General features: G+C 53.7%; 25 protein-coding genes and 1 non-coding gene across 73 annotated transcripts; 14 read left to right on the top strand and 12 right to left on the bottom strand.

The window, feature by feature from the left end:
* Positions 1–2,042: 2,042 nt before the first annotated feature.
* On the bottom strand, positions 2,043–3,321 carry NDUFS5 (NADH:ubiquinone oxidoreductase subunit S5). The gene is made up of 2 exons (XM_055800826.1): positions 2,997–3,321; positions 2,043–2,337 (listed from the first exon to the last, which is right to left on the bottom strand). The coding sequence occupies exons 1-2, from the start codon at positions 3,210–3,212 to the stop codon at positions 2,233–2,235; spliced, it is 321 nt and encodes a 106-aa protein (XP_055656801.1). The 5' UTR covers positions 3,213–3,321; the 3' UTR covers positions 2,043–2,232.
* A 1,252-nt stretch (positions 3,322–4,573) lies between these two features.
* Positions 4,574–12,799, bottom strand: AZIN2 (antizyme inhibitor 2). 12 transcript variants are annotated; one of them, XM_055798148.1, is made up of 11 exons: positions 11,722–11,863; positions 9,392–9,506; positions 8,049–8,215; positions 7,777–7,950; positions 6,877–7,049; positions 6,631–6,762; positions 6,133–6,298; positions 5,852–6,014; positions 5,667–5,779; positions 5,189–5,403; positions 4,574–4,856 (listed from the first exon to the last, which is right to left on the bottom strand). In XM_055798148.1, exons 3-11 carry the CDS (start codon positions 8,145–8,147, stop codon positions 4,715–4,717), a joined length of 1,377 nt encoding a protein of 458 aa, XP_055654123.1. In that variant the 5' UTR covers positions 8,148–8,215; positions 9,392–9,506; positions 11,722–11,863; the 3' UTR covers positions 4,574–4,714.
* On the top strand, positions 11,081–18,519 carry AK2 (adenylate kinase 2). 2 transcript variants are annotated; one of them, XM_055798696.1, is made up of 7 exons: positions 11,082–11,239; positions 11,745–11,870; positions 13,761–13,871; positions 13,977–14,071; positions 14,768–14,840; positions 15,408–15,603; positions 17,695–18,519. In XM_055798696.1, the coding sequence occupies exons 1-7, from the start codon at positions 11,126–11,128 to the stop codon at positions 17,700–17,702; spliced, it is 723 nt and encodes a 240-aa protein (XP_055654671.1). In that variant the 5' UTR covers positions 11,082–11,125; the 3' UTR covers positions 17,703–18,519. The 2 variants fall into 2 exon arrangements, with proteins under 2 accessions (XP_055654670.1, XP_055654671.1); XM_055798695.1 differs by lacking the exon at positions 17,695–18,519 and having other exon boundaries at positions 11,081–11,239; positions 15,408–15,802.
* A 140-nt stretch (positions 18,520–18,659) lies between these two features.
* RNF19B (ring finger protein 19B) lies at positions 18,660–47,409 on the top strand. Of its 2 annotated transcripts, none has more exons than XM_055798694.1 (10): positions 18,660–20,898; positions 34,628–35,317; positions 40,727–40,932; positions 42,586–42,730; positions 43,175–43,337; positions 43,983–44,097; positions 44,587–44,727; positions 45,013–45,220; positions 46,010–46,141; positions 46,636–47,409. In XM_055798694.1, exons 2-10 carry the CDS (start codon positions 34,746–34,748, stop codon positions 47,108–47,110), a joined length of 2,157 nt encoding a protein of 718 aa, XP_055654669.1. In that variant the 5' UTR covers positions 18,660–20,898; positions 34,628–34,745; the 3' UTR covers positions 47,111–47,409. The 2 variants fall into 2 exon arrangements, with proteins under 2 accessions (XP_055654669.1, XP_055654668.1); XM_055798693.1 differs by lacking the exon at positions 18,660–20,898 and adding an exon at positions 21,444–21,465.
* A 1,304-nt stretch (positions 47,410–48,713) lies between these two features.
* Positions 48,714–51,012, top strand: TMEM54 (transmembrane protein 54). The gene is made up of 5 exons (XM_055799943.1): positions 48,714–48,726; positions 49,230–49,513; positions 49,981–50,040; positions 50,208–50,390; positions 50,478–51,012. Exons 1-5 carry the CDS (start codon positions 48,714–48,716, stop codon positions 50,826–50,828), a joined length of 891 nt encoding a protein of 296 aa, XP_055655918.1. The 3' UTR covers positions 50,829–51,012.
* A 109-nt stretch (positions 51,013–51,121) lies between these two features.
* On the bottom strand, positions 51,122–54,815 carry HPCA (hippocalcin). The gene is made up of 4 exons (XM_055798697.1): positions 54,698–54,815; positions 52,835–53,296; positions 52,046–52,151; positions 51,122–51,764 (listed from the first exon to the last, which is right to left on the bottom strand). Exons 2-4 carry the CDS (start codon positions 53,210–53,212, stop codon positions 51,667–51,669), a joined length of 582 nt encoding a protein of 193 aa, XP_055654672.1. The 5' UTR covers positions 53,213–53,296; positions 54,698–54,815; the 3' UTR covers positions 51,122–51,666.
* A 9,134-nt stretch (positions 54,816–63,949) lies between these two features.
* FNDC5 (fibronectin type III domain containing 5) lies at positions 63,950–81,902 on the top strand. 2 transcript variants are annotated; one of them, XM_055799357.1, is made up of 6 exons: positions 63,950–64,405; positions 73,610–73,725; positions 74,030–74,228; positions 75,679–75,771; positions 79,153–79,286; positions 80,104–81,902. In XM_055799357.1, exons 1-6 carry the CDS (start codon positions 64,327–64,329, stop codon positions 80,143–80,145), a joined length of 663 nt encoding a protein of 220 aa, XP_055655332.1. In that variant the 5' UTR covers positions 63,950–64,326; the 3' UTR covers positions 80,146–81,902. The 2 variants fall into 2 exon arrangements, with proteins under 2 accessions (XP_055655332.1, XP_055655333.1); XM_055799358.1 differs by lacking the exon at positions 63,950–64,405 and adding an exon at positions 68,782–68,927.
* On the bottom strand, positions 69,893–97,500 carry S100PBP (S100P binding protein). 2 transcript variants are annotated; one of them, XM_055799356.1, is made up of 5 exons: positions 96,185–97,500; positions 96,008–96,092; positions 93,880–95,193; positions 93,565–93,662; positions 69,893–70,072 (listed from the first exon to the last, which is right to left on the bottom strand). In XM_055799356.1, exons 3-5 carry the CDS (start codon positions 95,092–95,094, stop codon positions 69,949–69,951), a joined length of 1,437 nt encoding a protein of 478 aa, XP_055655331.1. In that variant the 5' UTR covers positions 95,095–95,193; positions 96,008–96,092; positions 96,185–97,500; the 3' UTR covers positions 69,893–69,948. The 2 variants fall into 2 exon arrangements, with proteins under 2 accessions (XP_055655331.1, XP_027645864.2); XM_027790063.2 differs by lacking the exons at positions 69,893–70,072; positions 96,008–96,092; positions 96,185–97,500 and adding an exon at positions 86,104–87,612 and having other exon boundaries at positions 93,880–95,990.
* Positions 97,501–97,552: 52 nt separating this feature from the next.
* Positions 97,553–103,090, top strand: YARS1 (tyrosyl-tRNA synthetase 1). The gene is made up of 14 exons (XM_055799355.1): positions 97,553–97,661; positions 97,768–97,832; positions 98,082–98,228; positions 98,341–98,516; positions 98,757–98,886; positions 99,235–99,315; positions 99,664–99,756; positions 99,955–100,090; positions 100,319–100,404; positions 100,872–101,007; positions 101,388–101,482; positions 101,618–101,811; positions 101,953–102,094; positions 102,305–103,090. The coding sequence occupies exons 1-14, from the start codon at positions 97,646–97,648 to the stop codon at positions 102,413–102,415; spliced, it is 1,608 nt and encodes a 535-aa protein (XP_055655330.1). The 5' UTR covers positions 97,553–97,645; the 3' UTR covers positions 102,416–103,090.
* A 213-nt stretch (positions 103,091–103,303) lies between these two features.
* On the bottom strand, positions 103,304–127,945 carry KIAA1522 (KIAA1522 ortholog). The gene is given in 8 exon segments (XM_055799354.1): positions 103,304–104,144; positions 104,361–105,243; positions 105,245–107,256; positions 107,376–107,492; positions 107,870–107,987; positions 109,219–109,274; positions 109,487–109,642; positions 127,645–127,945. Coding segments are annotated over 8 exon segments (3,603 nt in total). The 5' UTR covers positions 127,883–127,945; the 3' UTR covers positions 103,304–104,121.
* Positions 127,946–134,974: 7,029 nt separating this feature from the next.
* SYNC (syncoilin, intermediate filament protein) lies at positions 134,975–141,067 on the top strand. Its single transcript, XM_027790073.2, is given in 5 exon segments — positions 134,975–135,125; positions 136,532–137,741; positions 137,743–137,907; positions 139,173–139,297; positions 140,485–141,067. Coding segments are annotated over 5 exon segments (1,608 nt in total). The 5' UTR covers positions 134,975–135,081; the 3' UTR covers positions 140,549–141,067.
* A 388-nt stretch (positions 141,068–141,455) lies between these two features.
* RBBP4 (RB binding protein 4, chromatin remodeling factor) lies at positions 141,456–150,494 on the bottom strand. 2 transcript variants are annotated; one of them, XM_055800405.1, is made up of 12 exons: positions 150,300–150,494; positions 149,156–149,303; positions 148,361–148,506; positions 146,880–147,053; positions 145,860–145,975; positions 145,526–145,686; positions 145,272–145,398; positions 145,080–145,157; positions 143,849–143,925; positions 143,668–143,725; positions 143,462–143,572; positions 141,456–142,605 (listed from the first exon to the last, which is right to left on the bottom strand). In XM_055800405.1, exons 1-12 carry the CDS (start codon positions 150,313–150,315, stop codon positions 142,540–142,542), a joined length of 1,278 nt encoding a protein of 425 aa, XP_055656380.1. In that variant the 5' UTR covers positions 150,316–150,494; the 3' UTR covers positions 141,456–142,539. The 2 variants fall into 2 exon arrangements, with proteins under 2 accessions (XP_055656380.1, XP_055656381.1); XM_055800406.1 differs by having other exon boundaries at positions 149,156–149,300; positions 150,300–150,484.
* Positions 150,495–150,647: 153 nt separating this feature from the next.
* ZBTB8OS (zinc finger and BTB domain containing 8 opposite strand) lies at positions 150,648–157,698 on the top strand. Of its 3 annotated transcripts, none has more exons than XM_027790022.2 (8): positions 150,648–151,069; positions 152,186–152,336; positions 153,728–153,752; positions 154,314–154,435; positions 154,666–154,748; positions 155,152–155,204; positions 155,646–155,682; positions 156,402–157,698. In XM_027790022.2, exons 2-8 carry the CDS (start codon positions 152,249–152,251, stop codon positions 156,486–156,488), a joined length of 495 nt encoding a protein of 164 aa, XP_027645823.1. In that variant the 5' UTR covers positions 150,648–151,069; positions 152,186–152,248; the 3' UTR covers positions 156,489–157,698. The 3 variants fall into 3 exon arrangements, with proteins under 3 accessions (XP_027645823.1, XP_027645821.2, XP_027645822.1); XM_027790020.2 differs by having other exon boundaries at positions 150,648–151,009; XM_027790021.2 differs by having other exon boundaries at positions 150,649–150,966.
* A 2,554-nt stretch (positions 157,699–160,252) lies between these two features.
* LOC101918811 (zinc finger and BTB domain-containing protein 8A-like) lies at positions 160,253–165,888 on the bottom strand. 2 transcript variants are annotated; one of them, XM_005239778.4, is made up of 5 exons: positions 164,199–165,888; positions 163,978–164,099; positions 162,006–162,993; positions 160,899–161,068; positions 160,253–160,641 (listed from the first exon to the last, which is right to left on the bottom strand). In XM_005239778.4, the coding sequence occupies exons 3-5, from the start codon at positions 162,961–162,963 to the stop codon at positions 160,312–160,314; spliced, it is 1,458 nt and encodes a 485-aa protein (XP_005239835.3). In that variant the 5' UTR covers positions 162,964–162,993; positions 163,978–164,099; positions 164,199–165,888; the 3' UTR covers positions 160,253–160,311. The 2 variants fall into 2 exon arrangements, with proteins under 2 accessions (XP_005239835.3, XP_055656374.1); XM_055800399.1 differs by having other exon boundaries at positions 163,978–165,888.
* A 1,719-nt stretch (positions 165,889–167,607) lies between these two features.
* On the bottom strand, positions 167,608–174,471 carry LOC101919089 (zinc finger and BTB domain-containing protein 8A). Of its 4 annotated transcripts, XM_055800401.1 has the most exons (5): positions 174,328–174,471; positions 174,083–174,228; positions 171,998–172,965; positions 171,329–171,498; positions 167,608–170,918 (listed from the first exon to the last, which is right to left on the bottom strand). In XM_055800401.1, the coding sequence occupies exons 3-5, from the start codon at positions 172,935–172,937 to the stop codon at positions 170,586–170,588; spliced, it is 1,443 nt and encodes a 480-aa protein (XP_055656376.1). In that variant the 5' UTR covers positions 172,938–172,965; positions 174,083–174,228; positions 174,328–174,471; the 3' UTR covers positions 167,608–170,585. The 4 variants fall into 4 exon arrangements, with proteins under 4 accessions (XP_055656376.1, XP_055656378.1, XP_055656375.1 ...); XM_055800403.1 differs by lacking the exon at positions 174,328–174,471 and having other exon boundaries at positions 171,383–171,498; positions 174,083–174,317; XM_055800400.1 differs by lacking the exon at positions 174,328–174,471 and having other exon boundaries at positions 174,083–174,317.
* Positions 174,472–182,811: 8,340 nt separating this feature from the next.
* Positions 182,812–190,684, bottom strand: ZBTB8B (zinc finger and BTB domain containing 8B). Of its 11 annotated transcripts, XM_055800393.1 has the most exons (6): positions 190,619–190,684; positions 189,961–190,259; positions 189,306–189,756; positions 188,497–188,685; positions 186,452–186,630; positions 182,812–186,135 (listed from the first exon to the last, which is right to left on the bottom strand). In XM_055800393.1, exons 2-6 carry the CDS (start codon positions 190,249–190,251, stop codon positions 185,818–185,820), a joined length of 1,428 nt encoding a protein of 475 aa, XP_055656368.1. In that variant the 5' UTR covers positions 190,252–190,259; positions 190,619–190,684; the 3' UTR covers positions 182,812–185,817. The 11 variants fall into 11 exon arrangements, 10 of the variants coding, with proteins under 10 accessions (XP_055656368.1, XP_055656363.1, XP_055656364.1 ...); XM_055800388.1 differs by having other exon boundaries at positions 189,306–190,259; positions 190,619–190,683; XM_055800389.1 differs by having other exon boundaries at positions 189,306–190,259; positions 190,585–190,640.
* BSDC1 (BSD domain containing 1) lies at positions 190,683–198,604 on the top strand. The gene is made up of 11 exons (XM_055800404.1): positions 190,683–190,753; positions 190,936–190,996; positions 191,747–191,863; positions 192,500–192,670; positions 192,786–192,840; positions 193,238–193,353; positions 193,735–193,803; positions 194,014–194,095; positions 194,285–194,824; positions 195,881–195,984; positions 196,566–198,604. The coding sequence occupies exons 1-11, from the start codon at positions 190,743–190,745 to the stop codon at positions 196,596–196,598; spliced, it is 1,359 nt and encodes a 452-aa protein (XP_055656379.1). The 5' UTR covers positions 190,683–190,742; the 3' UTR covers positions 196,599–198,604.
* A 316-nt stretch (positions 198,605–198,920) lies between these two features.
* On the bottom strand, positions 198,921–200,489 carry TSSK3 (testis specific serine kinase 3). The gene is made up of 2 exons (XM_005239815.1): positions 200,345–200,489; positions 198,921–199,582 (listed from the first exon to the last, which is right to left on the bottom strand). Exons 1-2 carry the CDS (start codon positions 200,487–200,489, stop codon positions 198,921–198,923), a joined length of 807 nt encoding a protein of 268 aa, XP_005239872.1.
* Positions 200,490–202,647: 2,158 nt separating this feature from the next.
* Positions 202,648–225,092, top strand: KPNA6 (karyopherin subunit alpha 6). 6 transcript variants are annotated; one of them, XM_055799837.1, is made up of 15 exons: positions 202,656–202,774; positions 203,293–203,569; positions 214,827–215,053; positions 215,704–215,799; positions 216,099–216,198; positions 216,503–216,597; positions 217,663–217,794; positions 218,022–218,110; positions 219,129–219,228; positions 220,259–220,422; positions 221,239–221,317; positions 221,411–221,536; positions 222,137–222,264; positions 222,762–222,940; positions 223,978–225,092. In XM_055799837.1, exons 3-15 carry the CDS (start codon positions 214,832–214,834, stop codon positions 224,160–224,162), a joined length of 1,695 nt encoding a protein of 564 aa, XP_055655812.1. In that variant the 5' UTR covers positions 202,656–202,774; positions 203,293–203,569; positions 214,827–214,831; the 3' UTR covers positions 224,163–225,092. The 6 variants fall into 6 exon arrangements, with proteins under 6 accessions (XP_055655811.1, XP_055655814.1, XP_055655812.1 ...); XM_055799836.1 differs by lacking the exon at positions 203,293–203,569 and having other exon boundaries at positions 202,648–202,774; XM_055799839.1 differs by lacking the exon at positions 203,293–203,569 and having other exon boundaries at positions 202,648–202,774; positions 214,827–214,960.
* Positions 225,093–226,312: 1,220 nt separating this feature from the next.
* On the top strand, positions 226,313–235,151 carry TXLNA (taxilin alpha). Of its 5 annotated transcripts, none has more exons than XM_055798156.1 (12): positions 226,313–226,548; positions 228,020–228,164; positions 229,112–229,450; positions 229,958–230,049; positions 231,042–231,212; positions 231,565–231,759; positions 231,934–232,053; positions 232,317–232,391; positions 232,907–232,999; positions 233,400–233,495; positions 233,965–234,337; positions 234,520–235,151. In XM_055798156.1, the coding sequence occupies exons 2-11, from the start codon at positions 228,047–228,049 to the stop codon at positions 234,313–234,315; spliced, it is 1,650 nt and encodes a 549-aa protein (XP_055654131.1). In that variant the 5' UTR covers positions 226,313–226,548; positions 228,020–228,046; the 3' UTR covers positions 234,316–234,337; positions 234,520–235,151. The 5 variants fall into 5 exon arrangements, with proteins under 5 accessions (XP_055654131.1, XP_055654133.1, XP_055654132.1 ...); XM_055798158.1 differs by having other exon boundaries at positions 233,965–234,327; XM_055798157.1 differs by having other exon boundaries at positions 233,965–234,327; positions 234,650–235,151.
* Positions 235,152–236,744: 1,593 nt separating this feature from the next.
* On the top strand, positions 236,745–242,950 carry LOC101924899 (coiled-coil domain-containing protein 28B). 5 transcript variants are annotated; one of them, XM_055798160.1, is made up of 10 exons: positions 236,745–236,843; positions 237,953–238,148; positions 238,249–238,403; positions 238,479–238,633; positions 238,742–238,764; positions 239,212–239,593; positions 240,184–240,327; positions 240,836–241,172; positions 241,375–241,493; positions 241,943–242,950. In XM_055798160.1, the coding sequence occupies exons 2-10, from the start codon at positions 237,994–237,996 to the stop codon at positions 241,982–241,984; spliced, it is 1,512 nt and encodes a 503-aa protein (XP_055654135.1). In that variant the 5' UTR covers positions 236,745–236,843; positions 237,953–237,993; the 3' UTR covers positions 241,985–242,950. The 5 variants fall into 5 exon arrangements, with proteins under 5 accessions (XP_055654135.1, XP_055654137.1, XP_055654136.1 ...); XM_055798162.1 differs by lacking the exon at positions 236,745–236,843 and adding an exon at positions 237,194–237,326; XM_055798161.1 differs by lacking the exons at positions 236,745–236,843; positions 240,184–240,327 and adding an exon at positions 237,215–237,326.
* Positions 242,951–243,096: 146 nt separating this feature from the next.
* DCDC2B (doublecortin domain containing 2B) lies at positions 243,097–249,418 on the top strand. Its single transcript, XM_013301079.3, has 11 exons — positions 243,097–243,791; positions 244,633–244,690; positions 245,115–245,191; positions 245,427–245,558; positions 246,082–246,228; positions 246,681–246,720; positions 247,132–247,200; positions 247,441–247,630; positions 247,861–247,961; positions 248,423–248,470; positions 249,287–249,418. Exons 1-11 carry the CDS (start codon positions 243,502–243,504, stop codon positions 249,416–249,418), a joined length of 1,284 nt encoding a protein of 427 aa, XP_013156533.1. The 5' UTR covers positions 243,097–243,501.
* An 860-nt stretch (positions 249,419–250,278) lies between these two features.
* LOC101910478 (uncharacterized) lies at positions 250,279–252,189 on the bottom strand. Its single transcript, XR_008746208.1, has 4 exons — positions 252,153–252,189; positions 251,651–251,717; positions 251,373–251,465; positions 250,279–250,653 (listed from the first exon to the last, which is right to left on the bottom strand). It is a non-coding gene; the product is annotated as an uncharacterized LOC101910478 (transcript).
* A 494-nt stretch (positions 252,190–252,683) lies between these two features.
* EIF3I (eukaryotic translation initiation factor 3 subunit I) lies at positions 252,684–257,194 on the top strand. The gene is made up of 12 exons (XM_005239819.4): positions 252,684–252,708; positions 252,839–253,011; positions 253,213–253,305; positions 253,427–253,514; positions 254,061–254,126; positions 254,502–254,651; positions 254,755–254,882; positions 255,165–255,275; positions 255,665–255,754; positions 256,099–256,172; positions 256,343–256,435; positions 256,775–257,194. The coding sequence occupies exons 1-12, from the start codon at positions 252,684–252,686 to the stop codon at positions 256,854–256,856; spliced, it is 1,173 nt and encodes a 390-aa protein (XP_005239876.3). The 3' UTR covers positions 256,857–257,194.
* A 748-nt stretch (positions 257,195–257,942) lies between these two features.
* On the bottom strand, positions 257,943–262,720 carry LOC101910821 (myotubularin-related protein 9-like). 2 transcript variants are annotated; one of them, XM_055798151.1, is made up of 12 exons: positions 262,241–262,720; positions 261,406–261,643; positions 261,134–261,193; positions 260,750–260,858; positions 260,294–260,419; positions 259,986–260,159; positions 259,648–259,865; positions 259,358–259,519; positions 259,091–259,232; positions 258,769–258,989; positions 258,444–258,595; positions 257,943–258,313 (listed from the first exon to the last, which is right to left on the bottom strand). In XM_055798151.1, the coding sequence occupies exons 2-12, from the start codon at positions 261,600–261,602 to the stop codon at positions 258,150–258,152; spliced, it is 1,725 nt and encodes a 574-aa protein (XP_055654126.1). In that variant the 5' UTR covers positions 261,603–261,643; positions 262,241–262,720; the 3' UTR covers positions 257,943–258,149. The 2 variants fall into 2 exon arrangements, with proteins under 2 accessions (XP_055654126.1, XP_055654127.1); XM_055798152.1 differs by lacking the exon at positions 262,241–262,720 and having other exon boundaries at positions 261,406–261,695.
* A 149-nt stretch (positions 262,721–262,869) lies between these two features.
* Positions 262,870–265,294, top strand: FAM167B (family with sequence similarity 167 member B). 2 transcript variants are annotated; one of them, XM_005239784.3, is made up of 2 exons: positions 262,870–263,855; positions 264,696–265,294. In XM_005239784.3, the coding sequence occupies exons 1-2, from the start codon at positions 263,304–263,306 to the stop codon at positions 264,957–264,959; spliced, it is 816 nt and encodes a 271-aa protein (XP_005239841.2). In that variant the 5' UTR covers positions 262,870–263,303; the 3' UTR covers positions 264,960–265,294. The 2 variants fall into 2 exon arrangements, with proteins under 2 accessions (XP_005239841.2, XP_027645855.2); XM_027790054.2 differs by having other exon boundaries at positions 264,699–265,294.
* Positions 265,295–266,529: the final 1,235 nt, after the last annotated feature.

Raw genomic sequence — 266,529 nt, forward strand, 5'->3', positions numbered from 1 at the left:
ACTGTGAAAAGAGAAAAAAAAAAACAAAAAAAACCCAAAAAGAAAACACCACATTATTTCTGGCATAACCTAAAATAGAGACAACATAGGAACAGCAGCACGCTGACCAGCGGAGCCCCAAGCGCTGGGCAGACACAGGGAGGAGCCAGCCCTGGGTCTCAGACTGAGAATTTGAACCCAGACCTGGATTTCGGGGCTCTCCAATGCCACCCTCCCCCAGTGCCTGCCCCTGCCAGGGAGAAACGTGGCTCCATCCCACATGCCGGGATGACTGCAGCCTGAATCAGCCGGAGCGGAGGGAACCCATCTGGGCTGTAGTAATCGATCCATCTGGGCCTGGGGGAAGGGAGAAACCTTCCGGCTGCGCTCAGAAAAGCTGGTTTGGTGGGAGCTGCGGGAGAGGAGCTCGACAAAGAGCAGCAGAAATCCCAAAAAGGCCAAACCCTGCTGGGATGGCACCCACAGCCTGTGTGGAACTGGGGTGAAAAAAACAGGGAAGTGTTTCTTCCAGCCTATTTTGTTCAGCCATGTGCAAGTAACAAAATTCTGCTGGTTCGGGTCCCTGCGCCAGGCACCCCGGGATGGCCCAGGGGCAGGGCAGACAGCCTCAAAAGCACAGCACCCAGCTGTGGCCCCCTCATACCCAAGGGCGCTACTCTTCCAGGGTCAGGGCTCTGCGGGCCCCTTCCCACCCCCAGGAAGCATCCATGTGTCTGCCACAGGGTCCGTGCCCCTGGGAGCCCAAAGCAGCGGCAGTGGCTCCCTCTCTGCAGGCAGATGAGGGGTCCCAGCCATGAGAGTTTGGTTTTTCACTCCTATCACGGTCCACATTAGGTGATACTTTAATTTCAGCCCCTTAAATTTCAGGTGGACACTATCCGAACGCACACCGCTCATCAAACCAGCTGCTCTCCCCCAGCCAGTTAACCACTCACAAGGTGTTTGGAGAAAGAGGAGGTCTGCCACAGCCGCCTTCGGCCCTCGAGGGAGGACATGTCTTCAGAGGTGTGTGTCCAAAGTACTGGTGATCCACTGACAAAAGCATTTGCAGGGCAGGAGTTAAAAGAACTGTATCTACGACCAGAAGCAACAGCCCCACAGACAGTCTCTGCCAGCCAGAGGTTACACCACGCTCGGGTCAGCGTTTATCATCCCAGTGTGGGGATTTGTGAGGATCAGGAAACTTATAGGCTCCACCTGTATCAAAGATTAAGCATTAAACCCACAATCACCAGTATTAAAAATATAGATTAAAGCACAGATCTGCCCTCTACCTACTTCCAGGTACTCACCTATTTAACACTGTTACAAAACTGTGCTCAATTTGGAGGGAACGGGGGGAAACACCCGCCCTGGGAAGGGACACCACCAGCTGTGCAGGTGGGTCCCGCTGCCAGGGCCCAGCGTGGAGGGACAAACTGCCATGGCCGTGCCAGGGCCACCTGCCAGCCACTGTCAGCAGGGCTCAGCACCCACTGTGGCGCTCAATGGATCCCGCTGACACACGGGATTTCGAAGCAAAGCTCCCAGTGAGGAGACCTGCCTCTGACACACTGAAAGGGCAGGAGAGAAACTGAATCCATCCCCTACTGCTCCGAATCCAGGCAGAAATGAGTTATTTTAACCAGGTTTTCACCTCGTACACTATGACCACCAGCTGGAGAGCAACTGGGAACATCCCAGCACACATCAGTCCCTACAGTGCAGGCTGTAAATTAAGATGAAGTTTTGCAGAATAAGCTTGCAGAGGCGGGGTGGTTTTTTTCTCTTCAGGTTAATCCTCTCATTTCCAGCAGCAACTGCTGCCTCGGAGGCCTGCCCACAGGTCAGTGGGAGGGATGGGCTGCAGGCACCAAGAGAGAACTTGTGATGGCCCATGGCACCAGCTCCCTCCAGCTCCAGGAGCATCTCACCTCCTCAAGGGCATGTCCCCAGCACCGCCGCAGTGTTTTAGGGTGTCTCCAAAGCTCCCCGGGCAGCACTGCCACAGAGAGACCTTCAAGCCATGCTTCACACAGAAAAAAAGACAAGACAGAGCCAAACACTGTTCTGAAGATGACATTTACTAGCCCAAGCGATGCCCAATGTGTCATTCCCCTTCAGCAGGGGCAGGGCCCCCACGCAGACCCCACCCACTGCTACAGCATAACCCAGTTGTGCCGCGGGTTTTCTTCCCAGAGAAGCTCCACATCAATGACACCACAGGTGACCAACAGCCACATCCCCTGCAAGTCAAGGCCGCGGCTCCTCTTTGCCTTTGTGGTAGTCGGGCGGCGTGTACTTCCCTTCCTTGATCATCTTGTCCCTCTGCTTGAGGATGGTTCTTAGCCGCGCAGCCTGGCAAAGCGCACATGAGAGGGTGGGGGCAGACACACCACAGGGTGCAGGCAGTCACAGAAGCACTTAGATGGTCTCTACTGCACCTCCCGGCAGCCCCTCAGAAACTGCGTGCACATGGAACCCACGCTAACCCTGCCCTCAGGCTTCCCACGCGTGTTTGAGACTCCTGCCCAAGACTTTTGGGCTTTCAGGCTGCTGCTTCACACTTTACTCCTAATGATAATGGGGCTCTCAGCCCACAGCTGACCAGGCAGTACGTTCTCCTGTAGCTGCTGCAGTTGCGGACCGCCCATAGCTGCTGCAGGAGGAGGGCCGTGCAGGCAGGGGGGAAGGGGCTGCAGAGGACACAGCCCTGCTGCTACCACAACCCTCCCCCCCGCCTTGGGGAAGGGGCTGCCGCAGGACCAGCCCACCCACTCGCACCTGCATACAGCCCTGCTGCCAGCAAGGCGGTGTCACCTAACGGGCCACACCCCTGGCAGCAACCCCCACCCCCATCCCCCGCCCCAGCCTGGGCCGGAGCCCCCAGAACTTCTCAAGAGCTTGGCCTCCACCCCCAGCACCCCCTCCCCAGCCTGGCCCAGCGCCTCAGCTGTTCCCAGCCCTGGGGTCCCAGTGCCCTCCCCCCCCGAGCCCCGCAGCCCCCCAGCGCTCACCAGCTTGGTGCGGTGCATGCACTCCATGAAGTCCTCGTACTCGGGCTGGCACTCGCGGCGGGCGCGGGTCTGGCCCAGGCCGTGCCCGCACTCCACCCACTCCCGCTCGAAGGCGTGACAGGCCCCGGCCTTGCCGTAGGGCTGCGGCATGCTCTGCCGCAACAGCCACCGGTCTAAATCGATCCCCAGCTGCCGCTGCAGGTCCCAGAACGGCATGGCTCCGCACTTATTGCGACACCGACGCTGTCACAACCCCGACACCCTCAGGGCCAGCCGCCGCGCTTCACAGACCTGCCACCGCCGCCGTCCTTCACGGGCTTTTCACGACGCTGCCCGCCGTCAAGCGCAAAGGCAGGCGCGACACCTACGTCGCGCTTTACGGCTGGGCGGCTCCGGCGGGGCCAGAGAGACGAGAGGCAGGAGCGGCCTCCCCCGCTGCAGCGCCCCGGGCGGGCCGGAGGACAGGCCGCCCGCCGCGCCCCAGCGCCCCCTGCCGGCCGCCGCGGCAGCATCCCCAGAACTCCCAGTGCCCTCCCAGTGCTCCCAGTGCCCTCCCAGTGCTCCCCAGAGCAATGCCTCCTCACGGCCTCCACCCCAGTGAGTGCCCCACAGTATCAACCCGGTGTCCCACTGCTCCCAGTGCGCCCCACACCCGTACATCACAGTCCTCCCAGTGCCCTCACAGTGCTCCCAGTGCCCTCCCAGTGCTCCCCAGAGCAATGCCTCCTCACTGCCTCCACCCCAGTGAGTGCCCCCCAGTATCACCCCGGTGTCCCACTGCTCCCAGTGCGCCCCACACCCGTACATCACAGTCCTCCCAGTGCCCTCCAGTTCCCCCAGTCCCAGCTTTCAGGGTCTCGCAGCATCCCTTTCTTTGGCTGCTCGGGGCTCCCGGTGCCCCCTGCCCCATGCCGCAGGGCTGTACCTGTGCGGGACCCCCACACGCAGCCCAGGGGCAGGGGGCTTCATTAGTGCTGCCAAGGGCTCATGGAGCAGGGGGCTGCCCCAGTAATACCCACAGCCTGGAACCCACCCCCCAATTTCCATACTTCACCCCTGCCCCCAAAATCCCAGGGGTCCCTCCGGCTGCCTGAGGAGTATCCAAAGTTCAGGTGAACGGCCCCAAACTTCCCTAACAAGCAAAGCCTCGTTACCCACTGTGGCAGCCGCCCCAGTACTCCCAGTGCCTTCCCCGGGCTCCCAGTGCTCCCCAGAGCAACACCTCCCCACTGCCCCCACCCCAGCAAGTGCCCCCAGTATCACATGAGAGCATGTGATTTACATGTCCCACTGCTCCCAGTGCACCCCACACCCATACATCACAGTCCTCCCAGTGCCCTCCAGTTCCCCCAGTCCCAGCTTCCAGGGTCTTGTTAACCTTCCCTAATGAGCAAAGCCTCGTTACGCAGCTAATTGCTCACCGCACACTGATTCGCTGCCACCTCCAGCCTGCATCCCAATCCCTGAGCTGTGCCGGACCACCATTTATTACCATAACTCTTAAAAATAACCCCAAATAGACCCCCCCACACACCCGCCCAGACCCCTTTGGGAGGCAGACGCCACCACACCAGCAGCAGGAACAACATTTATGGTTTGTGCTCCAAAGTCCTCGTGGTGGGTCCCCTGGGAGAGCGGAGCGGGATGATGCCAGGCAGGACATGCTGCCACATCCCGGTCACCGCGGGGCTGGTACCCACCGCCGGCACCGCTGCTGCTCAGATGATGCTGGCCGGCGCCAAGGCCGGGGTGATGCACGGCGCCTCAGCCGTCTCCCAGCCGCAGGATAGTGGGGCGCAGAGGGTCTCGCGGTCATCTTCTGCTGCTGGCGGCTTCCCCAGGAAGAGCTGGACGGCTTTCCTGCAAGCGGGAGACAGCTGAGGGGAGCACCTCCTTGTGCAGGGTGGGTGTGGGGAAAAGGGAGCACCGGGGGTCTCATGCCCCCAGAGCAACAGCTGGAGATGAGCCACCCGCAGCTTCCCCAGTGAAAAACTGGCTCAAGTCTGTCAGTATTTAAAATAATGTGAGTTTTGCCTTTGCGGCCAGGTTTTGACCTCTGAGGCTGGGATTACCCCCTGACTCTCCAGTTTCTGGGACTCAGGTTTGACCCTCTGCCTTGGGCAGGGACAGACAGCATCTCCCACGGGATTCTGCCCTCCCCCTTCCCCTGCTTGCGCAGGACCACCTCTTACCAGGCCACGCGGGACATAGCGTAGGTGATCTGCGGCTGGGGACACCCCCCGAGCGGGGCCGAGCTTGCGATGGTGTAGGCACCCATATCCTTGAAAATCAGCCAGTCCCCAACCTGCAGCTCGGGCAGCTCCAGGCCGTCAGCGATGTGATCCTCCACGTGTCCCGGGGGGCCCCGCAGGCTGCTGCTGTGCGAGGGGTGGTCTGGGCAGGGTCTCTGCAGGGGACACACCGAGCAGCCGCAGGGGATGAGGATGCAGCAGTGCCACAGTGACCTGCGTCCACCTCCATCTGCCCTGAAGATCCAACCGTGGGAGCCCACAGACTCCGGCTCTCCGGGTACATCCCCAAAGCCTCTGCTCCCCCCTGGCACGGAGCCTGGGGCCAGCCACGATGCAAAGGGGAGCAGGGTCAGCTGAGGTGATGCAACACAGTGTGAGGGACCTGCTGGGGTCTCCTCAAAGCAGCCCGGACCCTCACCTTGTGCAGCTGAGGGCTGGGGCAGGGGCTGTCAAACAGGAGGCAGCTGAAGGTGCCGTGGATGCCATCGCTGAGGTGGTACACCAGGCTCTTCTTGCTGACAGAGTCTTCCTCTGGAAGGGAGCAGGGAGAGGGCTCAGGGGGGCTCAGGCACACAGGTGGGTCCATCCCACCATCCCACCCACCGTCAGAGCCAGGCTGCTCTGTGGGAACCTCTTCCATGGCAGTGATGCTGGCAGCAAAGGTGAAGGCGGAGGTGACGTAGTATCGCCCGGGTCTTGCAACAATCTCCACCCCGCAGCCGTCTGGGAAATACAAGTCCAAGGCAGAGTTGATCATGGCAGCCATCTGGAGGGGAAGAAGATGTTCCCCCTCGGTTAGCTCAGCCCCCCCGCAGGGAGCCAGACCCAGGAATACCCTCCAGCCTCACTCTGCCTGCTGAGCGCACGTGTTGGGAGCCACATACCTCTTCGAACGGAGCTCTGGTGTCCTCGGTGCCAGGGAATCCCCCTCCGATGTCCAGGAGGCGCATTTGGTAGCCCAGCTCCGTGCCCACATCAAAGGCCAGCTGCGCCGCAGCCACAGCCCGAGCAAAGGCCTGGGGCTCCAGCCCGCGGCTCCCCAGGTGAAAGCTGAGGGGACACCCCCTCTTTCAGCAGGGTTCACTGGTCCCCAGATGGCAGCGAGGGGACATGGCGCTGGGATTATCGCTCACTGCGGGCAGCTCTGTGATTCTCGGGCACCATCCCAAGCCAGACTGCTTGGCCAGCCCCGCAGAGCCCCCCAGCCCCCCTCCGAGGGCTAAATGCCCCAAACTGGTCCCAGCAAGGGTCAGCCTCCGCCAGTCTCTGCCTTCACCTTGCTCCCAGCCACAGCAGTGGTGGGTCTATGGCCCCCAGAGCTTCCCATAGCCTGGTCCAGCCAGGGCTGAGCACCCCTGTGGACAAAGGACCATGCGCCATACCTGATGCCAACAACCTCCACAGCCTGCTCCTTCGCTGTCTCTAGCAGGTGCCGGCAGGACTCGAGCGTGGTCCCAAACGCCATGCTCGGGTGGGCAGAAGGGCTGGAATCAGCAGCGATACCCAATAACATCCTGCAGAGCAAAGCCACGCTGCGTTGAGGGGTCTTCAGGCCCTCTCTCACCCCACAGCCACCCCCCCAGCTCCTACTCCAGCCCCACGCTCCACTGATGCCGCCGGACACCCACCTGGCACGAGGGTGGCTCCTGGCCACCTTGCTCAGCTCCACCTCATTGTCGAAGGTCATCAGCTGCACACCGTGGCTGGCCGCGTACTTGATGTGGGCAACCTGCTTGCAGGGGCTGCTGTAGAAGATCTTGTCAGCTGGGACGCCGATGTTTTGAACCCGTGCGATCTCCACCTGTGGGGATACGACATGCGTGTGGGCAGATCCTTGGGACCGGTGCTGCCCACGCCTGGGCACGGTCAGCCCAGGGCCTCGGCCAGCTTGCAGCATTGTGGAGGGCAAACTGCCAGCATTGCAGCCTGGGCTTTTCAAAGGAAAATCCACAAGAGCTCCAAGGGATCACAGTGGACTTTGTCCTGGCAGGGGCAGGCTGCGGCAAGATGTTTACAAGCAGCGTGAGACCAGGAGGAGAGAAAACCAGCAGGTTTAGTAGGTGTGGGTTTGGTCCATGTGTCACCTGTGAGCTGCAGTGAGGCTGACGGCTGCAGCGCGGGTCTGAGTTGTCACAACTCTTTGCACTTTCTCCTCCTGGTAACACGTCCTATTTAATTACGTGGGTTAACTTTGGTTCCTTCCTGGAAATCTGGCTATTGCAAATGACAAGCAGGAGGGACAAGGCTTAAAGCCACCAAGAATTGGATGGCTGTGGCAGTGGCACCCCAGGGACGTGCCCTGCCACCAGCCAAGCCTGCCAGCTGGGACACCAGTTCCAGAGACAGGAATGTTGGTCAAAGGGTGACCAGACAAGTGTGGATGGGGATTTCTGGGCTGAGTCAGGAGGGTTTTGACAGCAGAGGGAGACTCCTGCCCCTATAAATGTCATCTAATGAACGGTGAGCTCTGCCACTCTCCCACAAATGGCCAAGGGATGCTCACCCGAGCCATCCTCCCACAGCCTTACCTTGTTGGTACAGGCAAAGCCTGCCCCCAGCTCAGCCAGCAGTCGAATCACTCCTTCACTGCTGTTGCACTTCACTGGGAAGTAGGGTTTCACACGGGGCAAGGCCTTCAGGAAACACAGGTGTTTCTTCACAATGTCCCCAAGGTCCGCCACAAAGAAGGCTTGCTGGTTGCTCTAGGAGAAAGCCGGAGTGAGCAGCAGTCGCCTCGCCACGACCGTCTCTGCCAAGCAGGTGCTGGCTGCTGGGGAGCAGCAGAGCCACCAGCCCTTACCGCCCGGCACAGCTCCACCAGGATGTTCTCCAGGAGGTCTCTGGTGGTGAAGCCTTCCTCCACCATCATGAAATTGGATTCGTTCAGGTACCCATTCATGGTCAGGGTGTGCTAACGCTAGTTTAATGCCTCCTCAGGTAGGGTATGACTTCTAAGTATGCAACACACTGTAGAAAGAAAGGGAATATTAGGGGTAGGGACCAGAAACTCCACCAGCGTACAGCACCCAGCCTGCACCCTGGGGTGCTCCCTGTCCCGACCATGGGAGCGCTGCCCTGGGTAAAGCCCTCTGCTGCTCTCCTCCAAACCAGTGCCTCAGCTGAGGGCCCTGCTCTGGGTTAAAGCATTTTCTCCAGGTGGAGGAGACACTTTTCTCAGCAGTTCAGAGCTTTCTTCTGGCACGCAGCAGCCCTGTCTTCAGCAGCAGTTCAGGCACCAACACAGTTAACAACAAAGCCAATTTCACTGCAAAGAGGATGGCCTATATATGCCAGAACATGTCTCTTCACGCTCTGGCATGTAGCTAGATCTGCTGTACATCGCACAGGGTGAAGTTCCCTTGCGGTTTCCAAATAGCTGAAGTTTCACAGACCCACCTTCCCAGGCACACAAGCCCCAGGAAAAGGGAGGCATCCTTAAAGAGCTCAGCACAGGCCACTCACTGACACCGGCTGACCTGAGGATGGTCTGGATTCATGCTGTGGTTCATTTCACGTCTCTCCCATGGCACAGGGTGTGGACCAAGGGGACAAGTTAAGCTGAACAATGTTTCCTGGCTCGCACACTTAAAACCTTCAGCTTTAAATTTGCACACTTAGCTTTAACAGCCTCCTCCCCTGGATCCATCCCATCCCATAACCCAGGGAACCGATGACCTAGCTCAGGCTCTCAGGAAACATTTCCACTCCAGTAATCCAGGTCTAGCTCCAGGGCTCTTACAGGAACATGGTCTCTCAGAGCTGAAGTGAGGAGACAGAGGTTTCATTTCTCAGAGCTGCACAGCACCTCCTCCTCTGCAGAGACCTACTTACGACATTTCGGGTGGGCACTAGGACAAAGACCACACTGATCCCGGAGTGGCAGGGTGTTGTAATCCATTGAGCAAGCACCACCAGCAAACTTCAGAGATGGGGAATGGGGAGAAAAATTGGGTTTTCAAGCTCTTAGAGCTTCATACTCAGGAAAGGAGAGCAACTCCTCTAGCCTTACCCTTCACTCCCCAGAGACATCACTAACCAGCACCCAGCCCGCCCTGGTTGGACACAGAAACAATAAGCAATTAAGTGGGTCATTCCTGTCAGCCCTAGGAAAACATGCCCCAGCCTCGGACACCCCCTCCTTACCGGGGTCCAGCGCCTCCCTCCCAGGTGACTAGGCGTGCTGCCAGGGGGGCTCCCCAAAGAACACCAAGCTCCTGCAGCACCCCAAGGTGTAGCTGTGGCTGGGGGTTCGAGGTCTCTGGGGAGAAGTGCAAGGGGTTAATGAGGGAGAGGGGTACTGATGGCAGGATGCCCTCCACCCGCTATTCCCAAAACTTGGCAATCGCAGGCATCCCTCATCAGCCCCCTCCTCACTGTGCCAGGCAAGCCAGCTTCCCCAGCAGCCCGCGCAGTCCCCCCAACCCCGTTACCTTAGAAAGCATTTAAGCAGATTATGCCCATGGGTCTGCCAAGAGAATGAACTGGCCCCAGCAGTGGCTGTTTGTCCTGCTCCGGTTCCCTGCCTGCCCTAAGCCCCTGGACCAGCTAACCCTGGGGGTGGGGGGTGGGCTCTGCACCCCTTGTATCCCAGTACCCCGCTCCCTGCTCTGCCTCACCATAGCCATGGCAACAAAACCCAGCCACCCCATTGGCTGAGCTGCCTCCGAGCATCCTTCATCACTTTTGGGAAATGCTCCCCCCCGCAGCAGACACCCTAGGTTCTCACTGAGTCCCCACCGTGCCAGCAGTTCATCCCCAGCCTGACGGTGCGGAGCATGGCGAGCCTACCTGCAGCCCAGCCCTGGTGCAAGGGCGCTCGTGGCTGTGCACGCATTGCGTGCACAGGAACCCTTGAGGGGAAGAGAGCCCAGAATACCTCTGAAACGCTGCTGCCAGGAAAACGAGGCCTCCTGCAGATTAAAGGCTGAGCAGCGCCTGTTTGGCTGGGACACCGGCCAAGGAAGGTAGACGGGAAGACGTCAGGGACTGATTCTGCCCTTGTTGTGCCACTGCTGGATTCGGTGGGTTCCCAGACAGCAGATCCAGCTCTGCCATACATGCAGATGCCCCCTCAGATCGATCAGTCCTGTCTTTGCCTGCATTTGTGCACTTGGAAACGGTTCCACCACTCCATCCCACAAATACCACCAGCTGAGCAGGGGATTTTTTCTTTCTTCTTGTTAATTTGCAGTTCCCTCTCTGGTGCCGCTGAGGAGACAGTGTTCTGTATGTGGAGGGGTGGGTGCCCTCACTGAGGAGTGAGAGGGAACGACTGCTCCTGGGCTCCTGTATTCAACACTGTCGTCTTGGCTTTGCCAGGGACTATCCCAGCACCCAGCGCCAAGGAAGCGCCCGTGAGATCCTGGCCTGTTTTCCCGGTGCTCCAGCCCAGCGCCCAGCCCTGCACCGTGCCAGGCAGGACGGCGGAGCCCTGCAGAGAGCAGCGGGCCGGGAGGAGGGCAGAGCGGTGCCGGCTCTCGGCTCGCTTTCCGGAGTGCAGCGGGGGGAACCGGGCCCACGCAGCAGCCGCCGGCCCACGCCGCGCCAGCACGGCGCGCTGTCACCCACGCCGTGCCGCGGAACCACGCCCACCCGCTGCAAAACCGCGCCCACCACATACGTAGCCACGCCCCCCGCTGCAAACCCGTTCCCACCACCTACGTGGCCACGCCCACACGCTGTGAAACTACGTCCACTACTTACGTAGCCCCGCCCACTCGCTGCGAAACCGCGCCCACTACCTTGTAGCCACGCCTATCCGCTGCGAAACCACGCCCGCTACACGCGAAATCCTGCCCACCCGCGGCGGAGCCCCGCCCACTCGCCCGCTGCCCCGGCGTCACCGCCCCCGTGACGGGCGCGCAGTCGGCGGCGGCCATGGCTCCGAGCGCGCAGGCGGGGGGCGGCCGCGGGCAGGCCCCGGGCCCGGGGCTGCGGCAGGGCATCCGCGCCGTCCTGCTGGGGCCGCCCGGCGCCGGCAAGGGCACGCAGGTGAGGGGACACGTGAGGGCCCTTTGCACGGGAGCGGTGCGGGTGTCCTGGGCTGCCCTCCTGGGACAGGTCGGCGGGCACGGGCCGGGCCTGCCCACCGCCGGGCCCGGCGTCTGAGCCCCCGCCTGGAGGGACGCGGGTGCCCGGCCTCTTCCTGCCGAGGTCCTGGGGCGTGCGGCCTGCCCTTGCTCCGGAGGGCACCGCGCCTGCCTTCCCCCGGGGGCTCGGCCACACGGGCCTCCCGCCCGCAGGGACCCGGAGTCCTTTGTCCCGGAGCCCCTCTCCAGGGGCCCGGTGCCTGCCCCCGCCTCCCGCAGCTACCTGCCCTCCGGGCTGTTGTGCCGGGCCCACCACGTGTCGGCCGGGCCCCGACCGTCCCGCCGCTGCGGGTGGCGGTAGACCCCCACGGGAGGGGGATCCAGCCCCCGGCTGGGCCTGAGCCCCCGGGGTCCTGCCCCCCCACCCCACCACGGGGAGCTTACCCCCTGTCTGTCCTCTCCGGCAGGCCCCGAAGCTGGCTGAGACCTACTGCGTCTGCCACCTGGCCACCGGGGACATGCTGCGGGCCATGGTGGCCTCCGGCTCCGACCTGGGCAAGCGGCTCAAAGAGACGATGGATGCGGGGAAGCTGGTGGGTAGTGGGGAGATGTGCCGGGAGGGGCGGTGAGCTGGCAGCACCTGGAACCGGAGCAGTCAAAAGCACCGTCTAATTAGAAGCCTCAGTGACAAAACCCAATTAGTGGCGGGAGGCAGATTGCAGGGTGAAGGCAGGGGTGGGGTGGGGATTTTCCCTCTCATTATCCTGCAGGAGAAGCATCCTATAAAAACATCCTTCCTCTTCAAAATTCTTCTTTGCTTACCAGAAGCCTGTGTCCCTGGGTTGGTTCTTTCTTTCTTTTTTTTCTTTTTCACGTTGCTTTTCTGCTCATGGGATGTGGCTTGGCTGGCTGCTGTGGCTCTGCAATGCTGTTTGAGGTGCAGGTTTATTCGCGGAGTGACAGGGTCTCACAGCCATGCTTTGCAGCTCCTGGCTTCCTTCACATGATGCCTGGACTCCTGTGGGGTGGAAGACTTTGTTCAGAGGGTTCATCTGCATCCCAGCTCTTGCATAAATGCTATTTGCCTGTAACTGTAAGGTAAAAATAGACCTGGGGTGGGGTGGGTGCTGTGTAGTGCTGTGAGAGAGAGACACTTTGGATCCCCAAGAGACAAGAGTTAAGATCTTTGACACATTCATTTTCTGAATGTCCAACTGTCTTGCTAAAATAACTGAAATATCTTAGGGAAACTTGAGGGACAGCAAATTGCAGCAACTCGCCCCAAGGCGAAGTGGGGTGGGTCTTGAGCATCGCTTCTGGTTGGCGTGGGCTCATAAGACCCCACGGAGAATCTGCGGGCCACAGGTGGGAAGAGCGACGTGGCTTATCTCCAGCTTTTGCTCAAAGCTTGCATTGCAACACCGAGCCTGCAGTATCCCAGCTGGTTATGAAAGATAGGGGACGTTATCTGGCACGGCTGGTGGTATCTGCCACGTGTGTGTGTGGCAGCCGGCACTGGGCTGCTCGGTGGGTGTATCTTTGCAGCGTGGTCTGGCTCTGTGATAACTCAGCTGGGAGCACAGCAGCCTTCGGGTTGGGTTTTTACGCTTGATGATGAAGCAGGACCCCTTTCTCCAAGCAGGGTAATCAGGAAAGCGCAGAAGTGACTTGTTGCTTCACGCAGACTGCTCCCCACCCTTACGCTTCCTGCTCCAGGGCTCTTGTTTGTGTGCTGTGATGGTGTGGTCCCCAGTCCTGCTGGGTCCCAGCTGCGTGTGCTGGAGAAAAAAGAGCTGCTGAGGAGAGCTACTCTCAAATAAACAGCTACTGTTGGGGCTGCAGCATCTGTTAGTACTATCCAAATGCTGCAGTGAAGACAAGGCATTAATCCCAGCAGTATGCTGGGATCGTGATATGGGGAAAAACTATCCAGCGAGGCCAGAGCGTGTCAGGAAGTATTGGGCATTTACCTTCGTACAAGGTTTACAAGAGTCAATGAGCAACTCACCTGCTTTGCCCTTCCTGCCCAGGCCTGCCTACTGAGGGGGATGTGTGGGTGAAGGTACAAAGTAACAGGAAATAAAGGTTATGGTGATATTTTGTATTGTGAATTGGTTTTAAAAAAAAATAATCAAAACAGTTCTTCAAACTGACTGTCTCCCTTGAAATACAGCAACCTTTGTAACAGTGAGGTTACAGCACTGGTCCAAGTCCCTGCACAGGCTGGAGTGTCCCTGGTGTGAAATATGTGTTGACAACCATGGCAGGGAGCACTTCTCTGACATGGACAGGTCTGAACATGCAGCTTTTGCCCTGTTAACAGCAGTGCCCTGCGTTGTGGCTGCCGCTTCTGGGACCAGAAACGGCTCTAAAAGGGGCCTGATGCAGCCTGGACACTGGCGTGAGTACAGCAGCTCTAGAGGCAGCTGCGTGTAAAACTGGGGTGTCCCTCTTCACCATGTGTCTGTCTCTCCTCTCCGCAGGTGAGTGATGAGATGGTGGTGGAGCTGATTGAGAACAACCTTGACTCCGCTCCCTGCAAGAACGGCTTCCTCCTGGACGGCTTCCCACGCACGGTGAAGCAGGCTGAAATGGTACGTGAGCTCCTGTTTGGGGACTGCTCTGGCATCTCCTTCCCTGGAGACGGGGGTCCCTTGGCCATGCTTCTGCCCCTCTGAGCTGGGTGTGTTCTGCTGCAGCTGGATGAGCTCCTGGAGAAGAGGAGAGAAAAGCTGGACTCCGTCATTGAGTTCAGCATCCCTGACTCCTTGCTGATCCGGAGAATCACTGGACGGTAATCCTTCTCTCCCAAACACCCAGTGCATGGGGCAGGTTTTCGTAGTCTGTGGGAGAGTGTCCTAATTTTGGATCCCAGGTTCACTCTGGCAGTGCTTAGGGCTAGCTGCAGTACTGCTCCGTGTTAGATTTCTGCTCTGTTTGAGCCTTCCTGCCCTGATCGCTCACCTGCTCTCCCGTGCCTGGGCTTGAACAGCCCCTTCGTTGCCTTATAAATAGGGGCTGCCGAGATGATTCGGTGTCCTTGGTGACCCAGCTCAGCCTTTAAGCCTGGTGTCTGACAGCTAATGTCTTCATACTCTTGCTTCTCCGGAGCCATTACTACTCCCTTACGCAGGACACCGTGCATAGGTGTTCAGGCACTGCCGAACACTCTGTCCAGGGTCAGTTGTGGCTGTGCAGGCACACAGATGTCTCCCAGTGTTTGCTGCTGCACTGTCACCCTCACCTCCAGGAGCTAACCGCTTTCCCCAGAAAAGCCTAAAGTAAAAATCTCTTTTCCATCTTCTAGCACAGCTGCTTTTTTCAAATGCCTGAAGTGGCCCTTGATACAGAAATAACTAAAGAGATTTTTCTTAGCAGAGAGAGGCTAATTGGGTTGTTATTGCAGATGTTTCTGTGCTGATGAGTGGCAGGTTCAGGAGACCTTGTCCTCACACTGGGCTACTCTGCTGACACTTGCTTTCTCTCTTAGGCTGATTCACCCAGCGAGTGGCCGCTCTTATCATGAGGAGTTCAGACCCCCGAAAGAGCACATGAAGGACGATGTATGTGAGCTCCCAAGGCCACAACTTATGTTGCTTTGGGTTTAGCTGATGCTTTGCAGCATCCCTGGAAAAAACTAAGTTCTTTCCTTCTGTCCTGGTTTTCTGGGGAGTGTGGGGAACTGCCTGCGCAGCCTGAGCCGACAACACCGTGGGGAGTCTGGCGGGATGAGTGAAGGGCATGGCTATTCTGCAGGGCCAGCCTGGGCTCTGTCAGCCTCAGAACTTGTTGGACTGTGTCCATAGCTGAAATTGTGGTGGGTTCTGACTGGTTTCTCTCCTGGGAAGCCAACTGTAGCTGGTGTCTGCCTTCGAGGCTCCTTCTAGCAAGCAGAGTGGTGTATGGGGGCAGGACCATGGTGCTGTATCCCCTCTTCAGTGACTGCTCTGGGACTTGTTTCAGCTGCTCTGGGTTCACCCCACGCTCCCCTGCAGACCTGGGGACCACCCTGCAGCTCTGCATTGTAGCCTGTCTTGGAGGAGGGGAGCAGGGGTTGTCATAGCTGTGGAGAGAAGGGGGGAGTGTGCCAGGCTGCAGCTAGCTGGAGGTTGTCCCCTTGCTTTTCCCAGGTCACTGGAGAGCCCCTGATCCGTCGTTCGGATGATAATGAAACAGCCTTGAAAACCCGCCTGAAGGCCTATCACACGCAGACCTCTCCCCTGGTCTCCTACTACAGCAAGCGAGGGATCCATACGGCGGTGGATGCCTCCCAGTCTCCCGATGTGGTGTTTGCTAGCATCCTGGCAGCCTTCTCGAGAGCAACATGTAAAGACCTGGTTATGTTCATTTAGGGCTCTGTCCCAGGACGGAGCTCTCCCTTTCCTCTCTGTCTCTCCATCTCTGTCTCTCTGGGGCCGGGGAAGGTGAAGAGCTAAGCAGAGTAGAAGAGGAGGGGGGACAAGGCAATGCAGCCCAAGGCAGGGCTGTGCTAATTCTCAATTAAACAAGCTGTTAACGGTCTCCATCTCGGTATATGTGAACATCAGTCTGTCTGCGCATGCCAGAGATTTGTCCCCTAGAGGTCGCAGCGAGCCCAAGCACACGCTGCCAGAAATGGGGGTTTGCACCCCTTTGGGATCCAAAGGCGCTTGTTTCATTCTAGAGCTGTAGCTCCCTGGAAGGAACTGTACTTTCAGCTCCTCCTGGCTGCTCCGCAGGGGAGTGGCAGAAGGTTGGAGATCTGGACTGAGCTGTTGGGGGAAGGACCTTCACAGGGTGCTGGATAGGTGATGCTCTGTCCGCTGCAGGAAACAAAACACGGGTTTGCTTGTGGGAAGCATGTGAAAGGTTCTGTCTGTGTGTGTCAGCCCAGGGAGAGCCATGGGAGGGACAGCCTGGCTGTGTGCATGAGTGCAGCCTGCTGCTGCTCGGGGCTGGGTGAGAACTTGTTCTTGTCGTACGTGTTTTACTCTCTGTGGGACGGCAGGTTACCTGAGAGCACAGCCTGTCTTTTGTTCTGATGGGGCTTGTGGGGCACGGAGAGGGTGGGTGAGAGCTGGGAGGTTTCAGCCTCTTCTCATTTGTGAACCCCAACGCAGCAAATATTAGTGAGATGCTTTTTGCCTTTTTTTTTTTAAATAACATGAAGTCTCTGGTCTGACAGTCGCTGTATGTGGCAAGTTGGGATCTCCTGAGGACAAGAAAAAGACTTGGGTTTTATCTCTTCACTCTTGCCTTGGCTTTGGCCAGGAAGATGAAGATGTGTTGAGCTTCTCCTGATCCTGAGGTCTAAATAAAGCCTTATTGCAAAACAAATGATTTTTCAAGGCTCAAGAGACAGCGTTATTAACTGCTGGCTTCGTGTGCCCTTGAGCCAACGACCTTCATTATGAGACCATGGAAATGTACTTGTTTCTTGAGCAAATCAAACAGCTTTGTCAGGCTGTCCATTTGAGGGCACCATGCGCAGTGTGGTTAGTACCCTGGCTTTTGGGGGGCATTATGATGCTATATGGTGACCCTGCGAGGCTGGTGATAACCTTTGCCCATGCAGAATTCTAGCCCTTCCTAGAGGACCTCGCTGTAAATGCAGATTGGCCCAGATGAAACTTTGTCCTTTGGCCTTCTGTGGATGTTTACTGATTTAGTGTTACTGAGTACCCTTCTCTTTGGAGGAGGCGGCCTGTCTCCCTCCTGTGCACTGAGCTGCTGTGGCCTGTGTGCCTAGAGCAGATGCCTAATCCTCAGGAATCCCTTGCTCTTTTTTTTTTTTTTCTTGATAATTTCTCTTTTGTCTGAAAATACCTCTCTGTCCTCATATATCCTTTCTAGGAAAACAACCTCTTCCCTTCCAGCAAACTGGAAATAACACCAGGAACTGAAAGCAGTTGACTTGTTGCTCTTGAAAGCACGTGATTGTGGGGAGAGAGGGTTTGAAAGTAAACGGTGCTGGTTTCGTCAGCAGCCTGCAGTCCCCTGAGATCCCCAGATGGCCATTGCCTTGTCGATTGTTTCTGTTCCCAGTGCGTGTCGGTGTGCTGGGAGGTCAGGATAGCATTTGGCATAGGACTGCTGTGCTGCAGGGTGGTGGAAAGTGTGTTTTAAAGCTGCCCTAGCATCTCGGTGACTGTAAAGAAATTCTGACTGGGAGCAGCTTTTATCTGGGCATCTTGAGAGAGCTGCAGCTCCCTACACGCTGCTATAATGGCAGGAAAGGGTTCCTGGCCAGCTGGTGTTCTTGGATTTGGTCATGGTTTTACTCCACAGCAAGAACAATGTGTTCTTCCACTTTTCGTTCCTTTTCCCCCTTGTGCTCACTTTGCATCCAGCTCACGAGCCTTGTTCTGCCATAAACCATGATTAATTTTGGTTTTTTCCCTAAATCTATTTTTTTCTCTTTGTTCCCATTTATTCCAGCTGAGTGACTCCGTGAACCAGATGCGACACCACCAAACGCTGCACACTCTGCTACATCACCCATTGCAGCCCTCCCCTGGGTGGAGGGGGAGGCAGGGAGGGCAGCTGGGGAGGGGTTATGATTGATGGGAGGGGGAAAAGGAGGTGGTAGACAAGGGATTTGGGGGCTAATTTGGTTGGGTTTTGTTTAGAGTTTTTATTCAGCGGAATCATTGTGAAGAGGAGATGGCCTTATCCTGAGAAATCACTGTTTGGGGAGGCAAAACAATTTTTGTACAGGGTAAAACATCTCCGCCAGTGATCAGATGCAGGTACTTGAGCTGTTAGGAGTGTAGGGCTAGATGCTGTGCCAGGTTTCTCCAGGACTTTCAGGGCTTGTCTCATGGGCTGTTAGTACTCTAAGGCCACTGCAAGGTTTGCTGTGATTTTTTTGAAAGTTGCTTCCTGTCAGCGAGGACCAAACTGAACAAATGACTCGTCATTTCTGAAAGGAAAAAAAAAAAAATGCCATGGCCTTTTCCTGGAAGTTTTGGTTTTCTTGTTCTGCTGCAGTCCTAAACCCTGGCATAAAGACTTCTCAAGGTTTCTCTCCTGCTGCACAGAGGGGCTGCGGCTCTAGTCCAAGCCTGCCTTACTTGGCAATGGGGTGGCTTCTCTGTGGTCTTGACCAAGCTGGAATTCACACAATGCTGAAGAAATGCAAAAGAGACGTTCTTAATTGACTGCAAAAAATAACACTTAATTGGTTTTTTGCATTTCTTTTTAGATCAAATGGTGCCTTGTCTAACCTCTGAATCAATAATAAAATAACCCCTTTACATTTTTTATCTGTTGCTGTGTCCTCTTTGACCTGCAGACAGTGTGGAAGATGAGGAGGCAGATGACAGCATAGCCAACTAACAATTGAGCTGGGTGGATTCTTGGGCCTGATCCTGTCTCAAGGATATTGTTCTGTGCGCTTGAAAATGTGGCTTGTAATTCCTTTTATCTCTCTTCCTTGCTGAATGTGTTCCAATGCTTTGTAGCGCTATAGCAATAGTGTCTTTTGCTGGTCTTCTCTCTCCTGTTTCTTTGTGTGATGCTGAAAGCACTGAGCCCCTGTGTATCCTGACCCTTTCTAGCCAGAGCTCCTTTCAGGTATTTTCAGCTGATGTAATTCCTAGCCTTTTTCCTCCCTTCACATCGCCAGCGTGTGGAGGAGCTGATGTTATTTCCTTCTCTCCTCCTGCAGCAACTGGAAGCCACGTATTGTGTCTTCTGTTTCTGCACATTTTTCTGCCTTTCGAACCTTGTTGCATTCCTCCCTTCCTCTCCACTGGTCTCTCTAAATACACAGGGCAAAATCTGCTCTAACACAGGGAAGAGCAGCATTTCCTGGCCTCCCTGTATCCTGCCTCCACAGGGACTCTGGTGCTCCGAGGTATCTCAGAGGAAGGCTGTTTGTGGCGTGCTCATGGAGAGTCATCGTTTCTCCACAGTGCCTTTGGTACCACCCTTGTAGCCCTGCTCATGTTTGGGGCTTTGGTTTAGGCACCGTGGACCAGCATCAGAAAGGGTCAGGCTGCATACACCCATTTCCTCCAGCAATTACTGGTTTCTTCAGCATAATTGGGCTCTCTTGCTCCTCCACCATTCAGTCTCTGTGTGCTCTGGTGTTCTCATTACCTCTGTGTACCTCCGGATTAGCATTCTCTCTCTTTTGAAGGCAAGCTTGTGCCACTCTGGCACTTGTGATGTTCTTCCCTTGTTTCTTTTGATGATGGATGTTAAGCTATGCTTTTCCTTGTTGTTTGAGATTTTTGTCCTCTACTACTTGCCTGCTGTTGTTTTAAAAACCTGTTCTGCCTGCTTCTCCTGGCTTTCTAGTACGTGGGATGGAGAAGTCTTGGCTCCTCTGGGCTGGGCTTCTTCTGTTTGATCCTTAGCTAAGTGCAGAGTGAAATGAATTGTTGGGGTGCTGTGGGAAAGGCTGCTGTGGGGAGGCTGTTTAGCTTGAGCCTATGTCTTCTGTCATTGGATCTGTTCTGTGACCTGTCTGTGTCATGTTGACCTTGAATGTTTTCCACAGCATGCAATGCTCTGCAGGTGCTGTAAATTCCTTCTGTTCAACCATTTCATTCCAGCAAGCTGCTTATCAGGCACTCTTTTGAAAACTGTGTTCATATTTCATACACACAATTATTCAGCAACTATAAAAGGAGAAAATTCCTATTTATAGCACAAGGACCAGCATCAAATAGGACACTGAATTCTCACTGATAGAGGAAGTGACCTGTTCTCTAATGCAGCAATATTTCTGCTGAAAAGAAACAGCATCTTGGATGGGGGGGAGGGTTGAAAAGCCCTGGACCATCTCTTTCCATTAAAAATGTGCTGCAGTCCTAAAAATACAGTATCTGCCCTTCTCCCTTGCCGATGAAGCCATCTGCAACAGAGATTGCAGAAAAACCTTTCACTGTGGATTTGTGGTTAGTAGTAATGAGTCCACCGACTCCTGGTGGTCTGGTTTGGAGCCTGGTCTTAAGTTTCCAATCAATATCTGATCTCTGACCTTGACCTGGGAGCGAGGAGAAGTCACTGCAAAGACTGCCTGCTGCGGGCAAGGAGCACAAATCCCTTGTCTGTAGACTTTGTACACACTCATGTGTGCAGCCCTGAAACAGAACGAGCACGTGGGGCTGAGGAACAAAGAACTGGCTGAGAGCGATGAATGGAGGGGGTGGAAAGGTGGGAAGAGCGCTGGGGGGTAACTGCTGTGAGGTAAGTGAGTGCCTGTTTTGTCTGAGCCTGCTTCCCATGACTGCCTCTGCTCTCCCTTCCAGGTACGTTGAGCCACGGCTTCTCCCAAGGCCATCACCGACCTTTGCCTGCTGCTGTTCCCTGTTGTCACCCTGTCCTTCTCAGGGTGTCCGAGCTCTTTAGGAAGAGCTGCAGTGGGTGATACCAAGCGAGACCCTGGGAGGTGGAGGAACAGCGGATGGGATTCCCTCTCCTGTCGCTGTGGCAACCGTTGGGAAGGGAAGCAGCAGTGGGGTGTGATGGGCGGCTGCATGCCTGTGGAGGGGTGTGATGGGGAGGCTGCGGAGGCAGGGCTGCGCTGACATCACCCGGGGAGGTGGCGCAGAGGGAAGGGGAGTGGGGAAGAGAGAGCCAGGGAGACTGCGGAGGGGAGAGCGCTGCATCAGGAGTGGGCTCCGGGGAGAGGTAAGAGATGCTCCGGGGGGCAGCGGGTCAGGGTGGGCTCCACGAGCGGCTGTGAGGTCAAAGCCTGCCTCGGCATCTTTCTGGCTTAACGTGCTGGCGTGGGGTGGCTCTTGGGCAGCAGCAACATTATACAATGCCTTAACAGCCTGCCACAGGAGGGCTTGGTCCTCGGGCAGTAATACCAGGTCAGTGCCTGGGTGGCTGGTGCAGAAACTGTAAATGTTGTCCCTGTGTGTGTCACTGACACTGCTGGGAAGAGCCAGGAGTACCTGCACCTCCAGGATGGGCTAAAGGGACTGGGGAGCAGCCCTGGTTCCTCTCTGGAGAAGGGGATCGGAGTTCTCTCTTGGGATTAGAGCACGAATTGTTGATGAAATGAATCAGAAGTTTGGAGACCCAGTCCCCTGAGCTGCATCTAACTAACAGGAGGCTGTAAGCAGAGCTGGTGCACCGGGACCAAGCCCAGAAGCATGAATTTAGGATGGGAATCCTCAGCTGCACATCTCTAGCAGCCTCAACACTTACCCTGCCTGTCCAGGAAGCAATAGTTCTCAGGAAGGCAGCCAGGTACACAATTATTGCTGGGAGCTATCTGGATGTGGATCCTGGGGATCTGCAGACCTGGAAGGCAAAATAACAAAGTCCTTGAAACTGCTCTGGATGTCGTATTGCCTTTTAGCATAACGGTTGCATAACGGGATCTGATCTGCTAGCGGAGAGAACAAGGGGTGGCGGTCACCTCTGTGCCCTGCAGCATGCCAGTGCTACCTATGTGCTCTGCTGGCCCATGGCCCTGGAGTGAATTTCATCTCTCCTCTTAATCCAAAAGCTGGGCTCGTTCTTTAATGCTTGAAAAAGCTGGTGGGTTTACAGCTCTGATTCCACAGCGGGAGGTGTACGGACTGTACACCTACAAACAGGCTGGGCAGTAGTGCCCTGCAGTACATTAGCAAACCAGAAAGCGAGTTCATTAGCACTTACTCAATCTGTGCTAACCGGACTTTTGCCCATCACGATCCTCAATGTGTATCTGACTGAGGAAAGTACATCTGGGGTCAGAAGCCCATTGCTGGTAACCCCTGTGGGTGTTAGAAACCAGTACTGGGGTGGAGATGGAAGGAGGCACAAAGCAGAAGCTCAGTAGGGCTGAAGAAACCTTGTTTGAAATCCAAAACCAGGAAAAGGCCAATGCTCTTGTCATGACCATTTTGCTGAAATAACGTGTTCCCCGTGTCGGTTAAAGGGCTGGGGGCAGCAGTGGGGCCATGAAGAATTGTGGTCAGGAATGCCTGAGAGTGCATGAGAGAGCAGATTTGCAATATGGAGCACAAATATGCTTTAAATGCGGGAGGCTATTGCTGCGAGATGCACGATCCTCTCCCATGAAGGCACAGATGCTGGATCTATAGGGAGCATTTGGGAGCGGCCCAGGCCGGCTGTACTACTGTCTATTTTATGGTCATTCTGTGAACAGCAACAGCTTGTGCTGCTGTGTGGGACTTCTGTGGGAGCAACGGGTCAGAGGCCCCACGCTTGGAGGCTTTTAGGAGCAAGCTGCGGTGTTGTCACCCAGGTGGCTGCGTGGCCAGCTGCATTTCATGCCTCTGACGTGGGCGGGCAGGGGAGGAGAGGACCTGCTAGCAGCTCTCTGTGCCAGCCCTCAGTGCTGCACAGGGCAGCTGTGGTGGGAGGGAGCCAGCTCTGGATGGGCCCAGGCGCTCCCAAACGAGACCTTGCTGGGCACAGCCTGAACCAGGCTTCAGGATGCAGTTTGAGAAGGGTGCAGGAAGGAGTTAACACTGCCTTTCTGCAGTTTCAGACCCCGAGGTTGCAGTTCTGCATGGCCAGCAAGGTCTCGTTTGGGAGCGCCTGGACCCATCCAGAGCTGGCTCCCTCCAGAACTGCTTCTAAGTCACGTTTCAACTTGATTTTTTTCAAGGTTATTCAAAATGTAGTGGGGGAATGGCACCAGGACCTCCTAAGCAGAAAGGCCAAGTCAAACCTCCTTGACCTTCTCCACTGCTCAGCTGGCTCTATACTTGCCTACACCGCAAAAGGGATGATCATGTGAATATTACACAGCCTGGCATCTGCACATCAGCTGAAGCAGCTGAGTCTCTTGACACGCTCCTAGTGCCTTCATGCAATCTTGTTCCACAGCCATGCTGTATGAACTGTGCAGTTGGTCCCTACCATAGGCTTTCACTGCTAGATATACAATAATACAGAAATATAATAAATGGGAACTTGTGCTCTTCTGGGTGGCGGTATGCAGCCTGCAACACAAGCCCTCCTGGGAAAAGAGGGTTGCGGACCTGCAAGCCTCTGCAGCAGCCCAGGGCAGCGGGAGGAGCTGCCCTTGTGCCAGTGTCCAGAGAGGGCCCTGGAAGCTGAGCCAGGTCCTGTAAGACATTTTAATCCTTCCTATTCCACAGTCTGTCTTGGCCATGACTCCACTGCAGTGAATGTTTTCCTGTTCCTTTGGCAGGGATGCACACAGGCACTCACAGGCGCCTACCCTGTGTTTGTTTTCACTCCTTATCTGGTACCATTAAGCGCAGGCAGGGAAGGCAGCACAGCAGCTGAGTCAAGGAGAGTGGGTTGGTGTGTTCCCACCACTGCCTGGGCCACCCTGGAGTCCCCTCTATCCTCTTACTAAACCCAGGCTGGAATTTCCTTCTGCTGAGGTAGCTATTTGTTTAATAGCTGAGGGTACTTGTGTAATCAATAGTTGTCTGGTTCCCAAAGGAAATACTACCCTTTGGCCAAATCAACATTTCTATCTTTGCTATAAACCTGGTCTTAGCTCTGGGGGACTTTCGGTGCATTCCTGAACTACCTGTGCAACCCTGCCCCTTTTCTTTCCTACTGCTAGCATTGCTTTTTCTCTCTGAGGTTAAGCTAGAAGTACATGGAGAAACTGCTGGAGCTGTTTCACTCTCTTTGGTCTTAGCCCCTCTCATGGCTCTGCCCAAACAGCTGATTCTCTGTGCTTGCTTCTCAGAGGAGGGCGGTGAGGACAGAGTCAATGGGATCCTCACGGCCAAGGGCATAGCTGATATAACTCCCAGTCCATGGGCTCCAGGAGAACTTGGCTCAGCTGCTGTCAGCAGAAGAAAAACTGTTCCCATCACACAGCAGGACCTGTATCCCAGAGAAGCAGGGCTGGAAGAGACAGTGCGCATAGTAAGGCTCCATGGCTGCAAATAAATTTTCCTTGCAAACAGGCAAAGGCACCGACTCCCTGGAGCTGGATTTCCACTGGTTCCGTCTCAGCAGCCAAAGACTGGGCTGTGGTTCTGGGCCCCAGTTTCCTCTGACCAAAGGAGGCCACGGGGTTTGTTCTGCTGCTGGGGCAGTTGAAACACCCTTGCTGTGTATTGTTAGCATCTCTGCACATCTCTCTTATTTCCAAACCAGAAAAGGTCACAGAGACCCAAGAGAAACCCACTTCCCTCCTTCACTGGAACTCCTCTTTCTGCCTTGCACATGCTTTTGTTGCCATCTCTTGCTCGCCAAACGCAGGAACAAACACTGGGGTTTGGCAGGGCTCAAAGCCCTGGCTTGTTGGATGGGAAAGAGGCATTCTTGGTCCTCAGCCCAGGGACAGGGCTCTGCTCCACGTCCACTGCCAGGTTCTCCAGCTGCAATTTTGGTGCTCATCCCATGCTGAGAGCACTGTTCCTATGTGTCTGGGGATGGGCAGTACCCCTGGGTGCTGGGTTGTGAATCCTGCAGGAGATCCACAGAAAGTGGGTGGGAATAGCTGGAGCAGGACCCAGAGCTACGTGAACCGCAGCATGCTGCTGTGGCTGAGCTGCACGTACAGTGGGAAGCGCAGGAGTCAGTGCTGCCTTGAGAGGCTTTTCCCCAAATATGCCTGGTGGCAGGGGAGCAGGGAAAGGCAGAGGGGGGCCATGTAAAGTCAGGCTGTCTCAGCTTTGTTTAAATAGGGCTGTTATTGCCAACAGTTGCCCCCTGAGAGAGTGCAGGGCTTACGCTGGGAAGGGATCCTGTAACTCTTGAGACAGCTGGGAGGCACTTGGCACATACTGCTGTTTCAGTGGCAGGCACTGGACTTTCTCTGGTGCTCAGGGGACCTGGGATGGCAGCCAGGATCAGAGAGGGCAGAGACGGTCATAGCTGCTGCCTCCCTGTTAGAAGAATGCTATGGAGCAAGAGGAGCAGGGCCTGAGTTCGGAGAAGCATTTGAGGTCTCGGTGGATGCTGATTGCCCCAGAAACCTCCCACTCAATTTTCTGCTGTGCACAGTCCAGCCTCCTCAGACAGCACAGGGGGTAGTTTGCTTAAAGACTGGCTAAGGCAGCTCACAGGCAGCATCAGCCCCAGAGAGGGCAGGGGGTTTCTCACGGTGGTGAAGGGATGCAGGACAGGAGGGAGGGAGAAGCGGAATTTCCTGGCTGTGGTAAAGGTGGGCTCTGCTTGAAGAGAAGGTAGAGGGAATGGGCTTGTGGTCATGGCATTAGGTCGAGGGAAGGAAGGGGTGGGTCAGTGGCAAACCCCAGCAGAACAAACTCCATTTACCTTTCCATGCTGGCCCATGAAAGAAGGACACACCGAACTACAGCTCCCCTCTCCCCTTGCCAACCTTGTTCTGCTGCAGAGAGAACAGAGCGCTGGGGGAGCAGCCCTGGGCTGAACAAGGCTGAGGGCAGGGGCTTGGCCACCAAGGGTCAGGCTGGGGAAATATCTCATCTGAGACAAGGGAACCCTGACCAAGCTGATTTTCAAAGTGAGACACTCATATGTTTCCCACCTGGTTAGTGCTGGCTCAGCCCTCTGGAAAATGACACACGTTTTCCTTGCTGCGGGGCCAGAGGGCTGTGCTGGGAGTACTCTGCTGCTCTCCCATCCCGGCTGCAGACGGGAGGTGCTGCTGGCAGGGTGCAGAATCACTCCTCTTTCCCCTTTTGACAGCTGTTGCTAGTTATGAAAATGGGAATGTTCCCTAGCCAGTTCTTAGCAGGAACCGCCCTTTCCAGGGCTGGCTGCATGGGCTGTTTCTTCCTCTTCCCACCTCCTGACAGTAGTCAGATCTGGGTACGTTCTAGTCTTGGCGAAGCACTGGCCTTCCCTGCTCCACTCCTCACACAATGCACAGGAGAGGCCCGTGGTTGTGGCCTGTGAAGGGGCGGATGTTTGTTTCTTGCCTCAGATCAACACAATTCTTGAGTCAATTCTCTTCCTAAAGCACAAAGAAAGAAATAAGAAACGCTGGGACCAGTCCTGCTGTGGGGATTTATACCCCAAGCTGTCAGTCTGCAAGTAAGCCTTGTTCCTAGCACAGAGACCCTGACACCAGCTACCGTCCCCTCTCCCCACAGTGCAGGGTGGCGATCACACCTCGCAGGAGAGTGGTAGGGACATCACAGCATCTTGCGGGAAACTCGTTTCTTGTCACATCTGATGGAAAGGCCAAGTGAGTGTCCAACAGCATGAACCGGGCAAAACTTAGCGAAGACGGGAAGGAGACAGCAGGGTTTATTGGTACTGGAAGCTGTGGGTGTCCAAAGCTTAGCAAGATTTGCAAAGGGGTCAAGCATCTCTATAGGCAGTGAGGCTGTGCAGAAGTTACCACTGATTTTAGTTGCAGTAGGGTAGGAAACCCTGGGGTTCGGAGCTTAAGCCAATTTCTAAGAGAAAATAGCCAAACTAGCAGGAAAGGGAAACACCTCCACGCCAGCTTACTTGCCCTGTCCTTGCAGCAGCCAGTGTTGGCTACTCAGAGGATACTGATGGCACAGAAGTAGGTGGATTCAGGCCACATCCTACCCCAGCAGGATGAGTTCCTTGGAAAGCCCAAATGGCACAACTGAGCTAACTCAGGAAGAAGTTGTCTGGCTAATGCCAAGGTCAGTCTGAGTAACTCCCTTCACTATCTCTTCCACTTTTGTTGTGTGATGAGGCAGGAAGCTGAAAACTCCGCAGCTGCCTTTGGGACCCCAGGCACAGGTCGGTGAGCAGCGGCCGCCCTGGTTCTGAAATAACAGATGAGTGTGTTAGCACCAAGCTCCCTGTGCTCAGCTCCCTCCCTCCCTCCTAACGGCACATGACAGAATTTCCTTGTTTTTTATTTCAGAGCTCAGGGAAAATTTCTGCCACCAGCTCTGAGTTAAATAAAAAGTTGGCAAATTCAGGAGGAAATGTGGCTTCACGCAGCAAGGGGCTAACCTTTGGAATTACTTTGCAAGTTGGTTAAGTGAAATATGATAACTGGTTTGGAAATATCCTGATGGTTTTATGGCCTTTAATAATGTCTGTACTTCTGTACCCAGACAAGGGTCAGCAGACCGCTCCAAGACATGACTAGATCCCCCTAGAGGGATAAAGAAAGAATTCTCTTCCTGTCTTTCCCCGTCTTGTTGTGATTCCCATTGCTCAGTTTCTGTAAAGCACAGGAATTACCCCAGGCCAGAGCAACCACATGGCCTGTTCCCATGAACCCCACTTTGGTATGAGAGCAATCTCTGTGTTACAGCACTTCTGGAGGTGCTGAGGTGGTATGTGTTTTGGAAACTTTGCCTCTGAGACAAAGAAGTGCAGAGTTGTTACTCAGGAGAAAGAAATACCACATCTGTGTCCTCAGGAGCAGATGGTAGGGTTTGAGCTCCATGCTAATATTCTCCCAACTGGTCCTGAAGTGAGCTGAGATGTTCAGATCTCTCTGTGAGAGACTGAGGGAGTGTGGATATGTCTCTTCCCCTGCCAAGATGAAAACAGTCCTGAAAGGACTTTTCTTATTTAGCTTATACTGTCCCCAGCTCCAGCGCAGGGCTGTGAGGGTTGGGTGGCAGCTCTAAAGGGGTCTTATTTCACCGTGTCCAGTGACGCTCTTGTCCTTGAAAGTTCTGCTGAGACTTTTCTCTTCCCAGTTGTTAACTGGTGCTTTGTGGGATCAAGGCTCAAACCTCCTTTGAGGCCAAGCAGCCATAGGGACAGGCTTCAGCCACCACTTGCCCACAACAGGCAGGTCCCTCTGGTACTCAATTCACTGGAGCCTTCTCCCATTAGCAGGTCACTGCGAGCAGTGGATTATAGCCTGGCAACAGGGACACTGAAACAGGCAAGCCCCGAAACTGCAGCGCCTGCTCCACTACACAGCAAAATAGGTCGTGCATCAGCAAATGAAAAAGGACAGATGGTGTCTGCTAATACAGCTTAGTTTATGGCCTGCAGGATTAACTCACTAGTTGTCATGTCTGCAGAAAATAGGAAATGGGTGGGTCGGGTGGAGGAAACATGTGGTGTGCCCAGCCCTACCTGTGTTTGTAGGAGGCACCAGCTGGAAAGGATGTCAGAGATGCTGTGAGGTTTTGAGATGCTGCTGAAGGGCTGCCAGTGCCTCTCTGGGGGCCTGGGCACTAGAACTAATGCCTTGTACCAAGCCTTCCCATCCAGCTCCGGTTCCCACACTCCCACCGCAAAGGTCAGTGCTGTAGGGAGAAAGATGCTGAACCATGCAGGGATCCTCAACAGAGACAGGGACACTGTTTGTGGTCTCTGCGCCAGCAACGGCTCTGCAGGAGAAGCCCACAGCTTCCTGTCCTGCGCCAGCTGCAGGACAGCCTCCAGTTCAGCCTTTTGAACTCCCAAGCAGCCACGTGTCTGCAGGAGTAAGACAGAAAGCTGAGGCAGAAGCCTCAGGTCTTTTCAGTGCCTCCTCTGTGACACACTGTTCCCTTTCCTGGAAACCAGGCCAGTGCCTCACTCTGTTCTCCTTGCAGAAATCGAGCCCCGTGCCAGTGCTCTAGCTTCTCTGCATCTGCTCTCTTGAGGGCAGAACAAACCCTTCCTTGGTCCTCCACAAATGGTCCTCCTGAAGATTTCACCTTGATCCTTGCTGCCTCTGTTGCGGCCACGTTTGCTCACGTCCTGCAAGATGCTGAACATCCCAAAAACCAGCTGTCATCAGGGAGACAGGAGAGCCTCCAGAGCCAGTGCTAGGTTCCTGCCCTGCCATGCCATCTCCATGCCTCTTGCTGGTGGCACCTGGCTCTCCCCGCTGAGTGCCTGGCCACCCCAGCACAGTGTGGCCAGGACAGGGAGCTGCCTGCAGCTGGCAGAGGTGTTTGTCACCCCCACCTTCTTCTAGCCACAACCAGCTGTCACAGGCACTGGGGTTTTCTCCAGTGACTAATTTGCCTGTGTTTATGCCAACAGCAAACACATAATTGTCTGTTTAACAGCTCGGGTGAGGAGGGAGTCTGGCTGCTTTCTCATACTGTAGGGATCAGACCAACACTTTCCTGATGGCAGCACCCTACTGTGCTAAACCTTCTCAGTTACAAATCCCCTGTCATTAAGGATAGCAGGTCACCAGTAAAAGTGAATCAAGAGCAAGGATCATTGTTATTTCTGTCCCCAAAGCCATACAATGAGTGTGCGGGACAGCAGGTGTACAAAGAAATCAGAACAGCCTGTGCTTTTATTACAGAAGGAAATGCTTCTTTTGTAGAAGGGAAAAGCATGTCAGATTACTATTAAAAGTAATTGCTTAATGCTCCTTACCTTTACGTCATTGCTGAAGTAGACAGTGGTTATCTCCGAGTCCCTGTTCGGGGTCTCCTTTCGATGCACATCTCAGTGACAGGGCTAAGCCCGTGGCCATCCTGGCTGGCTGAGCCCTGGAGGAGACAGAATGGTGAGCTACATGGGCATGCAAGCCTCCAAGTTCTTCCCCCTCAAAATTTCCCCACCTCCCACCTCTTTTATCAGCTGCTGACAAGACTTGCCATGTGTGTAGGCGGCTCCCAAGCTTACAAGACGATTCCCTGCTACCCCCACCTCCATCCCTGAGAGTATTCAGGATTTTGAGGAGGGGAAGCACAGCATTCCTCTGTTTGCAGGCCTGTTCTGCAAGGGACGTGCGACGCTTTCAGAGTTACCATGTGGTAACTCTCTCCCAGTATTTCACATGACAGCATCTTCCCCGGAAAGTCACAGCAGGGAGTGGAAGATTGCTGTGCTGTGCGTGTGGGTGTTAGGAGGGAGCAGAGTGGGATGGGGAGAGGAGGTGTAACCACAGACTAAACCAGAACAAATCCTCTTGGAAGAGCCTTGAATTTGTGATCCTAGGGTTCGCATCTCCTGCCTTTTCCTCTTCATTTAAAAGAATGTCAATCCTTGTTAAGTCTAGCAGAGAAAAAGAGTCAAGCAGAATCATCTCTTCCTTTCCTGAACACATCTCAGGGGACCACGAGAGGCAAACAGAACATGAACTAACTAGATCAACCCAGAAAGTGTGTGCAGATTTGCACACTGGGGAGAGCCCTCCCCAGCCACTGGTGTCTTCCCTGGAGAGACATAAATGGCCGTTAATGACATCTCCATCTGAGAAATGATCAGAGTGCATGTCATTACAAACCAGTGTTTCCCCAGGGCCCTGGCAGAAAATGACCCCAATGAGCTTCAGTTCTTGAATACACAGCTGCTACCTCGTGAATGCAAAGCATCCCTCGCTACCGATCTCAAAGCTCTCAGAGTTACGCTTCGTCAAAGCCCTCCAACAGACCAAGACTGCCATCCCTGCTCTGCACACCAAGGGGCCCCAAGAGGACTGAGGGAAGCCCACATGCTCCTGGCACGACTCTTCAGGGCAGGGAGCTGGGATGAGAGCCCACACTGCACCTCTGAGAGGTTTAAAACTACCTTTGTGCCACTTGGATTTGTCTGTCCCTCTCGTCTTCATCTAGATCTGCGAGTACAGCAGCCTCTCAGGTTTGTCTGCAAAGTGTCACAGCATGCGCTTGGCTGTGCCCTGTGGTGGGTCCACAGGAGAGAGACCCTTAGAGCTGTAACCTGCATCTTGGCACTGGTGAATCCTGACGCCTCTGGATCCCTTTGACAGCCCTGGCTATCCCACCTGAGCAGGGCCAAAGGTCTCAACCTGCCCAGCGTGGCCAGAGCTGAGTCATTCCAGAGTGCCCCTGTCTGGCAATAAGGAAGAATTCCCGGTATAAAGCTGTTCCCCTCCTTCCCCCATTTCATCACGTCTGTGGCTATTTCACAAAGAAGTAACATGAGCTGGATTTTCTCTAAACTCAATCTGCTCCGCAACACAGCCTGTCACCCACAAATAAGCACCCATCCCTTCCTGGTTAAAGAGGGAGAAACCCCAAGAAGACCCACGCACTTCTAGAGAAAAGTCTCTTCCAGGGAGCGGTTCACACCTCAGGGTCAGAATGACCTGGAGGTTTCAGGCAGACTGAATCTTTCCGTGTCCCAAAATAGCCGTTTCAACATCCCCCTGTGTCCTGCAGGCCAGGGGTGAGAGCAACAGGCAGTTATTACCATACCTGTGACATCTGGCTAACCAGGAAAGGGGGTGGTGAGCAAAGGGGACGTGGCAGGAGCTGGAGTTTCTAATTTATCGGCTGCAAACCAAAGCCAGTGGGCCTGCCCGCCAGCACCCCACCGCAGCAATATTCCCAGCCATGGCACACACCAGTCCCTCCATGCAAATCCTCCCAGTCTGAGAGCCGAGTTTCGCAATCCCTTCCCCGCAGCCAGCCTCTGCTTTCACTCTCTGAATTACGAAGGGGAATTTTCATTACATCACCAGAGGCATCTTCCTCCTTTATGCCAGTGACAGAGCTGTCACTCTGCTTTGCAGGGGGTTTTGGGGTGTGGGTGGCTGGGCTATTTCTTTGGAAAGCAGTATTGTGCCTCTCAAAAGTGGGTTCAGCCCAGCCCAGCCTCCCTAGCTGGTCCATCCAGACTGGGAACGGCACTGGGCAGTGCAGGTTGGCTCCAGCTGGTGCCTGGACAAAGCACGCCCTGCACTGCTGCTGGAAGCTTTCCTGGGAGATACAGCGTGTTCAGGTGGCTTTAAAAGTCGCCTGTGCCAAATCCTGCCCTGATTTAAGCAGCGGGGTTGGAAGTCAGCAGTCTTCTAGCTTTCTGCCAGTGTAAGCAAGAGCAAATTTGCCTATTGGAGCTGGAATTTGTGAAGCGGTTCACTGAAGCATTTGAATCCCGCCCACCTCGCCCCACCCCTCCCTTCTATTTTATTTTAATTTTTATTTATCTTTTCAAATATCCCTCAGTTAAACAAACGGTCAAACTGGTGACCATTTCCCTGCAGCCCTAGGGAGGGGCTGAGCTGATCTCATTCCCAATCCGGTGACTTTCCAATCAGCTTCTTTCCTCCCCTCCCTGGCAGCCTGCTTCCGTGCCCTCTCCTTCCCAGCCCCAGCTCCTGGCTGGGTTGGTCTCTTTTTTCAATTTGAATCAAAACAAACTACCAGGTTCAAACTGCTCCCTAGTCAGGAACATGCTGAACGGGAGCCTCTGCTCCTGGCAAGGGCTACGGAAACTTGCCACGAAGAAACACCTCAGCCATGGAGAGAACTTGTTTTCAAGTAGATGGTATGTCTGGACCACAGCAAGGTCAGGACAGTTAGAAGTCTGTATCTCTGAGCTCTGTAAAAGCACCGAATTCCCTCAAACATACAAAGACTTGGCAAGAGGTCTGTGCAGCTCGGGAGCAGGGGAGATGACTCTGATGGCAGCACGAGTCCCTTGGATTTACCCTGGCCTCCCCCAGCCCTGTTTGTTGCATTCCTCATATGAAGGAATGAAGAGTCATTTCTGCCCCATCAGCGCATCGCGAGCTGATGCCTTTCCCAGGGACTCCAGATGGTTTTGCTCTCTGTCTCTCTGTTTGTGTCTGCACTACTGGTAATTCAGGCCTGTCTCACATTAGCTTTTGAGATGAAACCTTCCCACAATTAGTTACAGTCTGTGCTCTTGCGCTGCAAAGGACGTAGGGCTGAGCTGTCAGAGCGCTGTCTGGGAGATCCGTCCCACACACGAGTCCTGTTCAGGTTTCTCTATTTCAGTCAGGAGTGTGATTTTTCTAGTGAAATCATCAAACCAAGACAGTCTCTGCTACAGATGGGTAGCGACAGCCATTTAGAGATGCCTCATACCTGGCTCATCTCAGACAGGAATGGCAAATTTCAATATAATCTTGTTTTACACCAGTGCAACATCCCTCCTCCCTTTCTCTGGCCTTCTTTTCCCACCACTGAAATAGGGAGAGGATCCTGTCACTCCAGGAGCGCCACATCACAACTGTCAGAAAAATGCTAAGCTTCTTCATGCCTGCCCATGACCTGCCAGGGACTGGAGCTCAGCAGCTCACACTGCTCAGGGGCAACACGCTCCACAGACACCCTTGTAGCACCCCTGCCTCTCTTGGAGAAGAAATGTTTGGCTCCCTTGCTAAATTAGCTTGCTAATAACAGGGTTCTTGATATCCCAGGCAGGAATTTAACACTCCAAGGCCAATCCTAAGTGTGGTCCAAAACTGCCAGCTGGGCCAAAGCCATTTGTATTGTGGCAGGCATGCCAGAGCGCAGCTGAGATGAGGGATAGCTGGAAAATATCTGGGAAATATAAGCTCTAGGGAAGGACTTGGGTGCAGCAGGTATCTCAAGATAAGCACTAAGTGAGGGTATATGGCAGGCACAGAATTAATGAAGAAAAGCACAAGGAAGGTAACAAGAGAGCTGAAGGGTATTAGGAGACGCGGAAGCTTCATTTGTATGCTTTTGTGCAGGTGATTCACTCCCTCTGTGCCTTCATTCATCTATCCATCAAACAGGGAAGCGGCATCATTATCGCTGCTGTATAGACAGGCACGGGGTCTTTGCCTACAGCAAGTCAGGCAGCGCAAGCACTGAAATGCAGGTGCTTCTGACTGTCAGCCTGGGTTCGGTTCGCTAAATCCCATTCTCCATCCCAGAGGTACCGAACAGGGCCTCTGCAGCCAGGAAGGAGCCTGGTAATAACTATGCAAATAGGCTTTGCTGAGAGGAATGGTTTCAGGAATGATGATGGCTGGAAGGCAGTGATGAAGCCACACTTGTCACATGAATAACTACAGTCTGTCCAGTCAGGAGCTGACAGTCTACAGGGAAAGCAGCCCCTTCTGTGCCAATTTAACACGCACTCCAGAGCCACAGCAGATCTTTCTGCTTCGCCTCCCCTGCATAATAAGAGGCAGCGTCCTTCCCATTAGCTGATCTGCCTTTGAACAGGAGGCGAGCTTGGCAGCCCCCATGGGCACAGGGGAACACTGGAAGGAAACAGAGGCTTTTACATGATGTGGGTTGTTGTTTCAGTGTCTCTGCACGAGAGGCTAAACCCTGCAGTTAGGAAGAGTTCCTCAGTCGGTAAATCTCCACTCGACGCTTCACAAATATCACAGAGGAACAAGGTCCCTTGGTGGGATGAATGGATTTAGATTTAGAGGGGACTCCTGCGGTTACAGACTCCCCTTCTCCAACAAGAGACACGTTACAAAGCAAACCGCCCCAGGGAACACCCCACACTCATCCCCCGGCTCCCTCACACCCACCTGGGTCAGGGAATGCCTGGGGCTGGGTGAGGCCTGCAGGCCGCCGTGGCCCACGCCAGGCCAGGTAGTGGTGCTCCAGGCCACGGGGCCCCGCCAGCACCCAGGACGGGCGGCTGGATGCCGAGGGGAGCCGCTGGGGCGGGCGGGCAGCCGGCGCCGCTACGCCGCGGGCCTCGGGCCTTGGGCCTCCCCATGGGCGCTGCCCGCAACCAAAATGGCGGCGCGGGCGGCCGCGCCCGGGGCGGGGCGGGGCGGGGCGGGGCGGGGCGGGGCGGGGCGGCTGCGCAGTGGGCGGGGCGGGCGCGGTGCCGCACTCACTCAGCTCCGGCGCCGCTGTCGTTGCAGCGGGGCGGTGGGACGCTGCGCCCGGAGCTGCCCCTCGTCCTACGGAACGACCCTCGCCTGGCGCCGCCGCCACACCCGGACTCCCACCGCCGGCGGACACCGCCGCCCGGCCGCCGCCATGGGCTCTGAGCGGGACTCTGAGTCGCCGCGCTCCTCCTCCATCCACTCGGCCGCCGCCAAGTGCCCGAAGCCCGGCCGCCGCCGCCGCCTCTCCTTCCAGAGCGTCTTCTCCGCCGCCGCCGCCTCTGCCGCCGGCGGCCGCCGCCGCACCAAGGCCGAGCCGCCCCCCGCCGCCCCGCCGCCGCCCCCCGCTGCCCCGCCGGCCCCACCGCCGCCGCCGCCCCCGCCGCCGCCCCCCGAGGAAGCCCCGGTGGTCCCGGAGGGCGGCGGCGAAGAGGAGCTGGAGTGCCCGCTGTGCCTGGTGCGGCAGCCGGCGGAGAACGCCCCGCGGCTGCTGTCGTGCCCGCACCGGTCGTGCGGGGCCTGCCTGCGGCAGTACCTGCGCATCGAGATCACCGAGTCCCGCGTCAACATCTGCTGCCCCGAGTGCAGCGAGCGCCTCAACCCCGCCGACATCCGCCGCCTGCTCCGCGACTCCCCGCACCTGGTGGCCAAGTACGAGGAGTTCATGCTGCGCCGCTGCCTGGCCGCCGACCCCGACTGCCGCTGGTGCCCGGCCCCCGACTGCGGGTGAGTCCGGGGGTGCTGCCCCCCATCCTGGGACAGCCGGGGGAGGGGGGACCCTCTGTCCCATAGGGTGCTGCCCCCCGTCCTGGGACAGCCTGGGGAGTGCTGCTGTCCCCGTAGGGTGCTGCCCCACTATCCTGGGACAGCTTGGGGAGGGGGAGCTCTCTGACCCCATAGGGTGCAGCCCCCCCCCCATCCTGGGACAGCCTGGGGAGGGGGAGCCCTCTGTCCCCATAGGGTGCTGCCCTCTCCATACTGAGACAGCCTGGGGAGGGGGGACCTGCTGTCCCCTGTCCTGGGACAGCTGGGGGAGGGGGGACCCTCTGTCCCATAGGGTGCTGTCCCCATAGGGTGCTGCCCCCCATCCTGGGACAGCCGGGGGAGGGGGGACCCTCTGTCCCATAGGGTGCTGTCCCCATAGGGTGCTGCCCCCCATCCTGGGACAGCCGGGGGAGGGGGGACCCTCTGTCCCATAGGGTGCTGCCCCCATAGGGTGCTGCCCCCCATTCTGGGACAGCCGGGGGAGGGGGAGCTCTCTGTCCCCATAGGGTGTTGTCCCCATAGGGTGTTGTCCCCCATCCTGGGACAGCCGGGGGAGGGGGGACCCTCTGTCCCATAGGGTGCTGTCCCCATAGGGTGCTGCCCCCCATCCTGGGACAGCCGGGGGAGGGGGGACCCTCTGTCCCATAGGGTGCTGTCCCCATAGGGTGCTGCCCCCCATCCTGGGACAGCCGGGGGAGGGGGGACCCTCTGTCCCATAGGGTGCTGTCCCCATAGGGTGCTGCCCCCCATCCTGGGACAGCCGGGGGAGGGGGGGACCCTCTGTCCCATAGGGTGCTGTCCCCATAGGGTGCTGCCCCCCATCCTGGGACAGCCGGGGGAGGGGGGACCCTCTGTCCCATAGGGTGCTGCCCCCATAGGGTGCTGCCCCCCATTCTGGGACAGCCGGGGGAGGGGGAGCTCTCTGTCCCCATAGGGTGTTGTCCCCATAGGGTGTTGTCCCCCATCCTGGGACAGCCGGGGGAGGGGGAGCTCTCTGTCCCCATAGGGTGCTGCCCCCTCCATACTGAGACAGCCTGGGGAGGGGGGACCTGCTGTCCCCATAAGGTGCTGCCCCATCCATCCGTCCTGGGACTGTTTGGGGAAGGGCAGCCCACACCCTGGTGGAGTGCTGCTCATCCCCAGCAGGTCCTGGGACAGCTGGGTGAGGTGGGACCCACTGTCCCAGGGGGATACTGCCTTTCCCCAGCAGGTTCTGGGTATGGCATCCCAGCTGGGATGGTCCTGGGACCCGCTGTCCTGCTGGGGTGCTGCCCATCCCAGGACAGCGCAGGGAAGGGTGGCTCACCCCTAGTGGGGTGCTGCTGCTGATAGACACTTCTGGTCCTGCCGAGTGCCGTGAAGAGCCCTCATTGCAGGTGTTCTTTGCTTGCTTGTCAGCAGTCTCTTCAGCACAGTACATGGGCACCAAAATGACACTCTGTCTCTGCTGCCTTGCTAGAGCATCAGGATTTGACCTTGGGGACTGTGGAAATACAGGCAAATCGGGTATGAGTGATAGGACTTGAAGGGGGTTTTAGCTGAGCCATCATTTCCCTAATTTAAAGCTTTTTTTTCCCACACAAATGGGAAGCGTGGAGTTTCCCGGCTGCGGGTATTGCTGCGAGCGTGGGGACAGTGCACAGGGACACCCTGCAGCTTCCACGGTAGGGACGAAGGACCCGAAAATGGTCACTTTTTCCCAGTGAGGATGTGTATGCATGGCACAGAGGAGTGATGTTGACTCATCCATTGCCTAAGTGAGGAAATGTCTGTCCAGAAGTCAGCCAAGCCTGATGACTTTATAGTTATGTGTGTGTTGCTTTCATTTTCTCTTCTCTTTTCTTTCAAATGAACTCTGTTAGGTTTCTGTTTGAGCATGAGCCAAAGCTGCCTGGAAAAGGGCTTTGTTCGGGAAACTTAGAGAAGTGCTACGAAGTTTAGCTAGAACTCGGCTTGGATTGCGATTGTGGGTAGCAAGAACATGAAAGGAAAGTCTGACCTAGTAGTCAGAATGGAAAGCCTGGTGGGAGGGTTGTGAAGATTTAATCAGAGCATTGTAATAGCCTTCCTATGCAAATCGGTTAACCTGGCTCAGGTTACCCATTTCACCTCTGGATAAGGGCTTGTTTCTTCAGAAGGCGACGTTAATTGCGAACAACAGCTTTGCACCTTTCCAAAGCAAAATTAACTGCTAGATCTTGATATTTCAGTAGTGCTGGGGATAAGATCAGGGAGATAGAGCAGGTTATGCAGCTCGAAGAGCAATACCAGAGGGAATGCCCCTGTTGTCAGTGCTAACCGGCTAGAGAAAATCCGGTTCCTGCTTACTGAGTCTCAGCTTTTTGGCTGCTATGATATTTATCTGTGCCCAGGATAAGGTGTAAATGCAACAGACATCGCCCAGGCTGTCTGGTTGGAAGGAGGAGGCCCCAGCACAGCCCAGAGGTTGTTGACTCTTTGACAGTAACCCAGCCTGAGTCTGTTCCGACTGTTGCTTGAGGGGGGTTTGGGCAGACTGGTGCAATGCACAGCTCTTCGTGCTAGCAAAACCCTCCTGCCTGGTTAGCAGCGTGAGCCAGGCGATGTGCTCGGGCATCCTCTGAGCTGCCCAGCAGAAGCAAGAAGCAACCCCTGGGGCTGCTGGAGACCGGGCATCTCTGGTGGAGCAGTGCTGCTGGTGTGTCTGTAGTGCTCAAACAAAGGCTGCTGGAATCAGCCCTCGGGCAGGGAGAGGAATTAATCACCCTATTCATTCTTCCCAGCGAGCTTGTGTCGCTGTGCTTATGTAAAGTCACAGTATGAATTATTTACAACAGGCTTTCCCACTGTAGTAGTGGCGGTGTACGGAGCCAGAGCAGGAGAGTAGGACAGGGGGCACAGCGATGCGTGGCACTGGGTGTCACCTACGGCCAAGGTGATGACATCCAGGGGCTGCTGGGCCATGATGGACAAAACCCCAGGCATGTGGCACACAGCATCCTATGCCTTCCACGCCTACCGCAGTCTTTGTAAATGAAAGAGCCTGGCTGTGCTGCTGGGGAGGAGGAGGACCAACATGACACCGGTGCATGTTGCCATGGAAGCGCTGGTCAATTGATGCGCCATCAGTCGCAATACAAATCGTTTGCAGCTTTTTTATTTGTTTCCGTGCTACAATCAGGTGGTATCGCTGTCTAGTGTTTGTCACACTACATCTCTCCTAGGAGCTTGGGAGAATAACAGAATCTTTAAAGAAACGGAGCTGTGTGGGCTGAGCTCGGTGAATGAGGCTGGAGGCAACCGGTGAGGCTCAGGCTCCCACAGAGCAGCAGGAGGAGGGACGGAGGCAACTCGTGGCCATCCAAGGAGTGGGCTGGAAGCGGAGTTGTGCGATTCCTGGGATCTTGGGAAGACGGTTGCTGTCATCGCTGTGTGGGGACAAGTCAGTTTCCCTTTTTGGCTGCTGGGGTTGAGCCTGGAAGTGGCAGTTGAAGGCAGCGATGTGCCAGAGGTCAGGTGTGGAGAGGGCACGCGTTGGCTGCCCGCATCCTGCTGTGGCTAATCCTGGGCACGTTGCTTCAAGAGCCTCTTTCTAGCTGACCTTGAATGTGGAGGTGTGTTATTTCTTTCCCTAACAAACAGCCGTGTAGTTTGTTTCCCTACAGCTGTGGGCTTGTTTGTGACGTTTGTCATTTCTCTAGGAATAACATATAAAAGGCAATGATTGTTATTTCTGGTAGGATTTGCTCGAGTGTTTAGAAAAACCTTACCTTTCCAGTGAGGGGTTAATTTGGAGCATGGGGTTGCTTACACTGAGTTTTCCTAGCCCACTGTTATGATTTGAAATAGCAATGTGTCATAACACAGCTGGTCAGATAGCCCTTTTTTTTTTTTTTTTTTTTTTTTTTTTCTCTGAGGGTAGGTCCTTGGCTGTATATTAGTGACAGGGTGAGGATGCTTGGTGGGATCTTCCCTAGACAAGGAGTCCCTGTGGGTCAAGTTTGTCCCTTCCAAACCCCCAGGCTGTCTGTATCGTGACTCTTCTCCAGTACTGGCTTCACATGCAGGAGCGTGCAGCTGTTGATGCACACGGGCACCCTATGGTCGTGCCTCCCAGCCCTGTGCTCAGCGTGGAGATGTTGTTTCTTTGGTGATTGTGTCGTACCCTGGCAGATGAAGTCGCACAAACTCCCACGGGATATGAATCATTGTGGTATGACACATTCAGCGGTTCTCACGCTGCTGCCTCTGAGAAGAGGCAATACAACTTGAGCTACACAAGCTCTAAATATAAAACCTTAAATAGGAGTTATTCTCCTTTGACCGCTAACAAAAATACTGAGGGTGAGCAACAAAAATACCCTTTGCCGTACTGGTGTCGCAGAACTGGAAGGCACTTCTGGAATTGCTCGGTTCAGCCCCTGCCAGTGGAAACGAGCTCATCCTAGGTGACTGTAAGTCAGCTTTCCTATAGTGGTGCGTGGTGGTGCTGCTTAGGCTTCTGTGTGTGCAGCACGCTTCCTTCGGGGAGCATCACGCCGCTGTCGGAGGAAGCGAGCTGGTTGAACCTGGCATCCCTCCCTTGCGCATTCAGGTGGTTTCACTCAAGCTTACTCCGAAGGCAGCGTTGCTCTTCACTGTCCTTTAAAAAAGGAAATTCTGTGGAGATCAACAAGAGCTTGCTTCTTGAGATAGCTACCCACAGAAACCCCTGCTCTTTTGCTTTTTTAGACTCATTCAGTTGATAGAAGTGCCCAGGACAGCCTCAGCTTTCCTAGACTCCTCCAGGCTGTATAGCATCCACCCATATGCCTGTTCTGAGGAGCTGGGGTGTGTGTGTTTAGCTGCAGGTGCCTGGGAAGAGCAGCGTGAGCCTGTCCTAGGAGCCTGAACTGGCCGAAACGGCAAGCTGTTAGCTGGGTGCGTCAGGCAAGACAAATCTGGTCTGTGGAACTGACAGTGAGAACTGCCAGCAGTTATTGAGGAGAAAATTCAATATCGTAAGCTGTCTGTATAAAAGGTATCTGCCCCAAGTAACCCAATTAGCACTACTTAATTTCAGGCCCTGCAGTGCAAGCCACAGGACTGGAGAGAGCAGGAATTTGTCTAGCGTGCAGGCTGCTGTACAGCCAGCGATCAGAAATGAGATGAAAGAAATGAGCTGGGAGAGGTGTGCTGACCATCTGCACTGGCCGACGGGCCCCGCGGGGCAGCATTGGGGGTTAAAGCATGTACTCAGCGTAGCCTGCGAGCTTGCTGCAGCACCTCTTCAATCAGCTGCTCGGAGCAGAGCAGCTGAGGCAGGAGGGCAGAGCTGAATTAAAGGGCTGGCTGGACTGTCGCTTGGTAACTTTGCCTTTTACTAATTCACCTGGTGGCTTCCTTCTCCAGTTATGCGGTTATTGCCTATGGCTGCGCCAGCTGCCCCAAGCTGACCTGCGAGAGGGACGGCTGCCAGACGGAGTTCTGCTATCACTGCAAGCAGATATGGCATCCCAACCAAACCTGTGACATGGCCCGCCAGCAAAGAGCGCAGACGCTCCGAGTACGGACCAAGCACACGTCGGGTCTCAGTTACGGACAAGAATCTGGGCCGGGTATGGATTCACGTGGTTTTTTGGTTACTCAGTGCTGCAGTTACGCTTGTGAGGCTGAGCAAAAGCCATCTGTGTGCAAAACCCGCTCGCATCAAAGCAGCGGGGCGGGGGTGCCCTGTGGGGAGCCCTGCTGCATGGCACAGCTGAGGGTCTCCAGCAGCCAGGGGTGAGAACAGCTGTGAAACTCGGAGTCATTTCCCCTTCTTGTGTTTTAGAATAAATCTGTCAGGCTCCTCCAAGAACGCAAAGCAGATCGGTAGGTGAGGGTGTGCTTTGCATCCTGCGTCACGGCAGCTCCCCTCATCCGCCCCAGCTAGGCTTGTGGCTCTTTTGATCTTGGATGTTCTCACTTCTTGCTGCTCTAAACCCTGAACAAATGGGTACTTTTTACCCTTGCAGCTTCAAATATGCCTGCTGTGGTAGTGAAGAGTAACATTCATGCCTAACTGAGTGTGGGGAGCCTCACTCCGGGCGCTGTTAGGTGTTAATAATGTCAGGTCCAGAAAAAATGTCAACCCACAGACTCCTACGCTGCCTGGTAGGAGCTGCTGTGTCTACTGAGTTCGTGTTTGTTAAAAATAACCGTATTGCCTCTGGGAGTGGGCAGTAAGGCCGTTTTATAAAGTCCCACCCTACCCCCAGACAAAATACTCTGCTTTTCCCCCTATGTCAGGAGTTTAAATGTTAATATGATTACTTGGAATGGAGCTGTCGTGGATGGTTCAGAGGTGGCTTAGTGGTGTGTTGAGGTTCAACATGCCCCAGTTAGAGGGCCCTGATAATGGGCAGCATAGACCCTGCCACAGCCTGTGGTACAAACCAGCAAGCAAAAAATAGTTTCTGAGGGTTTTGAGGGGTTTTTTCATCCTTTAAAGGAGATCCCAGCCAGGAAGAGCTTAGCACTTAGCCACTGAAAGGAAGATTCTTGAGACAGTGGTTTTTCCCCACCCCGTTCTTGCTGGCTTCAACATAGTGATTAATAAGGTGCGAGCTGGTCCCGGCAGCTGGATTTCATCTTGTTGAGTGTTGCAGAGGCTGCCAGCAAAGCCCTGAACCACCGCACAGCCATTGCATAACGCGATCAGATGACACTTGAGTTAAGGAAGGGATGAAGGACCCTTATCCTGCTCTGCCAGCAGCAAACTGGGGACCGGACAGCCTCTAGACCAGACCCCCCGTGTGCAGCTGCAGACCCCCTTCGCCTTTCGGCTGCTTTTGAAGGCCAGTTTCAGAGTTCTTCTGATGCCGCCTTCTCCCAGTTGTTCTGTCATTTTTGGCCGGTGAATCACCTTAGTGGAGCAATTTATGTAATGGTTCATTCTTACGCTGTTGCCTTGGCTAGCGCAGGGCCGGTATGACTTGTTCCCAGCATTTAAGCACGTTCTGGAAACCATCCCGTTTGAGGCTAGGATAAGGTCCCTGCTGTCCAGGGAAATGGCTTTTTGGTGGGATCTGTCTCATCGATCTCTCTCTCTGAAGATAATAAGTAATACACAACAATAAAGACGCAACCGTCCCCACCTCATCTGTGCTAAGCAAAGGGGCTCTCCCTGTGCAGAAAACGCAGGTTTCAATCCCTCACGAGATCCCCCTCGTTGATTCTAACGACTCGCAGGAGAAAGTCCAACTCAGTGCCATGCTTCCTCCCCGCAGCCGATGACATCAAGCCGTGTCCGCGCTGCAGCGCTTACATCATCAAGATGAACGACGGGAGCTGTAACCACATGACCTGCGCGGTGTGTGGCTGCGAGTTCTGCTGGCTGTGCATGAAGGAGATCTCAGATCTGCATTACCTCAGGTGAGGAGGGGAGCGCCACGCCTGCCTTCCTGCCGCTGGGGTAGCACGTGCTCCTCCCAGGCTGTTTGGAGGAGGTCACGTCGTGCGTCGGCCTTTCATCCTCCTGCCTCGCTAATCAATCCGAAAAATTTTCTTCTTTCTGATCCAAAGAGATCAACTTTCCTCCCACTTGACCGTACGAGGATGCTCTTCCACTCCAAAAGCTCCTCCTGATAACAACTGCATTTGAGAGCTCTTCCCATGTTAAACACAGGCAGCGTGATAATCACCTTGATGAGCAAATTAATCTTGATGGGGGGGTGAAGAGGGAAGCCTTTTTCCTGCTGTCTACCTGCTTCCCAAGTTTTGGGTTTTGTTCATGTGAAAGTTGAAATTAGCGTTCTCGGGAGCACTTAGGAATTGCTATGGTGTTAATATAGTAATTTTTTTTTTCCTTCCATTAAGCCCCTCGGGCTGTACATTCTGGGGCAAAAAGCCATGGAGTCGTAAAAAGAAGATTCTCTGGCAGCTGGGCACGTTGATTGGTGCTCCTGTAGGCATTTCCCTCATCGCTGGCATTGCCATTCCTGCTATGGTCATCGGCATCCCTGTGTATGTTGGGAGGAAGGTGAGTGTGGAGAGCAGCAGGCTGGGGCTGAGGGGTGTGGGCCGTTCTCTGTACTCGAGGCATCCGGCCAGAAATTTGGAGCTGATACAAAGGGTGGATCTTGTCACAGAACCGAAATTCCGTTGTCTCTTCTGAACCTTATCTTTTGGGTTTTGTGTGGGGAGAGGGAAGGTGGTGGCTGATAGCCCTTCAGGCTGAAGTCCTCTCAAACGTATTTTGCATTGCTCTTGTGCCTCTGCCGTGAGCCAGGAGTACCCAAGGAGAAGCCTGGTCCCTTTTTAACACATCCTGTGATGATGGGCTCTATGGGACAGTGGCTGGGCCCTAAGTGTCACACTTTGGCTTGCATAAGTCACTTGTGTTTGGATGCTGACTGCCCCAGCTGTGTGATGCTGTGGTGCGTCTGTGCTGCTAAAGAGGTGTCGAGAGGGAAGAAATGACGTGTCAGCACTGTATTTGTAGTGGCTGCTTTTTCTTAAACACAGACCCACCTGCTAGATCTGGTCTGTGAGGAGCTGTGGTCAAGATGAGGTTCCTTAAGGGTGAATGCAGCTGACAAGGCTGTAAAATCACAAATTCATGTCTTCTGCTGGTGTTTGCTCACAGCCAGGCTCTGTTCTCACCTAGTGCTTCTCCTTCCATCAGATCCACAGCAGGTATGAGGGAAAGAAAACCTCTAAGCACAAGAGGAACTTGGCCATTACTGGTGGGGTCACCTTGTCTGTCATTGCCTCTCCCGTCATCGCTGCTGTCAGTGTTGGTAAGTGGGCACAGTCCCATTCCTTTCTGGTGGGCCAGTAGTCACTGAGACAAGTGGGTAGCCCAGCCCTGTGAGATGGGGGTGCCCAGAGGGCAGTTTCCAGGCGGCTGCTTGTGTGCTTTTCTGGGCACAACCCTCCGTTTCACATCCAGGCTGCCCATCCTGATGTGCTTGAGTTGGCCTGGAGCCAGCACGGGGCTTGTCTGGAGCACCATTTGCCTTGTGCCACAGCCCGTAGTGGAGTCCCCTGGCGCCACTGAACCTGGGGGTTCAGCCAAGGCTGTCTGCGCTCTTTGGGTCCCTTCATCCTGCGCTGTAGTGGCACAAACAAAGGGTTCATCCACTGTCTTGTCTGCAAAATTATGAACTAAGACCTTTAAAAGCAGCGTAAACGCAACTGGAAGAGTCCCTGCCCCAAAAAGTCCTTTCTGTCTGCCCAGCGCAGCTCAGCCTTTACCTCCTCTTAACTCAGCACATCCTGCTCCCTAGGTATTGGCGTCCCCATCATGCTGGCTTACGTCTACGGCGTGGTGCCAATCTCACTGTGCCGAGGCGGTGGCTGTGGAGTCAGCACTGCCAACGGCAAAGGTGTGAAAATCGAGTTTGATGAAGATGATGGACCCATCACAGGTAATGTGGCAACTGCTGAAGGGAAGGGGGTGGACCAAGACCCTGTGATGAAACAGTAGGGGGTCCTAACATTTCCCAAACCTGAACACCTGCATTTAGAAGCAGTTTATTTGCTTCGGTCTCCTGGTGATCAGCTGTGTAGCTCTCGAAGGAGGATCTCGTCCTTTCCTTGCCCTGGATGAGGGAGGGAGGCAGTCTGCGATGAGGCACGTGCTGCCTGCTGGCTGGCCCCCAGCTCTGCCCAGCGTCTGCTGATGCTGGTTCCTGTGCTCTTCTTCCCTGCAGTGGCTGATGCCTGGCGAGCCCTGAAGAACCCCAGCATCGGCGAAAGCAGCATTGAGGGGCTCACCAGCGTGCTGAGCACCAGCGGCAGCCCCACTGATGGGCTCAGCGTGATGCAGGGCAACTACAGCGAGACGGCCAGCTTCGCCGCCCTCTCGGGTGGCACCCTGAGCGGTGGTGTCCTCTCGGGAGGCAAGGGGAAGTACAGCAGGTAACTGAACACATGGGCCCAGCGAGAAAAAGGTAGAGGCTCCCAAGGTTTGTGTTGGTTGAGCAGGTTTAGTTCGAGGAGCTCTCCAGGACTGCGAGGGGTCCGTCTTTGACCTGGGAGTTGTGTCCTAGTGGTTTTGCATCTTGGTCTGTTGGAGAGTAACCAGTCCCAACAGGTCAGGCTACTTCTGGAGTCAGTGCTAGGCTGGCTCTTGCAAGGAGGACAAAATAAATTTCTGTCCCTACCGAGCTCCTTAAAACTGCAGAGCTGTGATGCTTCGGGTTAATTGGGAGCAGCGCGGAGATGCTTGCGTGGCCTGCTTGAAGACCTTCCAGTCCTCTTATCCCAGCCTAGAGGCTTTGATGCTTCCTGTTCTCCAGTGGCCTCTAGCAAGCAGGGTCACTGCTTTCCAAGTCAGGAGGTTACACCACAGTTTTCCTCTCCGCTTGCCTGTGAGTCAGTTTGCTGGGTAATTAGAGACACGTGTTGATATGGCAGCCAGTGTATAATCACGGCTGTGTGCTCGGTTCGTGAAAATCAGTTCTTAGCAGGAATTGCATGAGTCATCGATACAAACACAACTTCGCTTTCGTCATGGAAAACAGAATGGGTTTACCTAAATGGAGCCAGAAATGAGCCTAAATGAGAGGAACTGTTGGGGTTAAACTCTGTCATGCCAAGCTGTGCCAGCACAGAGGGTCTCTTGCATTCCCGTGACGAACAGTGACCGCTTGGTGCCCCTTGGGGACCATCTAAAGCATTTCTGAGGAATCCTCTTTTTTCCTGCAGGCTGGAAGTTCAGGCAGATGTCCAGAAGGAGATTTTCCCCAAAGACTCGGTCAGCTTGGGGGCTATCAGTGACAACGCCAGCACTCGAGCCATGGCTGGTTCTATCATCAGCTCCTACAACCCCCAGGACAGGTAGGAGGACTTGCAGTGGTGAGAGGAGTGTTGGTAACGGGTGTCCTGGAAAAAATCTGTGCTCTGTGAGGTGCTGCTGTGGGTGGTGGGGTGGTGGTGGTGGTTGCACCAGCCCATTGTTCTGTAGCTGGCAAGCGGGTTGGGCCTTTTACTAGCACAGGAGGACGACTGGGGCCAGTGTGGGAGCAGCCTCCATGTGCAGTGTGGTGGCTGAGGAGGGGATCTGCAGCACAGGGCCCTCAAGGTCTGTTCCTGGCTGCTCACAGGGACTCTGGTGCTTTCCCAGTTCAGTTCAGCTCACAGCCTGGGGATGATCTTGGCTGCTGGAGGAGAGCAGCGAGCGCTGTTGTTTCCCAGATGCTGTGGGGTGATGAGCAGCATCTTCTTCATGTCTAGGAAGCGTGATCCTCCCAGTACAGCGATGCGGTGCCTGGTGGTGACCCGGTGGAACCCAGTCGCTGTACCCAGTAACGTGAGGGTGCTTGTTTCTGCAGGGAGTGCAATAACATGGAGATTCAGGTGGACATTGAAGCCAAACCAAGTCACTACCAGCTGGCCAGTGGCAGCAGTACAGAGGACTCTCTGCATGTCCATACCCAAATGGCAGAGAATGAGGAGGAGGAGGACGAGGACGAGGAGGAAGAGGATGGTGGGCAGGAGCAGATGTGCAAACACCAAAGCTGTGAGCAAAAGGACTGCATTGCCAGCAAAACCTGGGACATCACCCTGGCCCAGCCTGAGAGCATACGGAGTGACCTGGAGAGCTCCGACAGTCAGTCGGACGACGTGCCAGACATTACCTCGGATGAATGCGACTCCCCCCACTCTCAGACTGCAGCAGCCTGCCCACAGACCCCCAAAGCTAGAGGTGCCGAGAGCCCAAGTGCCCACCTGAGCCACTGTGCCCAAGCCGAGGGCTGCAGGCTGGATGAAATAGTCAAACTGGAGTGCATCGAAGCCAGAGTATGAGTTGGCCCTCTCCTGCTGAAGAGCACACTCACCGTCATTGCATCTTTCGGGGCTGAGTTGTGTCCGTGTTGGCTTCTGTTTGCGATTCTCCAGCTGGCTCCCCAGCCTCGCCTCGGGGAGTTACTGTTTCTTACATGACGAAAAAGGAAAGAAAAAAAAAATCCCCTGCCCTCTTTTTGTTTTAATTTATTGGTTCAAGCTCTGTGAGGTGTGTAAGAGTGTAAATATGTACGTGTGTCTGTACGTCTGCAAAAACATCCTAAGGGACTATTTGAATAAAGACTCTGGTTGTCATTCGACTCGCATCCAGCTCATCCTTGCAAAGATGCACAGTGACATCCTCTGGCTGCCTTTGCCCCTTGCTCAAGGATTTGTAAACACTGCCCTAGCCAAAGGCATGGGGAAAATGAGGGCACGTCCTCTTCTGCCTCTATGAAGTGAGGTGTGGCAGCCTTGTTCTGTCTGCAGCGGCGATGGGGACAGGGCATGTGCTCAGACCTGCTGTGTCCTGGAGCCGTTGAAGGGAGAGGTCTCCCGTCTCCCCCCTCCCTGTGCAGCAGAGCTGTGTGCAAGTTAAAAGAGGGCAAGGATGGGGACTAACGCTGCGCTGAGCCGAATTCCCAGCGCTGCTGGGTGTAAGGGATCTAAGGAGACCCAGGGCTGGGCTGGTGGCTCAGGCAGGGTACTGGGGACAAGTATCTGAGCCTCTGCCTGGACCAAGCCCTTCCCCAGACCAGTCCCAGGAGCCAGAGCTGCGTCGCCGTCCCTGTAATTAATATTTTTGCTGCCTCACATCTGCAATGAGCTTTGCAGAGAGCATTGCTTGGCAAGGATCTCCCACAAGTGAGGGAGGGCTCCCCAGAACACTCCCAGCATGAGCAGACCTGGGTGGCTCTTCCCACAGCCGCCTCAGCAAGCCATTGTCCCCAGCCCCTCTCAGCCTCTTGCTGTCACATAACTTCCCTGGAAGCTTCATCAGGGCAATTGCCACCAAACCGGCTCCTCTGAGTCACCACTTGGGAAATCAGCCCCAGCCCTGAGCCCTCTGCTTTTCCCTTTGGCTGCAGGTCAATCCCTGGCACTGACGGTGCTGGTCTCTGCCCAGTGGTCCGGCAGCATCCCACCCCACGGGGCTGCTCCATCCCAGCCCCCCTCAGCCCGTGGCCTTGGACCTGGCTGGCTGGATCCCAGCCTGCTGCCATCGCTTCTGGACCAACCTGAGTGTGCTGGGGAGGTGGAGGCAGCGGGATGGATGGAGAAGGGGATGAGACAGCGTGGCGTGGCATGTTGGCACCACGCAGCGTGCCACGGCATGGCCACCAGCTCGGCAGCAAGGGGGGCGAGGGGTGGGGGACAGGGCTGTGCTTCCCCTGGGCAGATGCAGGCGGAGGTGGAGTTAGCCCTTTGCTCATCCTGGGGAGCTGGTCCGACAGGAATTGAAGTAGCAGTGGGGTGCAGCACGCAAGCAGCTCCGGTGGCCTTGTCCTCATCCCAGTTGGTCCCAGCTCTGGTCCTGCCCAGCCATGTGGGAGCCCAATGGATCCGGGGCTGAAGGCCTGGGGGCATCGAGGGGTGCTGAGGGCCTGATCCTGTCCCAGTGACGATGTGTCAAGTGGGTGAGTCTGGGTCCGGCGCGGTGATTGCGACAGGAGGGTGTCCCAGCCCTACGTGCGGCTCCCCTCTCCTGCGGGGGAAACTGAGGCAGGGAGGGAGGGGAGCTGGGGGGCTGGGACGGGGTTGGGGACAGAGCAGGGCTGAGCACTCAAGTGGAGTGACGGTGGGTGCTTGAAGAGAGCGACCCTGGGGTGGGTTCTGCGGGGGGGAACAGCCCCGCTGCTGCTGCTGTCACTCCTCAAAGCGTCGGGTGCCGATACCCAGCTGCTGTTCGCGGGCAGCTGCTCTCCCCGGAGCTTCTGCATCGCTGCAGGGGGCCCCAGCCCTTCCCAGCCCCACGGGGGATGCCTGGCCCCACGGCTGCTGGCCCCACACCGCCACCCTGGTCCTAGGAGAGCCGGCCGGAGCGGTGGTTTGCTTACGTGGGCTGCCACCACATCACCTGCCTTGTCCCCTGCCAGCACGGAGCACGTCCTATAGGGCTGTCCCCAAAGCCTGTGCTAAGCACGGTGCAAGGGCAGGAGGGACAGCTGGGTGCTGGCCACCCCACACCGTGCAGCCCCCTTACCCAGCCCTGCTCCCCCCTCCGTCCCAGGCCACCTCGATCCCAGCAGCCACCAAAGGGTCCTCATGAAAACTGGCCTCATCCTCCTCATCATCGGGCACCTCAACTTCATCGCTGGTGCCCTGGTCCACGGCACTGTCCTCCGCTTCGTGGTTGACCCCCGGGATGCCATTTCCCTGCAGTATGTCATCGCCAACGCTGCCTCCGTCATCTCCGCGCTGCTGGTACCACGGGGTGCAGGGTAGGGAGGCACGGGGGGGCATGGGGGGCATCTGGGGTGGATGCAGATGTGTGTAGGGTGGGCAGGAGGTGGGATGTGGGAGGATGCGAGATGGATGTGCTGTGGATGCTGGGTGGGCAGGAGGTGGGATGCGGGAGGATGCGAGATGGATGTGCTGTGGATGCAGGGTGGGCAGGAGGATGCGGGAAGGTGCTGTGGATGCAGGGTGGGCAGGAGGTGGGGTGCAGGATGGACACTGCTCTGTCTCCCCTTCCCTGCTCTAAATAAGCCTTTCTAGCCCCAAACGAGGTGGGATAAATGCACAGGGACTAGTTGGAGATGCAGCACTGCCCCCTGCCATGCCGAATTGGCCAGATGGGCTTTCAGGAACAATGTCAACAAGGAAAGGGGACTGATGTCCCCAGGGCAGGCAGGCGCTGTGCTCACTGACCTCCCTGCGCTTCCTCACAGACCATCTCCTGCGGAATAGCTGCCCTCATGCTGTCCCGCTGCCTCGCCCCCACCACCCTGGTAAGCACCCCCGGCCCCGCAGCCCCTCGCCCAGCACCCAGCAGGCTGCGGCCAGCCCACGGAGCATGCACAGCCACCACGTCCCCTCGCTCTGGGGAAGGGAGCCTGGACAGGCAGCTGTGCACGGCCCTGGCTCGCTGCGCTGCTTCTTCTCTCCCCTCCTGCAGAAATGGGCAGTTTTCGCCCTGAGCACCAGCAGCAGCCTGGGCTGCCTGTCCTGCCTGCTGGGGCTGGCTGTCTCCATCGGGCTGACACTGGGCACGCAGGGTCGGGCGCTGCTGGCCCCCTGCCCCATCGCTGGCATTGCCCTGGTCTCCCGCGAGTGCCCCTTCGATCCCACCCGCGTCTACGTGAGTCCCCAGTGGGCCGTGGGCTGTGGGTGCCCGCGCTGGGGATGGGGAGGATGTGTGGGGACCTGACGCCCCGTGTCCCCGCAGAGCTCCACGCTGTGCCTCTGGGCCATCTCCCTCCTGCTCGACTCGATGGAGATCATCTTCAGCATCCGCTGCCTCCTGCTCACCGTTGACCTCCTCCACCTCGGCTGCTGCTGCCACGGGGCGCACCGGAGGAAGGTGACGCCTGGTCCCCAGGCTCAGCACCGACCCACTTCCATGCAGGGCTGGGATGGACCTGGCTGGGCTCGGGAGCACCCGGGTGGGGGTAAGATTTGGCAACCTGAAGGTCTCATCCCCCCACTCTCGTTCTCATCATCCCCTCTGCCTTGCAGGTCTCCTTGCAGGCAGCCCCTGCGGAGAGCCCGGACGCTGGGCAGTGCCTGGGTTTGCTGAGGCTGGACAGTGTGGAAACTGCCTGGCTCTGAGCGGGACCCAAGGGGTGACCCCACGGATGTGCCCCTGCCAGCCCTGCACCGTCCCAGCGCCCACACAGGCCCATGACAGGACCCAGCTGCCCCCCAGCCTGGCTACTGGGCGAACGCATCACCTGGACACCACCAGCCAAGACACATGAGCCCATCCCTGTGGCCTCGGGCCATCTGGGGCTGCAGTGAGAGAGGCAACCGGGCTGACCCTGCAGGGAGAAGCTTTCCCCTCGGCGTCGACGGCCCCTTTCCAACTGCTGATTGCACTGACACAAATTTTATTCTGCAGGTATTAAAAGACCAGAAGCGTGTCCCCTCCCTGCGGCCCCTGCCCGTGTGCCGGCCATGGGGAAGGGGCTGGCCCGGCCCCATGACCGTGGCAGTGTGTGCACGTGTGGGGGGTGCTGAGGGGGCCCCCAAGCCACCGGGTCTTTGTCCCCTAGGCCATGTCCCCACGCCTGCTGGAGATGCAGCGGTGGCTTTGCCGCCAGCCTTTCCCACCGGGCTGGGTTGTTCCCCTGCTCCGAGCCCCCAGTGCTGGGGGGGGACCATCCTCGCTCAGGGCAGACCCTGCCTCCATCCTTCCCCCAGTCAAGCCAGTGCGGGAGCCCCGTGGTGATGGGGACTGTCCCCCCCCAGCTCCCCCTTGCCCCAGCCTCAGTTGGGCTCCAGCTCTCTCCCCGCAAGGGGCCACGGGGGTCACAGTGGTGGGGACCACGGGGACCGGGCAAGGGACAGCGGCAGTGGCCAGCTGCAGGGTCAGGGGGTGATGTGGGGCTGTGGGGGGCTGCGGGGGTCCACGGGGCTCAGAACTGCGTGGCGCCGCTGGGGTCGCACTGCAGCAGGCGCACGATGGACGGGTCGCTCTTGGCACCTTTGATGAACTCCTCCAGCGAGAGCTTGCCTGCAGGGGGGACACACAGCTCAGCCACCCGGTCCTGGCTGGGCAAACGGGACCAGACACCTCCTGGCACACACCTGGACACCCACCCACCCAGGATGAGCACCCCTGGGCTCTGCTCCCTGGGCTGGGGGAGCACACCGAGCCCCTCCGGCTGCTGGGGCTCCCCCCGGCCACGCTGGCAGACGTGAGCCATTTAATCAGCGTGCGTGCGGCTCCTTCTAAGACCCCCGGATTTAGCCATGAGACCTTTCCCTTAATCCCCTCCATCTCCTCTCATTTACCGTCATTATTAGTATCCATCTGTCGGAAGATTTTTTCCGTTCTTTTCTCCGGAGTCGATTCATCTTCAGGCATGTTCATCACAGAGGAGACCATTTTGTAGATGGCCTGGGAGAGGGAGATGGGGACCAGGGTGGGTGCAAGGTGGGCGCCTGCCATCACCCACCTGAGATGGGGGATGGAGCTCTGGGCTTTGCCGCCCTGGTGTTGTTTAACACCCTCCCCACGCCGTCAGGCTACGGGAGCTTTAGCTCCCAGCACAGCCGGGGTGGATGCAAGCAGCAGCCCCAAGGAACCAACCCGGCTGGAGCTGCTCCTGCAGGGAGGAGATGCCCACTGAGATGCCACCACCATGGCCTCACGAGCCACCTTCTGATGGCAATGCCACCAGGCTGCAGTTTGGGCAAGGAGAACATCTCCTGTCGGTTTGCCAACAACCCATCCCTCTGCCCCAGGCTGCTCGGGGACAGCAGCTGTGCACCCAGCCCCCCACCAGCAGCACGTGAGGGGTGGGACCAGCGGGGAGACCCCCAAGATGGGGTAACAAAGGGGTGTCCCCAGGACAGGGAAGGACCAAGGGATGCCCTGGGGCAGACTGATCACTGCAGCCGCAGAGCTCAGCACGTGGCTCTGCAGACAGCAGCAGGCTCCATCCCTGGCACTGTCAAGCCCTGTACCTGGGGTAACACAGGGTGCATGTCCCCAGCCCAGGGGGGGGACGGCCACCATGACACCAGGGTGACACACAGGACCACACACAAGGAGCCGCAGCAGGGTGAGGAGCCCGGTACCTGCACGATCTCCAGCATCTCCTCCCGACTGATGTAGCCGTTGCCGTCCAGGTCATACATGCTGAAGGCCCACATGAGCTTCTGCTCCAGCTTCCCGCGGGAGGTGACGCTCAGGGCGATGATGAACTCTCGGAAGTCGATGGTGCCATCGCCGTTGGTGTCGAAGGTGCGGAAGACATGCTCAGCGAACTTGGAGGCGTCACCGTAGGGGAAGAAGTTGGCATAGATCTTCTTGAACTCCTCCACGTTGAGGATGCCCGAGGGACAGTCCTTCAGGAAACCCTTGTACCAGCCCTGCAGCTCCAGGTCGGAGAACTCGGTGTTTTCCCGCAGGTCCTGGAGCATCTCAGGGCGCAGTTTGCTGTTCTGCTTCCCCATGCCGCTGGGATGTGCCGGCTGTCCAGGGGGATGAGCGCTGCAGCAGGGCAGGCACCTGGCCCGGCTTTGGGGGGTCCCTCTGTGCTACAGGAGGGGAGAGGGACAAGGCAGTGCTTCCTGGCAGACCCCGGACACCCGGGCGGACACCGATATGGCCCCCTCCATCCCCGCTGTCCTCTCTGAGCCGTCGGGGCCAGCCCCAGGGACCACCCAGTGCAGGGCAGCGCCATCCCCCTCGCGTTTGCGTAATAAACCCTTATAGCTCATTTGCATAATATATAGGTGATATATAGCTGGCATCAAGGGGGCAGAGCAGCCTGGAGGAGGGGAAGGGGATGGATTTGGCCGCCGCAGGGCACTGGCTGGGGTCTGGGTCCAGCCCAGCTTTGGGGCTGGACAGATTTGGGTCAGCTCCCTTGGAGGGAGGGTTATTTTCAGCTCCTCCACTGCCTCCGTTAATATTTGATGCCTCCAGCAGGCACTGGAGCCCCGGGAAGGACCAGGGGCTGCAGGGCTCTGCTCGGGGGGAGCCCCCTCCCTGTTTCCTTCCTTCCCTCCCCACATCCCTGGGGGATCCAGTGCACCCCATCCTGCCAGGGTCACCCCTGTGCAGCGCAGAGGGGCCAGGGGGAGGTCAGGGTGGGTGCCCAGAATCTGGCCACACACCCCAGGTCCCCATGCCAGGGGCTTTGGGGGGACCTTGACCTGCTGTCCCCACCCCAGGCTGTGTTGTGACCCCTGTGTGGGGAGAGGATGGGCTCGAGGGACTTCAATGGGTCCATGGGTGCCTGGAGCACCCAACTGTCTTATCCAAAGTAAGGAGGGGCCCCAGCACCCCTAAAGCCCCCATCCTTTGGGATCGCAAAGCAAGCAGTACTCCCCCAAGAGGAGCAGCCCAGTAGGGCGGGACCCCCCCAGTTACAGGGGGCTGGGACCCCACAGTGTCTCTCCATCACACACACACACAGCTCCATCCCTGCTCCAGCAGCCAGAGGATCTGTGTGTCCCCACCCCACACAGGGGTCCCCAGCCAGGGCCCCCCAGGGCTGGCACGACCCCCAGCCCCACTGCCCGGGGCAGCTCTGGGAGGGGAGCCTCCGGGGGGGTTCAGCACCCTACGAGGGGTTTGCAAGGACAACCCCCGCCCCGAGCGGGCGTCTCCAGAAGGGTGGTTGGGCTCCCCCGGGGAAGATGCTCCTGGGGTGGGAGGGGGTTACAGGGGATTCCTCCCAAACCGGGCACCGCCGGAGAAAGGGGGGCTGCCGGGGACACACCCAAGGGAAGGTCCCCCGGGGGGGGGATCACCAGGCACCCCCCGGCAAGATGCGGCGGGGCGGGGGAGGGGGGCTCTGCAGCCGCCGGCGGGGAGCGACTGCCGGAGGCTGGCTCCGTGCCCGTGCCCTGGTCTCCCCGGTTCCCCAGTGCCCCCTCCGGCCTCCCCCTCGCCCCCCACCCCCGGTCCCCCCCCTCCCCGCCGGCTCCTACCTGCCCGGGGAAGAGCCGCCGCCGCCGCCGTGCGCCAGCGCAGCCCGGGAGCGCCCGCCGGTAGTGCCCGCCGCAGCGCCGGGCTGCGGGGGGGCACCGGGGGCACCGGCGCGGGGGGGCACCGGGGGCAGCCCCCCGGGACCCTCCCCAGCCGCCCCGGGGCACCGCGCACACCCCCACCCCCACCCCTCGGGACACTGCCCCGTGCAGCGCCCTGCGGTGGGGCTTGGGGCGCAGCCCCCCGTCCCCCGGCAGCTTTGGGGGCGAGGGGAGACCTTTCCTGCACCAGCAAGGGCTGGGGCGGTGCTGGGAGCACTGGGAGGTCCTGGGGCACTGGGAGCACCAGGAGCACCGGGAGCACCAGGAGGTCTTGGGGCACCGGGAGCACTGGGAGTACTGAGGGCACTGGGAGGTCCTGGGGCACTGGGAGCACCAGGAGGTCTCAGGGCACTGGGAGCACTGGGAGTATGGGGAGCACTAAGGGCACCGCGTGGTTTTGTGGCACCGAGAGCACTGGGAGGTCCTGGGGCACTGGGAGCACCAGAAGCACCAGGAGCACTGGGAGCAGCAGGAGGTCTTGGGGCAGTGGGACCGCTGGGAGTACTGGGAGCACTGAGGGCGCCGGGAGGTCCTGGGGCACTGGGAGCACCAGGAGCACTGGGAACACCAGGAGGTCTTGAGGCACTGGTAGCACAGGGAGCACCAGGAGGTTTTGGGGCACTGGGAGCACTGGGAGCACCAGCAGCACACCACTGTGGCTGTGTCAGGACACCAACCAGGCGAGGGTCCGGGGTGGGGTCTCCAAGGGCTCTGTTATGGATGTCATCTGTCCCTTCGGCAGGGTGCCATCCTGTCCGGCTGTGCGGGGGTGGGATGAGAGAGCACAAGGGTGTGTAAAAACACACCGGCACATCCCTGTGCCCGCACTGAACTGGGGATCACCCTCCCCATGTGCCGTCCCTGCCACCACCCCTGCCTGTCCCCATCCCATCCCCTCAGAGAGAGCCACTGCCCCAGGACACGGGCCAGGGTGGTCCCTGCAGGGGCAGAGAGAGCCAGGGGCCGCGGGGGTCCCCCCCATGTGCCTAGGGCATCCCGGGGGCTCAGGCACAGGCTTGGCCGTCACCTGACTGCTGGCCTAGGAAGGTGCCAAGCCAGGCATTTTGGGGCTAGAAGGGGACATTTTGGGCTGAGGGTCCCCAGCACGCAGCCGGCGCCGATGCCCCGTAGCATCACAACATCCTCAGTCATTCCAGGAGCTGGAAGGAACAAAGCAGCTTTCGGCAGCTGCTCCGAGCACCGGGAAAAGGCTCCGGTGGAGACAGATGCTCGCTATAAGGAGGTGCCATTCCCAGCAGGTTTTCCTGTGTCCCTGCACCAGCTCCCTCCGTTTGCAAAGCCCGGGATTGTTCGGCAATACCGTGGGGAGCAGATGGCAGGGGCAGATGGGAGGAAGAGGCACTCTTCTCCCAATTATACAAATAAACATACATAAAGTGATTAAATCCACAGGACCATCACTGGTCTGGGGGGCACAGGGAAGGGGCTGGGGTGGCTGCTGCGGAACAGGGAGCTGGGGGGAAGGACCACTTGAAAGACCCAGGATGGGGTTAATTCATCCCAAAATCTGCTGGGCGAGGAGATCAGTGAGGCTGGTGCCTGTTGAGGGACACTTGGCACCTCCAGGCCTAAACCATCAGCCTGAAGCAGGAGATGGGGATCGGCCAAAATCCACGGGCACGTTTTGAGACACCAGTGGGCAGTGCCTGACCGAATTGCCGACGGGCCAGCAAGGGGACACAGCCCAGCCCATGGTGCTGGCCCATGAGGACCACAGGGACCTCATTGTACTGCCGGAATGAGCAGTTATTAGCAATAAAGACAATATTGGTCCCTCATTGTGTTTTTTCTCCTTTTTTAATAGCCTCATGGTGGTACCGTTGCATTGCCTGTTGCTGGAGGACTCGAGAGGACCAGAGACCTGCGCAGGCTCCTTCCTGCCCTTCACCTGCACCTTTCGGTGCTGAGCGTCCTCCTGGGTGCTGCTGTCTCCCCGACAGTTCTTCCTCACCCTCCACATCGCAGCAGCTGTGTCCATGCCCCAGCCTGGCCGAGGGACTGGCGGCTCCACAGGGCTGGGAACCCTCCACAGAGTATGGGCAGGGGTTTCGTGTAGGACCAGCATGGAGCCCAAGGAGTGTTTTGGGAATGTGATTGGGCTGGAAACAAAGGAACTGGTGATGGGAGCTGCTGCGGTGGGGTGTTCCCCCATCCTGTGTGAGAGAGATGTTTGGAGAGGGATGGGGACTGGAACTGGGGCCTTGGGGTGAAAGGAAGGTGGGGGGAAAGGAGAGATTTGGGGCTGGAGCCGGGCACCCCCTGTGCCAGGCGATGCCCCCCAGTGCAGCGGTGCTGGGGCTGGGGGAAAGCGTGGGGCCCCAAGGTGGGGGTGCCATTTCCCCTCTGATAATCTTCATATCTATTTTAATCTGCATGAGTGGCAGAGGGCACAACTGACGCAGGCTGATTTGAAATCATCCCATTTCCGACTCAAACCCGGCCCTAAACCCACCTAATCCCCACGCTGGAAGGGATTGCAGGAGGGAGAGAGAGGATAATACGGGGTGCGGGGGGCACAAGCAGGGTCGTACTCTGCCATCAAACACCAAATGGTTTACAGGGTCCCTGGGGCTGGGAGCAAATGACCCGCCCATCCCATCCCATCCCACCCCATCCCATCCCACCCCACCCCATCCCATCCCATCCCAGCCCATCCCATCCCATCCCATCCCATCCCATCCCACCCCATCCCATCCCATCCCACCCCATCCCATCCCATCCCACCCCATCCCACCCCATCCCATCCCACCCCACCCCATCCCACCCCATCCCATCCCATCCCATCCCACCCCACCCCATCCCACCCCATCCCATCCCACCCCATCCCATCCCATCCCACCCCATCCCATCCCACCCCACCCCATCCCATCCCATCCCATCCCATCCCATCCCATCCCATCCCACCCCATCCCATCCCACCCCACCCCATCCCACCCCATCCCATCCCATCCCCTCCGGCTCCCACATCCTCCACCCCAAAGCCTGGTGGGTTTTTGGAGCACTGCCCTCTCCATCACCCCTTCGTCCTCGAGCAGGGCCAGGCGCCATGGCTTGTGCTCCCACCCATCGACCTGGGGGATCAGCCATGTCATGGGGAGCGGGACCATCTCCCGGGGATGCCAGGGCCCCAGAACAGCCGGGGCAGGGAGCGGGGCTGGCTCCCGCTGGCCCCAGCCTTGCAGCCAAGCTGGGGGCAGAGATGCTGCCAGGAGGATGCTGCGACAGCCGCAGGTGCTGCTGCGATGCCTTCCCTGCTGCTGGCGGGGAGAGACGTGGGGTGTTGGCAATGCCCTGGCTGGGAGATTCCCCCTCCTCTTCCTCCTCCTCCTTCTCCTTCTCCTGCTCGAAGGGATTTCTGTGGGAACTTCCTTGCGTTGTCATAGCAGCTGTGAAGCTCCATCTTCGCTGCAGCAGGGATGGGGCTGCAGGGCAGACCCTCCCCTGGAGGGGGGACATCCCTGTGTCCCTGTGCCCCGCTGCAGGAGTACACGGCTCCCTGGGGTGCACAGCTACACACACGTGTGCACGCAGAGCATGTGTTGGCTTTGGCATGGCCCTGGCTGCTGTCACCAAGCTGGTGGGGCTCAGCCATGCCCTGGTGGGGCTCAGCCATGCCCGGGGAGCCCAGGGCTCAGCACACACGGGGCATTCAGAGCCTTTGGTGATTTGGGCTCCAGCATCCCAGTCTTGCCAGCCCCACGTGCCTATGGGAGCATCCTCATGTGCACCCACACAGCCGGGGTGGCACAGAGGGAGCTCAGGCATGGCCGGGGTGGCTGTGGGTGCCCTACCACCACGTCCTAAGGAGGGTTAGCACCCAGCAGACAAACAGGCATCATCCCTGCCGCCTGCTGGGGTATTGGGATGAGCTGGGAGGGGAGAGGGCAAAGCAAGAGGGGTCCAACCCCTGGCTGTGCCAGCAAAGCCCACCAAGGTCTCCCCAAGACCCTGCAGACCCCTCCTGTGGGCCCACGCTGACCCCAGAGCTTGTCCCTGTCCCCACGCTGTGCACGGCCCTGCGGAGGACACAGTGAAGGTAAGCGGAGCCGCAGCAGGGGCGCAGGGCAGGGGCTGCAGGAATAGCCGAGGATTAAAAGCAAATGCCCAGATAATGAGGATCTTTGGTAAAAAGCCCATTTGTATAATGTAAATCTCTAATAGGCTTCCTGGAATACAAAGCCCTTTGTGATGCCCAATCTCATCTGGATCAGGAGCCGCTCGCGCGCCCGCTAAAGCTTGACTTAGCACCATGGGGGTGCAGGGACGTTTCATAACGCAGCGGCTCCATCCCACATCCCCACGTCCCCGCGATGCCCACGGTGCCGCCCTGAAGCACGTACAGCGCCCCTGGCTCGGGCAGCCAAGGTCAGGGCTCCTGGGGACACGTGTCCTGGTCCCTGTGGGGCACCTGGCTGTTGGCACCTGGACACGTGTGTTCAGCAGTGCCGTGACACGGAGCTGGGAGGTCTTTTGGGGTGCAGTTTGGGCACAAGCGGCTGTATAAATGGGCCCGGGGGCGTTTGGGGGGGCTGTCGGGGGGGGCCGCGGGCAGCTTGGTGCCCCAGCTGTCTGTGCCACCTTCCCCCGGCAGTGCCTGCAGAAATGCAAAACCTCGAAGGGTGTCCCCACCGTGGAGGCAGTTTGTCACCAAGCCCGGAGGGTCACGGGGGTCCTAGAGCTGTGGTGGGGACAGCCCATGGCCGGGGTCTGCCCCAGCTCGTCCTGCCTGGGGGTTTGGAGTGGCTGGCAGGGCTGGCTGGGACATGTCCTGGGGGGGGTCTGCAGCTTGTCCCTGCTGTGTCCCGCCACGGGGCCGAGGATGTCACCGTCTCAGGGAGGTGACGGTCCTGCTGATGCAGGAAAGGGGAGAGTGTGGGGGGGGGCTGGACCCAGCCCTGGCCCTTGGCCCCCTGCCCTCCCCAAGGGCTGGAGGGATTAAACGCCATCGCTACTGCCACCAGTGCCGCCAGTGCCACCAGTGCCACCAGTGCAACGGCCACGCGTGAGCCCCGGGCTCCCCCTCGTGGCATCTCGCCCCCTCTCATGGGGTGACCGAGGGGCCACGGGGACGCGCGGGAGCGGGGGGGCAGCCGGGGCCGAGGGCCGGGGAGCCCGTGCCAGGGCTCTGGGGGTGTGGGGGGGTCCCAGCCGGGGGGTCCCAGCCGGGGGGCCACACGCCCCCCGCGCCATCCCCGCCCGGCTCCCGGCCCCCGCGGCGGGACCCCGAGGGACGCGTCTGGGCCGAGGCCGGGGTCCCCTCCCGGGGGGCCCGAAGGAATGGGGGTCCCGGCTGCCCCCCCCGGCGCTGTGCGGCGTCGGCAGGTGGCAGCAGCGGCCTTCGGCAGCGCCGGGCTGCGGGTGGCCCCGGGAACGGCCCCCTGGCCGCCCCCCGCCCGCCGGGCCCGCCCCCCTGCTCCCCCCCCCCCCCCGCTCCCCCCTGCACCCCCCTGCACCCTCTGCACCCCCTGCACCCTGCCAGCCGGGCCCCCAGCACCCCCTGCACCCCCAGCACCCCATGCCTCCCCCCCACCCCTGCACGCCCTTCACCCTCTGCACCCCCTGCACCCTCTGCACCCCCTGCACCCCCTGCGCCCTGCCAGCCAGGCCCACAGCACCCCCTGCACCCCCCTCCGCCCTCCCCCGTACCCCCTGCACCCCCTGCACCCCCTGCGCCCTGCCAGCCAGGCCCACAGCACCCCCTGCACCCCCCTCCGCCCTCCCCCGTACCCCCTGCATCCCCTGCACCCCCTGCACTCTGCCAGCCGGGCCCCCTGCACACCCTGCACCCCCTTCACTCCCTGCACCCCTTGCACCCCTTGCACCCTGCCAGCCAGGCCCCCAGCACCCCTCTGCACTTTGCACAGCATACGCCTGCCCCCCACATCACCCTCAGCACCCAGACAGCACCCCCAGCACCCCCTGCACAGCACCATCTGCACCCCCCAAACCCCCTGCACCCCACAGCACCCTGCCCAGCACCACACCCTGGCAGCCCCCCATGCAGGACGCACACAGCCAGCACCCGGTGCAGCTCTCCCCAGCCTCCCCTGCAGCCCCGATCCCCTTCACGTGTGACCCCTGCAGTGTTCCCTCAAACATGCAGACTCCCCCCGCCAGAGCAGTGTCCCCCTGACACACAGCACACACCCCCCCCCCGACACACAGCATCCCCTCTGGGTGATGCTGGGCAGGGGTCCTAGGGGGCTGGGGGGGGGCAGAGGCCCTGGAGCTGGTCCCCGTGAGTAGCCACACAAGTTATGTGATGGGGTGCCAGGCATCTTCACCCCAAGGGCTTAGGGTGCCGCAGGGAGGTGTAGATGATGGTTTGGGGTGACCAAGTCTGGGGCACAATTATGGCTTGGAAGGAACAGGGTCTTCTGGGGAGAAGCATCACAAGTTCCCCTGAATCTGCCAGCATCTCTCTGTCCGCCATCATTCCCTGGGGACCCCAGGACTGGGACTGTCCCTCTTGGGGGACATCCAGAGCATCTCCACACACCACATCCATCTCCCTCATGGGCTGCCCAGGAGGTAACCTGGGCCAAAAAGGACCCCTGGCAGTGGCCCTGCCCCACAGCGCTGATTTAGGGACAGTTTTCTGTGCCATGGGGATATGGTCTCGGTGCTCAGCTCCCACCAGAGCCTGGCCTGGTGTATTTAGGGTGAGCTGGGACAGGATGGGGGCTGGGTGCGAGAAGGAGGAGGAGGAGGATGGCTGGCAGCCTCCCAGGTGTCCGTCTGGTGATGCGAGAGGGAAGAAAAGCGACTGGCGAGCCTAAGTGCGTAATTAGAGCTGTGACTTAATTGGCACACCGGGTACGCATGATGGGCTTCACGTGGCTTGAATAGTGATGTGCTGGTAGAGGCTGGGGAAGCAGAGGAGGCTGGGCACTGCACAGAGCGGCAACGGGAGCCCAGAGGGGACCAGGGGGGGCCAGGACACCCTGAAAAGCCTTACCTGGTGATGGGAAAGGACACAGACAGCATGGGCTGCCCTGTGCAGCCGGGACCAGAGCGCTGGGAGGGGACCTCAGTGCAGTGGTGATGTCCCAGGGTACCTGCTGAGGATGGCCGACATCACAGGGCTGGGAAAGAGCAAATGTTTCCCTTTATATGGAAAGGGGAGAAGGAAAAACCAAGGAATTACAGTGTTAACTGTGTTCAGCCTCTGGAAAAATACCAGAACACATCAAAAACCCTCTTGTGGGAGCCTGGGAGTTAGCGGGGTGACAGGGAGCAGTCCTCTTGCATCTGCCAGGAGCAACCAGGGCAAAACACTATCCATCCTGTGTGCTGGGGCCCAGCCTCAGCTCGCTGTCGGCACAGGATGGGACCCAGTCCAGGCGGCACCTTCCTGGGGCCAGCAGGGCAGCCTGGCTGCAGGGAATTACTGGTTTTGTGTGACAACCCCTCCGTCTCACGGCTGCCAGGGGATTTGGGGCTCCCAGTATGGAGGCAGGGAAATGCCGCTGTCGGCAGCGTGGAAGCACATCCCGCTGTGACCTCGGCTCTGCATTTCTGCTGGCAGCCGAAGCCAGCTTGGCCGTGCCCGCCTCGGCACCGGGGGCTCGTGGTCCCGCTCTGGGTGCACAGCCTGTGGAGGAAACAACAGCAGGAGCCCAAAGCCTGGCAGGGTCTCCTGCCCAGCCTCCTGCTCCGGCGAGGAAAGGCCCATGGGAAGCAGGAGCCTGGCCTGCAGCCACCACTGCATGGCTGTGCCAAAATCCCAGCTCCATCAGCTGAGCTCACCCAGCCCAGCCACATGTGACTGGATTTGGGGTGAGCACCAAGCTCAGTGCAGGCTGCTCCGGTGAGAGGCTGAGCCCCCCCATCATCCTGGGTGTCCCGCTCCTCCCTTGCACCTTCTCCACCGCTGATGTGATGAAATTTTAATCTGCTGCCAGGCAGGAGATGAAAGGGAGGCACCGCAGGCGCTTCCCCGGGAAGCAGCCGGCTGCAGCTGAGCGCCCCGGTGCTGGATGGGTGCGGCGTGGGTACGGCCCCAGCACCCCGATGCAGACACCGCCATGGGAATTACCGTCGTCTCAGGCCGGGGAAAGAAAGCGGGATGGCACAGGGCTGGGGTTTGGCAGGACAGGGCTGGCTCCTGGCTCTGGCGGGAGCTTTTTGGGTCTCTCTGGGGCAGTGGGTGCCTGCTGCTTCCCTGGGAAGGGGCTTTGGTTCATGGGGAGACACTGGGAGCTCTACAGGATCTCCTCTACGTGACGGGACCCCCCAGCTGGGGCGTCTCTCATTGTGATCCACAAGCACGACCGCAGTCTGTGCCCAGCCGGAGGGTCCCCAGTACCGCTGTGGGAGGAGGGGAAAGGGGCAGAGGCTGCTGATGCCAAGCCCCTCATGCCTGGTTCTCTCCCCACTCCATCCAGCTTGACTCTGTTGACACCACCGGTGCAGAGTGGAGAGGAACCACCAGCCCATAAACCAATCCATTGGGATCAGGCTGGGCACAAGCGAGAGGCTCCCAGCAATGCTCCTGGGAACCCGCAGGCCACACCACGCTCCCTGGAAGGTGGCAGCAGATAAATACCTGGGCCAGGCAGGCAGCGAGGGAGCGATTCTGCCCGGACACACGGCCCAGACCCCACCATCTCCCTCCCCAGCTGCTCCCAGTCAGACCCATCCACGTGTGCTGGGACCCGCAGCCCAGGGCTGTGGCAGCCGGACCCCGGCCGGGGCAGGACCCCTTGCTTGTGCAGCAGAGGGGTGGCAGTGGTGGCCGGAGCAGGGTGACCCCATCCAGCATCACTCGCTTTGGCAGCTGGTTGCTGAGTGGGGAACGGCTTCTGTTCCCTACAACTAGTTGCCATCAATCAAGGTGCTGCCGGCTTAATTAACCCGGAGGCACAGCTAATTCCAGCAGCTCATCTAATCCTCATTAGCTTGGAATTCACGCGGGGCCTGCGTGAAATCCCGGCCGTAAAATGGCACCGCTGCTGCACACGGGGGGCTCGGCCCGGGGCGAGAGCCCCCCGCTCTCCCCCGGTGGCCCGGGGGCGAGCATCCCCCGGAGGGCCGGCCCGGGGGTGTGCCGGGACCCCGGCGGGAGGGCGGGACGGGGAAACTGAGGCAGGCCCCGGGGCCGGGCTGGGGGGGGTGGGGAGCGAGCCGGCCCCGTCCCGCCGCCCCCGGGGCCGGGGGAGGGACCGGAGCGGGGCTGCCCGGCGCTGCAGCGGGCGGAGCCGGGGCTCGGCGGGGCCGCGCCCGCCCCCGCCTCCCGGCCGAGCCCAGCCCGTTCCGTTCCGTACCGAACCGAGCCGTGCCGGGCGCTGCCGGGCGGTGCTGAGCCCAGCCGAGCCGTGCCCAGCCCAGCCGCACCGGGCGGCCCCGGGGCGCTACCAGGCGGTACCGGGCGGCCGCGGCGGTACCGGGCCCGGCGCTCTCCGCGGTGCTGAAAGGCGCCGCCGCGCCCGCAGGACGCGCCGCCGGCGGGGCCCGGCTCGGCCCGGCCCGGAGCGGCTCGGCCCGGCGCGGCGCGGCGGCCGCGGGGGATGGAGCCCTTCCTGGGCTGCACCGGCGCCGCGCTCCTGCTCTGCTTCAGCTACGCCGGTCTGCGCCCGGTGGCGGCAGGTAAGGGCCGCCGGGCCCCGGGAGGGCTGCCCGGGGGGGGTGGGGCGGCGGAGGGGTCCCCCCGGTGCGCACGGGTGGGAGCGGAGGGTGAAGCGTGGGCGCTGCCTGGAGCCGTGCCGAGGGGACGGGGTCTGGGGGCACCGCCGGCCGGGACTGTGCCGGTAACTGGGTTTGGAAGAGGTGGGAGATTCCGGACACGCAGCCCCGGAGCAGCGGTGCCGGGAAGCGGGGTCTCGCCCCCTCGGTGTCCCAGCGTGGGCGCTTGCAGCCGGCCATCCCCGGGGAGGGCGGCTCGCAACGGTGTGGGGTGAAAATAGGGGCTGGGGGAGAGCCAGTGGAGACCCGTGCCCAGGGCCGGGCACGGCGAGGCAAAGGCTCTCGTGCCCCCAAGCAGCGCTGGAGGCAACAGCAGATGGGCTCTGCCAACGCCACGGCACGGCGGCCTTGGCAATCCCCTTCCCCGGCTCCCGCTCACCCCAGGCTGGCCGGGGACCCCCGCGAGCTGCTGGGGGAGCACGGCTGCCCCAGAGGGGTGCGCTCTCCGGGGGCTCAGCACAGCCTGGCCACGTCAAACCGGGCTCCCTCCAGCTGAGCACGTCCTCCAAAGTGGGGGATCTTTCGGGAAGGTGAAGGTCCCCACGAGCGAGCTCTAATTCTGGAATGACCGGGACGTGCTCAGGTCCACCCTTCTCCCCTGCATCAGCCGGGCTGAGCCTTCACCCAGGCACCCCGTGTGTGTGTGCCACTCTGGGCAGGTGCTGGTGGGGGCTTCCCAGCCCAAGCCAGACACCCACCCTGGCTCTGTGCGGTCAGCTGGAGGGCCGTCTCCCTCACTGGCTGCAAGATGTTGGTGGAACAGCTGCTTTGATTTGCCAAACGCTGATTGCCAGAATATCTTGCATTCCAGGAGGCTGGGGGTGACTATTAGGGATGCAGAGCTCCGGGGAGTGGAAATTCCTGCGCCCGAGCCAGCCCCTGGAGTTGCTGGAGTTACATTCGCCCTTATCCTGTCTGCGCCGGGGCTGCAGCAACCCCCCGAATGCCTTCGGCTCTGACAGACGCATCCTTGGCCAGACATCAGCACTCTGAAGTTGCCGTTTCCCAACTGACAGACCCGGGGAGATTAATGCAACATTCCCAAAAAGGAGGGAGCAATGGGGAAAACACCGCGGCACAATGGAGGCGCCTGCAGTTGTCACAGCCCTCCCGATTTTCTGTAAACTAGGCCACTTCCCCTGCTCTTCCTTATCCTTGAATCACCTCAGCCAGCAACTGAGAGTAAACATGGAGTTGTGTCCCTGCCCATAACCGCCTTCTGCTCCCGTCTTACAGGCAGCGTTTGTGTGCCGTAAGGTGTCCGTGCCACATCACGAGCCGGGCAGCTCTGTAAACACGGGGAGCTGCCGTGTCTCGCAGCTACAGCGGGCGGTGGGGAGGCAGGAGGCTCGGTCCTGGGCTCTCAAGAAGCTGTGTGACCTTGGTGCTGTGCCACGCACCCCCACCACCTCCTCTTTCTGTGGTCTCCTTTGCCAAGGGTTGGGACGTGCTCTCCCCGCACCCCCGGCGAGGCAGCGAACTTGTGCTGTGCCTGTTTATCAGAGACGGAAAAGAGGGATGAGGGTACGGAGTGATTTTCCCAAGGTCACGCAGAGGTAGCGGCAGCATCACCACCAGCTCTGTGTCTGCAGCCCTCCCTGAGGATGTGGCCACGAGGCCACCAAGGCGTGCAAGCCAAGAAGCATTGGCAAAGCCCGTGGAGAGGAAATTGTCCCCAGCAGGGTCAGGCAGAGATGGAGGCTCGGTGATCCTTCCCCTTCAGACCCAGAGCTCATGCAAGTGGGATGCCTGTTGTGAAAGGTTAGAGCTGCTGCCCCCCGGAGAGGACCGGTGCAGGCTCCCCCCTGCCAATGCAGCGGTGAGGGTTGGGGACCGAGCAGCACCGGGCACAGGCCCTGCTCTGAAAGAGGGGGGATGGCCAGTCAGGACCATTTTGTGGCAAGGTGATGCCAAGGTGAGCGAGAAGTGGAAGCAGGACTGGGAGGACAGGGTAGCTGAGAAATAACCTTCACACTAACACTCTCTGATAGCCCCCAGCATCCCATCAGCGCCGTGGGGGTGAAGCCCTCTGACTCACTCCTACTGCTGCCTGCTCGAGAGGGTCCCGAGAAAACATCCAGGGCGGGTGGCACATCAGAAATACAATCTAATTTTGCCCCAGCACTTGCTCGGGAAGCCAGCTGGCCCACCCTGCTCAGCCTGCACGGTCCGAGCTGCCAGCAGCCCCCTCCTCATTAGACAGAGCTAATGAAGAGGGAGGTGAGCTGTGCCAGGCTCGGCGGCACAGGGCTGCTGCAAGGCGATGCTGCACAACGGTGATGAAAGACCCCAAAACAGGCCACGGCCCCTGCAACTTGCTAGGGCAAACGACATCCCTGCAAGGTGCCCGCCTGCAGAGCAACTCACGTCGGGTTTATTTTTGTGAGATGGAGGGGAAAACTTCACCCTTGAGCCCAGCCCAGGGCCCCATCCAGCCTGCACAGGACCTGGACCGGCCTCCAACCCAAGGGACCTCTTAACAGGGGCTCTGCTGCCCAAAAAGGGGCCAAAACTACCCAGCTGAATTCTGGTCACTGCTTAGGTTTAAAGCATGTCCTCACACCCTGAGCCACCCTGCAAACCAGGCTCCTCTTCCTCTGCTGAGGGGCGTCTCCATCCCCACCTCCTCCCCAGGCAGCCCCACCAGCCGCAGGGGGGAAGGAGAGTGAAGCCAGGGTGACAACTGGAGTGCGGATGCCGTTCCCTGACCTGTACCTCGCTGGGCATCCTCACCTCCTCCTCTGAGCCAGGGGAGCTGAGCTCCCCCATGGCCCGGCAGGATCAAACCCAGAAGCGAGCGATAGGCTCGGCACGCACGAGAAAGCAGCGTTCGGCTGACAGCTATTTGGGCACAGCAAACTGACCCGCTCCGGCCCCTTCCCCTCTCACGGAGGCCATGGAGATTCCTGGCCAGCTGATGGATGGCGTAAGCACTTTATTGATTTCTGCATTCAGTGTAGGAAAGATTTAATTGAAATATGGAGGTTTCCAATCTCCGTGTCAGCCTCTCAGCAGGGATGTTGCTGTGCAAAGCAGCCAAGGTTGTGCCATCCTCTTCCAAGCGCTGTCTCCCTCCGGGAACATACATGTGGAAAACAGAGATCCCTCCCAGAGAGGGACATGCTCGCACACATCAACCACACACACCACCACAGGATCCCAAAGCAGCCTTCATGGAATGGCACACGTGTGCTGGTACTGAATATGGCCTCATCCTTTTGGCATTTATTGTTAAATAATCCCCTCCTGGTTTATATAGTACCCAGAGACCAAATTAAGGCCTGAGTTAAGTATAATTCAGTTAAAAGCAGAAATCTATTGAGCAGCGAAGCATGCAAATCTTTATGTGTGCAGTAAAAATCAAAGCATTGGATACAGGAGCAGAGCTGGGTCAGGACCAGGCAGCAAACTCCCGGGAGAGGTCTGGGTACCAGCATCCAGCGGCTGGCTGGGAAACTCCAGGGCTTGCTCACCCTCTCTGCCTCGGACAGGTTTTTCTCTTCTTTCTCTAATATTACATAGGTGTGGGCTGAGAAGAGCTAGAAAAGACCATGGTACCCCCATCCTCCCCGGACATTCAGGTCCTGGATAAAACGTGCCAGGGCAATGACTCTGCTCTGGGCTGGCACGTTAAAACCCAAGTCATGGCACGGGTGAGATCCAAGCGAATCCTGCCTGGCTTCGCGACTCAGAGAGCCCGGCATGTGGCAGGACGGGACATTCTCCAAATTAGAAATACCCCTTCCTTCTGCCCTAGGAATTCCTGATGGCTGGGCTGGACACAGTGAGCATCTCTGTGCTCCCTGAAAAGGCTCCATCCTCCCTGACAGCATTTCCACCCGCACATTCAGGCACCCACTCTCTGGGGAACTGGCAATAAGGCTGAGGGGTGGGTAGGAGGGGGCTCGCCTATTAATAACCCGCTCGTACAGGGGAGTGGGCGGTCAGCAGGAAATAATTGCCTCTTTCTCAGGCTGAAGAACCACCAGTTGGTCTTTCTGCTCTTTGAAATTGTCAGAGCTTAGCAAATAGCCCCCCTTCCCATGCGGCCAGGAATGGGACGGCAGCGGTGGGCTCTTCTCCCTCCCACTCCCCTGCAGGCTCCCTTCGTTAAAACCCTGGGGAAGCTGAACGGCGTGCCAGCCCTTCCTACGTACCCCATAAACTGACAAGCAATTATAGCCCCTGAAGGGAGCCATGCTGGGTGAGCAAAGAAAGGCTCAGAAAGGCAGTGAAAACGAGTCTTTTTGTACCCAGGCCCAGGGAGCAGGCAGCACACAGGACCTTAAGGTCCTCCTTCCCCGTGCAGGTCGTCTCCTTCCATCTCCCGCACCCACAGGGAAGGTTGGAGCACAGGAATAAAGAACTGCTGGTATTTAAGGCTGACATTCACTGCTGCCCGCAGGAAAGGGCATGCAGCTTGCAGGTGGGTAGCACTGAAGGAGCAGCTTCAAAGCCTCAGCAGGCATTCTGCTCGCTGGACCATGACCCAGGGGCTCTGAGGCAGCTGAGCCTTTCACGGCAGGGAAGGAGCTGCTTGTGGGAGAGGCACTAACTGGATTGGAAAAGGCTGTGTCTACAGCGTGGCCTCAGCCATGTAGGAAGCAACTGTATTTCACTCCAGGCTGGAGTTTCCAGGACAGTTGAATTCAGAAGGAATAGTTTTGGGGCTCAGCTGGGCCCCTTGGCTGGGCAGGTAAATCCAGGAACGTGCTCTAATTTCAAACCTCTAGCCTGACCACAGGACTCGGCTGGCAGGGGTGACAAAGGGTGTGGTGTTTGCACAAATTCTTCCTTTTCCTCTAAGCAATGATTCCCCAGCAGCTTGTGTGGCTAAAGGTAGCAAGCTGGCTCTCACCTCCAGCCCTACCATAAAACCTTGTGGCAGAAGGTGCAAATTGAGAGTGGCTTCCTCGCGACGACAGTAAGGAGAGGGACCATCAGAGACGCCAGGAGCTCTGAGCATCTCCCGGTGATGTCTTTGTGGCCTAGGTACCTCCCTGGTCCTAGAGGTGCCAGACAAGACACCCCTCTTGTTCACCCCACCACCCTCGATCAGCAGCCCCACCTTCACAGGTGACAGCAGCAGTGGGATGGAGACAAACCTTTACCCTCTCTTTCTTCCTCTGCATCCCATCCCATCCCAACCCATCCCATCCCATCCCATCCCATCCCACACTACAGCTCCAGCGGTGAAGTCACAGAATCATAGACTGGTTTGGGTTGGAAGGGACCTTTAAGATCATCTAGTTCCAACCAGGGCAGGCGAGTACTTTCCTCTTCCTTGTCCTGGCAGCTGCTGTCTCGATAATGAAAAGCCGGGTAGGAATCAGTCCAAAGCTGTAAAGTATGGGGTGGGGTTTTTTTTCTCTCTCTCAAAAAGTCCATTGATAATGAGCAAAGCATTTAATGAGACACTAGAAGGAGTTCTCAGCATAAAGAGGGGATTAAGGGTAATCTTCATCGCACATGCCTCCTTGCTGTGCAGAGGCGGTTCTGACCTGCTCTTGCCAAAAGGGCTCAGAGTGGGTAGGAGTGATGCAGGGCTGAGACTCATCTGATGAAGGGTCCCTGTGGGAAGGAAACAAGACACGGTTTGAGCATGATCAGGTCTGAAGCAGCCATTCATGTCTAAAAAGTGTGATTTCATCTGAATTAATCAGGGCTTCCCCTTAAAGAAGGGTCTGCAATTTCCGCTGACGTGAAAACGAGAGCATCTTTTCATCCAAACACACGGCTCCGATTCCAATTTGGCCAAACAGATCCTCTGCCGGTTTGCAATGTGTGATTTGCTCTGGCAGGCATCGCAGCCTCTGCGCTGGGATGAAGCTAAAACGCTAAACCAGAAATCTTGCACCATATGGGTCCCTTACAGACCAGACAGGGGATGTGCCACCCTCAGCATCTCTGGAGAAAACACGCATGAGAAAGGTTTGATGCACAGCAGGCTCCCTGCTATCTTGCCCTCAGCAGGGAAGGAACAGCCCCTGGGACCATCCCACCCTCTGTGCCCGCTCCCAGAACATCAGCAGCTCCTCTGGCCACCACAGGCAAAGCTTCCAGGAGTCACATATGACTCTAGAAGGAAGCAAACACTTGGATTTGGCACCTCAAGGCCCTGCAAGAGACGCTGACCCCCTGCAGCCAGCTGGTAAACAGAAATTACACCTTCTCCACCTGACCTCAGCCAGGCTGGCACTACAAAGAGCCGCAACCGGCCCAGGAAGCCAAAAGCAGTGTGGAATACCTTGGAAGAGTGTTTAGATTTTAGAAAGTCATGATCTCATCGTGCATCTCCTGGGAGCGGGGAGAAAAGCATCCTCGCGGTTTAAAATTTTGGTTCCAAATAATTTACTCAGCTCTGGGAACAGGAAGCTCATTTTCCTGGCTTTGTATTTTTCTCAAATGCCACGCTTAATTCTCTTTTAATATTGCTTTTATACCGGTTTGACACCACCGATTCATGTGTAGCTACTCCTAATCTGTGGTAGTGGAAGGAAAAGCACGCTCCGATCTGCTATCCCAGATTTCACTGTATTATCTGCTGACTTCAACTACCCCATCTTTCTCGCAGGTATTACTACAAAGGGGGTTTTCTAGAGTTCTCTCGACCATCCACACAGCTGATTTCTCCCCTGCCTACTCCGAGAGTCCTGCTTTGCAGGCTTCAAGCACCGCGTTGCAGCTTTGCTGAGTGCTTCCTTTCTGCCTTGCAGCCCTTCACCCTCTCCCACCACTTCACAGAGAGGTTGCTCAATCTTCTCCAGCTCTGCTAGGTCTTCCCAACTCCCCCACATCTTATGTCATCAGGAAACTTTTAAGACACTTTTCATGCTATGCCTCCCTCAAGGTCACAAATTTCAAAGGGGACTCAAGCACCAAGCGCAGCGTGCTGTACGTTCCTTTTCTCAGCCTGAAGCTTCCTTTTTTTGATACTCTGCTCTCTGTTCCTGTGGGGTTAATTCCTCTCTTTTCAAAGGCCTCCTCAACCTAAGCTGGGTAAATCAGTGGTAGCTCCTAAAAGAAAGAAAATATTTAGCTCCTAAAAATATCCAGGAAAGGCAGCCATGCTGCGATTTAACTGTACAGCTGTACTTTGAGAAGGACGAAGTGCCTGGCTGCAGCTGGAGACTGTTTTGTCTCCCATCTCTCAACTCCGTCATGTCCTCTGTATGTTCTAGCAAATTCATCAGGCATGACTCACAGACCTTCCCTGTACGCATTCCCATCTGCTGACTGCCCCTTCCTAAAATTAGACCCTACTCTTGTTGGCACATGGGTTCAGTCACGGGGGAAGGTGAGGAGCTGCAGACCCACGTCCCTTCCTTGTGTCACAGCAGGGAGCTGAGTCCAGAAGGGACTGGTGTCAGGCTGAGGAGGACCATCCATCTCCCCTGCTCAGCTTGTCCTCGGCCCTGCTGCTGCAGCGGAGGGTGACATGATAAACGTTTCTGTTCTCTGAGAGCTGGCTGGAGACCACTGCCTCATTTCACGAAGGCCAGCCCCTGGGAGATGAGAACGTTCTGGGTCAATACCAACGTGATCTACTCCAGAGTGGAAGGACACCTCCCGCTGTGAAATCTCCTTCTGAAGTCCCAGGCTTGTGTGCACCTTTCAACGATCTTTTTGCCCACTGAGGGACTCACGAGAATCAGTCTGGGTCCAAACGGCTTGTCCAGACATCCCGTTCCTACGGGTCTCACTGGTGGGTGTGGGTCTCCCATCTGGTGGAAAGAGGAGCTCTGCAGGCGGGGCTCTGGGCGTTGTTTGGGGCGGAGAGAAAGGAATAAGGTCATCGCTCTGCTAAGTGTAGAACAGCACTGACCTTCAGGCTGGGGAGTTTCATGCTCCCGTTATTTTCTCTGTTCCCGGGGGAACATTCACCAGTAGTGAAGTCAGTTGTTAGGAGACACTGACACTACAGCTAGAATATTTTCGGCCACATTCAGGCGGCTGGGACTGACTATAAATCCAACAAGTGTTACTGGAGACATGCACACATGCATCCTTCTTTTACTGTTGACCTCAGCCCCAGCCCCAGCCCCAGCAGGGCAGTGTTGGGCAATGCTTACAAAGGAATAAAGGTATTATTCTTTGATGAGTATCAGCAAAAAATGAATTCTCACCCTACTGACCTCCTGGGGGTAGTTAGAGTCCTAGTAGTCTCATTGGCATTTACTGCCTTTGGGTTCAGGGCACAAGCTGGAGATTGTGAATTAAATTTGACCAGAGGAGAGGGAACAGGAGTTCAACCCGCTGCGCTGCACACTGGAAGGACTGTGCCAAGCCTACGAGGTAAAACCTTCCCCCTTGAGATGCCAAGAAGGGCTTTGCACTCTGCAGCTCCCTTGGGAAGAGGATCCCAGTAAGTGTGCAGGAGCCCAGCTCTCCTTGGTGAGGCTGGCAGCTCCCCACATCCACCCTGCAGCTGGAAACTCAGCTGCACTCTGGAGCTGGGAATAAACACAGAGCCTTGGGCTACTGCTTTCACGCCTGCCCTTTTCACATTACAATGGTCCATCCGTGCTGTTGCAGCATGTTCTGTCCTGTTAGCTGCAAGGGGATGCTTGCTGGATGCCCTCCGACCATCTGAGTAGACAGCCATCAGCTGCAAAACGTGTATAAAAAAATTATTCTGTCAAACTAACTGGGAAAAGCAAAAGAAACACTCCCATTTACTACTCCTGAATTTCAAACCTCCAGAGTGCTCATCAAAGCATTCAGTTTTCATCCTTCCAAGACAGATTTTGCATTTCCTCCCAGCTGTCACTGTCAGACCGTAATAGGAAACAACAGAGAAAACGTGGTATGTGGCTGGGAAGGATGAGATGAATGAGCTACTCAATGGTCTGCTGTGTGGTCAAAAGAAACTCTTTCCACGGGTTCGTTATTTCACATGTCTGATGCAATTCATATTATCAGCAGAAATCTCCTAGAACCTCACTGGTAATTAAGACATACCTGCAATTTCTAGGTCCCATATCCAGAACCACATATAGGAAAGACCTTAAGCAAGGTCCTTTGCCACTCCCTTCCGTGCCCTTGCTCTGTCTCCTGCCTGCGGCTGTGACTTTGCCTCTGTAAAGGCTCTGCTCTCCCTCCTTGCAGACAGCCCATCGGCTCCAGTAAATGTCACAGTCAAACACCTGAAAGCCAACTCAGCTGTTGTGACTTGGGATGTTCTGGAAGATGAAGTTGTCATTGGATTTGCCATTTCCCAACAGGTACGGTGCCTACAGTTACCCAGTTTCAGTCATGTTCATCTTCACCCCAGGTCCCCTCAGTTTCCAAATTCTCTTGCTGTAGTTTAAGCCCATTTCTTCTCGTCCTGTCCCTTGTGGTCTCGGAGGGGACTTGGCTTCCCATCCTCTTTGCAGCAGTGCTTCACGTTTTGGTGGCTGCAGAGAGGAAAGGGTCTGATGGTCTCCACATCCGTGGTGGACAGGGCAGGAGGCAGTGGTCTTAGATGACAGCAGTGCACACGGGAGGCCTCTCCACCACTCTGTGCTCTCCTCTCTCGGCTTCCAGAAGAAGGACGTGCGGATGCTGCGCTTCATCCAGGAGGTGAACACCACCACCCGCTCCTGTGCCCTCTGGGACCTAGAGGAGGACACTGAGTACATTGTGCATGTCCAGTCCATCAGCATCCAAGGCCAGAGCCCTGCCAGTGAGCCAGTTCTCTTCAAGACCCCCAGGGAAGCTGAGAAACTAGCCTCTAAAAATAAAGGCAAGTGTGGGTGAGTTCCTATGTGGCCCCTGGGACGCCCAGGCAGTGTAGGGCTCTGCAGAGAGGAAAGCAGTATCCTGTGCAACGAGAACAGCTGGGTTAAACACATGCAGGGCCACGTGCCCTCTCACAGCCCCACGCAGACAGGCGGGATGCCCTGAGTGTACACAGCAGACGAGGCTGACCAGTGCACAAAGCGATAGAGAGATGTTGCCAAAGCCTGGCTGTTCATTTCTCCCATTTCAGATGAGGTTTAATAGACAAAGTGAGAAGGAGAAGTTTTCCAGACTGGGAGCTGTGTGTCCAGCATCCTTGCAAGTGGAGAATGCCAGGGGAAATTCCTGAGAAGCCCATGAACTCGTGTGGAACTAGACCCCTGGACGACACTGGGCACAACACCGCTGTGCTCACAGGGTACCTGGGGGGCATTCGCTGAGCCTCCTCTGCTTAGATTCCAGGACAGCGGGGGAAAAAATTACCCAGAGATTCCCATTTTTCTTATATTTCAAATATTTCCGTCGAATCACAGAAAGCTGAGGTGTGAAGGGACCTCTTGAGATCACCTAATGCAAACCCCTGCTCAAGGAGGGTCACCTAGAGCAGGCTGTCCAGGACCATGGCCAGTTGAGTTTTGAGTATCTCCATGGAGGAAATCAGGGACGTCCTCACTGGCAACTCCTTCCCTTGTTCCTCTTAAGCCAAACCAGATTGTTGAAGGTTTTCTGTCAGCAAGAATCTGTGATGTAAAAAGGGCTAGGGAGCACAGGGGTCTGGGATATAAAGGGTTACTGCCTCTTAATTACTATAAAGGACCCAGCCTGTTGCAAGGCTTTTGGCCATGGTTCCTCGGATGCTGTGAGTTCTTAACTCTTCCTGCTAAAATGATTTGGTGTCTGTAAATACTGAACTGCTGTTCATCTGAAAGCACTAAAAGGAGCACTGCTTCCCTCCCTGGAGGCCTGAACTGTAATCTTCTTAGCGCTTTGAAGCCAAGGAGGTGCATTACGCTCTGCAAAAAGGCCCTGCTCATTTCTGAATCCCATGGCTCCACTGAAAAATATCAGGCCAGGCTCCACGCTCCTGCGCTGGGAGAGGAACTGCTGAAGCATGCAAGGCTTTGTGACAGGCGCAGACGGCACTAACAGAGACCAGAGACAGAGCAGAGCGAGCCGCCACGGGGCAAGGTGACATGTGGACTTACCCCATGGCAGCTCCTCTGCAGATCCTCCCTTGCCCCAGCGCCCGCAGGCTGGCGGGGGCAGTTGCTGCAGAGCAGCTGCTGCCCTGCAAGCTCAGATCGCAGCTCGCATGAGTGATGGGCGAGGACTCTCTCCCTGCTAGCTTTGACCCTGACACATTAATGATGTGAGTCAAGGGCACTGTTTAGCAGTGTCTAGCGCAGCCCGAGCCGTGTAGTTCGGTTTCATGATGTCTCTTTCCCCTTGTGCAGATGAGGTGACAATGAAGGAGATGGCGAAGAAGAACCAACAGCTACGAGCAGGGGAAATTCTCATCATTGTTGTGGTGTTGTTTATGTGGGCAGGTCAGTTCAACCTTTCTGTCAAAAGCATGTAATATCCTAGAGACCGCTGGCTTGCTCGGTTTGCATGTGTAATCATGGAAGACCTGAAAAGAAAAACCCTTCCTCCCGTAAATTCAGCTGTAAGGGCGCCTCAGTTCCCTCTGCAGCATCACAAGTGGGGCAGTGCCAAAAGCAGGTGAATCAGTGGTCTGATCTGCTCCAGCAGGAAGTAGGTAATGGACCTGATGAACCAATTGCCTAATTTCCCATGGCTAATCCTGTAATCTCAATTTTTCCAGAATGCACTGATGGTAATGCCCTCAGCCTCCCAACAGGATGCCTCGAGCCCTTCAAATGATACAGGTCACTGTAATTATCTGGCTATTATATGACTCCAACTCTCATGCAAAACAGCAATTGAAGAGTCTCACTCTCAACACTCACTATTACATATACACTAAAACCCACTTCAGAATCAATTAAAATAATGGAAGCATGGAAAGAACAAATAGCCCCAAACATCAAAACACCAATAAACCCAGATCCTCTCAACACCTACTATTAAAATACAAAGAATAGTATTTAGTAGGAAGAGGCGGGACAATAGCAGAAATACATTAACCAAAAGGAAGGAAAAGTCTACATGAGCTGGGGACGGGGGGAGGAGGAAGGACTAGCGTTAGCTGAAAGCTGTTGTCCCCAAGAGTGCTTTGGAGCCAAACTTTCAGCAATCCTTTGAAATGCCCCCCTCGTCCTCCTTCCACCTTGCAGCCACTAATCTTTTTAATCCAAGCGGAGGTTCTGCTACAAGACGGCTACTGTAGTATATGATTTTACAAGCAAGCCCACAGGCCCAGCTGCAGCTGCGAGCACCCAGTGCTCTGGAAAGTACAGTAAAATCATCCCAGGGCCACTTTGCTGTGGGATGTGATGGATACAGGTAGGCACATACATTAACGGAGCATCAGATCAATGTGCTACTTCATTAGGAAGATCCCTCACTACGTCTTCCTGTAATAAATACAAATATATAAATTAGATATCCAAAGAGAAGCAAGAGTTTTCCAACATGAGTTTGGGATCACATTTCAACAGAGCTTACAGCAAAACGTACCTAGGGTAGATCTTGCTCGTATGTTTGATGCTAGTAAACATGGAGAGGAAAATGCCTCTGACTCCTGCTCTGTCTGCTTAGAAGGTCTGAAGTGGCCTTAGCCAGCCTCTCAGCTTGTTCAGTTTGGAAATTACACGCATGAGTTAATGGGAAGTAAAGTTTGTACATGTTCGATTTCTGTTTAGAGCCCCAGCGTCCCCTGGCTGCCAGTCAGCTGCGTCAAACATTAATGAAAGCGCATTTACAGAGCACATTACCCAAGGGGGGATGGTTCAGGTGACCCAAGGAAATTGGCAGGAAGGGAAATTAGCACTATGGTAAATCTATGATCCGTAAAAGACAACCTTTATCGCTCTGTATTTAGGCCTCTTGTCTCAGTCAAACCACTTTCCCACACACAGAATTTTCCTGGGTCAGAAAACTGAACCACAATAGCACTGAGTGGCTATGGGCTCCGGCAACTTAACGTTATGCTCACCACTGAAACGATGTGGCCCCTAAAGGTGGTGGTCTGTCCTCTCTGCTGCTGTAAACTAACAATCCTGACTTGGTAGGGGATGCATCAGCTTACTCCAACAGAAGATTCAGCCCATTTATACTAGAGTCTGCTGAGGCAATATATCTCCAGGGAGAGATATGAAGAGGAAACCAGTCACTGATCTCAGACCTGTCTCGAAAGAGGGGGATGGAGGAATTAACTGTCCTGTACAGTTCTGCAGTGAGAATCCAGTGCGATTCCAACTGTGAATCCAGCTGACACAGAATCAGATCCATTTATAATATTTTTTTGCCCTCTCAAGTCCTGAGTTTACCATATATTACTTGCATTTCCAGAGACTGGACAGTAATTATTGCTAAAGATGATAACTAAATGAAAACCTCAACTAAAATGTTTCCAAAATCTCTAGTCTATGAGCTTTTCAGCATTTATGTCAAGTTTTAGTCGTGCGCATACAAATTCAAATGCCCTGCCGGTAAAAATCATTAATAATTACATGAAGCAACTGAACAACCGATTCAGCTCCCAGTTAGTATAACCTAAAACTCGGATCAGTGTCAGAAAAAGAAGTCGCTAATACCACAGTTTCCCTTCTAGACATATGACTTAGATTAAAAAAGGGAAGTGGGTGGAGGGAAAATCTCTCTACATCTAGTGGGTTCTTCACAAAGTCACAATATATAAAAATCCCTTTCTAGCTCTTAACCTGCCCTGGCCATAACCTGAACAAATGATGATGTTTTAGCAAATGTGAACTGGAACCAGTCAGTGCCCCAGGCTCTGAACTGAGACAAGACCCGAGCTCTCGTGCTGTATTTTTGGTATTGTTCACAGCACTTTGCTTCTTTATGCGTCAGTTTTACCATCAGAAATCACAGAATGCATAACTGTGGCAGATGTTAACCTGTCCTCTGAGGATCAGCCATTTGTTCACACACACAAGGAAGAATTTGGACCACTGTGTTTATCAGTAACACCTGGGGGCAGCTGCCATAACACCTCACTTTATAAAGCAGTTTGTGATGAGCTGGTGAGAGCTTTACATATGTTTTGCTATTATGGGAGCTGGAATATTTTCCAGTAAGGGAGAAGCAGCATCTGCCTGGGGCTGCTTAACCTCTATGTTTGGAATCTGCAGGCAGAGAAGTTATTTGGTCAAAATGTCACATAAAATCTTCCGAGAAAGACATCTGCAGTCGTCTTATGTGTCATGGCTGCCCCTGCTTTTCTCATGTGCCTCTGTGTGTGGGAGGAAATTTCCACTGGCAGCTTTTGCTGCCGTCGCTGTTGCATATTTGCAGATGTTGTCCTGCTGCTCAAAAGGCCCTGGCTTGTACAAGCAGGTACGGTACCTGCCTCTCATTTGCCAGCTCCAGCCCGTTCTCTTCACCCCAGAGGAAAAAGATCAGAGGACACATTTTCACCAACCAAAAATTCCAGGTGCTCCTGTGTTTGCAAAGCAAAGATCCCATTTAACTACACAGTTAGTGTTGATCACTATCCAAACGTAGGCTTAAAACACTTGTCCCATTTAATGACAGGGAAGTTGGAATATAATTAATCTTCTGTCCTTCTGTCTAACTAGTTTAGCATTAAATTAAGCATCGAGAAGGAAACAGCCAGAGGGCTGACTAGCTGTGTTAGAAAATGATCCTTAGGAGCAATTGTAAATGCCGCTGAGATCTCTACCAGAAGGCACAAAGCCGGCTGGCAAGCAAGGGATCTCTGATCTCTGCAGGCTCCAGGGGCTGAGCTCCTTTGTGTGATCACTAATGCTTTTTCCTGTTAGGGGTGATCGCCCTGTTTTGCAGACAGTACGATATCATCAAAGATAATGAGCCAAATAACAGCAAGGAGAAAGTCAAGAGCGCCTCGGAGAACAGCACTCCCGAGCACCAGAGTGGAGGGCTCCTTCGCAGCAAGGTGAGATGTTGCTGGCACGCAGTGGGGGACAGGGCAGACAATCAACTTCCAGCTGGGCCTCAGCTAAATCACCCCAAAAGTAGACTCCGTTAAACATCCTCCCTCCAGCTAGGATGCAGAAAGGAAACATCCCTTCACATCCACACGTGCCAGTACCACGGCTTCACTAGTGGTCTGAGCCTCCCAGATGCATCACAGCACAAGCACCTCACTCCCACCTCTGGATTAGCCTGCACATCCATCAGTAAAACAGATTACAATCCATATTTCTGGAATATCTGAACATCTTTGGAGGGAAAATGCACTGAGCGATGCTGCAGTCCTTGAGCTGCTTGGGTCCCTACTCGCCCAGCGGCCCCCTTGGGTGGCATGTGGTAAAGAGGGTATTACTCTTGCAATTAACTGATGAGCTGATCAGCAGGAGCATGGCTGGTAAGACCCATGATGTTAAAGGTATGCCATATTCATAATGTAAGCAGACTCAAGCCTATAATTTGTACCAACTTATTTCAATTAACCTAACTTTCTTGTGTTTCTATTCACAATTTGCACTCTGGCACATCCCCACCACTTCACATTTACTTATTATTTGAAACAGTCTGCTAATTCATGCTCGTTCAGAAGCAGGTAGTGCTGAACCATGCAACCCTAAAGCCTCAGCTCTGGCCGTCTTTCATTATCCTGAGGGGATGGGAACAAGAACTTTTCCAAAACGAAAAACTGACCAGCACGCTGCACTGATCTCTGATGTGTTTTTTCTCCCCTCTCTAGCAACTCCTATACATCCTTTCTTCCTTTGTCTCCTCTTCTCTCCTAGTTTCCAAAAAACAAGCCCTCAGTGAATATCATTGAAGCATGACAGCCTGCCATCTGATAGATGGACTCCATTCCTCACTCTCACTTTCTGCCTCTGAGCCTTGATGACTAGGGAGGTGAAATATTGTTGGAGCAATTTGAAAAGAGACCTGGCGATTGTCACTTGCTGGCATGCACCTCCTTGTCCATGTTCTGCAAAACATCTGGCCAGAAAGAAAAATCCTGCAAAAAACCCTGAAACCCAAACAATTAAGATGGAAAAGCATCAGTGAGACAGCTGCTGCCGGTGATCCTGTACCGGACTCACGAATCACCTGGGCTGAAGCAACTTCTCACGCACTCCTCTCCACCCTCACACTCCGTCTTCTGGAACAATTTTCCTGTCTTTGGAAATGTACAAGGTTTTGTTGTATCTTTATTTTGTCTCACTGTCACTCCATCTTGACAGTATTAACATGAGCTCAGGCATCAGTCACTGTCACTCCTCTCCAAGCAAGAAAGGAGGAAAGCTCATCACAGACACGACGAGCAACCAGATTTTGGCTGCTGTGTGCTCTCGGCTTGCTTTGTTCCATTGATGTGTGTCGTGTAACACATCTTGCAGGTGGGTTTTTAAAACAAAACCAGGAAAAAAAAAAAGCATACCCCAGTTTCCATTCCTACTGCAAGAACTTCCCTGGTTGTTCTCCAGTTAGGCTGCAGCACGTCTCTTGACACCGTTGCTGTCTCTCCTATCTCGCACTGGTGCTCTTCACCTCAGGTAATCGGGGCACGCCGAACACTGAGGCACAGACCAACATGAGGGGACACCAGAAGCTGTTATTTAGCTTCCAGGATAATTTCAACCATTTTCTTCACACTATTTTCAGCTGGGCCTGAGTCCACCACCAGTGTGATAAAAGGTCCATAAAAATGTAGCCAGTCAGCAAAAAAAGAAAAAGAAAAAAAAGAAAAAAAAAGAAAAAAACTCATGATACCGGTTGCTATGCAAGGTCTCCAGTGGCAATAGCTATTTATTGTGAAAGGCTCTTGCCTAAGGGACCTTTTTCTGAGGGCTTAAGTTCTTAAATTGCTTCTTTTAGTAGGATTCCTGTGGGAAGGTCTGGTTCTCCCTACACGTCCTGTCTGCACTATTTTTGTGACGTTGTAATGTCAGGTATCTGCTGGAGGCAATCCTCCAGCAAAAGGATGGCAGTGAATGGGAAAGGGGCTGGGGTTCTCCTCTCTTTTATTAAGTGCTTGATGTTTGTAGGCTGACAGGATCCCTGGGATTGCTGGTGCTCTGGAAACTGGTAGATCCAAGTCCATCACACGGAAAAATGTACTCTTTGCAGTGTGCCATGGGGTAGCTGTACTTATGTAATTACTCCACATGACCACTCCATATGCACTAGGGGATGAGGCAAGATCCTACTTATTCCATCAAATACCAGGACAGGTTGGCCTGAGTAAGGTTTTAATCTCGTTACAACAAACCTGCACTCAGATGAGCCTGGTTTAAGAGTCCCTGCAAAGAAATGGGCTGGTAGTAACAGAGTTCAGCCATCTCTCCTCTTCCACTGCCACCAGCCTTTCCAAAAGAGTTGATGCGAGAGGCACTAGTAAGTCTGCTTGAGATGTGTTGGTGAACAAACCAGGGCTTCCCTTGTGCTGGTTTCAGAAGGCAGGCCAACCCCAAAGGTCTCTTCAGTGGATCCTTTGCCAGAACATACTCCTCCATCACCAAGAGGGAGAGGTCAACACCTCTGATACAGACAGAGCAATAAACATTTTATAATGTACAATAAAAGATTAAAGGCATCTCCTGTGTCCTTGTAAATCTGAATGTAGTAATATTTCATCTATGCAATATCTCATTAACACACACAATAGAACAGGGGGGTTTTCTCTGTGACTTCCCAGTGACTAACAGCATAAAATGTTTTCTCAGTGTCTGGGTTCACCAGAGTTCACTCTGGCTGCACGACAAGGGGGGGGGGGCGGGGGGAAGACTTGCAACATAAATAGCACTACAGCCATACCTAGCAAGATTCTTCAGATAGGTCTGTTATCTCCTAAGAAAGAAATGTCATTTGGAATCCATACCCCTATAAAGAGAGATTTAGGACAGATGGTACAGCATGTGCAAAATGATAAGGGAGATGCTCTCTCATAATCCTAGAGCAGACAGCCAAGCAAGCAGCCCTCAGAAGCCTGCTAGTGAGGAAATTCAGCCTGGTAATTTGGCAGGTTTGGAGTGTAGAGGGTTGTGCCTCTGTTTTTAAAGACAGTTGTCCCTGGGAGTTCCCACCATATCCCCTTTCTTGCAGTAACTGTTGTTGTTCTCTAGTGACAGGTTTAAACTATTTCTTTCCTAACAGAAATGTGCTCGCTCCTTGTCCGGTAGAAAATAATTAAAATGTAAAACATCAGCATTTTCACAGAGTTAAGCATTCGCAGGCTTTAAAATTAAGGTAATAATGCTATTAGTAATAAGAAACAAATGTAGGCTGGCAGCAACTCAACTCATTGGAGAGGGACTCCAAGCGAAGTGATTCTCTTAAAGGAAATGTTTCCAGTAATTCTGAAGGGATGCAATAAGCCCACACTTTAGGAAAAGGCGTTTCCCATTACAGCAGAAGAATTAGTTACTTCAGATCCTACTTTTCCGAGGGTCATCAACATCAAAGCTTTAACTGCTGTTTCAGTATCAGCTTCCACTGTAACCCATCAGTCAGAAACCATTAAATCTCTGGGACTGAGCCCATCTTTAGAATAGATACCTCAGTCTCATCAACTGTTGCCAAAAGATACTCCTGAGGTGTTTTACAGTAAATAAAGGGAAGACATCGAGAAAAAAATACCCATAAGACGGTGCTGAGGAAAGTCATGTTGAGCCACAGAGGAAGACACCCTGAAGGCCACCCCCATTCCCCTGCCTGTTTTCGCCTGACTGCTGATTTTGACCGGTTGTTGGGAGGCAGGAGCTAGGAAAAGGAGGTTTCAATAAATACTAAAATTCAGTAAGTGGGAAGGAGCTGGCATGCCAGGGGTCCCAGAGAGCCCTGCATGAACTGAGACCCTGCTGATGCCAAAAGCAAAGGAAAGCATTCCTTCAGCCAGCTCCGCCGACGCCGTGCAGCCCCTGGGGGACTAATCCTGTTGATTTCCAAAAAATCACTGAGCAGAGACGATGGGCACAAGAAGGAGCAAGGAGCTGAAAACACAACCCTTTTCCCATATACACGCAGCGCGTGTTTCAAGTGAAGCACCACTTGCCTTCATCCTTTCAAGCACTGTAATATTATGCCTACAAGTAAAATTTAGCCAATATATTCCTCCCCCACGAGTTTAGTAAAATGGAGCCACAGGAGGTGGTGTGGAGCAAACAATCCTGCACAGCGTGTCCTTCCAACTGACAACACACAGCATCATACATTTCGCACCACCTCCCCCCGTACAACAAGCAGCAGCACCAGCTCTGTTCTCCGTCTCCTCGGAGGAAAACGAGAACATTAGGCATTTTATCCCCTGACAGTTCAACGGCATCAGAGGAGGAAACACCTACATGACAGAAAGTGTTAGTATAATCTCAGCTGGTAATAACTTTCTGGAGGAGATGTAAATGGAGAGGAACAGACTGCTAATGCCAGTATTTGCCAAAGACATTAAAGGTTACATCACTCAAAAGTGTATGTCACAGCTGCACATCCATTTTGCTGATAAAAATATGGCAATCCATTGCCTGAGTAGTCAGACTTCACTTCCCAAGGAGAGAGTTGAAGATTATACCATATGTTATACCAAATGTAATTTCCCCACATTTGCAGAAAAGCTTCCTAACGACATGTAATGAGCTATTACTGGCTAGTCTGGAAGCAGAAGCCTAGCTGACCAAATTCAATCAGCTTTCTAGCATTTGTTAAAAAGCTGTATGATCAACATGCTATTTATGCTAAAGTATCTTCTGTTTCCTCCAAAAATCTGGTGTCTATTAAATTGTCTGATGACCCTATAGATTAAAATTATTATGTTCCTACTTGTTGGTGCTTTAGCCCACACATCTCGAGGAAAGCGAGCTGGATTCTCTTTCAGCTCATGCACCAGCATCAATTTTGTTTAACTAAGTTCCAAATGAAGAATCTTTATTATTAGCGACAGAGCCAGGAAAGACACAGCTTGAATTTTAGATCCCAGATGGAGTCAGCAAAGCTGGCAGCCAGAAAAGCCATCTTTTTCTTTGCAATCTGAACACATTGGATGCGGAGCCATTGAGTGGCAATAATGACATAGCCCCACGATGCCATTTGACACTTCACAGCACATCGCTGTCCTTTTTAACTGACAAAACCCCCCACATTTAGTGCCACCAACTGCTAAATATAATCTATTTATACCATCCAGACCCGTTCTGCAGAAGATGCAAGCAGCGTGGTACTAGACATTCTCTCAAACCAAAGGGAGGATATTATCGGCTTCCACTGTTTCAGATTTCAGGACGTAATTTCTTCCTCCCATTTAGCATTACCTTATAGCACAAAAGTAGGAAAGAGTTGGTTAGCTTTTGAGAGGATGGCAGGAAAAAGAAAACCACAGTAGTTTTAATTTCAGTCTCATTGTTTTCTAGCTGCTGCTGCTGTTAGACTGCGATACATTGATGAATGTTATTAAATTTTTAATTTTAAGACATTTCATCACAGAGCTCACACAGGGCTTGCACAAACCCATTTCCTCCAGTCTTATCTGATATTGCTGGATTCTACTACAGCAAGAATCGTAGATGGAGCCCTTGGCTACAGTCTAGCAGCAAACATGCAGTATGACCTTCCACAAAGGCTTAACACACAATCTCTCCCTCCCCTTGCAGTATCTCTACCATTCAGCATATATTAATCACAGTTGCAATGTCAAAGAATGAAATCTTCAGCCATGAGGCTGCCCAGAAGCCTAAAGTCTTTACAAAGCGCAGAGCTGCTCCATGGCAGTGTTCATTCCTGTGAAAGATTTACATTCACAAAGACCACAAAACACACATTCTGGAGGAGGTACCCGCTTCTGCCCGAGGTCCTCCAGCACAGGGAAGCTAGTCTTGGACACAGCACACGTACAGACACCATCATCCCGCTGTCATGGTAAGGTGCTGCCTGTTCAGAATAATATCATTTTCTCAGCATGGCTGAACTGGCAACAGAATGCCTGCTTTAAGAGAAGGATAATATAAATAACATCCTGACTGATATGCATCACTTAATAATCTCATAAAGAGATATGTAACAAAATCAAGACAGCTAGCATGGAAATCTCTGAGCACATAAAAGGCAACACCTCAGCATGCAGAGCAAAGGCAGCAGATTGCCTGTGGTCTTCCTGCCGCTCTGTTCCTGCTCCGTTCTATCATCGCTGATCAGCAGCGACCATCGATCACTGGCTGAGACGGAGCTTCGCTATCCCAGCAGTATGTGACTGCAACAGCTGCCGCCAGGCCTGCATTACTTCAGGGCCTCCCAAGAGCCAGTCTGTTCGTTTAATATCAGATAAACCCTCCAGCAGACAAGCCAGTCTGCTTTTGCAGGGGGGTGGGGAACAGGCTCGGCAGTCAGGCTCCTGCTAGCCCCGTTGCCTTCTCACAATGCCTGGAACAAGGAGACCTGAAGCAAAAGTCTTCCTTCATTACGTGTTAAGAGAAGGTGGACTTTACAGATATGATGGCCACATGAAACTGCCACCAAGAGCACAATTACTCCTTTTTCAGAGAAGTCTCTTCAACTTGCTTTAAAAGACAACAGCCACCATGTAATAACCCCCCCAACTTCCCATTCAACAGCTGCCAATGGATGTCGCCTTCTCTTTCTATGTGCCCTGTGAACAAAATTGACAGCAGTAAAAGTCACTTGAGAGGCCACGCAGGCATTAAGAAGACGGTTATCAACTGGAGAGGATCAGTTATTGACACAAAGCCCTAACACTGGGCACGCACCACCCATGCCTGTACAACCCAGGAAAAAAAAAAAAAAAAAAGAAAAAAAGACATCCCCTGCCCCACAAAATTGCTGTATATGGATTACTTTGTTAATGGAGGCGGTATTATCTCGGAGTTAGTGCAGTCAGGCAATGCCAGGCTCTGTTCCAAGCTCCGCTGCTTATCCTTTGGACAAATTACTTTGATTCTCTGTGCCTCAGTCACTGCACATCTAGGACAATGACAAACTTTGCTTTTTAAAGCCACTTCCTCCACTCCCATTTTGGATTTGAAAGGTGCTGCACAAGGGCAAAATAATAAAATCTATGAAGGCGACACTGAAAAACATGAGTGCTGTTACCTAAGTTTTATTTCAAGATCACATTAGCCAAAAGTGTCACCAAAAAAATTCAAAATAATAAAAATATAGTACAATTTCCTCCGTGAAGAAAAAATAATTTTCTCCCTGAACTCCACCTACAAACACCTAAAGGGCTCCTAAGGCTTGTGCAGGCCCTGCTAGCCCCCCTGGGAAGAGCATTTTGCAGAAGATCAACCCATCTCTCTGTTCTATACATCCTCCAAATCAATTTGTTAGGGAAGGAGATGGAAGCAGCACAGAGGCCAGCAGTTGCTGTTGGATTGTGTAGCTTAAATAAACACGAGGTCACACTCTTCTGGGCAGTTCAGAAAGCAGGCAAGTGAAAGAGGGCAGCCTCACAATAACACAGCAGAAAGGAAAAGGACATCTAACAGGTGCAAAATGTTTATAAACTGAAGCCTAAATCTCATTAAATGTTTTTACAAGAAAAGTTACAAATTAAACAAGTAAAAACAATCAAAAAAGGCAAACTTTTTCAGGGACAGGAAGAACAACAAGGCAAGACATAACCAAACCAGGTAAATCAACAGCTGCTCCTGAGTTTATAGTAAACGAACACAAGTCTGTCAAATGGAGGGGGACAGGAGCCACAAGCTGTTCTCACAGTTTAAAACCTCAGTGTTACTCAAAGGGATTGCAATCACCATAGGAGATTTAATGCCAAGGCTTAGGAGCAGGCTTTAAAGAAGGTTTTTCCACTTCAAAGCACGTTTTCTAGTTTCCATCACTGAAGTATTATGACATCTTCACATCCAACATGCAATCTTGCCTCTTGAACACCAACTACATTTGTTACCTGCTTTGAAAGGAGGTTGTTTTCAGAGGGTAACACTGATGCAAAACATAGAAGTTACCTACACAAACCAGATCACATTTAAATTGCATTTCAAAACCAGTTCCAAATGTTTCTAAAACATAGAAACTTCCATTGGCCTTATTAAAAACAGATCATGAAACAACTTATCAAAATACAAACCACTCAAAACCAGAACAATTAAAACCAACTCTAAATGCAGAAGAACCAGCACAGTCTCTCAGCCGCAAAATCAAACATTAGGAAAGGCTGTGACAGGGCTATGGTGGAAGTGGTCAGGAATGCTCTGGAAATAGTGGTGTCTGGCCAAGTTCTTGCTCACCCATGTGTAAAGCTGAACCTTTGGGTAGGTTTCCTGTTGGACCTTGGGTAATTGCTGCAAAAGTAAGTAAAACAGTTAAAACACACACAAGAGAAGTGTATGCGCAGCTGGAACAGCATCTTCTTGGAAAAAGCCTTCCTCATTCCTTGGGGCTTGCAGCTGGTACCTAATTTTCTTGTTACGAAGTTTTAAAAGGGAAACCACATTGTAAGAAGGCACCTTGTAAGTGACAACATGGAAGTTTAAAAGACTGTCCTTTCAGGAACACTGCCTTGTGCTTTATTACCCTCTTTGCAAAGCGCTTTCTCCCTGGCCCAGCAGAGAAGGCTGAAGGCTTGACTACACAGCAGTTTACAAGAAGGAAATTTTCCTCACAAAGTGCTGTACACACATTAAATACTCTCATTTGCTACGTCTAAGCACGTTCTGAAGTAACAAGACAAAACGCCATAAACTTTAAGCAGTCTTATAGGAGTAAGATTAAAAAACAAATTACATTTCAATAAGCTTGGTTATCTCTGCAGGCCTTGGAGTGTTACAAAGCTTTTCCACATCATTAGAGGTTGCTTTACCCCTTCTGCTTTTTGAAAAAAACCAACTCTGCTACCTTATTTTTTTCTTATTTGTGCACAGGCATCAGCATAACTCAGGAAATAGCATTTATAAACTGCAGACCCATCTGAAGGAACATGAACAACCACAGGGGTCATTCCCACTATCAAAAGAGTTTGGAGAAGAAGCATCTGGGTTGTCACATCCACAACACCGAGACTTTCATTTCTACAGCAGTTGCTCAGCAAGAGCAGCTAGTGACCACACAGGTCTCAAGCCAGCAAAGCAACTTGTTTGTGCCAACAGCTGGAGAAGAGATACCTCTGTTACACTCAATGTATATTTATCGTAAAGCTCAGAAAAGCTATGTTGTGACTGGATCATGCAGGCTGCTCCCTAGAGGTCTTCTAGGTCAGAGTTACAGGGGTCACGGAGCTCCAAACTTTTACTCATTACTCAGGCGCTCCAGTACTACTACCTTACAGCCAGTGTTACTGTGTACGCAGAACAGGCACCTCTACCCAAAAGAGTAGATCTGAAGGCCTCGCACAGCAAATCCTTGGCAAGAGACAGCTCAGCAGAATGCAAGAATCCTTGAATTCTTATCACAAAATATGAAACAACCATACTTACAAAACCATAAGAAACAACCCCCAACCTTGCTGTAGCATTTGCCCTTCTGCTTGCTCAGGGTAAGTCCTACAGCTTAGTGGAAGGCAACTTCCCTGGAATAATGCCCCTGCTGGACTCCACTGTTTCAAGATTCTCTCGGTACAGAACACTGTGTGTCCTTGCCCAGTCGAAACTCAAAGTTTTTTCCATCCTGCCACTGCAGTCATGTGATTAATGTGAATCACGGTTCTGCGTAGCACTTCTTCCTTTCCAGGGAACATAACGTTTCTTGAGCAAATCCAAGTCTCCTTCATAAACTGCTGTATCAGCTTTTATTTACCCAAAGGAATAACTTCTTGTCAAAAAAAAAAAAAAAGATACTTCTAGAAGAGATTTCAGAAGTGTTCTTGAAAAATCCACGTTTTGGGGCTGCATTGTTTAGGAAGGAGGGAAGCACTCCAAGACAGCCAACAAAAGGCAAACTCTCACCATCGCACAACAGTCCACATTGTCTGCAATAAGTTGATGCAAGATGTGTGTCTGACTAGAAGAAATCACAACTTTTCACAAATGCTTAGCCTTCCTACAGTTAAGTTCCCCTCCCCTGCCATTCTGAGTCCCAGTCAAAATGGGTCATAGAAAGAGGGGTGTCATTTCCTACTGCCAGGGGTGCACCCTTCACCCCTACACCTGAGGGAAGACAAGAAGTTGTGCAAACTACCACCATGACTCATGAGTACTTCACACCAGTAAGAGGTTTGAGCTCCTCCACAAGAGGCAAAGTCGCAGGAGCAGACTAACCCCATCAAGTATTTGGAGAGAGCTGTTATCTCAGTGCCTCACCTAACTATCTGACCCGGGGCTCAGACTAAGAATCCTTACGGCCATTACACATGGGGAAAGGAGACAATGACACCCTAAATCAGTTCTGTTCCATGGCAGTTCAGTTTAAAACATTTCAATTTCCTTCTCCTCAGGTACAGTCCATTCTCCCTCCTTCCCCAACAGCTGAGACCATACACATTTAGGATGAGATTTTCCAGGAAGTTCCACCCTCATTTAGAAACCAGGAGCCCTGATTATCTCAGCAAAAACATGTGATTTGCCACTAGAGAAGACCTTGGACCAGTCCTGGGGACCAGGGAGTATCACACTCCGCTAAGAACAGCCAACTCCTCCCACCACTGCCCTCGCCATAAGCCTCCTTGCAATCTGTTTTATCAGTTCCTACCCCATCCCCTACTCCAAACCCAATTTCACATCCCTCTTACAATTTAGCATTCGTAGGTGGATTTCATTTGCTTTGCAGTGAAAGCAAATTTGAAGCCCTCCTAGGCTCAGCCATAAATTTAATTCCTCCTTTATGTCAGCACAGCCCAAATCCTGTACCTTCCCTGAACACTTTCCATTCAAGCAAAATTATTTCGGGCAGGTAAAAACTGTTTCAAGATTAAAGTTTTTCCTCAGCCAGCACAGTACCAATCCACAGATCAGACTTTCAAGGCAGAATCTGCTAGCGCAGCACTCATTTGTATTTCACAGATTTGTTTCTCCTTATGTTCCCTTACACTAGTCTCCCCTTCCATCACCTTAAACCTAGTGTGTCTGGTTTTTTAAAGATATCAGTCTTTGTTATTACAGTAAGACCAGATGGTCTGTGACTCTTTGTAAGGTATTTCCTCCTCCTCCCTTTGATTCAAGAGGGATCCAAGAAAATAATTTCTCAGGTTTCTCCCAGGTTGTAAGAAGTCTAACAAAATTGCTAAGCATCATAAACCTTTACCAAACAAACCAAGCCTCAACGAGAACTGCTGGTGGAGTCCTGCTAGCAGGAGCACTCAGAGAAAGCAGTGGCTGGAGGTCAGACAGGAACCACCCCAGGTTCCCAGGTACCCAGGGGTGCATAATTCTGCCAAGAGTGATCCCGCTCAAAATAACATGAGGATATATGTCTGAGCAGCAGGTGGCACGAGCACTATCCCATATGCACAACCGCAATGTTAATGACCTATGAAAGCAGAGCTCCTGAAGTACAGATGTTCAGGTGGAAACTAAGAGCAGGCTATGTTTACGGAGGGAAATGCTTTTTCTATTAAGTTTGCCCTTCCCCTGCCCACTTAAAAATGGGCCTATCCAGCTACACACATTGCTGAGGACAAAGCTAAGCAGCAGAGTGCTGACATACAGTGCCAAGAGTCACAGTTATAAAAGTAGGAGCCTCATTATTTCTGTAGACTGATACAGACTACCCATCAGAATTGCCGAGGAGGATCTCATCAAGAAGGATATGATTCTATTTACTGTTGGATAAAGGGTAATAATGAAGTGTGAACGCTAACAAATGGTCAGCTGGCAGAAATCTTGCGGTCAATTATCAGTTTCAGCCACCCATTTCCAAGCAGATGTTCAAATTGCATCTCATCTTTACATCTGCTACAACACAGCCTCAGCAGCATTTAGATTCCAATGGGAAGCTGCAAGTAAATGTATCTATTCAGGTTTAATATCTTCTAGAAACTAGAATGATAGGAAGCACAGCCCTAACCATAGGTCATCTCCCAGCTCACTCGAGATGGCTAGATGTGAAAAGTTTACTCTGAATACAAAAAGATTTCTTCCAACCAGTCTGTGTTCAAAGATTGCACACGTGCCAGCCAGTGCAACCTTCAGCACAAAATCACCCAACACAGATATAAGAAAGTTGTATTTATAGCCTACAAGTGCAAGATACCACGCAGATAAGTGATAAGACAAAACCTCTGCTGTAGCCAGCCTGTAATTCACCCAGACAACAGAAGAGCAAGGAGCAGGAGACAGGATACAAGGAAGAACAGACAGATTACGTAAAAGAGGGGATAGCAAAGTCAAACACTACCATGAGACAAATGCCAGGAGATTTGCAATACAAAACAGAGCTGAAGATCTGTAGCAGCAATATATTAGTTACCACTTCCCAAAGGGAATTCCCTTGAGGACTCTGAAACCTGCTAATTTTCCTTTAGGAATTTCTTGGGATCTCTCTGCATTTCTGCATCTCCTACACAAACGATATATGAGATACCGCTGCGGATCCAGGTGCACTGAAGTACTACACAGGGTCAAAGTCAGCCCACTGAGGAGGTTTTTCTGTGACAACTGGGGAAGCCCGCGCTGTCTGTCAGGCTGAATTCCAAGCCTACAGCTATTTGGAATAAGAGAGGTTTGCACTAATAGGAAAATCAAATTGTGTGCATCACAGACAATGTTCTTCCCTGGCAAAATAGATCTCTATTCCACTCACCAGCCTTGTTCATTTGGAGCTCCTGCCTGATTTTCTGTGACTCAGAACATACGTCTTGCATTTTTAATTTGAAAGGAAGAGAAAACAGGCCATTTTGGCTTTCCTTGCATAGTCCCCTCTGCATTACTTATGCTGTATTCATACACTGGGAAGCAGCCCTGTGGCTATGCAGCTGTTCGTGCTGCCCAGATAAGTGCATGCTCCGTGCAATGAGCCACAAAACTGTCAGTTTCTTATAACTCTCAAGAAATGACAATTATTGCTTATGAACGCTCAGAATAACCACAGTGGGAGGCCACCTCTAGAAGCTACCAGAACACTCTTTACCCTTCAGAACATCCCAGTTTACCCATCAACCTGCCAGATACTGTTCTTCAGCTGATATCCATTGCTGCTCTTCACTTTAAACCTCCACAGCATTCCTGATGTACAGCAGCAAGCCCCCTGTATAATGTTTCCCAGGTATCCCAAATTGTGAAACTCATCTGAACCAGTCCTGGAACAGGACTGATTGCTGTACAGGAACTCACTGGTGGTAGTGCTAGCAAGTATAGCAGGCACTTTTTATTTCCCTATTTTGAACAAGGATGTTCAAAACATCAAAGAATACAAGTTCAGCAAGCCAGGCATCCTGCTAGGATAGCTGTCCTCCACCCTGCCCTCCTTACCAGGACAGTCTTACCCCATCCCATCGGGGGTTACCAGGTGCAGGAGCTACAGTTTTCTTCATAGGGATGTGCACACTCTGAATATAAATGTTCCTTTTGCTCAAGTTCTGCTTCCAAAACGCATAGGTGTTGTTTCAGTTTTTAAAATAAAAGACAGTGTTAATTTTTTTAGACAATTTGTCAAATTAGGTTACATAAGACTTTGCAGAAGTCCTGCAGGACTACTGCAGCCATGAACTTCTTGCAGCACTATTCTGTGATTGCAAACATAAAAGTATTTATTCGAATAAAGCTGCAAAGGTAACACACTGAGAGCAAAGTAGGAGTGAGTGTCAGCTGAGTGAACCAGCAAGTGCCTGTCCTGACTAACAAGCCAGGAACCTGTAGCGAGCCCTCAAAACCAGCAGCTTTTCACTTTACTCGAGGCCACACTGGGAACGGCAACACACGGAACATCTGAGCGCCACAAGTCTGCAGCGGCCACGGGGACAAACCACTGAACTGACAACTCCAGGCCCTGGAGTGCAGGGGTGAGAGCACACAACCCCCCCTGCACAGCACCCGGAGCTGCTCGGCTGCTGCCATCTGCCGGAATCACTCCAGGAGGAGAGGAGCCAACAAGCCAAAACAGCACAAACATTTATTCTGCCCCGCAGACCACTTGCCCAGGACTGTCTTAGCAGCCTTCTTTCCAATTTGGATCAGCCCTATGTTCTTCCTCCTCTTACAGCATCTTACAGGGTAAAATATTAAGTGCTTCCCCCTCTATTTCAGTGCATCTTAAGAAAAAAATAAACGATAAAACCAGCAGCACATGACTAACCAAACTGGTTTAGGAAACTACTGGGATATTTTTCAAAGCGCAAAGGCATTTAGAGGCTCCTAAGAAATTACCTTTCTTCCTCCTCCTGTGGCACAGGAATAACTTCACCAGGTTTCTTCCCACCGATTGTCTCTTCCTGCCCAATCTGGCCTACAGCTGTATCACTGAACTAGAAAGGTAAGGAAAAAAAGGGATTAACACCTAATTTAAAAATCATTCCATGTAAGTCTCGCTTAATATAAAAATCTCACTTTCCCCCACTTGAAAAACCTTCCCTCACTGTGTAAAAATGCACACCTGTGTGCATATGGACATTACTGCAAGCAAAAATCAAAAGGAATGGAAATAAAAACATTTCAATTACAAGAATTAAGATGTGTGTTTACTTTAATGGTGTTTGATGGCTGTTCAGGTTCTGTAGACTCCCCTTGATCATCCTCTGGAGTGTCCAATTTCCTTGAAAAACAGATCTTTGCTGCTTTGGAAAGTTCTTGGTTTCTGGACCCAGAAGATGGTGTGGGACACCTTGGCAACACAGGTGCTGAACTCTCATCAGCTGTACTCTGGCCACAGGCAAGGTCAGAAGAGGGCACACATCTTTCCACACGATCACCACAGAAATTAGACTCATTCCTGCTCTTAGACACATCCCTGCTCGTAAAGGGAGTCTCTCCCTGGCAATCCACACCCAGGCTTTGCCGGCCATTAGACACCAGCCCCTCCAACTCTTCGAGAACACGGCTAGTAGCAGCTTTATCATACTCCAGGCAATCGCTTATGATTGCTTCTGAAAATTCTTTTTCAACTTCCTCCCAATAATTGGCCTCCAGAGACTGATCTACACAGTCAGCATCAAATGGGCTAAGACTCAGAAGCTCCTGAATGTCAAGGTCAGACAGCATGCGAGTTACTTGGAGCGACTGCAGATGGTTCTCATCCAAAGTAGTGTTTTCATTCACAAGTCTAGGATGACACTCAGAAGTGACTGGAGAACACTCTCTGGGCAGAGGTGCATCTGGTTCCTCTGCGATCTCTGAGGTTACCTTTGCATCTTCACTGATAACTGATGCCCCAGTACAGCTGCTGCTCTCGCCCTTTTCAGTCTCTCCATTTACATTTTGGCTCAGAGTGCTCTTTCTAGTTAGGTACCGCTCAGACTCCATGCAATCATCTGCCAAGATTTCCTGGATCTCTTCCTCAGTGTAACTGAAAGGAGAATTCCCTTCTTCACCGTCTGACGGTTCCAACAAGGAGTCATCTGGCTCACTATCATCAAAACATCTGGTTGTATCTAGAGAAATTACTACATCGTTGTATTGTGATGCAGGACTGGCAACAAGGTCATCATGGCCAGCATCATCCAGAAAATGAGGGGACCCTTGAAAGCCCACAGAACCTGGGGAGGAGAGCAGCAGTTTCTCTGAGGGATCTGGAATGCTACAGTGGTGACTCAACACACAAGCTTTCTTAGCTGACTGCATGACCTGAACCTGCTCTGCAGAATCCAACAGCCTTTTGGCCCTGGGAACAGTATCACAAACAGTAGGTGTAGATTCGTGACAAAGGCAAAGCCCAGAGGCCTGAGGGGACTGGTCATCCATGCTGCTGTCTTCCTGTGCCTCAGTGACCCTGTGCCTGCTGCTTTCAGCTCTAGAAGTCTGTTCTGAAGTTCATCTGATCCTGGTGCCCTCTGAGCAGCCCTTTGACAAAAGAAATCAGCGGGAGTCAGCTCCAACACGCCAGCAAAAACAACATCCTAAATAAAAGAAACTCAGTTGTTTTCCAAAGATGCAGTAATATAACGAGGAAGGTCAAACCACTAGCTGAGGCACAACAGTTTTAACTCCTCGATCTCTGTTACCTCTGACCATTTTAGGTCTTAACAACATATAATAACCACCAGTCCTTCATTCCATGAACGTTCTCACGCACAAGGTTGTTTGGCTTTCTCAAGCACAACTGATACAAGCCCCAATCATCAACACAATCTGTACCATCTCCTCCAAAGCTGCTGTAAATCAGTCACCCTAACACCAGATAACAGTACGTACAAATTACATTCTTTATGACCTTATATTTCAAGTACAGAGCACGCTTTTGGTATTAAACAAAGCTTCACAAGTGTCTCAACCCCCACCTCCATCCTTTAAAGATACTAATGTCTTTTTTGGGTTAGGAAAAACTGAGCAACGGAAGAGTAACTCTGTCAGGGAGCTAAGAGGACATTCAGCACAGTATTAGTCACTAACACACTCATACAAAACATAAATTATAATGAAAGATCAGAAGATAAAGAATCTTCCCATAAAATTCAATAGTTTTAAGATATTCACAAATAAAACCTGTTTTCCTCTTAGTGAAGACTCACACTAACATGAATCTTTTGACTTAAAAGCCCTGCACTCGACTCTCACGCAGCAGGAGAATCTGGACTAAGGAAAGGTATTTCCTGTCCTCTTTGGCCAAGAAATTTAAAGGAATAACTTTTGTCTTTCTGTTGCTTTGACTACTTACTGCTTTCAAAAAGAGGTGGTGGGGGGTGTACCTACTCCAGGAATAAAACCCAGGCAGTTCTGCTGCTTGCTTTTGTTATTCTGTCCTAATAATAAAAAAGCAAGCACTTTCACAATAATGCTGTAACCACACTGAAGGAAGAAAATACCTCAGGAACCTGCTATGTACGTACAGTACCTATACAAGAACACATGGAGTCATGAGCAGTCCTCACTAAATAGCACTTGCCTGGAGTTCTGTAATTCAGCACCACTGCTCAAGTGCTTCAAAGAGAAACAAAAGACAAACAGGAATAAATTAAACATAGATTTAGCCCTACAGAGTAAAGCAGTCTGATAATCAGCTCCTAACCGATAAAGACTTGGAAGAGAAACAAATGTTTTAAGCCTTTTTGCTGGAACTGGCTTCCAAAAAGTACATTTGGAGATGTTCACGTGCTCAGCCTGTAGAGGAGGAAATGGTTTCTTTACTGCTGTGACCTTCCCAAGCCAACTGACTGCAGCCTACGCTGGGTCTGTACCTTCAGCCCTAATCAACTGGTTCTGGACTCTGATAACTATGCAATCGATGATTGATAAGCCCAGACAGAGCCCCTTGCCATTTTCTGTAGTAGCGTGTTGGGTTCATGGACTGTTCAAGGATTGATACCAGGGAACGCTCTGTAAGGGTTGGAATCACTCAAACTGATGTAAGCCAAGGCCGCGGGCTGCCAGTCTCTCACCCTGTCCCTCATTCCAGCACTGGTGCTTGTACAGTCAGACCAAGCTGGAGCCAGCTCACCCCCAGCTGCAAAAGCACCAGCATGGATGGGCCATTCTACCAGGGGCTGCCAAAGGAGGGCTCTTTGGAGAGTTACACATGCTTTATGTGGGTTTCTAGCACAGTTCCAATAAATAACGAGATCAAAATACAAAGCTATTGAGAAACACAGCTCTGCCAAGGCTCGTGGACTGGCCACCTTGCCTCATCCACTCTCTGCAGCCACACACAGATCTCGCAAGCCTGCAGGGCTCCACTGCTGTGGGATCTGCTCCCTGAAAAGAGCAGGGGGCACCTGCTAGAGAAAACCATCACAGGCCACAGGGCACCAGCCCGCTCAGCCGAGGTTTGCCCACCGCCTGGGTTTCCTTCTTCGAACCAGCAAAATCTCGAGGCGTGGGGATCCCGCTCCCACCTCACCCGAGAGCACGAAGGCAAACGCCAGCGTTACACCCTCACAGCTCCCTCACCTCACCCTGTCACGGGCCTACTCGCGCCGGCTACCGGCTTGGCCCTAACGGCTGCCCCTACCTCAACGGCCCCGCCCCGAGGGAGGGGCCCGGCCCACGCCCTCCCCCCAGCCAGGCAAGACACTGGGCGCCCCCGGCCCGGAAAGAGGAGTGAAAAAAAACCCCAAATAAATAAACAGAGAGCTACAGTAAGTCAAATGAACCGTCGAGGCCTACGCGAGGCCGAGCGGCACAACGGGCCACTCTGCGCTCACCCGCCGCCATCTTAACGGCGTGGGCAGCCCCGCCCCCTGTGCGCGAGGCACCGCCTCATTGGCGGACCGCGGCCACGCCCCCCCTCATCGGCAGCTCGGCGCTCGAGCGGCGGAAGTGACGGCCAGGCGCGGCAGGCGAGCGCCGAGCGGGGCTGATGCAACCGGGGGAAGGTCGGTGGGGCTGGGCCGGGGGAGCGGGGCGGCCTCGGGGCCGGGCGGGGCCTCGGGGGCTCCCGGGGGGCTGGTGCCGCCGGTAACGCTGTCTCGTTCCCTGCAGACGCCGCTATGGAGGCCGCGCCCGGCCCGCAGGAGAAGTATCACCTCATCACACGGAACCTGCAGGTACCGGCGGGCGGTGGGCGGCCGGGGCAGGCCGCGGGGGAGGATCGGGGCCTGGCAGGCCCTGGGTGTAGCGGAGGGGGCCCGGATCAGCTGCAGGAGCCGGAAGGAGCCGCGGGGACACGCTGTGTGCAGGGTGGGCCGGAGCCAGGGCTCAGCTCTCCAGCAGCGCTGCCGGCCTGCCCGCGCCCTGCCCCAGCGCCTTCCCGGGCAGGCTCAGCCGTGCCAGATGTGTGTCTTGGCCCTGCACAGGAGGTGCTGGGGGAGGATAAGCTTATGGCCATCCTGAAGGAGCGAGAGTTGAAGATCTACTGGGGGACCGCCACCACGGGCAAGCCGCATGTGGCCTACTTCGTGCCCATGTCCAAGATCGCAGACTTCCTGAAGGCCGGGTGTGAGGTACGGGGCCAGGCTGGGAGCTCAGACCCTGCGGGACTGTGTTACCATGCTACTGGGCGGTACGTGTATTTCCCCTGACTGCTGCGGCACTGACTGTCCCCTTCCGTGCTAGGTGACGATACTCTTTGCTGATCTCCACGCTTACCTAGACAACATGAAGGCCCCCTGGGAGCTGCTGGAGTTGCGCACCCGCTATTATGAGAACGTGATCAAAGCCATGCTGGAGAGCATTGGGGTGCCCCTGGAAAAGCTGAAGTTTGTCCGAGGCACTGACTACCAGCTCAGCAAGTGAGTCCTGGGGCGCCTGGCCCTCCTGGGCAGGGGAAGGCTGACCTGGGGCTCTGCTCTTCCTGAGCTTGCGAGCTTGCGCTTTTCCTGGGTCTGCTCCCAGGCACTGTCATTCATTCAGGGAAAAAAGTGAAGGTGCCTCCAGGCCTCGGTTTCTCTCGTGGCCAGAACCAGTTTTTGTGTGAAGCAGCTCTAAAAGATGTCCCCCTCACCAGTGCTAACTGCTGTCCCTTCCCACAGGGAGTACACGCTGGACGTGTACCGCCTCTCCTCTGTGGTGACACAGCACGATGCAAAGAAGGCGGGAGCGGAGGTGGTGAAGCAGGTGGAGCACCCCTTGCTGAGCGGTTTGCTCTACCCAGGCCTGCAGGTGCGTTGCGGCGAGGCAGGTCGGCATAGCCTCTTGGCCAGGGAGGTGCTGGGCGAAGCCAGGACTGCAGGGACACATGAGGCTGCATGCCAAGGTCGTTATACTCCACCCCAGTATTACACCTGGCAGCAGCACAACACATAACCCAAGCACAGAGCTGCTTTTACAGCAACTCTGGCCAGCTGCAGGACAGCAGGCAGTCTGGAGAGCTCCTGTCCTTCCTAGGGTGGGTGTGCCCTGGCAGAGGCTGGGCACATGCTGGGGGATGGGCAGGATCTCTGAAGACTGAGGACACCCATAGTGTGAAGTCCTGGGACCAGTCTCAAGGCTATGTGTGTCTCTCCACAGGCCCTGGATGAGGAGTACCTCAAGGTCGATGCACAGTTTGGAGGAGTTGATCAGAGGAAGATATTCACCTTTGCAGAGAAGGTCAGGAACTGGGGTGTTTCTGAGCCCTCTGCAGTGCTGCTGCCTGGGGCAGCAGCTCAAAACACTCACAGATCCACTGGGAAAAGCGTGTCTGTGATTACGGTTGGCACCATTGTGCTCTTCACAGCTCCTGCTGCTGCTCTCATGATCTGCAGGGCTCTAGTGTGCTGCCACGCATCCCTGGCTGTGGCTGTCTGTGCCTTGGGAACTCAACGATAGCTTTCTGGACAATAGTTCCATTACTCTGGGTCCCCAAGTTATCTGGACTCAGGAGCAAACAGGGATTGTGAGTTAAAGCTGATCTTCAGAAGAGGATTGTCCGTGACTTGCCTTCTTGCTTTTTCCCAGTACCTTCCTTCCTTGGGCTATGCCAAGCGCGTCCACTTAATGAACCCAATGGTTCCTGGTCTGACAGGCAGCAAAATGAGCTCATCAGAAGAGGTTGGTCCCTGAATAGTGGCTGTGGTCAGGGGTTCTGGGGGGGGCACAGGTTGATGGCTGGGGGCAGAGAGGCTGCACCCCAAGAGAAGGTGACTTCTCTCTCCACTCACACTGGGGTCTGAGAGCAGCAACTTCAGCATGAGTTGTCTCTTTTGGGCAGGAGGTTGGGTAAAGGGCTGGGGAAATTTCTTCCTGCAGGACTCAAAGATTGATCTTCTGGATCGCAAGGAGGATGTGAAGAAGAAGTTGAAGAAGGCTTTCTGTGAACCAGGGAACGTGGAGAACAACGGTGTCCTCTCCTTCATCAAGCACGTCCTCTTTCCCCTCAAATCAGGTGAGGGGCTCACCTTGCTTGAGCACTGGGTCTGGTTTTTCCTGTGGGTTAGAGGAGGGGACAGGAGCGTGTGTCCCCTGAAGCCAGCTGCCCCTGAGTGCCACCTCCCCAGCCACTGCTGCGGTCCCCCTCGGCTCTTGGGCAAAGTGGGGCGGGTGGTTTTTCTGGCAGAGCAGGGAGTGAGTCTTCACCTAAGTTAGTCTGAGCCTTAAAATCTCTGTGTCACAGAGTTTGTCGTTCTACGAGAGGAAAAATGGGGAGGAAACAAAACCTACACAGCCTATGAGGCCCTGGAGAAAGACTTTGCTGAGCAGGTGAGTGCTGGGAGGGACTGAACCCTCTCCCTGTCCCTGAGGATCCCGAGAGCTCTCTGGCAGGACGCTGAGTAGCTGTGGGAGATAGAAATCCACACCAGGAAGAGGTGTGGAGCGAGCGTGGCCCAGTGGCTGTAGGGTGACAGGGTGCTCCTAGCCGGGAGAGCCTGAAGGTGAGAGGATGGATGAAGGATGTGGGGGCACCAGCTGTCCTGGTGTGGGACAGGACCACGTCAGCCACATCCTGGAACAGAGCAGCAGTTTAGCTGTTTTCGGCTGTTCCCAGCTGAGGCTGCAAGCAAAAGTGTCCAGAAGAGGGGCTTTGATGTCCGAGGGGGAATTAGGCCAAGGGTTGGGGTTCATCGCCCCACCCTGCGTTGTCTGGCCTCAGATCGGTGAGTCACATTCAGCTGCTCCCCCTGCCCTGGATGTTCCATGCAGGAACCCGTCTGTTTGTCATGATACAGGTCGTCCATCCCGGAGACCTGAAGAACTCGGTGGAAGTGGCCCTGAACAAACTACTTGACCCCATCAGAGAGAAATTCAACAGCCCAGAACTGAAGCAGCTGACCAATGCAGCATATCCCAACCCATCCAAAGCCAGTAAGGAGGTGCTGGGAGCTGGGGGAAGTGAGGGCCCTGGCCACGCAGGGCTGGGTGGGAGAGTGTCCCTCCAGGGGCTGACGTTAGAGAGAAGTTCTGAAACCTCAGTCTCGAGAGGAGCCCCGGAGAGCATTAGGAAGGGTGAGGAAAGGCCAGTGCCAGGGCTGTTTGCTTGCCCCAGAGAGGACAGACGCCAGCACGCTTCTCTGGTGCTTGAGAGGCCAGCAAAGCAGAGGAGGGACTGTGCTTCCTGATACACAGACAATCAGGGAATTTAGCAGGCCCCAGGGCCATCATTTGGGGGTCACTGTGCACTCCCAGGGCTTGGCCAGCTCCCTGGGTTTATGCTGAGTGGTGTGACTGTTCCCTTTGCACTGCAGAGCCTGCAGAGAAGGGCACCAAGAACTCTGAGCCAGAGAACGTGGTCCCATCCCGGCTGGACATCCGTGTCGGCAAAGTGATCAGTGTGGAAAAGGTATGGGCACAACGGGGAGAGGGGGGTAACCTTCCCACATGGTGACGTGGGCACTTTAGGGGCGGGGTGTCTGCACCCTACTTCCCTGCCACCCCAGTCCCCTTCTCTGCTCCTCACCTTGCTTCTGCTTGGCAGCACCCAGATGCCGACAGCCTGTACGTGGAGAAGATCGACGTGGGCGAGCCTGAGCCCCGCACTGTGGTCAGCGGCCTGGTGCAGTTCGTCCCCAAGGAGCAGCTGCAGGACAGGCTGGTGGTGCTGCTTTGCAACCTCAAGCCCCAGAAGATGAGGGGTGTGGAGTCGCAGGGCATGGTGCTGTGCGCCTCCAGGTGAGGGAGGGGGGCGTTGGGGCTGCACCCCTCCAGGGGCACGGGCTGGATCCCCCTCTCCTGCCCCAGGGCCCGGCAGTGCTGAGGGGCCAGGTGGGTGCTGCCTTGGGGTGACTCTGCTTCCTCCGCACCCCTCTGCAGCGTGGGGGAGCCGCGGCAGGTGGAGCCCCTGGACCCGCCGGCCGGGTGCTGCGCCGGGGAGCGCGTCTACGTGGAGGGCTATGAGGGCGGGGAGCCCGACGACGAGCTCAAGCCGAAGAAGAAGGTTTTTGAGAAGCTGCAGGTGAGGAGCTGTGCTGAGGGGCTGGGCCACAACTTGAAGTAGCTGGGGCTCCAAGAACGGAGTGGGGCAGTGCTTAGGGCCACATAATGCCCCTGTCCCCACCTCTGGGTGACCCCAAAGTAGCTATTTGTCGCTCTGTGCCCCCCTGTTTGTTACTGTCAGCAAAGCCGTGGAGGAGACAAACCTCCCCTGCTCTGCTCTGCTCCCCAGGCCGACTTCCGTGTCTCCGAGGACTGTGTCGCCCAGTGGAAGGAGAGAAACTTCCTGACCAAGCTGGGGAGAGTCTCCTGTAAAAGCCTGAAGGGTGGGAGCATCAGCTAACAAGCACCAGAACCGCTGCTCACGCCTCCTGCCTGGCCCCCTCCACCACCTCCGCCAGGCTCTCCCTCCCGGTCTCTGCCATCTCCTCCCCAGTGCCCCAAGCGGGGCGCTCGGCCCTGCGGGACCTGGGGGCTCTGGGACTGAATTTGCCACCTCCCACCTGGAGAGCTGCCTCCAGCATCCCCGTCACCCTGGGCCTGCCCAGCCAGCGTCCGTGCCTCAGCTGTGGGCCAGCTCCGGGGACTGGCCGTGGCACCACACCTAAGGGACCTGTGTGACTTGTGCCTGTGGCCTTCGGCTCTACACTGGGGCCATCGGCTCGCTCCCAGTTGTGCCACAGACTGCACGCCCTGCCCACTGGTCCTGACTGGGATGGCATGTGTGGGCACGGCAGCGCGAGGGCAGAAAGGGAAGGCTGCTTGCTCAAACCTGTGTTGCTGCTAACAGAGCTGGGGGCAGCTGCCTGGCAGCCAGGCGGGCCCCGTCCCCTGCTCTGCCCGGGCAGCCCCTGCCCCACGCTCCGCTCGCCCACGGCCGCTGCTGGTGCTGCTCTTTGGCCAGGAGCCCAGGCAGCACTTGTAGGTCGGTCCTGAGCCTGTGGCGGGGGGCGTGGGCCTTAAACACTGACTCGGGAACCATCTGTCTGTCGTAAACCCAAATAAAATGTCAAGCTGACTGCACCCGGGTGTGCCTGTCTGTCCGGGGCGAGATGGCTGAGCTGGCAGCCAGCTCTGCTGCTGTTTCAGTGCTGCCTGAGCCCCCTGCCCACCCGGGAGCCGGCCCGCTGGGGGTCTGTGCCTGCCCCACAGCTCGACAGCGCCGGGAAGGGCAGCTGGCATGCGTGGCAAGGCTGTGGCCGTAAGCCAGGAAGCACAGGAGGCAGCAAGCTTCGGTCATCATTTTTACCAGCCAGGTACAGAGCTCTGAGCAGCTACTCAGCGGCAGAGGGTTGGTTGCTTTTGGTTTGGTTTGGTTGGTTTGGTTTTGTGTTTTTTTTACAATCAAAGAAATCAAAATGACCCCGAGTTTACAGAAACAGAAATCAAGGCTCTACCCCAGGGCCCGAAGACCAGCTCGCGGGGCAGCCAGGCTCCCCCTCCACCCTGTGGCCAGCACGGCTGTGGGCTGGCTATGCCGGGCAGTGGGCTAGTGCCCACAGCCTGCACTGCTGTGAGGAGAGCGGTGCTGGCCGAGAGCCCCTCTTGCCTCTCCATCAAGGGCTGGAGCCCTTGACCAGCGCGTCCATCCCATCCCGCTGCTCCTGCCCGCATTCCCCTGGGAACTGCTGTGGCTGAAACCTTCCCGTTCGCTTGTCCAAAGTGCTTCAATTCCTCGCGGGCCCGGCTGACCGGGAGCAGAGCGGCTCCAACTCCAGCATCTTCGGCCCCTGCGCTCCTCTTAGCGTGGCTGCTCGGCTCCGTATGCAAACCAAGCGGCAGCTCAGCAGGGAGGAGGTGCTGGCTCGGCACCAGCCTCGAGTCCAGTAAAAAAAAAAAAAAAAAAAAAAAGCAAAATAAAGCTGTAGTACTTAGGAAAGTGAAACCAACACCATTTTTGCATAAATATCATCAAGGCCGTGGAGGCTAAGGCTGTTTGCTTCCTGTATTAAGTTAGTTGCCAGTTCCACACTCGTCTGTTGACCTGCCCAGGTCCCTGAGAGAATTGGATTCCTGTCCATGGGGGCACCAGTCCTGCAGCTTTGTCCTTCAGGCTGTCTCTCCCCGTCCATCTGCAAGGCACGAGCGAAGAGCCCATCAGGCACCCTGAGCCCCGGCTGCCCCCAGCCCTGCCCCAAGTCTGGTCCCATGGCCAGGCTCTCCCAGTTGTCCCAGTGCCACCCCAGCACGGCCTGTGTGCTGGGCTGGGAGCCTGCAGCTCAGGAGCCCGAGCACCTATAGCAGCAGCAGCCCGCAGCGGGGCCGAGTTGGGCCCGCATCCCACGTACCTTGTGCCGGCGGCTCCGTGGTGCTCCTGCCTTCCGTCCCCGAGGCCGCCGTCCCCGCCAGCTCGCCCTTAGTCCTGCTCCCGTCCACCGGCACGGCCTTGGCTTTCCCATCCCGCACGGGGGAGCCCGGTGCCTCCAGCCCCGGCGCCTTCGGGCTCAGGGGGGAAGGAGCCAGCCCGGGGCCAAGCGAAGGCTTCTTGGCTACCGGAGGGGGGATCTTGCTGGGTTTTCGGTGGGCTTGCGCCTTGCCGGGGCCCTGCTGGGCAGTAGCCGGGGCTGCCGAACGTTGGCCCGAGAAATTCATCAGCTCGGCCACCAAGTTCTTCTTCAGGTCAGCCTGCGCCTCGGGGGACGAGGCCGTCTCGATCACCAGCTTCTTGGAGCTCTTGGCGAAGATGAAGCTGGCGGTGGAGGCCGGCGACTTGTGCCTGGGGGAGAGCCGGCCGTCCCCGGCGGGCCCCTCGGTGCCAGGCAGTGCTGCTCTGCTGCCCGCCAGCTTCTCCGCAGCCTCACCGGTGGACAAGGCAGCGGCCTTGAGGTGCACGGCGTGGTGGAGCTGGTTGGAAGGCACCGCGTCTTTGGCAGGAGGGGGCTGCCGTGTGGACAGGGACCGGCGGACGGGCTTCTGGGGTGCCGGCCGCTCCTCAGCACCGGCCCCGGCCCCGGCGGGCGGCTCGACGCTCACGGAGCGCAGCCGCACCATCTGCAGCAGTGAGGGCGTGACGATGGGCAGGCTGGCGTCCTCCTTGGGCACGGGGCCGCTCTTGCTCCGCGACACCGGCTCCTTCTTGGCGTCCGCCCGGGGGCCGTTGGCCGCCTTCTTAAGACTGATTTGGGGCGGCAGAGCCGGAGCTGAGGGTGGGGGGAGAGGTGGCGGCGGCGGGGGGGGGCACAGCAGCCTCGGGAGGGGGCTTGGTGAGGGAAGGCGGCTGCGGTGCTCCGGCCGGCGGCGGGCCTTGCTGCTGGCTGCGTGAGGAGACGGCGGCTGAGAAGGAGGAAGATGCAGCCCCTGGGCTCGGTGTCGCTTTCTGCTCAGCTGCCGGAGACGGGGTGGCATCAGGCAGGCTCGAGAAATAGGCTTCATCCGGAGGGGGGAAGTCTGCCATGGACAGGTCGTGCTCCTCAGGGGCTGGCGGGGGTGGCGGGGGCCAGGCGGTGTCAGCGATGGTCTCACTGGCAGCCTGGGGGCTCTCCTCCGCCTTCTTTGCTGGCGGGGGAGGCGGGTGGTAGGCAGGTGGCGGCGATGGTGGTGGTGACTTGCCGTTGGGCTTGGCTGAGGGCTCCGGGCAGACAGTACTGGGTGCTGGTGGGTCTGGTGAGGGGAGGAGGGGGCCGGCGGGGGCCACGGGCTGCTGGAGCTTGGTGGGCGGTGGGGAGAAGGGAGCAGGCACCTTGGGGTGCGGCGGGATGATGAACCGGTCCAAGCGGCACGGCAGTGTCTCGGGGGGAGCCGGGTCCGAGGCTGAGGAGGAGATGGAGGTGAGGGAGGAAGACACGGAGAGCGCAGGCGACTGTAAGGAGCAGACCCGCTCCGGTTTCTGGGGCTGAGCCCTGCCCGGGGACACAGCTGGGGGTCCCAGCCCCTTGGCAGGCAGTGTAGGTGTCCCGCTCTGACTGGAGTAGCCACTGGAAGGGGACATGGTGCGGTCAGACCCATCCGGGCAGCTCCACTTGGGCTGAGCCTGGGGCTCCCTCAGCACCACCGTCACCCCGGGGCTGCCCTGCGAGGCCTCAGGGGAGCTGGTGCCGGCCAGGTTCTCGGAGCGGAGGCTGCTGGTCTCGCTCAGCGATGACGGGGAGAAGACCTCATCCTCAGCCGTGGGGCTGAAGGGCTCCGAGTGTGGGGACCAGGGCGTGCTGCTCTCCCGCTGGGACCGCCGGTCGGGCTTGGGGGGCAGCCCCAGCACCTTGGGCTCCCCCTCAGCCTTCTGGTGCAGCGAGTAGGTCCTGCGAGGGGGGGCCGGGGGCTTCTTCATCTTCCTGAGGGAGACGCTGCGGGCGGAGGAGCGCTCGCTGGCCAGGCTGCCTGTGTCCGAGCCCTCCGCCTGGCTGCTCGTGCTGTAGGCAGGGGACACCCGGCCGCTGCTGCCCCCCACGGCCAGGAGCCCGGGGACCACTGGCATGGGGCCGGTGGCCGGCTTGGAGCAGGAGCTGGCCAAGCTGGTGGAGCTGTAGACACTGATTTGGTCAGTGTTGGAGCGAGCCGTGGCATCCTCGCTGCGCGGCCCTGCCTCGGGCTGCCGGTGGTCGGAGCCACCCTGGGAGGAGATGGTGGAGCTGTTGGAGACGATGGTCTCCGTGGACTGCGAGTGGCTCCAGTTGTCGCTGGAGGAGGAGGGCTCACGGCTGCGGGTGCTGCGCTCCGAGAAGCGGGCAAGGGAGCGCACCGAGGCCGGGCTGGATGACACCAGGCTGCAGCGGCTCAGTGTCCGCACACTGCTCCGTGTCAGGGCCACCACGTCCACCATGGGCGGCAGGATGGCGTTGGGGATGATCTTGGACATGTAGGTGCCCTGGGGTGAGATGGACATGACGGGGCTCAGCAGCTCCGGGTGGGTGTTGGTGGTCATGCCCGGCACGGCCAGCGACTTTGGCCTCGCCATGGGTGACAGTTTGGCCGCCGTCTTCCTCCCTAGCAATGTGTCGTCGTAGTAAACGCGGTCAATGTGCTTTTGCAGGGCCGTGTCTGCCTCCTCCAAGGTTCCCAGGCAGACGCGGGCACCCCTGGTGACAGCCAGCGGCTGCAGCTTCCCGTCGATGGTGGGGATGCGGATGGCATCGCCGGAGACCTGCCCACCGTTCAGCAAGGGCTGCGGTGCCTGGCTGCCCCCGCGCCCCGCCTGCCCTCGCCCATCAGCCTCGGGGTGTCCCTTGGCTTCCCGGCTGTTCCTGAGACCTGGGAGCAGGGAGAGATGAACCCGGCGTGATCCCCAGGCAGATGCACCGAGCCAAGGCAAACAGAGCCTGGGCAACGAGATCAGACCCTAAAAATCCCCCCTTGCCCCCAGTGCTTACCCAGCTCCTTCTGGACATGATGGGGGATGCCCAGCACCGTCGTCCTCCTCTCCTTCCTCTTCTTGCCAGCCCTCTCCGAGGATTTGGGAAAGGAGTCATGCGGTCGGAAGGTGGAACCTGCGAGAGGCACGAGTGGGTTCAGCCAGCATGTGGGGGGCCCTGGCCAGGGCATCTCCAGCGCCTCCAGCACCCCCCCACTGCCAGAGATGCTGCAGGACAAGCCGGGCTCTGGCACTCGGCACAGCCCAGAGAGGCTCCGGCAGCTGCCAAACAGCCGCGCAGCCCCAGCAGGGAGGAGACGGTGTCCATCCATCGGTCGCCCTCGCCCAGTCCCAATGCTCTGACTCAGCCGGAGCTGCTCTCTTCTCCCCAAGGGCCCCAGACCCCTGCACTGGCTCGCGGCCACGCCAACGCAGAGCCCAGCTTTGCTGCCACGCGCTCCAGCCCACCTCGCAGCCCCTCGGCTCACATCCCCCAGCCCCCCGGCTGGGTACCTTTCCGCTGGATCATCTCCGAGCGGATGGAGAGGGCGTCCTCAGAGGTGCTGTCTGTGGCACAGGAGGCCGCCCGGCTCCGGAAGGACACGCTGTCATCCTCCGAGGATGCGCACGACTGTGGGGACACAGAGCGGGCTCAGGTGAACCCCGGGCTGCGGGGACGGAGCTGCCCCGGCCCCCACCAGGCCCCTTCTTCGCCGCAAACTGACTCCGCAGCCCAGCGCTGCCGAGACAAAAGCTTCTCCGAGGGCCAAAGGCTGAGTCAGCCACGCCGGCATCCAGAGTCCTCCCACCAGGAGCGGGGCCGGGATCAGCCCCAGGGACCCCGCGTGGCCTTGCAGCCCCCCAGGGAGCAGGCGAGCCGGGGGCCAGCCCACTGGAGCAGCACCCGAGGGAGCCGCCGGCCTCGCCACCGTGCCAAGCCAGAAATGGCCCCATGGCTGCGCCGAGCCCTGCTGTGCCCCAGAGCTGGGGCTGGAGGGCTGCCATGGCTGGGAGGGGGGCGTGGGGCCGAGGCAGGGCAGCAGGACGAGGACGGGGGCGGGCAGGCAGCCATGTGGCCGTGCCGGGGACCCGTGGCACACACATGCCCCACCGGGTGGCCCAGCCCCATGACGGGCACAGCTTTCCGCAGCCCCCCATCCCTCCAAAGCATCTCTTGGCACAGACGGAGGTTGGGATGAGACACATCAGCGGGAACCACCACCCAGCCCCGCCACTGCGCCACCCTGAGCCGCTGCTCACCCCGGGGTTCCACCCGCCACGGGGCTCCCAGCCCCCCGCTTCCAAGGGGTGAAGGGGGGCAAAGGCCAGCGGGAGGCAGCGGCTTGAGCAAACATGGGCGGTGAGGCAGCGGCAGCGCGGTCAGAGCCCAGGGAAGCGGCAAAGCCCAGCTCGGCCAAGAGAGTGGGAGTTTCTCCTCGTCAGCAGCCAGGGAGGGGCCTGGCCACCAGGCTGGATACGGCCAACGGTCCTTGTCATGCTGTCCCATCACCCCACCTCGCCTGGGGCTGCCTGGTGGGGTGGGATCGAGGGGACACGGGGATGTGGGCACGGTGGGGTTCCCTGGGCAGAGCCCCCCAGGGCAGGGCAGGACAGGACACGCCTGACGCTGAGGATGGGGACAGGGACAGCACCTCGTCACGGGGCCAAAGGGACAACACTGAGGGATGCACAGCCCCTTCCTGCCCCACAACCCCCCTGGCCATGGTCCTGCAGTCTCGGCTGGTCCCCCATCTGCCCCCAGACACCACCCAGGGGGGACAGAGGGGCTGCCCTGTGTCCCCTCACCCCCAGGGCACCCCGAGAGTGCTGTGGGGCAGAGCCGGCTCCTCAGCAGGGCTCACCTGGAGGCTGCTGGTGTCCCCGTGGTCCCAGGCACCTTTGGTCTGCTTCTGCTTCTCTGCGGAGGGAAGGCAGGGGGTAAATCCCCCCGGGGGGGCCGGGGGCGTCCGGCAGTGATCCCGCACGCTCCAGCCACTGCTGCCAGCCCCGGCACTGGACTCCGGTCAGCCCCATCGCGCCGCCCACATAGCCCAGCCAGCCAGGAGCTGAGGCCGGCCAGCTGTGCCCTTCACCGTGTCCCCGAGCCACCCCAGGGTTGGGGACACCTACCCTGGTGCTGCAGGGACTTCAGTCCCTGCTGAGCCTGGTTGTGCAGCTCCTCCAGGTGCGGGGGCCGCGTGCTGGGGAAGAAGACGTTGTCGGGGCATGGCTCGCCGGCGGTGTACTGCACGCTCAGCCGCTTCTCCGTCTCGCCCTTGGCAGCGCCTGTGGAGATAGAGGGGTCAGCTCGGCTGGGGGGACACAGCCACGCTCCCACCGATGCGCTCCCACCCACAGGATGCCACCCCAGCGAGCCGGGTGATGACAGCCAGCCTAGGATGATGTTATCCCGGTCATCTCCAAACTGGATGCTGGAAATGCTGTGCAAGAAATCGCCTCCCGTGGCTCTGCCCAGCCTGTCGATATGTCGGAGTCGGGCTGTCTCCACCGTGGAGCCGCGGGGTTTTCTCCCCGCCGGCCGGAGCGGAGCTGGGACACGGCACCTTCGTTAGGAGCAAGTGAGGCAGCAAGTTGTGTGGGGCTGCGGGCGGCTGAAGGGGCGGCACGGGGGGATTAAACGGGGATAAAAAGACGATGACTTTCCCTTTGGAGGGTTGCATCATCCCAGGCCTTGCACAGCACCCCAAGAGCAGGGACTCACCCCGTGCCCAGGCAGGCTGGGAACTGCACAGACAAGGGAAATTGAGGCACAGCCTGGTGCAGCGACTGCAGAGGACCCAAATCCTTGCTCTGAGCCCCCCAGATGCCGGAGACCCCATATGCCGTGCCAGGGCCAACACGGGGGGCCCTCCACACCCTGCCTTGCAGCCCTCTCCCTGCAAACCACCGTCGGCACCCTGGGGTGCCCACGAGCAGCTCCGGGTGCTTGCGGGGGGCTGCACCTGGCACCACCCAGCCAGGCACCACCGGCACAGCCCTGCCTGCTCCTGCCCGCGCGCCGTGCCTGCCACCAAGCCTCGAATCCCTCCTGCCCTCAAAAAACAACCAATTTCAGGCTGAGGAAGGGAAGGGTGAGCACGGGAGACCAGCGAGGCTGGCGGCAGCACCCTGGGGACATGGGCACCTGGTGCTGGGCATCGCCGGCCCCACACAGCCATCCCCTGTCCCCTGTCCCCCCTGTCCCCTCCTGGCCAGCCCAGGCAGGCGGCGAGGCGGTCGCGCTCGGCTCCGGCGCACAAAGGAGCAGGCCATGAACAATGGAGCCGGCCCGCCCTGCCGCGCCATGCCACCATGCCGGCCTCTGCCTCCGCGGCACCAGCGCGGGCACCAGTGGCTCCGCCAGGCCGGGAGAGCAGGTGGCAGCGCAGGGGACCCCTGTGCTGCTGCAGGGCCCCTACAAGGGACACAAATCACCCCCAGCCCCCCCCCAGCCTCAACACGTTCCCCTTCCCCCAAGCCCTTTCTTCCCCCCATTTTGGCAGCCCCTCGCCCGACACCCCCCGGCACGCTCGCGGCTGCCTTCCACCGAAAGGAGTGCAGTGATTTATTCCATTAACTTCCCAGCGGACAAGGCCAGGGCTGGGGTGACCTTCCCTGCTCTCCCCCGGGATGGCAGCCCCCCCCCCGCCCGCTGCGGGTGGGCTAGCAGCCGGTGCTGGGCAGGCGGGGGTCCCGGCAGGCAGGGGTTGTGTAAGGACAAGGCGCTGCTCCCTCCCTCCCGCTCACTCACCCTTCTTCTTGAAGAAAGCCAGAAGCGAGGAGAGGTTCCTGCCCATGAAAACCACCATGGTAGCCGGGAAGAGGGTCTGGGGGCGCCGCCGCCCCCCACAAAACCTCTGCCTATTGTGCCGGGGTGGTTCTCGCCCAGCCGTGTGCCAGCGAGGCGGATGCCGGCGGCCCCCAGCTCCCTCTCTCCGTCCTCATCCGCACGGCGGGAGGATGCTCAGCCGGCGGGAGGATGCTCAGCCGGGCGAAGAGGCTCTGGCGCAGCTGCCGGCCGGTGTGCGGGGACAAGCCCGACCCCGGGGACGGCTGCGCGGTGGCAGGGGGGGACAGCCCCAGCTGCGCCCACCACGCTCCTCCGGCACGGGAGAAGGCGAGTGGGGGCCCCTCCTCTGGCCTCCCCGCTGACCCCCGGCCCTCCCGCCTCCTTCCACACACAGCACGGCCCACCGGCATCCGTTCTGCCAGGCTCGGGGCCAGCATTTCCCCAGTCCCCCCTTATCTGCACGCCTGGGACCCTCCCCAGACCCTCCTCGCTCGCTCGCTCCCCACTGTGCACACCATCCCTGTAAACCAGTTGCTTGCTTCCACACCAGTACAGCCAACTGGGAGGGGCTGGGAGGCTCTTCCACCAGTGAGCGCCAGCCCTTTTGATACACCACAGCCAAGGGTGCCAGCATTCCACCATCCCCAGTGCCCCCCAGGAGCAGGTGCTCACCACAGCCCCCCCCAGCCCTGCCAGGGAGAGCAGGGGGACATGAGCCAAGGGCGTTTGTCCTCGGGGACAGGGCATCCAGCACACGGTCACGAGAGCTGGCGGCACTGGGGGAGAACGAGATCTCCAACCAGTCTAACCAGTAGCTCCAGCTGCTGGCACAAGGGCAGGTGAAGGCAGGGGCAGAAACGCTGGGCGGTCAGGCACTGGCACAGACCATGGCACTGACGGGCGCCCGTCCTCGCCACACAAGGTGCTGCGTGGTGGGTGCTGGGGAGCCCCGTGCCACTGGCAGGCAGCGGGGCAATGTGCCCTGTCCATCACCCCTGGGTGCCCAGCACCTCAGGAAATTCCTGAATACCCATCAACAGGTATTTCACCCCAAAAGGTGAAGAGCTCCCAGTATTTACCCAGCGGGCAGGGCCACCCTAGTGCCAGCTGGCAGCTGACATGTCAAACCCTCCTTCCCTGCCCCCCCCCCGTGGGTATTGCAGCAGCACAGGGGGCTGCAGATGGAGCAGCATTACCCAGCACAGAGAGTGAGGGTCCCACCAGACCCCGGGCACTGAACGCGCAGCCCAAGGGACAGTTCGACCTTGGAAGGGCACCTCCGCGGCCCCAGCCGGGCAGCTCCAGGCTCAGCGAGGATTTCTTCCCCAGCACCTCCTCTGTGTCCCTAACAGCAAATACAAGCAGCGCCCTGCAGCCCCTTGCTACACAGAACCCAGCACCCTGCCTCCAGCACGGGCAGGATCAGTCCCGCTGCCCATGCGCTCAGCCAGAAGGTGCCGGCGGCTGCAGGCAGACGCTCCCCGGCTCTTTTCACAGCGCAAGTAGAAAAGGGACATAATTAAAGGGCTGAGGATGCACAAAGTGGGCAGCCACGTGCCGCACTGAACGCTGCCCTCTCCTCTCCGGGCAGCCCATCACGAGCCCCAACCAAGGCCACGGCTGACGGTGGGCAAACAGCCACGAGTGACACCGCTCCTGGCTCTGCAGGGAAGGATCCAGCCCCCCAGCACGGTGTGTCCAGCTCTGCTGGCACAGATGGGGCTGCACCTGGGACCCCCCCGCACAGCACTGGGAGCTCTGCGAGCCCCCACGGGTAAAGGGGGACAGTCCCCCCCTGTGCTGCCCATCCAGGGCCCAGGTGGAGCTGAGCTTCACCCCACAGGTCTGATGGCAGCACAGGTGGAAGCTGCTGCCTGGGGCTGTGATGACATTCCCAGATGCCAGCAGACAGCCTGTCCCTGTTCCTCCTCCTTGTTCATACTCATCGCCTGTGAGGACCCAAAGGGCCTCGAGCGCATCCCTTGCTGACAGAGACACGCGTCCCTCTCCTGAGTGTGACACCTCCGCGGCTCAGGGCAGGAGGATCTCACCATCGCCGGCTGCCATCACCCAAAGGATAATCCGGGCAGGGCATGGTGGCCATGGGCCAGCTGGGGCAGGAACGCCGCCTGGCCATGGAGGAGCTGAGGGCTGACGCTGGGGAGCGTGGTGGCATGCGAAGAGCAGCCTCCGCTTCTCCTCCTGCTCCCTGCAGCCTTCGCCACCGCATCCTCCTCGCCCAGACAGCCTCGCCCCGGCGCTGTCAATGCCTGGTGAAACCTACTGGGAAGGGGACGGGAAAAGGGAGGGGAAAACCAGGAGGGAGAGAGGCCTGACTCTGCGGCAGAGGCTGCAGATCTTGGTGGGCTGAGGAAGCCGCCGCAGCTGCAGCCAGTGCTGGTAGCAACATGCCCGGTCAGAGCTGGCGCCCCGTCCTTCGTGCATTCTTTGCGATGCGCCCTGGATTGCCCCGTCCCCTCCAGGCTCGGCGGTGCTGGTCTGACACACGTGTCTCATCCGCACGTGGCAGTGGGATCCTCCCGGAGAAGGAGCTGACAGCCTCTCAGGGCTGGCTACTCTCTTCAGGATGGTCTCCCAGCCTCAGAGCCGGGATCTGCTGCTACCAGTACCGGGGATGGTCCAGAGGGAGCAAAGCATCCCCAGAGCAAGGCAAAATGATAGGAAGGGGGTGGGAACCCCAAGGACCCTGCCCTCAACTCTGCCTGCTCTGCTCTGTGCGGGCAGAGAGGGGCTGGAGGGCACGGGGTGGGAATGGGAAGGGGTGGGAATGCGAAGGGGTGGGAATGGGAAGGGCCGGGACCCCAAAGGAACACAGCCGGGGCCGTACAGCCCAGCCCAGCCATGCTGGAAGCGGGATACGGCGCCAGCCCAGCTCCCTCCTGGAGCTGGCTTACCACGCCGCTGCTCTTCACCCGGGGGGAGCCGGAGGAGAAATCCCCGGCTCCTGTCCCCCTCCTCGCCAGGCCTGAGCCTCCTGCAAGCAGCAGGTTTGGCCAGACTCCGCTGCAAACATCCATCCCTGCCTGCACGGCACTGCCTCGACTTGCCTTCGCCCTGCACAGCGGCGGGTCCTGCGGCAGGAGGCAGGGAACAGGCAGCGGCAGGAGGCAGGGAACAGGCAGCGCAGCTCCCTGCCCGCCCCTTCCACCACCACTGACTCACCGGAGAAAAATGGGGAGGAGGGGGGAGCTGGCAGGCGGGGCGGACAGGGGCTGCAAGGTCCCCAGGGGAGGAAAGGGAGGAGAACCTGCCTGCGTGTGTCCTCCTGCTCAGCGGGATGGAGACCTTGCCTCCCTTCTCCCGGCAGCCAGGGTGGTGCAGACAGAGGCAAGAAGACCCCCAGCCCCGTGGGGGTGATGCTTTCCCATGACCTGGGGGCTCCTTCCCACCACACTGCTCCCAGGCACTGTCCAGCACCACCCGGCACGCGCCCAGGCTCGGGGACTAAAGCAGAGCTGGCTGCAGATGCCAGAAGGGTGAGATAATGCCCATGGGGGGCACCATGAACCCCAACCCCGAGACCCCCACGCAGCAGCCAGCACACGGACCTCGCCACGGCTACCAAGGCCCCCGTCGTTGCTCCAGCCCCGCTGCTCCCTCCAAACCAGCCCCTCCCAGGCAGCATGGCCACTTGGTTCCCAGCCGGTGGGATGGTGCAGGCAGCCCTGCCAGCATCTCTCCGTCGGGAGTGACGCCGCCTCTTTACGAGCCCGAGCGTGTCCACCTTTCCCCTGGGCCCATCACCTCCACTCGGGCAGCTCCGTGGCCCTGGGTGGGACCTGGCACCCGCTGGTGCCACCCTGCCCTGCCGCTGCGCCCCAGCCTTCAGCTGGTGAGGGAGCCTGGGGGCCGCCCTCGTTCCCCAAGCCCTTGTTGTTCCTGCACAGGATCCATGCCCTGGGACACGCCGCAGGATCGTGCTCTCCCCAGGCGGGATAAGAACACAATAATATTTACAGTGGCTCTGGGCAGCCCCCACTGCCAGCCCAGGGGCTGCAGCCTGACTTGGGGGCTGCTGCTCCAGCCAGAAAAACATCTCCACAAAGCAAATAAACACAACCCGCTCTGTGCTGCTGGCTCGCCTCTCAAAACACGGTCCCACGCAGAGGCAGAAATAAAATTAATTTCAAATGGGAAAACAAACTTGGATCGTTTTTCTTCCTCTAAGTCACAGTGCAGAAAACCACCCTGCATCAGCCCGGCCAGCCAACGGGCCATGGCAAAGGAGCCAGTGCAGGATGAAACCCCGCTCGGAGCTGGCACCGGCCAGCACCCTGGCCACGGCTGCCGTCATGGCAGGGGTGACGGTGCTGCGCCACAGCCAAGTCACCCTGACCCCACCGCCACCCCACACAGGCCACACAGGCAGCCCGTGCGGTGACACGCGGTGTCTCCTGGCCCATCTGTTATCAGACCCCGGGCAAGGGTCCGGCAGCAGCCCACGGCGGGAGTCCCAGCACCGCAGGGACGGCAGGACCACTGCCATGCCCAGCTGTGCCTCACTCCCATCCCCATCCCCTGCTGCAGCCGTCGAGCCTCTGTCCCACCACCCACCACCACATCCCAACCCCGTGCTCGTCCCCTCCCTGGAGAAGCCACCAAACTGGTTTGAAGGTAAATAACAGCCTTCCCCGGCCAGGAGCCGGATCCGGGCGGGAGCGGCCCAGGTGGGGAGCGCAGGGCAGGAGAGGCAGGTAGGCAAAGCCCCAAAGCCACGCGGGGCTGCGGAGGCCACAGCAGCGGCAGATGGGGACAGGCCACCGGCACCTCCTCCCTCCAAAGTCCACGGCTTTACTACAGTCCTGCTACACCTTCCCCCGGTGTCCTGTCCCTCGCACGCACACCGCCGCAGCGCCTGCGCGGTTCCCTGCCACGGTGCTGGGAGCTGGCTGCATCCCCACGGCGCGTGCCGTCATGCCCGGCGTGTTTGCCGGGTACCAAGGGTGTTCTGTACATGGCAGGCGTGCCTGTCACAGCAGGTACTTGGCTCCACGCAGGAGCAAACCCAGGAGATGGATTAGGGACAAGACCTTGCAGGTTTTGCCGCGCACGGATCCACCATCCTGCCAGCAGAATCCAACCCCACTCCTGCCCGTGGGTGTCTCGCTCGGCAGCGCTGGCAGGAGGCGGCGAGGAAGCGACGGCCACGGCGATGGGGGATCCCGGGAGGAGATGGGAGAGGAGCTGTCAGATGGGGCAGGGGCTGCCACCAAAATGGGGTGGGGGGATAAACCGGCAGCAGGACGGCAGGTCCCATCCCTGCCTCTCGGTGACGGGGCGCCTGCCAAGCGGGCACGGCACGGCATGTTGGAGCCAAGCGCTGGAGGCAGCTGCCTGCCCGGGACACCCGCAGATCACCTCCTCCCCTGCTCCAGGAGCAGGAGGGGGCACCGGGAAGGGCTCAGCCCTCTCAGCCGGCAGCAGGATGCGGCCAGGTGAGTCTGGCAGTGCCGGTGCCTGGAGAAAGCGCCTGTGTAAATCTTGGTGCATCCCCCGCCGGGGCAGGCCCTTATCTGCTCCAGCAGCTGTTTGCAGAGCCAGCGCAGCGTGGCTCTGGCACAGAGAGGAGCTGCGAAGGAGAAAGATGCCCAGAGCTGCTCAGCCCACCCCGGAGCTGCACGGCAAGAGAGCCAAGGGGCTCCACCACCGGCCCTCCGGCTAGGGCAGGTGCCTGCTGCTACGGAGCCTCCCAACCACGGATCACCCCTGTGCCCCAAAACCTGCCTCCCACCCCCACCGACAGGGACACAGATGCCGGGGGACCCAGGAAGCCCCAAACCTGCCTCCCACCCCCACCAACAGGGACACGGATGCCAGGGGACCCAGGAAGCCCCAAACCTGCCTCCCACCCCCCTTGTGCCCACCGACAGGGACCCAGGTGCCAGGGGACCCAGGGAGCCCCAAACCTGCCTCCCACCCACCCCGGCACCCACCGATGGGGACACGGGTGCCAGGGGACCCACGGCAGCTGCAGCCGCATCCCCACTGACTCTGCGGGGCGCAGCCTGGCTGTCTGCCACGTTCCTCCATCCTGACTCAGCAGGGCCCGGCAGGGCTGTCCCGATAAGAAGGCGATAAGATGCTTCAGTCTCCCTGGTGCTCAAGGACCTTCTCCAGCAGCTCCCGCCACAGACAGCCTGGGGAGGGGATGCACCCCAGAGCCAGCCAGGCCCCGCTCCGGCACAAGGACGGGGATGCGGGGTTGGCACTGGTGGAGCGCAGCAGAGAGCAAGGTGGCTGCAGCAGGGAGAGCGATGCCGGCAGCCCTCTGCCTGGCCAGCCCCGTCCCGGGGGACCACAGCTCCGGCCCTTCAGGATCGAAAGACGGTGGGTGCCCACGTCGCCCCGCACATGGCAGAAGCACAAAGGCAGCTGCCGATGCCTGCCCGGGCCTGACCCGCCGGCAGTGGGCACGGCAGGGCCAATGGGGATGGAGAGATGGCAACTGGGGGACACTGGTCCAGCTGCCCACCATATGCAATTAGCCTCTGACCCAACATCCAGAAGCACCCAGGGTCTGGGTGAGGGGCAAGGGCAAGACGCGAGCAACCAGGGCCCTATCCGACAACGGGTGCTGGCGCACCCAGCCCCCAGCCGGTGATCCCAGCTTCATCCTGGTGATCCCGGCTGCGCCCTCCGAAATGCTGAAGTGACACAATGCAAATTCTTTCACTTTGTGGCCACTGCACCGTTGCCATGGAGCCGCCACAGAGAACAAACACAACTTGCCCCATGTTTTCTCAGCACCTTCCACCCCACAGCCTTCGTTCGGCCTCAGCGCCGGCCCTCGCCTTGCAGGATCTGTCCCGCACAGTCCCACATCGCACCCATTCCAAGGCATCCGAAATGGAGCAGGGCTTCACCTGACACGCATCCCACGGCAGCCCCGTGGTCCTGGTTCAGGGACTGGCAAGGGGCACCCAAGCCTGGCGGGGGGATGGAGAGGAGACGGAGGTCTGGATAGGGGCGGCACAAGGAAAAGGCGAGGACCACACCAAGGATGCCGACATGAGCCCCCAAACCACCTCTCCCAAGGAGGCAGCTCACCCCATCACCAGCACCGCGGTGGCTCAGGGCAGAGGCCGAGGGACAGTGTCCAGCAGAGCCGAAGAGCCGGAGCCCAGCCACAACACAGCGTGGCAAGTGGCACCAAGCCCTGGCTGCACGGAGACCGCGACGAGAGGACGACTTTGGCGGAGCCAAGACCACAGCCAGCCAGCGAGGAGAGGTGGACGGCACAGAGCCTGTGGCAAAGGGGACGCTGTCCCTGCACAGCCAAGGGCAGTTGATGTAACTGCTCCTGCCTCAGTTTCCCCAGGCGCCGAGCACATGCTGCCAGCCGGGGCATTTCGGCACCATCCCCCTCTGTGCCTGCGGGGTTCTCCCCATCCTGGCCCCTGCCTCGCCGTCACTTGCCATGGCCACTCCTCAGGCCTGCGAGGGGTTGCCCCCAGACCCTGTTTACCCTACAGACAGCTCGGGGAAAACAGGGCAGCCAAGGGCAGGAGGGACAGCGGGGCTGGGGATCCCACAGGGCTGGCAGGAGAAAACCGCCTGGTTATCACCCCGTCGGTCCCACTAACCCCACTCTACTGATCCCAGTCCCCTGCCCACATGCCCATCAAGTCCCCTCCTCAACTCATGGCCAGGTGGGGACGTGGGGACGGTTTAGCGACATCACAGGGTAATCAGCAACCCCGGGACGGGGACGATGTTACTGCGAGAGACCTTCCCCGCTCGCATCGCCCCGCTCTGACGCAGGAACCGTGGAGGGAGCTCACCAGGACTGGGCACCCAGTGGGGCTGACTGTTCCATATGTGGGTCCAGGCAGGCACGGGACCCTTTCCCTGGCTCCTCTTCCTTGCAGAAGGGGGCTCCCCCTGCTCCATGCCTCCTCCTGGGCTTTTCAGCTGCGCCCACGGAGCCAGAGCGTAAAGAAGCAGAGCGACGGGTGCCAGGGCGGCCAGACACGCACAGGGTGAGGTGGGAAAGCTGGCAGGATGGATGCGGGGGGAGCAGCCCGGTGCTCTCTGCAAACACTGCCGGATCCGCCGCTCCCTGGGGCACAGCGGGGGAAACTGAGGCACGGGACGGGAACTGAGCCCGGGGAGGAAGGCAGCGCCAGCAGCCCTGGGTCCCTGCTCTAACCGCTGGGACGCTGCTTAGAAAAACAAATTGTTAACTAATTCGGCACATGATCTCCGTCCTGATAGCGCAGGCGAGCTGACGGCTGTCGGCTGTCCCCGGCATGTCGGCGCAGCCCCTGTGCGCAGCCACAGGTTCTTCCCCAGCTCCAGCACCCGGGGTCAAGGGGCCTGATCCTGCCCACCCCCAGCATATGGAGGGCAGGTGGAGCAAAACCTGCGGCCGCAGAGCCTCGGCTCCTGCCCAGCCCCACGCTGGGTGGAGAGAGCGGAGGCGGCAAACTTTCCCAGCCGGACCGAGCCGGGACCCCTCGGCAGCCCCTTCCCCGGCAGCCCCATGGCTCCTACCTGCCCTGGGCTTCCCGGCGCGGCCAAAGGGCCAGGGGGAGCCGGCCTTGACGCCTGCCGCGCTCCTCTTGCGGTGCACGTTGCCCATCAGCCGCTCTCGCCCTCCACCACGGCCGGGTGGAGGAGGCCGGGACGCTACATGGCGGAGCCGAGCTTGGCTCCGGCGTGGCCAGGGCTGCCGCAGGGAGACGACGGCTCTCAGCTGCCGGCCCCCATCCCTCCAGCTCCGGCTCCGGCGGAGCTCAGCTCTCGCAGGCGGCTGTGCCGGAGCCAATGGCACAGGCAGAGAGGAGGGGCCTGCCGGGATCCCACAGCACCCTCCCAGCACCATCGCTCAGCAGGGACGCATGGGTGCCACAGCCAAGCCGAGGGGTCCAAGGGAGACCCCCGCTCCCCAGACGTCCCCGGACGTCGGGAAAGCCGAGCACGGCGCTTGCCGCCAGCCCCGCACCCACCTCCCCGGTGTTTGCCACGCTTGGCTGAGCTGCCACCATTTCTGCTTATCCTTGAGCATGGCTCCGACAACCAAGGCTACAACCCCCTTCCCGGGTCGTGGGGGTGCCAGCCCCATGGGGACGCCCCAGCTGAGCCCGGCACTCTGCGGCCAAGGCTCCAACAGAACTTCCAAGGCTGGAGCACAGCGCCCCAGGACACGGGCTGGGTCCAAGCTCAGGGCGAGCACCCACATGCCCGTCGGTGGATGTTAACCCCCTGCCACCCTCTCCACAGTCACTCCTGTCTCTGGAGCAAGGCATGCCACCAGGACATCCACGTTCATGTCAGCACACACCGCCGGCACCTCCTGGCCATGCCACCCCTGGGTGCACCCCGGCTTCTCCCCGCTCCAGACCCTGCCCAGGGTTTTGCTCCGACAGCTGCCCACGCTGCACGGACAAGCCCTGCCACTGCCTGTTCCGAAACACGCACACCAGCTTCCCCAGCTCAGCTCTCCCTCCTGATTTTTAATTAGAACATTAAATGCTGCGAGGGCAGAGAGGGGTCAGCCGGCCAGGGGGTGGGCAATTCCTGCTGGCAATGTTTATGTTCTTTAGGTGATTCATCAAAGACTGGGATAAATAGGAAGGAAGGCTTTGTGGGAAAGGCGCAAAACCGGGGAGGTGATGCAAAAAAACCCAAAAAAAAACCCCCCCAAAATTAAAAGTCAACCAGCAGCTTTGCCCTGACCTCCCAAGGTGATCAGCAATAAATTAGTCTTTGGACTTCAGTCGCCTTCTCCGCAATGGAAATATTGATGGTTCAGTTTCTCACCAGCTTGGTTCACTGCCCGAAAGGCACGCTCGGCAGGGCAGAGAGCGTCTTGTGCCACCGACAGTGCCTGGCACCAGGGCAGCTGCACCAGCATCCCCATGCATTTGCTGCCCAGTCTGCTGTGGGAGCTGTCGGGGGACCCAGTGGGAAACCATTCCGTTTCCCATTACCAACTGTACCCCGTTCAAGGGACAGCCTTTCCAGCTCAGGGCACCTGAGATTAAACAAGGTCATCAAGGTCACAAGTGCAATACGTCAGAGGTCTCTGCCCAGGGACTGGGGGAGATGATTTTTCCCCTGGGCTGCAGGAGCTGGGTCAGCCAGGGGCATCTCCAGCCCGGGCCAGGGCTTCCTCCCGCTGCCCAGCACCATTCCAGCCTCCCTGGGATGTACATCCCCTCACAGCAGCTCCAAACCAGGGTGCATGGACCCCCCACGCCACTCAGTCCCCCTCCCCGGTGACACGGGGGGCTACTCCGCACCCACACACGCCAGCTTTCCCAGTGAAGCACTTTTATTTCTCTCCCTGCAAGAAAAGCAGAGGGTGGAGGCTGCGACTGCCCCAGATACAGTGAGACACTTCCCCCTCCGCTCCCAAAACAGATGCCCTCCGTGCCAGCACCTACCCAGCAAACGCAGCCACCACCGGCGCCGATGCTTCGCCACCCCCAGTCGTAGCAAGCCACAGCCTCGCGTGCACCGAGGGGGCTGCGACAGGGCGACCAGCCCCAAGAACCCAGCAGAGCCCACGTGTGCCATAAATATCAAGTGGCTTCTCCGAGCTGGAACAGCCCTGATAGGGTAACTCACAGCCACACGGCAACCCAGCTCCAGCTCCTCCTGGGTCCCACGTTTCAGTCCCTGCTGTAGCTCCAGCATCCCCACAGCCTCCACCGACCTGCGTCGCTGCCCCAGGACACAAATCCCTCTGAAACCTGGGGACAGGCTGCAGCGCCAGCTGGCTGCCCTCATCCTTCACCCCAGACCTGGGTTTACATCGCTGCGCCCAAAAACCTGCTTTAGAAAGCATGGCAGGGGAGGGGAAGCATTTGCGGCTTCCCAAGGACGTGATACCCAGCACAGCTACAAAACCAGTGGGTGAGAACGGGAAACTGGGGGCAAAAGATGCTGATTCCAGGCAGAACCTCTTTTCCAGGCCTGGAACCCTTGGTTTTATTCAGCAAGAGGACTCTGGTAACAGCCAGGAGCTCAGAGCAGGAGGGAAGCTGCTCATGAGATACAGATCTCGTCATCGCAGCGTGACTGCTTCACGCACATCGATTGTCCCAAAGTCACACGCTCCCTCGCTCGGACCGGCCAGCCCAAGCAGAGGGCGGTGGGGACCCCTCTGCACCAGCACGGGGGAAGGCAGGATCCCCCCTTCCCAGTGTTTTATCCGTCCCTCCTACTGTTTTCTAAACCTGCTCCCGTCAGCAAGCAAACACCGAGCTGCCTGAATGAGAAAGGAATTCAGCCCTTGTTCCCTTCACGGGGAAGTAAAGCTCAGCGAGGCAAAGGTAACACAAAAACCCCACTTGAGATCCCCAATCATTAACAGAAATACATAACCAGAAGGGTTTCAAACGATTTCCTGCTCAAGCCGGAGTCCAGGCCGGCTCTGCCGATGACAGCTCCAGCTCCAGCCCGCAGAAGCTCAGCTCCCTGTGCTGGGTAAGGTTATTTTTTTAATCCGTGCACGGTGGGAGCCACGGGGACCAGCCCAGGGCTTTGGCTCCCGCTTGGCAGGGAAATTCTTTTTCACTTCATCGTTGCCCAGCTCCTCACCTTCCAACGGCTTATGTTCCCATCGCTGCCTGAGTCAAAGTCAATGATGATATTGTCTTATGAAATAAGACCTTCCCTCTAAAGAGAAATATGACTCCGGTGAAATAGTTTTATCGGATCTTATGGAACGTTATTCGCAAGAGTAATTCTTCCAGTTGTCTCCAGGTGGAATAGCTGTGGTTGCAGACACACCTCTCTTTGTTCGCTGAGCCGCTCACCGCTGCCAGTTCAGGCCAGCCGGGGGATTCCTGCTGCTCACATTTTCTGAAGTGTCACTCTTTGCCTTTTGCAGATTAACAAATTCATCCCCACACACACGCGGGAACAATCCCGGGGAGCGGGAGGCGCGGGGGCAGCACTGCCTACACCTCTCCTCCCTCCTCTGAGTTGAGAACCTGGGGACTAAACCACAAAGCCTGTGTTTACACCAAACCATGTGCCGCACGGCAGCAGAGGATGGAGGAAATCAAGTGTCCGGGGAAGATTCCACATTACCAGAGCAGCACACAGGGACACGCAGCCCCACGTTGCCTCCGGCGTTCACGTGCTCGCCCACCACCCCATGGCATCGAGCCCAGTGCCACCAGCACGGTGCCCACCACAGCCCAGCCCCTGCCACTTGCTGGGCTGCTGCCAGCTCACCACGCGCACGGCAAAGCCGCCCCACACGGTTTTCGACAAGCACTTGCTGATGTTATAAAGCTCTGCGTGCATTTAAACCTTTATCTTTAACATCACAGCGTGCCCCCCCCCCTCCCCCAGTCAGGAAATCTGTTGCTGCCAGACTAAGCTGGCATCAAAACAGAAAAGAAAAAAAAAAAAAAAAGCGCAAGCCTAATTTAATATTTCTGGAACATCGATTCCTTTACTTCAAAAGGGAATTAAGGAGAATATTGCGAAACCCGGATAAAGCAGTAGCCAAAAAGCGGACTCAAAAGCAGGACTCCACCAGCAGCCCCAGGGAGCGGGAGCAGGCTGAGGGTTAACAGCCAGGGGGCTGCGGGCAGCACCCACAGAGGACAAGCAAAAGCTTCCAGCTTTCCTGCTCCCAGTTTCCACCAGGAAAAAGCAGCCACAGGTAGCAAAACGGAGCTGGCCAAGGATTCCTTGCTCCGCACCCCCATTCCTTGCTCTGCGTTGGACCCTTGCTACAGCCCAGCCGCTCTCCCCGCCTCGGCTCCTACCCCAGGGGTTCATCACTCCTCTCCCTCCAAAGGTTATTGTGGAAATAAACACGGTTAGGAATGGCGAGGGGCTGGGATGCCAGGGATGGGGCCACGAGGCGCTCAGAGCAGCCAGGCTGTGTACAGGTGAAACAGCCCAGGGCTGGTGGCACCCTGCAGCCACCGCACACCCCGGGACGGGGCATCACAGCCCGCAGCAGGAATTATTTGTGGCAAAAAGGGAAACGGGAGAGGACCCAGCTTCCAGCTGGGATGGAGCCGTCCCCTGGCTCAGCATAGAGCCGCTGGTGTTCCCCCCTGGAGAGGTGGCCTGAAACGCGCCCATGAGCAGGATTACTGTGCCTTTCCTCTACACAGCTCAGCTGTTCGAGCAGCCAGAGATGGGATCTCTGATTAGACGGACCCACGGGTTTGATCCAAAGTGGAAATGCTTTCATCCTCCTGCTCCCATGATTCCAGTGCTGAGCAATTCCAACCTCAACAACACCCAGGTCGTGAACGGGCAGATGCCCAGCCTGAGGAGCTAGTCCTGACCCGCGTCTCCCTGGGGTGGCTCCCTCCTGCCCTCCCTCCCTGCCCCCAGCCATCCCGAGACCCTGCGCGGTCCCTCCCCACGCTTCCACAGCCGGGATGCAATGGGGATGGTCAGACGGACCCTGTCCCCTACTCCACAGCCAAAGCCACCGGTGGAAGAGCATGGTGATGGGGAGCTGCTGGCTCACAGGCCTGACCCAAACCACCCCCCAGCACCGCACAAACACTGAGGGAAAGCAAGGGGCACCCAGAGCCTGCAAGGACCTGCTGGAGCTCTCCCCTCCCACAGCTCCCAGCTGATGCTTGGAAAAATTCCCAGTCGGGGCAGGGCCTGGCCAGCTCCTGCTGTGCAAGGGCTCGTGGTGGTGGCAGCAAGGCCAATGCAGCCTCCAGGCAGGTCAGAGCCATGCATGGTGGCAGCTGATGCCACCAGCTCCGGCGCACAGCTCTGCTGCCACCCCAGGAACACAGCTGGCACTCAGCACTGCTGGAGCCAAGACTCCTTCCATTGCCACAGCTCAGCCCAAACTACCGCTCTGCTCCAGTCACCCTGACCCCCACCATCCAGGGAAGCGTCACCCCCCCCCCCCCCGTCACACAGGGAAGGATGCTGGGAACCCTGGCACGTGCTGGGTGGCAGAGTGGGGCTCCCGGCGCACCCCGCACGCTGCAAGTGCACGGGGAGGGTGATTCAAGCACGCACGCAAGCTGCAACCATTGCGCATCAGCGCTGCTTCCCTGCTGCACGCCACCGAGCAAGCGGCCACACGGTGGAATGTGGCATCTCCCATGGGATGTCACGGGCTACCAGCACAGCCTGGAGGGGAAGGGTCCTGCAGCCCCGGGGCCGGCCGTGGTACTGCACAGCCCCTCCATCAGCAGCGTGGACCACGGGCAGGTGGGCGCTTGGGGCGGGTCTCCTGGATGCGGGGATGCTCTAACCGAACGGCGCGGGCACGATGCACTTGCAAGGTGAGCAGGCTGGAGGTCCCCAAGCTACGACCCTGACAGGCAGTGACTCCGCATTTTGAGGATTAGCCGGTGAACGTTACAACTTCAGGGGAAGAAAAAAAGGAAAAAAAAAAAAAAAAAAAAAAAAGGCTGGCAGAGCTGCCGAGGGCGTTTCTGCGCTGCAAAGAGGAACATCACATGCTCCAGCATCTCTCATTTTTTCTGCTCGGGTTTCAGCTCTGGGCCGCGGCAGCAGCATCCACGCACAGCGGGCAGGGAGGGAGGCACCGGCAGCATCCCATGGACCGGCTCAGCAGGGAGCTCAGCCTCTTCCCAAGACTCCTGTCTCCCATCACGGATCTCTACGCGCTTCTCCATGCGGGAAACGTGCCTGCGCGCAGCCCTGGATGCCTGGAAATTCGCTCCCCGGGGCAAATGGAGGAAGAAAGTCGCAGGTGATGACGTGCTGCCACGTTTGGGTGCCACAGAAGCGGCCTCTCCCTTGGCAAAAGTGGGGCGATGGCCCCACCGGCGGTGCCCTGCAGGGAGGGCAGCGGCGTGACGCAGACGGTGTCCCTGATGCCATGGGCTGGGGGAGCCCGAGCACCTTCCTGCTGCACGGGGTGGTACCTCCAGCGCCTGCTGCCTCGCTGGGACACCTACTACTGCAAAACAAGCGCGCCGAGGAGACGAGCATGACCAGACACGCCACCACCCATCGCTCTGCCGAAGGTGCCGGCTCACCGGAGACCGGGCTGAGCCCACGGAGCCCCGTAACAGGGCTCCAGGGCAGCGAGGAGAGGGCACCCATGGCACCTTCTAGGGCAGGATCGCCCTGGTCACAGTGGCAGGGACGTGGCTGGGCGCTGGAGGCAGCACCCCGCGGAGTGACCGGGGCGAGGGCCATATCTAGGACAGGAAGGGCCACACCTGGAGTACGCAAACACCCTGCCCAGGAGGAGGAGGAGGAGGAGGAGGAGGCGGCAGTGGCTGGCGTTCCTCCAGGTTTCCCTCAGCCCCAGTGACCTTCTGACTCAGTGGAGAGAGAACCTACCCAGTGAACCGGCACCAGCCCTCGGGGCAGGGGCGAGATTGCACCAGGGACTACCGGATCTGGCCTGCCGCTGCAGCGGTGGCCACCGTGGCCAGCACAGACCCCATGGCCACCACCACCACCACGGCCTTCACCTTGTTTCAGCCACTTCTACTGCCACCACTTCCACCCCTCCTTGGCCACCACCATGGCCCCTCCTTGGCCACTTCCATAGCCACCGCCTTGGCTCCTTTTCAGCCACCACTGTGACCCCTTCTTTGGTCACCTCCATGGTCAGCACCTCTGCCCCACCTCAGCCACCACCAAGACCCCTCTTTGGCCACCTCCACAACCACCACCTCGGCCCTCCTTGGCTTCCACTGTGACCCCTCCTTGGTCACTGCCATGACCCCTCCTCAGCCACCACCTTGAGCCCTCCACAGCCACCACCCTGACCCCTCTTGACCACATCCAGCCACCATCCTGACCCCCCTTTGGCCACCACCCTGACCTCTCTTTGGCCACCTCCATGGCCACCACCCTGACCGCCACTGTGGCCACAACCCTGACCCCTCCTTGCCTATCTCCATGGCCACTGCCCTGACCTTTCTTGCCCACCTCCATGGCCACCACCCTGACCCCTCCTTGTCACCTCTGTGGCCACCACTCTGACCTCTCTTAGCCACCTCCAGGGCCACACCTGTGCCCACCACCCCAACCCCTCCATGGCCACTACTTTAACCCCTCTTGCCCACCTCAGGAGCCACCACCCTGACCTCTCTTGCCCACCTCCATGACACCTCTGTGACCACCCCCTGACCCTACTATGGCCACCACCCCAGCACCTCTTGCCCATCTCCACAGCCACCACCCTGACCTTGCTATGGCCACCTCCAGGGCCACCACCCTGACCGAGCTCTGGCCACCACCCCAACCCTGCTGTGGCCATGTCCAGGGCCACTACTCCACCCCCACTGTGGCCACCACCCCCGACCCCGCTGTGGCCACCTCCAGGGCCACCACCCTGACCCTTCCAGGGCCACCACCCCGACCCTGCTGTGGCCATGTCCAGGGCCACTACTCCACCCCCATTGTGGCCACCACCCCGACCCCACCGTGGCCACCTCCAGGGCCACCACCCCGACCTCACCATGGCCACCTCCAGGGCCACCACCCCGACCCCTCCAGGGCCACCCCCGCGCGCCCCCGCCGCCCCCTCGCCCCTCACCTGGTCCCTCGGCCCCCGCCGCGGGGCTGCCGCCCTTGCGCCGCCGCCGCCGGCCGCGGAGCCAGCTGAGGGCCCGGCGCAGCGAGCCCGCCCGGGCCTTCCTCCGCCGGGGGGGGCCCCGCCGCGCCGCCCCGCTCCGGCTCCCGCTCGCCGCCCGCCGCAGGTGCAGCCCGGGCGGACATGGCCGCGGCGGGCAGCGCCCCGCACCGCCCCCGCACCGCCGCCAGCCGCTGCCCATAGGGCCGGGCCCGCCCGGCTACAGCCACAGCCGCGGCCCCGGCCCCGCTCCCGGCTCCCGCCGAGCGCCCGGCGCCGACGGAAAGTTTCTGCGGGGCGGGGCCGGGCTGCGGGAGGCTCCGCCCACCCCCGGCCCGCCCCCGGCCCGGCCACGCCCGCAGGTGGCCCCGGTGGCGGCGGGGGGGACACGCGCGACCCTCCGCTTGGGGCCACCGCGGTGTCTGCGGGGCGAGGGCAGGTATCCCCCACGGGATGCCGGGGGTCCCCAGGTGTCGTCCCCCCCCCGGCTGCCGGGGGTCGCCAGGTGTCCCCCCCCAAAGCTGCTGAGGGTCCCCAGGTGTCCCCCCCGGGGATGCCGGGGGTCCCCAGGTGTGTCCCCCCCGGGATGCCGGGGGTCCCCAGGTGTGTCCCCCTGAGCCACCAGGGGTCCCCAGGTGCCCCCCCCTCCCGGGATGCCGGAGGTCCCCAGGTCCCTCCCCTCGGTATGCGTGGGTCCCCAGGTGTGTGTCCCCCAAGCTGCCAGGGGTCCCCAGGTGTCCCCCCCCGAGCTGCTTGGGGTCCCCAGGATGTCATCCCCCCCCATCTGTCGGGGGTCCCCAAGATGTGCCCCCTCTGCCTCCTGCAGTGGGTCCCAGCTTTGTCCCCTCGTGGGGGGGACAGGCGGGGGCTGCTGCCCCATGGCACCCTCCGTTTCCCAGCCCCGTGTGCCGAGCATCAGCAGGAGAAAAGCGGAGCAGAACAGTCTGTGTGGGAGCAACTGCAGCAGCAGCATCCCGGAGCGGTGACACACACCCATGGGGTGGCTGTCCCTGTCCCCAGGAGAGGAGCCACGGCCAGTGGCCGTGTCCTGCCCCTTGCCCTCTCCCCACAGCCCCCACCAGTCCCTCACTCCAAGGCCCAAGGGTGACACTCGCCATGCCACCGCCGATGGCATGCGCTTCCCAACCACCACCAACCTGGGGCCACCGACACGCTCCCGTGGAACACCCAGTGCCACGCTGCTTCCCATCGCCGGCAGTAAATCAGCTCCTGAAAATGCAGTGACACAGAAAGGGGGACACGTCAGCCGCCTGAGGTGGCTCTGCCAGCCGCTGCCGGCAATCCAGAGCACTCTGGGGCGCTGGCCCGGGAATGGCGGCGGATCTCGGGAAAGGTTTCACCCCTTGCCACCAGCCGGCGTGGCTCGGGAACACGACCCCACAGATGCGGCTACGAGGGGACCACAGGATGCGCCGGAGCCGGGGCCGGAGTGGCCACACATGCCGGCGGTGCGCGGGTTGGTGGCAGGACAGTGGGAATCTAGCAAGAAAACGGGTGGTTTCTGCCGCATTTCCAGGCTTTTGGCTCGGCCGCTTTGGGTCCCTGTGCGGATGCATTTCCTGATGTGAAAAGCTGCATCGTTGTATTTAAGCCGCATCCTTCCCGGAGGCTCACAAGGGCCTGGCCGCATGCCCAGATGAGTTTGCCAACTGCTGGAAATGACTAGAAGAATTTCTAAAGCAAGAAGGCTGTCCATCCCACGGTGCCGTCTCCTGTAGGATTTGGGCACCAGCCGCGCGTGTCTTAGTGGTACCAGCGATCGAGGACACAACGCCGAAGCCGGGTGATGGCTGCAGAAGGGCTGGGGCTCACGGTGCTTTTGTGTCACGGTGCTTTTGTGTCTCTGCCTCTCGTTGCCCCCTCCTTCACCCCCCTGAACCCAGGTTCATTTAGGACTCGAGAGCTAAATGAGCACTGAAACGCTGGGGCAGTGATTTCCCGGCATCCCCGTGCCCCACCGTGATCCCATGGGAATGGCTCCCTCCCGGGGTGAGCGCTGAGCAGGCCACTGCTCTCCAAAACTTTGCCGACCCACCTCGAGGTGAACTGCGCTGGGGAAAAGCTAATCCCCAATTAAGGCGTTTGTGTTGACTTTCCGCCGCCGGCTCCAACTTCCGAGTCATTAGCCTCCCAAAAAAAAAAAAAGTTGCCGTTATTCACATCTTGCCCCTCCTCAGCTGTCAGCAGAAGCAGTTTGATAAATATTTTTGCACACAGTTATGGGGCATTGTCCAAATAATCCTGGAGAGAGGGAGAGCATCAGCCACCCTCCGGAAAGAGCTTTCAGCAGAGGGGCAAGGAAAGTGGAGGAGGAAGGTGAAGAGGAAGGTTGCCTTCAGCCATCCCTCCACTACAACCCCAGTCATAGCAGAGAAGGAAAGTCCAGGAGCTCCCTAAAGCACCGAAAGCCCCTTGTGAGACCCCTAGGAAGGTTTGCCCCCTCCCCAAGAGCTCCAGCGCCAGCAGCCTGTGGGGTACCCAGCTCATTTTCCACTTGCACGGCCAGGTCGGTCACAAGGACACCGGGGACCCTATGGGAAGCGCAGCCGGTGGGACTCAGCTCCTACGAGACCAAGGCAGAGGCACCTGCTGGGGGGCTGCCGTGTGCCCCAGGAGCCCCCCATGCCTGATCCCTGCGAGGTGAGATCCCCAATGGCACCTCAGGGTGCCAAAACTCCTCAGCTACCGGCCACACATCACGGGCTTCAGCAGCCACAGAAGCTGGAGTGGCACGAGTTGGTGCAGCCGGTGCGCTGGGGTGTGCTCAGCCCGTCCTCTGGCCCCATTCCTCACCGGGGCAGCCGGAGGGACAGCTGCTCCCTCATTACTCATTAACACCTCCGGCACTCATGGGCGGCGGGGACAAGGTCCTTGCGTGGCTGCCCCAGCCCCGCCGAACCCCGTGGGTGCTGCTTCCCACCCCGCTGCGTCCCCAAGCAGGAGCCGCTCACTCCAAATCCCCCCCACGGGAACCAGAGTCAGAGCTGGAGCAGCTGCTCCACGTTACTTGCCCCAGGATATGGAAAAACCCAGTGACAAGCCCTCTCCGCCGGCACTGGGGCGGCAGTGACCCTGCTAGCGATCGTTGGGGACACGGGGACTGGTTGTTACGATGCTTAAAAATCAGCACTGTGCTTGCTGGTTTAAAAATGGGGTTTATAAAAGGGTGCTTGGGCCGTGAAAGTCATCAGTAGAGTGAAGGCAAACGGCTCCTTGCTCCGGCATGGCGCACACGGAGACAGTGATGAATAAATCGCAGCGGTTGCTCTTGTGCTGGAAGGGGACAGCTCTGTCACCGCTTCCCAGGAGCATCACCCGTGCCTGTAGTGTCCCAGCCAGGTGGACATGAGAGGCAGCTCCTGCTCTGCGTGAGTGTCCAGGTTCAGTGCAGAGGGAAAGCCCACGGGGAGGTCAGCACAGCCTTGGTGCCCGACGGGCACGGGGCGCCATGTGGGATGCCATGGACATGCCGGCTGATTTGCCCCATAAAGTGCCCCACAGCTGGTGGCAGGCACTCAGTGGGGCTGAGGGCACATGGCAGCCCCAGACCCGGGGTGTGAAATCCCTGGGCACAACCGGAGCGTGGCTGGCAGCTAGCAGCTCCAGGAGGGAGCTGGGACGATGTTGGGGATATCACCAAAATTGGGTGTCCATCACCACGACTTCACCTGCACCTTCAGCCCTGACCCCGCCACGTCGGCCCCTGCCAGCGCCGTCGCACAAGCACACGGGCTGCTGATAACGTGGGTCACTTGTTGCATCAGCTGCTTGTGACGGGGCTGCTTGTGCACACATATGCACACGTCTGCATGGACACATGCAAGCACGCAGCTGTGGTGGGCATTGCGGGACCGCTGCTTGGGGCACCCGTAGGTGGCACAGGGTGGCACACGCACACCGGAGGCTGCCATGGGAGCTGCCGGGACGGGCAGCCGTGACACGCGTGTTTAAAGCCCGGTATCTTGGCTGGAAAAAGATAAAGCCGGAGCGGGAGCAGACACACTCGCATGGGCTGCGCTGCTGGATGCCGGCAGCTGGACCCCCTCCCCCATCCCCACTCATCTCCCCTGGCTGGGCCAGCGTCTCCCTCGGGAGCAGCTATGGCAGGAACGGCGCTTTCCTGGTCCCGTCTCGCTGCAGGGCAGAGCAGGACTCAGCACCCAGATAAGCAGGAACCACAGGCGCCTGGGGCCAGGGTCTGGCTCTGCTCCCGGGGAGCTCCCAAGGTCACTGCAGGGCAGATGGCACCTTCAGGCTCCCCCTTTCATCTCTGCCCCAGCTGGGCATATGCCCGCACTGCACTCCTCTTCCTCCTCCTCCTCCTCCAGCCTCATTGGGTGACTTCGCCTCCCTCTTGCAGGATCAGCCTCTTTGCCCAGGCTGGTACACCAGGAGCTGTGTGACGGGTCTGGCATCTCTGTGGTGGACGCGTGATGACCCCCCAGGTGCCAGCCCCTGGGACTCAACCGCGGTGCTCACCACATGCCGGCTCCCACAGTACCCCTGCATCACTGCCATGGTGGGCACCAAGCTCTCAGCTGGGGAAACTGAGGCAGGAGGCAAAGCGAGCCAGGCTGTTCCCAAGGGGCCAGTGGCATCCAACCCCCCAGGCCTGGGCAAATGCCCCCGTGTGCCATCTCCACGCAGCAGCTATGGCTTCATCCAGGGACCCCCCACCCAGCCAGGGCAAAGGGGCCACCTTGCAAGGGCAGGGCAGGAGCGAGCGCATGGTGCCGCTGCCCTCCGAGCCAGGATCTGTCCCTGGAAGCGCTCCCAGCTCCAGCGATGAATCACACTTTCCCCCTGAGATCAGATTGCAGCTCCTGTGCACGGGGGGCCGGGGCTGGCACCGCTGCCCCTGCCTCAGCCGGACCCCCGCGCCCTTGGCAAACAGAGCTGCAGGGAGCTGCGTGGCGCCGGGCTGGCGCTGTCACCCAGGGTGGCTGTGCTACGTCCCACCGATGCTGGCGTTTGGGCAGGTTGGGCACCTCATGGTGCTGCTGCTGGTGCCAGAGCCTCTGGCCAAGGAGGTGCCAAAGTTGGGTGAAGTTCCCTCAAACCTGCCCCTAAAGGTTGTGGGGAACAGCATGGGGACAGGGACAGGGCTGCCGCGGCGGTGCCAGGGTGGCCGTGCCCAGATGGTGGTGCCAGGGCGGTGAGGCCGCAGTGCCAGCTCTGTCCCTGCCCTTGGGGCAGGTCTGCCATGCGTGACGGGAAGGAAAAATCCACCGGGAAATGGGCTGGTGCCACCAGCGCCACGGAGGCAAAGCAACCCACTGCTGCCCATTGCCCCCACGGCCCCGTCTGCCGCTCACCGGCTCCGTGCCGGGGTGGTGGGGCAGGGCAGCGACTGGAGCCACCACCATTTATTCCACCAGCCACAACATTTCATCTCTTACATACGCTCCTGCCTTTTGCTTTCCCCTCCGGCAGCGCCACCGATAACTCCCCGCCAGCTCTGTTTACCGGACCAAAGTCCACGTCGCTTCACAGGCAACGTCCGGACTTGGCGTGTGCCTGCGGCCGGCCGGGCTCTGCCGAGCGCACCGGGGTCCGGCTGCCGACACCAGAGCTGACCGTTGCCTGGTTATATCCACAAAACATCCCCACGCCGGGGCCAGGGCCGGGGTATCCACTTACCGGGAACAGCTGAGGCTCCTCAATCCCCACCCTGCCCTTGGCAGCTCATCGCATCCAGCCCAGCCGGGGCTTGGCCACGCTGCTGCCATCATCCCCCCATCCCCTACAAGGGATTGTTGGTCCCAGCCCCCCCCCCAACCTGCAGGTTTCTCCCCCTTGGCAGTTTCGCTCTTGATATATATTTATACGTGCAACTTGTGCGAATTAACAGCATTCCTCTCCTATTGAGTCAAAAGTCTCGGCACAAACAGAGGCACTCCATGGAAAAAAAAAAATATAGAGAAAAAGAAGGTGTGTCATGCTGAAAAAAGCAACAGGGTGGAAAAAAAAAAAAAAAAGAAGAAAAAAAAAAATCCACCCAAATCTCCCTTTTCCTTTTAAAGCTCTGTTCCCAGGAGATGGACAAGCGCAGTTATTTTAAACCTGGTTTCGGCAGTCGGGCAGCGTGCAGGGCACGGGCAAGGTGACAGTGACGGTGTCAGTGACGCGGGGACAGGGTGGCACTAGGCGATGTTGCAAGCTGTGGCGTGCGTTGCTGGGCGATTTTGGGGTACGTAAGCTGGTGACTTCCTGAGCAGCGAGTACCGGCTTCCTGGGGCGCGGCAGCGGGCAGGATCGGGCCCTGGCAGAGGTAGGCTCGCTTGGCTCTAATACCGTGGGGGGGTGGCCAGGCCAAGCACCCACTGGCCATGCCGTGCCCTCGTGCTGTTGCACCCGTGCTAATGTGGTGATATAGCTAAAGTATGTATTTTATATGAATATATGTTAAAGATGTAAGTGCTGGAGGGGTGGGGTAGGATGCCATGGCGGGGGAGGATGGGGATGGGCAACCTGTGGCCGGCGGGTGAGCAGAGGTGGGAAACCACATCTGTGGGCAGCGAGGGCAGCAGCGGCAGTGCCACAGACACCATGGGGCTTGGCAGAGCAAAATGTCACCCCCTTCACCCCCAGAACGGGCGGAAAGGGGGGGCAGGGAGGGCATGGCTGGAAGGGGAAGCAGTGGCTGCGCTCTTCCATGACTGGGGTGTTGGTGGGGCCCACCTGGGGCATCTAAAGAATCCTGAGATATTGGTATTTAATACATTAATATACTTTAATAAATACCAAGGGGAGGGCAGTGCCATGCTGCCAGCACCCTTCAGCACCCTGCTCCGTGCACAGGATGAGGCCACAGCACTGGGCGCCATGTGCTGCATCCTCCAGAATTTCCCCTTCTAGCCGCCCGTGTCGCAGGCGAACCCCACACAGCCCCCTCCCCGGCACCCCCCGTCCCCATCCCAGCCCCCTGCATCCTGCCCAGGACCCTGGCAGGATGGGGCCCCTCAGCTCCCAGGAAGGAGCCACCAGTGCGGTGGGAAGGGACGGATTGGAGGGGGCAAAACACAAACCTCCACCATAAATCACGGGTGGGAACAGCCGGAGTGGGGTGGGGGGCTGCGGGGGGATGCTCCCCAGGGATGCAGGCTGGCTGCAGCCAGCCCTTGAGGCTGCCTCTGCCAGGGATGCAGGCAGCTTGGCCTTCCCCGCCCTCCTCCTCCACCTCCCCCTCCTCCTCCTCCTCCTCCTCCTCCTCCTCCTCCTCCTCCTCCTCCTCCTCCTCCTCCTCCTCCTCTCCGGGGCGGAGGGAGGCAGCCGCCCGCAGCTGGCACTGCAGGCGGTGGCTGGGTGAAGCGGCTGCTCCGGGGAGTCTGATTTCCAGCCCTGTTTATTAATAACTGCCCCCCGCCCCATGCAAAGCCCATGTGCAGCGCAGAGCCGGAGGTGCTGGGCTCCAGGGGAGGAAGGTAAGAGCCCACCCAGGGTGAGCAAAGAAGAGGCTGGTATCCACTGGGGAGGGAGTCCCATGGGCGCAGGATCCTCGGTGAGGTGGGGGGCATAGGGCAGGTGAGAGAGCTGCCAAAGCCTGGGGTGCAGGGGTGGGGTGGGGGGATCTGAGGTTTGGCACCTGGGGAGCATCCCTGGACCCTCAGGAGTGACTAGGCGGGGAAAGCCCCTCTGGGGGGACCCGGGAATGCTGGGGGGCACTGGGACAAAGGGCGGTGGGTGGGAGCAAGCCCCCACACCCCACCTGCCAAGGTGGGACACCTGCCCTCCCCTCCCACCCTGCTGATGCAAAGCAGAGCTGAGAAGTTGGAGAATTAATAAGTGCTGGCACTGGAGGAGGGCAAGGAAAATGAAAGAGGAGCCCTTTCCCCACCTTTCCAGGCGCTGCCCCTCTCCAGCCACCGGGCCGTTGGGTCCGTGGAGGCTGCGATGTGTCATCGCTGCCGAAAACTCCCTTATTAGGAGAGAAAGTATCGGTGAAAATCAGTTCTTTCCATCGAGCCGTTGCTGCGAGCTGAGGGCTGTGCCAGTCTGCGCTCATTCCTTGGGGGATGACTAGACAGGAGCTCAGCAGCGTGGCCGGGAGGTGAGAGCATCCTCCCACCCAAGCCACCGGCCCCGGCTCCTGGAAGCAGCAGGAACAGCCCCGGCTCATCCCTGCGGGTTATCCTCTCCATCCTACCCCAAATAGTGCCCGGTGAATGTCAGACGCGGGTGGTTGGTGGTGGCAGCTGCAGGTGTCGGGGCTGGGGACAATGACAGGATCGGATGACTCTGCAAAGCGGAGTGCTCCTGCTGTGGAAGCTGCCGCTTGCTCGGATGCGTGCCTGCAGTGCTTTACTCCATCTCTGCCGCTCACTCGGATGTGGTGACTGCGGTGCTTTACTCCATCTCTGCCGTCTCGGAGCCAGCCTGCGCTTTAGCAGCACATTCCCTTGCCATGAGGTTATGCTAAAATCCCGGCAAGTTTTCCTGGGAGCGCCCACCGAGGTGCCACTGGGGGAGATCAGCTGTGACATGGTGGCAGTTCCCGTCGGCACTGAAGCACCTCTCATTTTTGGGGTCCGGGTTCGCATCCCTCGCTCTTTCTCCGTGCAGTCAGTCACTTCAAGAGGATTTTCTTCCCTTGTTTTGGCCCATGCCAAAGACGACAGTTTGGGTCCGAGCTGTCATCCAAGCACGCCAGCACGGTCCTGCCTGGTTTGCGCAGCCTGTGGGTGACATGGGGACAGTCACAGCAGCAGGGCCATAGCCAGAGCACCCTCAGCTCAGCCTGCTGCAGGGCACCCGCATCCCGCAGGGCAGAGGGGAAGGGCTGAGACCTGTTACACTCGTTGCTCTGATTCACATCTGCTCTCCTTTCCAGGGACCTGATGGCAGAGCCCGAGCCCCCTCTGGAGCTGCAGCTGGATGAAGCCGGAGCATCCTCAGCCCCACAGGGAGCGGCTGCAGGAGCTGCTCCACGCCCGGACCTGGCACACAGCCCATCAGACCCAGCAGGGGGGTTGCGGGTGACACCCCCATGCACGGGCAGATCAGACACCTGCCAGGAGCTGCAGGCAGGTGGCAGGGACACTTCCTCGGAGCTAAACATGTCAAATCCCCAGCTGGGCAAGGATGCAGCCGGGGCTGGGATCCCGTTGGACGTGGATGTGGCAGGAATCCCGCTGGATGTGGATGTAGATGAAATAGGGATCCCGCTGGATGTGGACGCAGCAGGGATCCCGCTGGACATGGATGCAGGAGGGACGGGGGTCCCGCTGAACGTGCATGCAGGTGGAGTAGAGATCCCACTAGATGTGGACGGGGCAGGGATCCCACTGGATGTGGACACAGATGGAGCAGGGATCCCACTGGACATGGACACAGATGGGACAGGGATCCCACTGGACATGGATGCAGAGAGGGTAGGGATCCCAGCCGACACGGACACAGACAGGACAGGGATCCCACTGGACATGGATGCAGAGGGGGCAGGCGGCCCCCTGGACATGGATGGCACGGAGCACCAGTGCCTGACGCTGGAAGAGCTGGGGAATTACTTCCAAGAGTGCATCGAAGCCGTCGAGCAGCTGGAGAAGGAGCGAGACAGCCTGATCGTGGAGCTGGGCCAGCTCCGGGAGCCGGCGCTGCAGGAGATCCGCCATGCCCACGAGGAGATCCAGGCAGCCTGTCGGCTGCTGGCCAAAGTGGAGCTGGAGAGGGACAACCTGAAGGATGAGATCCGGCAGATCAAGCAGAAGCTGTTCAAGGTGACCAAGGAGTGCGTGGCTTGCCAGTACCAGCTGGAGAGCCGGCGGCACGACCTCTCCCAGCACACCGCTTACCGGGGGGAGCTGGAGACCCAGGCTGGGCAGCTCTCGGGCGAACTGTCCCGCCTGAAGGAGACCTGTGAGAAGGAGAAGGAGGTTTTGAAGCAACGGCTGGAGGCTCCGCCGTCTCGCCAGGATAACCTGTACCTGCAGGAGAGCCGCCGGCTCTCCATGGAGTTCGAGAGCTTCGTGGCGGAGAGCCGGCGGGGTCTGGAGGAGCACTACGAGCCCCAGCTGCTGCGGCTGCTGGAGAGACGCGAGGCGGGGGGCGAAGGCGCTGCAGGAGATGCAGGGGGAGATCCAGGGCATGAAGGAAGCCCTGCGGCCCTTGCAGGGGGAGGTCAGCCGGCTGCGGCTGCAGAACCGCAGCCTGGAGGAGCAGATCATCCTCGTCAAGCAGAAGCGGGATGAAGAGGTCGGGCAGTACCGGGTACGTGCCCCGGCTGGGCACCCCTCACCCCCCCTCGTTTAGAGAGCGGGAGTCATTCTTTGCAGCTGGTGAAACATGGATGCTGAAGGTTTTGCTCGTGGGGTGGGGGAGGAGGGGGAGGAGGTGGAATATCTCCTGCTGGTTGAAGCCAAAAGCATCCCCTGCCTTGGCGCGGGCCAGGCAAAGCAGCAGCCCCTGGGTGCGGGGCAAACCCAGGGTTGGAGGGATGCGGTGGGAGAGTGCTGGGGCTTCACCCCATGAGCTGCTGGGGAAAAAAGGTTTCTCCTGATTATCTTCTCACTTGGTTTTGACCCATCCCTTGGAAATGGCCCCAGCAAGCAGGGATGAGGCAGAGGGGACGGGGGTTTCCTTCCCAGAGGTGGCCGGCGGCAGAGCTGAGCGATGCTGCTGAGCACAGGTGGGTTTCCCACAGCTTGTACTAGCACGGGGCTGAGCTGGGGGGCTTGGGAAAGCCAGTTTTAAATAAAGGTGGCTTTTCTTTAAAAGCCCAGTGCTGCCAGGGCAGATCCTGCCCTTCCCAATGCCAGGAGGGGTCTCACCCCCTGCACCCACAGCCCAGGGGCCAGGCTGCCTCCCCAGAAGGTTATTTCTGGCTGCGCCAGGCATCCCTCCCAGCAGTGTCCTGAGGGACAAGGCAATTCAATATCTGCAAGAGCACATTTGGCAAAGAGGCTCCACGATTAATCTCTCCCGTTTCAACACTCCCTGTTCTCGGCTCGTAATCGCTGCCTCCTCCCAGCCTGGCTCTGAGCAGCTTCTGGAAGCTGGTGTGTGTCCCCTCCATCACTTCTGCTCCCCCCTGAGCTGGGCACCGGGTCACCAGCCCCTGCAAAACTGCTTGTCTTGGGTTTCAGGGTGCAATCCCCCTTGGAGGACGGGACTCTGAGGCATCTCTCCACGTTTTCTTTCACCCAAATTCCTTCATTATCTTCTCCTGACTCATAGGTTTATACAGTTCTGACAGCTTCTCAAAACACCCCCCAAGTAGTCTAGGGGACAAAAGCAACAAGCCGAGCGAAGCGTGAGGACCCAGCGCATCACAGCCCAGCCCAGGCTCCCACCCTGGGAATAAAGCAAAGCTTTTGGGCAGAGGTTTTTGCAGACGGCAGTTGGCCAGCCCACGGCTTGCCCAGACCAACACCACCGATCGGCTGATCCCGACGGGAGCGTGGGCAGTGGTGGAGCGCAGGCACGGAGGCAGCCTTCCTCCTCCAGCTAATCCGCTCGTGTCTCTTATTCCCCAGGAGCAGGTGGAGGAGCTGGAAGACAGGCTGAAGGAGCTGAAGAACGGGGTCCAGCTCCAGCAGCGCAAGAATCAGGAACTGGAGGAGCTGAGGACCAGCCTCCACCGGGAGCTCTCTATCTACAAGTCCGTTTGTGTCTCATCCCGGCGGTGCGGAGGGGCTGGGAGGAGGATGGTGAAGAGGTTGGGGTGCTGAGCAGTGGTCACACTGCTGTCAGCACCGTGGGCTTCTCCTGGTTTGGGGGCATGTGGCCTGTGTGTGAGCAAGGGGTCTGGTGGGGCAGCACAGTGGGAACTCCAGACCCTTTACCAAAGAGCAAATAGGGATTTATGGAAATTCCTGTACGGCAGAGGAGTGGAGGCTGCTTTCCAAGAAGCAGGTGTGGCAGCCTGAAGTGCTGGTTTCCTTAAAAATGGGTGGGAAGGAGCTGAGGCTTAGGTTTGGGGAACTTGTGGATGCTGTTGGCTGGGAGAGAACGCTCTCCTCCTGGTCACTCTGGTGCCGCTTTCACTCAGCTCTTCATTACATGGGGTGTTTTAAAGCCCCAGAAAACGTCGGTAAGTTTGTGGCCTATTTTCCTCCCAAACTTGGCAGTTCTGTATCACTCCTGTCTCAGCTCTACACACACACTTAACCATCTTCTGTAGCTTCACTGCTACTTTAGTGTCCTTTTCTCCCCCTCCTCACTCAAACCTCCCCACGCCAGCACACCACGGGAGGATATTCCCTACCACAAACAGGTCCTGTTGGCTTTTATCTGAGACCTTAGCACAGGGCAGGAGAGCTCTGTTCCAGCTCGTCACCAGCCACTCCAAGATGTATTAACGAGAGTAACTGCACTCAGACCAGATCCCAATACCACCACGTCTTTGCTGCTTGGGATCCTTCTAGATCACAGACCGACACAAGCCTGGGCGCAGCAGCGCGGTCTCATAACTCCTGGCCATCGACACGTTGCACGTGGAAGCGATAGCGTGTGCAGCTTCTCGTGTGTTGGGACACCTCGTTGGGTTCCACATTTGCACCGGCTGCCTCAGAGTTAAGCGCGGCTCCCAGCTGCCTCCTCCCGTAGCTCACACCAAAAATTACATTCCCTTCTGTTAAAGCTGGTGCGTTTGCCAAGGATCCCAGGTTTGCCAAGAGCTAGGGCCGCACGCTCACAAGACCGCAGACTGAGCCAGTTTAATTACTTTTCATCCATACTGTAAAAATGTTTTTCAGAAACTGCATCCATCCCCCTTCCCCATTTTCTCCAGCCATAGCACCTTACGGAAATATTCAGTAGCTGAAATTTTACTTTCTACCCATACAGGAGCTGCTTAGAAATCTACGGACACCTTTGCAAATCGGAAGAAAAAGCAGAGCAGGACTGTTAGGAGCGACAGGCTTTGCTTCTTTATCTGCAGGGGAACGTCTCCTCTTGCTGCTTATCCTACCTGATGTGCAGCAGCTGCCCGAAGTCAGGAATACCAGATGCTCCCTTTGCTCCTGTGTTATTTCTGAAGGCGCTGCTGTTGATTGTGTAGTAAAACTGCTTTTCCACGGAGGAGCAGAGAAAAATAACTTGCACTGAACAACGGACATGTATGAAGAATAACAGATTTATGTTTTGCTGTGTTCGGAAAAACGTATCCCGTCTTGTTCCATAGGTGGATTGTATCAGCCTTTCCCAGAAAGCATTGTTCTGGAAGCCAGTGTTAGGGTGTTTGGTTTTTAAAGTTTACATGCAAGAGAAGCTTTATCCTTTTAACAGGGTTCTCTTTTGTATTTCAAGGGTCTCTGCTGTATTGTGACATGCTCCACTGCGGGCCACAGAAACTCGTTTGTGGGTAATAGGTTTCCACTTTATTATATAAAAGTCTCACACTGAAAATAAAGGTTGGAGTTTAAGGATCCTCTCACTTCTCAAAGCTGTCTCTCAAAGTGAAAACAAGAAGCTTGTGTGTCAAATTAAGGTACTTTTAGGGTGTCAAACTGTTCGCGCTCCAGACTAAAAAATACAATTCAATGGCCAGGGCTAAATCCAGAGCTCAGCACACTTCAGAATGCTTCAGAGCGGTCTTGACTGCTCGGATATTGCGTACTCATTTACGCATTTCAAAGAAAGTGGCAGAAACAAAAGGGGGAGAAGTGTCCACGTGTTACAAACTAAGCAATACCTATAGCAACACCTAGTCTCGAGGGCACGCATGGCTAGGGACTACTTCCTCTGCTTTCTGAAGAGGTACACTTTGCTTTTGAGACAAAAAAAAAAAATTAAATAAATCACAAAGCTACACAGCATTTACGTAGAAAAAATTTATTCCATCTGAAGCACTTACACGCAATTAGTCATGAGGAGCACGGAGAGTAACAGGTTGCTGGTGGAACAGGACACCCTAGTGGAAGATGTGCAGGAACTAGTGGTCAAGGACTAACTCCTAAAAAAAATAGTTCATCCACATTTAATTTGCTTTACATAGACCAGCTACCAATGCTGTTTTAGGTTACCAGCATGCCATCTGTGGTACATCAGTTGGTAAAAACATACAACTTTACAACTTGGTGGCTCCAAGTTTTAAAAACCATTTCACAGAAAGGAAAGAAATATATGTGAAAACACAGCTCAAGAAACACACAATAGAGCAAAATACATGGAAGGTGAACGATGCTCTGCAGGAATAGCTAAGGAATTGAAAACGCTGTTGCCCAGCAGACAGGAGAAAAGGGAAAGGAAGAAAGGAAGGAAGGAATGGAAAACCCAGAATTACTAGTAGAGACAAAAAAAAAATAATAATTTGATTTCTTGACTTCAGTTCAAGTCAGAATCTGCAAGTCTGTTTTTTATCTGCAGAGGCAGAAAAATCAAGGTAACAGATTAAACTAAAGGAATCCCAAGACTTCTGAGCTGCACTGAAGAGGACAAGACCTTCCACACACCATTTCTGAACTGCCAGTGGATTAACACTTGTATCATCTCCGTTGGCTCAAGCATACTCCGGCAGCTCTACCTATTGTAACTTTTGTTTAAATCAGGCAAAAGCCCACAGCTGTAGCAAGCTAAAAGGCAAAAGAAAACCCAGCAAAACCAAATTTGCTCTGTGTGATGAAGGCAACTAAAATGGGACAGCCAGCCCTATACGCAAGAGGGTTGCTGTAGGAAATCTGACCCAAGGAGCTACAGCACGGTTACCAGCTGAGTTGGGCTAAGCCCTTTTCTGAAGGAGCACTCACTGTCTGGGTTAAAAAGCCTGTTGATGGTATCTACAGAAGGATGGCTGAACACAAAGTCTACGTGTGTCTCAAAACCAGTGTTAAGTCAATATTAGGGTTGAGAGGGAAGAAAAGGGAAAAAAAAAAAAGACTAAAAACAGGAAAAGGTCCTCATCTAGGATCCTTGACCTTCTGGATCCACACTTCCTTCAGGGTCTTCATCGTTATAGATGTTCTCCGCCTGCGAGACAGAAATGGAGGAACTGAAGAAGCATTTACCACCACACCGAACGGGATTCCATCCACACACTTCAAAAGGTTCTGGCAGTTTGCACCGGCAGATAGGTATCACCCATCCCTGATCCCTCAAGGCCATTTAACATTAAAGCAGCATCACAAATGTTTTTCGTAACAGCCATGTCTCCAAAACATTTATCAAGTACCCTGTAAGTTACTGTAGCTTATGGAAATGTGCCTTGTTAAGAGATCACTGCAAGATTTGCTTCAATTAACAGACCCATTCTATATATTTAGTAGATCCTCTGCTTAGCAGCAGCTCCTTCCAAAAGGACCATACAGAAGGTTGCTAAAAACAAAGCCCCTGTGAACCAATTTATCCAAAAATTAGGAATATGGTCTTTCAAGGGTTATTCAGACAATACAAGATGGTTTTCTAAAACCTTCAACAGTTGGTAATTTAGGGCCAGCAAATTTTTCCTGTTCACAACCACCTTGCTCTATCTTGAGGAGGACGTTAACGTCATTTGCAAAGATTTTATTCTTTAAGACAGTAACTAACAGAAACCTCAATCTCATCTCTGGTTCTCACACACAGTTTTCCTTCAAACACATGGCAAAATTTGCTTCTGCACTTGTATTTTCCTTTTTTTAAATCCTGAGAAACACAAAACAGTTTCTGAGTATTTGTAAACCACTGTCTCAACCAAACTTAAAGCACATTTCACTATCCCTTTGAGATTTCAGCAGCGCTACAGAGTGAATTCTGAGAGCTGTAAATAAAAGCAGGAATGCTGAAATACAGGCAGTTCAACACTATCTCTTATCTGCCACTTCCTGCACCTTCCCAAACAACTTACCATTTGCCAGACTTGCATGATATTATCTTCTGATACAGAACAAATTACCCAGGGTTCATTTGGATTCCAGGAGAAATCAGAGATCTTTGCAGTATGACCACCATGAATAAACTAGTATAGGGGAAACAAAAAGGGGAATGTTTTCAAATCTACATCGCACAGATGAATAATAGGCCAAAGCAATCAATGAGATTCAAAAGACTTACCAACAGCTCCGGGGGACCGTCCTCAGCATCTTCAGGGGATTGCTCTTCTCCAATTTTACTGTTAAAAAAAAAAAAAAAAAGACAGGAAAAATGAAAAGGTTGGGGGTGGTTTGTTTTTTGAAGTGCAATGCCATTCATCATTAACATTTTGTCAGGACAAGGTGACTGATTTGGGATTTACCTCAAGTCCCAGACATTTAGCCTGCGGTCAGTGCCACTGGAGGCCAATATAGTTTCATTATGGGGAGACCACTGAACCTACAGACAAGGATGAATTTAGAAAGGAAGTTAAGTTTTAAGAAGCTGTAACGTGACTGACGTTCACAACAAACACCACTTTATTTTGTATCACAAAAGCTCTACGAGAATTCAAATTGATAATAACTGGAAATATGAGTACACCCAATAACATCCTAACATAGGAGGTAGGTTTGTAAACATTCACACATGGAACAAGGCATTTGAGCACCAAAACGGTACCAAATGTAACCTTTCCTCTAACAGCGACCACAAGTTATGAAGTGCAAACAACTCTCAAAGCTATTAGCTGCTCCTTACCTTAAAAAGGATTGCACAAATATAAACCATGGATTCCTTAAGTGGTAGGTACACTTTACACATGAAAGGAAATCACTGTAATTAAGCATAAGCTGCCCAAAAGCTCACATTTACTACTTGTGCTGGAGATAAATCTCCAAAAGATACCACTTAATAGGATCACAGGATTAGAAAGAGAACACATAATTCTGCACACTAACCTGACATTTCAGGATTCCATGTGTAATTTTATTTAGAGGTAACTACAGTCTTAACTAGTAATCCTTCTACGAAAAAAATTCCACATATTTTTCTTCTGAGTAAGGCACGAGCTGGAGATGGAAATATTGTATCTGCTGAGCACATGCTACCCATGATGTTACATTCTATATTTACACCAGCAAAATTAGCCATTGTTGGTTGTCACAGGATGTTCCGGTGATCCCCTTTAATGGGTACTGGCTAAAGCCTTCCTACAGGACCAAGCGAGAAGATGAAAACACTGCAGCCATTTCACTGTGCCTCCCTGCTTCAGTCTGCGGCCATGAATAATTTACATTTACGGTGTACTGCTAGCATTTCACCCTTCTGTTGTGGTTAAAGCTCTCGACCATTTCTTTGTTACAGTCTGCCCTGGCTTTCTGGACAAGTACTCTTATCTGTACTGGAGCTCTACCCCACACTGAGCGCTACACAGCTCCACAACAATAAGCCAGAAAATTATAAGCAGATGAGAGAGAAGAATAGATGAGTTTTTAAGTGCAAGTACATTTAATGAAAACATACAGTGGAAGAGAATATTTTTCATTTTTTCCAGGACAGCTAAGTTAGAACTAAGCCTGTGTGCATAAAAGGAAAAAGACACTTTATTATACCTGAAATATTTCATCTTTATGTGATTCAAAGGAGTGCAACTTCAGTTTTAGGTTCCTCAAGTCCCATAGAGCAACAGTCTAGGAAAAAAACCCAACCAAACACTTTGTTTAAGTAACTAATACATACATCCACACTTACATGTCAAAAACTAAACAAGCATTTCCCAAGTTCAAGGTAGATTATCAAGATACCTTATCAGCTGATCCTGTAGCCAGGATAAACTCACTATAGGGATTGAAAGAGAGGCAGTTGACTTCAGCTGTGTGAGCATCCACCGAGTGGCTAGGTTTGGAGGTGTTGTTTGACCGAGTATCCCAACTGTAAAGGGAAAACAAGGAATTGAAACAAAGGTTTACATCCCATTTTACCGAGGGACTGAAAAGGAGACAGGAAAGCAAGAGGGACAGAAACACTCAGTTTCTGAAGACGTTGTCACCCCACTTACATCATGAGCTTCTGATCATCAGCAACAGATCCAAAAAGAGATTCATGGAGCAGGTGCCAAGATACATCTTCCACTACTGCTGTATGCCCTGTGAAGATGGTCTTTGCATCCACTACTTTGCCTTCTTTTGGAACAGCACTGATGTCCCACAAGCAAATGGTCTTAAAAAAAAATAAATTAAAAACTGCATCTTTGGACACTCTCTACCTCCCCTACCTCCTCCCCCTCAAAAAAAAAAAAAAGAAAAAAGAAAAAAAAAAGAAAAAAGTCTTTTTTACCTTTGCCAAGGGACGGAAAGTGCAGATTGTACCCCAGCTATATTTAAAGTACTCACATGATCATCAGAAGCACTAAGCAAATGCCCACTCAGGTTTGGGTTCCATGACAGCCCATAACCTTCCTTCTGGTGTCCACGAAGACGCAGATCAGGGTTACACTCTCCAGAAGGGTCTGTAAAGAGGTGCCGTAAGAACTCCAGTGCCCAGTATCATTTCCAGCACATCCTGGAATAGCTGGCATTAAGTTTTACTGTGCTCTACTAAACCTTGCTCAAAAGGTTAGAGGAGGATTCTATTGAAAATGTCAAAGCGTTTTCCCTGACTGAAGAATCTCCTCTTTAAAACAATGCTCTGAGACAACACAGAGCAGTCTGTCTTCTTAGCTTAATAAAAAGCACATTGCAGGTTTTTCCAAGCTTCCCCCTTTTTTTTTTTTGGCTGGATGGCCTAGCAGTGGTCCGCTCTAAACAAGCATTACAGTAGCTGCTGAAGAGTTAAAGAAGTCCAGCAGCCACCTCCATGCTTTGGCAGGAGTCACCTGGTCTAGCTGGTCGGAAGAATAGCAGCTCATCTCAGATACTGCTCAACAAACTCTTCCTGAATGCTCTGCTGGGATGTTATTTTTCTTTCTCTCATCATCTCCAACTGCACTTTGAAGCAAGAAAGGCACTTCTGATCCCCCCCTCAAGTGGGAAGGCTAGTTACTCTATAGTCTTGATGAGTTCATCAATAAATGACCATTAATACCCTTACAGGGTATCAGGACAACAGCTCAGCTACCCAGCAAATCAGTTTCCAAAAAGCCACCTTCTACCATCCCAAATACCAACACATACAGCGACATGACAAACCACACAGTAAAGCAGAGAAAGGTAAAAAGCATACCTTTCCACATTTAAACTTCATATGAAATAACCTTTTACCAAACACCTTTAACTTAAATACCCACTTTCCCCTAAAATCACAAACAATATGCAATCCACAAAACTTTTTAACCTCTTTTTCACTGCATCAATGTCTTTGTAAGGAAGGGCTGGCTGATCTCTGAAATGCAGACATAAAAAAGAAGCAGACACCTGGTTTAGAAGGGTGTTTGGTGTAATCAAAGACAAGGACATCACTGGATGGAGTCTTGGTAGCGATGATACATGGGTTCTGTGGCATGTAACGTGCTCTGTTCACTTCTCCCTCGTGATTTATCTTGATTTCAATTTCAATTTTTCCACTAACTGATCCAAAGCCTCCAAACTCTGGAAGTAAGAATTTAGTAGTTGTAAATAAAAAGCCAGTTTGAGATCAAGACACAAAGACCCAGACCCAGTTACTGGTACTACCAAGCACTTATTCTGAAAGATAATCACAACTGTAACTGAAAGAGTCCAGTTTTGAAACGGCATGTTGTTTTAAATGTCTGTATGTGTAACATCAAAATATCAGGACTTTGGCTAAGTTAAAGACCATTTCTTCCTGAAAATTTTTTACTATCTCAAATCTAACAACTCAAGCCCCAGATTTATCATATCTAAAACTCTTATCTGGAACAAAGATGGGTTGTACATATGAAACAGATGTGCTGTAACTGCACTTTCAAATATAACGCAGATCAGCATCGCAGAATACACAAATTTCTGGTAAGACACAATTGCTGCACTGCGTTTAAGTTAAGTAAGACTAATATAACTTGCTATAGCTACCTGATCTTTGTAAGTAAAGTCACAGTAACTGAGTAGTTCACAAAATTGCACAGCACCGTTCTGGCAAAAATACAGAGGGTTTGTTTGTTTTGTTTTTAAATTGGAGTAGTATATTCTTAATAAATACTAAAATAGAACAGAAGTAATTTATTAGACAACACTGTGTTCATGAATAACTCTTAAGAAGCCCAAAGATCAAAACACTAATTGCACAATCCAGGCTACTAGCAAAAAGAAGAGCAAACACTGGATCGTTACAGACTTTCACCAGGTAGAAAGACTGATTCAACCAAGTAAACATGAGAAACACCTAATTTGTAGCAATGCTGACAGCCAACTAAGATTACAGAAAGCATCAAATTCAAGCCTGATATGCTGAACAAAACACAGTAATTTTCTTATCCAAGAGGGGCTGGTACAACAATCAGGCAGCAGAATTCAGACAAGAGAAGAACATTTGAAATGTTACACTCCTCTGAAATAAAATATTCTTTTACACAAGTGACTTTCTCACTGGAAGAGTTTATGTAATGTAAAAGTGGCAATAAAAATACCAGAAAGTAGTACTCCATGAAATTCAACGTCAATTCCTGATAAGAAAGAGGGAGGGGTGAGGTTTTCACACACACACACACACACACTTTTGCAGTCAGGCTGCCACCTTCTTTTTTCATCATTATTAAGACATCACATACATTCCAAAAACATAGTATTTGTCTATTAAGTAAGCGTACCCCTTAAAAAGAAACGGACTAGCTTAGAAGTAATAGCTGAACTTTGCTGCCTGAAAGACAGATTTTCTATTAAGAAGGGAAGGAAAAAGTGGTGAAAACTCCCCCTGGCCCACATCTTTGGTCCCTTACCTCCTTTCTCACTATCATAGTGTGAAGCATCAAACTGCGCATCATCGTTAGGCAACTGCACACTAGCTATCACGAGATGATTTTGTTCATCTGAAGTATGGGTCCCCAGGACTAACCGGTGAATACTGAAATCCTTGCCTTCAGGTCTGCAAGGGAGAAGAATTACATGAGAAACAAAGAAGGGGTTTAAAAAAAATACTGAGATGATGACAATATTTTGGGGTGACAGCTTCTTATACTAATTAACACTCTTTGAAGTTCTTACTGCTCTCCTGCTTCAACACCAACCTTGCTTCCTCCAGAGGAAACCACTTATCATAATTTAAGACCTCAACCTAAAACTCTTGCAGCACAACACTCTTGACAGACCACCATCCCTGTGGTGGATGAAAGTGCCTTCATTTAAGAGACCTTAGCAGCTCCTCCCGAGTACAGCTCTGAGGTGCAAGAACATTCACTGCAAGCAGTGCATTGCTATAAAAACATGGGACAAAATGGTGGTTACACAGATACCGTATCTAGTTTTATTTTTGAGTAAGTTTTTGTTTATTAAAGCTGGAAGAAGAAAACCATGGAAATCAAATGTGTGAAAATATCTTCTCAGTAACAGATGACATTTTCCCAAATTAAAACTGTCTGTACTGATTATCTCTCTAGTGTTCATAATCCTCAACTTGCTGTTGGCAAGGCAAGTTTACAGGAATCACATACCTTCTCACATTAATAAAAAGTGATCCTCGATTTAAATTATTCTTTTTTTTTTTTTTTAAAAAAAAAGCAAAATAATCAGTTTACCTTGTTACATCAGGAAGCCACTGAGCAGTCAAGCTGGGCCATTCCAAAGCATGGGTCATTACCAAATCATATAGGAAGGGGGTATTCTTCTTCCATATTTTATACTCTTCGTTGATTACACGTTCTTCCACCGCATCATCAAAGGCTGCTGGAGGTTTTTTTAAAAAAAATCAAGCATTTGATTAGCCTTTATGAATGTATGAGCTATGTGAATGTATTAAGAACATATTTACAATATATACGCAACACTGAGTGGGCAATTGATTAAAGCGCCAACTGCATCACACCCTGGTTTGCTGTTAGACTACTTTACTGGGGTGGTTACTAGAAGATTAAAAATCCTGTTGCATATGTGAACGCTTGCCACTGGATCCTGGTTCAGGATTAATGTTAACTGCGTCAAACTTAATCACCTCAACAGAGGCAGCATGATAAAACTCTGAAGCTCGATGCAAGGGGTACCGTGGAGGCAAAAGCCAGAATTGTAAAGATGTTTCAAAGCAGGAGGTCCAGCAATTGCTGTTAAACAGACCGGTCTAGGTGTAGCCTTGAACTGCTGGTCCCCCAAATCCAGTTTTCCAAGGCTCCCTCGTTGCCCTGGCTCTCCCACACGCCTCCTCACTCCATCTGCCACCAGCCCCCGCCCTGCGGGCGCGGCCGGGCCCTGGGAGCCCCCCGGGAGCCGGGCAGCGGGGCCGGTGACATCCCTTTGTCTGCGCCGGGCAGGCCGCAGCCCGCAGCCCCCGCCGAGCACGGCCCGCCCCGCTCACCCCGGGCCAGTCGCCCAGCGGCCCCGGCTCCGGGACACCGGCTGGCTCCCTGGGGCTCGGCTGTAACCGGATCGGAAGGCGGGAAGAGGGCGGCCGCAGGGACCCGGCCCCCGGCGGCGGCGCCTCGCCGTGCCACAGGCCTCCCCCGCGCGGCCCGGCCCCGGGGCGAGGGCAGGCGGTGGGCCGTGCCCGCGGGGACTGGCGCGGCCCGGGGTAGGCCGATAGGCTGCGGTCCCCGGCACAGCCACCCCCCCTCCCCTCAGACCAGCAGCCGTTACGGGGGGGGGGGGGGGGGGGTACTCCACGCCTCACGGAGCCCAGAGCGGAGGAGTCCGCGCCGCGGGGCCTACCCCGCGCCACGCCGCGGGCCCTACCTTCCTTGTCGGCCATGGCGGGGCGGGGGAGCGGGCCGGCGGTGGGGCGCGGGGCGGGCTGGGCTGGGCTGGGCTGGGCGAGGCGGGCGGCTCCTCCGCTCCCTGCTCAGACCCCTCCGGCCGCGGCTCTATTGTTTCCTGCCCCCGCTGCGTGCTGCTCCGGCGCCGCGCACCCCTTCGCGCGCCAACCCCGGCCAATCAGCGCCCGCCGCCAGGCCGCGGCCACCAATGGGTGAGAGGCACGGGGCGGGGCCAGGGACCAGGCGAGCGCGCTCGGCCGTCACGTGTGGAGGGCAACCGGGAGGAAGGCGGGGGGAGGAGGGCGCTGCTGAAGCTCTCCTGGGAGCCGCCATCTTCCGGAGGGGACGGGGAGGGTGCGCCCCTCGCTCGCTCTTAAAGGGGCAGCGCCCCGCGCTGGCGGTGGCCCGGTTTGGGGGTGGGGAGGACTGTGGCCGCGCTTTCTTTCGGTCCCCGCAGCCGGGCGGGTGAGCCGACTGGCCGTGTTGGTGCCGTGAGCGTGTGTGAGGCCGAGGCCTAGCCCGCGGCCTGGCCCACCCTCCCTCCTCACAGCGCTGCCCGGGAACCTCTGGAGCATCTTCAGCTTCCTCAGCGTTACTAATTATCTATAGTCGCCAATAACTTCCTTTTTTCCTGAGGCAGCGCAGTGGTGAGCCTGACGGGGAATGCTTCTTGGCACGCAGCTGGCTCCGGTGGGCCTGTTTGCATCGGCCGCGGGTCTGGCCGAGGCCTGGGGGATTTAAAATCAAAATGTGCGTTTGTCTGGGTTTATTCTCGACAAAGAGCCCTGGCTTCTCAGCTTCAGGCTTCTCTTTGTGACATACCTGAAAATAGAAACTGGAAATCCTGCACAGTCTTGTTTCTAAGCTGTGAAATAAGAACCATTCCTGTTTAAAAGTAGGGCTGCTGGTGTTAGGTGCCGTCTACAAATCTATCAATATTTTGGGGAGTCTTGGGCTCAGCTGTGGATAAATCTTAAAATGCACCAAAAAAAACAACCCCAAAGGAATAGAATAATAGAATAGCTGTTATATCTGGAGGTCTCACCTGAGGAAAATTGATTACCCTAAAGTTAATCAGGTTCTCAAATTTGTCTTACTAGATTTGCAAATGAATGCTTGCATGAAACAGCAACTGTTAAGATCTCGTCAGAGAGCCTTTTAGGTGGGGATTTGATACAATTTATTGTTTGGTTGTGGTTTTGTTGGGTTTTTTTTTTGAATTAACAACAAAAAAAGCTAAGAAAAGGAACATAAGAAAATTTCTGCTTTGTGTGACAGGTGTATTTGCCCTGCATGCACTTCTAGGTTTGAAGGCTTAAGTACAATTACAGTCCTAAAAGAAAACTAGACTTTTTTTTTTTTTTTCCCCAAAATAAAACAAGACTTTTTTCCTAAAGAAAAACGTGTAAAGTCACATGTGTGGGTTTGGAGTAACATACAAGTGGGCTGAGTACCCTCAGCTCTAAAATTCCTTAGTTACCTGTAGAATGAAAGTTTTAATTCACTTTACAGCTGCTTTCATAATTTTTCATTGTTACTGTATTTTATTTGAGGATGAATGAAATGCTTGGTGCTGTACACAAGGAAGAAGAAACATGCTTCTTCCCAGAAAAGGCAGAAGCTCATGGTCTTCTGTAATCCTTTGGCTTCACTAGCTGAGCAGAACTGGTATCGGTGAATGAGGCAGGCAGTGTGGGGTGGAACTCTGAACTTCCCCGTCTCCCAGTGATGCTTTTGATAGGAAAAAACTTAAACCGACATTTAGTCTCATGGTTTGAATTCCTGAGCCTGTGTACAAGTGTATCAAAGTGCTATCAAGAGAAAAACCAAACTGAGAGGCGATTCTCCCTCTTTCTCCCTGTGCAGCGCAGCGGTGGCCATGTTTCCTACCACCAGGAAGTGAGCCAGCATTGCTCAAGCCCAGCAGCAATGGCAGCCGACGAGAGGGACTACAACCTGACGAAGGAGCAGCAGGCTGTCAAAGCCAAATACCCACCGCTCAATAAGAAATACGAATGTGAGTATTTCTGACGCTATCCTGATGCAGGGAACGTGTGACAGCGCAGTGGGGGGCGGGGGACGGGGGGGATGGAAGGTATGCTTTTTAGGCACGTGTGAGGGTTTTTAATATGTGTTTAGGCTGTGGGATGCATCTGTAGCTGAATTACTAGAGATGAGATACCTACAGTTTTCATTACCACAGAAAAATGCCTTTCTTTTTATGAGTGCTAAAGAAATAATTACAGAAATAAACGAGTTAAATCTCATCTTGAAAACTTTCCCTTTCCAAGCTATTTCTCAGCATGGCAGTACATTTTTCTACCTCTCTTGTAGTCTGTTGGTCTTCCATGTGGGGTTTTTTTTCCTACGTGCACTACCTAAAGATCGTTATTTCTCCCTTTCCCCACCCTTGGAATGTCTTCTAAGAACATGTGGAGCAAGTGGATGGCAGCCCAAAGGGTTTGCTTAAGGTGCTCACCAGAGACTATTCGGTGTCTGACAGTTTTCTAGTTCAGCAGTGTCTGTCTGGAGGGACAGTGCCCATTACTCTGTTAGAAGATATATTTTTAGGAGGCACTCAGCTCTTTATTTGATAGCAGTGCAGAAATACGGTGACATATGACAAGAGTCACACTGCTTCCATAATTGGAGGAGGTTTTATTCTTCTTTTACATTCACTGGAACTTGTTTACTTTAGAGGCTGTTGTTGAGAATCCATTAATAGCATGTGAATGATCTAAACTGCATCGGAACAATTTTTCAGCTAGAGTGATCGTGGTGTGGCCGTATTTTACATTCAAGTTTGCTCTGTTTCTGCCAACCTGGTATAAATTTAAATTTCTGTCATTCCTCTGAATTAATATAAATAATGTTCATGTAAAACTTGACATGTGCTTGGGATGTTAATCCTATCTTACTAGTGAACATTGCCTTCTATTTTATATTACTTTTTTATTTTTGATTCTCTGTTTTTTGCATAATGGATGGGTTTGGGTGTGGACAGGTATATTTCTTCACTAAGCTGGAAAAATGTGCAAATCTCATCCTCTGCATGAATAATTCTCAGTCCTGCAGACTTCAGCAAAAATTTTTTACTCCTGGTTAAAGTTTCATTTTATTGCAGTTAACTTGTAGAAGCCTGTTGCGTTACAACAGCCATACCTTGCTGTATACATAGGGTGCTGACATAATTACATAAAACAGTGTTTTTCTGCTTGGCAAAAATAAGCCAAGATTCCACCTGCACTGTCTTTTTCTAACATACTGCAAAATAGATTATCACTGTTTCACATCTGAAAACGAATGCAAAAATGTCTTGTTATAACAACAGTATCTGATTTTCTTTGTTCTTAATCCTAATTTTTTAAATATGTTTGGTGATATAATGCCTTTTTCCTTCCCCCTTAGATCTGGATCACACAGCAGATGTGCAGTAAGTATGAGCAGCTGGGATTTCTCAGTATGACAGATTGATTATTTCTTCTTTAAGTCTGGAGTAACTGTCAAAGACTGGTTGCAGATGGATGCCTTATGGAACTACGAAATGTCACACACTGGGTTTTCTGATGGTCAGTTTTGTTTCTGCTCTTGGGAGAGCATAGAATCACGTTTGGTTTCTTTTCTAATGTAATACTCCTATGGTCCTTCTGATTAAGCCTCTGTTATTTGGAAATGTCTTTTGAAATCTCCTCTTAATCTCTTCCTTGTAAACCGAATTTCTTCTGAGTAGTTCACTTCTATAGACATCAGTTAACCATATTCAGAAAGAACTGTCTTGTCTGTTAAAACATTTATTTTTCATATTGTACCAAGAAACTTGTCACAAACCACAAAAAGGAAAATCCCTGTAATCTGCCCAAATGCATACATAGAGAAAAGCAAGTGGTTTTTGTTTGTTCCCTTCATGTGCATTAATTCTCATGTTCTGATTGCTCACCTGCATATTACTTTGGGGTTTTGTTATGATCCAGTAAATTATTCCATGTCTTCTTAGGCTACATGCCTGGGGAGACACTTTGGAAGAAGCATTTGAGCAGTGCGTTATGGCCATGTTTGGCTACATGACTGATACAGAGACTGTGGAACCTGTGGATACAGTAGAGGTAGAGGCAGAAGGTGAGGCTGTGTTGACGTTTTATATTGGAACTGTAGGAACCCTGAGTGAGAAGGGTACAAAAATTTTGAGTCTTTACATGTAGTGCTGTTGCAGTTAATCAAAATCTACACTATTAGAAGATTCAGGTTAGCAATGCTTAATTAGAAGCCGTACATCTAACGTACCCCTAAAAAGTTTGGGTGTTCTTGCTGAGACAGTCAACTGACTTTTCTCTGCTTCAACCATGCAGGACATGACATGTTGTCTCTTCTCTTCCACTTCTTGGATGAGTGGCTGTATAAATTCAGTGCTAATGAGTTCTTTATACCCAGGGTAAGTGTTCAGTTTTGATCTTTTTCCATTTGTAGGTCAAGACTGTTCTAGATAATACCAGCTCTGAATGCAGTGTTACTTTAGGAAAAAAGGGACACAACAGATCACTTAAGTACAACACATGGGAGAATTGAAAATACCAGGGCAGAAGGACTTGAGAAACAAATTGTTAAGCTCTGTTACCGCAAATATCAATTATTAGTTGCTACGATAGGTAGGTGCAGTTCTGCTGCCTTTGCACTCAGAGTAGCAGTGTGTTTCTTTGAGGCTGCTCAAATTCTCTGGTTTTAGATTCTATCTAAGCATAACCCTTGGTTATATGGCTTATAATGGGATTGACTGAGAATTTCTGCCTGAAGATAGAAGATGTCACTGACATTTTTTCCTCTCGCTTTTTTTGCAGGAGGTGAAAGTGCTTTACATTGACCGAATGCAGTTCAAAATAAGATCAATTGGGTGAGCTTAAATGATCAGTTGGGTAATGAGTATGTTTACTGAAAACGCACATACTGCCTTCAGAGTAACAACTCTCAGTACCATGATGCGCGGGAGTTCACTGATGCTTTCTAAAAAGTGGACTGTGTGATGCCACTCTACAGATACCACTGTATATATATTTATGACAAATTATTCTGTTAAAGGAAGGTTGCTGGCTCAGCAAAAGGCCTTTTGATCTGTCCAGGATTATATTGAAAGACTTTTGCCATATAAACAAAATGTCTGAACTCCTGAATCACCAAACTCTGATTTAGTGTTTAGCTATATGTGGACTTTTTTTTCTTCCTTTGAGGCTTTCAATGAAAATCTCACTGTTCTATGCTCATCAGTTAAACTAATTACAACACTTGGTAAATATTACTGCAATTCTAACCACCTCTCTTCTTTTTGTCTTCAAAGGTGGGGAGAAGAGTTCTCTCTATCCAAACACCCTCAGGTATGCAGTGGTTCATCTGTATGTACATCTTTTACATTTTAGGAGTAGGATGGGGAGCTGTGGTGTCCTTTAAATCAGACCTCTAAGTTCTTAAGGGATCCAGGTATAAACATGTCTGAATGGTATTGCAGGCACTAAACTTAAGATCTCGCTTTCTGCATGTTTTTTGTGAATGCATGCCTGAAACCGTTGACCTGAGCATCTGATGCTTCTTCAGCACTAGCAAAACTTAAGTCTGCTTCCTTTTTGTGGTGTTGATAGCACAGTAAACCAATCTACATGCAGAATGCATACATGGGTTTGGTTTTCACATTATTATCACAGCTTTTTGCTTGGTCAGGTTTTGCTGCTTCCCCCTGCCCCCCAAAAAAATAAAACACTCAAACTGATAGAAGCAAATCCTTATGTCCCCGTTAGCTCTTTAGCTGTGTCAGTATTAGTATAGCAAATGTTGATGTCCTGTCAGAGGCAAGAGGAGGACTTTGTAGTGTTCAAGAGGTAATAAAATAAAAGTTACTTATTATTTGGCCTGGCCAAGTCCTTGCCATTAGTATGCCAACTTTCTTAGTTGTTAGAACAAATACATTTACAGCTTTCTGGGGAGAAAAACTATTAAATTGGGTAACATTCATAGAAGGTGATAAGTACTATGTATTATCATGGACTGCTACAAGGGATGTCAGTTAGAAAATCCATGCTTCTGTGTCTTTTCTTTCTAGGGCACAGAGGTCAAAGCCATAACTTACTCGGCAATGCAGATCTGTGAAGACGAAAAGCCAGAAGTCTTTGTCATCATTGATATTTAAAGCAAGACAAGTGTGGTTGAGTGGATACTTGGCACTGGTTGGCAAAAGTCCCTTGAAAACTGTAATCCCCGTGGAAGTAACTAAGCAATTGGCCAATTAGTCATAAATTGAAGGGCATAATTGTGGGGAATCTCAGCCTGTGTTTGGCTTGAAGATCGTGAGATACAGAAATACCTGCGTGCCAGGAAAAAAAAAAAACGAACTAGTTGGGGTTTTGGGGATGCTGAAGAGAAGAAGAAAGGAAGTTGTAGGGGTTGAAAGTCTCAGGAATGCTAGTTGTCAGCTTTTAAGGCTGATACATGTGTTAGGTGTATATGAACTAAATAAGGAAATTAGTGGAGCTGCTAGCTAAAACTTTTTTTGTAGGGTGGCAGGAGTTAATGTTGATCTATATGATTTCATTTGCAGATTTAAGTGTTCTAATTCTGAGGTGACATGCCTCCTCCATATTATATAAAGGTCAGAAATATCTGTGGTGGGTCTGATTTAATGTAGAAAAATTCTGACTGTTCAAAGGACACCGAAGAAAGTATACCAATTAAAAAAACAAACCACACCACTTTTTGGACTAAAAAAAAAAAAAAAAAGGCATGCCAGCAGGTGGTGCTGAATTGCTGTAAATAAATTTCCACATGCAAGCCTAAAGCATGTGACCATAGAATCCTCGTAGCACCTATGATCACGCCGAAAAGTAGGCAGCTTTGCACCCCTTTCTACTACGGCAGCACCAGGTTCTCTGTGGGTTCGCTCCCAGCTATATCTTGTGAAAGCTGCTTTTCTTCCAAAAAGCAGATGATTCAGATTTGGATCAGCTTCCCCATTTTCCTTGAAAGGGCAATACAGACAATCCTTTAACATCAAAGGATCAAGACAAACTTTAACATCAAAGTTCACTGGATCGTAATTAATAAAAAATAATGAAAAGTGTGTTTTGTTTTAAATCATGGGACAGTAAATGTGCATTCACTGCCACTGCTGTTTCAGTGGGAGAGGAGCACTGTACGGGATGGCAGGTGCTGGTCCCACCTGCTTGTTTTTATTGTAAATGCTGCAAGTGCCTCAGCCCTGGAGGTAGTGCCTCATCTTTGTGTTGTGGTACAGTCATCTGAAATAGCTCTGTTTGCATTTCTGTATAAGACTGAGGGATAAAATCCCTCTTTTATTTTTTTGAGAAAGCTTCAATGCTGAAATAAAACTTGGACTGAAAGAATTAATTGTGCGTGAATGATTCTGGCCAGTGGTATTTCAACACTGATGACACCTGTGCTTTGTTCCCTGCTCAGGTGAGCAGACTGTTTGTACATAAGAATGCTATTGTTTGACTTGTACCTGTTTGATGGTACAGGAAATAAGCACGATGTTCATGCACTGGGCTTCCTTCTCTTCTCAGGAGCCCCTGGCCTCCAGCATATGCCCAAGACGGCGACAGGCAGGAGATGGCAGTACTGTGGAGGAGGAGCGAGACCAGGCCCGCCCGGGACGGAGGATCCCGGGACCGCCCTCGGCACAGCCGCAGCCGCGGGCGGCGACTGTCATGGCGGCCGGGCCCTGCTGCCCTTTGCCCGCGCACTGCGCGGCTACCGCCCCTCATTGGCTGGCTGCGTCAGGCGACGGGGATTAGCCAATCAGGCGTCGAGTTGAGGGGGCTTTGTTCTCTGCAGAGCTGAGGCGGCAGCTGGCGGCGGGGAGGTAGGCGCGGGCACTGCCCAGGCCAGGCTTTCCTCTGGCCCAGCCCTCTATAAACGGGACAAGAGAAATTTATGTAGTTAGAATTTAACTTTATAAAAGTGCGTGGATACCCTGTGTGCACTATCAGTCACAGGCTGTTAGCAACGCAGTAAAGACTCTGCTTTTAGAAATGCTGACAGGAACTTGCTAGAAAAAAATTTGGAATCAACATAAGTAAGTGTTAGAATATTTTTTTTTCCAATATTTATTGTATGTACTATAACACAAGCCTTCAATTCACCTTATTCCATTTCCTCAGCTGTGGGAGTGCGAGGTTTTAAGTTCTGAGTCCTGTGCTCCCAGTGCATTACAGGAGCCCTGTGGTTGGCTGTAGTCTCTGACTGAGCTGCGGCCCACTGAGATAATTAACTACCTGAAAGTGGTTAATTAAAAATCATGCTGAAACTACAAACCCTTCCTTTTCTTGCAGTTAATTGAGCGAGTTCTGTAGTGAGTTGGCTTGTGTCTCTGTAGGATCAGTTAGATGTCGTGGTGGCTGTTCTAGATGAGAGATGAGGAGAGGAGATGGGACTTGCAGGGTGTACTGGACTTGTGGAGGAATTTGCCAAAGAACACTATTGATGCAAGAAATGTATATGACTTTAAGGGTAGAGTGGTGAAGTGCTTGGAGAGGACGTGCGCTGGTGGTTACTAAGTTTACAAATCCCAAGTTAAGAAAATCCCTTGAACTGAAAATGGCTGGAGTCTGGGAGAGCATGAGGGAATTCCTATACAGGCTTGCCCTGTTCTCGCTTTTCCCTGGGTATCTGTTAATGGCAGCTATTGGAGACAGGGAGAACCTTAATGTGAATCAATATGGCTGTTCTCAAATTCTCTACAGGGAGGTTTTGCTTGCCCAGCAGTAACCTCAGGCTACAGATTCTGCTAACAGGAAAGGAAACATAGCATGAAATGAGACATGAGACCAAACAGTGGCTCTTTATCAGAGTACCTACTGGGAATGCCATTCTCTGCTCTCGGGCAGAATGTTTCTTCCATTCTCCCTGAGATTGTTTTTTAATCATTTTAGTACTGAGCATTTTCAGTTTCTCTAGCAAGTGGAGGTCCTCTGACCCAAATGACTGAGAAAAAAATTACTATAAAAAGCTGAAGAGACTCCAGAATTACAAAGGTTGCTTAACCACTAAGGGAAATTGCCCTTACAAACAAGCAGCCGTTAAGCATCCCAAGTTTATACAAGCAGCAAAGCCTTTCTAGAGTAGATCCATGATCTAAGTCACCAATGTCCCACTGAAATTAAAGGGACTTGTCCTCTTTTATTACCTTAGCATAAGATAAACAGGAGTTTAAGCAAATCTTGCACCAGCCCTGAAAAAAAAAAAAATGGAAAAAACCTGACAACTGTACTTCCAGTGATTTCACTTTTATTTCCTTAGAACCACGTTAGTGTATCTTTCTTTAAAATTCACAGTACAAAACCACTGCATATCTGAAAAGGCAAACTTCTACTATCCAAGTGCACTACAGATGCTCTGTTCACTATTCTACTCTGTATGGCTGTGTGTATTCTTTAAAACTAATCATGCGTTTCTGAACTATAAAAAGCAGTAACCTCAACTCAGAAAACAAAGCTCTTGTAAATAGGTTCTTCAGCAGGAAGAATTCCACTTGTTTTCTTCACTCCTTTCTTACCAAGTTTCTGAAGTGTATATACATGTTAATTACAGTGTCAACAAAAATGTGATTTACATTTCTTAGCTGCTTACTTTAGTAAGACTTTTTCAAGGCAAACTAGCAAACTCGATTTTTAAAAATCTATGTAATATAGAGTCTTTGTAGAACTGTAAATTGGTTCACGGTTTCATTATGAAGAGGAGCTCTGAGCAAGTCTTTGATGAAATATAAACCGATTCTTCTAAATAGTTTCCAGATAATAAGCACTTTCTGGATGATATTTATAAACAGTTACACTGTTGCATATCTGTAAGTACAAAACAATTTGACTGTAGTCCAGATTTTGCTTCTTGTAATAGAATTTTAGCAATATTTAATTTTAATGAAAGTAATAAACCAGCTTTAGTTGGACACAAGTAATTTAATCTTGAATACAACAGTAACAAATACACAAATGTATCTACCTAAGATTTGGTTTCACCTTTTCATCTACCTCATCTGGAGTATCATCATTAACGTGTCGGACAACCAAGTTATACGGTTCCTCCTCCAATGTCTCTTCATCTGATTTCTGTTCCTCCTCCAAAGCCCATTTGGGACGTTTGTTTCCCGTGGAGGAGACAGGAGAATGTCCTCCATCTAAATCATCAGGGATGCTGTCAAAATTAGTTTCTGCTAGACATTTATGGCACAGTCTGTAGCGTCTTGTTCCTTGCTGAACAACACATCCTGTTAGTTCAGTTACGTGACGCTTGCATTTTCTGCAGATCAGTTTGCCAGCTTGATGTATCTAAAGAGATTTAAAATTTGAAAATGTCAGTGTTCATCCAAAAGCAGATTTTTTTAGGAAAATAAATTCACTGAATCATTCTTAAAAAAAATATTAAAATTTAAAATACAATTTGTTGATTTAAATAATAACTAAAGTTGATGTGCAGCTAGGAAGCTTTTCTGGTATTAGTTCTGGAAATGACCAAACAGCTGGTACCAATGAAATCCTGTGGTGGTTTTTTTTTCTAGGCTGAACCTCCAACTGAAATGGCGTACCGTTTGGAAGTGGTTACGTAAATGCTCCAGCCGGGTGAACCTTTTCCCACATGCTTCGCAGGGGTATGGTCGCTCCCCTGTGTGACACCGAAGATGACGCTTGAGGTCTGCGCGTCGTTTCACCGTGTGTGTGCAGAAGGGGCATTTGAACCGCATCCGAGGTAGGTCATCTGTTATAGAGAAATACAGGTATAATGACAAATAGCAGTAGTCTTTCTTTATGTAGTATGATTATTTTTCAGCTTAAATAAGCAGCAGTTCATTTTTCCCCTGGTCTGTCGCTAAATAGGAAAAACCCCAAAATATAATACCCCAAAACAGTGTTTCTTATAGAACATGTGAAATGGCCATTTGATAGTGTATTCTTTCTTACTCGGGGTATTTTTTAGACGTACAGATGATCATAAATACATAGCTATTTTAGATAGTCATCACATCTGACTTTTCCATCAGCTAACAGTTCATAGCTTTGACATTTATAATTTCTATGTAATATACTAGGATGACCGACCACAGTCTTAAAAATAGGCAATTATAATATAATACAGGTACGTTAGTTTCCAAAGCAATGCACATAAGAATACACCTGTCAACTTTATTCCACCATCTCAGGCATGTGCTGTCAGTCCGTCAAGAGCTTAGATGCTTTATGTAGTGTGGCTAGAGAGTCACCGAGTTTGGGCTGGGTTGGACCTTAATGGAAATGCAGCATCCTGCCAGTGACGGGACCTTCTCTAGTGAATTTAGGTTGAATGCCTCTATTACTGCTTGGTACTGGGGATCTCACGAGAGAAATTCAGTCCTTCAGGTCCCCAATTCAATTACAGTTCTTGAGGCTTCATTAAACTCTGCTTGGGTCCAAATAAATCTGGCATGTATTGCTTTAACTTTACAGAATACCTGGGGCAAGCTCTCTGCTTCCAATTCTCATGCCCTGTTCTGGCTTCAACGTCTCTAATTTTGTTAGATATTAGCATAGAGCAGATAAATAACCTGCAAGTCTAGCCATCGTTTTGGTTTTTCTGTAGCCATACAAATTCTCTCAAAAAGATCATCTGAATTCTTCCAGATAAAGACAAACTTTGCAAAACCATATGTATTTTTTACCTTCATTCCAACTACTCATTACACCTAAAATTGTAGGCATTGAGGTGTACAGTTCTTCTGCCTTTAATTCCATGAACTCGGGAGTTCTTGAAAGTTCTTGTTCTAGCTGAGCCACAGACCACCTCTTCGGTATCACTTCTGATTCATGATTATATCCGTAATCATCATGATCGACATCATTCTCGGCATCAAATTCAACCTCCTCTCTAACCCGAGAGATGTGGCTGGAATCTGAGGCACTGCAACCTCCGCTGGCCCGCTCAACTTTGTTTGATTTATACTGCGCAAAATCGCGGGTCTGTGACAGCCCTAGGTGTTTTCGGCGCTTTCTTGCCGAGCCCTGTTTTCTGCCTCTTTTTGCTAGCTGTGTTTCTGCCCGCTGCAGAATCACCTGTGAGGACAGGTAGCTGCTGTAGCTACTCCAGGAGTTTTCATTCACCGTATTAGCCTTTTCATCCGGGATCGAATAGGAACGCTTGGGGTTGCTCTTTGCTTTCCTTCTTGACCGATAAAGAGACGGGTGGGCAGGTTCACTGTTTGTACTTTTGGCCGAAAGGCTGAGGTAATGATCCTTTTCCTTTTCATTAATATCCAGCGAGGACTTAATGAATGTCTTACAGACATTAAGAATGTCTGTCATCTGCAGATAGCTAGCAGCTGACATTACTTCGATCACATTCTGGCCAGTTAAAGACAATATGCCTGAATACACGAAGTCCAGGATGACCATAAATGTCTCTGGAGAGAAGACCTCAAATGTCGCTATTGTTGGCTGACTCGTCTCCTTCGAGCTCTGCGAGAGGAGCATTTTGAAATAGCCGCTGCTGGCAAACAGCACATTGCGATGTGCTTTGAAGACCTTGCCCTCCACCAGGATATTGCAGTCGCAGAACAAGTCTTGCTTACGCTGTTCGTTCAGCTGCTCTAGGAGGTGGAACTGATGGGAAGAAATCTCCATTCCAGTCAGGGAGGCAGAGGAAGGCGTGCTCTAAAGTAAAAAACAAGTACAACCATGACAATCTAAACTGATGTTAGGGAATCCTGCTTTAAAGAGATGAGCTCTATTTTTAAAAACATCAAAATCAGGCATGTTTATCTCCAAGCTCCCTGCAACCGCTACCCCGCATAAACAAGGTGAGAGAAGAAACTTAAAACTCTAGAAGAGGTGCAAAGATGCCTTGGCAGGGTTATGGCATATCCTGGAAGAATTAATATTACATCGATGAAGACGTGAATGGCTCACAGACTGCGAGTGGGCCCTTGTGCCGCGGGGAGAGCGCTGCTGGCAAGTGCGTGCCCGGGGCCGGTCCGCTGTGGGGCTGCATCCGCCGGAGCGCAGCGGGCCCGCACACGGGGCGGCGGCAGCGCCCCGCAGCCCTCCCGGCCCGGGCTGCCCCGGTATTGGCGGAGGCCGCCGTCACTCACTCGCTCGCCCGGCCGAATTGGCCGCTCGGCCCGCGGCAGCCCGGGACGCCCGACGGCGCCGGACCCGCCCGCCAAAGCGCGGAGGCGCCTCCCGGCCCGGGCCCCGCGGGCAGCCGCCCCCGCTCCCCGCCGCTCCCCTCCGCCCGCGCCAGCCCAGCCCAGCCCCGGTGCTGCTCCGCGGGAGCTCCCCGCCCGCTGCCGGGCGCCCGGCGCAGCCCCAGCCACTCCCGCCCCGGCCCCGGCCGCCCCCGCCCGCCGCCTCCCCGCGCTGGCAGCGCCCCCGCTGCGGCCCCCCCGCCGCCCGCTCCCGCGCAGCCCTTTGTTGCCGCGCCTGGCTCCTTCCAGCCGCGCCCGGGGCTGCAAATGGCGCCCGCCGAGGACGCTGTGCAGCCCGCGGACCGAGCGGCTCTCGGGGGCAGCTGCCAGCGGGCCGGCGCGCACGGACCCCGGCGCCCGCGGGGACTGCGGAGCCCGGCGCCGTCCCGGCAGCAGCCCGCTCCCAGCCGCCTTCAGCCCTGTCGCTATGTACAGCACAACCGCCGCTCACCGGCTGGTCCTGGGGCGGGTGTCGCTGAGCCGAGGGGAGCGGGCGGTGGATGCGGGGTCCCCGGCCCCGCGTCGGGGCTCGCCGTGGCTGGAGGTGACGCGCTGGTCCCGCAGCCCCGAGCCCTGGAAGCCCGAACGTGAGAGAAACAAAAGGTATTTGCTGACGTGGGCGTTGGACAGAGACGCCCGAGGGCTGGGGACACAATTAAAGGGGCAACGCACCGATTGCAGGCGCAGCCCAGCGGCTTCCTCTGCCGGATCGCCCTGCAGCCGGGGCCGCTCGCCTCTTCCCACACCCACATGCTGCCCGGGAGGCCCACTGCCTCACCGCGGACAATGCGTTGTTACTGTTAAAAGGCCAGTCTGGGGATCTTTGTATGTGGTAGGAAGGTGCCACCTGAATGGGAAATATCTCTAGTTCTGTGCCATAGGATCTATTACATTACTCAATATAGCAGCATTTGTATAGCCAGTAAGTTTTGTATTCTGGCAATGGAGATAATCCTAAACCAAAGTACTGCAAGTAGGAGTGCAATGCCACAGATTGTCCTTCTTTTCCCTTCTGTGTTGAAAATCAAAGTGGGATGCCCGTTGGAAGACAAGACACTTTCAATCCTGTGCCTGTTAGAAGATGAGCCACTTTCAGTCTTGTTCCTTGAAATCATTGAATAATTTTGAGAAGGGACCTCAGCAAGTCATCTGCTACAGGCCTTTCCTCAAAGCAGGCTCAGAACATGGTAAAAGCAGAGTTCCCACTTGCACAGTAAAAAGTGTGAAGTTGGAGCGTGGCAGAGAACTTCATTAGTATTTAATTTAGTACAATAGCTAAGCCAAGATACAGAATTTTTTTCTGTCCACTCCTCCCAGTTTTTCCTTAAAGTTCTTTGTTCTGCGCTGCTACTGTTTAAAATTCTGGATGTACCAAAAAAGATGCCTTGGTGCATTTCAAGAGTTAAATATGATGAATGGTTATGCTAACTCCAGTGTGGGAGGTTGTTTTAACTTGAACAGTATAGAAAATACTTAACTAAATGGCATTATAAGCTTAGCTTAGTGGCTTATCAGCCATCATTATTATAGCCGTCACTCAACAGACATACAGACTGTTGGTATAGATTTATACCTAATGGGAAAATTACACTGAAAGTCTGGAGGCACAGGCTGGATGATTTTAAGATCCTTTTCTTCAAAACTCAACCTTTTGGGCAGAATTAGAGAATTTTTCCTCTGCTACTTCATTCTCATACACGTTGTCTTCCAATTAACAGCAACCTTTAAATTGATTTCTGACTTTCACCAATGTTCCAGAAAAATTAAGAAGCAAGTGTTGGAATGTCTGTACTAGAACACTCAACTACTCATACAATTCTACTGTACTTATTAATGTAGAAACAATAAAATACAGAATTAATTATTTGGACTCTCTGGATTATATTTTACATTTCTCTGTCTTGCAAATGGTTAGAAGTCCCCACTGCCAGCTTGACCAGATTACATAGATACTGGCCTCAGCAGTCCACTGAAGTAGTTCCTTACGAATTTGTAAATGCATTAAATAAAACTCTAAACACACGTGCTTATTCCAGTCTGACTGGCACTATCTTTAGCCTCAAAGCTTCGATTAAAATATAATTTTAAAAAGCCTTTTTCTAGGATAAATCCAACTAAACAAGTTTAGCTGTAATCCTCAATGCAAATCTCAACTCCACTAGCCCCCAGCAGTTAAGGTTTTAGATAAACATTCAACTACCTAGCACTGTTGTTGTGCTGACAGATGCTGATTGCTAGAGGGGGATCCTGGGGTCTGGGCACAGTCATTGGCTCAGCTGGAGCCAGTTGGTAGGTCAGGCATTTTTCAGCTAAACCAAGGTCCACGTAAATAATAAACGGGGCTGAAGATAGTGCTATTAGCCCCTGTGTAGGCGATCTGAAGTTCAAAGCCAAGTATTTCTGCAGACTAAGAGACCAAAATATAAGTAGACATTGGCATTGCTAGGTAATAGGATAACCTCTGATAGTGACCAGATGCTTCAGGGAAGAAGTATGTTCCATAATTTAATATCCAACAGATACTTCTTTTTTTTTTCCTAAGTTACTGAGAAATGGAGGGGGATCCCAAAATCCTGGAGGGTGGAGTATTTCTTCTGAAGAGCCAGGAGTGAAGGAAGGATGATACATGCAGCAGTGTCAGTCCTCTGCTAGAGATCTCTGGGCTTACAGATATTTTCAAAGCTCACGCTAAATATTTTTGCCTTTTTTTTTCTTTTTTTTTTTTTAAATCTCAATTCTTTAGAACTGGAATAGAATATATACCAAAAGGTTGGAAAGGGAGATTCATTCTGAGGTTGTTTCGGGGGGTCTGCTTTTTTAAATTATTAATTTTGGAAAAAAAACCCAAACAAAAAACCCCCACAGTTGAACCTTTAAGATAAGGACAAGTGTCATTTTGGGGGATAGTAAACACAGAAGTTTAGATAATTTAATGGAAAACAAAATAATGGGATATGATGTGAAGGAGAAAAACTAATAAAGTCATAGGTTTATGTAGCAGGTAGAATTCTATAAGAAATACCTGAAAAGGGTGAAAAAAAAAAAATTTTAATTCAGTGTTTTAGCCTTTGAAAGGATGGCAAGATAATTATCAGAAAATAAGGACAGAAAATAAATGTGCGACACTAAACAGAGAATGATGAATCTGTGTCTTCACTCTTGACTGTGGTTTTGTGAACACTATGATAAACACAAGCCAAGCAAAAAGAATCACAGAATCATAGAATTGTTCAGGTTGGAAAAGACCTTTTAAGATCAAGTCCAACCATTAACCAAGCACTGCCAAATCTACCACTAAACCATGTCCCCAAGAGGCAGGCTTTCAGTGACAGCGGAGAGCAAAGGACAGATGTTAGGATTGCACAGAAAGTAACGAGAGGTATACAAAGAGGAATGTCTCTTGAAGTGGACATCCCTCCAATGTTAGTCAGATGAAACAAGGCATGGAAAAGCAAGTGATGAGAGGCTGATGTACTGAAAACCAGTGAATAATCAAAACGTGCATTAAGAAGTAGTATTTAAGAGCAGTCAGAGCAACATGAAGATGAAAGAAGTACAAGGCAAAAATAATAATAAAAAGCAAACCCCAATTTGAGAGGAATTACAAAACTGTTGGTCATAGGGGAGCTGTGAATGTCTCTAGTCCCACCTCCAGCAGGAAGGCAGCCAGCCCAAGATCAGATCCAGATGAGATCAGCCATGGCTCTGTCTAGCCAAGTCTTGAACACCTTCAAGGACAACCATCTCTGAGGCTGCTTTCTGAATAGCCCATTCCAATGCTGCACTACAACTTAAACCTCTATTAGTAGACGTCAATACAGTTCCATACAGCCTTCTCTAGCATTTAAGGATAAAATCAGCGTTTTTTTAAATAAAAAAAACCCAATCTTGTAACCTGACAAAGTTCTAAAAGCAACACATTCACATCAGTTAATTGTCAGGGAATTTAAATTCTGTGGGAACCCTATATGGTCTTTACTTTCCTCCTTGAAAAGAAAGAAAATGTTACTTCTGCTAATGAGCGGTATATGATCCTAACAGAAACATGAAGACGACAATCATCAGAGGCGATGCAAGAAGATGAGAAGAAAACAAACAGGATTACTTTCATTTAGAGAAAAACAAGCAAAATATATGACAGGCTATGTAAAATGAAGGACGTAGAAAATAGAAGGCACTTAACATTTATCTCGTCTTGCAATACAAAAATAAGGGAACAACTGAAATTAAGGCAACAAATGTAAAAATGGTAACGTCTTTAAAATACAAAACATAATTGACCTGTGGGAATCGCAGTTGAGCTAAAACTCCAAGCTTAATAAGGTACTTCAAAAATTACTACAGATATCTAGTTATGCTACTACGAATAACAATAACATATAAAACCAGTATAAACCCTTATTTGCCAGGCAAATCAACAATTAATCTGCCTATATTTAAAAAGTAAATGTCTTCACATGGATAGGTTGTTCCCCTTGCCCATTTATAGCCACTTCACATCTTTTTTCTGAAGCATCTGGTCCTCAGTATTCTTAGATTTATGGCATCTAATTAGATTGAGTATTGATCCAAAAATAGTGTTGCTCCTAAAAACGCCCCCACTATTAAGAAACACTTAATAGTCTCACCTTTACAGATGGCAGGTAAGATTTCGGGCCTAGAATGACAATTTATTTTCCCCTCCCCTTAATCCATCCCCAAACACACACAGAGACTAATCCCAGCCACTTTGTATTCTGGTACAGCAGGCACTGATACCTAGAATTTATTGTGCATACTGTTTAATGTAAAGGGAAATGGAAAAATCTATGAAATCTGATTTCAGCAAGCATTTTCTCTTGAAATTTGATCGAAGTCATTCCATATTCTTTTATAGATTTCTTTGTTCTATATTTGATTTAGTTAAGGTTGCTCAGGAATATTTCTTAGCCATTTAATAATATGCATTTTAGGAGTAATAAGCTCCAAGAAATTAACCAGCTGTTTTCACATCAAGTTGACTTCGTGGACTGCTGACCAAAGAGTAACATAAAATCGAGGCAAGTATAAGTTTCATTCGGAAAAGATGTTTTTATATGGGTGATCAGAAAGTTTTGTAAGTTCCTCCTTCCATGCACCTCCCCAAGTCTAAGCCAATGGATGATAACTTTAGTAAAAATGAAACACCACTTCTGATCTCCTTAGAACATACAAGCAGGCTGCTTCTTGAGAGCCTGCAACATTGAGGGGAAGGGCACTTAATGCTTATGCTGTGAACTTAGTAGGAAGCACCTGAGCTGTCATTTAAGAGACCTGTAGGCTGGCCATCTGCAGCCCGGAATGAAAATGCTGCACTCTCTGGTAATGATGATACTAATAAGGCTATACAGTTTTTACACAAATAAAAAGAAAACAGTGACTTTTTAGCTGTCCCTGGGAAAGAGATTATATAGTGTATATATATATATATATGGGATTGTTCTGTAGTTAATCCCTGGTTTCAGCCAAACATGCTTACAAAGTTGTAAAAAGAGGAAAAAAAAAATTCTAAGCTTAAGCCTATACCCACTGAGTTCAGTGATTGCAGGATGAAGACTGTATTAATACTCAGGTCTGTCTAAGAAAATGCAGAGTAAAAGCACTCCAGGTGCATACTTCTGCTCCTGTCCTGGTCAAGTGCTGGTCAAGATAAACTAACTAAGTAACAAAACAAAGTGGCTTACTTTGTTACAGAAGTAAACTTTCTTCACCATTAAGTCATCCATCTCCTGTAGTCTAATTGTAGGCAAAATTACAGAAATATGGTGTCTAGGACTTCCAGTACATCTTATTCTCGTTGGCATATAGTACAGACTGAAAAAGGTTAAAATGTATTCTCTTGGTGACCGAATGATTCTGGGAATACATAAATTGATAATGACTCCATCTTAAAACTCATCAGTTTAAAGTGAGTACAGGTCAATACAAACAGGAGTAGTCAATGGTTTCAGATGGAAAAATCTCATCAGTTCCGCTTCTAATGATATAGTATATATACTGTACAAATTGTTCTGGCACTGTTATTGTGCCAGATAATGTGCTATATAAATAAAACGGGACAAAGAGAGAAAACAACAGCTGAAGTAACTTTGGAAGGATTGTTTCCTTCACGTTGGTGTGGAGAAGCTGACGCTGCCATTGGCAATGCTGTGGATGCAGAATTACCAGTCATGTCAGCCTGGCATTTTTGAGAGGTTTTTAAGGGGAAAAAAAAAAAAAAAAAAAAGAGAGAGAGAGAATTTTACTAATGCTTATTAAACCATAGCCCAGTCTGAGTTCCCAGTTTTCAGAATGAATGAAACATCTACTGACATCAACTAACGATTCATATTTGTAATAATTTTCTTTCTGATGTGTTGACTAGGACTAGTATCTCTGTGTTTATTTTCTTGTAAAGAAACTGGTCTTGAATGAATGACCTGCTAAAGAATCTCCTTATTCTAATAAATTTTACAAGAAAGTGCTTTTCCAGATGAATGTGCTAAAACATTTTATATGCTTTTTCTTAATTAGCTGCCTTTTTTCCTTATCATAATACGAAGACTTCATGAAATTTTGTGGAAGATTATCTTAATTTCTGAATCCTGAAGAGACGTGGATATTCTGCTGTGTGGGGTATTTATACTTTATCGACAAATGATAACACATACAAACCCTACATCTCTACAAGTTTAACAAGTGGGCAATTTACAGTGCTGCGTGACTTTTTTGTTTTTTAAAGTATTTAGATCTCACTCCCTTGAAAGAGGTTTTGAAGTGACGCACTGTCTACTATAAAAAGTTATCCATGTAATACTTCAGTTCCTTATTCATCCATTATTTCACTTAAGGATGGATTATTTCTAATGAAGCAAAGCATGGGTATTCTCATAACAAAACTCAGAATGGACTCAATGGCATGTCCATAAATACATGCAAGTCTGGACCTGTCCAAGAGAAACCAGTATGTCTTTGTATGCTTAACAACAGGCTGGTGGAGGGCATATGGTCAAGACAGTACATTCTCCCTCTTATGCGAAATTCCTACTTCTTGTCTTGCAACTACCTAATATTTGGTTTTACTTCCTTTTCGTCCGCTTCATCCTCACTGTCATCAACTTGCTGAATGACCAAGTCTGTTGACCCATCCTCCACAATCTCCACGTCTGATCTGTTGTCTTCCCCATAGTGCCACCTGGAATCCTTATCCCCATCTTGTGGAAATTCAAGGGGTGCTTCAGCCTCCAAGTCAATGCGAATACTGTCTATACCAGCTTCAGCCAAACACTCATTACAGAGTCTGTAACGTCTCGTCCCCTCTTGGACCACTTGTCCTGTCAGCTCAGTCACGTGGCGTTTACATTTTCTGCAGACAGGCTTACAAGCCTGATGAATCTGGGAAAATGGGAAAATCAAAATTAATAGATTTGATAATTATCCACAAAGAAGTGTCTTTTAAGATGGCAAAAAGTATGGCTGGAGTAGCATCAAATGGTAGCAGTAACTCATTTTGAGAGACAGCATTCAAATGTTAAAAATTAAACTATCATGGACGCTGTAATTGCCCTCTTAAGCTGTTACAGGACTTGCACAGAGCAGTACCTTTGCGAGCCATCAATTAACAAAGAAATCCATCCCCTTTCATACAAATTATGCTTCAAATTGACTTCAACAAAACCAAATTAATTTTCTATTACCTCTTCTTTACGGGATTCAATATATCAACCAGATACACTTGTGCTGTATTTAAGTACACTGAGAGATTTACACATTAAACAAATCATGCAGTTACTAAAAATACATACTGTTCGAAAATGGCTACTTAGGTGATCTAGCCTGCTAAATCTTTTCCCACATGCCTCACAAGGGTAAGGGCGCTCTCCTGTATGACAGCGAAGGTGACGCTTTAGGTCTGCTTTTCTTTTCACCACATGAGTGCAGAACGGGCACTTGAACCTCATCCTGGGCAGATCATCTGTTAGAATATAATGTGATTTAAAAAAATAAGTTAATTAAGTCATAACACGTCTAGTCATGTAATGCTCTAGGAAAAGGCATTCTGTAAGCAGAACAGCAAATCACTTCTATTAAAAAAATAACATCATAGGTCTTTCCAAGCACAAATATCTTCTGTTTTCCTGTAAATTACACAAGAGTGCAACAAAAGGAGGGGACTGTCAGCTATATTAAAAAGAGCACAAAACCATCCCAAACGATATTAACTTAAAAGTGCAAGGCAAAGCCGTAGACACTGAACATTATGTATTTTGAAAGGCTAGTTTTAGTAAACCAGCTACTTCAGTAAGTCAAAATTATTCAAAAATAAAGAGTTACCAACTTTCCAAACTTCCATTTCTGGGCAATACAGATGTCTTTTTTGCAACTGTACGCTCGTTCAGTAAAGCACATTTTCTCAAGGACAGAACAGCCAACTTGCAGATGACTGTGCGCCCACAGGATCAAAACAAACTTACCTTCAGCCCAGCTTCCCATGACACCCAGGATCGAGGGCATGCTCGTGTACTGCTCATCAGCTTTTGAAGACTTCGATTTACTGGAAGAACGGGGTGATTCATGCTCCTGCTGTGACACAGCCAAGCTCCTTGGCATCACGTCGGACCCTTGGCTGTACTGGTACCCCACATGAGGGGATTCAACTTCTGGTTCGATCTGAACTTGCTCCTCAGACTGAGCAATATGGCCAGTGGGCTCAGCAGCCCTGTCCTCCAGTTTGCTTGATTTATAGTGAGGAATGTCAGAAGGCTGCTGCAGTCCCAGGTGCCGGGATTTCTTTACGGAATCCTGCCGTTGCTCATGTTTGGACAGCTGCTGCTGGGCATTTCTTTGAGAAGTTGGATAGTAGCTGAAATTGCTCCAAGAGTTTCCACCCATCATACATGTCCCTTGGTCTGAACTCAAGTGTGAATGCGGCGGGCTGCTTTCTGCCCTCCAGCCGGTGTTGTACAAGCAAGATCGGTCCACCCCGTTTGAATTTACATCTTTGTCTGACAGACTGAAGTAGCGATCCTTCTCCTTCTCACTGATGTCCAGCGATGACTTAATGAACGTTTTACACACGCTGATAACATCGGTCATCTGAAGATAGCTAGCAGCCGACATGACTTCAATGACATTTTGACCAGTGAGGGACAGTTTGCCTGAATACACAAAATCTAGAATAACTGTAAATGTGTCAGGAGAAAATGCCTGGAAAGTAGCTGTTGTCGACTGACTCGTCTCCTTCGAGCTCTGCGAGAGGAGCATTTTGAAATAGCCGCTGCTGGCAAACAGCACATTGCGATGTGCTTTGAAGACCTTGCCCTCCACCAGGATATTGCAGTCGCAGAACAAGTCCTGCCTGCGCTGCTCATTTAGTTGCTGCAAGAGGTGAAACTGGTGAGAAGAAATCTCCATTCCAGAAAAAATGCAATGAAGCGTCAGTCTAAAAAAATAAAGAAAATAATTATTCTTGACTTCAGCCTCAATTCAACTCAGCCAAAGATGTCAGGCCCAATTTTACAGAGATCTTCACAAATAATCTTAATTATTTGAATCTATGAATGCATTGAAATTACAGTATGCACAACCATACACTCTTTTCCCAAGAAGAGTGATGCGAGAGCCGAATCGGTGCACATTACTTGGCAGACACGTGCGAGCTACAGCGACGGGCATCCCGTCCCAGGGATACCGGGTGGATGTGTGCGACCCGCTGGCAGCCGCCTGCCAGTGCCCGGTGCGGCGGGCAGCCCTCCAGCTGCTGCGGCCGAGGCCCGGCTCCGCGCCGGGAGCTGGCGGCTCCGCACCGCCCCGGCCCGGCCGGGCTCACACCGCCAGGACCAGAGACGGGACTCGGCGGCAGCGCCCCGCAGCCCTCCCGGCCCGGGCTTCCCCCGTATTGGCGGAGGCCGCCGTCACTCACCCGCCCGCCCGCCCGAATTGGCCGCTCGGCCCGCGGCAGCCCGGGACGCCCGACGGCGCCGGACCCGCCCGCCAAAGCGCGGAGGCGCCTCCCGGCCTGGGGCCCGCGGGCGACCGCCCCCGCTCGCCACCGCGCCCGAGCTCCCCGCCGCTCTCCTCCGCCGCGCCGCGCCGGGCGCGCAGCCCGCAGCCGCCCGCGCCAGCCCAGCCCTGGTGCCGCTCCGCGGGAGCTCCCCGCCACGCTGCCGCCGCCCGCTGCCGGGCGCCCGGCGCAGCCCCAGCCCCAGCCGCTCCCGCCCCGGCCCCGGCCGCCCCCGCCCGCCGCCTCCCCGCGCTGGCAGCGCCCCCGCCGCGGCCCCCCCGCTGCGGCCCCCCCGCCGCCCGCTCCCGCGCAGCCCTTTGTTGCCGCGCCTGGCTCCTTCCAGCCGCGCCCGGGGCTGCAAATGGCGCCCGCCGAGGACGCTGTGCAGCCCGCGGACCGAGCGGCTCTCGGGGGCAGCTGCCAGCGGGCCGGCGCGCACGGACCCCGGCGCCCGCGGGGACTGCGGAGCCCGGCGCCGGCCCTCGCCCGACCCTCGCAGCGAGGCCGCCTCCCGGGCCCTTTCCGCCCCCAGATCCCAACGCCCTGTCTGGCCTACCGGCGTGCTGGAGCCGCCGCTCACCGGCTGGTCCTGGGGCGGGTGTCGCTGAGCCGAGGGGAGCGGGCGGTGGATGCGGGGTCCCCGGCCCCGCGTCGGGGCTCGCCGTGGCTGGAGGTGACGCGCTGGTCCCGCAGCCCCGAGCCCTGGAAGCCCGAACGTGAGAGAAACAAAAGGTATTTGCTGACGTGGGCGTTGGACAGAGACGCCCGAGGGCTGGGGACACAATTAAAGGGGCAACGCACCGATTGCAGGCGCAGCCCAGCGGCTTCCTCTGCCGGATCGCCCTGCAGCCGGGGCCGCTCGCCTCTTCCCACACCCACATGCTGCCTGGGAGGGGATGTGGTGCCCCAGATGCTGCCTTCTCACACCTATAGGTGTAGCACAGGCCTTGATTACCCAAATCTTTTTTTTTTTTTTTTTTTTTCCTTTTGGAGCTTCCTCAGAAGAGGATGTAAGATATTTTTCTCTTCATATTTGTGATCTTCTGAAAAAGACGTGTCTGAAATCCCTGTACCTGAACCTCTCACCCTCTCTCACTTGAAGTTTGGTATCTTTCTCCTTCCTCTTCTTACCACCAGAGTCTTTTCTGTGCTTTTGACACCCTCGTTATTTCTCATAAATTTTTGTTTTCCCATGGGAGCCATTCTGCCTTCACTGTGCCCTTTGTGTCCTTTTTAGCCTTCTCTTCCACAAACTTAAGACATTCCATCTTGAAACAATTTACCATCCTTTCCCCCCTATAGCAAAATGGGAAAGACATCCAAACACTCTTTCTTTTAATAGTCAGAAACATTCTCCCAGTATATTGTATACATTTCTTTATTTTCAATTTATATGTATTTATATTGTAACAGTGCTTTTCACCAGCTTAATTCCCCCTTTTTAATAAACACCCAAAGTTTTGTAGATTCTGTCTCTTTTCAAATGCAGGCCACGCTTGTAGAATCTTTCATGAGATCCATTCTGCTTGCATAAGGCTCCACTCTGTACCTGACCAGCTTAAATTAATCATTCTTGAACATGAAAGCAATTGGAATTTACACAGTATTTCACATTAATCTTTTCAGTCCGCTGGGCAATGGTGTTAATTATCAACTGCAAACATTTCAATCTAATGTACCTACAACTAACCGGTCTTTTTCAGCCATGTCACATTGCTGGTCCGTAGTCATCCTCTGATTGGTGTCACTTGCACATTTCATGTAATTTATCTGGCTTTTACATCAAAGTCTAAAGAGTGTAATAGCAGAACTGATTCCAAAGTCAGCTGCGAGGACCATTAGCATCTTTGTCCTCATTGTTCCCTTTTCAGGGTCACACAACGCAACCCTAGCGCCCAGCTTCTCACAGCTCCTCCTGTTAATTAATAGCACACACCTGCACGTGGCATACTGTATGCAGCCCCGGGGTCACTCATTTCAAAGAACATATACAGGAACCTGTCATGGCTTAGGCCGGGAAAAGGGAAATGAGAAATTCTAGTGCAGCTTTGTACAGATGTCTGATGTCCCAATGAGGAAAAACATGAAGCAGGTGAGGTAAATGGAAACCTATAAAATCGTGAGGGGATCGATACGGACTGACTGTTCACTGCTTATTCCAGTGTAAGAGGAAGGGGATAGTAAATTGAGCTAGGAGGTGGCAGGGTCAGAGCAAACAAGAGGATGCGGTGCTTCACATAACACGTAATTAGGCACTGGCATTGCTTGCCATGGGCTGCTATGGGTGCGAAATACGTGAGTGTTACAGGGCTGTATGGTCATGAGAGTGACTTGAGAGCTATGTATAGAAATCATGGATTCACAGAACAGTTTGGGTTGGAAGGGCTCTTAAAGATCACCTAGCTCCCACCCCCCATGGGCAGGGACACCTCCCCCCAGCCCAGGTTGCTCCAAGCCCTGTCCAACCTGGCCTTGAACACTTCCAGGGATGGGGCACCCACAGCTTTTCTGGGCAACCTGTGCCAGCGCCTCGCCACCCTCACAGGGAAGAATTTCTTTCCAATATCTAATCTAAATCTCCTGTCCTTTACCTTTAGAATGTCCTGTGCCTTAGTAAGTCCGCAAGTCACAAATTGTAGGAGACTGGAAGAGTGTTCAGGTAAAAATATTGCTTGTATTCTTCCATAGAGCAACTGATTTTGACTCAAAAGTCTCAAGCTGGGGAATTTCATAGAATTTAGTTTATTGCCAACTAACATAAACTTTCAATTACTGATTCTGGTATTGAGAAAGAAAGATGACAAACAACTAAATTGCTTGGATTGCTTAATGTAAACCAGAAAATTTACTTGCAGTATCAGGTTTTAATATCGCTTGAATTCATTCCTCTAAAGTTTGATTTTGCCTGTCAGTTCAACTAAGTAGCACCCCTTTTTATATAAAATTCTACATATTTTTTTCAAATCCATGCCTAAATTATTTCATCTGCTGAAAAATTCCTTTTGAAAAGAACTATTTGTAGGTGTTTGTTCTGTTTGACTTTGTTGACTTCTCAGGTAATTGGTACTTTCACTTGTACATCAGAGACTGCTCTGCTTGGTGGATTGTAACAGCATTAATAGGACCTCAAGGGCTCTCCATCTGCTAGGAACAGGTAGTAGAATTTAAAAAGTAGGGGAAAAATGCAGTGATATCTAGAGTAGCTTAATTAGAATTTTTAAAGATGTTGCAAGTCCTTTACTCAGAGTACTTCAGAAACCTTGCCCACAAGTCTGCACAGTGCACCTAGGGACAGCCACGGAACAGACTGGCTTTCTCATATGTAGGGACTGATGTCCTGTTTTTCACACTAATACATCCCAAACAATCCACTGATTCCAGCAATTTCGGGTTTTAATCTAGTTTTTTTCTTTTGTGTTTCTAAATTTTAGAGTTACAGTTTGTAGCCAAGAAAGTTCCACTTGAAGTTGAGATACTGTTTGAGGAGTTTATCCAATGGGAATAAGTTTGGCAGCTATGTGGAGGAGGTGCTTCTCACAGCAGCAGGAGTGTTGCAAAGCAAGACTAATAGTCTGCTTTTCAGAGAACAATTTACAAATTACTTTAAAAAAATGACATTGTTAGGGCTGATATAAAAATTATTAACATAAGTTTTGCGTTGTCTCATTTGGGTTTTGGTAGTCAAATGTAATTAATAGCAAGAGCAGTTAAAAGATTTTAGTTTTCCTTAAAATAGGTGCTTCTTAAAAATCACAGACTTCAGTTATGATATATTTTCTGAATTTAAATATATAGTGATATTCCTTGCCAAAGAAAACTCAAGAGTGTATACTAGAACAACTGAAGTATCATAGTTCAAAGATTGACATGCATTGATTCACAAGATTGATTTGGCGGAGCTGTAATGGATTTTTCCCAAGTGTGTCAGCAAAGTAATACGCATTTACCAAGGGTTTTATTTTAAGTTTTGAAAACATAAGTAAAATTGTATATAACCTTGGGCTGAAGCAACACAATTCTTCCTTTTTCTACCATTGAAGAAATAGCTGCATTTTTTTCCACTGAATCAGAAATGTATCATACTTGGGAAATTAATTAGTTGCCCCCTCCCCTTTTTTTTTCACACTGGATCTAAAAATGCATTTAATGAGAAAATGTGAACAGCAGGAATTTTAATCCATGCTCTTGCAAAAACTGTTGCTTTTAAAATAGTGTTATACCTCTTAAAGGAAAAGTAATTTTCTGAGAACATTTTTGTTTGTTTAAAAGCATTTGAGAAACTGTGCGTGACATAAAAATATATATATTTTTAGTAGTTCACAGGAGAGTTGCTGATCGTTCCATTTCAGAAAACTTTTCAGCGTTACAGGACCTAATGCCATAAGGAATACAAAGTATGCAAGATAAGACCATATCCCCGTCATAACAAAAGAACTTTTTAAGTTATGCAGACGTGGTCTGGAGATAGGGGAATAAGACAGACACTAGAAGGTAATTAAGAATGAGATTACAATTTTCATCTAATACTCTCCCAGCTTATATTTGGCTTTATTCGTTTGCAGCAGCATCATCTTTACTGTCATCAGCTTTCTGCATGACAAAGCCAGTAGACTTGGCCACAATTTGGGTAGTTAGCTGTCCTCATGCAGATCCCGAGCTGCATCCTTGTTGTCTTCTAGTACAAACACAAGTGCTTGTTCAGCCTCCAGGCTAGCAGGAGATCACTTTGTTTTTCAAAATGACAAGGAAATCATGAATATCAAGGAAATCAAGGAATCTTCCATCTGCCAGTATGCCTAACTGAGCAGGCCATCTTCTAAACAAAGTTTACAACTTGGGCGGAGTCTGGGGTTTGATGGCAGTGTTAACAGGGGCAGCAGCTGTACAAGCATCTCGGTGTAGTTTGTCAGTAGTTTCATCTATATTAGGCCAAATCCTAATCCCACAGCAAAAGAATTAAATTACATACTTACTAGATATATTCTGTCAACACAGCTTCCCTTAACACCTAGAATTGTGAGTCACTTAGACCTTGAATTCATTCTCCACAAACGATTAGCAAGCTCTTTGGCAATGTTTCATCCCCCTTGATTGCCCTGGTCTCCTGTTTTCTTTCTCCCACAGCAAGAGTCCTTTTCACCAGGGATGGTAACAACCCCATGGCCCTCAGAGTCAGGGAGACAAGAGCAGGGACGTATGCTCCAGTGCCCCACATCTTTCACGGAAAAAATGGGAAAAATGTATGCTTACTGTGAGATTAGTATTGATTTAATGTTTTCTGTTCTTTGTAAAAGAACCAGGCTACATACAACAGTATAAACATATTTAGTACATACACAATTTAACATACAATAAAGACATATTCAGTAATGCGTGACTGTAGAAAAAATGTTACAAAAAGCACTCAAAGATGTGATCCTCACCCCTTAAAAAGGGTAAATTGCCTGTATGATGGTGATGCATGTTAATTCTCAACTTTGGTTCAATTTGTTTTTCTCTCTTCCACCCTGACACATAACATCCATGGACATCTTGGCATCGGGACAGGTACACTTGCAGATCTGGCAGATTGCGGTAAAACATCAGTGCAATTCTGTATTACTGATCTGCAGAAAATGTGCAGTTATTATATCTGGAAAGGTCTGATGGGTGCACACTGCTCCCTGGATTGTGCTGGGAATCACCTGTAAAAGCTGCACAGCTGTCTTTTCTATATAGACCCACAATTCAGAACTTTACGCAATCCTTTCCCCCATGTAGAACTATTGATCCCAAATACCTGCGGAAGCAGAGCACCAGACATCAGTCCCTTCTTTCACTCCCTAGTGCTCCTCTTTCTTGCGAGCGGCGGGGAATAACACGCAGCCGACTCAGTATGAGTGATAAAGCATGATTCACTTTATTAGCCCGAATAGCTCTTATTTATACAGTGTATCTAATTATGCATACTCAGCAGTCTATGATTGGCTAGAATCACTACCTACTCATTTACATGGTCCTCCTACTTGCGGTTAGCTAGCTTACATAACTTCTTTATCTTTACTGCACATACCTCCTTAGAGTCGTTTGTGAAGCTTGTTAAGGTCGTGGTGTACTTGCAATTCTACAGCCATCAGCATAGCTGGCAATTTCAGCTGAGGCCTAGTCTTGATAGCACCCCCGTTAGATTCGGCTCTGCTTGTACAAATGCTCTAATGATCTGTGACCCTTCTCATCCAGCCATTCTCCAACACTTTCTCATCAAAATAATCTGCTTAACATTGAATACCATTTCTTCTTTGTTGTTGCCTTTTTTTTTTTTTTATTACCCTTATTTTACTTGTACTGGAGCACTTTTTAAAAAGTCATAATCTGCTGTGTTTAACATTTCACTAAACAACAAAAGAAGAGTTAATACAAAATTTAAAAGATGGACTTTCAGAGAATGCTGGGGTAACTGAATTTCACATACATCAGATTCAGATGATACACATGAAAATGTTACTGTACCAGTCAATACTTTAGGACAATTTACTTTTGATTGAACTACTCCACTGATCCGTCCAGAGATACTGCATCAACTGGCAAGATTCCCACATTGGTTTTCAAAAGTGAAAAAGAAAATCTTCCTCTCCTGCCTCAATAAATATACAGCATCTTGTTTCGTAATACAGTGCTGTTACTATACTGGCTTTCACCTGGATGGATCTTGGAGTGGGCTCGGAGATTTATGAAGGTCCTTGAATCTACCCATAAATCCATCTGCAGGATGGTGCCTAAAAAAAGCAGGTTCTAAAACCAGGGCATCTCCTCAAAATGTTAACTCTTGGTTAGTTCAGTGAGTATTCTATTTTTACTTTCACACAGGAGGTGAGAAGAATCCTCCAAGTCTCTTAAGACTGAGGTATTAAAAAATGTTTGTGATCTAGAAATAGCTGCTATAGCTACCAATAGCTATTATTTAACAACAAAATGTGTCCATCTTGTATTAGAAACACAAACAACTACAAGAAGAAAACAATTTCAAAGCAAACTTCCTATTTTTGTTTGACTAATACACACTGGCTTGGGTCAGCGCTCACATACCTTAGCTATTAACAACCAAACAAGACAGAATTTGAAAAATCAGTAGCACAGTCACTGACTCTAAAATTACATTTGTGTTCATGTAATTCCCCTCCAATGCAAAAAGAAGCCAGCAGCTAAAAATTAAAGTAAGCCTTGCCACTGAAGAACTTGTAAGAATTTGAGACCTGATTTGGTTTCTAGTTCTGCTTAGATGTTACCCTTATAATTAGTCTCATGATTAATGGGACCAATTGTGTGTCAGAGCCTTTATAGGACCAGAGACTTAGCTGGTTACACTAAAAGCATGTAAGAAGTATGGAGTCGTGTATTTTGACAGTTAAAATATTTTGCATCTTGACTGGCAGTCCGAAGTTTAAAGTCTAATACATTGCCTTTGGATATTTGGGGATGGCGTTTAAAGTTGCTGTGTCCAGCACATTGTTTTGAGAGGTGATTTGGGTTTTTTTTGGGGGTGTGTGTGTGTTTGTTTTGATTTGGGTTTTTAGGTTTTTTTCTTTCTTTTTAATTTACTAGTATCCAGACACCTGCCTATATCTATTCAATAAAAACCAAGTAAGTTGCTATATTCACTGGTTGTGTTTTGTTAAAAATGCTCTGCTAACCTACATAGCAGAGATGATGACATCTTAACTGTAACCCCAGACCTCAAAGCACCTCTGTGTGGGCATGCATACCACACACACGTGTATAAATGGAGCCACTGGCCAGGTTTTAACACCTTCACACCCTTTATATGATCATACATGCTACTAATATTTCTACATGTGTGGAAAAATCTGAATTTCAAACAATCCAACAAAAGGCAAAAACCAGACTGCCTTCAGTTATTTGGTTGACATGTTAGCAGCAGCCTTGAAGAGAAGAAACACAATTTTTATGTGCACATTAAGAGCACTGTCAACTTAAGTTGGATCAAAAAATCTTAAATACTAACAAAAATGTTTTAATTATTTTTTAAAAAATCCTCAATAATAAACAAATTTGGAAATATGAATAATTTCCAGGCATTTCTGAAACAAAAAAACTTAGAAACCTAAAGATCCCAATGAAACAAAGGTGAACAGATTTCACTGTTTGAATGAAAACAGTGAAAGAAAGAAGGGGTTATTAAATTTTTCATTGATTCAGGATATTCTAAATCAACAGATAAATAGATGTTTCAAATATCACAGTCTGTAAAAGGTTTAAAAAAAGTCTGTGAGATATGCAATATAATTTGAAATTATCTAGAAAGGATATTTGGGAGTCTGTTCCCCCCACCCCCATCCATTTTATTGTAGGCATTTAACAGCATTTCTTCTAGCTAAGATCAGTGACTGCTTCCCAGTTGCATGGATTTTTCTCACCCGGCATGAAAATCTAAAAGCTTTAAAAAGAGTTTAAAAAGTTAAGATGATTATAAAACTACAAAAATGGGTAAGGAAACAAAGTCAGTGTTAATAATATAAAAGATTTTCTTAAAAAACATCCCGTTGGCTGGATTTTAAGTTGACATCCATTCAGTTCTTTCCTACCGAACATCTGATGCTTGCTTGCAAACTGTCACCAGAAATGGATATATTCATTTTTTAATGCCCAGAAATTGAAATGTGAGCCTTAATCTAGACACTCAAGGGTTCACTCAGTTTTTGAATGGTAAAAAATCAAAGCAACCCTCTCAGAGAGTTTTATTTTCTAGACAATCAAAAAGCTCCAGAATGCTCCAAGATCCACAAATATAGTTAGGTCACTTCTACAAATAAGGTTCAGTTTATAAGAATTTGTCATTTAAACTAGACTAAAGGACTTCAGTTATGAAACTGCCTTACAAAACATCAGTAAATGACCACACCTGGAAGATTTACAAGGTCTTGCACCAAGAGGTTAAATGCGCTACAAATACCAGTGCAGCATGTATTCCTTTCATGAAATACAGTGCAATTATGTGCAAAAAAGTACGTTAAAACGTATACTCCTAAACAAAGTCAATTACGCTGAGCTAAGACTTTAAGTAGTCTGCATGGCCTTTGAAAAGCTTTGAGAAAGTGATTATATTAGAAATAACTCTCCTAAAAACATTATTTTTGATTCTTCATTAAGCACCATGTGAATATTTTAAAACAGCTACATCATATTCTCAAAGCTTGTAGAGGCTGGATCTACAATGGAAGATTTCAGGAAAAAACATCCAAAAAACAAAGTGGAAAGCACAGCAAACAGATTTACATGAACATCTGGTCACAAGAATGCGGATAAACTACATCCGCTTCCAAATACAAAGGCTGAAGGACTCCACTGAAAACAAGGCAGCACAATATGACAGATCAATAGGAAACATCGATTTTGGTGGTCACTTGCCATCTGGAATGTGAACGGTGTACCCCCCACCCACACCCCCTACCCAGTGTTACACAAACCTTAACACTTCCATTCTCTACGCACAAGACACACAAGAACAATCTCTAAGACCAAAGCAAGCAGGTTGAAGTAAAATCACGGAAGGTCTCCGCAGTCATTCCTGCAGCTTTTACTACATACAGACTTTTGCAAGAGGTTAATCTTCCCTACTCCGAATGTCCTCATGGATTCAGAGTTTGCTAGCCCGCAGCTCAGCACAGCTCAGCTGTGTGAGAAGCCAAACCTGATAGTTTCATCGTGGCGCACTAGTCAGAACCATGCTCAGCCGATACTCCACATCTAGTGGCTTCTACCAGTATTTACAGCGAGGTGGCACCTTCATGCTAGAATGACCAGAAGTTGGGATGCCTGGTCACTAAACATCATTTTGGATCCCTATTTATAGTCTTGCCCCACTTCCATTAGCGAGTCCGTCTCCCCACAAACACAGATAATCTGTGGCTCTTTCTCAGGTGTTCTCATATGCAGAAGTCCGTCCTTTATCAGATAAGCCGATACCAAAAGGACACACCCTCTGATGTTGGATGGACTCAACAAAAATAAGAGTAGCAGTCCAGAAGACTAGCTCTGGTAGGCTGCAGGTGACATTTTAAAATTGCCAGCAAGATGTACAAGCCCACATTTTGCTCACATTTTCAAAAGTGCTAGGGACCCAAAACCACAGCAGGATTTTCAGAGGAGCTCAGCTCCAAATCTGGCATCTACATGAGTTGTCTCTGATGGTCTTAATTTAGATGACTCAAATAGGGGCTGCTACAGAGCCCTGAATTTTTTAAAGATCTTGTCCCAGTGATATTTCTGTGATGAAGTGTGTCAATATGATACTGTTCAGCTACTGCAAAGTCAAATCTACAGATGGCCTGGAACAGGGACCACTGAAGGTTATACAACCTAAATTACAGAAAATAAATGTAGCACATGATGCCAGTATCTTCTCGTGAAGGTGGCACTCATCAAGAACTTGGACCAGACCATTTCAAATCAAGTCTCTTTACCTACTGCTGTTTTCAGGAATCACTAGTAAAGTCACTTGTTTAAAAAGAAGCTTGTTCTTTCCTCATCCTACCTGATCTGGTAATGAGTTCTTAACTGTACTTGTGATATCAGAATCACCTCTCACACGCAAATTGCAACATCACCATAGGACTGCTGTTTCTCTGAAGGATGAAGCAGATAGAGAAGCTGAATTGTTCTTCTTCAGTATGTAAAATAAAAGCACAAGGCATGCAAAAACCAACCCTAACTGGTTAAATCAGAGGGCTCTTTGTTTTTTAGGTTCCATCTCACGTTTTCCAAGTGTAAAGTCTTTACACTAAAAAACCTGCAAGAAGCACTGTCTTAAGCGGGAGGAACTGCTCACTCTGTCAGCCACGTCTGTCTACAGGCTTCTGATCTAGCACTTACTCCAGCGAGAAAGACTCATACAATTTGCATTTTCATCAAACACTTACGAACCACATAGTAAAAAAAAGCATTAACAGTCTTATTTCACAGTATATTTCAGTTTTTGTCTCTTCATTAGGAAACAGTAGGTTACCCATAAGCAAACAGGCTTTCTGTTGGTGGTGTGTTTTCTTCTAAAGCTTCCTAGCTTGATTTTTGATAGCTTATATCAACTTGTTTCTGGAAAGGTAAAAAAAATCTCACCTCCTTTGAAAACCAACCTGTTATTTATCCTAGCAAAGAAACAGGAGGTCCACACTGGAGGCTTGTTGGTTTTTTTAAAATAAATACTTGGATAAATTTACATAACATAAAGCATGAGAGAGATCACTGAAGACTAGAAGAAAATATAGTCAAAGAGAAAGAAAAGGATTTGCATACAAAGAGGCTAGTAAAAACTTCTGAGATTTCCTACTCAATAGCTTCAAGAAGGGTATTCAGAGCTCTTTTATATGCATAGCTCAGATATTTATATTTATATTTAACTGCGCCTCATCTACACCACCTGTCAATCTGGCTATTTAATCTACCAGAATCAGAATTCCCCAGTAACCTGGCTGACAGCTTTTAACTTCTACTGTAAAAAGCTGAAAAGAATTGGGCAGTTCACTTAATCTAAACTGAGAGACCAGGACACTAGACACCATAACGTGTGCTTAATGTTTCTTAAGCCAAGACTACTAATGTTTAAATGACATGAAAGACACATCTGATGATCTGTAGTCCAAGCTCTTGAGAGAGGAAGATGCAGTAAAAACAATTCTGAAAGAGAAGCTTGTACTCTAAATACCTGCAATTAAGGACACGTGAAACACATTTATTCTGTCTATGCTTTCAGCAGCAGCATATTTTCATTATCCTGGTTTGTCTGCCCTGGTTTCCAGGTCAAATCCACCAAACAAACACTTAAGGTTCACAGTTTAGATAATACTGTCCTAATACAGCAGGATCACAACTTAGTTTAGAAAAGTCCCAAGATAATGAATGAAAACTACATTTCTTTTAACATAATCTTCAGAGAGAATATGGTGCCCCTTTCACATCAGGGATTAAAGACCATGACAGCATTATTTGAAGAAACTTGTTATCAAAACAACACAGAGGTGCTCCACCTGCAAAATCAAAACTAGGAGGCAGACACCCCACTGGAAATTGCTCAACTACAACCTCTGTGAACCCCAGACAGAAGATGCTTCACAGATTGCTGGTGCACAGCACTGAAAACTTAAAAAGTATTAAAAATTCCAGTTCTCCCCACTCTTCTATTAAAAAATGGAATAATAAAAAACAGCACAGTCTCACTAAATGGGCAAATACGCAGTTTTCTGTTGCAGACCGACCACTGTCGGGGACACTTTAAATGCTCCTGCTCTCCTCTCACTGCTACATAAGCGTTTCTCGGTCTGACAAACTCCTGTGGATTTCCTGCTTGTCATCACCATCGGCATCATCATCATCAGCTGGATCGTTTTCCTCTCCAGACTCCACATATATGGGCCAATCGTTATCGGCATCACCCTTCTCTTGGCCTTCTGATGAAGGTTCCATTAGGCTGAGGTTAATGGGCATCGAGTCCTCGTGGGTAGTGGTCACACAGGTGCAGCTGTCGCACAAGCCAAAGCGTCGCAATCCTTGGGACAGGCTACTTGTGAATGTTCTCCTGCAACCTTTACAGATAATTGGCTTGTTTGATCGATGCACCTGAAGTTAAAAATAGAACACTTTGGTAAAAAAGGCAAATCTGCCTTCTTGCTTTAGCTCTTTCTGGGCTGCTGGTTTGCATATATTCCTAGAACAGAAAAACAACTACACTTGAGCAAAAGGGCAGACAATCCCATCACATTTTCAGCGAGCGACAAGGATTTGGGGCTACCTAAGTACTAATGAACCAAATATCGGCAGCTTCACTTATTATTAGAGCAACAATCATTTTGTCCAACATATTTTGGGAAATACGGTCGGGAAATGCCAAACTACTTTTAAAAATTTCCTGATAGATATAATCTTTCAAACTTACACTTAAAGCATGACTCCGAAGGTGTTCCTGCCGAGTGAAACGTTTCCCACACGTCTCACAGGGGTAGGGTCTCTCACCTGTGTGAGAGCGAATGTGCCGTTTTAGTATTCCTTTCTGTTTAGCCGTGTAGGGACAGAACGGACATTTGTGAAGCTTGATTGGCACAACTAACACATCACCTTTTGGAAGAAAAACACAACACATTAGATTAGGCAGTTCACCAACATTAGCTATGTTGGCTTCTCATCCTCCTCGCTGCAAATCTGAGTCAAGATAATTGCACGTTCCCCTCTCTTTGTACTTGGCTTACCTGAAATTTCTGTAGGTTGGGCAATTTCAGGAGACATTCACGCTACTGCAGATGATCAAGTCCCTTGAAAACCAGCCTGCCTATACTTATAGAGCTGATACTTTAAGGGAGTTGGCTCACAACAGAAAAACAAATTAATTATTTTAAGAAGCCATTTAATTCAGTGCCAAAATTTGCTTTTAGTGCAGTGGGGTCTCTGCGCTACTTCAGCCATAGAAAGTCTCCTACTTTTTTTTTTTTTTTTTTTTTAACGATCCTATTAGTGTTAAACAGCATTAGAAACTAAAATCTTTAAGACAAATTACAGGCAGAAGTAGCATGGATGTTTCCCATGTGCTTTCACAAAGTGCATAGATGTGGATGTGGGGAACCCACCTGAAAACATGAGTGCTTGTTCCTACTGCCATTCACTTCAGCTTTTCTATTGGTAATAACAAGATGAAGGACTCAAATATATTTGCTGATGATATTTTACTTTTCCTAAAAATCAAACTATATGCACACAAGTAATATGTAATTTATGAAATCAGATGGAAGAAGAGAGAATTCAATTTGGACGATCACATTTTACATAAACGTGGGTATTGCCAAGGTTTTTAGCATCAGCCGATATAAGCTTCCTTTCCAGTATAAAGGTTGAGATGTTACCCTAGAAGATTAGCTTTTCCTGTTTCAGGTACAGACTCAGAAAAGTGTTTGTGTATCAAGCCTTGAGCTCTTCAACAGTTACACCAAAGTAGGTGGAGCTATAGAACATTGCCTGTGCTAAGGTTTGTCCAACCCAGTCTCCAAAAACCGAGCACCTGGTGTTAATGTGCGAGTGAAATCAACCTCACCCAATTTGGGACCTTTACAAGGTATTGCTAATCCCTGCTAAGCATTTAGAGCTCCGTTTAAAGAAATAAAAGAAAACCAGTTCTTAGACCTGCCTTGCTTCCAGGCCCTCTAGAGGTGCCAGTTTACCCTCTATCAGCTGTGAAGGGGACCAGGATGACTGGAACAGATGTAGACACCTGAAAGTAAGCGGTATTCATCCCATCTGTCAGCCTGAAAGTGTGAAAACACTGTTCTTTTATCAGGACCTTGTACTTCTCATTCCTGGCATCTTCAGGTAGCAGGACCATTAAAAGCTGAGAAGAGATACTTCCATTCTACCAAATGCTTACAATGTTCAGTTTTAGTAGAGAAACATGACTAATGCAAGGTTTGGGTTTTTTTTTCCCGCCACTTCTATTTAAAGCACATCTACTATTAGCATTTCTAATACGTTGTCAAAACACTTGATGTCCTCTAGCAAATTCTAGAAGCACTTCCCTTGTAATGATTCATTAATAGTCTGAAGATTTTAAGAGGGAAAAAGTAAGCAAAGTTTGCATGTTAAGATGCTCTTGCCTTGCTACATGTCAAAACCCATAGGTGCGATCTGGTGACAGCACTCTGCGCTGATTACTTTAGTCGCTGGTGACTTTAGGACTGAGTTTGTGATTTTATCAGGTTCCTTAGTTTAAAGCAGTGAGAGAACATACTGGTTTTATTGGCTTTAAGATCACACAGGCATGCTTGAGCTGGAAATAACATGAATGTAAGCTTGCTATCTAGAGTATTCAGTGAAAGATTTCCTGCTGCCCACACCGTTCCTACATCTGTCACATCCTGAACAGCTCTGGTGTTTGTCAGAGCTGCCTCTCATCTTACTAAGGCAGTTTGGACGAGGCAAGTTGTGCACCAGCATTACCATAAGCAGATAAAATGCCCAAATCCTTATTGTCCACTTCAGGAGAAATGCATATGGATATGATCTTCTTCTTCTCCAGGTCCCCGACACTGCTGCTTGGAGATATTCCTGCCAACGTGAGACATCCCAACAAGTGCTGCGCTTGGGAAAGCAGTGAAACCTCAGGTGACCAGCAGCTGAAAAGTGAGTCTGAAAAGTAAGTCTGCCTTTAGAGGTAAGTCTCCTCTTTATGCAATACCACAGAGTTTAAAGCTTTCAGTGCTCTTAAATAATTTCTAGGTATCGCTCTGTATGAATAAAGCTGATGTCTGCTCTTTTGAAGTTCAAAGTATAACAGCGAACAGATTTATCATCTAGCAACCGATGCGCTGGCAGGAGCTCCAGTGGAATAAGCTACTTCTGCTCTGTCAGGTTCTACATCAGATCCCTCTTGTGGCAGCTCAATTTATCCTTCTGATTGCTCTTTCTAACGCTAACATGAGAGGAAGATTCTTTTTAAAAATTCGCCTGCCATTCAACAAGGTCCCAAATGAGATAGATTGTTTATTAAAGCAGTATCACCAACACTCACGCTCCAGCACCTCTTTCAAAGAGACTGTAAAAGCTGTTCGGAATACTTACCTCCCAAATGCTGCACTGAATAAATGAGTACAGCTTTCTTTTGAAGTCCAGAACAATAGTTTATTTTGCTACGGCATATATAGTCAGCAATATATTCCTGAACAAGAACGAGTGTAACAAAGGAAATAGCACAACTAAGCAGTTTCCTCCTCAGTTATACAGACTACAGCCCCCCAGAGTCCTCTCACCTGTGTCCTCACCATACCAGTCGCTGTGAATGTCCATCATGGAACTCATGGCTACCCCTGCATCCTCTGGCCTACCCTCAAAGCCCCGGACAAAGTGATGAACCACATCATCCTTTCTCTGAGCTGAGCTGTTGCGCAACAGGGCCTCTAGGAATTGTTTCATATGATAGTTATTGCAGGCCAGGTCCATCGCCTGCCCGCCGTGCAGCCCCTCTTCCATCTGCTCGAGGGACAACGGAGTCTGATACTGCGGCAGCCGTTCGCCCACTTCTACCTCTACTTCATCTGAGTCAAACTCCACTTTGGGTTCCACCCCCTTAGGCAGCGAGGAATTAACGTCATCTGGAGAGTCACTGCTTACAGGGTCTCTGACCACAAGCTCCAGGGGATGGCAGCTGCTGCACTCACCGCAGGGAGGATCTCTCTGGCAATCCGAAATCCTTTCCTTTTCCTGCAGGGAAGAGACAGAGGCAGAGCACTGGCTCTTGGAGCCGTACGAGGTGCCCTCTCTCGCAGAACTAGCGCTCCCACTATCAGCCTGATAGAAAGCAGCTTCTCTCTCTATTTTCCTGCAAATATCTAACGAAGACCTTATATACGTTTTGCAGAAGTTGACCACATCGGTCATCTGCAAATAGCTAGCTGCAGACATCACCTCAATCACGTTTTCCCCACAGAGATCCAGCTTCCCGGAGTAGAGGAAATCGAGGATGATGGAGAAAGCCTCCGAGGTGACAATGTCCAGAGAAGCGGTGCTGTGGCGTCCACTATCTTGGATGTAGTGGATCAGGAGGGCTCGGAAATAGCCACTGTTGGCAAACAGGATGTTTTTGTGCGCTTTGAAGATCCTCCCCTCCACGATAATGCTGCAGTCGCAGAAGAAGTCCCTCTTGCGCTGCTCGTTGAGCTCTCCCAGGAGCTTGGCATAGTACGACTGCATCTCCATTGCTCCTGCTGCCGGGGTTAACGAGAAGGCACGGTCAGCCGCAGGGTCCCGCCACACGCCGGCCTCCCCCCGCAGCCGCCGGGAGCTCCTGCGGCCCGCGCCTGCCTCTGCCCCCGCCGGGCACAGCCACTGTGCCGCGCTTCCACCGGCCCGGCCCGGCCCCGGCCGCCGCCCCCCGGCCGCTCGGCCCCTCACCTCCGCGGCCCCTCACCTCCGCGGCCCCTCACCTCCTCCGCCCCCCGGGCCGGGCCGGGCCGCTCGGCCCCTCACCTCCTCCGCCCCCCGGGCCGGGCCGCTCGGCCCCCCACCTCCGCGGCCCCTCACCTTCGCCACCACCACCGCCGCCCCCCTGCCGCTAGCCCCTCACCTCCGCCGCCAGCCGCCCGGCCGCCGTACCGCCGGCCGCCTCCCGGCAGGGGAAGTGACGTCACGGGGGGGCGGGGCCTGCGGGGTGAGGGGTCGGTAAATATTGGTGACGTCAGACCGCCAAGATGGCGGAGGGGTGAGTCTGGTGCTGCTGAGGGGGCAGCGGCGCCGGGGCCGGGGGGCGGCGGGCGGGGCGGGGGTCGGGGGGAAGGCCGCGGGGGGGTGGCCGGCCGGCAGCGGTCCGGGCGGGGAGCGGGATGGGCGCGGGGCAGGGCCGCCGCGGCCTGGGGGCTGCCTGACGCCCGTGTGCTGTGGCAGGGAGGACGCGGGCTGGTGGCGGAGCTGGCTGCAGCAGAGCTATCAAGCCGTCAAGGAGAAGGTAGGAGGCGGCGGGCCGGGCCTGGGGGATGCCCCGGTTCCGGTGCCCCGGGCTGGGCGGGCTGAGGCAACCGTGGCGCTGGCCGTGTCCCTGTGAGTGCTGTACCGCGCTCCCTGCGGGCTGCGGCGCCGGCTGGGCCGTGGCCGCCACAGTGGCTTTGGCAGCGGCGGTGGCTTTGGCAGCGGCGGCTCCGATGAGCCCTGAGCCCTGCCTTGGTGACTGCCCCACGGCCGAGGAGGGCAAGCGGCTGCAGTGCAGCCCCTGGCCCCGGCGGGCGTCCGACAGGCGCGCGTAGCGGGAGTTCTGATGTATTTGTTCCAACTCCGGGAGCCGGGACTGCTCTGCTGGGACCTTCTAGCTCAGGGGAGCAGCGCTGGGCTCCATTGATGTGAAGTTCACCACTTGAGCAGGAAGGGCTTGCGCTTACAGCATCGCTTTCTGATGTGTAATTTCCTGCCTGTGACAACATTGCTTATGTTAATTACACACAAAACTCAGAACAAGGCTTTTCCTAACTTGTCTTCCCCTTCTTAGCGCAAAAACCCCACTGTAATGTGTTTTGGGCATAGCAGTTTCCCATTGTTGCACTGGTTATTACAGTCTTAGCCGTTGCACGAGTTGGGGTAAGTGCTCAGCTGGATTAAAGCCTCTTGCCCTTTAATCCTTGTACTGTGCCAGGTGTTCCCACAGTGACTGTGACTTTGTTGGAGAGCAGAAAGGTTACACAATCTATTTGTCATCTTCTTACAGTCCACAGAAGCTTTGGAATTCATGAAACGGGACCTGGCTGAGTTCACTCAAGTAGTGCAGCATGATACGGCCTGCACTATCGCTGCTACAGCCAGTGTGGTCAAAGACAAGCTGGCAGTGAGTATAGGAGTGAGAGAGCTGGGATTCTTGTTGCAGGAAGAAAAGTGGGGGGTGAATAGCATGTACTTGCATTTGAGGGCTCAGTCCTCTGAACAAACCCCAACGTATAACCACAAGCTTCAGGTTTCAGACTTTCTCCCTGTTGCAGGTTTGGTGCTGACCACTGTGTGGGATTTCCTTGCTGTAGTGTTGAGAAACCTCTGGAGACAAGTGGAGAGAGGTTTCTAGTGCCTTCCCTCTCCCTGTGTGCCATCTAGGTGGCATCCTGGCAGCGTCACTGTAGCGTGACATCAGGTCTCCATGCAAGCTGTCAGCCGTAGCCCTGCACAGCTGCTGTGACAGCCCAGCTCCCCAACTGGCCAGTCCTGAAACCTGGCTGTGTCCTTCCTGGCAAAGCCTAGGCTCAGTTCCACGTGAACCTATTACAAGGCCTGCCTGCACACCCCCTCCCACCTGGGGCTAGTGCCTGCCATCACACCCTGCTAGCCCAGGGCTGGCCACATAGTCACCTTATTAGCACTTTTTTGAAGGGAGAGACTTCTTGCTTCCTTAAAGGAACATAATCAGTAAAGACAGACTTGTCCTGCTGCTGCAGGCACTGTTACTTACACTCCGCTTCTTTTTCTCTTGAAGAGGGCAGAAGGTTCCTCAGGTGCAACTGAAAAGGTGAGGAAGGGGCTCTCTGACTTCCTGGGTGTCATCTCAGACACGTTTGCTCCCTCGCCGGATAAGACCATTGACTGCGATGTCATAACACTGATGGCAACGCCCACAGGTACCACAGAGCCCTATGACAGTGCCAAGGTGAGTGCCCCATTCCCGGAGCTTCTCTCCAGGATGTGGAATCCTGAGCCCTGTCCTCTCAGGGCTCTGCTGCTGCCCCTACTGACAGCTCTGCCCTGTGTGTCTTCTCCTCCAGGCTCGCCTCTACAGCCTTCAGTCAGACCCAGCCACCTACTGCAATGAACCTGATGGTACGGTGGGGCTTGGCAGTGCTGCAGAGCCAAACTGGCCCTTGTGTGGCGTCTGTGGGCCATCCTGGATTGCCCAGAGCCTTTTGCCAGCAGGCCTGCTGGCTTGACTGTAGATGAGGTTGCCGTGTATAGAGAGCAGATCTGTCTCTTGTGTTGGGGACTAGCTTAGACTGAGAGTTTGCTGGGCCAGTTTAAACTGCTGCTACAGCTGGCACTGTGTGGCCTTGTGCTGGCAGAGGGCCCACGACACTGGGTGGGTGCAGAGATCCACGTCTCCCTCTTCCTTTGCCCCTTGCTCAGCCCAGCTGGTCTGTAGCATCTTATCAATGAAACTTCCCAAAACTGTTCCTGCCTTGTTTGTGCCATGGATTGTTATCTCTGTGCTTGTCCTGTACAGGCCCTGCTGAGCTCCTTGAGGCCTGGCTCACTCAGTTTAACCTAGAGGAGAAGAAAGGGGAGATCGCGGAGCTGTTGGCAACCAGCCCTTCCATCCGGGCTCTCTACACCAAAATGGTAAGGCCCTGCCTGGCTCCTGTAGTGGGCACCTTCTGACTTGAGGTGTGGTGCAGGGAAGCCCTGAGCTGCTTGGGCCCTGCAGTTGGTGGTAGAAAGGACTGCAGTTGTATGGTATAGATGTTAGACAGCATATTGTATTCTTCTTCCCTGCTTGTTTGTCACTGGCTTGGAACAGAAGTTCCTCTGTAGCTGTCCAGTGTGTGTCAGACCGTCTGCCAGTGCATACCTGAGGCTTCATCCCAGGTCTGTGCACCTGCAAAGGCAGGTGTCTTGCACAGGTTACAAGGGTAGCTGCAAGGCTTGGGAGGAGAGAGGAGCAAGGCGGCAACCGCAGCGCTCCCTCTGAAGTGACTCATTGCATTTCCCTGTCACTCCCAGGTCCCTGTGGCTGTGTCCCATTCTGAATTCTGGCAGCGCTACTTCTATAAAGTGCATCGCCTGGAGCAGGTAGGTCAGGAGGTGGGGGTCTTCCTCAGTGGGTAGGCGCTCCCGCCAAGGAGCTCTCTGATGGAGACGGAAGAGGCAGAAAGATACATCTCCTGGAAAAGCAGGGAACTGGGATGCCTTGTCTGCATTCTTGTTGTCGCTGACACTGAAATGCCTGGGGAAGGAAAGGGCTGGAGACGTGAGCAGCTGCTGACGTAGAATTCCCTGCAGGATGAAGCCCGGAGGGAGGCTCTGAAGCAGCGAGCGGAGCAGAGCATTCACCAGGAGGAGCCAGGCTGGGAAGAGGATGAAGGTGGGTCAGATGGCCGGGGGTCTGTGGGAGGGCTCGTGCAGACCTCAGCAGCTCTCAGAGAGGGTGGTGGCTCCTCCTCGCTGCCGCATACACAGCTCCCAGCCCAGCCGCTGCCAACCCTGCTGCACTGTCAGCTGCTGCTGCTGCGCTTGTTGAAACATCTCTCGCTTCTCTTCTGCCTTCCTACAGAGGAGTTCTTGGGGATGTCACCCCTGCCTTGTGCAAACGTGAAATTTCCAGGAGCAGCAGAGAAAGAATCTGCCCCCGCAGCCCTGGAGGGAAGCCACCCCACTGCTCACAAGGGACCCTCAGAGGAGAGCTGGGCCGTCCTCCCTCCAGAGCTGGCCCCAGCAGAGGGGAGCCCCTCTGAGAGCAGTGAGAGCATCTCCCTTGTGACTCAGATTGCAAACCCTGCTTCTGTGCCTGCTGCACAGCTACAGACTGGAGCGCAACCAGCTGGGACCAGAGACCTCTCCCAGAGGCTGCTGGAGGCCACCGTGGAAGAGCAGAGCTCCCTGCCAAAGTCCCCAGAACCTGGTCATCTTTCTGCACCTGCCCGGGAGTCAGCAGCATCCTCAGAACAACCAACTGTTACAGAGCTCAAAGAGGTGGAAAGCAAAGCCCAGGGCAGGACAGAGACTCTGAAAGAGGAAGGACCAACAGATCTACGTGTCTTCGAGCTGAACTCGGATAGTGGGAAATCCACTCCCTCCAACAATGGCAAGAAAGGTGTGTATGTGGGGCCCGCACAGGGCCTGGAAATCTGCTGGGGGTGGCAGCTTTTGGGGAAAGGGTCCTGATTTTATGATGATGGGGAGGAGAAAAGGGATTTTGCCGGAATCGCCCAGGAAGGTTAGAGTCAAAGGCCGTCTAATGGCCAAAACTGAAGTGGAAGCAGATCCTTAGGCTGTTGGGCAGGGTCAAGTCAGTCACATCAGATAGTGACAGTTTGCTCTTGGCAGGCAGCTGGGCTGATGCCACAGGTGGCTCTGTCCTGAGCACTCTGCTGAGCCCCATTCTGTGCTCCCTCAGGAGAGCAGAGGTTGAGAAGCCTCCAGGACCCTGACATGTTGCAGCTCTGGCTGATGTGATCTGGAAACCTTTCATTTCAGGGGATACTGCCTCCCGCAGAGCCTGCTGCAGGTCCCCCAGCGTAATGGTTATGTTGGTTATAGGTTTATAAAGTCACTGGAAGCAACCCAAGGTCCAGCGAGGTGGGCAAGTATCATGCACTGGGGCTGCGAGCAGAATAAAATGAGACAAGAAATCAGAAGTCTGCTGGCTGAGCGGAGTAGGCCTTTGGTCCCTGGCCTGCTGGGTGCTGGGGCACGGCTGTGGTCCGTGTAGGGAATGTGGCAGTTCCTCCCCGCTGCGTGTTGCCCCTAGGAGCATCCCTGCTGCTCCTCTACTCTACCTCAGGGGGTTGTTCTTTCTGTTGGGGCCTATGACAGTCCCCATAGCTAAGTCGCTGCTGTCATTACTTACCTGTTGCGTCTTCTGTGTGACTGAAACGTGACACATCCTAGCTCTCCCAGGCCAGAGGGGAACGTGGCTCAGCGTTCACGTCTCCCGCTTGTTCTGAACCAGCCCTTGCTGCAAGGGAGGTGCCGTTCAGTCCGTCCCACCTCTGTTACCTGGCAGCCCGCTGTGGGGGATGGGGGAGGCCTTCTTCCCTCAAACAGGAGCCTCTCGAGTGCCAGTGCTTGGGCAGCTGTGTGCTTTGGGCAGAGTGACTGGAGAGCACGTGCAGCTCTGATGGCTCGGTGGCGATGTTTGTGGTTGCAGGCTCCAGCACTGACATCAGTGAGGACTGGGAAAAAGACTTTGATTTGGACATGACTGAAGAGGAGGTGCAGCTGGCGCTCTCGAAGGTGGAAATGTCTGGGGAGGTGAGTCGAGGGGAGGTGCTCACTCCAATAGGCAAGAAGTTTGCTCCCAGAAGCCATCAGCAACTCCTTGGGGTGATGCTGCATGAGCTCTGCCGTCGCTGGGTGCCTCCCCTGGGAGGTGGAGAGAGGGAGAGAGACTGCAGTGCCTCAGAGCAAGGGGGCAAAATCCCTCTGCTCGAGCTGTGCCGGGGGCGCAGGCTGCGCGGCAAGGCAAGTTGCAGCGTGACGTGGCTGCCGCTCCGGAAGGGCAGTGCTGCAGCAGGCAGCTGCCTGCCTAGAGCAGCTCGCAGGGGGCTGCTCCGAGGTGGGGCTCGCTCTTTGAGGGTGCAGGCTTGGGGTGGGATCTCGCAGTGGGAGTCACGGCTGTCAGCTGGAGCAGAGAGCAGCTGTCTGGACATGCTTAAGGAGGGATGAGTGTGCAGGTTCCCCAAAGGGAACAGAGCAAGCGAAGCCCTGTTGGGAGGGTGTGGGAGCAGGAGGATGTGTCAGGCTTCGTGCTGACTCAGTGCCCCGGGCAGGAGCATCTCGCGACAGATGGCTGTTGAGTTACAGAAACAGAGGGATGTTATTCTTGTTTGCAGCTGGAAGATGAAGAGTGGGAAGACTGGGAATAAAGCGACTGCTTCCAGTGTGTGTCACAGGCTCATTTCCACCATCGAATGTGAATTAAATCACAGACTGGCTGTTCCTTTGTGTGTAACTCTGCTGGGGATTGCAGTTCCAGGCTGGAGGAGTTTCATTCCTGCTAAATCCTGTGGGCAACTCAAGCGACCCCTTCAGACCTGGAGGAGGAGGAAGCAGGAGTTCACTCGTACAACTTAGCTGCTAGGGAGCCCATCTTCTCAGTAGGTCCTAGAGACTGGCCAAGCCCAAACTGACTGCCCCAAAAGTGTCGGGTGGGGGCAGATGCGACACGTGAGGGGTCCCTAGGGTGAGCTGGGCGCTCGGGCACCTGGCAGGATTGCTTGGTGCCGCTGGACTGCCGGCTGGCTGATTTGTTTGCTTGTGTGTGCGCATGTAGTCTGCAGTACAGCAGTTCAGTGGCTCTTGGCTGCAAGCTGTGCCTGCTCGCTCGCCGCTCTGCGCTGCTGGCCAGGCCATCCCTGGAGAAAGCCCCTGTGCAGGGGGTGGCTGGGGGCTGGAGATGCTGCAGTAGAAGCCCCTTCTGCTGTGCCACTCGTTGCTGCAGAGAAAGGCAGTTGGCTTGTGGCTTTGACCCAAAGCTGGGCTGTGCCAGAAGAAGCCAAATGCCCTGCCAAACCCTAGCTTGTGCCTGGCTTTTCGTCTTGGAAGCTTTTTCTAATGGAAACTGCTGTTTCCTGCTGCAAGAGCAGCAGCTTCTCCAAGAGCCAAGGCCTGCTGCTTCCCCCTTTGCAGCTGCACTGCCTTCCTCTACTGGATTTTGTGTATTTCTAGTTAAATTCTCCAAGCAAAGTACTTGTGGCTTGCTCTTACTTGAGCCCTTCTGGGCAGGCAGTGATTTGGGTCATGCTGGGAGCAGAACCTCTCTGTTGTGGTGCCCAGTTCAGCCCTTGCAAAGCCCCAGTCTGGCCTGCTGACCACTTCAGCTTCTGCCTTTGGCACCAAGGGGCTCAGCGTTCCCTCTCCCAGCCCAGGGGAGGCAGAAGCACCTGAGCGTGGGGTGTAGCTGTTGGCTGAGGCTGTCCCCGCTCGTTTGACTCCCCTCGTGCCACCTGCACCAGGCCCCACGGCCACCAGGGTCACAAGCTTTGCTGTGCTCACTTGGGTTCTTTCACTGAAGCCCCCTGTGACTGCTTGCAATGCTTCCCTCGGACCCACAGCCCCCGCCTGTGGGGCAGTTCCCTTCTAATGTCACAAGATGCTCCTTAGTGGATGTTGCTAATATACGATTATCCTAAAGGGACAGAACCCTCACTACTGTCTCTGGCCTTTTGGGTGGTGGTTTTATATGTGCTACCTTTGTCCTTCTGCCTCTTCCCAGGGGTGCTTCATTGGAGCTGTGGATTTCCTTCTGCTTTTGGATAACATTAACCTAGGTGCACTTGGAAGAGTTGGGATTTGGGGTTTTTTTTCCCCCACTTTGGGGAGATTCTCAAGCACAGCTGCCTGTGCAGATGGATTGGTGGCAGCGGTGACTTCAGACGCTTACACAAGAACGTGTCTGTCCTGCAAAACCCGTGAGGGTGTGGGACTGAGCTGCAACTCCTCCCTCGTGGTGCACGGTGGGCCCAGCAGAGCCTCTGAAATGTGCTGCAGCCTCACCCTGTCCTGGACTCAAATTTAGCTGTAGCGGGAAAACTTGTGGGTGACACCAGCGGGGGTGGCTGTGCAAGGGGCTGGGGGCTGTGTTCTCTCGGGGTTGGATGGTGTCACAGCTGGATCCCTGGGCCTGCAGCAGAGCTCCAGAGGGTGCAGTGCTCTCGTCTGTGTCACTTGATTTTTTTTCTCTTTAGTCAAATTAACCGTTTGGTTGTCTGTGCAATATTCTGTTCTGAAGTACTCTGCATCTCCCTGAGCCTTTTCTAGCTGGGGTGAAAACCAGGAACAATTCTAACAGCTGGTAGTTTTGTAACAATGACTTTCTCCAAACCTTTTACAGACTTGCAGTTAACAGCAATTAAAGGAATTCTACAGAGTCTCTGCCTGTGTCAGGTGTTATTCCCTTGGCCTGTGGGGTGGGGGTGGCTGCCTCAAGACGGTCTGTGTGTCAAATGCTTTTCAATTTCCCTTTCCTCCCACCCGCCTTGGGGGGTTACTTAGTTGGGGAAGGTGGGACACCCATGGGGGGCTTTGAGTGAGCTGCTAAAAATGTCCAAGTATGAGCTAGGCCTTGTCTCTGCCAGCCAGAGGCCTGGCACACCACCTGCAAAGCTGGATAGGTGGAAAACAACAGCAAATTTATAAAAAACTTAGAAACTATCTGTTCCGTTCATGGTGAGCAGGGCAGGCTCTTCTCAGGGGTTAGTGAGCCACGGGTGCCTGCTGACCACCTCGATGGAGGGTCTCAGGGTTGCGTCTGGTTCCAGAAGCATTCTCAGGAGGTTCTGGCACTCCTTGGAGATGCCCAGGTGCCCAGGGACAGAGACACCTTTCTGCTGCTGGTGCAGCATCTGTGGGATGTTGGTGTTGTCGAAGGGCATGCGCGCGCAGAGCAGGATGTAGAGGATGATGCCCATGCTCCAGATGTCGCCTTTGCAGCTGTCGTGGGGTATGCCCTGCAGCACCTCGGGCGCCGCGTAGGCTGTGCTGCCGCAGAAGGTCCAGCTCAGCTCCCGGCGGTCCCTGGGGAGCAGCTTAGCAAAGCCAAAATCCGTCAGCTTCAAGGTGTTGCCCTGCAGCAGGGCGTTCTCGCACTTGAGGTCGCGGTGGACCACCCCGCTGTCGTGGCAGTACCAGATGGCCTCGACCAGCTGGTGGAAAAGCGCCCTGGCACGGGGCTCGGGCAGGGGACCCTCGCGGAGCACGTAGTCAAAGATGTCCCCGTCCTCCGCCAGCTCCATCACGAGGCAGATCTTCCCCTTGGTGGATTTTAGCATCTCGTGCACGCGGATGATGTTCCTGTGGTTCAAGCACTTGACGATCTGGAGCTCCCGGGGCAGGAATTTGTGAATGAAGTCTGTCGAGAGAGGAGGGGGGTTTGCTCACGGGGCTGTCCCTGAGCGGCTGGCTCTGGGCACCCCTGCGGCGCTCGGCAGAGGGAGGGGGCTCATTCCGGGGGTCCCTGTTTCCTTACGGCCTGGCACCGATCCCCGCGGCTGCTCGCTGGGGCGGGATGCTGGGCTCCAGCAGCGCTTTGCCCTCCTTGCGGTCGGAGCAGCGGCCACCTAACCAGGTCCTGCTCCCCAGGCTGCAGCCCTGAGCTGCACTGCGGGACCCCCCGGCACTGCGGGACCCCCCAGCACCGCAGGACCCCCCGGCACTGCAGGACCCCCCGGCACCGCGGGACCCTCTGGCACCGCAGGACCCTCTGGCACCACGGGACCCCCCAGCACCACGGGACCCACCCGGCACTGCAGGATCCTCTGGCACTGCAGGACCCTCTGGCACCACGGGACCCCTGGCACCGTGGGACCCTCCAGCACCACAGGACCCCCCAGCACTGTGGGACCCCCTGGCACCACAGGACCCTCCAGCACTGCGGGACGTCCCAGCACCGTGGGACCCTCCAGCACCACAGGATCCCCCAGCACCATGGGACCCCCTGGCATCACGGGACCCTCGGCACTGTAGGACCCTCCAGCACCACAGGACCCCCCAGCACAACCTGCCCCCTCGCTCCCAGGCAGCCAGGGTGGGAAACCAGTTTTCTACTGGGAATTCAAAGCCTCCAGGGAGGAACAGTGCCTCAGCCTGGAGCCCTTTCGGGGTCACCTCTTACCTTCTGGAACTTCCTTCTTATCAATTATTTTAATTGCCACTTTCTTCTGGTGCTTCTGGGAAAAAGCCTCCTTCACCTTGGAGTAGGTCCCCTCCCCAAGGGTCCTGCTGAGCTGGTAGCCATGGGCAAGCAGAAACCCCTCCATGTCCTCGTGGGGCTGGGACCCTTCGCTCCCCCAGTTCATCCAGCAGCGACTCTGCAACAGCCCGGGGGGGGGCACAGAGGGACCCTTTAAAGCCTGGGGGGGGCATTGTGATGCAGCCGGGTGGTGTCACTCAGGGTTGTCTTGGTGAGCCGGGGTGTGCTGGGTGGGCTCTCCCCGTGGTCCCCTTGTGCTCTCGTTGCCGGGGGTCTCGCGCTCGCCCGGTCACCCACCCGCTTCTCGCCGGTCAGACGCACCCAGGGCCCGGCCATGAGCTCCCGGCGGCTGCCGCAGGTGCGCAGGTTCCCGGTCGAGGCTGGCGACTGCCCCAGCTCGGCGGTGCCCCCCGAGACATGGGGGCCGGCGGGCGCTGAGCAGGCTGCGGGGAGGTAAGGGGGGGCAGGACCCCCGGCAACAAGAGCAAACAAAACGCAGCTCATTTTGCTCCCAAAAGCATTGGCTGATGGCGTGGAGGGGGAGGCCCTCCTGGGATGTGCCATGCTGTGCCGTGCTGTGCCATGCCATGCCGTGCCATGCCATATCAGACAGTGCCATGCTGTGCTGTGCCAGGCCATACTGTGCCATGCCACACCATGCTGTGCTGTGCTGCACCATGCCATGTCATATCAGACAGTGCCGTGTGCCATGCTGTGCCGTGCCATGCTGGCTCATGCTGTGCCATGCCATGCCATATCAGACAGCGCCATACCATGCTATGCCATGCCGTGCTGGCTCATGCTATAGCATGCCGTGCTGCACTGTGCCATGCCATATCAGACAGTGCCATGCTGTGTTGTGCCAGGCCATGCTGTGCCATGCCATGCCATATCAGACAGCGCCATACCATGCTATGCCATGCCGTGCTGGCTCATGCTATAGCATGCCGTGCTGCACTGTGCCATGCCATATCAGACAGTGCCATGCTGTGTTGTGCCAGGCCATGCTGTGCCATGCCATGTCATATCAGACAGTGCTGTGCCATACTGGCTCATGCTGTGCCGTGCCATGCTGTGCCATATCAGAGAGTGCCATACCATGCTGTGCCATGCCATGCCGTATCAGACAGTACCATGCTGTGCTGTGCCAGGCCACGCTGTTCCAGGCCATGCTGGCTCACACCATGCCATGCTATGCTTTGCCGTGCCATGCTGTGCCATATCAGACAGTGCCATGCCATATCGGATAGTGCCAGGCTATGCTGTGCCATGCCATGCTGTGCTGTGCCATGCTGTGCCATGCCACGCCATATCAGACAGTGCCGTGCCAGGCCATGCTGGCTCGTGCCATGCTGTGCTGTGCCATGTCACTGACCTCACACTGTTCCCTCCCCACAGGCAGCTGCAGCGATGCCCTGGCAGCCACTGCCTGACGCTGCCCCACGTCCCCATTGACACATTCATCGCCATGGGAGGCAGAGGCCGGCCTCGCACTGCCTGACGGTCCCTGCGCCCACCACCGCTGGCCCCAGAGCCGCAGCGCTGCCAAGGACGCGGGCTGGGGACGAACTTTGTAATAAAAGGAGATCTTAGAGCGGTTTTGTGTTCAAAACCCATGCTATGGTGTGTTTGCCATGGGGGGTCATGGGGTGAGAGGGGACACGGCAGGACAGGACATGAAGGGACAGGGCACAAGGCGATAGGACACAAGGGGACATGAGGGGACAGGGAGTGAGGTGTGGGACACGAGGGGACAGCACGGGAGGGACAGGACACCCACCAGGTGATGGAACATGAGGGGACAGGAGGTGAGGGAGGGGACAGGGCATGAAGCAATGGGACACAAGGGGACAGGGCACAAGGTGATGAGACACAAGGGGACATGAAAGGACAGGGATGAGGGGTGGGACACAAAGGGACAGGACAGGAGGGATGGGGCACCAGGTGATGGGTCAAGAGGGGACATGAGGGGATGGGGATGAGGGGTGGGACACGAAAGGGCGGGACAGGAGGGACAGGACACCAGGTGATGGGACACGAGGGGACAGGGCACGAGGCGAGGGGACACGAGGGGACAGGACACACGAGGAGACACGAGGGGACAGGAGTGAACACGGGCGCCGTCCCTGCCGCGCCGCCCCCGCCCGCTGGGGGCGCCCGAGCACCGCAGCCGCCCGTGGGGAGCGCCCCGCCCCGCCCCGCCCGCCCCGCCCATCTGGGGGGCGGGGCCCCGCCGCGCGAGGGAGGTTTGTCCCGCTCCGGCCGCCGTCCGCGCCGCTCGCCCTCCCTCTCCGGGCCCGCCATATTGTGGCCGCCGCAGCTCAGGAGCCGCCGCCTGAGGAGCCGCGATGGGTGAGGGCGGGCGCGATTCCGCCGGTCGGGGCTGCAGGACAGCGGGCGGGGGGCGCGGGGAGCGGGGCGCGGGGGAGGGGCCGGCCGGCCTCCGGGGCAGCGGGGCCGGCCCGTCCCGTCCTGGTGCCGCCCGCGTCCCGCACCGGGAGCCCCGGGCGCCTCCCCTCAGCGGCGGCGGGGCGGCCTGGCGGGGCGGGGGGCTGCGGGCCCTGCCGCTGAGTCATCCCGGCGCGGCGGGGCCTTCCCCGCGCAGGGCTCTCGGAGCCGGCTGCCCGCGGCCTGGCCCGCGGGGGGCTCCCGCTGAGGGGGGCTCGGGGCGGGGGCCGCCCCCAGGGCCAGGCCGCCGGGGCAGGGGGCTGCCGGGGGGGGCGGTTGCCCGCCTTAGGCAGCGCTGTCAGCCGCTCGGTGACCGGCAGCTCGGGCCTTGGGCTGCCCCGGGCTGGGGTAGGGGGGTCCGGGTGGGTAATTAATGCGGCAGTAATCGGGTTGCTGGGTGTCGGGGGCTGTTTCTGCTGCAGGCCCCAAGGTAAAAGCCTCCGGCGGTGGTGGAGAGGAGCTGCTGCACCTGGAGCTTCGTCAGTGTGTGATGTGCTGTCACATCCCCGGTCTTTGTGTCAATTAAATCCTGAAGTCTGAAAGAGTTTAGGACCTTGTGCCAGTGTGGTCCGACACACCTGTCCACCGTTGTAATAACCCAGCAGGACCTCGGCCATTGTAGCTTTCACGAAATAAAACTTCAGCAGCGGTGTCAAGCTTAGCAAGGCTGTCCCCGTGTGGCACGTCCCCATGGGCAATGTAAGCAGACACGTCTCCTGACACTGTGCAGGAAAGAAGCATAGTAGAGGAGTTTGCATCTTTGTAGGCAGTACCATTAAATATACTTAAGAGAAGTAGCAGGTAGCTCTCTCTGTTAGCTGCAATGAAATCTACGTTGAAGGAGTATTGTCCTTCAAAAAGTACTTTAATAGCAGTGGGCTCTTGTCGCTTTCAGCAAAGCCTGAAATTGAAGCTCCCTGCCTGGGGAGGAGAGGTGACTTTTTCTTTTTTCTTGAGGCTTCAAGTAGTAAGACAGGATTTGAATGGATGAGGGAAAGCCAGGCATATTCTCTACAGAGCAGAGTAAAAATCTTCTGAGAACTAAGCATTAGGGTCTTCCTCATCTTCACCTGCAATATTGTCTTTTAACCAGACTTGCCTTTGAAAGTCTTAAAAATGACCTTTGGGGTGGGATCCAGCTTGATCAAAATGATCTCATCAGACACTCTCCTGCCATCTTCAAATCCCTCCTGTGATGTTCTGGGAAAAGTTGCTGGTTGCAAGTCTATGGCTGCAGCACCTCCCAGTCCAGAACGGTTTTTAAAACTTAATTTATAGCTTGAGATGTAAAATCTTGCCTGGTAACTTTGAGTAGAAGAATGTCCTTGGGCCTTTCGGTCAACGTCTGAAAACGGCCTGTGTTATCTGGAGCTGAGGATGTCCATGCAAAGGAGCTTCCCACCACTGCCTCCCCATTGCTTCTTGGAATTTGAAGCAGGTGTTTTTCTGACAGCAAGAATTTAATACTCCCCTTCATTTGAATTATCCTGATGTAACTTTTTCTTGACTTTTAAAATAAACTGAGACTGCTTTTTCATTGCTTTAGGTTAATAGGACTAAATGGTGGCAGTGCAACATCATTCCCCCCCTTCTTCTATGGTGCAGGCTGAGAGTGCCACAGTGTTCCTAAGTAGTTGTGATATTGGTCTTGCCTGTGTTGTTAGAAATGCTCATCAGTTCATTCTTCGTTTGCTACGCAAATGATGTGTTTAAATGCTTTTATAGTGCTGTTTAGCCTGTGGAGAAGTATGTAATGCTTGATTCTTAATAAAACTTTTGTGGCTGATGAATTTAACTAGTTTTTTTGGCTATTTTGCTTTGTTTGCTTGTGTTCAGGAGAGCAAACATGAACTTTGTGAAGGGGAGCTTGATCATTAAAATAGTGTAATAGTGAAAGTACTAATGCCTTCAGCCTTTCAGCTTTAAACCGTTGTGTTAGTGAAGTCCAGATAAACTCAAATTTGCTTAGCAAATCAGACAGTATTGTTTGTTTCTGGAGCAAAGCACATGTTGGGAAGGATGAGGTTGTTGGATTTTTATAGCCCTTTGTAATTGTCTCTGACTATTTCTGGTTGTTTTTAACCTCCTATAACTCTCACGGGTCAAGTGTGAGTTGACTTAGTTGAGGATTTAATCCCTGTTTTAAGAACTTCTACAAAGGACTCTCTGACCTCAGGTGACAGACTGTTGTACTTGGTCAGTCCACTCTTCAGGAAATCTGAATGCCTCAGAATGTGTAAATCAGGTGGAAGAGGACTTAAAGCCCCCAAACCGTTCTTTTTGGGAGGGCTGAAAAGATCAGGAGGAGGTAGAATTGAAATTAACGTGTATCAAGACCTGAACCGAGGAATAGGTGGGTTCTTTCTACATCAGCGATGGATAACCTAAAAGGAAACCTAATCTCAGACTGACCCTAGTGAAGGACAAGTGTGCTGTAGGACTGTTAATTTTCCCCAAAGAGATATTTTGCTTTTCCCTTCCCCCGCCACAGCCAGCACCATCAGCGAAGCTGTTGCACATTCCAGTAGTGATATCACATCACTGGCTTTTGGTAGCTAAACCAGAAGGGAACAAGCCAATGGTGGCTGCTGCACTAGAGAGCCAAATAGCTGCATGGATAAGCGTTTTACTAGCACAGCATGTACTCTGTGCGAAGTGCCTGGCCAGAGGACGGTGGCGGGCTGGGTTTAAGACTGCTCTGAAAGAGAACTGGCTCTGCGTGTGCTTATTTGCAGTAAACGCCCAAATAACTTGTGTGAGAATATAAAAGCAGCAGAGTGAACGTGCAAAATAGACCTGCACAAGTGACAGGATGACAGAACTTGGCCACTTTGCCAGGGTTTAACAGCAGCTGGGGTAATTCCAGGGCTGTAGAGGGATTGTCTTGTGTTGCTGTTTATTTGACAGGGCTTCTTAGGTAGTGGTTCTTCTGTAGGCACAACTGTTTAACTTCCTTGTCCCTCTGCTGTCTTCTGAACAAATGAACTGATTTGGTTTTTTCTTCACTGCAAAACTATCAAGTGACACGTTCAGTATAAGCATCTGTTCTTGGCTAATTTCTGGTAGCAGTTCAGAGCTTTTTTATACAGTCTGTACAGGTAATTCAACTACTTTTATGTATTTATTATAATTAACTTCATTTAATTAGTATGTAAGAAGGACAGATTATTTAAGCTTCTCTTTCTGTAGTTTCAACTGAAATCATAAAGTTGTCCTGGACGCTTTCTGGAAGAGAATCCTCTAGAGATATTAATAGATCCATATCTGTAGTTTCTGTCAGGACGAATCTTTATGCTATCTTGCAAAGCGAGTTCTTAAGCTCGTAAGAATTGACTGAAGATACGTCTATAGAGTGCTGTAAAATGCGTTACGTATCTGAGTTTCTGAAGAATTTTTGTTTCTGTTCTCTAAGTTAAGGAACTCCTTTGCCAGTGGGAGATGGAAGGAACAAAATTCACGTAAGCATTGCTAATAATAAAGTGACGCTCTTTACGAGGAAACCGGTGATTAACGTTGATATACTTGGCTAGATGAAGAGAGACACTTTGGAGTTTGAAACACTTCAGAAATGCCTAATACTGTTTACTTGTCTCTTGCATTGAAGGTTTGGGTTTTTTCCACTTAAAGCAGCAGCTTTGGTGATAGTCTGACAAAGAGTCAATGAGAGGGTGAATGCAGAAGTGGCCAGAGATTTTCTTTTCAATTGTAAGTAGATGATAGCAATAAAAAACTATGTTCAAAACTGACATGCAGTACCTGAACGCTGAATCGTTTCCAGCGTTTCGCTGTCAGTGTGTTCGTGTGAGCTGTATTGGGTAGCTGACTGCAGAAATAACAAGTGTTTTTTGAGTTATGAGTGTTAACTATTAAGCCTTCTGGAGAAATGTGGGTTCATGAAGCAATAACCTGTAGTCAGCCTGATGTCCACTTCCCACTGACTTGTGTGCAGCCTCAGAAGATGATCAGCATATTCTTACAGGCCCCTCCTCCTCAGAGCCAAAAATATCGCAAATGCTTTGATTATTTATTTATTTTTTTAAAGAAATGCCTCAGTTACTGTAATTTGAGATAGCTTGAGTATCACATGGAGTTTTTAACATTGTTGGGGAGGTGACTAGACTTACACCTCTGATTTAACACTTCTAAGTACTCCTAAGTTACTTCTAAGGTAAGGTTCATTTTCTTTGTGTGATCCAAACTTCTCTGATATCTACTATTACTAAATCAGTTTGCTTCAGCTGTCTTCTGTTCCTGAAGGGCACAGTGTTGAACGCACAGGCATTTTGTTGAACATAGACCCTGCAGAGAAAGACACCTACCGAGCTTACTGTCCTGGTGACTGTTGTGGAGAAGTCCTATTTTTCCTTTTTCCATTTCTGAACCTCCTTGGCACCCTGGCACAGGGTGGTGGTGACTTATATGAATGTGATGTGGTTTATCTCTCTCTCTATGCAACTTGGTGACTCTGAGAAAATGAGGAGACCAAGGGCAGCAAAGAGTAGTAACCATTCCTGTGCTGCTGCTAGATTTTTCTTGCAGCAGGAGTATGATGCTGTAGGAATATATGTTTAGCTCGGAGCCTGTGCAGACGGGGAGGCAGGAGGAGATGGGAGGTTCCTCTGGGTTTTCAGGTAAGCATATGAAATGGAGAAACTTCCTGCTGGGTAGGAAAACCCCAAAGAATATAGTCAGTAAGGCCAGTCAAATGAAACAGAGTTCACTGAGCGTGTCTTCCTACTACTGACAAATTTAGGGGGGGGTTAATTGTGATTGACCAAGTTTATACTGTCACAGTGAAAACTAAGGTTGGAAGGGGCCTTTGGAGGTCATTTGGCCCAGCGCTTGTTCAGGGCTGGGAAGCTTTGAAATGTACCCAGTGGGCACTAATTGGCAGAGCAGTGCTGATGGAGTTCATCAAGTGTATTCATTTACACTTGCATAATTCTGCTACCCTTCTCCGCTCCAAACACGTGGCTGTCAGTCTTCCTGGCTGGCCAGGCTTTGCCTTAGGTATGTGTCTTATGCCCAGCAACAGCGCTGTAATAGATATCTTATGAAGATTACCTTTGTGAAAGGGTGTTTTGGCTTAAAAAAGGCCTTGTCAGATCTGTCAGCGTAACTGTTTCTCTGCTCTGCCACTTCGGCCTGACTCAGCAGCACAAGTCCTGATTTAGATGTGTGAGTCCCTGCAGTGACTCAGCTTGGAGGCTTCAATCAGCAGCTGAGAAAAATGTATGAAGTAAATGCTTTTGGTAATGCGGAGAAATGGGTAGAGTGTCATCTGGAAAGAAGCAAGGGTGGGTTTCTGATCCAGTAACATTAAGAAGCCGTTATAATCTTGGCGTGGCAGTAATGACCCTGGAATTAGTTTTCTGGCTGAACTACTGTGGCGTGTGTTGGCTTTTATGTGGATGCTTACAGGATTTAAGTGCTCTGCTGAGCCTTCAAAGTCAAACTTTCACACTGTTTTTCCCTTTCTTTAAAGTGGTAAATACCTCATGGTCATTCAGTATGAGTGTGGCAACTGTACTAGTAATTCTTTGGTTTACATGACAGCTGGAGGATTTTTTTTTTTCCCCTCAGTGAGACCAACCATTGCCAACAAAACAGGAGCCAAGTTTCTTCCATGTCCTGAGGAGGTTTCCTTTGCACAAGGAATTGTAAAGATATTGTTCAGTTAAGCTTCATCCATAAGTTTGTTTCTGTAGCTCTTGTAAGAGGATTCTCAGCTCACAGAACACCTGAAGTCATTCCCAGCATAAATTATTAGCCTAATAAAGCCTTGCTTTGGCTTTAATGGACGGATTTTTATTAATAATTTGATTCCAAAGGTGTTAGCATTCAGTAATTGTTGACATGGGGACTTCTTAGTGTGTATGCCAAAGGAGTGCTGTATGCTAGGAGGCATGATCTCATAGTGGCTTTAAATCCCACTTAGGCAATTTTTTTCTCTGGGGAGACTAAGAAAGAATAATGGGGAAGTTGATTGGTTTCATGTGGGCTTTTAGTAGTGTGAGTTTTGAGGATGTAGGCAAACAGTCTTCTAAAACAAGTTATAAAACTGTGTTTTAACTCATCGATGCTTTCAGTCCTGAAAGATGTACCAGTCTTGGGCTTACATGTGCACTTAATATGGACCTGGAAAGGCAGCTAATTGCTTCATGTTCTGAAATGACCTTAGGAGATGATCATGGCCATTTACTCATGCCTAGTTCATAGTGAGCAGAGTTACTTGTCTGATACTTGCCTTGTCTCTCTTTCTGGCTCAGGATGATGGAGATGCTGCTTCAATCTCAGTCCTCGTTTGCAGCTGGGCGGGTAGTGGCTTCATGGGCCGTCCCTAAACGAGTTACAGACTTCCCTTGAGCATGTCACCCTGCAGAGCCACTTGCGTAGCTAAAAAATTTCTGACAGTACATGTTCCCTTTTGGCCATTCTGCCAAGTTTTCCAGTTGCTGCTGTTTTCCTTGTGACAGAGCCTCTGATCCAAGACTTCCAAGTGTTTTGTTTTTTATGTCTGCCTGGTCTCTGAGGTGCCTGAGCAAAGCTTTACACAGCTATGCTTTATTAAAGTAAATCATCAGACATGTACAAATGGAGTTAAAAATTTGTCCTTCAGAGCCAGGGTTACCTGCTGTTACGTGTTCAGGATATAGAAATAAATCTCTATGTATGCAGGCTGATAATCCTTACTCTATTTAATGTCTCATGTTAGCACTGAATTTAATGCCTGATTTGGCATCTTGGGGCTAATAGTTGGCAGATCTGATTCAAGGTGCAGAGCTTGGATGCTCGATAGGAGAACTACTGAGATGCAAATACTGTCACTTTTTTTTTTTTCTGTGGAGCTACTGTGAATAAAGTTCACTAATGCAGGGAGATACTTGCGTACAAAAGGCAGTGACTTGGGGTACCGTGTGAGGTCAGGGGATTCCTAGAGCAGACCAGGCTCGGTCAGAAGTGCTATTTTAAATCAAGTCAGTCTTGCAAGTCTTAAGTTCACTGTTTTCTTGAGTGAACTCTGTGAGGTTTTGTTGTAAACAGCAGATACTCAAGTGTTCTTCCTATTTGGAAACAGTGTTAAAACTCGTGTAGATTTGTGGAAGCGTTTGGTCTGCAGAGGTGTTGGGAAGAAATGGGTTCAAAGCTCTGCAGAGTCAGTTTTTTAACACAGTACAAGCTTTTACCTCTGCATTTTTTAACTCTGCCCTAGGGAAGGTGAATCGAAGAGGCTGAGGTAAGTGTGGTGCACACCCAGAGCCCCTCTGTAAGCAGTGGTCAGGGATGGCAAAATACTGCTGAGGAAGCACGGGTGCTTCAAAGGGACTTGGAGTAGTCTGTTCTAATCGACCAGTGAAAAAGGAAAAGGTACAGATTGTCCTGTTCCAGGGTAATCAAAGGGATGCTGGACTTGGAGAAAAACAGATTCCTAGAAAACTAAGCTGTCTCTTGCAGCAGGAGGCTAGAATGGTAGGAATGAAGTATAATAAGCAAGGCCCTGAAACTGAAGTAGCTGGACTAGCTTTTGCTGTTTTTGGAAAAGCTATGTTAGTTTCCACTGGTGGAGGGCGTGCCTCATTCTAATTCTGTCCTAATTCTTGTTGTTTTCCTTTCTTTTCTGACAATATATTCATGCTGTGCTGATATTCTAGTAGAACAGGGCAAGCTCTGGCCCTTGCAACAGTCCTGCTCCCACGCAGGCAGGCACCTGGGCAGACAGGCTTGAGCTTAGCTTGCTCTGGGGGCGAAAATACGGTTTTGTGCCTGCTGTGAAGGGACAATGCTGGGCCTGTGTGTCTGGCCATACTGTCCAAATGCCTGCATGCCCCTCTTGCATTGCCATGTACTGAAGTATTTGGAAGATGGGCAGTAAGCCTGTCCCCTTTCTTCAGCAAGTTGTTAGTTGGGCTCACAGCACTGTGTCTCCTCAGGCACCCGTGCTTGGGTGCCTGCAGCCTTTCCCCATCACATGAATGGGTACCTGTACCTGTCGTGCCAGGAGGATGGTCAGGGGGGCGGCTTCTGGGGAGAGATAAGTGGTGAGCAGGCTGCAGGCACTGCCAGAACGGTTTATCTGGTGTGCAGTCTGTTTGGTGTGGTCTCAGGGGAAAAAGGGGGACCGGGAGCAGCTGCAGGCTGCGCAAATTGCTCCGGGTGAGCTGCTGCGGTATAGAAGGAAAAAGCCTTGTTGCCCAGCTTCCTTGGAGTGTGCTGCAGGTAAGCTTGGAGCCCTGGAGTTCTGGCTGGAACAACATCAGAACAATTTTGTAATTCTAGGGTGTGAGCTGATACTATCTTGATTTAAGGCAGGGCTTAGCTGGTTCTTAAAGAAGAAAAAACTGTCCTAGGAGAAGTGCAATGCGAGGTGCTGTCCCAGTAGTACAGCATTTTGTAGAGGTTAAAATCAGAGCTGCCTAAATGCAGCAGCTAAAACTTTAGAGCAGTTAAAGAAACTTGCTCTAGTTAAGTTTCCACTGCCACTTTACAGTCGAGGGCTTTTCTGTAAAAGTGAAACTTCTCAGGTGCAATGTGAAAAATCTGTCTTTTGAGTATCTTCTGTGCATCACTCGTGTCTGAGCAGGTGATTGCTTTCCCTAACCTGACAGTCCGGGTTACTCCAATAGTCTGGTTTAGTGGGATTGTTCTGCGGGTATTCACACTGATAGAATTTAATAGTTAATAACAAAGCGCGACTTGCAGATACACTGGATGAGCTAGATGTTTTGTACCAAAACACTATGAGTAAAGAATTTGTACGTGCCTGGCATCCTGCTGTCTGTTTTGTTTCATGTGTTTGGGCTTGCTGCAGTCCGTGGTGCCTACAGCATTTGCTGAGTTCACTGTGAAGTCATAATCCTGCATTTGTGACATTGATCCATTGCCATGGAAATGGGGTATAATGTCGCAAATTAGCATTCTGATGTCATTAAAGTATTGACACAGATGATGGACTGGAAAAAGTCAATGGAAATCATCTGAAGAGAGAAATGTGTGCAAGAGAAAATAGGAAATTAAGTGCCAGAGAGACCGTTGCACAGTGATGTGCTGTTACACCGCTGATGTGAAAAATCCCTCTTCAGGGGCTAGTTGTATCTGGGGCTTCCCTGCAGTATAGCAGTGTTCTTGATGCTCTGGAAATACAAATCCTTAAACCACACAAGCTGATGAGCATGCTGAATGTGCTCTGAGACTTTGCAGCACGTCTGAGTGTCTCTGGCTCTTTTCTGGACACCCAGAGCAGGGTCCAGGGTGTGCCCAGCTGAGTGGGGTTGTGCAAGTTTAGAGGCAGCTGAACTGTCGTGTCACTTAGCTATTTATATGACTAACTGGCTGGAAATCCTGTGTATACTGTTAAGTCATTTAATCACTTTTTTGTCTTCCTTTTCTTTAAAAACTACCTTTGAATTGGAGGCTTCACTTTCCAAAGGGAGGTAACTAATTTGTCTTTGTTAGGGATTCTGTTGTAATCTTCAGAATTAAGATAGCAACTCTTTTGTGTGGATGTACCAGCCATTAGCGTTGGGTAGTAATATGAATACAGTGACATAACAGTGCTAGTTAAATACACTTTCTGAATTAAAATGTATATGTAGATGACACACCTTGCTACTGTAAAATCAGATATAAGCATTTAAAGCCTGTAGATTTTTTTAAAATCTTCTGTCTTCTGAATTAACTGCTTTCCAGTTAAAAAGAATTTAAAGATTCTTCAGTCTTGCCATACAGTGCTGCTGGGAAGAGGGATGGATGAGTGGGAGCGGTTGCATAGTTCCTGTGATCTTCAATCTCTGCACTTTGCCATGTAAATGGTCTTTTGGAAAGTACTGTCAAATGCCTTTAGAGACAGGCCAGCTCTTCCTCTGAAATTCATGAGAAATGAACTCAGGAAAAAAATTAATGGTTTAATAGAGGCTTCGTAGTAAGGCTGTCAGGTACAGTCCAGCTGCCGTGTGTAGTGTGGTGTGAGTAGGTTTCTTGCCTTGGCTTTATTGAGGACAGACCTTATAAAATGGAGTATTTAAGAAAGGTAAACTTCTGTAAGGCTCAAGATTTTGCAAGACCTATTGTAAGTTGATTGCTTCAACCCTACAATCAGTTTTGAGGCTCTATGCCTTTTCTTTAGTGGTGCTCAGCATGATGTAGTCCTTTTTTCTTACAACTTCTGGCTACTTTGCCCTAAGCAAGTTACTGAAAAAGACTTTCTAACCTGGCACTGGAATACAGCTTTTACTGCCGAAGAGTTGAGGTTGGTGGTTTGTTTTTAGCTTCAGAGGTGCCAATAAACTTGCAACCCATCATGCTGCACCTCTTCAAGCCTGGCGTTGTCTTTGGGTGCAGCTGTTGGCTGATGAGCTTCAAAACTGTTTCACAACTCTGAGCAGCGTGGGGTCAGGGCTGTTTGCCAGGGACATGCCTCTCTATTACAGTGTAAATCACCAGAGGAACTTGGGGTTTGGTGGAGTTTTTTCTCGATCCGTTGCTTTTCAGAAGAATGTCCTCTTGAAGTTTTGGCTAGGGAAGAGATTGCCCTCTTAGGAAGCAGATGCTGTGAAATAGCATTTTTTTTCCACAATGCTTGGTGTCTTTTTAGCTGTTTTGGGGAAACAGTAGAACTGGAAGTTGGGGGTTTTTTTTTTGCTCTCCTGTTAAAATACGGGGGTTTTTTCCTAGTTTCCTCTTTCCATGGCAATGAAATGTTGGATATTTGTACACTGTATGTGTCAGGTTTTTTTTCTTTGGCTTGGCTGTGGGCTTTCTTAGTAGGAGGGCAGTAAGGTCTGAAACTTCTCCAGCTGATCTTGGAAGGACTCCAGAATGGCTGGAGGCAATTGATAAGTCAGCCTGAAACTTTTTGTAAGCATTGTGGCTGAGGAGTGCTTAAAGCTTGAAAGAGGAGAGGTAAGGAGGTAGTACTGCATACTTCCACAGGACACTTCTTCCACCTGCCCTTAGCAGTTAGAAGAAAACAAAGATAGTGGCCAGCAGACTTCTGCAGAGGAGTAAGTTGCTCTCAAGGTTACTGAGCACTCTGTTGTGTATCATGGTTGCTTCCTTAGTGCCCTGAGAAAGGCACAGGTATTACGCAAATAATCTGTGTCATAAACGGGGGAAAAAGGGAGAGTTTGGAAAGATGTAGAAAAGGAGTGGATGTGGTTGAAACAGTGGATTACAGCTGGATGCAGCTTGAGGAATTTATATCCTTCTGTGCTCAGGTTACTGCTTGGCCTTGGTTGCCTTTAACTGTGCCAAATAGTGGAGTGTCACTTCCCTGACTAGGAGGCAAGTACACAAGTAATCCAGTTTGGAGTACTGCATTAGTCAGATATGAAGCAGCAAAATAAGTAGGTCAGGTACTGCACACTTGCAGTAACCTGGTGGGACAGACGTGGCCTATATGTTATGGACAGCTTTGCTTTTTGCAGCATTCTTATTGTTACTGTAAAATCGAGGCCTTAGTTTGCTGTGAGTTCTGTTGTATTTTTGCCATTCATGCACCGTGCACCTCTGAAACTTGGGGAGAAAAAATCAGGGTGTGGTTTATGCTGTGATGATACAAGGGAAATAATTTCTACTAAAAACAAAGTAGAATTTAGTTACAACCCTCCTGAGGACAGTGGGGCTCTTGGAATAGACACCTTTCACCTGGGTAACGTGCTCAGTATTACAAAGTTGAATCCAGGTTCCTTTTGGAACAGTAAATCTATTCTTTTGCTTCCTAGAAACTTTGTAACACTTTTGCCTTAACGGTATATCACAGGAGCTAAGGTTAGGATCATATTCCAACTTGAAGCTTCTACTTAAGTGTTAGAGACCAGCTCTTGCAAGTAAGTTTGTTTAATCTGGCTGTTCCATGCTGCTTCGTGTGCACAGGCTTCCTTGTCAGAAAGGACGTGTGGGTAAAGGAGCAGAGTGACAAGAAATCTGAAACAGATGGGGTTTTTCTTCCTCTTCACAGAAACCATGGCGAGTCCTGCGAAGGATAACTATCGAATGAAGAGTTACAAGAACAAAGCCCTAAATCCTGAGGAAATGCGTCGGAGAAGAGAAGAGGAAGGGATTCAGCTGCGCAAACAGAAACGAGAGCAACAGGTAACTGTCATCTTGACTAGCTTGTGTACAGCCTTAACACAACCAGGATTGTGCTGCTGCCAAACTGGAATCTTCAAGGATCTGTGCAATAAGGTTCGTTGGCAGTCCTCTTGTTTTCCTGTTCTAACTCAGATCTTGCTTTTCTCTTTTTCTTTGTACCTAGTACAGAGTGTAGCTCACATCAAGAGCTCTCCAGGTGCTTTGTCCTTGGGGTACTGGAGGTTTTTATTCACAGATCCTTGTTTTTCAAGGGGTTTTTTGGATTAATTGGCGAATGGGGTTATTTCCTTGAGAAGCAGGAAGAGCAAGTGAAAGTATGGGCTGCATATATTTCTTAATTCTGAGCTGATTTTTTTGGCTTGGAGGGCTATGAAAGTAAGAGGTGATTTCCAGGTGATGTGTGTGGCTCAGACTAAATACTTGCTCTGTTAGTGTACCATCTACAAGCTGCCTTCTCCCCAGTTTCCCTAACTTGTTAGGTCAAATTCTGCACTTGCTTGTACCAGTGTCTCGGTGACTTGTGCATTTGCATATCTGAGGGCAAGACTTGGCGTGTTTTATTATTGGGGTTTGTATGCCAAACTAGTCTTCAGAGTGCAGAGCTGTTATTAATGACCGCTTCCCTATTCAGGTTGCGTTCAGTCAAGCTGACTGTATCTTGTTTGAGGAACAGGAATGTCTAGTTTTGAAGACTGTTCGTCATTGCTTTCTAATAATGACTCCTGTGTTTTGTTCCCCACTAGCTCTTTAAAAGAAGAAATGTGGAGTTGATCAATGAAGATGCCTCCATGTTTGATAGTCTCCTTGTGGATTCTTATGTTAGTTCCACAACATGTGGGGTAAGGTGCCTTTCCTTGTTGCAGTTGCGCCTTCGGATAGACTTAATACTGTGGACTGCATAGAGCTGACAAACTTCAGTGGTTTTTTTTAGTTCTTGCTTTTGGGAATGTTGGAAATATTACTACCGTGAACTGGAGAGGTTTGCCAGGAAGTAAATAGTGTGCTGTAATCTCAAATTTTGAAGCTTTAGATTACTAGCTAAGCACAAAAATCACAGTAGGCTGTTGTGACTGTGATGCCTTAAATAATCTCAGTGTGAAATGGAACCATTGTTCTGTCCCCCTTTGCATCTTTTCAGGAGGGAGTGATCACGAGAGAGATGGTAGAGATGCTTTTCTCAGATGACCCTGATCTACAGCTAGCAACTACTCAGAAATTCAGGAAGTTGCTCTCCAAAGGTAAAAAGAACTTATCCCTGCCATGGGATCTGATGTAGCTTTTCTTTTGCAAGCATTTTTGCACATGTATTATACAGAAGTTTGGCAGCTTTGAGCTTGGGGCAAGAAAGTGAAATCTAGAAACTTGATGATCTATTATATTGCTAATGATTTACAGTTGTATGAATTGTACAGAAAGTGATTCCGGAGACTTGTCCTGCTGAACTCAGTACAGCTTGAGATCATTCAATTCAGTAATAGTTCATGCTTGTTATTCCCCTGCATTAGACCTATATACAGTTTTGATGCTGCCTTGCTGTTTCAGAGCCGAATCCTCCGATAGATGAAGTGATAAACACTCAGGGAGTGGTGGACAGATTTGTCGAATTCCTGAAAAGAAGTGAAAATTGCACGCTACAGGTAAAGGAGATGGGTTATGAATTCTTCATGGCATGTAGCTGTTTAACCTTCGCAGCTTAGCAACATGAACCCACAGGTGCTCTCAGGGAAAAGTGGTGTCTTAAATCTAAAAGACACAGGTTATACGATGTATAGGAGAGAACGTAAGGCTTAGGCAAAAAAGGAAATTATAAATTGCTCTAAATTCTTGAAAGAATACTGGCAAAACCAACATAGTTCAGCTGCGGCGGAAAAGAATTTGGCCTTCCTGTGTCTGATATTTCTGCTGGGAGGTAGTGGAGCCATGGAATAAATGTGTAGGAAGAAATTCTGTGAGGAAAAAACCTCCATTATTGGAGACTTTTAAATACAAACTAAGAGTCTGTTGGAAATGGGTTAGGTAGTGCTGATCCTGCCGTGGGGCAGAGGGACAGACTAGATGGCTTCTTGAGATTCCTTCCAGCTTGGTAATAACTATAGTTACTTTGTAGGGGTTAAAGATACTTCCATACATGGAATTTGATCCGAGTTGATGACTGCCTTCATCTTTCTTCCTCTCTTCTGGCCCAAGGCCATGGATTGTAGGGGCTTTCAAGAAGAACTGAATGGAAATCTCTTTTTAAACCCGAGTGGCAAAAGCAGGGAGCTTGCTGCTCAGCTTCACTTGAACTCAAGGCATCTTTGTGGTGCTGGCCAGATGAGAGGGTGGGCTAGAACTGGCTAGTCTGCACTAGGTATAGAAAACTTTCTACTCCACATGTGTTTATGGGCTATGTGGCTTCACTTTTCTTGCTGGAAAATGCTTGTGTAGGTGAAATGATGTGGTGTGACTGGTGATGCCTTCACTTGCTAATCCTTTGATAAGCTATAGCCTCTGAGAAGGCATTTAGCAGATGTGGCTTTTGTATTGCTCAATAAAATAAAATCCTTTCCTTTTCCTTTGAGTATTGAGGTGTCCTGTTGTGGTATGCTTTCTTTCTTTCACAACCTTTTAGTAGAAGTTGAAAGAATTATAACCGAAATTTAATGGCATATATTTTGTGAAATCAGGATTTATTATTTTTGTCACTTATTTGCTTGTTTCAGTTTGAAGCGGCGTGGGCATTGACGAATATTGCATCAGGAACTTCTCAACAAACAAAAATAGTAATTGAGGCTGGGGCAGTTCCTATATTTATAGAGCTGTTAAACTCTGACTTTGAGGATGTTCAAGAACAGGTAAGGTTCATTTCCTACTTTGGGGTTAGGGAGAGAAACACAGTGGCTTGCACATAATAAAAATGCAGTGTTTAAAATGAGTGACCAGTGTCTAACAGCTGGCTCCAGACCACAAATTGAAGTACTGTTTGACTGGAATTACAGGAAAATGCTTTCTTAGCACACTACCCTTTCTTCCTCTGTTCAGAAACTGCGTGAATGCTAAAACTGTTGCTGTTTCCTTCCAGGCTGTCTGGGCATTGGGGAACATTGCTGGAGACAGCTCTGTCTGTAGAGATTATGTCCTTAACTGCGCTATTCTTCCTCCCTTATTAATGTGAGTAGCCATGAATACTTGCCAATACAGTTCTTGAAGTCCCACTGTACTGCAGCAGAGCAATATTTGAGCTGGGCGAATAGATTCCCTAGCAATGTGTGGCGGTGATCACTGGGAATCAAACCATTGGTACCAGATAAACTGGCAGTTCAGACAAGGATCTGATCAATAGCGTGGGACTTGGTAGATAACATGCCTTCTCACAAACCTTTACACCGCTCTGAATCTGAAGCGGGTGCTGTTGCAGCGCGCTTGTCTTTCTGAAGTCACCGGACTTGCTGTTTTCACTGCGTGTCCCTCCAGGTGCCTGCTCTTTGTGCTTGTGCTACGGACTCCAGGTGCTTGTCTGAGTGGGCTCCTCTAGGGCTGAGGAAAAGGCACAGGTCTCTGTACCCCACCTTGCCTCTGCAGCTCCGGTGTGGTGCATACCCACCGTAGTCAGAAGATCTGGCTGTCAGGCATGTGCTCTGGTTGCTCCGGAAAGAATCCATCTTGACTTTATCCTGTCCCTGGCAAACTGATGCTTTGTCACAAATGCCGTGGCTTGTACTGCTACTTCTGTCAGTCACCTGTCAGCAGTGATTGTTGACTGAAGTCCTCAGCCCGCAGGACTTGCTGTCCTCATGGGAGCTGAGAGACCGTGGTTTGTGTCAGTCGGTCTCTAGTGAGGACTGTCCGACCTCACATAGGGGTGTGAGTGTCTGCCTGGGCTGAACTTGAACTTGGAACTGCACTTGACTAACTTGCCCTTCCTTCTGCAACTTGTCTAATGTGGAGCTTGCCTTCTGACCCGTGTCACTTGACGTTGTTAGGAATAATAGCTATTTATCCGAAGAAGTAGTTGCATGTCACTTCTCTTCTTGCTTACTGAGAGGTTCAAGTGACAAGCAGCATAGCTTGAGCTACAGCCAGTGGAATAGTGGTTTGAATTCCTTAAAATCATACTCGTTTTTGTTCTTTTTATTTCCTTGCTGGCTTCTGCATGAAGGATTATAATTCATGGTAACTGTCTCTTTAGGCTCCTTACGAAGTCCACCAGGTTGACAATGACACGAAATGCTGTCTGGGCCTTGTCAAACTTGTGCAGAGGAAAGAGTCCACCACCTGAGTTTGATAAGGTGAGAATAAATCCCTTGTTGGCAGACAGGTGATGGGGAGATCCCCAGTGAAGCTGTTTGTCTAAATTATTTTTGGCTGTTGGACTTCTGTAAGTCATTCTGGGAGGGAACAGGGTGAGGCTTTTCCTCCTGAGCTCGATGGCACTGTTCAGCAGATGTTTGAGTGCCTGTTTGATTTTCTGCCAGCCTTTCTGCTGAAAATTCCGTGTTGGCAGCCCATCAGCTGGACCCCTCAAATAAGGGGCAAGCCCAGGCTTCCCTGCAAGGTAGCATACACACACTGTGGGCTTTTCTAAACACTTTTTTTAGGAACTCTGCATTTTTGAGACTTTGCTCGAATTGTGACGGAAAACTTGATTCTGAGACCTCTAAATGCTACAAAACAGGACTCCTGTAGCTACGTGGGAGCTGTGGTAGCTTTCCTCTTTCCCTTTCCTGGTGTGCTACTAGCACTAACAAAAGGTTCTGCTGGCCTTTCAGGTGTCTCATCCTTCTTTGGTAGAACAAAAATGTTTTAAGATCAATGTGCTTTCACTTTTTTTTTTAAGTGAAAGCTTGAGTGTCAAAGCTGGGAAGCCTGTGGTGAGGGATGACATCTGAATTGAGTGTGAATATAAAACCACATCTAAATTATTGAAGTACTCGGAGGTGTAGCTGTTGATGGCTGTTGCTCTGAATGCTGAGCTATTTAGGGTTATTAAGAATAAGAAATGGAGCAGTACTCTTACATAAGACATGTAAGGAGCTTCCAAATGACAGCATGCACAGTAGCACTCGTCTCAGGAGTCTAGACTTGGTCCTGGAGGAACCAATGTAATTTTAGTTTAGCAATAAGGCTGTGGAGGTAACTTTAGACACTGTGATTATGAGGTACATGAACCAACAAGGAAGCTGCTGACTTTGGGGAGGGCAGCTGTGGACATCCAGGGCTTATCTTGCCAGTCAGCATAACCGTGTGGTGTTTGCATGCAGATGTGGCGGTCCTTGACAGGATGTGATTAACCTTCTGGGCTGGTGGTTGTTGTTGTAGGTATCTCCGTGCCTGCCAGTGTTGTCCCGATTATTATTCAACAGTGACTCTGACTTGCTGGCGGATGCATGCTGGGCTCTTTCCTACTTATCAGATGGCCCCAATGAGAAAATTCAAGCAGTTATTGACTCGGGAGTGTGTCGGCGACTGGTGGAGCTGTTAATGTAAGTACCTTGTCTTGTTGCTTCAGCCCAGTGAGACTGGGAAGCGTGTGGCTGAGCATGGGTTCATATCAAAACCCGTCAAAGCACTCTTCACACCTCTCATGTGCGCAGGATCCAGGTGATGGGTGCCTGAGCTGACTTTGGAGCAGTACAGGGCCTGAAGCAGGCTGAGAGCTGGAGTTTACTGGCTTTTCTTTCTGAGAGAAATGCCTGGAAGAACTTATTGAAGAGAAGTCAGACTGAGACTTCTAGTCTGTGAAAGGAGAGAGGACTCCAGAGCGTCCTGTGCTTTCAAACTTCAAATGTGCTTATGGAAGCCTAGTTACTAGGCAAATCGAAGATGGCAAGAGTAATGTCTAGCAAAAGTCAGCTTGGCTTTGTTTCTCTGATATCTGTTTGGAAATTTGGACAAAAATGTTTGCTGTGTGCAGTTTGAACGAGCCTCTTCTCTTTAGCATCTTCAGAACTGGTAGAACTGTAAGATACTTGCTTCCAAGGTTCTCCTGAAAAATTCTGGGTGTTGTCATGGGGTTAACATCTTTGTTCAGGAGGGATATGTAAAAGGTAAGATCTGTAATTAAGCTGAAGGTGATGGTGATGGAATTGGCACGTAAAGGATGAAAACTGTCTGTATTGCACCTTCATTTTCAGTTTGCTTATCCAGTGGCAATATGGCCAACTTGGTGTGTTTCTGTATGCCAGGGGATGGAATTCTAAGTAAATAATGCAGGAGATACTGGGGAGAGAATCTTCTAAATATTCAGGTGCGTGTGATGTAATAGTTGTGTTTGTGTCCTTGCACCATTTTCCCTGCAGGCACAACGACTACAAAGTGGCCTCCCCAGCTCTGCGAGCAGTTGGCAACATCGTGACAGGGGATGACATCCAGACCCAGGTGAGGGACACGGCTGTCCTTCAGGGCAATGTAGTGCCCATCACCTCTGTACCCGAGACCGGTGATCTCACTTCTGCTTTCTTTTCTCAAAAGGTGATTCTGAATTGTTCAGCTCTGCCTTGTCTCCTTCATTTATTAAGTAGCCCCAAGGAGTCAATCAGGAAAGAAGCCTGCTGGACTATATCCAACATCACAGCGGGAAATAGAGCACAAATACAGGTACAGTCTTCTCCAGCTCACCTGTCATGATCCCACGTTCCAAGCTTGGCATTAAGAATTTGCAACTTTTTTCTGATCTGACACTTAGAAGCTGGTTTTGTTCCTATCTCTTACTCTGCAGTAATTTGCAAATTTGCTGCTCCCAGCCATCTGCCAAACAAGAGCTAAAAAAAGCTTGCTAATTGTACCATGAAGGACTAGCCTGAAATGAGTCCCACAGGTTGGATCGATGGAATAAGAGGAGATCCAGCCCCTGTTTCTCCATGCTCAATTAGAGATACCCCTTTGAAAAGCTGGAGCTTGTGGAGTTTTAATTATCCTTTTGATGACCTACATACAAAGGCAGATAAGTGATGAAAGCACTCCTACAGTATTGATGCAATAATAGGGATTGTCCGCTGTGCCAGTTAAGGAACTGAACATCTAGCATTAATAGGATTTGGCTGAGGGATGAAATGGAGGAATAGCTGAAGGGTATGGCTTGAAAAGTTCTTTTACGTTGGAAAATGGAAGTAGAGGTTTCTTTCAGGTTGTTAATAGCCTTTTAGAAACCATGTTGCCAATTCAACTTCTTACTACTTTTTTTTTTTTCTTCCCCAGGCAGTCATAGATGCAAACATTTTCCCTGTACTGATAGAAATCTTGCAGAAAGCAGAATTCCGCACGAGGAAAGAGGCAGCATGGGCCATTACAAACGCAACGTCAGGAGGAACTCCCGAACAGATCAGGTACTCCCTGTGGCTGCTCTTAGGGGAAAACTCTAGCTATGGTAGCCTTGTCTTTATGGGAACTGCAAGACAATTAAAGGGAGTAATCTGGAGAATCTCCAGGAGAGTAGCTGAGACACAGACAAAGCTGTAGCTGGATTGTATACTGTGCTGTAAACCGTAGCTTCCTTCTGAATAAGGATAAGCCAGTCCAGACTACTTTCTCTCCCCCCCACCCCCCCACCCCTTAGTTATCTTAACTAGGCTAAATGTCCAAACTTGATGACAGCTTAAACTTAATTTGAGTAGCACCTGGATTTCAAAGGGAGTTAGCAGGTTTCTTCGAGGGGGTGTGTATACAAATGCAAATAAATGGCTAAGAATTAACCTTGCAGAACAGTAAATATATACGTTAACTTCATTGTACTTTGACTAGTTTCCCTTGCTTTTGCTAACTGAGCAGAGGTGATGCTTGCCAGATCCTGAACAAGTGTATGGTTTTGGTCCTCTCTCTTCAGATACTTGGTAAACTTGGGTTGTATCAAGCCTCTTTGTGACCTGCTGACTGTCATGGACTCCAAGATTGTTCAGGTGGCATTGAACGGCCTGGAGAACATACTGAGGCTTGGAGAGCAGGAGGCCAACCAGAGTGGGACAGGCATCAACCCGTACTGTAGCCTGATCGAGGAGGCCTATGGTAGGTTGTGGCTGGTGGCCTCGGTGCTATTGACCTTGAATGCCACAGGATGTATTGACAGGTGTCTACTATACTAGGCTTTTTTTGGTTGCTTTTCTGCTGTGTTAAGGGATCCAATATATTCCAAACTAGCCAGTATTTGCTCCAGTAATCTTGTCTTTTTAGACTCTTAACGATTGGGTGTAGGACAAAAATACCTGGAAGTAAAAACTGTCATACTTCTGATCCCAGCTTCCTAGACCTGGAGGCCAAGCTGATAATTGTGGCTTGCACCAGTTGGGAGTATTAATCAGAAATAAGCTGAGCTAAGTAAAAGTGACACTTCTGGGTCTAAGATTGCTCTAACTGTACCTGGTTCTACACTGTAGATGTATAGTAGAAATCCAGAGAGACTCAACTTTCCCTGGAGTGCCTTAATTTGGTGGTTTTTTTTGTCCTGCTCTTAATGCATTGAGGAGCAGTTCCTATTTTGGTCTGAAACTCCCTGTATGCTGCCAGTGTCTGATTTGCCCTCTCACTGACTCTTACATTGTGTGTCCTGATTCTCCCAGTAAGAATAATTCTTGAAATTCTTGAGAGTATATTGTGCTTGGGTGCTTTCTGTTCGGCAGTGAATTTAATTAGGACAGCTAAAGCTGTTGCTGCCCTTCTGCTGGAGGCTACTGGAACTGGCTCTGCTTCCTTCTCCTCCCTACCCCCTGTAACTACCGAACTGTTCAGGGCCAGTTGTTTTAATTTCACTGCAATCTCATTCAGTCTCCAGCAGGGAGCTGGGAGCACATCTGCTTTAGCTGTGTCAGCAAAACCTACTATTGAAAAAGACATTAACGCTGCCTGATACAGATGAAATCCCAAGCAGCTTTGGAATAGTTAGCTTTAGATGTCAGTGCTGCTCACAAAAATGCAAATCTTAACACAGACAAAGGTTCTTGCAGTGAACAGGGGCAAGGGTGGGAGGATGGATGTGGGACAGTGCAAATATCAAGATCTCCTTGTTTCATTGCATTCCACTTTTTTTTTTTTTTTTCCCCTCCAAGGTTTGGATAAGATAGAGTTCCTACAGAGCCACGAGAACCAAGAGATCTACCAGAAGGCCTTTGACTTGATTGAGCACTACTTTGGAGTAGAGGATGACTCCGCTTTAGCTCCCCAGGTAGATGAGAACCAGCAGCAATTCATCTTCCAGCAACCTGAAGCCCCCATGGAAGGTTTCCAGCTATAATGTGCCCGTGGGGTGGGGAGGGGGGGGAAGAACACCACAACCTTGCCAGAAAGCAACTGGGAGCAGCTGATCATCCCATCCCCTCCTCGCAAATGGAAGGCTGAGCACCCACTCCACCTGTTAGAAAACTCTTCTTCCTTCAAACAACTAGCAACAGTGCTTTGTCCTCATGAAGAGAAGGGGATGTTCTTACACTTTTCTTTTTGCTGCTGCATACGTGTCTTTAAAGCTGGCATCTGGGTGGAGGAAGGACACTGAGGTAACAGACTGCACCTCTTGGGTTATATTTTTCTTTGTGGTGATCTCTTCCAAATGTCACTTCTTACCTTGGGTACTTAATTGAGATTCCAGCATCGGGTTGGGTAAGAACACACATAGAAAGTAAGCATTCTGACAACAATAATTCTGGAAACCTGGGTTGATCTATTTAATTTTTTTTGCACATGTTACTCTTTATTAAAGACTCTAATTTGCCAAGAGCAAAGCTTAGCCCTGGCCTTTCTGCGCCCCTCCTTCAGCGGACAGTCCTGTTGAACCTGGGCCAAGTTCCCCTGAAATATACTGTAAATGGACAGAGAAATGAGAAGTTCTCCCACTCCTGGGAATATTTTTCTGGGGGGAAGGCTTCTTCCCTTTGTCTAGATTTTTTTTTTTGGTTTTGTTTTGTTTTTTTGAAGAACTGCTAGTGGTATTTACAAGGAGAAAATAAAAAAAAAAAAGGCAACAAGACCCCAAAGATGGTAACTATGAAGAGGGCAGGATGCTTGAGTGGTTTTTGAAATGGGAAGCACAGCTGCTGTTGCACAGGCTTTGTTTGCAATTGCTACTGACTGACGTCACAGAACTGTTGAAATGGTGAAAACCCATCTTCATCTTTACTTGAAATATTGTATTTTTTTTTTCCATGAAAACATGTTTTGACTTCTGGGGTGGTGTTTTTTTTTTTTTTCTGACTTGGGTTGGGGTGGATCATTTTATGGGTTGGAGGAAGAGGATGTAGCTACACTTGACAGCAGTGTGTGGTATTAACTTCAGTAGCAACAGGCCTGAGTTTTCAGGTTTACCTCCTGCTCACAGTTGGATCATGTACATTTTACTTCAAAAAAAAAAAAGTTAAATCTCTGTATTTTTTATATTATATATGGGTAGATATTTGTCTAATTGGGCTTCAGAGAAAAATATATATGAAATTTCTGTAATTTATGTAAATAGAGCGCTGTGAGGTGGGCACACCTGGAAGCGACGGCCCCGACTCACTGGTGGTCCTGCTTCTTTTCCTTTGTTTACTCACGTACTGTATCAGCCACTGTAGAGCTGTCAAACACCTCTGCCAGGCTGGAGTCACTTAGCTGAGACTTCATGGCGCAAAGGCTGACACACCAGGCTGGGCAGAGCAAAAACACTTGTGGGGTGTGGGGGCGAGCCGGCCATGGCAGGGGGCAAGGCCGTGCCCGTGGGGGCAATGCGAGGGGCCGCAGCTCGTGTTTGGGGAGTCCTTATTGTGAAATGAATAAACTCCATCTGTGCAGTAAACCGAGGGCTGTCTACGGCGGGGGGCTCATGGGCTGGACTGGGGGGGTCTCTGGGGCAGGGCTGGGGGTCTCTGTAGGCCGAGGCTGGGCCGGGGGGCTCCAAGGGGAACTGGGACAGGCTCGCAGGGATCTCTGGACTCGGGTTGAGTGTCACGCGGGGGTGACAGGGATGGGCCGGAGGGGAGCTGTGGGGCAGGGCTGGGGGTCTTCGTAGGCCTGGGGCGGCAGGGAGCTGTGGGGCGGGGCTGGGGGTCTGCGGGGCTGGGCCAGGGGTTGCCAGCATGGACGGGGCCAGGCTGGCAGGGATCTCCGGGGAGAAGGGGTCCGGGCTGGCGGGGGTTTGTGGGGCTGGGTCGGGGGTCTCTGGGGGCCTCTGTGGGGCCGGGCCGGGGGTCGCTGGGGGTCTCTGCGGCCTCGGGCTCGGCTGCGCTGGGCGGGGGGGCGGGGCTTCCCTGCGCGGGGCACGCTGGGAGCTGTAGTCCCCAGGGCTGCGCCGCGCGGGGCACGCCGGGAGCTGCAGTCCGCAGGGCCGCCCGCCGCGGTGGCCGCGTCTCCCCGGTGTTTCCCGGCAGCCCCTGCGGCGCCCCGGCGCTGATTGGGCGGCGGCGCGGGCTGGCGCATGCGCAGTGCGCGGCCGCTGGGAGGCCCGGGCCGGAGCCGCTTCCCTCAGCGCGGGGCCGGCGGGAGGCGGCGGAGCCGGGGGGGCCGCGGGCGCGGGCACCGGCACCGGCACCGGCGGGGCTGCGCCGCTCCCCCCTCCCTCCCATGTACCGCGGGGCCGCCGGCTCCGGCGCGCTGATTGGCTGAGGAGAGCGGGGAGCCCTGCGTCAGACCGCTGCCGCTGACGCCACGGGGTGCGTGCATGACGTCACCGGGGGGGGCGCGTGTGCCGTTACCGGCACGGTGGCTCACCCAGGGGCGCCGGCGGAGGCGTTAACGGGGCTGGGGGGGGGGGGGGGCACAGGCGTGCGTTAATTAGAGATGGGGTGAAATATTAATGGGGGGGGGACCACGGTGAGGGGCGGGGGCGGCCGGGCCGGCGGCGAGGGCCGAGGCGGAGCGGGGGGCGGCTGGTACAACCCCGGGGGGCTGCGGGGGCGGCCGTCGGAGCCCGGGGAGGGAGAAAGAGCGCCCGGTGTGCGGGCTGGCAGCCCCGGGGAGGGGGGGGGGCAGGGCCGCCGCCTGCACGTGGGTGGGTGACACACGTGCTTGGCCGCAGCCACCGCCGTGTGCCGTTGTGCTGGGCCTCCCCCAGCCCTGCCCGGGCTGCTCCCCGGGGGGGGGGGGGCGAGGGCACTGCGGAACTGCCGCAAAATGGCACCGGGAGGTGTCGGCAGCGTTCTGTGCTGCTGCGAGCAGCCCCGCGCCTCCGGGGGAGCAGCTTCGGCTGCCCCTGCCCTGCCGTTAGTGCCCCTGCCCCGCCGTTAGTGCCCCTGCCCCGCCGTTAGTGCCCCTGCCCCGCCGTTAGTGCCCCTGCCCCATCACTAGCACCCCTGCCCCGCTGTTAGTGCCCCTGCCCCATCACTAGCACCCCTGCCCCGCCGTTAGTGCCCCTGCCCCATCACTAGCACCCCTGCCCCATCACTAGCACCCCTGCCCCGCTGTTAGTGCCCCTGTGCCATCACTAGTGCCCCTGCCCCGCTGTTAGTGCCCCTGCCCCATCGCTAGCACCCCTGCTCCTCATTAGCATCGTACCTAGAGCAGGGAGTGCGGGTGGGAAGGGGAGAGCACACCACAGCCCTGCGGAGGGAGAGAGGATGAGGAGAGAGGAGCCAGGATCGCAGCTCGGCCTGTCAGCACCAGCTCATGGTGATGCTGGTTGATGTTGCCAGTGCTGAGCACCAGCCGGCTTTCCTCAGCCAGCTGTGCGGCTTTAGGAGGTGTTGACCTCCCTGCTGTTGGGGCTCTGCCCTGCGGATCCCCCGCTGCGGGGACAGGGTTCCTCTGCCAGCCCACACAGACCACCCAGAATTTGTAAATTCAGGAATAAACCGCAGTGGGGGCAAGAGGGAAGGACAGCCGGGGCCCGGGAGGTGGTGCCCAGCACGTCGGGGGAACGGTGTGCTGTGTGAGGCGGGAGGTGCTGCCGGGCTCGGGGAAGGGCTGCTGCCAGCTCTCCTCGGCTGGAAGAGGAGTCCCCCCGCCACGCGGAGCTTTGGGGTGAGGTGTAAACTGAAAACCCAGCGCTGCTTTCCTCAGCACGGAGCTGCGGGTGGCAGCCTCTGCCCAGAGCAAGTTCCTTCCCGGTGTCTGGGTTGATGGTTCCCGAGATCCTCCAAAGTGTTACTTCTGACAGTGAAGTAGTTTCTGTTTCCCTTTCTCTAGGGTTTGTCGAGACTGAGGAGGGTCAGGATGAAGAACCAAGGTGGGGAGACCAAAGCAGCCCCGCAACCTGCCGGCTCCGCCAAAACAACCAGCGGGCTGGGGCTGGAGGAGGGCGACGCGCCGGAGGCCGCGGCACCCCTGGAAGGTGCGGTGTTGCTTTCTCCATATGAGGGTGGGCTGTTGTATCCAGCTCTTTCACTTGTGTAAGAGCAGCTGTGATTCCTGGGGCAGAAAATCCTGATTTCTTGCTATTTCTGTGTGTGTACAGTTCTGAAGTAGTTACCTGCTTCCTGACGGAAGCACGGGGTTGATTCTCACCTGAAAATGATGGATTATTTATCCTTGCTTAAGGATTCTGTTAAAAAATGTCAGACAACTCTTTCCTTGGGGAAGCATTACATTGAGTGACCATCCCTGCTACTGGCACTTCGTAAAAATTATTCTCTGGAAGACAAAAACCAGGTCTAATCGAGTAGGTGCTGGGGTAAAATTAACCCTGCCTTGTATTCTGATGCCTAGTATATGTGGGATGGAGGAAACACGCAGCGAGTAAAGTTATTTTAATAACCAAGTGCTCTAAGTCTCTCATTTGGAGGAAGTTTGGGAGCCAAGGATGTGCTGCCTGCTCTTTCCCTGGGTGTCTGCTGTTGGGGACGAGATATGTGTGATCTGAGACGTGCAGCTGCTCTTATATGCGAGGAGAGAGGCTAACACAGGTTTAAAAATCTATTGTAATGTAAAAAAGCCTGGCTCTGGGGATATTAGCCAGCAGTTCCTATGAGGGAAAGCTCACGCACAACCTGCTTTCGTTAAACGACGGTGGGGAGGGAGGGGAATTTTTGCTCTTGACAGATGTCAGGGGCTTGGTCATGCTCTCGTGATCAAAAGAGAGGCTGTTAGGAATGCACCTCCATTGTCAGGGCAGCTGGCTGGAGACGCAGCCAGAACAAAGCAGCTTATGTTGCTGGAAGTTTAGGCAGCCTCGGTGCGGTGGGGTGCTCGGGAAACCTTCCCTTTGCCGTGTGCTTCTAGAGCCCAGAGATCAGAGGGTTCAGGGGAAGTCTCACGCTTTCCTGTTCCCCTCTCCCACAGCTCCTCTTGCACAGGAGGACACCAAGTCCTCCCGGCCCGCCGTGCGGGACGTCTCGGAAGAGCTAAGCAGGCAGCTTGAGGACATCTTGAACACGTACTGTGTGGATGCCAGCCAGGAGGGTCCGGGCGAGGACGGCGGGCAGAGCGAGCCTGTGGAACCAGAAGAAGCTGAGAAGTGTCGTAGCGAGTCCCCAAGGAACGGTGACCAGGAGACGGGCAGCCCCGAGATGAACGGGGAGAAGGAAAACACGAAGGGGACCGAAGAGTTTCGACCCGGTGAGGAGTGTGGGGAGCGGGATCAGAAGAAGGCTCAGGAAAAGAAGAAAGCCAAGGGCCTAGGTAAGAGGTTCCCTGCTCTGGTTGTGCTGCCAGCCTGAGAACTTCGGGGCAGACGTTGGTTTTTATGCCGCGCTAATTACTGTCAGTGAAAGAAGTGCCTCGGGTGCAGTGTGCAGCAGCGTTTGGGAACAATACGGCGTCCCGTTTTGTGGTACGGGAGGGAACACGCGGAGCGCTGTGAAGGCACTGACAGCTCCTGCGTGCTGCTGCAGCCTCCGGATTCTGTGGATTTCTCTTCTGCTGGATGCGACCCTCTCTAGCCAGCCCAGTGGTGGTTTCCTGCTCTGAAAACCAGGTCTCTCCCCAGCTGCTTCAGTTGTTCACCCCCTGCATGTGGTGAAATTTTTGGGGCAGAGTCTTGAGAAGGCGCTGGAGATGGTAGCTCTGGCCCAGGGCAGGCACGGCTGTGAGACCTGGTTTGTCTCTCCTGTCTTTGTCCTTATAAGCCAGAACTCTGTGTAAGTGATTTTATTTTTTATTTATTCAGAATTCTGTGTCTCATTCCAGGCAAAGAAATCACTTTGCTGATGCAGACGCTGAACACCCTGAGCACGCCAGAGGAGAAACTAGCAGCACTGTGCAAGAAATATGCTGAGCTGGTGAGTGCTTATTTCTTCGTTCCAGGCTCTGGGGCTGGAGGACACTGCAGCAGTGAGCGCAGGAGCTGCTTGAGGAGGCAGAGTAGGGCTGTACGTTTATTTTTTTTCCTCTTGATGTTGAGAGGGACAGGCCAGGAACACACATGGACCTTTGCAATGTGTGTTCTGAGATCTCTGCAGTGCGGGATACCCAAATTTTAGAGGACAGACGTTGCTTGGTCCAGCCAGGTGTTGGATGTTTGCAGAAGCATAAGCATGTCCAAGGGTATTTTTGGCAAATCTGCGTGTAAGAGTACTTCAGAACTGTTTTCTCTCTGCTCCTCTAACGTGGAAGCTGCATCTCTTGCCCATCCTGTGCCAGGAGCGTACTGTGGCCTGTTCCGCTGAGCCTGCATGTCCCGATCTCTGCAGGCAGGGCTGAGCTGTGAGTTGACAGGCCCAGCCGCAACAGGAGACCGCACAGATACGTCTGCTGTCTCTGCCACTCGGTCACTGCATTTCTGTTGATAATTTCCTAGCAAGAAATGTGTGTTTGGCAAAGTCACCATGCTGCTACGTGTGTGCACTCAGCCATATGATGCGCGGTCTGATGCCGCGTTTAACCAGAGCTAGTTCTAGGTGCAGATCTAGTTCTGTGCATGGATCTGGAGCAGAGGAGAGGTGTGGGGCGCTCTGTGCGTGGCCACAGTGGATGTGTGCAGGTTTTTCCTGTGCTCAGAGCTCTGCTCCATTTGAGCAGCGTGTCTGTGGGGGTGCTGGCTGAATGTGCAAGTCTTTCAGATTCCAGCGGGACACAAATTCGGGAAGGAGAAAGGCCGTGCCCAGGGGACTTTGAGCTCTGCGTCAGTCCCGCTCTGCTCAAAAGTGGCATCTTTTGTGTTACAAAGCTCTTGTACTCCTCTCAGAGCACGGAGAGCACATCCCCTCATCGGGGCACAGCATATTGCCCTGTCTGTCTTGCTGCATCTGTGCCCTTTGCTCCCCTAACCCAGCTGGAAGAGCACCGTAATTCCCAGAAACAGATGAAGATCTTGCAGAAGAAGCAGACGCAGCTGGTGCAGGAGAAGGACCACCTGCAGAGCGAGCACAGCAAGGCCATCCTGGCCCGCAGCAAACTGGAGAGCCTGTGCCGCGAGCTCCAGAGGCACAACCGCACCCTCAAGGCAAGTGCCTCCTGGGCTCTACTCCAAGAGCCGCTTCATCCCAAGCGCTTGGATCGCTTGCCATGAGCAGTTTTGGCAAGCTCACCTTTACCAATGGTTGTCCACAGCCTGCCACCCAGGGCAGTGCTTTAATTTTGCTGTTAAGCCATCATTCTCCACAGCGCCTGAGCGTTACCTCAGGATATATTCGCTGGAGAAAAGGAGGGGAAAGGCCCCAGGTCCCTTCCTGATTGATACAAGCAATAGTGGGGGGCTGGGAGGGTTCAGAGCATCACAGTTTGGGTAGTTTGCTCACCTGCCTGCCCAGCACAGAGGCTGACGTGTCTCTGCTGTCTCTGCCCTCCTCACACAGGAGGAGGGTGTCCAGCGTGCGCGGGAGGAAGAGGAGAAGCGGAAGGAGGTGACATCCCACTTCCAGGTGACGCTGAATGACATTCAGCTCCAGATGGAGCAGCACAACGAGAGGAACTCCAAGCTGCGCCAGGAGAACATGGAGCTGGCGGAGCGGCTCAAGAAGCTCATTGAGCAGTACGAGCTGCGGGAAGAGGTGGGTCAGGGCAGGGGACCGGCTGTAGGGTGCTCTGGTGCGCCCGTTCTGCCCGGTGAGGCGTGTTTCTGCTGTTGGAGGGGAGAAGGGGCCTCTGGGGTCTTCCCTTGGGAGCTGCCCGGGCAGCAAGGACTGCGCTGGGCATGTCAGTGACGGGTGGTGTTCCCTTGGCAGCACATCGATAAGGTGTTCAAACACAAGGACCTGCAGCAGCAGCTGGTAGATGCCAAGCTCCAGCAGGCGCAGGAGATGCTGAAGGAGGCAGAGGAGAGACACCAGCGGGAGAAGGACTTTGTAAGTCTTGCAGCAGCTCTTGAACGGTTGCGAGCGCTTTGCTTTTTGCCTTGTCCCTCTGTGGAGGCTTGTTACTGTTGGATTGCTGAGTGCAGAGCCCGGATCGGGCCACCCTGGGCCTCCTGCGTGCCCAGCGGCTTCGGGAGCAAGGCCGGAGCCCTGCTCTGCTCTTTGGGTTTCTGCAGGCCAAGCGCTGGCTGTGCGGGGGCGTGTTGAGAGCCTTCCCTGGTAGCCACCAGGTAACTGCTTTTGCTCTTCCCTAGCTGCTGAAGGAAGCTGTGGAGTCCCAGAGGATGTGTGAGCTGATGAAGCAGCAGGAGACCCATCTCAAGCAGCAGGTGAGTTACCAGGTCTGCGCACTCCGTCTGTTGAATTTTTCTTCCTCCCTAAGTGGAGAACAACCTGAAGTTCCTTTAATCTGGAAAACACAGGGGCAGGATTGCTCCTGGGTTTGGCATTGGTGAGCCTGTGTCCACACCGTGTGAGCTGAGACTCCCTCCGGCAATTCTGCCTTCTGGGAAAAAAGGAGCTTTGGTTTTTACCAGCACATTTGCCAGTGCTGGGAGCAGTCGTGTGATCAGACCTTGCTGAATCAGACCCAGCAAGTGTCTCCTGCCAAGGCCAGGAGATGTTTGTAGAACACATCAGCCTCTGAGGATGTTTCCTCAGGAAGGAATTTTTCCACATTCCCCAGTACCCAGTGCTGGCAGAGCAGCTCCGTGCTGCCAGTTTGTCCAGTCACGAGGTGACTCGCTCCGTTCGTTCTTGGCTGACATCTCCCCTGTGCTGGGGGAGGTTGTCAGGAGGTGCCGCGGTGAGCAGTGAGGAGCTGTAACCCTGTTTCCCCCCACAGCTGGCTCTTTACACAGAGAAGTTTGAAGAATTCCAGAACACCCTTTCCAAAAGCAGTGAAGTGTTCACAACATTTAAACAGGAGATGGAGAAGGTGGGTAACACTTTTGCCGCCTGGCAGAGCTTGCGTGGGCTGGAGGCGCTGCCTGTCTGTCTCCTCGGTGCTTCTGTGAGCTGGAAGAGCCACAGCTAAAAAAAATATATTTAGTTTTGTTGGTATTAAAATCAGCCCCGAGCTGGCTGCTCGTAGAAGGTTGATGCCACCCTTGCTGTGCCCCAGCTGCATCAGAACAAGCAACACTCCCCCCGTCCCCTGGTTTGTTGTTGCCTGGTCACTGTTTCCCCCCAGTGAAGCCGACTGCAAGGAGACCCAGAAGAGCAGAACCTCACTCTGCGCTGGGATAGTGGGTGCCTGTTTGAGGACACGTGAGATGTAACTGCAGCGCTCTGCCTGTGACTTAATTTGTTCCCTTTTTGTCACCCTCACCCTGTAGATGACTAAGAAAATCAAGAAGCTGGAGAAAGAGACCACTATGTACCGCTCTCGCTGGGAGAGCAGCAACAAAGCGCTCTTGGAAATGGCTGAGGAGGTGAGGGGGCTGGGGCTGAGGCAGGCAGAGCAGCGCGGCGGTGTGGTCTGTGGTGTCGGGCTGGAGCCGAGGGGTAGCAGGACAGGCAGGCTGGGGCGGGTGGTGTGGGTTTCCTTTCAGCTTGATTTTCTTCCCTGGACGCGGTGGTGGGAGCCCTCTGTCACACGGTGGGAGCGATGGTTAATTAGTGCAGAGGTGGGTGGAAGAAGCCAGGCAGTCTCTTGACCTCGGGGGAGGGCAAAGGAAGAAGGAAGCGGTGACAATAGCACCAGGTTCTGCAAACACCAAATGTTTGCTTGGTCTGGGGTGTTTTCCCCTTGAGCTTCCCTGGGTTTTTATATCCCAGCTGGGTTTTTATATCCCAGCTTCACAAAAATGATTAACAGATTTCTAGGGAACCCTTGGCTCTCCCCCTTTCTGCCTCGCCGCCCGCAAGGTGGAGGGATCTGAACTGCCTCTCTATTTGCAGAAAACCCTTCGGGACAAAGAATTAGAGGGGCTTCAGGTGAAAATCCAGCGCTTGGAGAAACTGTGCCGAGCCCTGCAAACGGAGCGCAATGACCTCAACAAGAAGGTGCAGGACCTGTGTGCCCACGCACCCCGGGCAGACACGGACCTGTTGGAGCCTTTGAAGGACCCATCCCGGGACAACGGTGAGGCAGCGGTGGGAAGCGCCGCAGCAGAGCAGCGCCTGGCTGAAGATTGCCTTCACTCGGGGAGGCTGACGCACAGCGCGGATCCGGCGGAGAACCTGGGAGAACTGAGCGTGGGAGCCTTGGGGCAGAGTGGGACTGACGAAGGCACTCAGGGCGCTGACTGAGCCCGTCGTGCGGTAGGCAGAGGTAGGGCGAGGGAGGGTAACGTGAATGTTTCCATAAGACTTGATCTGATGCCCCTCTCCTGGTCCTTGGACAGGCGTGAGAGGATGGCCGTCCTGGGCATTTGAGATTTCCTAGCTTAGGTTTTTGGAGGGTTTTTAAAATTTTATATATATATATATATATGATATATAAAATCTCTGCAGGGCAACGTACACTTTATATATGGATGTACATGAAAACGAGAATGACCCACCTCCCTGTGTGTGTGTGGATAACTAATATATGGAGACTCAACTGATCGTCCCTTTCACTAAAAGACCTTGTCATTGGCAGGCTGCGACTTCCCTAAAATCTAGCGCAGCTCAGGAAAGCAGGTGCGTGGATCTGCCCCGGCACGCGGCGCTGGGACAGCTGGATGCGTCGCAGCTTCCACCTTCACAGCGACACGCGGGCATCGAGTGAAAGCAAACGAGCTGAGCAGGGAAGAACTGAAGCGTTCCCCAGCGCTGGATTCTCGCTCCTTCCTCTGGGATAGGCAGGAGGGAGCTCCCGGACTTGCTCGTGTTTTCTTGTGGCCTGGCTGGCAGCTCTCCTGGGCGTGAGCTGAGCAAATGGGGGCGAAAGAGGCCGTTTCCCTCCCCTCTGTGGGTTTTGTGTATTGAATGGGGACAAAAAGCAGTGGAGAAACTGGGGGGGCCGGTTCAGCCAGGCCTCCCGCAGGGCCTTTGCTCTCCCCAGAACCTGCCGATGTCTCAGTAGCCTTACGATTCACAGTTGCCTCTTTGCTATACGCACATGTGCACAAGTGTATTAAACAGTTAATCCAAAGGTCTAATTCCCAAGTGTTTTGCACAAGCGTGTGTGATCAGTTGTGCAAGGGGATGGGGAGATTCCACCTGAGCTCCTCTGCCCCTGCGTTGGGACTTGCTGGGCCCGTCCCTCGGCGCCAAGCAGGCGGGATCTGAGGTGTCCTCAGAGCTGGGGCTCCAGGAGGATAAAACCTCAGTCTGCTCCACGACCTGCTGCTTAAGCTGCATTGCTGGGACCAGCACCAGGACCGTCCTGCGGGCTGGTCCCTTCTGCAGTGTCACACTCCTGCGGGCCCTCCGGTCCGGCCGTGCCGGTGCTGGCACATCCCCCCCTTCCTCTTTCCCTCGCCGCTTTCGCAGAAGAGTGTCTCCCAAGCGCTGCTGTGTCTGAAGCACTTGCCTGAAGGACCCTGTTGTGCTGGGAGGGTGTTTATGGACAGCTGTGGGGCCTGCTGGCACGGGGCTTGGTGGATCTTTCCTTAGTTTCTCGAGATTTTCTCTTTTCACTGTTTTTTTGGGAGACCTCTTCTTGCTTGGAAACCTTGCTGCAGCTTCTCTTTGTGACAGATTTGATTTTCAGTGTTGCCTGCCTTTTGCTTGAAGCTGAAGCCAGCTGGCCAGGGCCATTCCTTGCAGCGGATGGGTTCAGGGAACACCTTTGGTTTCTCTTCAGCAATGCAACTGCTCTTGCATCTCCTCTCCGCCACTGTACAGTGCCCTCGCGAAGGACCTGCCTCGCTGCCAGTGGAGCAGCCCATGGGAGCTGCTTCCACATCCCCTTTTCCTCCGTGGGACTCCAGCGAGTTCAGGTCTCACCAAGGCAGCCACCTGCAGCAGAGACGGGGACTGACGAGTCTCAGCAGTCCCGCAGATGCACTGGGATGCGTTCCCTGGAGCCGAGCGGGGCTTTGTCTCCCAGCCCTTTGCTGGCAGCGTTGCTTCCTCCAGTGCGGGGACGCGTTTCCCTATGGAAGGAGCTGGCAGGAGCCCCTAAATGAGCGCATGTAGCTCTGGCCTGGCAGGACCACCCTGTTCCCGGCAGCTGGGTTGAGTGAGGGCTGCAGCCGGGCTCTGGGCTTCTCTTCCTGTTCCTTTAGGAAAAGAAAAACTTCTTAGAAAGTCACCAGTCCCCCCTCACCCCCTTTATTTTATTTTCTTTTCCCTGTTACGGTACAGATAACCTCCGCGGGGGCTATTGTATGTATCTTTGTATCCAATAGAAACACCCAGCCTTGCTGCTGCCGCTGCCGCCTCGTTTCTCGTTCATTATCCCACGTTTGGGAGAGAAGATGGGGGGCAGCGGGTGGTGGGGAGGGGGCTGAGCGCGGCTTCCCTGTCTCCCAGTGGCTCCACCACTGGTGCCCAGCAGAGCGAGGTGGGGGAGGCTGGGACCTGCTGAGGCGGGGAAGGTTGGGTGGGTCCATCCCCAGGACCCCCAGCATGGGGGGTTTGGTGTGTGGCTCTGAGGGGGGGGCAGGTGCATCAGCCCCCCTTGCCCTGGGCCTTCTGGCTCCGGTGGTATCAAACCCCCCGGCTGGCCAGCCTCCGGCATCTGCATCTGCTCCAAAATGTCCCAAAATTGGCTTGAAGTCCTGCAATAACTGCAGCGAGCAGCTGCGCTCCGTTCTGCGCGCGCTGGGGGACGCGACTCGTGCAATCCTGCCGCGGCGCGAGGCTGGGGGCTCCCTCCCGCAGAAGCGGATCCCGCGATCGCACCGGTGACACCAGGGGGACTCGGGGTGGCAGAAGGAGGGGGTGGCAGGTGGCGACCCCAGGGCTGCCGGGGTGCTCCGGGGGAAGGCACGTGGGAGCAGACCCCGGCACCGCCAGCAGATCCCGGCTGTGCCAGCGCGGCGGCCGTGCCCGCTCCGGCTGCGCGGGGCCGTGGGCCCGATCCTGCCCTCTCCCCTACTCCCGCACGCAGCTGTGACACCCGGCGCGGCCATCCTGCACGCCGTGCTGGTGTCCGCGATGCCACCGCCCTGGGGACACGCCGGAGGAAGTTCCCTTTCCCTTTAAATGCAAATCTCAGCCCTGGGGCTGCGGGGACGAGTGTCCGGGGCGGGGGGGGGGGAGGGGGGGGGGGGGGGGCTCGGGGTGGCCGGCGGGCTCAGGGACAGGCACCGGTGGGCTCGGGGTGGCCGGCGGGCTCGGGGCCGCAGCTGGGTCGGCACCACAGGCCGGACCAAGGCCTGGCGCAGGTCAGTGGCTGCGCGGCCACGGCGCTCTGGGAAGGCGGCCGGAGGCTGCGGACAAAGCGGGGGTCCCACAGCCCCCGCCGGCCCCGTCCTGCCGCTGCGGGGGGCCCTGAGGCGCGGGGGTGCTCGGCCAGTGCCGCGGGGTGACGGGTGCGCGGCGGTGGCCTCTGCCCCGCTCTGGCCGAGGGCAGCGGGGGGTCACGGCCTGGCTGGCGTGGCCCAAATCCGCCTCCCCGCAGCGCTGGGGGGACGCTGAAGGCCGAGGCCAAGCCCTGGGCTTTGCTCCGCTCCGCGATGCTCCAGCGCAGCCGCCGGGGTCGTGCAGCCCGAGCATGGCGCTAGGGAGGGGGCCCAGGCCCGGCTTCGGCCCTCCTGCCACCACCGCGGTGCAGCCCGTGCACCCCGCTCGCCTCATCCGTGGCCGGCACGTCACCGTGCCGAGGGTCCCGGGGCGGGTCCCGGGGCCTCCCTGCTGCGCTGTGGGCTGAGGCCGCAGGGACAGCACCGCTCTGGGCGCTGCTCCCCCGGGGGACCCCGGTCCCCGCCAGCTTGGGGCACGCGTGTCCCCCCCGGGTACGAGAGGCTCAGCACGGGGAAGGAGCCACCAAGAGCCTCGTCCATCCCGCCAGGGTCCCTGTCCCGCCGCCCCGGTGCCCCAGCACCCCTCAGCATGGAGGACCGGAGGAAGAAGCGGAGCCCCAAGGCTTGCCTGGCCCCGCCGCTGCCCGCTGGGGCCCCACGGCCGCTGCCCCACAGCAAGAGCACGTCCTTCGCGCTGCCGCTGCCCACCCTGCCCTCACCCAGGCAGCGCACCCGGCTCAGGCGGTCAGTGCGGGCCCAGAGGTGGCCACCAGCCCCCCACAGCCCCTCTGGCACGGGGCCAGGGCGGGTCTGGGCGATGCCAGCCTCTCTGTTCCCCGTGCAGGACAAGCAAGGAGCGAGCTCGGGCAGGCACAGGGGTGTCACGGGGGGCCCCGCTGCAGCACAGCTTCCTCACCGACGTCTCCGATGTCTGCGAGATGGAAGGAGGGCTGCTCAGCCTCCTCAGTGACTTCCACTCGGGAAAGCTGCAGGCCTTCGGTGAGGGGCTGGGGGGCCAGGGGGGTTGGGGGGGCCAGGACTGGTGGCCGTGACGCCTCCCACCTGCGGGCACAGGGAAGGAGTGCTCCTTCGAGCAGCTGGAGCACGTGCGGGAGATGCAGGAGAAGCTGGCGCGGCTCCACTTTGGCCTTGACGTCTGCGTGGAGGAGCTCCCTGAGGAGCAGAAGAAGGTGGCGGCCGACAGGAACCTGGACCAGCTGTTGGCACATGTGAGTGTCACCCCCCTTGCCCCTGCCTGGCCCCGCTGCCATGGCTGGGCACCCCACTGGCCCTGGCCCCGCTGCCGGCACCTCAGTCTCTGCCTTTGCCTCCTGCAGCTGGAGGAGCTCAGCAGCTCCATGTATCCTGAGCCTCGCACAGGGTGGGGGCCGTGGTCATAGTGGCGATGGTGGCAGTGACAGCAATGGCAGCAGCAATGGAGGTGGTGGCTGTGATGGCATTGGTGGCAGTGATGGTGGTGGTGATGGTGGCCATGACAGTGGCAACAGCAGGGGTGGCAGTGATGGCAGTGGTGGCAGTGGCGGTGGTGGTGGTGGCAGTGGTGCAGTGGCAGTGGTGGTGGCAGGGGTGGCAGTAGTGGTGGTGGCAGTGATGGCAGGGGTGGCAACAGTGGCAGTGGCAATGGGGGTGGCAGTGGTGCCACTGGTGACGGCCGTGGCAGCGGTGGCGGCGGCAGTGGTAGCAGTGGCAGGGGTGGCAGCGGTGGCGGTGGCAGTGGCGGTAGGGGCGGCAGTGGCGGTGGCACGGCATGACCCCACGGCGCTCGCCCTTGACCCGTGCCAGCCAGAAGCTGCACCTGGCCGAGAGCTCGGACGCCGAGGACGCGGCCGCCTGACCCCGCGCCCGGCCCGGCTGTGGGGCGGCCGCGAGCCGCGGCGCCCAAGGGACCCCACAGCGGGGCCGACCCCGCGGAAGGGCCGCCGGGGCCCCCGCCGGTCAAACGGGGGGAGCGCAGCGCCCCAGGCCCTGCCAGCGCCCCCCGCTGCCATCTTGGCGGGCCCCACGGGCGGGGAAACGGCGGCGAGGGGGCGGGGCTTCGCCTGCCGTCGCGCCCGGCTGACGTCATCACCAGCCGCCGGGTTGCTGGGGCGGCCATGGCGGCGGTGCTGGGGCCGCAGGCCGAGGCCGAGGGGTGGCGGCGGCTGCTCCGCGCCGTGACCCGCCTGCAGGTGGGGGCCTGCCCTCGAGGGGGGTCTTGAGGGGAAGGGGGACACACCTGGGTGGCTGGGGGCCCGTGGGGGGACGCGGTGGGGGAGCATCCGTGGGGGAACATGGCGGGGGGGGCCCCCTGGGGGGATCGCGGGTGAGGGGGGCTCTGTGGGGGGACACGCCTCTGGGGGGCCGGGGGGGGGGGCGTGGGGGGACGCGGGTGTGGGAGCCCATGCAGGGACGCGCCTAGGGGGGCCCCGTGGGGGGACACGGGTAGGGGGTCCCCCCGTGGGGAGGCATGCTTGGGGGGACACGCCTGGGGGGGCCCGTGGGGGGCCACAGGTGGGAAGGGACATCACGGAGAAGGGAGGGGGATGCCCGTGGGGTCACCTGGGGGGACAGAGGGGTCGGCGGTGGGGAGCCCTGCTCCAGCCGGCGGTACCGGCTAATTAAAGCCTCATTAAAGGCTCATTAAAGCCCGCCTTGGTTCCAGACATGGCTGCGTTTGCTCCTTGTGCGCCGGGCCGTGTCCTGTGGGGTGCTAGGGCAGGGGGCGGGGGGGAGGGGCCCTCTCCCTGGCTCCAGCAGTGCCCCTGCCCTGTGCCCACAGGCCTGTGTCAGGGGTTACCTGCTGCGGAAGCGCTTTAGGAACCTGCGAGCGGAGTACGAGGAGGTGGTGCGGGAGATCGAAGGAGACCTGAGCCAGCTGCGGTGGAGGGGACGGCTCCTGCCGCGGCCTCTGTTTGTCCCTGAGGTCCGTGCGTCAGGGCGGGGGGCTTCTGCGGCCCCGTTTGAGACAGGGACACGGCGGGCGGCATGGCTTGGTGGTCCAGGCAGATGATACTTGTACGGGATAGTCCCAGCAACCTGTAATTCTACCAAATGAATCAGCAATGATTGCATAGCCCTGGCCTGGAAGACTCTCCCTGAGTCATGACCCTGTGTCGCCAACTGAGGATTTCTTCCCCCAGGGGAAGCTCAGCCTCAGGTCAAACACCCGCCCTGCACAGGTCACTCCTGGAGCCTGACAGGTGGCTCCTGCAGTGGCTGAGTGCCGCTCTCATCATTTTACCGCTTCTGCAAGAAATGCCCTCGAAAAAGTTTTCGCTGTTCAAGCCGGAGCACATCACTGTGGTAGCAGGAGTGCTGCTGATGGCACGTCTCTGGCTGGGGCAGAGCCTCTGGCCCACAGCAGAGCCACCTTTCAGATCTTTATATTTTCTTTTCCTTATATTTCAATCTCTCACATATTCCCCCTTTAGATACCAACACAAGGGAAGCATGCAGCTCCACAGGAGGCTGTACCAAGCGATGAGGCTGGCACGGAAAAAGCACAGGAGCTGGATGCCTCTGAACCAGAACGCGACTGGGGCTGCAGCAGTGTGAATCCTACAGCCCAGCTGCAAAGCAAGAAAGAACTGAGCTCCATGGGCGAGGGTGATGGAGTGAGCCCCCCCGATTTTGGGGCTGATGCCACTAAATGCACTGAAAAGGTGTGCATCCCCCCTGCAGAGAACGAGGACTGGCAGAACGGCAGTGACATATCCTCTGTGTGGGACGATGCTGTCCTGGGGGCAGAGTCCCTTGAAGGCTGCCTGGGTAAGAGATAGGCGCCGGTGCACAGCCTGTGCTCTCCTGTGTGGTCTGAGGGACCTGGTGCTGTGCATGGGTAGCGCAGTAGGTCCTTGGAGAACCGAAACCTTGAGAATATCTTGGAAAAATCAGAACCAACTCGGTGCAGGAGACAGTAGGTGCAACATGAATCTTTGTTCTAATAGGTTATTCTCCCATTTCTTCGCAGAAATTCCGCTTGAGGACATAAAGGAGCTTCCTCGAACTCGGTCTGGTCTCCAGTCCTACAGAAATCACTTGATCATGGAGTTGCTCTGGCTGCAACAAGCTATTGTCAGCCGTAAAAATGTAAGGACCTGACCCTTCCTCTTCCCAAACAGGGGGTCAGAGGAGTGCCTGTCTGCAGCTGGAGTGGTGCCATCTGCAATGGCGATGGCTCATTTACCCAGCGATCGGACTGGATGCTGGCAGGCCCTTTTTTTTTTTCCCTTTTCTGGAGGGGGGGGCGGGAAAGAATGCTGGAGGAAAATGGGAGCTGGTTAGATCTGGTTCCAAGCTTTGTTCTTGGCTTGCTACAGGGATGTTGCTTCTTTGGTAACTGCCTGTATAATGCAGCGGTACATACCTAGGCACTTGCCAGCTTGGTGAGCTGCTACAGGTGTTGCGCGAAAGGTGAGATTTGTGCATCTTCTGGCCAAGTGCAGCAGTTTTGCTGGCTAATCTGCAAGGGTGGGTGCCTTCCTGCTTGTAGGTCTTTGGGATTTAATCATTAATGCTTGGTTTTCTTTCTCTTGCAGTATTTGATGCTGAAACAGAGGCTGGGGGTTCCTGGTCCATAGGAGAGCATTCCTGAGCAGGAGGGGCACATGTATTGGTGTGGAGAAGCAGCAGAGCTTCAACACTGCAGTCGTGACAAGACCTCATGGACATTAGCAGCTTGGGGGAACTCCAGCTCTGTGGGTTGATGTTTTCCACTTTGGATGAATGTGGCAAGAAAGCCTTTTATTTCTTTTAAAAGTGAATACTTGGTCAAAGTGGGGATTAAACAACGCTTTGAAGCCAGGGAGGTGGTTGTATGTCCTGGAGGGAGTCCCAGCGAGGCCTTCTTCCACAAGGACTCTATTTTGTGTTGGCTGAGCTGGACAGTCCTGGGGGAAAATCGAGGCTGGGAAGACTGTCACTTCAGAAGGCGCTTGACCAGCTGATTGCTTGTGGTGGAACTAAAATGCCTAAAGGCAGCAGGTGCTTTGAACCTGCAGACACAAGCTCTTCTCCACTGAACTGTGGGGGACCTGTATTGATATCCAAGCTGTGTATTCGGGCTGGCTCTGCACATCACAGCTCTGCAATATCTGGGATCTCCAAGCACTCCTGGTAGGCTTTGGGGAACACCTAGGTGAAGTACTAAGCTGGGAGAAGAGTTTCCTCGCTTCCCTGGGCAGTTGGTGGGGAGCGATGGCACATCAAACCCAACCTTCAGGAGATGAGATTCCTGACTTGCATGTCTCTGGTCGTGGTGATATCTCTCTATGTGGCAGAGTCACCTGGACTGGTGCTTAAGGGAGCAAATAAGGACTTAACAGGGTTTGGCGCTGTGTCTCTGTGCTGCTCTAGTTCAGGGGCATTCGCGGTCTCTCAGGGTCTTTCCACATGGTGCTGTGGTTCCCTACTGTGACCCCAAGCTTCTGTGCAGACACTCTGCATTCCGGCCACCTGGACAGTCACTTTTGCCATACGGCAGTTGTATCCTTCCATTCCCGAATTATGCCAGCTTTTTTGTGAATAAAAAGCTTTGCTGACACTCATCTCTGAATCTGCCTATTCCTGTCTGGCTTGTCACCTTCTCCTGGGCAGAGCCAGGCGAGTCCGTGGTCCATTTTGACCCATGGCAACCTGTTCAGTGCAAAGGGTGGTGAGGCCACAGGGATGTGGATGTTTGTTCCATCCACACAGGACAGAAACCCATTGCACTCCTCATGCAGGTAGCAAGTGGTGGCAAGGGGGTGACAGCATCTGGATGGGATGTGAGCTGCTGCCATAAAGATGCTGGCACTTACTGCACCTCCAGGCTTGTTAATCTGAGCCCGGTGGCCACGGAGGCTAGTGAGGGAGCTGGCTGTACTTGGTGTTTGAGGACTAAAGAGCTGTGTGGTTCCTGGTTCTCAGGCAGGAAGGTGCTCTGCAGGTTGGTTGATGCCACAACTTCCTCCTGCTGGGCCTGCATCCATGGAGACAGCAAGTTGCGGCCAGCCTGCGCTGGGAAGGGACAACAGGGAAAGGTTTGGGCTCAGCAGGAGGCTGGCCGGAGCTCCCTTCTGCTCCCTACACTGCTCTGGGGCTTGCTTGACCCACAGGGATGAACTGGGGGATGAATTCCTGTGGCTTAGCTCCAGTACCTCCAGCCAAGAATGTGGTGGTGTATCGCAACGGTGACCCTTTCTTCCCTGGGAGGAAGTTTGTAGTGAACCAGCGGCGATTCCTGACCTTCGAGGTGTTTCTGAATGAGGTGACCAAGAGCATCCACGCGCCCTTGGCTGTGAGGAACCTCTACACACCCAGGCATGGCCACCGCATCGCTGAGCTGGGGGACCTGCAGGACGGGTGCCAGTACGTGGCTGCAGGCTTTGAAAAGTTCAAAAAGCTCAAGTGAGTAGACAGACCTTTGGTCTCTGGGTTTGGTAGGCGGCTTTAGATCACTTCTGTGGGGAATGTATTGGGGTGTGAATGGAAAAAAAAGGTAAGAGGGGTACAAACCCAAGGAAAACCAGAGACTGATGCGTTTCTTTTCCTCCTGGAAACTACTGGACATATTCTAGATCACATGGGAAATGCAAATATTCCTGATAAGATCATTTGACTCTCAGAAGAAAACATGCTGAGGGAGGCGTGTGTCCTCTGGCAGGATGTTGTGATGGGTGCTGCTCTGCTTCCCGCGCGCCTTGTTCTGTGGTGTGTGGGAGGCTCTGCTGCCCACTTCCTCAGCAGGGCTGATAGTTGCGCTATATTTGCCAACAAATGCTTTTGCTTTGGTTTGATGGAGGGTTTTTTTGTTTTCTAGTCCTGCACAAAAGTAGAACTGTTAACAGAGGGTTAAAGAAGGTTTTTGCGGCATCGCTTAACGCTTGAGAGTTTGTGTGTGTTGTGTGGCAGGTGAATATGGCTCCCTGGTGTATGTTGCATTTCGGTGAGGAGGTGGTCCATTGGCCAGCCCTTGGAGCCTTGGTCAGCGAGTAGCACCAAGGGATGAAATCTTCTGGGTCTCTGAAATGGTCTGTATTTGCCAGGGAATTTCTTAGATACAGCAGATTGTAATCTAGACTGAAGTTCTGGGAGACCATAAGGTGAAGCACCTGGAGAATTGTTCCAGAAGTGACCCACACATCTGGCAGCGATGCACCAAGGCAGAGTAGTCGGTAGTTTTCTCACTGCTCTTTAGCCAGCTGTGGCCCAGTTGGTACACGGCAACATCATTGCCTTGTTCCCACAGCTATTTAAATCACGGAAGGAAGGACCTCCATGGGACAAGAACCAGCGAGGGTCTGCGGGTGAGTCCCTGGGGTGAGTGGGGGTGCAGAGTGAGCAGGGAGGTGGGAGAGGCATTAGAGCTGGCGCTGATGAATCTAAAGTTGAGGTTTAAGGCTGCGAGGTCCCTGTTTGAGATCAGGCAAAAGCGCCACAGGAATCGGTAGGACATGTGAGACAGCGCAGGGGCTGCTGCTGTGTACCTTCGTCCCCCTGAGTGCAGGGGAAGGACGTGTGCTCGGAGGTTGGCTGGCAACTCTGTGACGCGCTCAGCAATGCAAAGAGCCTCTCCAGCTTGGTGTTGCTGACAGCAAACCCCACCTAGCAGCAGCAAGACTGAAGGCAAGGCGGGTGGTGTCCCAGCGCAGGCAGCTCCTGGTTGAGGGAATAGCCCTGGGATGCTCTGTCCCAGGGCTGTCCCTGTTCTGCACTGAACTCTGTCTCTAGTTCCGCGTTGTAGCCCCCTGGAAGTCAAACGTCTTGGCACGATGGCAGAAGCACGCCCGCCTGCCCTGCACGATACAGTAAGTGCCTCAGTGTTTTCTCCTTGGAGGATCTCTGGGAATGTTTTCAGAGGCTGGAGGAGGGAATTCCTCTGTGAGATTCTGGGAATGCTGCCCCACAGGGACAATTCTCAGCTTCTACCAGAAGTATTTGTTATAAATATTGCCAAGGCACCAGTGGCTGTGCGCTTTTCCCCATCATCCACAGCTACGGGAATACTGGCTCCTCATATGCTCTGGGTTTTTTCTGCTGCAGTGTTTTCCGGAATGGGGATTTGCTGAGCCCTCCTTTCCCACTGCCGCTCCCCAAGAGCACCCCACTGCAGTGGGACACGCTCCTGGCCCTGCTGACAAAGAAAGCCGACCTGCGCAGCGGAGCTGTTAACAAGTGGGTATCCAGATAAGGCACTGCTGGCCCGCCTTTCCTCATGTCTGGAATGTCAGCAGCTCCGATTAGCGCAGTGGACTGGGAGTTCAAACAGCCCTTCCAGTCTGCTTCTGCAAACTCATTTGCTTTTCAGGTTTTCCCATCTTTAACCCCAATATCCTGGGTGAGCTGTGAGGAGGGCTGATGTTGCTGGTGGTCTGGTGAGAAAGCGATAAGGAAACAGTAAAGCATGGCATAAAAGTTTATATCTAGAAGGAGGGGCTTTTATCCAACAAACAGCCTACCTTCTCCTCATACATCCATTTACTGGCACCCAAGGAGAAAGCTGAGATCTACTGCATCTCGCTGATCCCTGGGTGTAATATTTCTGCATGCTTCCTTGGAGTAATACTAAGAATGATTGATCCTCTCTGCCTTGTCTCGGTCCTGTTTTACCACTTTTCACTTGTTCAACCGCTTCCACGCTGAGGGGTTGTTCAGGGTCTTGTGACAGCTCTAAACCCTTTACTGTCTCTTCCTCAAGACTCTGCAGGCTGGATGGAACCCAGGTGTCTGGTGGAGAGGAGCTGCTGAATGGCAATTACTACGTGGCAGTGGGAAATGAGGAGTACAAAAAACTGCCTTACTTTGAGCTGCTGGTGCCCCAGGATTCTGCACGCAGGACACTGTGGTACATAGGCTGTGGCAGAGTGATTTAAAGATTTCTCTCCATGGTGGTCTTCAGCTAAAGCCATCCTTTTTGTAGCCCTCCTGTTCAGTGCTTCGGGGCTGGGGTTTTGCTTCATGTGTTGGAAGTTAGGAAGAAAGAATGTGTTTTCAAAGCTTTTGCTGTAATGGTTAGTCCCTGAAGTTCAAAGCTCAGCACCACAGAAAGCAAGCAGTTTGGTTGTTCCTCACTTAAGTGTTCGTCAAGCACTGAGGAACACCTGCCCGTTAGGCTGGGCACTGAATTTCACAGGCCTGTGGTGGGTGGGCACTGTGATATAACGGGAATGTGATCCACTCTACCTGTGCTGAGGAAAAACACCTCCAGGGGCCCTCTCCTATGGGAAGAGGGGAGATTGTGTCCTCCTACAGCCGACTTCTGCCTGATGCTGAGAATCTGCTGCTTCTTTGTTACAGGAACCACCAAAATAGCAGGCGCAAAAAATACCGCAGAAAGGTAGGTGGCTCAGTTGGCATGGGACTGTGTGCAATGACTGCCATTGCTTTTGTGCAGGCATACCTCTGCTCCCAACTGCCATAGCTACAGCATCCTTGCTTGGTATCATTCCCAAAGGAGAGGAGCTAGAGACAGCGATGCGGCCAAATCACACTTGAATTAAATCTCACGACCCAAAGAAAAGCTCCTTTAAAGTGGCCTCACTTACCTCTTCTCCTTTTTGGCTGATAGGCAGGGAGAATTCACTCTGGAGCTAGACTATCTTTCCTGCTCACTGTGGGGGTCAAATGCCCAACAGAGACTACAGATACAGCAGCTGGGCTGTCTTAGATTGTCCGTTGAAACGTGCATCTGGGCTATCTGTGCCTTTGGGTTTTTAAAATTTACTCTTCCTTTTTTGTTTGTATTTAGTTTGGTGAGCTCTGTGCCAGCTCCCAGGACAGACCTGGTGACTCCGCTCTTGCTGAACCACCTCAACAGGTAGCAGTGACTGCAAAAAGTGTTTCAGGTGTTCCCTGTATCTTTGTCACTTGTAGTAGCAGCTTAGAACTCCAGCCAGAGAATGCAGTGTTACAGCTTTGTACCAGTCAGGATCAAGGGTGATCAAGGGTCACAGGGGAAAAGTGCAGTGTGTAAGGGATTGCCCTGTGAAACTTCTCTTGGTTTTATAAACTGCGTTATCAAGAAGACCTATCAGAAGTGTGTGATGAATACTTTCAGCTGGACAGTCACAGGGTGCAGACCACAGGAGCTGCAGAGAAAGAGAAGGCCCCAACTGCTCTTCCACAACGGCAAAGGCAAGCCAGGAAATCTCGCCTCAAAGAGGAAGAGTCCATTTTCCATGCTAAACCTGTCCGTGCAGGGCAGAACAGAAGGAGCAACAGGAATGTGCAGCGCTGGCCTGATCAAGGTAAAGGACACTGCTGGAAGGGTAGAGGAAGACTGGCTTTACTGTGACGCTAAAGAAGAAAACACCTGCAGGTGCACTGAAAGCAAGCAGTGATGGATCCAATAACTTCTTTATTTCTGCTTCTTTCCTCTCCTGGGCCTGTATGAGGACTTTCTGTAGCCTCAGCAAGCCCAGGCCATGGCTATCTGCAATACCCATTGAACAGCTTTTTTCTTTTCTTCTCCTCGCAGAAGAAAGTGTCTATAAACCCAGAGATCCGAGGAAGGAGATGCGAGGTTCCCAGGCAGTAAAGGAGGATGGACACGCAAGGGTGGACGTACCCATTGATCAGGTCTGAGAAATTACTTTCTGCCCTGTTAGGAGTCTTACTGCTGCAGGGAAGTACCTGTGGTCCCACTAGAATCTGTCGGTGCTGCAGGTTTTGCACAGCAGGGAGGCCAACTCCATTCAGAGACAGCCTATGAGAACACATCAATCAGTAGTTTATAGCAATTGCTTGGGGAAGTCCTTCCATTTTCTCGCTCGTTTTAAGTCCTATTAGGTTTACGAAGCACTGGGCTTCTCCCTACAATGTGTAAAGATGAAAGTAACCACCAGAGGGAACTTCAGAAACCAGAGGACAGTGTGTAACTGCAGGGCTTTGCATTTTAGAAAGTGGAGAGATTGTCCTCTGGGTAATGAATATTTCCCTTCTGGAATGTAAGAGTTACAGCTTCCCACTACAGTAAGGATATCAAAGGCTCTCCTCGATTTTTTTTGTGTGTACTACTTCTATTCTTGTTCCTATTCCAGGAAGTTGCAGAACTTATACCAAAAGCCAAAACGATACACCACAGTAAGGTATTTATTCCACTTAATGGCTCTGTGAAGCATGTAAGATCCTTCCTGGCTGTGTTCTGATTTCTTACACTAGAATTCAGTAACCCCGAATACAACTCGTTAAGCAGAACTTGCCTGTAGCCAGGTGAAGATTAGAAGCTGGCACAGAATAAACACGTAATTCATAAAATGACCGAACACATTTTATTAGATAGTAACAAGTTTAAACCCCTTTTTTTAAAAGGGGGAGAGAGAAAAGTAGTTTTTAGAAACAAGATTCTGTCTGAAAAATGTCTGCAAGGTGCTTATTATTTGTGGCATTAATGCTTTAAACTTTTCACAAGGACATTTAGAATTGATGTAATGGGATGACATGCATTATATTGCAGGTGATTCACAGCTCTGCCTCGGTAGCCTCTTTGAATTAACTAAAACTTCAAAGGAAAATAACTCCTTTGAACTTAAATTAGAGAAAGGCCTAGTAAAGAATTAGCTAATGGTTCCTGACTTCTCGGCTCAATGGGGAGCCTGGTGTGCTGTGTTTGCTTTAGAGACTGGGCTGGCATTTCTCAGTGGGGTGGGCAATCTGGTGCCGCTGTTTTCCCCCGCCCAGATCACTCTGCTGTACCGTTTTTACTACATTTGCGTGTTCACAGCTCTCCTCTGCAGAGAGAGAGAGAATCACTAGGCATTAATTAATGTTGAATTTAATGTAGAATCCCAACTTTGCATACCAAAGCTATGGTAAGACTGGAAACGGAATCCAGGAATTTAGTCCCAGAATCTTTCTGCAATAGTGAGGTGCTAATAACTGTATTTCTTTCTCACTGCCAAAAGGCACGGACTGCAGACAAATCACAAAAGACTGTGGCAAGGAAAAAGGATGCCAGTGACTCTGAGGATAAACAGCACCGAAGGATGTTGCCCTTGGCAGCAAAGAGCTCTGAAGAGTTCACAAAGGGAGTGTGATGGGAAAAGAGGGACAGTTAGGTACAGGGATATCTGCACAGCTGAAGACAACAAAAGCAGGGGAATCCTAGATTTCTGTACCACCACAGGCTGGCCACACTTTTTGATGAATTAACACACTCTTCTAAAAAATCAAGCATACTCATCATCTAGGCTTGAGAAGCAGAGTACCAGTGAGCAAGGAATCAGATGCACGATGTCGTTAAATAATGAAGATGTTCCCCCTTTCCTCAGAGGAAACAGCTGCTTTTTCTGAACTCTAATTAAGCTGGTGTGTGTCTGAACTTGGGAAGGAAGAATTACTAACTAGAATACACACCTTTACAACAAAAGGTCTGCCCAGAAGTTTATTCTATGTCAGAAACTTCTTATAAAGAAGTTTCATCATATCATCGTCCCTCTGATTTGGAATGCTTGGATAATGTTTGCAACACTCAAACCTGTTCCCAAGACTATACACATTTTGTTTCTATTAACTTGTTTCAGGAGCATCTGCTTGATCTAGGAAAAGTCAGCGTAATAAACAGCTCTTATATTAACTGTCTCTGTGCAAGGCTGTTTGTATTTCCCTCCGTGGGGTTTCTGATTAATTACGAGGATAACTAAAATAAAAGATTTTTCCTTTTGTCATTGATCTGCTCTCTTGGACTGATAATTTCACTGAAAAGAAAAACACCCTTCCCTCCCTAGGGGCAAACTGCACTGTTGTTATTTTACAGATTAAAATAGGGACTGTGCAGTGTGACCCGGTACATCACAGCTGAGCACAGTGGAGGAAACTGCTTTCATGTGCTTGGCCACAAAAAGGGAGAATTCCTAAACAGATCCCTTCTATACAAATATCAGTTAGGCCCAGAAAGTCACGCTGAATGATTTATTAATCATTTATTATCCCTTCAGCACTGAACAAGACGACCGTCCTTTCCTTGAAACACCCACAGATAAAAAATTCCTTAACTCAAGACATTAAATAGGATGTCCTTGCAACAGGCCTTGTTCCACCCTGGTGCTCAGGGAATACAGTCCAAGCTTTTTGACACCCATGTGTCAAAATACAGCTTCCTGGGTGCAACTGAGCCAAAGGGTCTGCTGCTGAGCCAGAAGCTCCACCTCCAGCCATGGGGGGGTTACCTTTGAACAGGTTCTTTTCCTCTGCTGCTCACTGTGTCTTGTTCACGAACCAGCGACACAGAGCATGACTCCAAGGACTGTGAGCAGCATTCCTGCTGCAACCCCTATAGAAATGAAAAACAATATATTGGGAACCTGCACAATTCAATGCCAGTCACTCAGATCTTCTCATTGCTAAATACAGGGTGCTCAGATGCCATGGTAAACAGGACAGCATAAATGTCTAGACAGATATGACCTGGACCAGATGAGTTCTGAAGGGGTTGGATGGTTGGACTGCCCATGTACATTGAGCAAAGCATGTTTGTAAGAAAATGTTGCTGCTGATGTATATCTGGCTAGCAAGAACCAGGCTTAAACAACAAAGAAATACTTTAGTGTATTCCTAAAGCTGTTGCGCTGGCTCCTGGTGTTCTTAAGTTTTCAAGTTTCCCACCACTTTCTTACTTTCTGAGCAGGGTAATGTTACTGTAGGATGTAAGGGAAGGAAAGGATGGGTATTAACATTTGGGGGCTTATGGGGCACTCTTTTTCCATGGTGGGCATATTATTTAGTGCTTCTCTTATAGTTAAATAACTAGTTAGGTAAAGGCTCAGGCCTCTAAGCGCTGTTAGCTTAGAATAGCCAGTTCTATCTTCACATTTACTAACCCTGCCCACAAGTCCATTTCACTTCCTTTTTGGGTTCTGTAGCAAGAACTGCTGCTTAACTAGTTAAAGCCCTTGGTGGGTATTTGCTGTTCTTCAGGAACCAGAGGGTAGCCCACAAACTATTAAGTCAGCAAATAGATGCAGGAGATGATGTGTTTGAAGTGTAACTTACTTTTACCACCAATGTCTTCTCCCAGAATCTTCCCAGTCACCAGCGTGACTATCAAAGCCAGGGAGTTACAGAGCGGTACTGCCAGGGACATATCTGAAATTGAACAGTTTTAACACAAGCAGTTTACAAATGGATAATCTTGTACACATTGTAAGACACTGTTTTGTGATTATGGCAAGACAGCTGCTTGATGTTTAGCTGAATCACCAGACTAATCAATAGCACTGATCCTCCCAAAATCCCAAATAACCCACTCCAGAAAAGCAACGAGAACTAACCTGCTGATGCCAAGGTGAGGTAGAAGAGGAGAGATCCACCTTGATTGAGCAGAAATGGCACCATGTACTGCAGGAAGAACATGAGCCTGTCAATTGCTGCTTGCAAACCCACCACGCGCACCCCCAGTGAGTGGGCAATGAAGGACCCCAGACCCACTCGCACTGTGCTGTGTTTGGCAGCAGCAATGTGGCACTCTAGTGATTCCACTGCCAGTCACAACCTGCTCAATGCCTTAGTTCCCCAGCCTGCAGAAGGCAGACTGTGGTTATTTCATGCAAAATATGAGGGTTAATGACCTGCTGCCTGCAAAAGTGGTCTCAGTTCTGCACAGGAAGAGGCAGTGCTATAGGCAATTAAATGAAATATTACTGAGGTTAAAGAATTCTGATGATAAATGGAATATTTAAGTATCAAGTCCAGAAGTAAAGAGGTAGGAGTGATCCCAAAGGCAGCCTGACACCCTCCTACCTCCCTGGCCCCAGAGCCCGGACAAAGTTGCACCTTGTAGTTGAGGCCCAGGAAGCAGACGAAGTCTCACCTTGTAGTTGAGGCCCAGGAAGCGGATCTCAGCCAGCAGCTGCTGCAGGCGGCCCTGGCACTGCACCTCCTCCAGCCCCGCCGCACCTGTGCGCAGGAATGGCCCGGTGCTGCCCCACAGCACGGCCACCAGCACCAGCACCACTGCCTCTCCTGTGGCACAGCCTGAGCTCAGTGGCCTGATGGCCCCAGGGGAACACCAGCCCTGCCATCACCGCCCTGAGAGGGCCCGCACCGGGTCAACCTGCCCTCATCTCCCCACAGAGGGCCTGGCCAGGCTCACTGCCACCCCCGAACAGGAACAGCCTCCCCCAGCCCAGCTCACTGCTGTCTCCCATCATGAAGGTCCCCACTCAGGCCCTGCTGCCGCATCCCTCTCAGAGAAACACCCTGCAGCAAGCCCAGCCTGCTGCCGCATCCCCCTCATGAAAGGCCCCTAGCAGGGCCCGGCCTGCGGCCACACTCCCCTGAGGGAAAGCAGCAGAGCCAGCCAACATGGCCACATCCCCCCTCAGGGAAGGCCCCGCTGCAGGCTCGGCCTACGGCCACGCTCTCCCCTCAGCGAACGCCTCACAAGCAACCCAAGCCCAGAGCCACATCCCCCCTCAGGGAAGACCCCCACAAAAGCGGTGGCTGTTTCCCTTCCTAAGAGAAACCCCCTCTACTCCCCTCAGGGCCGACCCTTCCCCGCCCAGCAGCGCTCTCCCCTCAGCCCCGGAAGCTCACCCACGGGCGCCATAGCGACGGTGACGTATTTCCGCTCTGTGCGCCCTCTGACCCGGAAGTGCCCGTGCGGCTCTCTCGCCACAGCGCTGCCGCCATGGTGAGGAGAGGGGATGGAGCGGGGGCAGTTTTGGGGGTAGTGACTGGTGACCGGGCGGTGTAGGGCCGCCGGGACGGGGCTCCTGGGCCGCGGGGCCGTGGGGGGCGGCCGCCCCCCACGGCCCCGCGGCCCAGGAGCCCCGTCCCGGCGGCCTCGGCCGCGTCTGGCCTGAAGCATTAAATGGCGTCTCCCCCCTCGCAGAAGCCGATCCTGCTGCAGGGCCATGAGCGCTCCATCACGCAAATCAAGTACAACCGCGAGGGAGACCTGCTTTTCACCGTGGCCAAGGATCCCGTGAGTGCGGCGGGCCCTGCTCCCCTCCCCTGTTGAAAGCTAACCCTCACCGCGATAATTAATCAGTCGCGTTAATTAATCCGGCTGGTAAGAGGTGTGCTGGGTTGTTTTCTTCTCCCAGATTGTCAATGTTTGGTATTCAGTGAATGGAGAGAGGCTGGGCACCTACAATGGCCATACAGGAGCTGTCTGGTGTGTGGATGCAGACTGTATCCTTTGATTGCAGAAACCAGTTTGTCCCGGATTTTTCTTTACAGTGATTCACTTAAGGTGATTCCTCCCAACTGCTGTGCTGTTTTTTCTTGAAGAGGAGCACGGGGACAATACAGTGCGTTGAACTCTTCCGCTGTCTTTCCCTTACTCTGTCTTCTGGGTACTGTTTTTTTCCCCCAGGCTGGAATAACACATGCAGTGTGCCCCATCTGCCCTCATTTGTGCATCACTGCTTTTGTTGTTGTGGCCCTGGGAGATTGGGGAAGGTGCCTTGAGTTGCACAAGGCCTTTGGTCTCCAAAGGGTACATTAATGCAACAGCTGGAGCCTTTTTCTTTAACATTTCAAAAGGAAAATTGTGGATTTTGTAATGGGAACACTTAGCCTCTGTGTCTGCTTCCACTGGAGTGTTGTTAGTCCTGGAATGGATGTTGCCCAATATCTGATAGGGCTTCTTACTCGTGTTTATAAGTATTCCCATGGTATCTAGACAGCAGCTTTTAGGGCTGAGAACATACTGATATTCCTTAACTGGTGACGTAGGGGACACACGACATGTGCTCACTGGCTCTGCAGATAACAGCTGTCGGCTCTGGGACTGTGAAACAGGTAAGACTTTTCCCACACAGCTGCGTTTGTGTCCCAGCTTTGTCCTGCTGTGAAGTCCACTAAGCTGGCAGGACGTGGTGGCAGCATACACACGTGCTTGTTCATCCCCCTGAAAGAGGTCTGAATCCTAACTTGGACTGCTGGAGGGGAGAGGGTTTGTGTATGTGCCTGGTTTCTGGTGAATATGTAGTGAATTGACTTACTTTACCACCCAAGTAGTCAAAATGTGCAGTGAGAGCTTGCAGGTCGCCAAACTTGCTTGTCAGCTGCGCCCAGTGCTCTCATCCTCCCTCTGACCCTGCCGTTCAGCTGATCTTTGTCATTAACCTTGCAATCAAATACCCAGTGAAGTGTCGTTTTCTGCTCTGCGTTCAGGAAAGCAGCTCGCTCTAGTGAAGACAAGCTCAGCGGTGAGGACGTGTGGGTTCGACTTCGGAGGAAACATCATCATGTTTTCCACGGACAAGCAGATGGGATATCAGTGTTTCGTGAGCTTCTTTGATCTCCGGGACCCCAGCCAGATTGGTGAGGAACCCAGGCCAGCACTGGCACCAGGGAATAAGGGGAAGTGTTGATCGCTGGAGCCAGTGTCACTGTGTCTCTCTGTCTCCTTCCTTCCTTCCTGCAGAGAACAACGAGCCTTACATGAAAATTCCCTGCAGTGACTCCAAAATCACTAGTGCTGTATGGGGCCCTCTGGGAGAGTTCATCATCGCAGGACATGAGAGCGGAGAGCTGAACCAGTTCAGTGCCAAGGTCAGTCTGATAAGGAACAGCATCTCCCCAGGCAGCAGTGCTTGGGGGAGGATATCACAGCATTCCTGGTGTGGTCATGGGACAGAATATGGCCTTTTTGGCTCGAACCAGCAGCCTTATGGAAGGATAGTTAAAATATGCAGCTCCCTTGAGCAAGGCCGATGTACCAACATCTGCCCTGCAGCTGACAGTGACATCTCCTACATTTTTTTTTAATGGGGAAGTCACATGTACACTCACTTTGCCTGCCAGCATGCTGAAACCGCCTTCTTCACCCTTCAGTCAGGGGAGCAGCTTTCAAACATCAAGGAGCACACCAAGCAAATCAACGATATTCAGACCTCCAGGGACATGACCATGTTCATCACTGCCTCCAAGGACAACACGGCCAAGGTAAGGTCTCCCACCAGAAATGCAGGGGACTGTTGATATTTGCTTGCAGGACTTTGCTCAGAGACGTGGCTATTGCAGAGGTTTGCTCCTTAGAAATTTGAGTAAGGGGAAAGTTCGGTGTGAAAGGGGAGATGCCACCCTATGGAATTAACGGCCAAGTATTGAAAACAACATTGCCAAAATATGTCTGCAGTGTGCTACCGCCAAAAAGTGATAGAGGCGAGATATATCTTAGGCCAGTATTTTGGGGAAATATTTTTGGGATTTGGGTGCCCATGAGCAACTGTAGGGGTAACATCTGCCCAGGTGAGGCCTAGCAGCCAGATTTGTGCAAGTTAATTGGGTTGCCGGCCCTCCTGCAGAATAAATTTCTCCCTTTTGCCTCCTAGCTATTTGATTGCACGACACTTGAGCATTTGAAGACGTTCCGGACGGAGCGACCGGTGAACTCTGCTGCACTCTCCCCCATTTTTGATCACGTAAGAATGAGCTCGCTCGTTGTCACAATTTTACTGTGACTTGCCTCAGATAGCTGGAATACGGAGTGTTACCAGCCCAGCTAGAAAAAAACATCACTGTGGAATGGGTCTGGGGAGCTTTGCTGCAGGCTGGTGCAGGGAACAAAGCTTTGTGTCCTCTGATCTTCAGATGTGTCTGGGAGGTGGGAACTTCGTGGGGCTGGAGTCAGGCCTGCTCATGAGGTGGCGCGATCTGCTGGGTTAGTAGGAGGCTTCCCCAAAGTTTGGCTTCCTCCTCTCCTGGCTCCTGCTGAGCGCGTGTGGAGTGACCAGCACTGAAGTGTTGTGGCTTCTGTCTGTTGCAGGTCGTGCTTGGTGGTGGGCAAGAGGCCATGGATGTAACCACAACCTCCACCAGGATTGGAAAATTTGAGGCAAGGTTCGTCCTTTCCCTCTGGCAGGGCTGAATCCTCACTCCTGACAGCCCAGGGTTCTCTTCTCAGAGCATCTTGCATCATTAAACTTGCAGACCTTTTTTGAGGAAACCCTGATTGTGTCCCTAACCAAACTCCCAACTTCCTGAGATAATTTAAATCTTCCTTCTCCCAGGTTCTTCCACTTGGCTTTTGAAGAAGAGTTTGGCAGAGTGAAGGGTCACTTTGGTCCGATAAATAGCGTTGCATTTCACCCCGATGGGAAGAGGTGAGGATCTCTGTGGGTCTTGCAGGGTGCCCCAGTCAAGTCAGGCCCACCTGTTGGTTAGGATGTGGCTAGGCTCACAGGAGCTCTGCAGTGGGAACGGAGCAAGCACCTTCCTTAATTCTCCCATTCCGGCCCTGCTGCCTCCCCCCAGGCTGACCAGGGGGTTCATTTAGGCCCTATTGCACAGCTTGGCTGCATCACTGATTGTTTTGTTTTGTCTTGTGACTCCTTTATCAGTTTTTGGGGGGCATTGTGAGAACAAACCTCACGACTATTTGGTATAAACCTGGAGGCAGCGAGGTCCTGACAACATCCGTGATTTTGTCTTTCCTCCTGTAGTTACAGCAGCGGGGGTGAGGATGGCTACGTTCGCATCCATTACTTCGATCCCCAATACTTCGAGTTTGAATTTGAAGCTTAAAGGAGGACTTCCCCTCCTCTTCCCTCCTGCAGTCCATCGACTCCTGCACAGAACTGTTGTAAGGCCTGAAGTTACTCTGCTCCGCAGGAGGCAGCGGGAAGCAGTTAGCAGCAAACTTGGGGGGCTGTGTGAAGGTGGGGAGCTAGAAACCCAACCGGCTCCAAAGGGCAGGACTGGCTTTCACCGGAGGTAGAGGGAAGGCAAGGGAGGGAGCTGGGCTGGCTGCCTGCCTGCCCCTGGGGATGCTGACTTCCTGCCCTGCTGGGCATATTTATATATCAGGGGAGAAAAAAGATCATCAGGAAATAAACAGAAATCTTTTATAAACACAAGGAAAAGCGCCTCTGATTTTGGTTTGGCTTTTTTTTTCGGGCTGGAACAGAATTAACCTGAGTGCTTTGCTTTCCTGGCTCTGTTGGCGGTGCCTGGCTCCCCACCCATGGGCAGACAGTGCCTCTGTCCGCCGTAGCTTAACTCTTTCCCGGGGAGGATCTGCAGCTATGGTTCGGGTCCGGCCCTGAAGTGTGAACAGGCTGGAAGCGCAGCAGCCAGTCATTGTTTTCCAGATGACACACACGCACCCGGTTCTGGTGCTTTGTTTATTTGCTGGACTGACCCTGAGCCAGCTTTCCTCATGAAACAGTTATTTCCTGCGCTAGTACGCTGGTGTTGCAAATCCTCATCCTTCCAGCCCTCTTGCCCTGTGTCTGTCTGTCCGGAGGGGTGGTTTGTATCTCTTTCCTTCCCCGAAACTGGGTTCAAGGGCAGATTTCCCGGGCTGGCTCCCAGCTTGGAGAAATTCTATGATTTCATGGCTGATGCAACACATGAACTGCAGTTAGCGTGCCCTTTGTGGAGAGGGCCTCGTGACTTTAGTGTGTTTTGCTGCTTCAGTTTTGCTGTGCTGACTGTGCCTGGCAGCCGGGCAGGGGCTGTGAGCCTGGCACGCCGTGGTGGGAGCTGCCAGAGGCTGATGCTGCTGGGCACATCGACCTCCCGCTGCCTTCTCCACCAGCGGTCCAGGTGAAATCCCGCTGGGGAGGGAGCAGGCTGCTCCTGCCCCGACGTAAGCGCAGAAAGCAGGTGTGGGCTGTGAGAGAGACCACTTTACTGAAACAAGCTCAGTCTGTGCAGCCCAGAGGCTACAAAAAGGGTCTGTCCACCCCATCCTGGAGTTGTCCTCCAGGCTCCGCAGGGCCTGTGTCCCGCACAGCGCTTCCTGCGGAAAGCTGCAGTGTCGCGTTGGCCCAGCAGCCCGTGGGGACTGGATTACCGCATTGCCCACGCTGCCGTTCATCGTCCGTTCTCTGTCTGGGCAGCGGGGTCAGAGAGGGACCGGCTCAACCTGCTCTCCACGCTCTCCTTGACTGGGGGGTCACCCCCCTCTGCTAACCGCTGGACCTCTGCCCAGGCCTCGTCCAGGTACTGAGATGAACGGATCCATCGGAAGAATAAACCTAGGAGAGAAGGGGCTGTGTGTTGTCTCAGCTGTGCCGTAGCCCTGGCGAGAGAGGGAAAAGCAGAGCATTCCCACCCAGCCCAGCTCAGAGCTGAAGGTGGGTTTGGAGGGCACCGGACCCAGCTCACCCTGCCAGAGCTGGATGCTCTGGGGCTCGACAGAGGGCCAGATGACCAGGGCGTTGTGCGAGTAGAGGGGGTTCAGGTACTTCTTCTTCTCCCCAGGTTGGTTCAGCCAGGCCCAGAGGGCATGCGTGCTCTCCCTCACTTTACACAGGCACCTGCCAGAGAGTTGAGAAGCGTTTCAGCTCCTCCCAGGGGGCCTGGGGTTACCCAGGCTATGACCGGGAGGGCTTCACTCTGCCCCATCTGACAGGGTCTGCGCCAGGGGCACAGTGGTGACCACGGCATTGCTCCTAAGGGACAGTGCTGTCCCCGCTTCCCACCCACTTGCCTCTCTTTCTCGTTGTTGCAGAGGAAGGTGCCGTAGGCAGAGGCGTAGGCGTTGTCGAAAAGGGTGAGGAGGAGATGCTCGCTGAACTCCAGAGAGAAGGGGAACTGGCGGCTCAGCTGCCACACGCAGTCGAGGAAGAGGAGGAAGAGCGGCGCCTCCTGCTTCAGCCGGGCGTGGGAGTAGGCAGAGCGGGCGCAGCGGAGGTGGAAGGGGTGGCCAGCCTGTGGGACCCCCGAGGGGGAATAACGGGGGTGAAGAGGAGTGGGGGGAGTGCGCCCAGCCAGGCTGGGGTCCCCAGCCCCCTTGGGACTGCTGGTCTCACCTCAATCCACTCCCGCTCCAGCAGCCCCTGGAAGCCTGCCAGCGTGCGGCAGGACGGGTCCAGGATCACCTGGGCCAGCGCCGTCACCAGCAGCGTCGTGTCCGTCCCCTCCGCCCCGTGGACCAGCACGCTGGCCTCCTCCCTGTGGGCAAGCGCGGACGGGTGGGGCGATGCTGGCGAGCCCGGGGTGATGCCCGAGGTTTGTGCTGTGTTGAGAGCTTTGAAAGGGGGCAAGCGGGGGCCGTGGGGCAGCAGCCCCCCCCTTACCTGTCCAGGCACTGTGCGGCCAGGCAGGCTGTGCTCAGGGCTGCCTTGACGTGGCTCAGCCAGCGGCAGCTCTCCAGCCGGCTCAGCCACCGGTCCATGTTGATTGAGGTGTCATTGCAGGCTTCCACCAGTTTAATAAAGCTCTCCTGCAGCGGGCGGCCTCTGGGAGGGGAGGAGAGCGCTGTCAGGGGCTTGGTGAGTCTTGCAGGGGGCTGGAGTCCCCATGCCATCAGCAGGGCAGTGTGACCACCCATGTCACGAGAGCGCCAGGCCTCAGCACAGCCCCTCACCTCTCCAAGGGCCGGTGCAGCCTCCTCCACTGTGGGTAGGAGGACTTGGGCTCCGTGCCCCCCCCCGTCATCCGAGCCTGCTTCGCCGCCTGGGCCGACCGCGTGTCAATGATAAAGCCTCGCTCCCCCTCATCCAGGATGGTCCCCAGCAGCATCTCATCCTCACGGCAGCGCTTTCGGTTGGGGCCCGTCAGTGGCTGGCTGCTGCGGAGCATCGCCTGCGGGGTGAGGGCCAGCGGGCAGTGGGGGGACCCTGTGGGGTTGGGGGGCTTAGAGCCACCCCAGGGCTGGCAGTGGTGGGAGAGGAGACAAGGGGCAGAACAGGGAGGTGGACTCACGGTGCCGTTCTTGCAGTGGTAATAGCTGAGGACGGGGAATCGCCCGCCCTGCCGGAAACGGGCAGCCTTCTGCAAGGTGTCATCGTCCACCGCTGCTGGCACGATGACGGTGGGAGGGTACGTGGGGCAGGTGGTGAAATCCCGGTTCACATCGCTCAGCCGCCACTGGCTCGTCTGGGGGAGATGGGGGGGAGGGGGGCTGCCTTGGGTGCCGTCTTGGCTGCGTGAGCCCCAGTGGGCAGCCCGGCATGGCGGGGGGGAGTCGCTTCTGCCCCCAGCCCAGCCAGCTCCCTCCCTTCCAGGCTCACCTGTGAGGCGATCCGTTGGAAGTACTGCTCGAGAGGGAAAAGGTGCCATCCTTCCTCGAGCTTCAGGCTCTGGGGTCTGTAGAAGAACGGGTACATCATCATCACGGAGTCCACCGAGGAGAGAGCCTGGAGCGAGAGCAAAGGTGGAGCTGGTCACGGGCAGGGGGTGCGGATCAGAGCACAGAGGTGGCTCAGAAAGTCCCCACCATGTCCCCAGGGCTCTGCAAACCCTGGGTCTGTTCCCTACTCCTGGCCACATCCCAGCCGAGAGCGAGGGCTGGGGGGGCAGGCACTGGCACCAGCAGCCCCGCTGGCACCCGGTGCCAATGGTGCCAATGCTGCCCGCCCCGGAGCAGAGTGTTTACCCATGTTAATGACAGACCAAGAGCAAACACTGCAGGCGGCCGCTTTCCCCTGCCAACACTTTGCACCCTGGGCAAGGCTCCGGGAGCTCACCTCGATGGAGCTGGCGATGTTGAGACACTCTTCCATGCCAGGGATCTCCAGCTGCAGCACCTTCAGGTCTTTGCACCGGAGCGTGATGGTGCCGGAGGAGCCAGCGATCCTGGGGGAGGCAGGGGGGGCTCAGGACCAGCTGTAGGTCCATGTACGCAGAGACAGCGCCGAGCTGCCCTCTCCCCCTGGGAGAGCCAAGCGGGGCGAAGCGAAAGGGCTGTGCCGGTGCGGGATCGCTGGCTCTCATCCGGCACCGGGGGCTCGCCTGTCCAAAGCCAAGATTTCCAGCATCTCCCTGGGGCCCGGTGGGCACGGCGGTGGTTAGCACAAAGCCGGGTGCTGCCAGCTGGGTTAGCAGAGCCGAGAGAGCATTAAAAGCCAAACCTGGTGTCTCGTGGGGAGTCATTAGTCCGGGGGGGCTGGTACCAGCCTAAATTCTGCACTCTGAGGCACGGAGGAGAAGAGGAGGTCAATGGCCGGTGCCGCGAGCGTCGCCCGGCGTGGGCCATGGGGAAGAGGAGGGACGAGGCTCAGCAGGCAGCGCCATGGGGTGCCCGTGCCCTGCCGCCGGGAGAGCAGTGGGGGATCTCCTCCAGCTAAGGCAGGGGTGACACTGGTAGAAAGGACCGCAGGGACAGCCGTGGGGACAGACCCACCTCTTCTCCACAGCATCCACGTTGCGGATGAGCAGCCAGAGCTCCAGGGTGCCGGGCTGGCTGTCCCCCCCGGGGCAGGAGGAGAGGAGCAGGTGGTGGCTGGTGATGCACAGGGTGCCCTTCACGGCCGGCAGCCCCATGCACGACAGCAGCACGCTCTCCACTGTCGCCGTCTTGATCAGCTCGGAGAACTCCATGGCGGTGCTGGCAGCCAGGCACAGGACCTGCTGCCGCAAGGCCGGAGGGAGAAAGGGGAAATCCTGCAGCGACAGCCCAGCCCGCAAACCCTCTTCCCTCTGCGTCACACGGGGCCCTATAGCCTCACCCCCCTCTTCGTGTTTACATTGTCACCTACAGCCTACAGAGCTTCCTCGCTGCAAAATGCAGGGGAGTGCCATGTTTCCTCCCCCAGCAATGCTGTCACTGCAGATGGGGAAACTGAGGCACAGGCCGAGGGGGCTGAGCTGGTGCCAGGCTCCCCAGCAGTGCACAGACCCCAAGCTGGGTACCCCGCACCCCACGCCAGCTGTGCTGCATGCGGGGCGTGGGGGGTGGTAGCTGGTGCCACTGCAACCGCTGTCTTGCGGGGAGCAGCTCTGGGTCCTTTGCTGCCGCCATGGGGCCTGCCATGCCGGGGCTGTATGGTGCTGAGCACCACCAGCACCCCAGCACAGCCTGAACCTGGCTCCCAGGGTGCTGGGGGGCTCTGCCTGCACCCACAGCCCCCCGTGGCCCTGGGGATGGAGCCAAGTGCCCTGGGTGAGGAGGAGGAGGAGGAGGAGGAGGGTGGTGAGCAGCTGGCAGCAGTGCCTGCTGTGGCCACCCCAGTGCTTACCTGCTCGGGCTCGGTGCAGGCAGGGACCTCGGGGTGCGAGTGGGAGATGTTGGGGTGCAAGTGGGAGATGGGGTGACCTCGGGGTGCAAGCGGGGATCTCAGGGTGCAAGCAGGAAACTGCTGGGTATAAGCAGGGGAGCTCGGCATGCAAGCAGGGAGCCTGGGGTGCAAGCGGGGGACTTTGGGGTGCAAGCAAGGCTCTCGGGGTGCGAGCGGGAGACTGTGGGGTGCACGGGAGACCTTGGGGTGCAAGCAGGGGACCTCAGAGTGCAAAGAGTGCACTCAGAGGGCATAGGGAGGGGAGCTCAGGGTGCGAGCAGGGATCTCGGGGTGCAAGCAGGAGAGCTCAGGGTGCGAGCGGGGACCCCGGGGTGTGAGTGGGGACCCCGGGGTGCGAGCGGGGACCCCGGGGTGCGAGCTGGGACCGCACACCCAGCCGTGCCGGCGGGGCCGGCGGATGTCGGGGTTAAGGTGGCCCGGCCCGGGGCGGCTCCGCCGGCGGGGGCCGGGATGGGCGATGGTCTCCCGGGCTGGGGGGGGGGGGAAGGGGGGTCACCGCGTGGGGTGCGACAGCGAGGGGACACGCGGGGGCCGTGGGGAGGGACACGCGGGGGCTGGCAGCGCAGCAGGGGCGCTGCACGCAGGGTTTCGGGGACGGGGGGGGGCTGTCCCCGGGGCAGGCGGCGCCGGTGGGGCGCGGGCCAGTCCCGTAACCCCCCCCCGCTGCCCCCGGCCCGCCCCGGGCAGCGCTTGCAGCACCGGGCAGGGCGGCGAGGGGGGGGGGGCGGGGGGGAGCGGCCAGATCCTGACCCGGTTCCACCTTAAGGGCCCGGCCGGGATGCGGGACACCAGCTGCCCCCCGGCTCCTCGCCCCGTGTCCCGCCCCGTCCCCCCCCCCCCCGCCCGGTTTCTTTTTCCGTCCTTGGGCTGTTTTTGCGGCCCCCCCCGGTGCGAGAGGGCGGCTTCGCCCGGGGATAAATCATCCCCGCTCCTCCTTGCCAGTGTATCCCGGTGAAGGCTTCCTCCAGGGAAACAGGGAGACTCCTCCCAGCTGGAGACAATAATGCTAAAAAAGACAAGAAAAGGAAAAAACAACAGTAAGAAAAAAAAAAAAAAAAAGAAACCAAAACGAACAAACCCAAATAACCCCTCCTTTGCGCTCCTCTGGATACGGAAAGTTCCTGCCCGTTGGAATTGCCCTCGACATCCCCAACCCTTATCGTCCTGGGGGTGCTGGTGGCCAGGGTGCTCCTCACTCTGCAGGTGCAGGGGGCAGAACCTCTGTCTGCCTGGGGGCTTTGGGGGGGGTCCCAAGGGTGCTGCCATGCCCTTCGGCCAGCTGAAGTTCAAGGAGCTGGGCGAGGAGGAGCCCACCTGGGAGCAGGAGAGCCTGGACGGCGTGAAGGCGCTGGCGGCCAAGTTGAAGTTGCAGACACGGAGACCCTCCTACCTGGAGTGGGAAGCCCGGGTGAGGGGGCAGCCCTGGTGCAGTCGGACCCCCGGGGGGACATGGGGGGCACGGCAGGGCCCTGGGCACCCTGAGGATGAGCAGGATGGCAGCGTCTGTGGCTTCGCCACCATGGAGGCGGCGCTGGAGTGGCTCAGGATGGAGCTGGTGAGTAGTTGCTGGTGGGGTGGGAGACACAAGGGGTGGGCAAGGGCTGAGCCCCCAGGCAGGGACAGGAGGCAAGAGGGGTGGGCAAGGGCTGAGCCCCAAAGCAGGGACTGGAGGCACGAGGGGTTGAGCGAGGGGTGAGCCCCCAGGCAGGGACAGGGACTGGAGGCACGAGGGGTGGGCAAGAGCTGAGCCCCCAGGCAGGGACGGGGCCACAGGGCTCCTTCGTGCAGAGGGAGGACTGGCAGCCCGGCTTCACGCAACAGCGATGGGATGTGCCCGGGCCAGGGTGCTCCAGCCGCTCCAGCCATGGCACGCTGCTTTGCTCCTCTGCCCAGCACGGCCGGTGCGTGTGGATTTTTGCAAGGCACGTGTGACACTGCGGTGCTGCAGCTCTGCCCCTGTCCCCTTGCCCAGCGCTGGGGGTCACAGCTCTGTCAGGCGTCTGCATTTGTCACCCCCTCCTGCCTGCTCTGCTGGTGGCACAGCTGTGGTGGACTTCATTGGTGTGGCACAGCCTTGGTGACTTCCATGGGGTGACCCCGGCAGCGAAAGCCAGGCGGGTACAAACCCACGGGTGCCTGAGCTGACCCTGGGCTGTGACCCTGGCACCGACCATGTGCCAGCCCTTGGACAGTGTGTGGGCTCCCCAGGGCCACGTGTGCGTGTGGTCCCCGGTGGGTTTGTGCCCTGGGCAAGCCCCAGCCCTGCTGCACGTGGTCCCTGGTGGGTTTGTGCCCTGGGCAAGCCCCAGCCCTGCTGCCCCACCACCCCCACTGCCTGGGCAGCTGCCCCAGCGGCCGGTCCGGCTCTGGCCCTGATGCCCACCTCCCCGTGCAGCAGGAGATGCAGGCTGTGGACCAGCGCCTGGCACAGCAGCTGATGCGCCTGCGGGCGCAGCTGCACCGGCTGAAGGTGGAGCAGGCCTGCCACCAACACAAGGAGATGCTGGATGATGCCACCTTCGGCCTCGAGGGCTGTGAGGAAGACTCGGATCTGCTCTGCAACATCCCCCCCAAGGCTGCCTTCCTGCTCTCCACGCCGCTCAAGCACATCGGCGTCACCCGCATGAACATCAACTCCCGACGGTTCTCCCTCTGCTGAGCGTGGCAGGACCCTGCAAAGTGCTCAGTACCAAGCCTGGATGGGAGCCTTGCAGGCACCCATGGGTGCATCCAGACCTGGTTGGGCTCAGGGATCCCTCCACAAATGCCTTGGGGACTGTAGAGCTGCTGCCAGGGCTGCCCCCCCTTAGGGCAGGCGGTGCTGAGCCTGTGCTGCCAGCCCTGCCCCAGGGGCAATGCCAATGCCACCAGTCCCATCAAGCACAGGGTGTTTTGGGGCACCCAGTGCTCTGTCCCTAATGATGGTGGGGTCAACCACAGTGGAAAAATGTGGGGTGCAGCCCATTGAGAAGGAATAAAAGGAGGTGAAGGCGAGAGCTGATGTTTTCTCTTTATTTTTGCATGCCCCAGGGCACCTGCCTTTGCCTCCAGATCTGGCTCCCAGCCCTTCGCTGTGGGGGATGTAGGGGTGGCAGGGGGGTCCGTGTTGCCATCGCCCCTTCCCTGGCTGCTCCCAGGACTCTGGCTCACAGGGTGGGTGGTTTCTCATCGGTTTCTGCTGCAGGAAAGTGCCATGCCGGAGAGACAGTGTCTCTGCTTTGGGGACATTGCATCTTCCTGGGCCAGCACCTTCCTGGGCACCCCTGGCAGCAGATGGGTGCTTGGGCTGCATCGCTGCAGGAAATGCTTGTCACCAAACTGGCTGCGAATGGAGGAGTTGTTTCTGAGGCTTGATGCCGGGAGATGCCAGGGGCCATGCTCAGAGTTTGGGCAGCCCCACATCCCCATCTCCAAGCCCTGACAGCACTGTGCCGGGAGCAGGAGGGATCCTGGAGGTACTCACCAGAGCAGTTCGCTTTTAGATTTTCCCTTCCTATATTAACATCAAACCCTTTACAACAGAAGTTGCCGCTTGCAGGGTGTGACTTTTGTAGAACCCTTTTTGTCAGTGCTGCTGAAGAAGATGTGAGGTGACCCAGGCATAATTTGGGGGGCTGCTTCTCCTTCCCAGGGTAGCAGCAGGACATGGGGAGAACCCGATGTGCACCCTGAGGCTACAGCACACCCCAGCACCTTGGAGCGCTCCCCACCATCCCTTGCTGGGGGCACCTGCTGTGTTGGGGATGGGAATGGGGCTGCACAGCTGCCCCTGGAAAATGTCCCTGCCAGGGTGGATGCTGCAGCCAGTGCTGCTGCAGCGATGCCCTACAGGCTCCTGCAGCCCCCCCTGACACAGCTGGGCTTCCTGCCCATGCCTCCGGTACCTGCGGCTTCGTGTTTGATTGCAAAAGCCAAGACAATAGTGTTGTGGTTGTTATGCTCTGAGCTATCTTCAGAAACACAAGGCTGGCATCCTGGCTGGGGCATAACATGTCCCCTTCACTTCACCCCTGCCACTGTGGCTCTCGGGGCGCCAGAGTCTGGGGGGACCCCATGGTGACAGCCAAAGCGAGGGCTGTGGTGTGCAGGATGAGTCCCACAACCTGTGTAGGGTCCACTGGGGTCAGGGGCAGCTGGTGCGTGGCACTGTCAGCCTGCCCACACCAAGCACCAGAGAGGGGACAGCGCAGGGGACCAGCTAGCTGGGGGCTGCCTGGGCAGCAGGTGAC

Source organism: Falco peregrinus, chromosome 3 (genome assembly GCF_023634155.1).
Source record: "Falco peregrinus isolate bFalPer1 chromosome 3, bFalPer1.pri, whole genome shotgun sequence".
NCBI classification, from domain to species: Eukaryota; Metazoa; Chordata; class Aves; order Falconiformes; family Falconidae; genus Falco; species Falco peregrinus.

Excerpts from the sequence above, each read along its gene's own strand:
- NDUFS5 (XM_055800826.1), bottom strand. The coding sequence starts at position 3,212 with ATGCCGTTCTGGGACCTGCAGCGGCAGCTGGGGATCGATTTAGACCGG. Across the intron at positions 2,338-2,996 it reads GCATGCACCGCACCAAGCTG|GCTGCGCGGCTAAGAACCAT; the intron begins GTGAGCGCTGGG and ends GCGCTTTGCCAG.
- AZIN2 (XM_013301039.3), bottom strand. The coding sequence starts at position 8,147 with ATGAATGGGTACCTGAACGAATCCAATTTCATGATGGTGGAGGAAGGC. Across the intron at positions 7,050-7,776 it reads GCTTTGCCTGTACCAACAAG|GTGGAGATCGCACGGGTTCA; the intron begins GTAAGGCTGTGG and ends GTATCCCCACAG. Across the intron at positions 6,299-6,630 it reads GTGGAGGTTGTTGGCATCAG|CTTTCACCTGGGGAGCCGCG; the intron begins GTATGGCGCATG and ends GTGTCCCCTCAG.
- AK2 (XM_055798695.1), top strand. The coding sequence starts at position 11,126 with ATGGCTCCGAGCGCGCAGGCGGGGGGCGGCCGCGGGCAGGCCCCGGGC. Across the intron at positions 13,872-13,976 it reads CGGTGAAGCAGGCTGAAATG|CTGGATGAGCTCCTGGAGAA; the intron begins GTACGTGAGCTC and ends GTTCTGCTGCAG. Across the intron at positions 14,841-15,407 it reads AAGAGCACATGAAGGACGAT|GTCACTGGAGAGCCCCTGAT; the intron begins GTATGTGAGCTC and ends TGCTTTTCCCAG.
- RNF19B (XM_055798694.1), top strand. The coding sequence starts at position 34,746 with ATGGGCTCTGAGCGGGACTCTGAGTCGCCGCGCTCCTCCTCCATCCAC. Across the intron at positions 40,933-42,585 it reads CGGACAAGAATCTGGGCCGG|CCGATGACATCAAGCCGTGT; the intron begins GTATGGATTCAC and ends TCCTCCCCGCAG. Across the intron at positions 42,731-43,174 it reads TCAGATCTGCATTACCTCAG|CCCCTCGGGCTGTACATTCT; the intron begins GTGAGGAGGGGA and ends CCTTCCATTAAG.
- TMEM54 (XM_055799943.1), top strand. Across the intron at positions 49,514-49,980 it reads CCGTCATCTCCGCGCTGCTG|ACCATCTCCTGCGGAATAGC; the intron begins GTACCACGGGGT and ends GCTTCCTCACAG. Across the intron at positions 50,391-50,477 it reads TCGATCCCACCCGCGTCTAC|AGCTCCACGCTGTGCCTCTG; the intron begins GTGAGTCCCCAG and ends GTGTCCCCGCAG.
- HPCA (XM_055798697.1), bottom strand. The coding sequence starts at position 53,212 with ATGGGGAAGCAGAACAGCAAACTGCGCCCTGAGATGCTCCAGGACCTG. Across the intron at positions 52,152-52,834 it reads AGATGCTGGAGATCGTGCAG|GCCATCTACAAAATGGTCTC; the intron begins GTACCGGGCTCC and ends TCCCTCTCCCAG. Across the intron at positions 51,765-52,045 it reads GATGGATACTAATAATGACG|GCAAGCTCTCGCTGGAGGAG; the intron begins GTAAATGAGAGG and ends TCCCCCCTGCAG.
- FNDC5 (XM_055799357.1), top strand. The coding sequence starts at position 64,327 with ATGGAGCCCTTCCTGGGCTGCACCGGCGCCGCGCTCCTGCTCTGCTTC. Across the intron at positions 64,406-73,609 it reads TCTGCGCCCGGTGGCGGCAG|ACAGCCCATCGGCTCCAGTA; the intron begins GTAAGGGCCGCC and ends CCCTCCTTGCAG. Across the intron at positions 73,726-74,029 it reads GATTTGCCATTTCCCAACAG|AAGAAGGACGTGCGGATGCT; the intron begins GTACGGTGCCTA and ends CTCGGCTTCCAG.
- S100PBP (XM_055799356.1), bottom strand. The coding sequence starts at position 95,094 with ATGGATGACCAGTCCCCTCAGGCCTCTGGGCTTTGCCTTTGTCACGAA. Across the intron at positions 93,663-93,879 it reads AGCCATCAAACACCATTAAA|TTCAGTGATACAGCTGTAGG; the intron begins GTAAACACACAT and ends TTACCTTTCTAG. Across the intron at positions 70,073-93,564 it reads CCACAGGAGGAGGAAGAAAG|GGACCCTTCATCAGATGAGT; the intron begins GTAATTTCTTAG and ends TCCTTCCCACAG.
- YARS1 (XM_055799355.1), top strand. Across the intron at positions 97,833-98,081 it reads TCATCACACGGAACCTGCAG|GAGGTGCTGGGGGAGGATAA; the intron begins GTACCGGCGGGC and ends GGCCCTGCACAG. Across the intron at positions 98,229-98,340 it reads TCCTGAAGGCCGGGTGTGAG|GTGACGATACTCTTTGCTGA; the intron begins GTACGGGGCCAG and ends CTTCCGTGCTAG.
- RBBP4 (XM_055800405.1), bottom strand. Across the intron at positions 145,976-146,879 it reads CAAACACCCTTCTAAACCAG|ACCCTTCTGGAGAGTGTAAC; the intron begins GTGTCTGCTTCT and ends ACCTCTTTACAG. Across the intron at positions 143,573-143,667 it reads ACGGTCCCCCGGAGCTGTTG|TTTATTCATGGTGGTCATAC; the intron begins GTAAGTCTTTTG and ends CCCCTATACTAG.
- ZBTB8OS (XM_027790020.2), top strand. The coding sequence starts at position 150,983 with ATGCTTCTTGGCACGCAGCTGGCTCCG. Across the intron at positions 153,753-154,313 it reads GATCACACAGCAGATGTGCA|GCTACATGCCTGGGGAGACA; the intron begins GTAAGTATGAGC and ends ATGTCTTCTTAG. Across the intron at positions 154,749-155,151 it reads ATGAGTTCTTTATACCCAGG|GAGGTGAAAGTGCTTTACAT; the intron begins GTAAGTGTTCAG and ends CTTTTTTTGCAG.
- LOC101918811 (XM_005239778.4), bottom strand. The coding sequence starts at position 162,963 with ATGGAGATTTCTTCCCATCAGTTCCACCTCCTAGAGCAGCTGAACGAA. Across the intron at positions 161,069-162,005 it reads AATGAGTAGTTGGAATGAAG|ATGACCTACCTCGGATGCGG; the intron begins GTAAAAAATACA and ends TCTCTATAACAG. Across the intron at positions 160,642-160,898 it reads TACGTAACCACTTCCAAACG|ATACATCAAGCTGGCAAACT; the intron begins GTACGCCATTTC and ends AAATCTCTTTAG.
- LOC101919089 (XM_055800401.1), bottom strand. The coding sequence starts at position 172,937 with ATGGAGATTTCTTCTCACCAGTTTCACCTCTTGCAGCAACTAAATGAG. Across the intron at positions 171,499-171,997 it reads CATGGGAAGCTGGGCTGAAG|ATGATCTGCCCAGGATGAGG; the intron begins GTAAGTTTGTTT and ends ATATTCTAACAG. Across the intron at positions 170,919-171,328 it reads TAAGTAGCCATTTTCGAACA|ATTCATCAGGCTTGTAAGCC; the intron begins GTATGTATTTTT and ends CCATTTTCCCAG.
- ZBTB8B (XM_055800388.1), bottom strand. The coding sequence starts at position 190,251 with ATGGAGATGCAGTCGTACTATGCCAAGCTCCTGGGAGAGCTCAACGAG. Across the intron at positions 186,631-188,496 it reads GGGCATTTTATCTGCTTATG|GTGATGTGTTAGTTGTGCCA; the intron begins GTAATGCTGGTG and ends TTCTTCCAAAAG. Across the intron at positions 186,136-186,451 it reads TTCGGAGTCATGCTTTAAGT|GTGCATCGATCAAACAAGCC; the intron begins GTAAGTTTGAAA and ends TTTTAACTTCAG.
- BSDC1 (XM_055800404.1), top strand. Across the intron at positions 194,096-194,284 it reads AGGCTGGGAAGAGGATGAAG|AGGAGTTCTTGGGGATGTCA; the intron begins GTGGGTCAGATG and ends GCCTTCCTACAG. Across the intron at positions 195,985-196,565 it reads AGGTGGAAATGTCTGGGGAG|CTGGAAGATGAAGAGTGGGA; the intron begins GTGAGTCGAGGG and ends TCTTGTTTGCAG.
- TSSK3 (XM_005239815.1), bottom strand. The coding sequence starts at position 200,489 with ATGGAGGGGTTTCTGCTTGCCCATGGCTACCAGCTCAGCAGGACCCTT. Across the intron at positions 199,583-200,344 it reads TAAGAAGGAAGTTCCAGAAG|ACTTCATTCACAAATTCCTG; the intron begins GTAAGAGGTGAC and ends CTCTCTCGACAG.
- KPNA6 (XM_055799836.1), top strand. Across the intron at positions 216,598-217,662 it reads GTGAAAATTGCACGCTACAG|TTTGAAGCGGCGTGGGCATT; the intron begins GTAAAGGAGATG and ends TGCTTGTTTCAG. Across the intron at positions 221,318-221,410 it reads GGGATGACATCCAGACCCAG|GTGATTCTGAATTGTTCAGC; the intron begins GTGAGGGACACG and ends TTTTCTCAAAAG.
- TXLNA (XM_055798156.1), top strand. The coding sequence starts at position 228,047 with ATGAAGAACCAAGGTGGGGAGACCAAAGCAGCCCCGCAACCTGCCGGC. Across the intron at positions 231,213-231,564 it reads GGCACAACCGCACCCTCAAG|GAGGAGGGTGTCCAGCGTGC; the intron begins GCAAGTGCCTCC and ends CTCCTCACACAG. Across the intron at positions 233,000-233,399 it reads TTAAACAGGAGATGGAGAAG|ATGACTAAGAAAATCAAGAA; the intron begins GTGGGTAACACT and ends CTCACCCTGTAG.
- LOC101924899 (XM_055798160.1), top strand. The coding sequence starts at position 237,994 with ATGGAGGACCGGAGGAAGAAGCGGAGCCCCAAGGCTTGCCTGGCCCCG. Across the intron at positions 238,404-238,478 it reads GGGAAAGCTGCAGGCCTTCG|GGAAGGAGTGCTCCTTCGAG; the intron begins GTGAGGGGCTGG and ends CTGCGGGCACAG. Across the intron at positions 238,634-238,741 it reads TGGACCAGCTGTTGGCACAT|CTGGAGGAGCTCAGCAGCTC; the intron begins GTGAGTGTCACC and ends TGCCTCCTGCAG.
- DCDC2B (XM_013301079.3), top strand. The coding sequence starts at position 243,502 with ATGAACTGGGGGATGAATTCCTGTGGCTTAGCTCCAGTACCTCCAGCC. Across the intron at positions 246,721-247,131 it reads GCAAAAAATACCGCAGAAAG|TTTGGTGAGCTCTGTGCCAG; the intron begins GTAGGTGGCTCA and ends GTTTGTATTTAG. Across the intron at positions 247,631-247,860 it reads GCAGCGCTGGCCTGATCAAG|AAGAAAGTGTCTATAAACCC; the intron begins GTAAAGGACACT and ends TTCTCCTCGCAG.
- EIF3I (XM_005239819.4), top strand. The coding sequence starts at position 252,684 with ATGGCCACATCCCCCCTCAGGGAAG. Across the intron at positions 253,306-253,426 it reads TCACCGTGGCCAAGGATCCC|ATTGTCAATGTTTGGTATTC; the intron begins GTGAGTGCGGCG and ends TTCTTCTCCCAG. Across the intron at positions 255,276-255,664 it reads CCAAGGACAACACGGCCAAG|CTATTTGATTGCACGACACT; the intron begins GTAAGGTCTCCC and ends TTTGCCTCCTAG.
- LOC101910821 (XM_055798151.1), bottom strand. The coding sequence starts at position 261,602 with ATGGAGTTCTCCGAGCTGATCAAGACGGCGACAGTGGAGAGCGTGCTG. Across the intron at positions 258,990-259,090 it reads TGGAGCGGGAGTGGATTGAG|GCTGGCCACCCCTTCCACCT; the intron begins GTGAGACCAGCA and ends GGGGTCCCACAG. Across the intron at positions 258,314-258,443 it reads GAGCATCCAGCTCTGGCAGG|GTTTATTCTTCCGATGGATC; the intron begins GTGAGCTGGGTC and ends CTTCTCTCCTAG.
- FAM167B (XM_005239784.3), top strand. The coding sequence starts at position 263,304 with ATGCTAAAAAAGACAAGAAAAGGAAAAAACAACAGTAAGAAAAAAAAA. Across the intron at positions 263,856-264,695 it reads AGTGGCTCAGGATGGAGCTG|CAGGAGATGCAGGCTGTGGA; the intron begins GTGAGTAGTTGC and ends CTCCCCGTGCAG.